Here is a 288358-nt window from a genome sequence, read left to right on the forward strand (position 1 = left end):
TTCCAGAGTTGTCATAGGTCTCTTGGTGGCCTCCCTCATTAGTCCCCTTCTTGCACGGTCACTCAGTTTTTGTGGACAGCCTGCTCTAGACAGATTTACAGCTGTGCCAAGTTCTTTCCATTTCTTGATGATTAACTTAACTGTGCTCCAAGGGATATTCAGTGACTTGACAATTTTCTTGTATCCATCTCCTGACTTGTGCTTTTCAATAATCTTTTCGCTAAGCTGCTTAGAGTGTTCCTTGTCGACATGGTGTAGTTTTTGCCTGGATACTGACTCACCAGCAGTTGGACCTTCCAGATACAGGTGTATTTTTACTACAATCAATTGAAACACCTTGACTGCACACAGGTCTCCAAAAACAGATCTCCATTTAACTAATTATGTGACTTCTAAACCCAGTTGGCTGCACCAGTGATGATTTGGAGTTTCATAATAAAGGCAGTGAACACTCACGCAGTCAATTATTTTGTGTTTTATATTTGTAATTAATTTAGATCATTTTGTAGGGATTGGTTTTCACTTTGACATGAAAGAGTCTTTTTCTGTTGATCAAAAAAAAAACCAAATTAAACCATTGTGATTCAATGTTGTAAAACAATAAAACATGAAAACTGGTACACCTCCCCAGCATTCCCTCTTCTTTCTTCTTCTTGGGCCCTTGGCTCCCAGTGGGGAATAGGTCATCGATGACCTCCCACCCCCACCATCCTCTGAACAGACATCCCACCCTGCAAAAACTCATTTCGGGGAGGTAGCACCATCAATTTCCGGGAGAGGTGGGATGTCTGCAATATAGTAGCTCCTGAGCAGCTAGCCAGCTAGTTTAAATAACGTTAGCTATGCTAATGAACGAATGACACCTGTTAAACTCACCTCAACATGTCTTTTACAGTCTTAACCCACCATGGGCAATAGAGAAGTCACTGTTGCAAACAGTGCAGCGAGCAACACTGTCATTATTTTTGACCCCTGTTAGGCAGGGGTATACTTTAGTGTAGTCTGGGGTGACGTACGTTTAATATTTTCTTTTTTGGAACATTCAGCCATGGTGCCCCCTCCCCCTCCCCCTCTCCCTAATCTCTCCCTATCTCAAAAAATCAATTTCCAGGATATTGTATATAATTTGCAGGCATAAGGGAGCCACTATCAATATGCGGGAGACGCCCAGAACATCTGGGAGAGGTGGGATGTCTGTCTGAAGTCAATGTTATAGTTGGAGTTCATCAATGTTTCCATAATCGATTGTGTCCACTGCACAGGGGTTTGGCCTCTACAGTTTCACCAGAGTCCTGTTGGCCGGCCATACCCATTTCACAGTGGGGACATAGGGTTGGAGTTTGACAGGCTGTGGCACCCTCGATATCATATTATTCCTGCTCATGTGCATAAAGCTGCTGGTTGAAATATTTGGTACACTACATCTGCCTGGATGAGAGAACATATCCTGTGAGAATTGACTGAGTAAGCCAAGGTCTTTCTCTTCTGGAGCGAAGAAGGATGAGAGGTGACTTGTAGAGAGGTGTGTAAGATGATAAGAGGTGTACAATGGGCTGCCAGCAACCTTTCCCCAAGGAAGTGTCTAATATGAGAGGGCATAATTTTATGGTGATATCTGGGGGGGGGCAGTGGATGTCAGAGATAGATTTTTCACTCAGAGAGTGGTGGGTGCATGGAGTGGAGTGTTAGAGGTAGATACATTAGGGAGATTTAAGAGATTCTTAGATAAGCACATGGATGAAAGAAGAATGGAGAGAAGGGTTGGACTGATCTTGGAGTTGGCTAAAAGGTCAGCACAGGATTGTGGGCTGAAGGGCCTATATTGTGTTGTACTGTTCTATGTTATAACCCTTGGGGATTGAATTGCATCAGAACAACAAGCAGCAAGCAATTCTTGAAATCTCTCCCACTTGAAAATTATTTTTTTATTCCTTATTCTGGCTTTGTCACCCCAATCCTTTATCCGTGGTGATATTTCATTCCCAATCCTTTTTCCCTATGACTTATGCAACAACTTTTTGAGTGACCTCTTATTGACTGCCTTTAGGAATTCTCAAAGTTCAAATAAATAATATTGATAAGGTGAGTTGCAGAGTCCTTGAAATTGAGTCTGTATGTTGTGGGATCGGCTCAGTGTTAAGTTGGGTGAAGCCATCTATGCTGGTTCAGGAGCCTGACGGCTGAGGGGTAATTGCTGTTCCTGAACTGGGAGATGTGGGATCTAAGACTCCTGTGCCCCCTTCCCGAAGGCAGCAGCGAGAAGAGAATACTGCCTGGACGGCTGGGGTCCGTGATGATGGATGCTGCTTCCTTGCGGAAGTGCACAATGATGGGGAGAGCTTCCCCTGTGATGGACTGTTGAATCCACTACCTTTTGTAGGCTCTTCCATTCATGGGAGCTGATTTTTCCATACCAGCCATGATGTGACCAGTCAGAATACTCTCCACTGCTAGTTTTTCCTCATCTTTCTGATTGTTACAACCAAGACTCTAGGTTTTCTGTTGACTCTACCTAGTCATAGAGGATTTTGGAAGTATCCTGTTAAAGTTCTCTTGATAACAAAGTCCAGCTCTTTCCCAACTTTGGGCATAGATATAGGAGATCAGAGATAAAAGAGATTGGAGATATAGGAGATCAGAGGCGAGAGATTTAAAGGGAGACCAAGGGCAGCGTTTTCACGCGGAGGCGTGGCACGTATTTGGAATGAACTGCCAGAAGCAGTGGTTGAGGTAGGCACATTAGCAATGTTTAAAAGTCATAGAGTTGTCTTAGGAAATCAGCATCCATCATCAGAGCTCGCCACACCCAGGCCATGCTCTCTTCTCACTGCTGCCATCAGGTAGAAGGTACTAAAGCCTCAGGACTCGCACCACCAGGTTCAAGAACAGTTACTACCCTCAACTGTCAGGCTCTTTTTAGAAGGGGTTAACTACACTCACTTGCCCCATCATTAACATGTTCCCACAACCAATGATCTCACTTTAAGGACCCTTTACCTCATTAGCAAGAGCCGAGCTGAAAGGGTGCGAGCCCAAGCCCGAGGATGAGGAACAGCCTGAGGTTTGGACGATTTAAGCAACGAGCCAGACTGAAATTGTTGGGGTGTTGGGGCTGGTTTGGCTCGCTGCTCTGCAGGGTTTGCTCACTTCCATGCTGGACTGAAACCTTCTGAATCGGCTGCAGTTGTGAACTTCAGTTCTGAGTGCTGCTTACTTGCTTTATTGCTTCCACGATTTGTTTTTTTCTCTCTGCACACTGAAAATTCTATGACCTTCTTTTGTTTTTAATAGGATCTATTGGGTTTCTTGGTTTCATGACTGCCAGTAAGAAGATGAATCTCAAGGTTGTATAAAGTATACATAGTTTGATAATAAATATACTTTGATCTTTGAACCATCTGATGTTCTCGTTATTTATTGCTATTTATTTATAGTTTGTCTTCTGCTCTTTAGTTGATTTTTCATTGATCCTGTTATAGTAACAATTCTATTGATTTGTTGAGTAAGCCCACAGGAAAATGAATCTCATGGTTGTATATGGTGACATGTATGTATTTTGATAGTAAAATTTACTTTGAAATTCTGTACTTTGTACTTTGATATGTATGTGGATTGGAGAGGTTTGGAGGGCTATAGCCAAATGCAGGCAGATGGAAGTAGCTCATTGGACAACACATTTGGCATAGATGAGTTAGATGGGAGTAGCCCATTGGTCAACACAGTCGGTACGGATGCATTAGATAGATGGGAGTAGCTCATTGGACAACACAGTTGACATGGATAAGATAGATGGGAGGAACTCATTGGACCCCATAGATTAGATGAGTTGAGCTGAAGACTGTCTCCTTGCTGTTTGACTCTATGGTTTAAATTTTGACACCATTCTTTACCCTCTACCTGGATAATATTTAGCTCATTTTAGTCTAGTTACATTTAATTCATTTCAATTCACTGAGACTGCCCGAAAATCCTGGGAAATTTTCTAAGATGGCTACTATTCCACGCCAGTGTTGGCCCAATGGATACCCTGACCCAAAATGTTGCATCGCACTTTAGTTTTACCTACGTTTGGCCTGGCTTCCTTTGGAATTGCTAGCCTACTCTTCCATAGTCATAGTCATAGTCATACTTTATTGATCCCGAGGGAAATTGGTTTTCATTACAGTTGCACCATAAATAATAAATAGTAATAAAACCATAAATTGTTAAATAGTAATACGTAAATTGTGCCAGGAAATAAGTCCAGGACCAGCCTATTGGCTCAGGGTGTCTGACCCTCCAAGGGAGGAGTTGTAAAGTTTGATCGCCACAGGCAGGAATGACTTCCTATGACGCTCTGTGTTGCATCTTGGAGGAATGAGTCTCTGGCTGAATGTACTCCTGTGCCCACCCAGTACATTATGTAGTGGATGGGAGACATTGTCCAAGATGGCATGCAACTTGGACAGCATCCTATTTTCAGACAGCACCGTCAGAGAGTCCAGTTCCATCCCCACAACATCACTGACCTTACGAATGAGTTTGATGATTCTGTTGGTGTCTGCTACCCTCAGCCTGCTGCCCCAGCACACAACAGCAAACATGATAGCACTGGCCACCACAGACTCGTAGAACATTCTACCGCTAGGATCATGCCTGTTGTTTATCGCAGCAAGCAAATCCCGTAGTGTGGAAATTCTGTTGAGAATTCATGGAAGTGAGGAAGGCAGCAGTTCAAAGTTCAATGTAAATTTATTATCAAAGTGCACAGTATGTCACCACATACCACCCTAAGATTCATTTTCTTGCAGACATTCACATTAGAACACAGAAATACAATGGAATCAATGAAAAATTACACACAAAGACTGACGAACAACCGATGTGCAAAAGTAGACAAACTCTGTAAATACAAAACTAAAAATGATAATAATAAGTAAATAATATTGAGGACGCGAGTTATAGAGTCCTTGATCAGTTGTGGAGTCAGTTGAGTGTTGGGGCGAGTGATGTGGTCTAAGCTGCTTCACATGCTCAATGACTGAGGGCCAATAACTGTTACTGAGCCTGATGGTGTGGGACCTGAGGCACCTCCTTCCCGATGGCATCAGCGAGAAGAGATCACGGCCTGGATGGTGGGGGTCCCTGGTCTCTGTGGTCTCTGACCTCCCCAGCACAGGCAAGGGTGCTCGGGGCAGCAGAACAACTGGGACCTGAACCACGGTGACACCCTGGTTTCAGCTGGGACATCCGTGTGCATGTGTCTATATATAGAACACATCACCTATCTGGCAACGAGTTGCAGACACGGATCTAATTAGAGAGTTGGGTGTTTTAAATATAGAAAGATGAATATCAGGGAATTGTAATGAAGAGTTAAGATGGTTTCAGGGCTGAATCAGCTGTTCTTGTGACCACTTGGGGTATGGTAGCATTGTGGTTTAATGAACCTAAGGCCAGAGTTAATTTTTGAGGCATGTTTAAATCTCTCTCATGGCAGCTACAAATATACATTGATTTTGTTGAATAAGCACAAATTTAAAAAAAAAGCTGGTATAAATAATGATCACAAAATGACTGGATTTGTTTTAAAAAAAATCCTCCTCATAGAGGATACAGGCCCTTCGGCCCAACTGGTCTGTACTGCCCCTAGTGCCCACTGAGCAAGTCCCGTTTGCCGGTGTTCAACCCATATCCCAAACCTTTCCTGTCCAGGCGCTATAGAGTCACAGAGTGGGCCGGCACAGTAGCACAGTGGTTAGCACGACGTTTCACAGTAACAACGACCCAGGTTCAATTCTTGCCGCTGTCTGTTAGGAGTTTGTATGTTCTCCCCTGTGAATCTGTGGGGTTTCCACCAGCTGCCCTGATCTCCTCCCAGAGTCCAAAGGTGTGCCAGCCGGTAGGTCAATTGGTCATTGTGAATTGTCCCCTGATTAGGCGAGGGTTAAATAGCTGGGTTGCAGGGCAGTGTGACTCAAAGGGCTGGAAGGGCCGTTTCTACACTGTATCTCAATCAAACAATCATCCAATAAATAAATAAACAGATAATTAAAATTAATTAACTGACTCATTAATTAATTCATTGATGGATTAATACGGCATGGGATAGACCCATCTGGAAAAGCCCCATGACTCTTCGTTTAACTACTTCTGTGAAGATCGGTGTCTCAAAAGGAGCCTCACTTTCCCAGCGCAGCACTGGGGTTCCCTGGAACGGGGTTCAGACCTGTCCTCAGGGGATCAGTCTGCCACTGCTCACTAATTGATCCAGAGCTATAGCGCTGTGCAGTGTAGGAACGGGCCTCTCAGCCCACGCCTCCATACTATCTTTCTGCCTACCGACACTAACCCCATTTGCCCACAGTAGGACCATATCCTTCTGCACCTTACCAAGGTTGGCACGGTAATGTAAAGGCTGGCATAGCGCTAAACGGCACCGGCTGTCTGGGTCCAGTTCCCGTCGCTGTCTGCAAGGAGTCTGTACGTTCTCCTTGTGACTGCGTGGGTTTCCTCAGGGTGCTCTGGTTTCCTCCTACATTGCAAAGACATATGGAGAGACAGAACTCGACGCTTGGACAATGATATAGGTATCGGAGCAGATTGTCAGAGTGTTGGGGACCGAGGTGAGGCTCAGATGGGTTCAGCTTGCTGCGCTGAACTAAGGGTCTGGAGACGGACTCTCTTTGTGGACTTCAGTTCAGAACGCTATTTGATTGTGTTTACTGTTGGCATGATTTGTTTTTTACCTCTTTGCACATTGGGTGCTTGGCAATCTTTTCTTAATGTCTGGAGACAAATAGTTTTGTTAGGAGACAAATTTCAGGATTGTATAATGTATACATACTTCGGTAATAAATGGACTTTGAACTTTGACTTGTAAGTTGAGAAGTTGAGAGTATGTTATGGTGGTGCTGGAAGAATGGCGACACTTGCCAGAATATCTTTGAAATCTGTTGGTCGTTGGTGCGAATGACACATTTCACTGGATGTTTTGATAGGCATGTAACGAATTAACACGTGTCAGGTTAGGAAAAGGGGAAGTACAATGGGCTCTAGGTGTTCTTGTACATCAGGCACTGAAAGCAAGCATGCAGGTACAGCAGGCACTGAAGAAAGCTAATGGCATGCTGGCCTTCATTAACGAGGGGAGTTGAGTATAGGAGCAAAGAGGTCCTTCTGCAGTTGTACAGGGCCCTGGTGAGACCACTCCTGGAGTATTGTGTACAGTTTTGGTCTCCAAATTTGAGGAAGGACATTCTAGCTATTGAGGGAGTGCAGCGTAGGTTCACGAGGTTAATTCCCGGGATGGAAGGACTGTCATATGTTGAAAGATTGGAGCGACTGGGGTTGTATACACTGGAATTTAGAAGGATGAGAGGGGATCTTATTGAAACATATAAGATTATTAAGGGATTGGACACGCTAGAGGCAGGAAACATGTTCCCGATGTTGGGGGAGTCCAGAACCAGAGGCCACAGTTTAAGAATGAGGGATAGACAATTTAGAAAAGAGTTGAGGAAAAACTTTTACACAGAGCGTTGTGGTTCTGTGGAATGCTCTGCCTCAGAAGGTAGTGGAGGCCAATTCTCTGGATTCTTTCAAGAAAGAGTTAGACAGAGCTCTTAAAGATAGCGGAGTGAAGGGATATGGGGAGAAGGCAGGAAAAGGGTACTGATTGTGGATGATCAGCCATGATCACAGTGAATGGTGGTGCTGGCTCGAAGGGCTGAATGGCCTACTCCTGCACCTATTGGCTATTGCCTAAGGAGGTGGTGCAGGAGGGAGGTCTTCAGATTTTTGGATCACCGGGCTCTCTTCCAGGGAAGGTGGGACCTGTACAGAAAGGACGGTTTGCACCTGAACTGGAGGGGGACTAATATCCTCGCGGGAAGGTTAGCTAGGGGTGGGGGTGGTGGGTTTAGACTAGAACTTCAGGGAGCTGGGGACCAGAGCACCGGAACAGATAGTAGAGTGGCTGGTGAGAAGGACGTTGTTAAGCCTACATACAAGGTCAGGAATCAAAAGGTTGAGCATGGTGAGGTTAATGTTCTGAGCTGCATGTATTTCAACGCAGGGAGTATTTTATTTATTTATTCAGGTACAGCACGGCATAGGCTCTCAAGCAATCCCTCAATTTAACCCTGGCCTAATCATGGGACAATTTACAATGACCAATTAATGTACCATCCAGAACATCTTTGGACTGTGGGAGGAAACTGGGGCACCCAGTGGAAACCCACGTGGTCACAGGGAGAACGTATAAACTCCTGAACGTACCTGTCCAAGTGTTACAGAGTCATAGAGCAACACAACATGGAAGCAGGCCATTTGGCCCAACTAGCCCATGGTAACCACGGTGCACACAGAACTAGTGCCATTTGACTGCATTTGGCCCATATCCCTGTAGACCCTTGTAACAGGGTTTACAATGAGAGAATCAATAATTGAGACTAAAAGAGGTGCATGAGAAATCTTGGAGTTTCTACCATGATGGGGGAAGTTGTTTTCTTTTGAAAGTTGTTATTGTGACTTCTGTTTCGTTCTTACAACAAAAATGAGACTGAACTCACTGGATGGAAGACAAGTACGTTTCTAGGGACGTTCTCCACACTGTTGGACAATCATCCACAATCTGATTGAATGGTCGGATTGGGTGATATATGCCTACTCCTTTAAATTTTCTACAGAATGCTTTGGGAAGAGTCCACACCTTTAATATCGACACAAAACTAATGCTTATCGTATTATTCCTGAGAAATAGTTGTCAATTTGCACACAGCAAGATCCCACAAATCGTAGTCCTGAAACTGCCACATAATCTGCTTCAGGTCCGTAGCTCCGTGAAAGTGGCTGCACAGGTCGCTAGGTGGTTAATAAGGCTTACGGAATGCTTGCTTTCATTAGTCAAAATATTGAGTTCAAAAGTCAGGAGATTATGTTGGAACTGGTTAGGCTACATCTGGAGTATTGCATACAGTTCTGGTAACTCCACTATAGGAAGGATGTTGAGGCTTTGGAGAGGCTGCAGGAGAGGTTTACCAGGATGTTGCCTGGTTTAGAGGGCATGTCCCATCATTTAGAGTTGGTCACGTGGCCAAGTGGTTAAGGCATTCGTCTAGTGATCTGAAGGTCTCCAGTTCAAGCCTCAGCTGAGGTAGCGTGCTTGTGCCCTTGAGCAAGGCACTTAATCACACATTGCTCTAGTCTGTGTGAGGAGTGGCGCCCCACACAGACTTCCAATCTGCGCCTTGTAAGGCATGAAAATGCCCGACGCAGGCCTCTCATGGTCTGAGTCAATGTTCCCCCTCCCCCCATCATGACAGGCTTGAGAAACTTGGATTAATTTCTTTTGAGTGCCGAAGGCTGGGGGGAGATCTGATAGAGGTTTACAGGATTATGAGAAGCAGAGATAGAGTATCTTTTTCCCAGGATAGAAATGTCTAACTCTCAATATTCCCAGATTTCAGTGCTTTAAAAGGGATAGAGAGGGGGGAGAAAGGGGAGGAGGGGTGGCATTAGTGGTCAGGGATACTATTACAGCTACAGAAAGGGTGAGTAATGTAGCAGGATCCTCTTTTGAATCAGTATGGGTGGAAGTCAGGAACAGGGAGGGAGTCTATAGGCCCCTGGTAGCAGTAGAGATACAGAGGAGCAGATTGGGAGGCAGATTTTGGAAAGGTGCAAAAATAACAGGGTTGTTATCATGGGTGACTTTAACTTCCCTAATATTGATTGGCACCTGATTAATTCTAAGGGTTCAGATGGGGCAGAGTTTATTATGTGTGTCCAGGACGGATTCCTGTCACAGTATGTGGACAGGCCGACGAGGGGGAATGCCATACTAGATCTAGTACTAGGTAATGAGTGGGCACGTGGTCAAGTGGTTAAGGCTTTGGACTAGCGACCTGAAGGTCATGAGTTTGAGCCCCAGCTGAGGGAATGTGTTGTGTCCTTGAGCAAGGCACTTAATCACACAGTGCTCTACGATGACACTGGTGCCAAGCTGTATGGGTCCTAATGTCCTTCCCTTGGACAACATTGGTGTCGTGGAGAGGGGAGACTTGCAGCATGGGCAACTGCTGGTCTTCCATACAACCTTGCCCAGAACTGCACCTTGGAGAGTGAAGACTTTCCAGGCGCAGATCCATGGTCTTGCAAGACTAACGGATGCCTAAAAAAAAAACTAGGTAATGAACCGGGTCAGGTCACAGATCTCTCAGTGGGTGAGCATCTGGGGGACAGTGACCACCGCTCCCTGGCCTTTAGCATTATCATGGAGAAGGATAGAATCAGAGAGGACAGGAAAATTTTTAATTGGGGAAGGGCAAATTATGAGGCTATAAGGCAAGAACTTGCGGGTGTGAATTGGGATGATGTTTTTGCAGGGAAATATACTATGGACATGTGGTTGATGTTTAGAGATCTCTTGCAGGATGTTAGGGATAAATATGTCCTGGTGAGGAAGATAAAGAACGGTAGGGTGAAGGAACCATGGGTGACAAGTGAGGTGGAAAATCTAGTCAGGTGGAAGAAGGCAGCATACATGAGGTTTAGGAAGCAAGGATCAGATGGGTCTATTGAGGGATATAGGGAAGAAGAAAGGAGCTTTAGAAGGGGCTGAGAAGAGCAAGAAGGGGGCATGAGAAGGCCTTGATGAGTAGGGTAAAGGAAAACCCCAAAGCATTCTTCAATTATGTGAAGGAAAAAAGGATGACAGGAGTGAAGGTAGGACTGATTAGAGATAAAGGTGGGAAGATGTGCCTGTAGGCTGTGGAAGTGAGCAAGGTCCTCAATGAATACTTCTCTTCAGTATTCACCAATGAGAGGGAACTTGATGATGGTGAGGACAATATGAGTGAGGTTGATGTTCTGGAGCATGTTGATATTAAGGGAGAGGAGGTGTTGGAGTTGTTAAAATACATTAGGATGGATAAATCCCCGGGGCCTGATGGAATATTCCCCAGGCTGCTCCACGAGGCAAGGGAAGAGATTGCTGAGCCTCTGGCTAGGATCTTTATGTCCTCATTGTCCATGGGAATGGTACCGGAGGATTGGAGGGAGGTGAATGTTGTCCCCTTGTTCAAAAAAGGTAGTAGGGATAGTCTGGGTAATTATAGACCAGTGAGCCTTACGTCTGTGGTGGGAAAGCTGTTGGAAAAGGTTCTTAGAGATAGGATCTATGGGCATTTAGAGAATCATGGTCTGATCAGGGACAGTCAGCATGGCTTTGTGAAGGGCAGATCATGTCTAACAAGCCTTATAGAGTTCTTTGAGGAGGTGACCAGGCATATAGATGAGGGCAGTGCAGTGGATGTGATCTATATGGATTTTAGTAAGGCATTTGACAAGGTTCCACATGGTAGGCTTATTCAGAAAGTCAGAAGGCATGGGATCCAGGGAAGTTTGGCCAGGTGGATTCAGAAATGGTTTGCCTGCAGAAGGCAGAGGGTTGTGGTGGAGGGAGTACATTCAGATTGGAGGATTATGACTAGTGGTGTCCCAGAAGGATCTGTTCTGGGACCTCTACTTTTCGTGATTTTTATTAACGACCTGGATGTGGGGGTAGAAGGGTGGGTTGGCAAGTTTGCAGATGACACAAAGGTTGGTGGTGTTGTAGATAGTGTAGAGGATTGTCGAAGATTGCAGAGAGACATTGATAGGATGCAGAAGTGGGCTGAGAAGTAGCAGATGGAGTTCAACCCGGAGAAGTGTGAGGTGGTACACTTTGGAAGGACAAACTCCAAGGCAGGGTACAAAGTAAATGGAGGATACTTGGTAGTATGGAGGAGCAGAGGGATCTGGGGGTACATGTCCACAGATCCCTGAAAATTGCCTCACAGGTAGATAGGGTAGTTAAGAAAGCTTATAGGGTGTTAGCTTTCATAAGTCGAGGGATAGAGTTTAAGAGTCGCGATGTAATGATGCAGCTCTATAAAACTCTGGTTAGGCCACACTTGGAGTACTGTGTCCAGTTCTGGTTGCCTCACTACAGGAAGGATGTGGAAGCATTGGAAAGGGTACAGAGGAGATTTACCAGGATGCTGCCTGGTTTAGAGAGTATGCATTATGATCAGAGATTAAGGGAGCTAGGGCTTTACTCATTGGAGAGAAGGAGGATGAGAGGAGACATGATAGAGGTGTGCAAGATAATAAGAGGAACAGATAGAGTGGATAGCCAGCACCTCTTCCCCAGGCACCACTGCTCAATACAAGAGGACATGGCTTTAAGGTAAGGGGTGGGAAGTTCAAGGGGGATATTAGAGGAAGGTTTTTTACTCAGAGAGTTGTTGGTGCGTGGAATGCACTGCCTGAGTCAGTGGTGGAGGCAGATACACTAGTGAAGTTTAAGAGACTACTAGACAGGTATATGGAGGAATTTAAGGTGGGGCATTATATGGGAGGCAGGGTTTGAGGGTCAGCACAACATTGTGGGCCAAAGGGCCTGTACTGTGCTGTACTGTTCTATGTTTTATGTTCTAACACCAGAGGGCATGCATCGAAGGTGAGGTGGGTGGGTTCAAAGGGTACGTGAGGGGTAAGTTTTTTACTGAGTGGTGGATGCCTGGTATGGTGATGGAGGCAAATACATCAGTGGTTTTTAAGAGACGTTTAGATAGCCACATGAATGTGAGAAAGATGGAGGGATATGGACATGGTGTAAATTGACTGGGATTAGTTTTGGTTTTTTAAAAATTTACTTTTTGGCTGGTTCGGTACAACATTGTGGGCTGAAGCGCCTGTGCAGTTCTATTTTCTATTTAGTAATGCTAATTATGAGATAAATAAGACCAAAATATATAGGAACAGAATTAGGCCATTCAGCCCATCGAGGCTATTCTATTCAATCATGGTTCAGTCATGCCAGTCCCTCTGGCAGCTCAATTCACCGGCCTGTCTTCAGATCTTCCTTCCAGTGGTCCCTCTAAACACCAGCTGGCAGCGGGCTATATAAACCGGGGCAGGCTCTATTGCTTAGTCTGAGGCCGGATCCACTAGACGGGATTCACAGCCAGGTGGGGAGGAGGAAGTAGGAGTTCGGCCTGGAGTCCTTACCAACCGCCCCCCTTCAAAGTGAGTAACAGTGATTTAACTGTCAAAGCAGACCATTGAGTCCTGCCGAAGGGTCTCGGCCCGAAACGTCGACTGTACTTTTTTTCCATAGAAGCTGCCTGGCCTGCTGAGTTCCTCCAGCATTTTGTGTGTGTTGGCTGAAAGCTTCAGACATCTTTTCATTTGAGAAATTCATTTTATTGCATTAATTTTAATATATTAATATTTAAAAGCCACCCATGCAAATCTGCTCCCTTCACTGGGAAGACCCGCTACAGTCCATTCGGCCCGTCTGTTTCAATACTGAACACAACGTCCAGACGCTCAAGGCACCGAGGTGGCCTGGGGAAATGGGGGTTAAATTCTAAATGAAGACCCGTTTCTGCTGCATGCCGATCGCAAAAGGGATTAAAAATTTAATTCATGGGAATAGATTTGCACTCTTCATTTTTTTTTCGCGGTTCGGTGGGGAAAAGGAAACGAGGGAAAAAAAAAGAGCTCGAGCGTGTGTAGGTTGCATTTTGTCAGTTCCGAGTGGATTCCTGTGAAGGTAACTTGGACCAGGAACGGAATCCATCCATGAAATGTTAACCGTGTTACGTCATTGACTCGCTCTGCCGCAGAATTAGCGGAACTCATAGGCTCTCCTAGTCCAGACAGCAATCGTTCAGCCTACCTTCTTGGAGTTGGCAACATCCTCTTTTGCACTCTCTTATTGTGAGCTAGAGGGAGAGAGAGAGAGAGAGAGAGAGAAAGTATATGTGTGTGTGTGTTGTGTTTGAGTGCACGGTAAATGTCATTAAAACACGCGATACGAACCAAGGGTAAACGTAGGCAGTGCTGAGCCTGTCAGCTAAAACCAAATAGAGAAATTGAGGGATTTGTAGTTTTCTCTTAGGCGCTTTTAGTTTCTCCTGTTGGTGTGGATGTGAGTGCGAATCAGAGAGAGAGAGAGTGTGTGTGTGTGTGTGTGTGTGAGTGTGTGTGAGTGAGTGAGTGTGTGTGTGAGTGAGTGAGAGAGAGAGAGAGAGGGAAAGAGAGAGATACAGAGAGTGTGTGTGTCTGTGTGTGTGTGTGAGTGTGTGTATATGTGTGTGTGTGTGCGAGCGACCAACAGGGAGAATCCTTCCTATCACTTCCCTGTGAAACTGGCGATTTCTACTGAGCAGAGAGCATCATTTGAATCAAATCTTGCGGCCGTAAGTAACCCTCTCTTTCTGTGCCTTGTTTATACGGATGTTGCTTTGTTCGGCGTTTGTTTATTAAATGGGTCGTTTTGTAACGAGGTGCCAGCTCCTCGTCGCGGCAAACAAATGCAAAATAAATTAATAAAGCAAGAATTTGGCAATAAGATATATCACGCAGCTAGAATGAAGCAAGGAAGCAGCTTGCTTTATTTCCCCCATCTGCCAGCTCTTCGGAAGGCTGCATTCTTGAGCACTGCACACCGACAGTGCTCTCTAAGGCAAGGATAATTCCCTTTATAACATTATCAACATGATATTTCTCCCTCCCTCCCCGCCCGCAATTCTTGACTTATACCCTAGTATTATGCAGAGAGACTGACTTATTACGGGTTATTCTGACTACTGTGTGGATTTTAATAGCTGCCACTGGATTTTTTTCCTCTACCTCTCTCTCGGACTAGTAGGCGATTCAGTCTTCGCGAGGCACAGTCTACACAGAGAACTCCCTTTCTGTCTCCTGTGTGCTCGCTTGACCATCTGTAGCATAAATCGCCAAACTGGATAGATAAACCGCTGCCCCGGCAGTCTGCATGGCCATGCATTCGCCGCCGCTTTCCCGCAAAAAACAGATATAAAGCGAAACCAACCATAGATCAGCTAAAAACAGTACACCATTGTAACCACAGCGAAAATCGAGCCTGTCTTTCTGCCCGCTTCCTTCTTTCTGTAGTTGTACCCATTTGTTTCTCTGTAAACAACCACTTTGCCTTTCTGTGGTTACATCTGCCCGTCTAATTCCTTGTCCTCCTCAAATGTATATATTTTTCTATCCATTTATTTATCCAACCTACCCATCTGATTTATCATTCGCGATCTATTCATGCTGCATATTTCTGTTTATGATGCTCTCTTTCCATTTTGTGTTACATCTTTCTTCAACGAGGGGACCGCAGCGCCGCCACTGGTGGGAGGGTGTAAGTGCAGCCGGATAAGTTTCCATTACTGTGGAGCTGCACCGCTCTCCCTCTTGTCTGCCCACCTGCCTCCTCTGTGATCCTTTAACTTGTCCGCAGCTGACTTTGTGATATGCCCTTCCCCTCTATTATTTATTATGGGACTGTTTCTGCATTATACCTTCATTTAACCCCTCCCCCCAAGCCTGATCCGAAGGCTACTACACTTGCTGTAGGTTTCTATGATGCTGCTTGACACGTATCAGAGGTCACGGGGAATGAGGTTAAGGACCATGATGGAATGGCGGAGCAGACTCAATGGGCCGAAAGGTCGAACTTTGCTCCTACATCATATGGTCTTCCTCCATTGATGCTGCCTGACCTGTTGAGTCCTTCCAGCATTTTGTATGTGTTGCTCTGGATTTCCTGCACCTGCAGAATCTCTTGTGTTAATGTTATAGGTTTGCTGTTGTCAGCTATGCCTGTGAGCTGTCTCCTTCTGCACCGTTCTAATGGGAGACCAGCAGTGTAAACGTTAATCTGTAGCTACACTCTCACGGCACTGGGGCGCGCTCACTAGATAGAGACAGGAACTTTTTAACCAAGGCAGAAACGCGAATGTACGTTTAAATCAGATACTGGCTTAAGTCTGAGCATCCTGGTCCAATTCTCCCCAATCTTTCCATCAAACCTTGACTTGCTACGGGAGTTGACGGAAGGACCAAGTTACCTGGTTCACTCTCTGATACCAAGGAGTTATTGGAGATTGGGCAGGTATGTTGCCATTGTAATCGACGTTTTTTTTCCTCTCTTAATCAATTAATCTTCCTGGCCAAAGTGTTAACCCGAAATGTACGGGAGGGCGGTTCAACGTGGCGATACCGTTTCTCACCATCCAGTGTCTGTAGGTGTGGGCAGGGAGCGATGTTCACGGATTCATACCTACCGGTAATCTCACCAGAAGCACCGCAGGAAGGCAGGAGCGCGCGGGCACATACACACGCACGCGCACACGGACATACTCACACTCACCTAGGCATCCAGACAAACAATAACTCCACACACACACACACACACACACAAGCGCACATATACCCCATTATAGCAGTACCGCTCTCCCTCTTGTCTGCCCATCTGCCTCCTCTGTGATCCTTCAACAAGGATTACAACGTACAATATACCCCTAAACATCTAGACAAAAAATAATCCCGAACACACACACACACACACACACACACACACACACACACACACACACACTCACACACACACGGGTACACGTGGTCAAACAGTATATACACGTATTGGTACACATACTCATGTATATCATGTATATAGTTCAAATATTCCCTGACGGATACAAGAAACACACACAAAATGCTGGAGGAACTCAGCGGGCCCCGCAACATTTATGGAAAAAAGTACATTCGACGTTTCGGGCCGAGACCCTTCGGCGGGACTTTTTTCCACAGACGCTGCCTGTCCCGCTGAGTTCCTCCAGCATTTTGTGTCTGTTGCTCTGGATTTTCAGCATCTGCAGATCTTCTCTTGTTTCCGACGGATACCTGCTTGCTCTGAGGCACAGACTGGTCTACATGGAAGATACACACTAGTGCATCTATAGATAATTATTTACAATGAACTAAACGCGTACACAAGCATTCACAAAATGCACAGAAACGTGTCGAAGGGAAAACGCGCAAACACTGAATTGAAGCCACTGGCAAACGGAAGCACAGACGATTTGCCACGATTACATACAGGGACGCGCGCGTGCACACACACACTCACTCTCTCTCTCTCTCACACACACACACACTCACTCTCTCTCTCACACACACACACTCACACACACACACACACACACACTCACTCTCTCTCACACACACACACACTCACTCTCTCTCTCACACACACATACACACTCACACTCACACACTCACACTCACACACACACACACACACACACACACACACACACACACACGTTCCGAACAGTCCACTCACTGACAAGCACCCTGTGTTCGACTTGAAGTGTGACTTGGTGACTAAGTGTCACTTTAAGGAGCCCACGCTCACGTTGGCAAGCAGAGCGACCGCACACGCTCACACGCAGCAACACACACTGCCCCTCCACACTCGCGCACAGCCACATTTAGCTGTCCCCGTCTTTCCACGCAGCTGCGTTTACCTACCAACAGTCGCACACGTTCAGCACCCACCCACTCACCGATATAATCACACGCCGGTTCGCACCCCAGCAGCTCTCGTACGGAGGTCTCTTCCCCCAGTCAGTTCGTCTTCAGATTGCAAATGGAAAATCGCTGACGTTGGCAGATAATTTCCAATCCACACTTTGCCTTAGCAGGCGAACGGTGCAGAAAATGGTCGTTTGATTGACTCCGAGTTAGCAACAAGGACCCTTGCCCCTCCGTCCGATTGGGTTTAGATTGATACAGAGGGAGAAGATCCCCACTCTCTTATGCAAGGATTACAACAAATTCTCGCTAAATATTAATGCGCTCTTTTCTTAACAATTTATACACAAAACCCCGTTTTAAAATTAACAAAAAAGATGTAGATTAACAGCCCTTGGACTACACATAAGCGATTCAATTCCAAAAAGCCCTCCATGGACGTAAATCTAATTTACATCGAAATTGCTCCTTGTCGTGACAGTAAGGCTAATTAAATATACTTTTAGCTTGATAAAGGGAGTGCTTTCTAATTATATGTTGGTTAAAAAAATAATGAAGATTTAAAACGTTACTGTACCATGTTCGGATACTTAAAGTCATTCTCCCTTGTATTTAGTCTTCTGTGGAGCTCTTGACTGAACGTTTTACCATCTCTCAGTAATTGCAACGAGGCTCGAATAGCTGCAGGTCATTATAAGATTCAAACATTTAGTGACTGCTTTCTGCTGCAATGCCTGGTCTTTTTTTTTGCTAGTCGTGCAGATTTTAATTGTTGGTGCGGGGCACTTCTTCAGCCTCCACAACGACTTCCCAAAGTAGTTTTCAATTAGCTCTTTTCCCCCCTATAAACACACATAAGAAAGGACAAAGCGCAGAACACCCCCAAAACCCCCTTTCGCGCCCCCTCTGACTTGACGGATTTGTAAACTATATGTTTAAATCATCTCCCGCCACCTGCCAGAGATTTAGATACATTGTATCCTCAACACTTCCTAAGAGTAAGAGCATGTTGTACAATACCACCTGACTTTGACATCAGAATCACCTTAATTTTCGCTTCGTCTTGCAGGTTCCGAAAAGGAGTCACGAAAAAGTCCTTTGGAAACTCGGCGTTTGGTTCCTCTCAAGAGTCTCTCTCCTCACCCCCTCCCGTTCCTCTCTCTCAACCCCCTTCTGTTCTCGGTGTCTTCAACTCCCAGCCACGCACAGTCTTCCTGTCCGAAACCTCTTCCCGCTCTCTCGGTAGGAGTGAGCAAGGGAAAGTGAAGTGAGGGAGAGAGAGAGAGTGAGAGAGAAAGAGGGAGAGAGAGAGAGAGAGAAAACAAAGCAATGACGAAAGCCACCTGACTTATCCGCGGTTCGAAGAACTAACACGTGCTTTTGCAAGAAAAAAAAACGTCACCCCGGCAAAAATCTATCCCATATGATCAGTTCAGTCTGTGTTTCCTCTTTCCGCGGGCGAAAGTCTGGAAACAAACCTCCTTCCAAGTCATGTTTGAAAGGAGATATGGGCAAAAACGAGGAGAGCGACAAAATTGTCATCAATGTTGGGGGCATTAAACATGAGACGTACAGGAGCACGCTTAAGACTCTGCCTGGCACCAGACTCTCCTGGTTAACAGAGCCGGACGCCTCCAGTAACTTTGATTATGACCCTAAGACCGACGAGTTCTTCTTCGACCGGCACCCCTCCGTCTTTGCCTATGTGCTGAACTATTACAGGACGGGCAAGTTGCATTGCCCGGCGGATGTGTGTGGACCGCTCTTCGAGGAAGAGTTGGCTTTCTGGGGCATCGACGAGACGGACGTGGAGGCATGTTGCTGGATGAACTACAGACAGCACCGGGACGCGGAAGAGGCGCTGGACAGCTTCGAGACCCCCGAGCCCGACGACGAGGAGGATGGGGACCTCAAGAGACTATGCCTGCAAGAGGACTCTGGAAGGAAACTGGGCTGGTGGAAGAAACTCCAGCCCAAAGTCTGGGCTCTCTTTGAAGATCCTTATTCATCTAAAGCTGCCCGGGTAATATGTGTATGTGTGTGTGTGTGTGTGTGTGTGTGTGTGTGTGTGTGTGTGTGTGTGTGTGTGTGTGTGTGTGTGTGTGTGTGTGTGTGTGTGTGTGTGTGTGTGTGAGAGAGAGAGAGAGAGCGCGCGGGAGAGATGACTTAATGAATCCAATTCATATTGTGTTCTTCAGGGATGCAACTGTGTTCTCGTTTGCTCCTGGGTCTGTTCCTCTAGAGTGAGGATATGGGAGACAGCGACAGGGAGAGAGAGAGAGTAAACAGTGAGGGAGAGAGAGAAAGAGAAGAGAGAGAGAGAGAGAGAGAGAGAAAGAGAGGAGAGGGAAGAGAGGGAGAGAAAGAGAAAGAAATGAGTGAGGGAGAGAGAGAAAAGAGCGGGAGAAAGAGAGAAGGAAGTGAGGGAAAGAGAGATAGAAATAAAGTTTAGACAAAATGTTGACTAAATGAGTTCGCAAGGGAACGTAATTAACGAGAAAATTAAAATTGTTATTTAGACTTTTTTTCCTGAAGGGATTGGTGTATAAAATAATGTGGTTAAAGTTTAAAAAAGAAGAGCAAGGCAGGGAGAGAGGCAAGCAGACGGGGAAAGGGAGATGGGAAAAAAGTCCAAGAGAGCGGAAATAAAATGGATCTCATTAAACAAAATAGGGATAGAGAGATTGCAGGATCTGCATTTGCAGAGGCAGGGGATTGTTGAGGGGAAAGAAAAGACGCATTTAAATCCCTCCGCGGGCCGGCAGGGGGCAGAGCCGCGCCGTTGCAGAATGCCTGGCTGCGGCAAGAATTCAGCAGTGGTAGCAATTCTGGCGATTAATAATCACAGCGCCAGCAGTTTTGTAGTTGTGGTGAACGGTTTCTTTCACCATGCAAAGCAGTAATGCAGAGAGAGGGGAGCTCGTAACCATTCCCACTGCAGCAAGGGACCCGGGATCTTCTCAACAAACTTTAAATCCACCAGAATTACAAGACCTTGTTAACATGCACCTATTGCTTCCCTCTACTGAGGAAGCTATTTTACAGAGAGGATAGGGTTAAAATAGTTTTATATTCAATTACCAACTTGACCAGAAAGTACTTGAACTACCCAAAGCTATAGGGCTAAAAAAGCTAAGGAACTATAAAGCTTTAAGAAAAAGCAGGTGTCTGTGAAGGAATATGTGGTTGAAAACAGTAACTTGGTCAGTTTCTTTTGGGTTTCCGATATGGTGGAAGGTTGAAAACTGATCAGAAGGAAATCTTTTAGAGTTGTGAAAGGGTAGAACATTCAGGAAGATCGGAGTTGGAGGGTGGGTAAATTTCGCTGTTACCTTCAAAGGAAAGATCTTCAGCCACAGTCAGCCTGGTGAGGGGAGAAGCAGGGACCATAAGGCCTTAAGACATAGGAGCAGAATTAGGCCATTTGGCCCATCGATACTGCTCCACCATTCCATCATAGCTGAGTTATTATCCTCTCAAACCTATTCTCCTGCCTTCTCCCCATAACCTCTGACGCCCTGACTAACTGGACTTATCAACCTCCACTTTAAATATCCCCATTGACTTGGCAATGAGTTCCACAGATTCACCAACCTCTGGTGAAAGAAACTCCTCTTAATTTCTACTATGAAGGGACGTCCTTCTATTCTGAGGCTGTGCCTTCTGGTCCTAGACTCCCCCACTATAGGAAACATCCTGTCCACATCCACTCTTGCGAGGCCTTTCAATATTCAGTAGGTTTCAATAAGATTCCCCCCTCCTCATTCTTCTAAACTCCAGCAATTACAGGCCAGAGCCATCCAATGCTCTTCATACTTTAACCTTTCCATTTTTGCGAACCTCCTCTAGACCCTCTCCAATGCCAGCACATCCTTTCTTAGAAAAGGAGCCCAAAAACTGTTCTCAATACTCCACGTGTTCGAGGTGATGGTAATGGACCCACAAAACGGGGGAGGCAAGTAGAAACATGAGGTCTTACAAAGTCATTCTGGGTGCTTAAGATGAGACACAGTAAACTGAAATGGGTTAATTGGTCTTGTTTAAGGGTTTAATCTTGTGAAGAATGGGAGGTTCAATGTATGTACTTAACAACCATCCTTTCCTACGTTTCATCGTTGGGTGAGCTAACCAGTCACAGTGTGAGAATTCTGAATGGTACAGGCCAATTTGGTCCATCTTCCTATACTGGCCAACAAAATTACTTTAGATTAATCCTTTTTCCAGCTGGCAGTCTGCCACTTGGCAGGTTCCAGCTTTTCCAGTGTCTACCCAGGGGAAAGTGAGCTTTTCCAGTGTCTACCTAGGGGAAAGTGAGCTTTTCCAGTGTCTACCTAGGGGAAAGTGAGCTTTTCCAGTGTCTACCTAGGGGAAAATGAGTTTTTCCAGTGTCTACCTAGGGGAAAGTGATGAGTTTTTCCAGGTATGGAGTTCTGGACAACTCATTGAGTGAAAGATTTTACTCAGTCTCCTCTACTCCTTCCACCAATGAACTCCTTGTTGTAGACTGGGCAATTTTGCAGAGAGATATAGGTCTATGATTCATATTAACACACTGCGTCTGTCTCACCCATTAACACTACTTGCTTGGAGGAGCAGTCCCAGGTGATGCAGAGAGCTTCAACTTCGACCGCCATCAATTCAATGCAGATATACTCTCCTCTCTCTCTCTCTCTCTCCCCCTCTTTCCTCTCTCTCCCCTTCCCTCTCTCTACCTCTCTTCTCTCCCCTCCTCTCACCTTCTCTCTTCCTCTTCCCTCACCTCTCTCCTGTTTTCCTTCTCCACCCCCTCTCTCTCTCCCCCAATCTCCCTTTCCTCCGTCTCCTTCTCCCTCTCTCGCTCCTCTCTCCGCTTTCCTCCCTTTCTCTCCCTGTCTCTCTCTCCTTCTCCTGCCAATTTGACAACTTGTAATACTACCGAACACGTGAATCCAAATTATTTTCTGTTCCCAGCCTCCTAGCTTAGCCTTGCAAGCTTTATCAAGAAATATATTATTCAGGCTGACAATGTGTGGGTGGAAGTTATTCAAGGAACTAAATGCTATTTGGGTTGGCGAACTATGTGACAGAATTGCCATCGTTATAGCCGTGAGTTCAAACTGCATCCTCCGGTTTTTCTAATACCCCCTCTGTTTCATCGCTGCCTGTGCTTTACCCTCACACCAGTGGGAGCGCCCCGGCTCGCTCTCTGTGCCCCTCCACGTATTCTGGGTAGTAGACTCTGTGAATATTATTGGTTTGTTATTGTCACATGGACCTAGATACAGTGAAAGGCTTGCCTTGCATACTGTTCATAGAGATCAGACCATTGCACCCAAAATGCTAGAAGAACTCAGCAGCTATGGAGAACAAATACTGAACACAACCTATGGACTCGCTTTCAAAGACTCTGGAACTCAAAAAGTCATAGGGAAGTACAGCACAGAAACAGGCCCTTCAGCCCATCTAGTCCATGCTGAACCATTTAAACTGCTTATCTCCCATCAGCCTGCGCCGTGACCAGAACCCTCCATACCCCTGCCATCCCTGTACCTATCCAAACTTTTATTAAATAATGAAATCGAACTCACATGCACCACTTATGTTGGCAGCTCCCAGTATTCCCATGTTTTCAGTATTATTTACAAATTTATCTATCTATTTAACTATTTAATTTGGCTCTATGTATATGTGTGTGTGTGTGTGTGTGTGCATGTGTGTGTGTGTGTGTGTGTGTATGTATATAATATATACACACACACAGAAAAATAAAATTTATTTGTTTATTTTTTGTATTTGCACAGTTCGTCTTCTTTAGCACATTGGTTTCTTGTCAGTCTTTGATCGGGTGAAGTTTTCCATTGATTCTATTGTCTTTCTTTGTTCTACTGTGAATGCCCGCAAGAAAACGAATCCCAGGGCAGTATATGATGACATACACTGTATGAGGTTGTATAAGGCATTGGTGAGGCCGAATCTGGAGTATTGTGTTCAGTTTTGGTCACCAAATTACAGGAAGGATATAAATAAGGTTGAAAGAGTGCGGAGAAGGTTTACAAGGATGTTGCCAGGACTTGAGAAACTCAGTTACAGAGAAAGGGTGAATAGGTTAGGACTTTATTCCCTGGAGCGTAGAATAATGAGGGGAGATTTGATAGAGGTATATAAAATTATGATGGGTATAGATAGAGTGAATGCAAGCAGGCTTTTTCCACTGAGGCAAGGGGAGAAAAAAACCGGAGGACATGGGTTAAGGGTGAGGGGGGAAAAGTTTAAAGGGAACATTGGGGGGGCTTCTTCACACAGAGAGTGGTGGGAGTGTGGAATGAGCTGCCAGATGAGGTGGTAAATGCGGGTTCTTTTTTAACATTTAAGAATAAATTGGACAGATACATGGATGGGAGGTGTATGGAGGGATATGGTCCGTGTGCAGGTCAGTGGGACTAGGCAGAAAATGGTTTGGCACAGCCAAGAAGGGCCAAAGGGCCTGTTTCTGTGCTGTAGTTTCTATGGTTCTATGGTTCTATGTATTTGGATTTAAAAAAATACTTTGAACTTTGAATGTTTCAGGCTCAGACCCATCATCAGGAGAGTCCTGATGAATTGCCTCGTCCCAAAAAGGCGACTGTTTATTCATTTCCATAAATGCTGCCAGACCTGCTGGGTTCCTCCAGCATTTTGTGTGTGCTGCTTTGGATTTCCAGCGTCTGCAGAATCTCTGTGTTGCATTGAGTTGCAGCAATGTGCAGAATAAAGTGCAAAAGCTTCTGATAAAGTGCAGTGCAGGTAAACGATAAAATCCAAGGTAGATTGTGAGGCAAGTGTCCAAGAGACCGATAGCCAGCTAGATACGAACTGTCCTTGAGCCTGGTGGTACGTGGTTTCAGGCGTTCTTGTATCTTCGGCCCGATGATATCACAAAGAGTACAATTCATGTACAACGCGGAAACTGGCCATTCAGCTCAACTTGTCCATGCTGACCAAAGTGTCTATCTAAACCAGTCCTGTTTGCATCCCTCTGAACCTTTCCTATCCCTGTAGCTGCAAAATCCCTGTTAAATGTTGGAATGACACCTGCCACCACCACTTCCTCTGGCAGCTCGTTCCATAGACCCACCAACCTCTGTGTGTGTGTTTAAAGTTGCCTCTCAGTTCCCTTTTATACCTTCCTCTCGTCTTAAAGCTGTGCCTTTTAGGTTCAGGCTTGCCTACCCGGTGACCATCTCCCCTGTCTATGTCCTCCCTGACTTTATAAGCCACCTTACTGCCTCCTGCACTCCAAGGCAAGCAGCCGCACGAGCTGGGTGACAGATTGTTATGGGCATTAAGTAGAATAATTAATTTCGAGATACAGCACGGAGCAGGTCCTTTTGGCCAAACAGGCCGCACCCACTTAACCCTAGCCCAATCACGGGACAATTTACAATGATTGATTAGTCTACCAACTGGGACGTCTTTGGAATGTGGGAGGAAACCGGAGCAGCCGGAGGAAACCTACACGTTCAAGGGGAGGACATACAAACCCTCTTTACCAACTCTGAACTCCGATGCCATGAGCTGCCTCTATGCTACTGTGGCACTCCATTATAACCCCCCTGAACCCACTATATCAACCTTCCTGCATGTAAGAGTGTAAGGGAGTGGGATTGGAGTACAAAATAAAGCCAGTGAGGTAGAAGCTGTGCTTAAGCCTGGCGGGTACGCGCTGTCAGGCTGTTGTATCTTCGGCGTGATGATACTACAAAGAGTTCAATTCATGTACAACACGGAGACAGGCTCTACATGAGCCCCGATGTCGCGGCCCGAAACGTCGACTCTTTATTCCTCCCCACAGATGCTGCCTGACCTGCTGACTTCCTCCAGCATCTTGCCTGCGTGATGCTCTGTGTTTTCAGCATCTGCCGAATCTCCTGTGTTTGCGGAACGCCAAAGGTTCAGGCAGCATCTGTAGTAAGAGTAACTGAGTCAACGTTTCAGGTTTCATGGCATCATTCTCTGCTGCCTGACCTGCTGAGTACTTTTATTTTTAGCGCTTTCTGTTGTTTCTCTACCATCTCCATTTTACAAATCTTTATCCCACTACACAGTACAGACCAGTTTTGGGGATTGAGATACCTTCCTAGGTGCACCCATGGAACTAACAATGGGTGAGTTCAATTTTTTTTAAATTTACCTACTCAAATAAAGCTGAGCTATGACTTTACCTGTAGGACTGCCTACTCCTCGTGGCCTGGAACTAAATAGCTAGCTGAGAGTCTGGGGCATCAGTGGGATGGGAGCACTTATGGGTACAGTCAAAGTTCCTTTAGCCAATTTCCACTCCTGAACACGAAACAATCGGCTGAAGGAGCTCAGCGACTCAAGCAGCGTCTGTGGCAAGAGCTGAGTGGCCGAGCAGACTCGAGGGGCCAGAGGGTCCTTAGCCCCTCTGCTCTATCTGCTCCTCTCACAGCGGGTGGTGTGAGTTTGGGACGAGGAAGTGATGGGTGCGGGTTTGATGCAACATCTAAGAGAAACTTGGATTGGTACATGGATGGAGGGCTGTGGTCCGGGTGCAGGTCAATAGGACAAGGCAGATTAATAGCTCAGCATGGAGTAAATGGGCTGAAGGGCCTGTTTCTGTGCTGTAGTGTTCTATGACTAGGTGACTCCACACTCATAACAGCCCTACTCATTGGCCGCTCAGCCCTAGAGATGGGAAGTAAGTGCCTGCCAGCCTGTGACATCTACCGTCAAAAGTTCAAAGTAAATTTATTATCAAGGTACATTGTGGTGGTGGCATCCGTTTGTCTCGCGGGACCTTGGATCTGCGCCTGGAAAGTCTTGCTTCAGTCTGTGTTAGAGCAGCGTCTGTTGTGGCTGTAGAGGCCCACACGGGAGTGACAGTCTCGGCTGCAGCGACTGCACTTGAAGGCACTGTCCTCCAGTGTTGTCTTGGTGCTGTTTTTCCAACTAGTGTGCTTTCCTTCAGCAGCAAGCCTCAGCTTCTCTTCTCCTCTTACATTATTGTCACCATATACAACCCTGAGATTCATTTTCTTGCAGGCATTCACAGTAAATGCAAAGCAACAGGCAAATAAAATGATAATAATAAATAATAAGCAATAAATATCGAGAACATGAGATGGAGAGTCCTTGCGGGTGAGCCTGTTGGTTGTGGGAACAGTTCAGTGATGGGGTGAGTGAAGTTGACTGAAGTTATCCCCTCTGCTTCAAGAGCCTGATGGATGACTGGTCCTGAACCTGGTGGTGTGGGGCCTGAGGCTCCTGTACCTCCCTCCTGATGGCAGCAGTGAGAAGAGGGCATGGCCTGGGTGGTGGGGGTCCCTGATGAAGGGGTACATGATTTTACAAATTTAAGGGTCTGATAGAGAACGTGCAGCTGAAGCTGTCCTTGCAAAAGGGGAAGAACCGTTCCCCGATTTACGAGCGACACATTCTTGAAAAATATCTCAGTCAGTGGAGTCTTGTGAATTAAAAATGGCTGACAAAATCGACTGTGAGTGTTAGATACGGTGTATTCCCACAGAAGGAGAGTGGCTTGCTGTGTGTTATGGCAGGAGTCGGCTTCCTGACTCAAAGACAAGTGCCTTAAAGAGCCAATGGTGAATCATCGCAATAATATCTAAATCAAATCTTCATAAATCAAAAACTTACTGCATTCCGACTGAACCCAGTTCTTAGAATCAGAATCAGGTTTATTATTACCGACTTAAGTGACATGAAATTTGTTGTTTTTGCAGCTGCAGTACAGTGCAAAGGCAAAATAATTTCTCAAAATGATAAAATAAATAAATCGTGGCAAAAACAGAAATAAATGAGACAGTGCTCAGGTTTGTAAGTTATATCTCTCCCAGTCATTAAAGGTGCTGAGGGACTCTGTCTCCATCACCTCTTCAGACTGTGTGTTTCAGCCCTTACCGTCCACAGGAGAATCTCTTATCCCTCTATTGCCCTAAACATAAAGCAATTACCTTAGGTTACCCTGTCATTATTAACTCTCTGCTAATGAAGCCGCTTCCTATTCAACCCAACCAGGGCACAGGACACTGCAGATGCACGAACCTGGAGCAACAAACAATCTGCTGGAGGAACTCAACGGGTCGAATTCCATTTGCAGGGGGAAGGAACTGTGGACGCTCCAGGTCATAACCCCGTACGTCAACAATTCCTTTTCTCCCACAGATGCTGCTCGGCTCACTGAGTCTTTCCAAGAGGCTGCTTGTTGTCGAGTCTCTCATAATCTTCATTGCATTCTATCGCAATATGACAGGGCTGATCTGAGTATTTAAATGTCACAGTTTTCTGTATATTCCATTATGAGGGAGTTGTGTTCATAGAAAACCCTGATTTTCCATAACATGAAGCCACATCATCTGCACAGGTATAAAGAAAAAAACATCTGTGTATTATTTATTGATGAAAGCAGCGTTTTATTCTATGCCGCATATATTTTGGTGGTGATTTGCTTAAGGACAGATTTCTGTAAAGTGAATTGCGGCAGGGGTTGCCTGTATTTGTAAATAGATGTTCGTGTATATTTATAGAGCCCTGTATTCAGGATATGACAACATTTATTTTGTTTGCAGCTGGCGTTCTGAATTTAATTAGCTTTCGGTAGTTGGGTAGTTTTATTTGTATGGTTCTGTGTTGTGAGTATTTGGCTCTGAACGGAGGAGACAATTAAACGTATCGGTAGGAGTAGGGGGCAGCTGGGAGAGCCGCAGCCTCTGATTGCTGGAGTCACAGGTTCAGTCCCGATCTCTGTTGCTGTCTGTTTTCCTTGTGATAAACACCAGCTCTAAACCTATTTATTTAATCTTGTTTTTAACCAACATATTCTTATCTTTTATTTTCATGTTTTTTTCCGTATTTTGTACTTTTACCTCATTGCAAAGCACTCTGAACTACATTGTCTGTATGAAAAGTGTTCAATAAATTAAGTTATTATTATTATTTTGGGTCCTTTAACATCTGCCAGATGATGCTGAGGATGTTCTACGAGTCTGTGGTGGCCAGTGCTATCATGTTTGCTGTTGTGTGCTGGGGCAGCAGGCTGAGGGTAGCAGACACCAGCAGAATCAACAAACTCATTCGTAAGGCCAGTGATGTTGTGGGGATGGAACTGGACTCTCTGACGGTGGTGTCTGAAAAGAGGATGCTGTCCAAGTTGCATGCCATCTTGGACAATGTCTCCCATCCACTACATAATGGACTGGTGGGGCACAGGAGTACATTCAACCAGAGACTCACTCCATCGAGATGCAACACTGAGCATCATAGGAAGTCATTCCTGCCTGTGGCCATCAAACTTTACAACTCCTCCCTTGGAGGGTCAGGCATCCTGAGCCAGTAGGCTGGTCCTGGACTTATTTCCATCTGGCATAATTTACATTTTACTATTTAACAATTTATGGTTTTATTACTATTTATTATTTATGGTGCAACTGTAACGAAAACCATTTTCCCCTGGATCAATAAAGTATGACTATGACTATACTCCATTTGGGTAGCTTCCAACCTGATGGCATGAACATTGATTTCTCAAACTTACAAGAATGCCTCCACCCCCCCTTCACCATTCCCATCCCCTTGTCCCTCTCTCATGTTATCTCCTTGCCCGCCTATCACCTCCCTCTGGTGCTCTCCCCCACCCCTTTTCTTCTTTCTTCCATGGCCTTCTGTCTCTTTCACCAATTAACTTCCCAGCTCTTTGATTCATCCCTCCCCCTCCAAGTTTCACCTATCGCCTGGTGTGTCTCCCTCTCCCCTCTCCCCACCATTCAAATCTTCTCCTCAGCTTTTTTTTCTCCAGTCCTGCTGAAGGATCTCAGTCCAAAATGTCGACTGTATTTTTTTCCATAGATGCTGCCTGGCCTGCTGAGTTCCTCCAGCATTTTGTGTGAGTTGCTCGGATTTCCAGCGCCTACAGATTCTCTCTTGTTTGTTGTTATTATTATTATTATTATAGTGTGGGTTTCCCCTGCACTTTCTCTGGTTTCTTCCGACCTGGTTAATTGGCCAATGTAGATGGCCACTAGTGTGTGGTGAGGGTTAGGATCTGGGAGTAAAAGACGATTGGTGTGAACAGTTGGTTGATGGTTAGCAGAGACCAAATGGGCTGAAGGGCCTGTTTCTGTGTTGCACCTCTGCTGGAATTTATAGAAAAGACTTACAGTTACTCTGGAACGACAAGATTGTCATAAAAAGCTCATGTAGGGATAGAAATCTGACCTGTCTTAGTTGGCCTGGCCTCCATGTTCATAGGATCTTAGATTTCTTCTCGATATTGGTTTCTACGACAATCTGGTCATTCCAGGGTAGCTGCAACTCTTTTCTATAAATTCCAAGATTTATTTCATTACTGGAATTTAAATTCCCCAGATGCTGCGGTGGGTTCTGACCTCACAGTTTTCGATCGATGGCCCAGACTGCTGGTTGCTCATTCAGTGATTTAACCACAATCCTCCTGCAACCATGTGCTGTCATTTATGGGTTATTAGAAAGCAAGATCACTAAATTGAAACTGGTTTGGAGTGCTTGTACGTATTCTGGAGAAACACAATGTGCGTGTACATGATAGCGAATAGCAGCTCCTACGTGTGTAACGGGAGGTCTCTGCCTCTGCATTTATTATGGTTTTTGGGTCTCTCATGAACTTCATTATCACCAACTCATGCTAGAAAGAAAGAACAGATCTCTGTGTATTTTGTAGGAAATGATGGTGCTCCTGTTTTTTGTAAGTAATAACTAACTTAAGTATTCCACAAGATACGAAAACTCAATCTATATTTTAGAAAACAATTAATGAGCATACTTGAAATAATTGCTGCTCAATCTGTATCACCTTGGAAAACTTTGGTCCACTGCCCACTCCAATCAGATTCATTCTTCTTCAGCCCTTTTACCCTTTCCACCAATCATCTCCCAGCTTCTTACTTCATCCCACCTTCCCCCTCACCTGGCTTCACCTATCACCTGCCAGCTTGTAGTCCTTCCCCTCCCCCCACCTTCTTATTCTGGCTTCTTCCCCCTTCCTTTCCAGTTCCGATGAAGGGTCTTGGCCTGAAACATCAACTGCTTATTCCTCTCCGCAGATGCTGCCTGACCTGCCGAGCTTCTCCAGCATTTTGTGTGCGTTGCTCTGGATTTCCAGCATCTGCAGAATCTCATGTGTTTATGGAAAACCACCACTTGTGTATGAATCTCTGAATTATTATCACACTGATCGAGGCCATTTATCCCATTGAGGGTCTGCTGGAGCAATCCAGTGAACATTGCCTCTCTGTTCTTTTCCCGTAACCCTTTATTTGGATTTTAACCTTCAAATACCATTGTTTTCCCTTTCAAAAGCCACCCATCCACCACCCTTTCGGACAGTGTATTTTGGATCATTGCCACAGGCTCGGTAAATATGGGTTTCTTGCCCCTGCACTACTGTGGTCTCCAGTCCTTGATCTCCCTGCTAATGGGAGCAGTCCTTCCCTATTTATTCCACCCAAACCTACCATGATTGCTTTTTGCATTTCCATCACCCTTTCTCTTAACTTTTACCATTGCAATGGGAATATATATCGCTGCCATATATCGTGATATTAAACCTGATTCTGTTTCCGAACCCTAGGATCCTCGGTCTGCCCTCAAAATACAAATGCTTTAATTTTATTTGTACTTAGCGATACAACGCGGAGTAGGAATCTTCCGGCCCTTCATTTCCGCGCCACCCAGGCAGCCCCTGACAACCCTGACTTAACCCTAACCTAATCACGGGACAATTTACAATGACCATTTAACCTACCGGGTACGTCTTTGGACTGTGGGAGGAAAACGGAGCACTTGGGGAAAAGCCTTGTATTCCAGGGGGAGGAGGTACGGAAACTCCTTACAGAGCGGCGGAGTTGAACTCTGAACTCTAGCGCGCTAACATTGTGCTAACCACTATACTACAATTCTGCATTTCTGTCACCCTTTCTCTTAACTTTTACAATTGCAATGAGAGTCGGGTCGAATATTACTGATGTATGTTGTGAAATTCCATGATACATCAGTGATATTAAACCTGATTTTGTTGTGAACCCTGGAATCCTCGATTCGACATCCTTATGGACTTTATACAGGATTCCTGCTTTTACAAATGGAGGCTTTGAATTAGGAAATGTGAAGGAGATTGTACTGGCCCTTTATAGACCCAGTGACCACTTTATTGTGTCCCTCCTGTACCTAATAAAGTGGTCTCTGAGTGTACAACACTAGTTAGAGTGCGTTTGCACTTTCTGAGACTGATCTGTTGGTGAAAATAAGGAAAATCCTTGGGTTAAAATGCCTTAATATAAATTTAACTTCGACACCTAATGATAATATAGTAACTTCTCGCCTTAGGAATTTTAATTGCAATGATAAAAAATAATAATTACTGGGTTAGTTTTCGTCAAAAAAAGATTGGGGTTGTATGTTTTAAAAGCAAAGTTAAATCCAGTAAAAGGTTTTACTTCTTTTACGCAATCACATTTTTAATGTGCTTTATGATATAACACATTGTTACATGTTAGATCTTGGTATGTCCTTATTATGTCCTGGGAATGATACTCTGAGAAGGACTTATAAACACAGGAGCTTCGATAGATGCTGGAAATCTTGAGTAACATGCAGAAAATGCTGGAGGAACTCAGCTGGTCAGGCAGCGTCTATGGAGGGGAATAAAGAGTCGATGTTTTTAAAATTTATTACTTACAGCACGGAACAGGCCTTTCTGACCCACCAAGACTTGTTGCCTAGCAACCCAATGATTTAACACTGGCCTAATCATAGGACAATTTACAAATGACCAATTAACCTACTAATTGATACGACTTTGGACTGTGGGAGGAAACCCGGGCACATCCGGGAAGACCGTACAAACTTTCTTGCAGAGGTCGCCAGAATTGAACTCCAAACTCCCCAAGCTGTAATAGCGTCCCATTAACTGCTGTGCTACCGTGGGGTGATGAGGGCTCTCGGTTCAAAATATTGACTCTTTATTGCCCTCCATAGATGCTGCCTGACTGGCTGAGTTTCTCCAGCATTTTATGTGAGAAAGACTTCTAAGCCTAGGGGGAGCTGAAGATAAGATTTGCTAGGCTGGTTCGTGGACGTGGGACCGTGGTTTCACAGAGTAGAAATCTGCTTGGTACAAAATCAACTCCCTTTCCCCCTGCCACCAAAATTAACCCAACCATAGCCAACCTTAACCCAAACTCAGCTTGAAGATATTAGCAGAAGATCGTCCCTCGTACATTGACACTGCAATAATTACCCCACATCCGTCAGGCTGTTGAATCAGAGGGGTAACTTAACTCCAATTCAGTCACCCCACCACTGATCTGTTCCCACAACCTATGGATTCACTTTCAAGGACATAACAACTTATTTGCTTGATATTTATTGCTTATTTATTTATTGATTGATTGATTGATTATATTGCTATTTTTTCTCTTTTTGTATTTGCGCAGTTTGTTGCCTTTTGCACATGGTGTTTGTCCACCTTGTTGGGTGCGGTCTTTCATTGATTCTGTTGTGTTTCTTGTATCTACTGAAGAAAACGAATCTGAGGGTTGTACTTGGTGACATATGGGTGCTTTGATAAGAAACCTTCCAAGGCGCAAATCCATGGTCTCATGGGACTAACGGATGCCTATTATTATTGATAATAAACTTACTTTGAACTTTGAACCAGGGTTGCCAAGAAAAATGCCTGGGACCTGGTGAATTCCTTCACCACAGCCCCGAGGACAGACATCACTGTCTCCCATTGTCCTGAGGCAAACTTGAAGAGATACCTGGGAATTTGGTGCCCCAGTGCTTTCCCAGTGAACACTCCCCGTCCTGTCTCTTACTGAAAATCTTGGTCACTGCTGACAACCAGCCGGACTTCAAAATGGCAGTCACTCACACCATCTTGGATCCAGACCTTTGTCTACTCCCAGTGGCACTCTCCGTTCCCGCTGTACCGTGAACTAACCGATGGTAGCGGCCTGGTGAGCATGGCCCATTGGCAGCTTTGGCCGTCGGAGCTCGGAATCTGTAAGGAGTGCGTACGTACAGATGACGGCCGAATTGAACTCTGAGCTCCGACACCTCGAGCTGTAATAGCACTGTGCCGGTCGCTGTGTTCCCATGATAGCGGAGGCAGGAACGTTCACTGTGTTTACTAAAGGGAACAGCTGGAGGTGCTTGGTGAGGGAGAATGTTGAAGAACATCTCAGGTCAATGCCAGCTGGTGAAAAATAATTGCAGGGGAGGCGGAAGAGGATGTGGAGTACCACGGGCGCTTCACGGTAGCGGCTAGCTTTGGGGCATTGGTGGGGAGGGTGTCACAGTTCAATTCCACCACTGTTTGTACGTCCTTCCCCTGGGTGCATGAGTTTCCTCCGGGTGCTCCGGTTTCCTCCCACATTCCAGAGATAGTAAGTTAATTGGTCATTGTAAATTGCCCTGTGATTAGGCTAGGGTTAAATCGGGAGTTGCTGGGCGATGTGGCTCAAAGGGGCAGAGGGCCTATTCCGTGCTGTATGTCTAAATTAATTTATTGCTGACCTAAGTCACCCTGACAGAGCATGGCCCATCCTGGATTCGGAGAGACTTACACTTGTAAACAGGCCCTTTGGCCCACTGAGTTGATGCCAGCCACTGGAGTATTGTGTGCAGTTTTGGTCCCCAAATTTGAGGAAGGACATTCTTGCTATTGAGAGAGTGCAGCGTAGGTTCACAAGATTAATTCCCAGGATGGTGGGACAGTCATATGATGAAAGATTGGAGCGACTGGGCTTGTATACACTGGAATTTAGAAGGCTGAGAGGGGATCTTATTGAAACATATAAGATTATTAAGGGATTGGACACGCTGGAGGCAGGAAGCATGTTCCCACTGATGGGTGAGTCCAAAACCAGAGGCCACAGTTTAAGAATTAGGGGTAGGCCGTTTAGAACGGAGTTGAGGAAAAACTTTTTCACCCAGAGAGTGGTGGATATATGGAATGCTCTGCCCCAGAAGGCAGTGGAGGCCAAGTCTCTAGATGCTTTCAAGAAAGAGATGGATAGAGCTCTTAAAGATAGTGGAATCAAAGGTTATGGGGATAAGGCAGGAACTGGATACTGATTGTGGATGATCAGCCATGATCACAGTGAATGGCGGTGCTGGCTTGAAGGGCCGAATGGCCTACTCCTGCACCTATTGTCAACCATCATTCACAGATCCACACGAATCCTACACTAATCTTAGCTACTCTCCCTATATTCTCATCAATTCTCCCCAGATTGACCCCTTGCCCCACACAATAGGGGCAATTTACAGCAGCTGATTAATCTACCAACTCCAACAGAAGGCCTAGATAGAGTGGATGTGGAGAAGATGTTTCCTATGGTAGGGGAGTCTAGGACCAGAGGGCACAGACTCAGAATAGAAGGATGACCTTTTAGAACAGAGATGAGAAGGAATTTCTTTAGCCAAAGGGTGCTGAATCCATGGAATTCATTGCCATGGGCTAGAGGCCTAGTCATTGGGTATATTTAGAATGGAGGTCGATAGATTCTTCATTAGTAAAGGTGTCAAAGGTTATGGGTAGAAGGCAGGAGAATAGGGTTGAGGAGGATAATAAATCAGCCATGATGGAATGGTGGAGCAGAACTGACAGGCTGAATGGCCTTATTCTATGTCTAATGGTCTTATGGAGCACCCAGACGAAACACACATGGTCACAGGGGGAGCATGCAGACTCTCACAGACAGATCCCAGGTCTCTATTAGCTGTGCCACAGTGCCGTGCTAACCTGAGCTGATCTGAACTGGGCATAAATGGTCAAGCCTCATCTGGCTCAGGCCAGGAATCCAGGCTAACCTGCAAAAAAGACCTTAGAGTCCAAGTTGAGCTCTTTGGAGCAGAGAAGGTTGAGTAGAGATTTAACAGAGGTGTTTAAACTCATGAAGCAACCTGATGGAGTCAATTAGAATGAACTTCCACAGGTGGAAGGGACCAGAGAAGATAGATTAAAGCTATTAGTGAAAAAAACACTCAAGGGGCTATATTGAAGTAAATAAATTATTAGTGAGATTCCGTATTTCATGAGCGTGTAAGTGGGTTTGAAAAAGGCAATTGGACAAATCCACAAAGGCAAAATATTTCAGATCATGAGATGTTGGAGCAGAATTAGACCATTTGGCCCATTGAGTCTGCTCCATCATTCAATCATGGCTGATGTATTATCTCTCTCAACCCTCCTCTTCTGCTTTCTCCCCATAACCTTTGACACCTTGACTAATCAGGAACCTATCAATCCCTGCTTTTAAATATCCCCACTGTCTTGACCTCCACTGCCACCTGTGGCAATGAATTCCACAGATTCACTATCCTCGTGAAAGAAATTCCTCCTCATCTCTGTTCCAAAGGGTCGTCCTTCTATTCTGAGGTTGTGCCCTATGGTTCTAGACTCCCCCACAGAGGAAACATCATCTCCATGTCCACTCTATCTGGGCCTTTCAATTCTTGATAAATCCCACCCCCCATTTTTCTAAGCTGCAAGGAGTAGACAGCCAGAGCCATCAATCACTCCCCATATGTTAACCCTTTCGTTCCCGGGATCATTCTTGTGACCCTCCAGTGCCACATGCAGAGATGTGTTTGGTGGTAGGATCCTGTTGAAGATGTTGGAAATGATCTCCCAACCCTCTGCCTTCCACAGGGATTGCTCCCTCCCTGAGACTCTTGTGCATTTGTCCCCCCCCCCCCCCAGCAGACATCACTGCTGGTGGAAAAAGTGCTACACCTGCCTATTCATGCCTCACCAGGGCTCCAGTTAGTCCTTCCAAGTGAGGCAACACTTCATTTACAAATCTGTTGGGGTCATCTACTGTATCTGGAGGTCCCGATGCAGCCTCCTCTACATTGGTGAGACCTGATGTAGATTGGGTGGGGGGCAGCTTTGTCGAGCATCTTCATTCCCTCTGAAAAAAAAATCAGGATTTCCCAATAGCCAACACAGTTCAATTCCAATCCCCATTCCCATTTCTGGGAGGTGGGATGGAGATACGTCTCTTCAAAGGAGGTGCGAGGAACTCCGTCCCTCCGCTAGTCTGCAGGTCACCCTTGGGCAAGGGCGAGGTGTAGCACCTGCTTAGCTCCCCTACGCCCCCCCCCCACCCCACCCCGGATCAGGATCACGTGAAGCCATGGCAACAGGTGGTGGATGGCCGTATGAGCAGCTGGTGCAGATCACAAGTCCTGGTTATGTGACCACTGACACCATCTCTGAAGAGTATTGATAATGGCTGGGGTCACCTGTCTTGTAAAGACACTGCCCAGAAGAAGGCAATAGCAAAGCACTTCTGTAGAAAAATTTGCCAAGAACAATCATGATCATGGATAAAACCAGAATCGCCCACGTCATATGACTTGCCTCATCGTGAACAGACAAACGATTCCCATTCCGACATGTCCGTCCGTGGCCTCCTCTACTGCCACGCTGAGGCCACTCTCAAAGTTCAAAGTTTAACGTACATTCATTATCAAAGTATGTATACATTATACACCCTTGAGATTCGTCTCCTTACAGGCAGCCACGAAATAAGAAACCTACCAGGGCCCTCTTTAAAAGAAAGACCAACAAACACGCAACGGGCAGAGAGAGAGAGGGAAGAAACAAACTGTGTGAACAGTAAAAGCAAACAGCATTCAGAACGAAAGTGAGTCCACGGACGTTCTCAGGAAGGAGGAGCAACACCTCATATTCTGTCTGGGTAGCCTGCAACTTGATGCCATGAACTTTGATTTCTCTAATCTCTGATAATTTCCTCACCACCCTCCACCCCCTGTTCCATCGTCTTCAATTCCTTACCCCGGGCCCCCTTTCCTATCTCTGGCCGACATCTTGGAATAGGAATGGGGATTGGAATTAAAATGGTTAGTCACCGAGAAATCCTTCCTTTGATAGTAGAAAATTATATCATAGAAAATTGTATATATTGTATACAGCTTTGTGTATGCATTGAGGAAAGCAATCCCTCTGTCTTCAAAATCAGACTTAATATCACCGGCATATGTTGTGAAACTTCAAAGTTGCTGGTGAACGCAGCAGGCCAGGCAGCATCTGTAGGAAGAGGTGCAGTCGACGTTTCAGGCCGAGACCCTTCGTCAGGACTAACTGAAGGAACTTTGATGTGTGTTGCTTGAATTTCCAGCATCTGCAGAATTCCTGTTGTTGTGAAACTTGTCAACTTTGTGGCAGCAGCACAATGTGTTACATAATAAGAGAGAAAAAACCTGTGAATTACAGTAATTATATATATATAATAGTTAAATTAAACAAGTAATGCAAAAACAGAAATAAAGAATTAGTGAGGTAGTGTTTGCGGGTTCAATGTCCATTCAGAAATGGGATGGCAGAGGGGAAGAAGCTGTTCCTGAATCACTGAGTGTGTGCCTTCAGGCTTCTGTACCTCCTTCCCGATGGTAGCAATGAGAACAGTGCATGACCTGGGTGATGGGGGTTCTTAATGGTGGACGCTGCCTTTTTGAGCCATGGCTCCTTGAAGATGTGCTGGATACTACGGAGGCTAGAGTTCGTGATGGAGCTGGCTCATTTTACAATTCTCTGCAGCTTACTTCGATCCTGTGCAGTAGCCCCCCACCCCACCCCTCATGCTAGACAGTGATGCAGCCAGTTAGAGTGCCCTCGACAGTACATCCCTTTCACAGGGAATGGCAGTCCACCTGTACAATCAGAGGATCAGCAATGCATGTGTATGTTAGCGATGTCATCTTCTGTCTTCACGATAACAGCATAGTATGTTATGGAGAGTAATAGTTTGTGTACTTATTACAGGAAATATAAATCCTTGTGTCTCATTGGGAGAAAAGCAGCTGCTCTGTATAATATAGAAAATTGCAGCTCCTGTATATATTTAAGAATCAGAATCTCGCTCAGAATCACTGACAGCGGACATGAAATTTGTTGTTTTGTGGCAGCAGTATAGTGTAATCCATAAAAAACTATAAATTACAGTACTACATAAATTCAATTTAATAAGCAGTACAAAAAGAGCAAAATTAGTGTAGTAATGTTCGTGGGTTCGATGTCCATTCAGAAATCTGATGGCGGAGGGGAAGAAGCTGTTCCTGAATCACTGAGTGTGGGTCTTCAGGCCCCCGTACCTCCTTCCTGATGTAGCAAAGAGAAGACGGCACGTCCTGGGTGATGAGGGTCCTGCATGGATGTTGTCTTTTTGAGCCGTTGCCTTTTGCAGACATCTTGGATGCTGGGGAGGCTAGTGCCCATGAGGGAGGTGGCAGAGTTTATGTCTTCCTGCAGCTTTTTCCGATCCTGTGCATGCCCACCTGCTCCCCAACCACCATACCAAACAGTGATGCAATCCATTTGAATTCTCTCCGGGGTACATCTGTACAAATTTGCTGGAGTCTTAGGTGATATACCAAATCTCCTCAAACTCCTCATGAAATATAGCCACTGACAAGAACTATAGCAGATATGATATAGATTTTACTGAATAGTAACAATTATACAGCAGAGAGAATAACATATTTCACAGCTCCTGTCTATTTTATAGGAGAAAACATGCAAGGTATGTATTATAGCAATGAGCAAAGCCCACATCAGCAATCAGGTAATATTGTGGTGAGACGTTGGTTAGTCATACTGATTTCTGTTGTGTGAGCTACGTATGGGTTTAGTGCAGACCAAGGCAATTGGAATTTTGTTTTTGCTGCAGTATATAGATCTGCTGACGCAGGCATTTTGTGTTCTCCAGCCTGTGCTCGTGCTTTGTGATCTCTCTCTTATTAAAGTGACTGGCTCTTTTGTTGGAGTCCCACCAGGAGACAGCAGTCTGCTGGTGAGGAGCCTCGAGTCAAGTGTTCTTACACACACACACACACACACACACACACACACACACACACACACACACACACCACACACCACACACACACACACACACACACACACACACACATCACACACACACCACACACACACACACACACACACACACACACACACACACACACACACACACACATAAACATGCACAAATCCCTCATCCCTTGTCCTGGGTTTCTTTGAGTGCAGATCAGCCGGTGATCGGGAAAGCTGAATGAAATGTCGGTGTGGGTTTTGCATGCTGCCAGCTTTGCCGAGGTGCAAATTAAATTGTAAAAATTCAGACTCCTGTGGAATCTTCTCTGTTGCTCCGAACCATTCGGACCTGATAAAAGAGCTTGCATTGACATAATGCAGTCCTGATGAAGGGTCTCAGCCTAAAATGTCAGCTCTGTATTTCCCTCCATAGATTCTGCCTGACCTGCATTTTGTGTGTATTGCTTTAGATTATAGGCCATGAGATCATAAGACTTAGGAGCAGAATTAGGCCATTCAGCCCATCAAGTATGCTCCACCATTCCACTGTGGCCAACTTTTTATTCCTTTCAACCCCATTCTCCTGTCTTCTTCTCGTACCTTTTGATGCCCTGATTAATCAAGAACCTATCAGCCTTCGCCTTAAATATACCCGATGACTAGGCCTCTAGAGCCGTCTGTGGCAGAGGGTTGACCCACCACTCTCTGGCTAAAGAAATTCCTCCTCACCTCCATTCTCAAAGGACATCCCTCAATTCTGAGGCTGTGCCCTCTGGTCCTAGACTCTCCCACCATAGGAAACATCCTCTCCACATCCATCGAGTGCGTGTTAACATGCACATTTTGTGTGTGTTACCCTGGTTTCCCAGCACCTGCAAAATCTCTTGTGTTTGTGCCATGCAGACGGTGCTGGGAATTGAGCCTGGGCTTGGTTTTATATTGAGCTCATGCTCTTGATTTCTATTGCAGTGAAGGAAAACCCAGTGGACAATTTGCACACAGCAAGATCCCACATGAGTGAAAGATAATATGTTTTGAGGACCTGAGTTATGAGGAAAGGTAGAACAGGTTAGGTCTTCAATCCCCGGCAGATAGAAGAAAAAGGTAGAGGTGTACAAAATTACAAGGAGTATAGATAGGGTAAATGCAAGCAGCCTCTTCCCACTGAGGTTGGGAGAGACGGGAACCAGAGGTCTTGTGTTAAGGGTTAAAGGTGAAATGTTCAAGGGGAACATGAAGGCGAACCTCTTTACTCAGAGGGTCGTGTGAGTGTGGAATGAGCTGCTAGTGGAGGTGGTGGATGTGAGTTCGATTTCACCATTCAAGAAAAATTTGGATAAGTACATGGATGGAAGGGGTATGGAGGGCTATGGTCTGGGTTCTGGTTGATGGGACTATGCAGAATAATAGTTTAGCATGGACTAAATGGGCCAAAGGGCCTGTTTCTGTACTGTAGTGTGCTATGCTACTATGACGATGCCAGTTTGGGAATACCATAAAACAAGACAAAGGTGCAGAATTCGGCCATTCGGCCCATCGAGTCTGTTCCGCCAATTTATCATGAGCTGATCCATTTTATCCTATTTAGTCCCACTGCCCCGCCTTCTCACCATAACCTTTGACGCCCTGGCTACTCAGATACCTAGCAATCTCTGCCTTAAATACACCCAATGACTTGGCCTCCACTGCTGCCCGTGGCAACAAATTCCATAGATTCACCACTCTCTGACTAAAAAAATTTCTTTGCATTTCTGTATTGAATGCGTGCCCTTCAATCCTTAAGTCATGCCTCTCGTACTAGACCCCTCCATCATGGGAAACAACTTTGCCACATCCACTCTGTCCATGCCTTTCAACATTCGAAATGTTTCTATGAGGTCTCCCTTCATTCTTCTAAACTCCAAGGAATACAGTCCAAGAGCGGACAAACGTTCCTCATATGTTAACCCTCTCATTCCCGGAATCATTCTAGTGAATCTTCTCTGTACCCTCTCCAACGTCAGCACATCCTTTCTTAAATAAGGAGACCAAAACTGCCCACAGTACTCCAAGTGAGGTCTCTCCAGCGCCTTATAGAGCCTTAACATCACATCCCTGCTCCTATACTCTATTCCTCTAGAAATGAATACCAACATTGCATACAGAATGCATTTTCCTGCTCTGTAATGAAACAGTGTCTGCCTCTGTCTGAGAGTGTATCTAAGGTACTCTTAGCAGTGTAGCACTTCCTCTGTGATGGTAGCTGAACTCGTTGGAGTGAGACCTGGTCTCATTTAGAACCTTCTCATTTTGAAGGTAAGAGACAAAGGGCAAAGCCTTAAATATTCTAATGAAAGGTTGGGAGGAAAGGCATTTGGCGGGATCAAGAGTCAGAAATAAATTGGAGAGTCTGAGGATCCTTGTTCTCTGATCCAAGTATCCTTTCCCCATTGGCTTGACACCATAAGACCTAGGAGCAGAATTAGGCCATTCGGCCCATTGAGTCTGCTCCAACATTCCATCATGGCTGATTTATTATCCCTTTTAACCCCATTCTCCTGCCTGTTTCCCTTAACCTTTGATGTCCTTTCTAACCAAGAATCTACCAACCTTTGCTCTAAATGGACTCAATGACTGGGTCTCCTCAGCTGCCTGTGGCAATGAATTCCAGAGATTCACCACTCTCTCCCTAGAGAAATTCCTCCTCACCTCTGTTCCAAGTGGATGTCCCTCTATCCGGAGGCCCAAACTGCTCACAATACCTGAAGAGTGGTTGGACTATTATCTCATTGCGCCATGAGGCTCTTGATTAGGAAGGCAGGAGAATGGGGTTGAGAGGGATTATAAATCAGCCATGATCGAATGGCACAGCAGACTCGATGGGCCAAATGGTCTAATTCTTCTACTACGTGTAACAGTTTTATATTCTTACAATGAAAACAATAACATTGCAGAATAAAGTGTTACAGTTTCAGAGAAAGTACAGTTCAGGTAAAGATAAGGTGCACAATCATAAGGAATTAATTTGTGAGGTGAAGAGTCCAATTTATCGTACTAAGGAACCATTTAATAGTTTACCTAAGGGCAGGTTTTTGCCTTGGAGTTAATGTGATGAACATCACTGGACAACACATTTTATGGAAGTGTTGCTTCCTCAGAATATTTGTTTTGTTTATGATAGAATGCTTGAAGCTGAACACAAATATAATTTCAGACTGCTTGTATCACATAGAAATTTGGAGAAACAAGAAATTTACTTTTTTGAATGTAAGGTGTTTAATAGCATAATGGTGCTGACGCTCTGCAATAGTTCAACTAAGCTAAAAATGTTTTGTTGATTTTTGTACTCAATGTCTGAGGCTTCTCGCTTAAGTGTCCAACAATAATCAGCCAGTGTTGATAGATTCCAGTTGCCCTGATACCGTTTTCCCATGACTGCAATATCCTAGTGAAACCTTTTACCGTGCTCGTCTCTGACAGCACCAAGATTTGCAGGGAAGAAGTCTAAATGAGAATGCAGAAAATGAATCTTTAGTGACATGTTGCACTTCATGGTTTTGTGTGCTTAAAGCATGTTGTCTACCAGCTGCACGTAGTTTGGTGCTCTGTAGTTGCCAAGAAAATTTTCAGCGACAACCTTGAATGCCTTCAATGCAATTTTCTCCAGTCCCACTAGATGTATTTCAAATTGCCTGTCTTTTGTGACTTGTTTGATTTGAGGATCAACAAAAATGCCTTCCTTAATCTTGGCATCAGTTATTCTGACTTGAAATATAAATTGAAATAACAAATATAGGTGATTTTAAAAAAAAGGTGCATGACAGGGAAATTTCATGGTGATTTCCATGATCAGCAGCCCCAAAATCCATAAGATACACCCAAAAGTATTCAGGAAGCAAAATCTTTGTTGACCAGTGCATTCACTAGACCGCTTCCTGCAATCAAAGGTTTCCTGTTGAGTTCAGATTATGCAGAAAGGATTCCTGTAATTCAGAAAGTAATGAAACATCTCAGACTCTGCCAAAGCTCTAAATCCGCACCCCTGATCTTTCGTCAGTATTGGAAACAAAGGATTAAGTTTAAGTTCAATTTGAAGTTTATCATCATCTGACAGTATTTATCGACAACCAAACGAAACAACGTTCCTCTGGACCACCGTGCACCCACACAACATGCACATGAGCAGTACATAAACCAAAATATTATCATAAATATGTTAATAAAATATAATTCGAATTGCATGTCGTGCTCAACACAGTTAAGCAGTAAACAATAAATCATAAACACCAAAGTGAAAGCCAAAAGTGGAACTTCCCAGTGGCCAAACATTTCAATTCCGATTCCCATTCCCGATCCGACATGTCGGTCCATGGCCTCTTCTTGTGCCATGGTAAGGCCACCCCCAACGTGGAGGAGCAACACCTTATATTCCATCTGAGTAGTCTCCAACCTGATGGCATGAACATTGATTTCTTCTTCCAGTAGAAAAAAAGTTCCCTCCCCCCCCTTCTTCTATTCCCCACACTGGGCTTTTACCTCATCTCACCTGCCTATCACTTCCCTCTGGGACCACTCCTCCTTCCCTCTCTCCTATGGTCCACTCTCCTCTTCTATTAGATTCATTCTTCTCCAGCCCTTGACCGTTCCCACCCACTTGGCTTCACCTATCACCTTCCAGCCAGCCTCCGTGGGCCGTAGGAGAAAGAAAGGAGGAGTGGACCCAGGGGAATGTAATAGACAATAGACAATGGGTGCAGGAGTAGGCCATTCAGCCCTTCTAGCCAGCACTGCCATTCACTGTGATCATGGCTGATCATCCACAATCAGTACCCCGTTCCTGCTTTCTCCCCATATCCCTTGACTCCGCTATCATTATGAGCTCTATCTAACTCTTTCTTGAAAGCATCCAGAGAATTGGCCTCTACTGCCTTCTGAGGCAGAGCATTCCACAGATCCACAACTCTCTGGGGGAAAAAGTTTTTCCTCAACCCCGTTCTAAATGGCCTACCCCTTATTCTCAAATTGTGGCCTCTGGTTCTGGACTCCCCCAATATCGGAAACATGTTTCCTGCCTCTAGCATGTCCAATCTCTTAATAATCTTATATGTTTCAATCAGATCCCCTCTCATCCTTCTAAATTCCAGTGCATACAAGCCCAGTCACTCCTATCTTTCAACACATGACAGTCCTGCCATCCCGGGAATTAAACTCGTGAACCTCCGCTGCACTCCGTCAATAGCAAGAATGTCCTTCCTCAAATTTGGACCAAAACTGTACACAATACTCCAGGTGTGGTCTCACCAGGGCCCTGTACAACTGCAGAAGGACCTCTTTGCTCCTATACTCAACTCCCCTTGTTATGAAGGCCAACATGCCGTTAGCTTTCTTCACTGCCTGCCGTACCTGCATGCTTACTTTCAGTGACTGATGAACACGGACACCAAGATCTCATTGTACTTCCCCTTTTCTTAACTTGACACCATTCAAATAACAATCTGCCTTCCTGTTCTTGCCACCAAAGTGGATAACCTCACATTTATCCACATTGAACTGCATCTGCCACGCATCTGCCCACTCAGCCAACCTGTCCAAGTCATCCTGCATTATCTCAACATCCTCCGCATATTTCACCCTGCCACCCAGCTTTGTGTCATCTTCAAATTTGCTAATGCTACTTTTAATCCCCTCATCTAAATCATTAATGTATATTGTAAATAGCTGCAGTCCCAGCACTGAGCCTTGCGGTACCCCACTAGTCACCGCCTGCCATTCTGAAAGGGACCCGTTAATCCCTACTTTTTGTTTCCTGTCTGCCAACCAATTTTCTATCCATGTCAGTACCCTACCTCCAATACCATGTACCCTAATTTTGCCCACTAATCTCCTATGTGGGACTTTATCAAAGGCTTTCTGAAAGTCCAGGTACGCTACATCCACTGGCTCTCCCTTGTCCACTTTCATAGTTACATCCTCAAAAAATTCCAGAAGATTAGTCAAACTAGTAATAGGCAGGTGAGAAAAGGTAAAAGGTCAGAATAGGGAATAGGGGAAGGGGGAAGGAAATTTGTTTACTGGACGGAGAAATCGATATCTGTGCCATTGGGTTGGAGGGTGCTCAGACTTTGCTCCTCTGCCCTGAGGGTGGTCTCATCGCGGCACATGAGGAGGCTGTGGATCGACACCTCAGAGTGTGAATTAAAATGTTTGGCCAACGGGGAGTCCCCCTTGCGTCGGATGCGACTGACGTGAGGTTGCTCTGTCTGATGTCTGATGACGGTGTAGAATTGTACCAGTAGGTTCTGGCGAAGGTGGAGTTTTACCATCTTCTGCCAAGCTGTTTTGTCAACGAGGGAGATACGGTTCCCTCACATGAAGCCCTGTGAAATAATGAGAGCCAGAAACCCTAATGTTGAAATGGTGCTGACTGTAGAGTTGCTGATGGCGAGTGGATGGAGAGGAGTCGATATGCAAGAGGATGCCGGAGTGGAAACAGAGCAGTTAAAATAAACAATGGTGAGGTGGCTGACCAGGAAATCCTAAACCGGAGTTACGACCGGAAGCTGTTGAACGTGAGGTTAGAGTCTGCGCTTGGTGGTTCTGGGGTGGGTGGAGCTGTAATACATGACGGTCCCCGCATGTCGTTCCAGAATTAAACATTGCTGGGCACAGGTCTGTCCCCCCCCGGCAGTTCGGCTCCTCCCTCGGCACAAATCTACGAGCCACCTTCCCGGAGACAAGTCCTGGGGCACCAGGTGCTCTAATAAGCGGTCTAACATCTCCTGCTATCTGATCGCTCGGAGTTCAGGCCACATCCCCAGAGGTCACACCGTCCCGTTGATCCCCAGCTGCTTCTGACAGATGAAGCATTGTTCTTCTGGGAACAAAGAGTATCTGTGCTATTTAGTGCATGGCTCCTCATGCCTTCTGATAAGGAATAAGCTTTATTAATCTCCAGGGGCAGTGCCAAGTTGTCAAAACATCTGTGGGCTACCACCAAGAATGTAGGAACAGCAGGACCTCATGTTTTGCTTTTCAATTAGATCAGAAGATCCTAAGCTGCCCTCTCTTGCACTCCCCACCTTTCTTTAATATCTACCTTTACACTCCAGCTTCAGTTCTTAACCCCTTCAATACCAGTGATTAGTATTCAAGGGTTTCATTTAATATCAGAGAAATGTATACCATATACATCCTGAAATGCTTTTTCTTCGCAACCATCCACAAAAACAGAGGAGTACCCCAAAGAATGGACAACGGTTAAACGTTAGAACCCCAAAGTCCCCGCCCCCAACTCCCCTCCCTCCCACGTGCAAGCGGCAGTAAGCAACAATCACCCCTCTCCCCCAGTGGCACCCGCCACTGAGCAGTCAAGCGTGAGCAAAGCAACAGCAAAAACACAGACTCGCTGTACTCCAAAGACTACTTGTTCACCTGGTATTTGACATACCAGAGGCTCTCTCTCTCTCTCTCCCTAATAAGGAAGAAAGAGATGTCTCCATCTTCACAGCGAGGGGGGAGACATAACAAACAACTCGCTGGTTTACGATGTTAAAAGTTCGCCGTGTCATTTTTTTTTTGAGCTCTGTGCCCAAAGATCACCAGTCTCTGGGCACACAGCCGCAGATATTCCAACTCCCCTAATGACACATGGGTCTCCTGTCATGACACCAACCCTCGATCCGACCGTCTCCAGAGCCCCGAGATCCTAGGCTTCCAAAGCCGAGCCAAATACTTAGGCTGAGCCCTTGGCATGCCGAACAACGGCCAGTCATGAAACCTCGAGAGTGGGTCCCATTCCCGCAAAGAACCGTAGTCAGCGTGTACTCCAGGTCGAGGTCTTCAAAAGAACCCTGAAAGGGAAAAATAAAGATGTTAAAGATGGAAATAAAGCAGTGTGATCCGTGGGTGTTCTCTGGGTGCTCCGGTTTCCTCCCATAGTCCAAGGATGTACCGGTTAGTAGGTTAACTGGTTTTTATAGATTATCCTGTGATTAGGCTCGGGTTAAGTAGGTGGGTTGCTGGGTGGTGTGTCTCGAGGAGCCAGAAGGGCCTGTTCCACACTGTATCTCCAAATAACTAACAATAGATATTGCTATTTAGCTAGCAGAATTGAGTTTTGTTCCTTTCATGAGCTATCTAAAGTTTAGGGAGCAAATTATCTTCAAAATTCAGTCCTTAAATCCTAGAGTATTTCATCATGGTGGGTCGGATTTCAAACTGGAGTCTAAGGATAGATTCTCAGAGATATTGACACCCAGGAACTTGAAATTGCTCACTCTTTCCACTTCTGATCCCTCACGACTGGTGTTTGTTCCCTCGTCTTGCCCTTTTGAAGTCCACAATTAGGTCTTTGGTCTTACTGATGTTAAGCGCAATGTTGTTGTGGCAATACCACTCAACTAGCTGAAATATCTCGCTCCTGTACGCCCCCTCATTGCCATCTGAGATTCTGCCAATGATAATTGTGTCACCAGCAAATTTATAGATGGCATCTGAACTGTGCCTAGCCATATTGCCATAAGTTTGAAGCCGTAGTACTAATCAATACTAGTTAATGAATTCTAATATCTAAAGATAACATAAACCTGTATTAATCTGTAGATAATGAACCCTTCAGAGCAACTTTTGTGACCTCAGCAAACAGCCTTTCTGACCAATGGAAACTTTAGTTTATGGGCAATTCTGGGAACCACTATGTATCCGATAGTTGAAAAGAAGAGTGTCTTGCTCAGAGGAAGATGATTTCTGTATTCTGAATTTTCTTTGGTCCAGTGCCAATCAGGATCAAAAGGTGTTAACCTGGAAGGAAGAATAAGGAGATACAAATCACAGAATCATAAAATACACTCAGTGTCCATTTTATTAGGTACCCCTGTATGTTCGTGGTCTTCTACTGTAGCCCATCCACTTCAAGGTTTGATGTGTTGCGCGTTCAGAGATCTTATTCTGCACACCACTGTTGTAACATGTGGATATTTGAGTTATTGTCAGCTTGAACCAGTCTGGCCGTTCTCCTCTGAACCTCTCCCATCAAAAAACCACAGAACTGCCGCTCACTGGATGATGTTGATTTTCTCTCACACTGCTCTCTGTAAACTCTAGGGACTGTTGTGTGCATGAAAATCCCAGGAGATCAGCAGTTTCTGAGATACTCAAACCACCCCATCTGGCACCAACAATCATCCCACAGTCAAAGTCACTTAGATCACATTTCTTCCCCATTCTGTTGTTTGGCCTGAACAACTACTGAATCTCTTGACCGTGTCTGCATGCTTTTATGCATTGAGTTGCTGCCACATGATTGGCTGAGGAGATATTTACATTAATGAACAGGTGTACCGGCGTACTTAACCAAGTGGCCACTGAGTGCACTTCTGGCACTGGAGACAAGCATTCGCCCAGGTCTTTGCTGTGTCACTAAGAAGCGATGCAGTTAGTCCCATTCCTGTAGACTTCAGACAAATTTTACCTCAAGTATGGGTCTGACACCCTTTTGGTAAAATGGTTTATTACTGTCGCACATATCGAGCTACGGTGAAAATCTCTGTTTTGTATGCCATCCACATCGACCACTTTACAACATGGAGGTCAGTACATGGAGATACCTACTGCCCATTGCGTTTAGGGCAGCAATGAAGGTCCTCCATCTCAGGCAGTTTTCCTTTAGCATGTCAGTGACCTTCCTCAAGGCCATGATGAGGTAAATAATTAGGTTAAGATTCCATCTTATCGTACAAGGGGACTCTTCAGTAGTTTTAACAGGATTTAAGCTCTCTTGAGCCTGGTGATACGTGCTTTCAGGCTTTTGCATCTTCTGCCTGATGGGAGGGAGGAGAAGAGAGAACATCTGGGATGGGACCAGTGGGTGGTTGTCCATCGTGTCCGCCAATGACAGGACACTTGTGCGGGAAAGTTTTCAAAGTGGAAACACCATTTCACAGGAGCTTTTCCACTCCCTCGACCTCAGAAGTCTGGGTCCAGTGGTACTAACAGGGTGTCACAGACTGGGATCTTCCTTGGTTGCACTGGATGATCATGACATCTCCCGTATGTTGTCATGCCCTTCGCTCTCCACGAAGCGTTTCTGTATCGCCCTCCTGGCCACTAGGTAGGATCATGTGAAATATAATTACCATTTTCAGTATCAGAGAGAGTTTGCTCCACCCATCCTTCCTCCCTGGTCTGATATTTAATCAATTTAGTTTTTGTCCCTAGTCTTGCTAATCTATTTCTCTTTTATTCCTTTTGACAAAAAGGGAGGCCACTTTAAAGTTCAAAGCTCAAAGTGAATGTTATTATCAAACTACATATTTGTCACCATATACAACCCTGAGATTCATTTTCCTGTGGGCATACTCAGCAAATCTATAGAACAGTAACTATAACCAGATCAACCAGAGTGCAGAAGACAACAAACTGTGCAAATGCAAATATAAATAAATAATGATAACTAATGAGAACATAAGATAATGAGATAAAGAGTCCTTAAAGTGAGACCATTGGTTATGGGAACATTTCAATGACGGGGTAAGAGAGTGTCGTTATCCCCTTTTGTTCGAGAGCCTGATGGTTGAGGGGTAGTAACTGTTCTTGAACCTGGTGGAGTGAGTCCTGAGGCTCCTGTACCTTCTACCTGAGGGCAGCAGTGAGAAGAGAGCATGGCCTGTGTGTGGTGATCACTGACGATGGACGCTGCTTTCCTATGGCAGTGCTTCATGTAGATGTGCTCAATGGTTGGGAGGGCTTTGATCGTGATGTACTGGGCTGAATCCACTACCCTTTTGAGGGATTTTCCATTCAAAGGCATTGGTGTTTCCATACCAGGCCATGTTGCAGCCAGTTAATATACTCTCTACTGCACATCTATAGAAGTCTGTCAAAGTTTTAGATGTCGTACTGAATCCCTGCAGATGTCTAAGGAAGTAAAGGTGCTGTCATGCTTGCTTTGTAATTGCACTCGTGTGCTGGGTCCAGGACAGGTTCTCCGAAATAAAAACACTGAGGAATTTAAATTTGCTGGCCCCCGCCACCTCTGATCCTCCAATGAGGACTGGCTCATGAACCTTTGGTTTCCCTCTCCTGAAGTCTCCAGTCAGTTCTTTGGTCTGGCTGACATTGAGGGAGAGGTTGTTTTTAATTAGATTAGATTAGATTAGATTAGATTCAACTTTATTGTCATTGTGCCGAGTACAGATACAAAGCCAATGAAATGCAGTTAGCATCTAACCAGAAATGCAAAGAATAGTGTTATTTACAAAATACGTGACTGCGAATAAAAAGTGCTACAGCACACAAATATAAAAGTACTGAGACAGTACAATATGGATGCAATACTGCTTAGCGCTGTGATGTGAGGTTCAGCAGGGTCACAACCTCAGAGAAGAACCTCTTCCAGTGCCTGCTGGTGTGGGAGCGGAGGCTCCTGTAGCGCCTACCGGATGGGAGGAGAGTAAAAAGTCCATGGTTAGGATGAGATGCATTCCTGATAATGCTTTTCGCCCTGCCCAGGCAGCGATTATGGTAGATGTTCTCAATGGTGGGCACTTGGGTGCTGATAATCCGTTGGGCAGTTTTCACCACACGCTGGAGTGCTTTGCGGTCTGATACGGGACAATTACCATACCACACTGAGATACAGTTGGCGAGTATGCTCTCAATGGTACAGCGGTAAAAGCCCGTCAGTATCCTGGGACAGAGGTGAGCTTTCTTGATGCTCCTCAGGAAATGAAACCACTCAGCCAAATTTTCAATCTTTCTCTTGCATGCTGATCCATCAGCATCTTTGATTTGGCCCACAGCGGTGGTGTCATCAGCAACTGAGTCTGTGTCAGTTCTTGGAGTAATCCCATTCCCCCATTTATATTCTTTCTAACCCATTCTCCTGACATTCCCAACCATTCTGCCACCAGACTACACTGGGCGCGATTTTCTGCGGCTGATCTATTTACAGATTTATTTATTGAGATACAGTGTGGGGCAGGCCCCTTCAGCCCTCTGAGACGCACCAATTTAACCCTAGCCTATTCTTGGGGGCAGTTTACAATGACTAATTAACCGACTAGCTGGTAGGTCTTTGGACTGTGGGAGGAAACCGGAGTATCCGGTGGGAACCCACGTGCGCATTGCAAGGAACATACAAACTTCCTTTCGGAGGATGCTGGAAATAAACTCTGAACTGCGACGCCCTGAGCTAGTGTTGCGCTAACCACTACGCTACTGTGGCCGCCGAGCTCCATGTCTTTGGGATGTGGGAGGAAACTGGAGCACCTGGCGGAAACGTACAGGGTGGACAGGTAAACGTCTTGTAGACAGCACCTGAGATCAGGTCTGAACCCAGTTGCTGGAATTTTCCCCTTCTTTCTATCCCAGGGGTTCCCACCCCTGTGTTGGCCCATGGCATAAAAAAGGTGGTATCTAAATCCATCGTCATCTTCTACACCAATGGCTTCTCAACCTTCTTTTCTCCAGGGAGAACCGTATCAGCTTCTCCAGTCTAACCTTGTCACTGAAATCCCTCATCCCTGGAACCATTCCAGTAAACCTTTTCTCTGCCTTCTCAAGGACCTTCACATCCTTTCTAAAATATAGTTGGAAGAACAATTGTCCAGTCAAGTGAAAGTCAAAGTACATTTATTATCAAAGTTTGTATGTAGTATACAATCCTGAGCTTCATCTTCCCACAGACAGCCACATAGCAAAGAAAAAACCATGGAACCTGTTCAAAGAAAAGCATCAACCTCGCCATGTGCAAAAAAAACAAATTGTGTAAATCGCAACCAAAAAAAAGTGAAAAACACAGAGTATAAAACACAAAATTGAAGAAGTCCAGGCATATTCAGCTTTTGCTCAGTGTTCATTATCAGCAGGCCGCCCCGATTCAAAATTGCCCAAAATAACAACAAAAAAAGGAAACGGTCAGAACCAGAAACACATCTTAACATGAAATACAGAGCCCAATCCTCAAACCACGTCGATTAGACCTTGCCCAACACCTGAACTCAGGCACAATCCTCCGACCGCATTGAGGGAGAGAGAAAGAGACCATTTGAACGCGGAGGTTTCCTTCGGGAGCAGCAAGCGAGAAGGCGAGAGAGACCGGCACACGCAGACTCCTTCCTCCGGCAGCAGCGGGAGACAGGCCGGTAGGCGACGCTGAACACCCGCTCACCTTCTGCTCACTCCTCAATGATTTCGATCTTCCTCAGAGCTTCAATTAGCAAGACTGGAGAGAAATGGAGTTAATTACGGGCTCAATTCTTGGCCTCGACACGTAGACCTAGACTTCTGCACAGTTGTTATGCAACCATAAATAAGCTTAAAGGTGCCATTGAAAGCATTGAGGGTCAGAGAGAATGTGTTGAACTAGTTGAGAAGAATGTTAACAAAACACACCAGATCCAGAGAGGAACAAAGGGCAGAAGTGATATTATCCTAAACCTTTATATAGAGCACATTGGGTGGTTAAAACACTTATGGTGTGATGACCTTCATTAGTCGGGGTGGGGGGATTGAATTCTAGAGCTGCAAGGTAGTGTTGCGGTTCTATAAAACTCTAGTCAGACCACACTTAGAGTCTCTTGAATGTCCCTGATGGGTCTGCCTCTACCACCTCTGGCACCCACCAGTCTCTGTGGAAAGAAACCCGACATCCGCCCCCCCCATGTTTCCCTCCAATCACCATTAAATTATGCCCTCATGTATGAACCATTACCACCCTGGGAGAAAGTAGCTGGCTAGTCACTCTAGTTATGCCTCTTGTTGTCTGTCAAGTCTCCTCTCATCTCCTTGGGAGAATCTGAACGAGTGGGATGAAACTACTAAATCAAAGGCAGAGTACAGGGTTAATGGCAGGATTCCTGGCGGGAACAGAGAGATCTTGGCGTCCGCATCCATAGATCCCTCAAAGTTGCTGCTCAAGTTGATAGGATGGTTAAGAAGGCATACGGTGTGCTGGCCTTCATTAGTCAGGGGACTGAATTCAAGATCCATGAGGTAATGTTGCAGCTCCATAAAACTCTGGTTAGGCCACACCTGTAATATCGTAAACACGAGGAAATCAGCAGATGCTGGTGAACGCAGCAGGCCAGGCAGCATCTCTAGGAAGAGGTACAGTCGACGTTTCGGGCCGAGACCCTTCGTCAGGACTAACTGAAAGAAGAGATAGTAAGAGATTTGGAAGTGGGAGGGGGAGGGGAAGATCTGAAACGATAGGAGAAGACAGGAGGGGGAGGGATGGAGCCAAGAGCTGGACAGGTGATTGGCAAAAGGGATAGGAGAAGGGAGAGGATCATGGGACGGGAGGCCTATGGAGAACAAAAGGGGGAGGGGAGCCCAGAGGATGGGCAAGGAGTTATAGTGAGAGGGACAGAGGGAGGAGAGAGAGGGAGAGAGAGAGAGAGAGAGAGAGAGAGAGAGAGAGAGAGAAAAATAAACAAGGGATGGGGTACGAAGGGGAGGTGGGGCAATAACAGAAGTAAGAGAAGTCAATGTTCATGCCATCAGGTTGGAGGCTACTCAGACGTATAATACCTTACAATATCGTGCTCAGTTGTGTTCAGCTCATTATAGGAAGGATGTGGAAGCTTTAGAAAGGGTGCAGAGGAGATTTACCAGGATGCTATTTGTACTAGAGAACATGTCTTACGAGGAACAATGAATCCGTGAGCACTGGCTCGGTATTCTTCTTTCCCTCTCTTGCTGCACTACTTACTTAATTCAATTTTCTTTTTTTACATATAAATATTGCAAATTATAGTTATTATTTTGTATTGCCGGGGCTTTTCTCTTCAGAGTGAAGGAGGGCGAGACGTGAATTGTTAGAGGTGTACAAGAAGCACAGACAGAGAATCAGAATCAGGTTTAATATCTGTATGTCCTGAAATTTGTTACTTAGCAGCAGCAGTACATTGTAATAGATAATAATAACTATAAATTACAGTAAGTATATAAATTTAAAAAGTAGTGCAAAAAAGAGAGGAAAAGGATAGTGAGGTAGTTTTCATGGGTTCAATGTCCACTCAGAAATCTGATGGCAGAGGAGGAAGCTGTTCTTGAATTGTTGAGTGTGTGTCTTCAGGCTCCTGTACCTCCTCCTTGATAGTAGCAATGAGAGAGGGCTTGTCCTGGGTGTTAGCTATCCATAATAATAATTTTTGAGGCATCTCCTTTTGAAGATGTCCTCATTGCTGGGGAGGCTTGTGCCCATGATGGAGCTGGCTGAGTTAACTTTCTGCAGCTTTTTTCAACCCTGTGCAGTGGCCCCTCCATACCAGATGTTGGTGCAACTAAATTTGCGAATATCTCCAGTAACATATCAATTCTCCTCAAACTCCAGGTGATCGAAGGCCGTGTGAGGAGCCAATGAGATCTATTGTGCTGATAGGCAAATTACACCGGGTCCAGGTCCTTTCTCAGGCAGGAGTTGTCTCTAGACATGACCAACCTCTCAAAGCCCTTCTTCACAGTCACTGTGAGTGCTGCTGGACGATAGTCATTGAGGTAGCTCATCCTGCTCTTCTTGGGCACTGGTATGATGGTAGCCCTTTTGATGCAGGTGGGAAATTCCGACTGCGGCAGTGAGAGATTGAAGGTGTACTTGAGCACTCCCGCCGTTGGACGGCACAGGTTTTCAGAGCGCTACCTGCTACACCATCAGGGCCTAACGCCTGCCTTGCGAGGAATAGCGCTCTTGAACGATGTCCTGACGTTGGCTCTGAGACAGAGATAACAGCATCACTGGATGCTGCAAGGATTCGCATAGATGTAATTTTATTCTCCCCTTCAAAGCGAGGATAAGAGGCGTTGAGCTCCTCCGGGAGTGAAGCTTCAGTGCCATTCATAAGGTTAGGTTTCACTTTGTAGGAAGTGATGACCTGCCAACCCTGCCAGAGCCGACGTGTATCCAATTCTCTCCCTAACCTCAGTCGGAATTGTCTTATCACTCTGAGAATAGCCTTTCACAGCCCGTACTGGGACTTTTTTAAAAATATGGTTTTATCAAGGATTTGCTCAAACCAGAGGACATCTTTTTATGGTGAGTGGGGGGGGGGAAGTTTCGGAGAGATGTCAGAGGAAGACTTTGTTTCACAGAGGTTGGGAAGTACATGGAACCTATTGTCTGGTTAACTAACGTTAACAGGCTAGTGATAGAGGCTGATACATTAGGCATATTTAAGAGACTGTTAGATCGGTACATGGATGAAAGAAAACTGGAGTTTGATTGTGGAGTAGGGTAAAATGTCAGAATAACATTGTGGGCTGAGAGCCCAAACTATGCTTCAATGTTCTGTGATCTGAGGCGTTGGTTAGACTTCAACTGGAATATTCCATTCATTTCTAGGAAGGAATGACCTCTTTTGTTAAGGAGAGATTTGTTCAAAGTTCAAAGTAAACTTATTATCAAAGTACATGTGTATCAGCATATGCAACCCTGAGATTCACTTTCTTGTGGGCGTGCTCAGCAAATCTATGGAATAGTAACTATAACAGGATCAATGAAAGATCAACCAGAGTGCAGAAGACAACAAACTGTGCAAATGCAAATATAAATAAATAGCAATAAATAATGAGAACATGAGCTAATGAGATAAAGTGTCCTTAAAGTGAGATCACTGGTCGTGGGAACATCTCAATGGATGAGCAAGTGAGTGTAGTTGTCCCCTTTTGCACAAGAGCCTGATGGTTGAGGGGTAATAACTGTTCTTGAACCTGGTGGTGCGAGTCCTGAGGCTCCTGTACCTTCTACCTGATGGCAGCAGCGAGGAAAGAGCATGGCCTGGGTGGTGAGGATCTCTGATGATGGATGCTGCTTTCCTATGACAGCGTTTCATGTAGGTGTGCTTAATGTTGCGTTAGAGAGATTGTTGCAAACTTTTATAGACCACAGAACATACATATATTATTGACCACTAGAGCATAAGAACACTCTTCCGCCCCCGATGTTGTGTTGAACCAATTAAATTAATAATTAAGTGGTCAATTAAACTAATCTTCTCTGCCTACACAATGTCCATATCCTTCCATTTTCCTCACATTCATGTGCCTATCTAAACATCTTTAAAAAGCCCCAAGGTATTTGCTTCTACCACCATGACAAGCAGTGCACTCCAGGCACGCGCCACTTTCAGTGGAAAAAAACTCGCTCCTCACACCTTCTTTGAAATTACCCCCCCCCCACCATAAATGCATGCCCTCTGATATTAAATATTTCAACTCTGGGAAAAAGATACTCCCTGTCTACTCTATCTTTGCCTCTCATAATCTTATAAACCTCTTTCGGATCTCCCCTCAGCCTCTGCTTCACTAGAGAATACAGCCCAAGTTTGTCCAGCCTCTCATGATAACACACGCCTTCCAATCCAGGCAGCACCCAACACTGTAAAAGAAGGAGAAGCAATGTAAAAGATGCCTCAGTAAATGCTGAGTTCCTCTGGCATTTTGAGTGTGTTAGTTTGGATTTCCAGCATCTGCAGAATCACTCGTGATTATAAAACATATTTAAGAATCAGAATCAGAATCTGGTTTAATATCACACACGTATGTGTGTGTGTATATGTATATTTGAAAAGTTAAATTAAATAAGTAGCACATAAAGAGAATTGAAAGTAGTGAGGCAGTGTGCATGGGTTCAATATCCATTCAGAAATCGGATGGCAGAGGGGAAGAAGCTGTTCCTGAATCACTGAGTGTGTGCCTTCAGGTTCCTGTACCTCCTTCCTGATGGTAGCAGTGAGAACAGGGCATGATCTGGATAATGGGGGGTCCGATACGATGGATGGCGACTTTTTGCGGTGTTGCTCCTTGAAGATGTCATGGATGTTGGGGAGGCTAGTGCCCGTGATGGAGCTGACTGAGTTTACAACGCTGCAGCTTATTTCCATCCTGTGCCGTCCCCACTCCCCACCCCACCCCATACCAGATGGTGATGCAGCCAATCAGAACTCTCTGCAGTACACCTGTAGATACCTGTGAGTGCCTTTGGTGTCATAGCAAATCTCCTCAAATTCCTCATGAAATGTTGTCGCCATCGTGCCTTCTTTGTAACTGCATCAATATGTTGGGCCCAGGATAGATCCTCAGAGATGTTGACACCCAGGAACTTGAAGAACTTGGCAAGGTAGATGCTGCTGTGATTTTCTTTTCCCTGAGAAACCTACAACTAAAAGATGCATAGTTTTAGAAAAATGGCACGCCCATTTAAGATAGAGATGAAGCTGATTTTCATCACTCAGAGGACCACAGAAGCTTTGGTGTTCTCTACCTCAGAGAACGGTTAAGGCAGAGTCTTCTAATGTATTCAAGGCTCAGACTGGCTTATTTTTTGATTACAAGGGTTATGGGGAACAGATGGGAAATTGGAACTGGAGGTAAGAAACGGTGGGTTTTCGCACCAGCTGTGTGGCTTGGCATTTCGATATCGCGAGGAGCAGCCTGGAAGGTGTGCTCCTTCCAGGGTAGACGACTCAGTTCCTCACCGTTTTCGCTGTCTGAAGCTTCGTGGGAGTTGGAAAGATTGGGACAGAAGGCGGAGGGCACTTGCTGTCGGAAGAAGGCCCCCATTCTCGAGCAGTCCCCCTCTTTCTTTCTGTCTCTTAATGGAAAGTGAGATCCTGTCGGTCCCCAAGTTGGGGGTCTTGGGGAAGTGCCGTGGAAGAGAGCCTGTCTGAGATACTGAGGTGCTGGGTTACGACCTGTAGTTTTTGATGGCATCTAGACCAAAGTCTCTTTGGGGGCTTTTGCTGTTGCTTGCATTGGGGGGGGTAGTGCAAGTAGAGGGATGGTCGATGCTTTGCTGCTGCTTGTTCATGGGAGGGGGACTTCGGGGTCCTGGTGTTACTATCATTAATTCTATGGGGTTTCCTGTTTCGTGGATGTCTGTGGAGAGTAAGAATTTCAGGTTGTATATTGTATATATTCTCTGCTGTTAAACTGAACCATTTAAAACATTTGATTTGAATCAATCCACTGAATTATTCAAATTATTAATTGAAAGGCATGGCAGAATTGATGACCCACATACGCTCCTATTTCTTGCGCTCTAATATTTACAGTGTCATATCATCACTCAAGCAAATTATCTGATGTGGGAGCTTGCTGTGTGCAATTTTGCTGCCTTGCTGTTAATTGGTTTATCATTGTCCCGTGCACCGAGATACAGTGTAAAGCTCTTGTTTGCATCCAGACTGATCATTCCAAACGTAAGTACATTGGAGTAGTACAAAGGGACCTTACAACAATGTCTCTACTTCAGAAGGTACCTCATTAGCTATAAAGTGATAGTTGCTACGGAAACGTAGGTTCTTGCTTTCTCCTTGGGTGGAGTAATTGGTGCCCAGTTGCAGACACACACAGGATGTTAACAGGATACAGCAATGCTCCATTGGGCGTACAGATGGCTCACTTTGTACTATTTAGGATCCCGTTCAATACTTGTGTCAATCATCTGCAGCAGACTTGTGATGTATGAAATTGCCTGGATGCAATTATGTTCCCGTGGGGCTTTGACCGACAGATATTTTCAGACAATTTGCAACTTTCTGCCCCACTCTCTGAGCAGAAACAATGGAAAATACAAAATAAGTTCACAGATATTACATTAAAGCACTTATCCTGTGAAGTTGACTCTCTGGTGTTATACTGACATGGATCATTGTATCTCTCTGGGAAGAATCCCAATCTGTTCCTCAGTCGAACAGAATCCATGGAATTGGAGTCAGGTCTACTGGACTTGACATTGAATCTTTCTGAAGCTTTTAGAGGGAGGAAACAATATGATGGAATTATTTCTGAACTGCTTTCTCAGTAAATCCAAATTGATTCTGTATTGTTTATTATTCTATTATGGGCTTATTGAGTATGCCCGCAAGAAAATGAATCTCAGGGTTGTATATGGTGATATATATGTATTTTGGGCATGTGGCCAAGTGGTTAAGGCATTGGACTAGCTACCTGAAGGTTGTGAGTTCGAGCCCCAGCCGAGGTAACGTGTTGTGTCCTTGAGCAAGGCACTTAATCACACATTGCTCTGCGACGACACTGGTGCCAAGCTGTATGGGTCCTAATGCCCTTCCCTTGGACAACATTGGTGTCATGGAGAGGGGAGACTTGCAGAATGGGCAACTGCTGGTCTTCCATACAATCTTGCCCAGGCCTGCGCCCTGGAGAATGAAGACTTTCCAGGTGCAGATCCATGCTCTTGCAAGACTAACGGATGCTTTTACATTACTTTATATGTATTTTGATAAGAAATTCACTTTGAACTTTACTTAGAATCTCTCTAAAGCTTTGAAACTAAACTGGAGAGTGAGGAAGCAACATCAAGTCAAGTTTATTGTCATTTAACTATACACATGTATTCTGCCAAATGAGACAATGTTTCTCCAGACCAGGGAGTAAAGTACAGTAGTACACATGACATGCAACAACTTAGGAAAGTAAGAAAGTAAAGTGCAGAAACTAAATATTTAGGGTACAGTACAAATTATCCGGTGACACTTTGAATATGATGCGGCAGGGAGCTCAGAAGCCTAATGGCCTGAGGGAAGGAGCTGTTTCCCACCTGTTGGTGCCTGATGGTAGAAAGTCAAAGAGGATGCTGGACGGATGAGTGGGATCCTTGATAATACTAATACGTAGCACCCCCTCCCCTGATAAATGTCCCCGAAGAATGGTATGGAGACCCCTATGATCCTCTTGATCGTTCTCACAGTCCTTTGGCTGCTCCCAGACCAGATGGAGAGGCAGCTTGTCAGGAAGCTCTCAGTGGTGCTGCTGTAAAATTCAGTTCAGATGGGGTGGAGAGGGGAGTTTCACTTGTCTCAATCTCCTCAGGAAATGTAAGCTCTGCTGTGTCCTCTTATTCAGGGAGGTGATATTGAAGGACCAGGTGATTTCATCAATAAGATAGATGATGTAATTTACTAACTGCTTTCTCTGTGACTACTGGGATAAAGTGAATGTCCAGATGTTAAAGGATTGCTTGCTGCTCTGGAAGTAATGGCAGCTGAGAGACTTGTAACTTAGATTAATGCTTAGATCTTTATTTTAAAATTGCTTTGATTAGATTTGGTTACTTTGCAATATTTGGTGAAAGAGCATATATGACATTGTGAGTGAACATGAGAAAATTTAACTGAGAAAAATAAAAGCCTGTACTCTTGGAGCATGATTAATTCATTGAAGTTCCATTCTGTGCCGGTGAACGGGAATCTCTTTGGTCTGTTGCAATGCGACATAATGGATGTAGGTTGGAAGGTGTTTGGCCCATTGCAACTCTACACAATGGCTGTGAATGGGAACAACAGGCATTCTGCAGATGCTGGAAATTCAAGCAACACACATCAAAGTTGCTGGTGAACGCAGCAGGCTAGGCAGCATCTGTAGGAAGAGGTGCAGTCGACGTTTCAGGCCGAGACCCTTCGTCAGGACTAACTGAAGGAAGAGTGAGTAAGGGATTTGAAAGTTGGAAGGGGAGGGGGAGATCCAAAATGATAGGAGAAGACAGGAGGGGGAGGGATGGAGCCAAGAGCTGCACAGGTGATTGGCAAAAGGGATATGAGAGGATCATGGGACAGGAGGTCTGGGAAGAAAGACAAGGGGGGGGGACCCAGAGGATGGGCAAGAGGTATATTCAGAGGGACAGAGGGAGAAAAAGGAGAGTGAGAGAAAGAATGTGTGCATAAAAATAACAGATGGGGTACGAGGGGGAGGTGGGGTCTAGTGGAAGTTAGAGAAGTCGATGTTCATGCCATCAGGTTGGAGGCTACCCAGACGGAATATAAGGTGTTGTTCCTTCAACCTACATAAAAATAAGTAACAGATGGGGTTGGAGAAACAACACCTTATATTCCGTCTGGATAGCCTCCAACCTGATGGCATGAATATCGACTTCTCTAACTTCCGCTAGGCCCCACCTCCCCCTTGTACCCCATCTGTTACTTATTTTTATGTACACATTCTTTCTCTCACTCTCCTTTTTCTCCCCCTGTCCCTCTGAATACACCTCTTGCCCATCCTCTGGGTCCCCCCCCCCCCCCTTGTCTTTCTTCCCGGACCTCCTGTCCTATGATCCTCTCATATCCCTTTTGCCAATCACCTGTCCAGCTCTTGGCTCCATCGCTCCCCCTCCTGTCTTCTCCTATCATTTTGGATCTCCCCCTCCCCCTCCAACTTTCAAATCCCTTACTCACTCTTCCTTCAGTTAGTCCTGCTGAAGGGTCTCGGCCTGAAACGTCGACTGCACCTCTTCCTACAGATGCTGCCTGGCCTGCTGCGTTCACCAGCAACTTTGATGTGTGTGGCTGTGAATGGGAATGGTTTGGTCCATTGGAATTCTACACAATGGCTGTGAATAGGAAGGTTTGGTCATTCGGAATTCTACAAAATGGTTGTGAATGGGATGGTTTGGTCCATTGGAACTGCATACAATGGTTGTGAATAGGATGGTTTGGTCCATTGGAACTGCATACAATGGTTGTGAATAGGATGGTTTGGTCCATTGGAACTGCATACAATGGTTGTGAATGGGAAGGGTTTGGTCCATTGGAATTCTACACAATGGTTGTGAATGGGAAAGGTTTGGCTCATTGGAATTCTACACAATGCTTGTAAACGGGATTGTTTGGTCCATTGGAACTGCATACAATGGTTGTGAATGGGAAGGGATTGGTCCATTGGAATTCTACACAATGGTTGTGAATGGGAAGGGATTGGTCCATTGGAATTCTACACAATGGTTGTGAATGGGAAGGGATTGGTCCATTGGAATTCTACACAATGGTTGTGAATGGGAAGGGATTGGTCCATTGGAATTCTACACAATGGTTGTGAATGGGAAGGGATTGGTCCATTGGAATTCTACACAATGGTTGTGAATGGGAAAGGTTTGGCTCATTGGAATTCTACACAATGCTTGTAAACGGGATTGTTTGGTCCATTGGAACTGCATACAATGGTTGTGAATGGGAAGGGATTGGTCCATTGGAATTCTACACAATGGTTGTGAATGGGAAGGGATTGGTCCATTGGAATTCTACACAATGGTTGTGAATGGGAAGGATTTTGTCCACTGGGATTCATCACAGTGGCTGTGAATGGGAATGGTTTGGTCCATTGGAACTCTACACAATGGTTGTGAATGGGAAGGGTTTGTGTCATAGAGCCATACATCATGGAAACAGAGCTTTTGGCCTTACACATCCATGTCAATTAAGATGCCCGTGTAAGCTAGTTCCGCGGTTAGCCCATATCTCTATAAACTGGTCTAAATGCTTTGTAAATTTTTTTTTTATTGTACCTGCTTCAACCGCTTCATCTGATAGCTCCTTTCATAAATGCGATACCTACTGCATGAAGACCAGTTCCCTCTAGTCTTTTTTTCTCTTTTTCTGGGGAAAGATACTGTGTATTTACCTTATGTATGCTCTTCATGATTCTGTATGTCTCTATAAGGTCACCCCTCAGTCTCCTGTGCTCCAAGCAATAAAGTCCTAGCCTTCCCAGCCTTTCTCTCTATAACTCAATCCCTCTAGTTCTAACGAATGGCCTGTTTTCTGTGCTGTAGTGTTCTATAGTTCTATGGTTCTGACCTTCCCGTCCACTGGAAGTCTACAAAATGGATGTGAACAGGATTGAGTACAGGATGTTATGTTGAAGTTACATAAGACGGCGAGGCTGAATTTGGCTATTGTGTACAGTTCTGGTCACCTTACTGCAGCAAAGATATCAATAAGCTTGAAAAAGTGCAGAGAAAATTTACAAGGATGTTCCCAGTACTTGAAAGCCTGAATTATAGGAAGAGGTTGAATAGGTTAGGAGCAGATTAGAATGAGGGGAAATTTGATAGAGGTATACAAAAATAATGAGGGGTATGGACAGGGTAAAAGCAAACAGGCTTTTTCCCCTCAGGTTGGGTGAGACTAAAATCAGAGGTCAGGTGTTTAGAGTGAGGAGTGAAATATTCAAGAGGGATCTGTGGGTGTCTTCTTCGCTCAGAGGGTTGTGCAGGTGTAGAATGAGCTGCCTGTAGATGCGGGTTTAAGTGCAACATTTAACATGCGCCGATGGTGTAGTGGCATCCACATCGAGGCGACTGGGGGTCCCGGGTTCGAATCCAGCCGGCTCCCTGCACGCTTTCCATCCACGCTGGCTGAACGTTGAGCTGGCAAGTCGGCTTTGAATGCCAAAAAAATGACAAGGTTACCGCCTGATGCGCCAAACACGGCATGAAGAGGAACTCCAGTTTAAGAGAAGTTTGAATGGGTACATCAATGAGAGAAGTATGGCAGATTTTGCTCTGGGTGTAGGCAGAAGTCTAGTCCGGCAGAGACTAGATGGGTTGAAGGGCTGTTTCTGTGCTGCAGTGCTCTAGGACTCTGTGAATGGCTTTGGTCAAACAGCATTCATAAATGGAAGACACTTAGGTTTAAAAGTATTTCTAACAATGAAAGTGAATGGGTAGAAATTCTGTCACGTGATTGAACATAATGGAGATGGTTTGGATGGGATTAGTCTTCTGGGCAGTGTTTTTCCAGTGGGAGTAAATAAGGAAGAGCTTGCATGTTCAGGACTCAGCACAGTTACAGGGGGTTTTGGTGGAGCTATCCACAGACCAACCTTCTGATTATGGAGGATGAGATTTGGCTTAGATTCGCAGCGTTTCACTTTGTTCAGAGACACCCTGAGGTGCCTTATGAACGTTAAACTGCTGGCACTCGCTTTGCCTGAATGGCAGAACAAATCTGCCTCTGTCCGCCACCCAGCCTCCAGGACTGCATCGAGGCAAGACTGAGAGCCTTGTAAACACTAAATAGAACAATCAGCTTTTACAATGCACTCTTTACGGTCACACAGCCGTCCTCTTTGCAGCCAGGGCAATATTTTTGAATTATGCGCATTGCCACAATGTAGGAGACCAAGGGACCAATTCACATACAATATGTTTGTGATTTCATGACTCTATGAGTCCGCTGGAGGCTGAGGAGGACGTGGACAAATTGGAAGAATGGGCAAAAATGTGGCAGATGGAATGCAGTGTTGGGAAATGTAAGATAATGCATTTTGGTAAAAGGAACAATAGTGCAGCCTATTAACTAAATGGGGAGAAGGCTCAAACATCAGAGGTGATGAGTGACTTAGGAGTCCTCGTGCATGACTCCCAAAAGGTTAATTTATAGGCTGAGTCTGTGATGAAGAAGGCAAAAGCAATGTTGCCGTTTATTTCAAGGGGAATAGAATAGAAAAGCAAGGAGACAATGCTGAGTCTTTATAAGACACTACTCAGGCCACACTTGAAGTACTGTCAACAGTTTTGGGCCCCTTATCTCAGAAAGAAAGTGTTGTCATTAGCGAAAGTCCAGAGGAGGTTCACAAAGATGATTCCGGGAATGAAGGGGTTAACATACGAGGAGCATTTGGCAGCTTTGGGCCTGTACTCACTGGAATTCAGAAGGATGTGTGGGGATCTCAATGAAACCTACCGAATGTTGAAAGGACTAGAGAGGGTGGATGTGGAGAGGATGTTTCCTGTGGAGGGGGAATCCAGAACTAGAGGGTACACCCTCAAAATTGAGGGGAGACCTTTTACAACAGAGATAAGGAGGAATATTTTTAGCCAGAGAGTAGTGAATCTGTGGAATGCTCTGCCACAGACTGCGGTGGAGGCTAAGTCTGTGGATATATTTAAGGTGAAGTTGATCGTTTCCTGATCAGTCAGGCCATCAAGGGATATGGCAAGAAAGCAGGTGTATGGGGTTGAGTGGGATCCGGGGTGGTGGAGCAGACTCGATGGGCTGAATGGCCTCACTCTGCTCTATTGTCTTATGGTCTTATGGATGATGGCCTGCCCAGTGGTGTATCAGGCCATGTGTGTGTGTGCGAGGGAGGAAGGGGGCTTGTTTCACTGCTGTTGCTTCGTTGCTTGTTGTGTTCTGTGTTGTTCTGCTGAACATCGCGGTCCTGCTACGTTGGCGCCAGAATGCGTGGAGACACCTGCGGGCTGCCCCCAGCACATCCTTGGGTGTTGACGCAAGCGACCCATTTCGCTGTATGTTTTCTTTCTTTTCAAATCTTTTTATTGTATATAGGAAAAATAACATGAGTACATTGAAGTAACAACACTTACAATGCCTCAAAAAAACCCATCATCTTAAAGATTGAAAACAAAATTTTGTGATAACAAAAAAAACCTACTAAGCAGAAAAGTGAGGAAAAAAAAGAACCCATTAGGTGTACAACCCCGGAGTCATGCATCATACAAAAAGCTTCTAAAAATAAACATCAAACCGCCAGCAAGAAAAGAAAATATACTAAAAAAATTTACAATTTGATCGTGGAAAAATTATATCAGTTAACTCAAATGATAATAACGAGCAAATGAGCCCCATCTTTTCTCAAGATCAAATAATGGTTCAAAGGTTTGACTTCTAATTTTCTCCAAACTAAGACATAGCATCACTTGAGAGAACCATTGTGACAAAGTGGGAGCCGATGTATCCTTCCACTTCAACAAAATGGCCCTCCTAGCTATCAATGTAACAAATGCAATAACATGTTGGTCAGACACAGAAATACCATGAATATTTTGAGGAACTACTCCAAAAAGCACAGTTAATTTATTAGGTTGTAAATTAATTTTAAGTGCTTTAGAAATTGTTGAGAAAACCGACTTCCAGAACTGTTCCAATATAGAACAAGACCAAAACATATGTGTCAATGTAGCTATCTCAGTTTTACATCTATCGCAAAGACTATCAACATTAGGAAAGATTTTAGAAAATCTCTCCTTTGTCAAATGATAACGATGTACAATTTTAAATTGAATCAATGAATGGCTAGCACAAATTGAAGAAAAGTTAACCAACTTCAAAATCCGCATCCAATCCTCCGTCACAAAAGTCAAATTAAGTTCCTTTTCGCAATCCTGTTTTATCTTAGACAAAGGATGCTTATCCCATTGTAATAGTAAATTATAAATTCTTCCAATAGAACCCTTAATCAAAGGATTCATACTCATAATAGTATCTAACAGGTCAACCTCCAATATGTAAGGGAAATTACTTAAATATTTTTGTAGAAAATGTCTAACTTGAAGGTATTGCAGAAAGTGTGAGTATGAAAGAGCTGTATGTTTTGACAGACATGTGATACAGAAAACTAAATCTGAATCTGAAACTATACGTTCCCAAAAACAGCAATAAGGATCGGGCGATCAGTTTTCAGTGATACTGAGGATGGTGCGAGAAACAAAAAAACATCCAGTGAGCGGCAGAGTCCTGCGGGTGAAAATTTGTTGTTAATGAGAGAGGTCAGAGGAGAATGGCCAGACTGGTTCAAGCTGACAGGAAAGTGACAGTAACTCAAATAACTATGCGTTACAACAGTGGTGTGAAGAACAGCATCTAAGAATGCACAACAAGTCGAACCTTCAAGTGGACGGGCTACAGCAGCAGAAGATCACAAGTATAGACTCAGTGGCCACTTTATTAGGTACAGGAGGTGCCTCGTAAAGTGGCTACTGAGTTGACCCGCGAAATCTATGGTCTTATGGTCCACACTTTCTCTGCTAAAGGCACTCACATTGTATACAGTCCCGATGAATGTTGCAGAATTTAAGATTACTGAATTAAGGAATAATTTTATCTGGATGCCAGTCCAAATCATTATTGTCACTTTGGAACATAAAACCATATTTTTAAGGCATTCGTTAGCCTTGTGAGACCATGGATTTGTGCCTTGGAAGGTTTCCAAGGCGCAGGCCTGGGCAAGGTTGTATGGAAGACCAGCAGTTGCCCATGCTGCAAGTCTCCCCTTTCCACGACACCGACGTTGTCCAAGGGAAGGGCATTAGGACCCATACAGCTTGGCACCGGTGTCGTCGCAGAGCACTGTGTGGTTAAGTGCCTTGCTCAAGGACACAACACGCTGCCTCGGCTGGGGCTCGAACTAGCGAGTCGAATGCCTTAACCACTTGGCCACGTGCCCACACGTATAAAACCATATGTTCTGTATGAATATAAGATACAAGAGCCTCAGGACCTGCACCATCAGGTTCAAGAACAGTTACTACCACACAACCATCAGGCTCTTGAACAGGAAAATGAAGCTCAAGGTTGTATGTGGTGACATATGTGTACTCTTATAATGAAATTTACTGTGAACCTTAAGAGAATGAGAGCAGAACTGGACCCTTTGGCCCAACAGGACTGCTCCAGGTCATGGCTGATTTATTTTCCCTCCCAACTCCACAATCCTGCATTCACCTCATAAGCTTTGTAGCCCTTACTAACCAAGAATCTTTGGGTCAGCAGTTCACCATTCTATTGAAAGATGTGACTGCACTGGAGAGGGTGCAGGGGAGATTCACCAGGAGCATCAGCTACCTATGATGAGTCCAGACAAGGGGCCTCAGTCCGAATTGCCAACTGATAATTCCCCTCCATAGATGCTGCCTGACTTGCTGAGTTCCTCCAGAATTTTACGTGCGTTACTCCATTTAAAATACATTTGGAAAGACACTTAAATAGATTACATATCAAAAGTTACTGAAGAATACTGTGTTCCAGCGTTTATGCTGGGTTTATTTACCTTAAAGTGGAGGGGGCTGAGACAGAGAGATTTAAGTATACAAAATTACAAGCAACACACACAAAATGTTGGTGGATCTTGTCAGGTCAGGCAGCATTGATGGAGTGGAATAGACAGTCGACGTTCTGGATCGAGACTTTTCATCAGCACCAGTCCTCATGATAAGTCCCTATGAAGGGTCTCGGGCTGAAATGTCGACTGCTTATTTCCCTCCAAGGACGCTGCCTGACCTGCTGAGTTCCTCCAGCATTTTGTGTGTGTTATGTTCCAAACGTGCTGGGAATCTCCTCTGGCTGAGGCTGCAGGGTGTTATCTCAATAAATAACTGCCGCACTGCTAAGCTCACAAGGTGACGTTCAAATCCCATCGCGAGGCAGGAGAAATAAAATTAAAATTAAAAAAGCATATTGTGTCGATGGTGAGGGTTTGCAGAGGGATCTGGGAGTTGATAAGACATAGGAGCAATTTAGGCCATTCAGCTCATCAAGTCTGCTCTGCCATTCCATCATGGCTGATTTATTATCCCTCTCAACTCCATTCTCCTGCCTTCTCCCTGTATAAGTTGGTACCCTGACTAATTAAGAACCTGTTTACCTCCATTTTAAATATACTCAGTGCCTTGGCCTCTATAAAGTCTGTGGCAATGAATTCCACAGATTCACCACCCTCTGGCCAAAGAAATTCCTCCTCTTCTCTGTTCTAAATAGATGTCCCTCAATTCTGAGGGTATGGCCTCTAGTCTGAGACTCACCCACTAAAAGAAACATCCACTCTAACTGGGCCTTCCAATATTCGACAGGTTTTACCGAGAATTCCCCCCCCCCCACCCACCCATCCCATCCCATCCCATCCCATTCTTCTGAACTCTAGTGAGCCATCAAACATGTCTCACACATTAACCCTTTCACTCCTGGAATAATTCTCGTGGTTTCCTCTGGACCCTCTCCAATGAATCATGATGCATGATTCACTAATGACTGGTACTTAGGACTGCTGAGTAGTTAAGAAAGCTCATACAATGTTATTACTATTTTGTGAGGTGGAATGAAATGAATAACAGATAGATTATGTGTCAGTTGGTGAGATCACACTTGCAAACAGTATGGGTGTTTTTTATCTAAGGAAGGGTTAAACCACTTCAGTGCAGGTTTAGACCACAAACCCATAAGACACAGGGACATAATTAGGCCATTCAGCCCATTGAGTTTGCCCCACCATTCTATCATGGCTGATTGGTCATTGACCTTTCTAATGAAGCACAAGTGATGCTGGAATCTGGAGCAAAAGAACAAACTGCAGGAAGAACTCTGCAGGTTAAACAGCATCTGTGGGTGGTCAACATTTTGGTTGGGGATCCTCATGCATGAGCAGGAAGTGACCACTGGACTTTGCTATTCAAAAAGATCATGGTGCCAACTCAACTTTGCATTCTTACTACCCCCCTGGCAACTTTTCACTTCCGTGTTTCTCAAAAATCTACCTATCTATGTCTTAAAAATCTGACGGACTTACAGCTACGGACCAAGTGCTGGTCAATGAGATGCGCATAGAATGGTGCTTGAGAGTCAGCACAGACAAGATGGACCGAATGGCCTGATTGTGCAGTATGACTCCAACACTCTAATGTACAAAGATTTTCTGCTTCCAGTGCCCTAGAGGAGAGTTTCAAAGAATCACAAACTTCTGAGATGAAATAATTTGCCTCGTTGGTTTGTTCACTTTCAATGACTCTTCACCTCATGTTCTTGATATGTATTGTTTATTTATTTATTATTATTATCGTTATTTTTTCTTTCTTTTTGTATTTGCACAGTCGGTTGTCTTTTGCTCATTGGATGTTTGTTTGTTCTGTTGGGCGCAGTCATTCATTGATTCTCTGGTGTTTCTTGTATTTGCTGTGAATTCCTGCAAGAAGATAAATCTCAGGGTTGTATATGGTGACATATCTGTACTTTAATGATAAATTTACTTTGAACTTTAAACTTTATTAAATGGACGACTTCTTATTTTTAAGCGGAGACCCTAGCAGTTACCCTAGTTCCAGGTTCCCCGTGAAACAGCCTTTCTATATCCCTCTGTTAAGATTCAAAAAATTTGAAGTACATATATTATCAAAGTATGTATAAATTATATACCCTTGAGGTTTGTCTGCTTACAGGCAGCCACAAGGCAAGAAACCTGGAAGAACCCAATTTAAAAAAATCAACACCCAATGCGCAGAGAAAGAGAAAAAAAGAAACAAATCACGCAAACAGCAAAAGCGAACAACAACGTTCCGAACCAAGTTGAGTCCTTGATCTGAATCCCCGGAGCTGTCGGAGTAGGCCCAAAGCCTGTGCCTCAGTTCATCATATTAGCAGGGCAAATTGCCCCGAAGCTTGCAGACACGAAGCACAGCAGCCGGGGCAGTCTCACAGCCTCGACGTGAAATTGGCCTGACGCTCCCCTCCGGTTCCAACACCCTGCCTTTCCAGTCTATCTGGGCCGGCGTTTAAATTGTCCATATAGCAGATCATGCCTCGCATGGGCATGCTCTGGGCCTAGACCTCACTGCCCAGTCTGAAGCTGTTCTCGACCTCTCCAAATCGGCTTGGCGCTTACAGGTTGGTGATCCAACCTAGTATCCGGGTTAGTTGGGTGACCATCAAAACTCCTCCGCTTCGACTCCCCCTCTCTGATTCGCTCACTCCAACTCCATCTGTGACCCCCATCTCTAACACGTTAGACTTTGACTTTGCAACGCACCAGCACAGCTCATCCCTCCAAGCGACTTCGCCTTCGCTAACCTCTTCATTGTTTGTGGTGATAGTTTACCACAATTTACCTCAGAAGCGGTGTTAATAATTACATTTTTAGTCAGATTTCTTGCCCTTTGAGCTACCAGTGAGCTGTTGCTCACCTTCTGTAGTGCCATTTTAAACCAGAAGCCACATCCCTCATGATCCTGTATGTTTCAATTTAGTTGGTATAACTGGAGTTAATATTGAGAGACCTGGTCCAACTCATAGAGCAATCAACCGATTCCAGGTATTAGTCTGTTAAATCTGTAGTGAGGATTTAGGTGAGTGTTCTATAGGCAAATTTAAAGATCAAAGATTAGCTTTATTTGCCAACATCAAAACATACAGTGAAAAGTACTGCAATGCACAGAAAATGCAGGAGAAACTCAGCAGGCAGGCGGCATCTATGGAGAAAAGTACAGTCGGCGTTTCAGGGCACAGGCGCTGCCTGGGCCCTGCCGAGCTCCTGCAGCATTTTGTGTGCGTTGCTCAGATTTCCAGCGTCTGCAGATTTTCCCTTGTTAGTCAACGGCGTCGATTGTGTCAAATCAGTTAGTGAGGATTGAGCTGGGCGGCCCGCAGGTGTTGCCAACATAACCTGCCCACAACCCACGAACCCTAACCCAGTTTCTCTTGGGAATGTGGGAAGAAACTGCAGGTCGCTAAGGAAAGACACTCAGTCACGGGGAAAATGTACAAACTCCTTACAGGCAGCAGCAGCAATTGAAGCCTGGTCGGAGATCACTGGCGCTGTAAAGCAACGCACTAACCGCGACGCCACCGTGCTGCCCTTCGCTGATATATAACTGGGGGGGGGGGCGGTGCTGACGAGTTGTGAGGGGAACACAGAGACTGGTTGGACAAGTGCGCAGGAAGTTGGAAGATGAGCAGACATGAGCTTGCCTAGACCCGGAACGTCATCTCTCCATTTCCTTACTCTGATGCAACACACATCAAAGTTGCTGGTGAACGCAGCAGGCCAGGCAGCATCTCTAGGAAGAGGTACAGTCGACGTTTCGGGCCGAGACCCTTCGTCAGGACTAACTGAAGGAAGAGTGAGTAAGAGATTTGAAAGTGGGAGGGGGAGAGGGAGATCCAAAATGATAGGAGAAGACAGGAGGGGGAGGGATGGAGCCAAGAGCTGGACAGGTGATTGGCAAAAGGGGATATGAGAGGATCATGGGACAGGAGGCCCAGGGAGAAGGAAAAGGGGGAGGGGGGGAAAAACCCAGAGGATGGGCAAGTGGTATAGTCAGAGAGACAGAGCGAGAAAAAGGAGAGAGAGAAAAAGAATGTGTGTATATAAATAAATAACAGATGGGGTACGATGGGGGAGGTGGGGCATTAGCAGAAGTTTGAGAAGTCAGGTTGGAGGCTACCTAGATGGAATATAAGGTGTTGTTCCTCCAACCTGAGCGTGGCTTCATCTTTACAGTAGAGGAGGCCGTGGATAGACATATCAGAATGGGAATGGGACGTGGAATTAAAATGTGTGGCCACTGGGAGATCCTGCCTTCTCTGGCGGACACCCTTACTCTGATGCTGCCTGACCCACTGAGTTCCTCCGGCAGATTGTTAACTGCTTGTGAGGTTATTCACTTTGGAAGGAAGAATAATTATTCACACAGAGTTGTACTACAAAATGTGGCAACTTAAAGGGGTCTGGAGGTCATGGGGACCCCCAAGCATAGTGTTTTGGGGGCGGGGGAGGGCACAGTTAGTGTAATGCTATTACAGTGCTAGTGATCTGGGTTCAATTCCCGCTCTGCCTGCACGAAGTTTTTACGTTTTCCCTATGGTTCCTCTCGGTGCTCTGGTTTCCTCCCATGTTCCAAAGATGTACGGGTTAGGAAGTCAATTGGTGGTGACTGGGTTTTTTTGGCCCATAAGGGCCGTATCTCTAAATAAGGAGAAAAAAGATTTGAAATATTGTTTAAAGAAAAAGATTAGCTTTGTTTGTCACCTACATATTGGAACATCAAAATGTACAGTGAAGTGCATCGTTTGCGTCAAATCAAATCGGTGGGAATTGTGCTGGGCAGCCTGCAAGTGTCTCCACGCTTCTGGCGCCAACATAGCTTGTCCATGACTCACTAACCCTAGCTGTGCGTCTTTGGAATGTGAATAAAAAATAAGTTAAATCAATAAGCACAGGAAGTATTTAGGAAAGTGAATCAAATGTTGGCCTTAGTTTAACGTAAATTTATTATCAAAGTGTATATGTATCACCATGTACAACCCTGAGACTCATTTTCTTGTGGGCATTCATAGAAAATGCAAGAAACACGACAGAGTCAATGAAAGACCGCATGCAGCAGGAAAGACAACAAACTGCGCAACAACAAAAAGAAAGAGGAAAAAATAAATAAATAAGCAATAAATATTGAAGACATGAAATGAAGAGTCCTTGAAAGTGAGTCCATAGTTTGTGGGAACATTTCAGTGATGGACAAGTGAAGTTATTGCCTTTGGTTCAAGAGCCTGATGGCTGAGGGTTAATAACTGTTCCTGAACCTGGTGGTTTGAGTCCTGAGGCTCCTGTACCTTCTTCCTGATGGCAGCAGTGAGAAAAGAGCATGTCCTGGGTGGCGGGGGTCCTAGGTGATGGATGCTGCTTTCTTGCGACAACGCTCCTACGCTCAATGGTGAGGAGGGCTTTGCCCGTGATGGACTGGGTTGTATCCGCCATCTTTTGTAAGGATACGGCCCAGTCCATCACCAAACGGGAGACTATAAAGGAGGAAGTTGTGATGAAACATCGCAGGCACGTCTGAGGTACTGCACCTAGTTTTGTCTCCGTAACTAAGGATGGATAAGGTTCATTAGGCTGATTCTTGGGATGAAGAAGTCGGTGTATGAAGAAGGGTCAAGCAGAATGGACTGCATTCAGTGGAGTCTAGAAGCATGAGAGAAGAACTTACTGTAACATACACTCAGTGGCCACTTGATTAGATACCTCCTGTACATAATAAAGTGGCCACTGAGTGTATGTCTGTGGTCTTCTGCTGCTCCAGCCCATCCACTTCAAGGTGCAATGTGTTGTGCATTAAGAGATGCTCTTCTACACACCACTGTTGTAACGGGGGATTATTTGAGATACCATCGGTTTCCTGTCAGCTTGAACCAGTCTGACCATTCTCCTCTCTCAATAGCAAAGCTTTTTCACCCACAGAACTGCTGCTCACTGGATGCTTTTTGTTTCTTGCACCATTCTCTGCAAACTCTAGAGACTGTTGTGTGTGAAAATCCCAGGAAATCGGCAGTTTCTGGGATACTCAAAGCACCCCATCTGGCGCCAACTACCATTCCACGGTCAAAGTCACTTAGGTCACATTTTTCCCCATTAAGATGTTTGGTCAGAACTACAACTGAACCTCTTGACCATGTCTGCATGCTTTATGCATTGAGTTCCTGCCACATGATTGGCTGATTAGATATTTGTGTACCTAATAAAATGGCCACTGGATGTATAGGATTCTGAGGGTGGATCCCCAGAATATGTACTGTATCCTTAATGGTGTTATCTAGAAATAGGGAGCAAAGTTTCAGATTAAAATGTGACCCTTTTCAGATGGAAGTGAGGAGAGAACATCTCTCAGAAAATTGTGCATTTTTGGAAATCTCAAACTAGAACGGTGAAGGCAGAGCTGATGAATATAATCAACTTGGAGGTTAACAGGCATTTAACCCACAAGGGAATTGAGGTTTCTGGCGTAGAGCTGCAAGGTGATACTGGGGCCAAGACTGGATCAGCCATGATTGTATTGAATGTTGGAGTACATTCAAGTCGTGACTGGTCTCCTCTTGTTCCTGTTACCTACATTTCGATGTAAACCTTCTCTGATCCGCTTCCAGTGCAGCTAATAATTCCTTAAATAAGGAGACCCAGTACTGAACATGCATTGCCAGTGCTACGTGTTACTGAAGCATAACCTGCCTATTTTTGTATTCAGTTCCCCTGGCATTTAACTATATATTTTGTTATGTTTCCTCATTATATGCTTGATCTGCATGCTAGCCTTCTGTGAATCGTGGATTAAATCACCCAGATCCCTCTGCGTCGCAGCCCATCGCCACAGATAATATGCTTTTTACATTTCATCCCCCTGTGAAGATGTAAAATATCATTATTTCACACGTTGCTGGATCTTTGCCCACCCACTTAACTACCTGTGTCCCTTCATAGCCTCACTTGTGTCTCCTTCACAGCTTACTTTCCTGCCTTTCTTAGTGGCATCAGCAAATTTGGCAAACGTGCTGTCTCCTCGTTACTACCGTCAGCTTGAAGACACAGAATCACACACACACACACACACACACACACACACACACACACGCACACACGCACACACTCACACACACACGTGTACACACACTCGCACACACACACACTCTCACACACACACACGCACACGCACACACTCACACACACGCACACACACTCGCACACACACGTGCACACACTCGCACACACACACGCACACACACACACTCACACTTACACACACACGCACGCACACACATGCACACGCACACACTCACACACACGCTCGTGCACACACACTTGCGCGCGCGCGCGCACACACACACACACACATTCTATGAACAGCTCCTTCCCCTCCACCATTAGATTTCTGGATGGACAATGACTGAACCCTTGAAAACTACCTCACTCTTTTTGCATGACATTTATTTTTATGCATTTTCCTACTGTATTTATAATATATTTGTTATCTATTGCACTACATGCACAGCAACAAATTTCATGACACATGTCAGTGATACTAAACCTGGGTTTGATTCTGATTTGTATCTTCGATGCCTCAGAACGTAGAGAACAGTACAGCAGAGTAAAGGGTATTCGGCCCACGATTTTTGTGCTGACCTTTTAACTTACTCTAAGCTCAATCTTCCCCCATAACCCTCCATTTTCCTGTCAGTCATGTGCCTAAGAGTCTCTTAAATCTCCCCAAGGTATTTGGCTCTACTAAAACTCCTGGCAGGGTGTCCCACACATCTACCACTCTGTGTGTAAAAAAAAACTGCCTCAGCAACCTTCCACCAAAATTATGGCCTCTTGCATTAGCTAGTTCTTCCCTGGGATAAAGTCTATCTGGCTGTACTCTCTATCTATACCTCTTACTCCAGTCAACAAATGTCTTTGCTGATTGCCTGTGTGGTGAACTTTGTACATTGTGGTCAGGAATTTTGCCTTCATTGGCTCATAAATAGGATTGAGGTCTACGTGTTTGCTTACAGAATTGTTCATGGAAAGCTATGCTTCTAGGAGTGCTGTGTGTTTGTTTGTGCCATGATGTGCACTGATGCCCAGTCGAATTTGTGCCCCTCTGGATCTCCATGTGTAGAGACCAAGAAGAGTTGGTTATGCTGCTTGACAGCCAATTGATGTTCATGGATCCTTGTAGACGTAATATTTGTGGCAGTCTCCACATTGGATTTTGTAGACAATGCTGGTTTTGTTTAACAGCTTTTGCAAAGTACTCTCTTCAATGTTTCTGTTGGCTTTTGTGTGACTGAAATTCCATGTTCTTGGAGTAGTTGGGCCGTCATTTCCAAGATATTTCAAATGAATGGAATCATAATGTCTGGTTGCTTTTTGGTTGGTGCACTGTCGACCTCGTAGGCATCTTCGTATGAAGTTCTACGGGTATCCGCTTTGTGCGAATACTTTAATGAGATGTTTGTTCTCTTCATCCTTTAGTTCTGCCGTGCTGTTTAGTGTGTCTCTGCTCTTCGGAACAAAGTTTCGATCAGCTCTCCTTGCGTGCATTTGGGAGGCTGCTGAGATAGATTAGGATCTGATCTGTATGTGTTTCCTTACGATGAACGGAAGTTCCCAAAGTGCTGTCTGTGTTTCTACTGATAAGCATGTTGAAGAATGCTAGTTCTTGTAAGAAGTTGAGGTCCCAGGACCAATCACTCGATACATCTTGCCAGTCAGAGGAATGACCTTTTTCTACTCTCCGTCCTGTTAGCCAGCCATTCTACTGTCCATGTCAATAAGTTGCCTCCCACACCATGAGTTTTTATTAGTTTTATAGTCATTGATCAAGTTAAGTCAAGGTCAAGTTTATTGTCATTTAACTGTATCCATCAAATGAGACAATGTTTCTCCGGACCAGGGTGTAAAACACAGTAGTACACAGAACACAGAATAACTTAATGAAAGTAAGGATAAAATCTGCAGGTGAATTATACATAAATAAACAAACTAAAGTGCATAAATTAAATAGGTACAGAACAGATTAATTGGTGATATTTCGAATGCGATGCGGTGGGGAGTTCAGAAGCCTAATGGCCTGAGGGAAGAAACTGTTTCCCATCCTGACCGTTCTTGTCTTTATGCATCGGATTCTCCTGCCTGATGGTAGAAAGTCAAAGAGGATGCTGGGTGGATGGGTGGGGTCTTTGATAATACTAAGGGCTCCTGATAAAAGTCCCCAGTGGATGGTAGGGAGACCCCTAGGCTGTTCTCACAGTCCTTTGTAGGGACTTCCAGTCCGATGCTCGGCTGCTCCCAGACCAGATGGAGAAGCAGCTTGTCAGGATACTCTCAATGGTGGCCCTGTAAAATTCAGTTAAGAATTGGGGGAGAGGGGTGGAGCCTCGCTTACCTCAATCTCCTCAGGGAGTGGAGGCACTGCTGTGCCTTCTTGTTCAGGGAGATGATATCAATGCCTTATCGAATGCCTTCTGGAAATCAAAATATAATCCACCCACACGTTCCCCGTACCCCACATCACATTCTCCTTCAACAAACTGCAATGAGTTAGTTGAATGTGACTTGCCTTTCATGTTGACACCTGTCTGATTAGGGAAAGCCGAGGGAGAGATCTTCCCTCAGGGTGTGGGACGAGCTGCCAGCACAAGTGGTGGATGTGGGTTCAATTTCAACGTTCATGAGAAGTTTGGATAGGGACATGGCTGGGAGGACTACGGAGAGCAATTGGTCCAGGTGTGCATTACTGGGACTATGCAGAACAGTTTGACAGACTAGATGGGCTGAAGGGCCTAATTCTGCACTTGTTTGCTCCCTGACTCTATGATTCGATGAATTACCTTGTAAATTTACCTTTCGCTACTGACTTCCATATTAACGTAATGCCCAGTCCATCACATTGCGTCCCGCCTTCCAAGTGGCTTTATAAGGCATTGGTCAGAATAATTTGGAATATCTAAGAAAGAATGTGCTGGCATTGGAGAGGGTCCAGAGGAGATTCATGAGAATGATTTCGGGAATGGAAAGGTTAATGTGTGAGCTGCGTTTGATGGCTCTGGGCCTGCGCTCACTGGAATCTAGAAGAAAGAGGGGGGATCTCATTGAAACCATTGAAATATTGAAAGGCCTAGATAGAGTGAATGTGGAGAGGATGTTTCCTGGGGGGGAGTCTAGGACCAGAGGGCACAGCCCCAGAACTCAAGGACATCCATTTAGAATAGAGATGGGGAGGAATTTTTTTAGCTAGAGTCTGCTGCATCATTATTACACAGGGCTGTGGAGGCCAAGTCATTGAGTGTATTTAAGGTGGAGATTGACAGGTTTTTGATCAGTCAGGGTGTCAAAGGCTACGGGGAGAAGGCTGGGGAATGGCGTTGAGGGGGGTGATAAACCAACCATGATGGAATGGTGGAGTGGACTTGACGGGCCGAATGCCCTCATTCTGCTCCTCTCTCTTATGGTCTGATGGCCTGTAATCCCCTGCGTTTTCAAATACAGGAGTTACAGGAACCACCCCTGATTTTAGGGAATTTACGATCTCACAACATGATCACTAACACACCGCTTCTTGTTGGATTTTGCCCAGCGTACCCTGTCTTTAACAGATGATTACGTTAGCCGTTGGACAATGTGAAAGACGCTATAAAAGTGCACGTTAACTTTAGGGAACCATGGTACCATAGCAGTTAGCACAACGGGACATCGGAGTTCACAGTTCACTTCTGGTGTCCTCTGTGAGGCAGATCGTACGTCCTTCCTGTGACCGCGTGGGTTTCTGCCGGATTCTCCGGTTTCCTCCCGCAGTCCGAAGTTGTACCGATTAGTAGGTTAATTGATCATTGTAAATTGTCCCATAGTTAGTCCAGGGTTAAAATTGGTGGGTCTCTGGGTGGCGTGGCTTGGTGGGCCACAAGGGCCCACTCTGCACTGTATCTCGAAATCAAAAATTAATTTAAAAAATTAAAATTAAACCTGTTGCTGTCACTAGACGTTGATCAGGAATGGGAAAGTAGGATAACATCCCCTTCCATCCCTGAATTCCGGAAACTGTTTTTTTTTAACACACTCCGCAGCTCTTGCAGAATTCTTTCTAGGTTAGACTGCGTCCTTCTGATTTGTGACTTCAATGCAATGTTAAGTGGTGTCTGTGTACCACTAGGGGAGGCTGATGTGACAATTTTAATAAGGTAGTTGATGTCAATAGCAACAAGAACCAGTTGCTGCTTCAGGGAAGTTTTATTTTTATACTGATGGGGTTCTGAACCAGTTCCCCCATGACTTCTTCACACAGAGAGTGGTGAATCTGTGGAATTCTCTGCCACAGGAAACAGTTGAGGCCAGTTCATTGGCTATATTTAAGAGGGAGTTAGATATGGCCCTTGTGGCTACGGGGGTCAGGGGGTATGGAGGGAAGGCTGGGGCGGGGTTCTGAGTTGGATGATCAGCCATGATCATAATAAATGGCGGTGCAGGCTCGAAGGGCCGAATGGCCTACTCCTGCACCTATTTTCTATGTTTCTATGTTTCTATGACCTCCGACCCTCACTCCCCCATTGGACTTCAGACCCATCTATCACACTGCATCCCGCCTTCCAAGTGGCATGATGGGATGATTCTGAATTGTCAATTAAGCATGGATATCTCTTGTATTATTCCCAGATGTAAGTGCTACATGGTTCTTTAAAGTTGTCATTGGTGAGGGGAGATAGTGGGGATAAGCTCCCACTGCCTATTAAATGCTCCCAACGGTGTGCATCCCAAATAGCCTCTGGCAACCAAGTCCAGCTCCTGGCCTTCATGTGTGGCTTAGCTGCTAAGCCTGGTGGAACTGCTTCTATTGACTGGAGAATAGGCAATGGCGCCTTATAACCAGTTGCTTCAGGCAAACGGGGCTCCTGCGACGTCACCGGTACCAAACCATATTGGTCTCTGCCGTTCCTTTGGGTTCAGCAGCTGTGTGGAGAGGGGGAGCCTGCTGCACGGGCAACAGCTTGCTCTCCATATTGTACTGCCCAGGCTTGCGTATCTAGGCAGCTGGGATGCAACATCGATGGTTGCCCCAGACCAACGGAGGCCCTCACGTGTCACTTCCACCTTGCAAGTGATTTCACTCACAACCTATAGACACTCACTTTCAAGGACTGTACAGCTCATGTTCTCTGTATTATTTATTAACCGTTTATTTTTGCACACTCTGCCTTCTTTTGCACATTGATTATTTGTCAATCTATGTTATTTATAGTTTTTCATAAATTCTGTTGTATTTTTTTATTTTCCTATAAATGCCTGCAAAAAATGAACCTCAAGGTTGCATATAGTGAAATATACACAGTGGCCACTTTATTCGTTACCTTCTGTACATAATAATGTGGCCACTGAGTGTATGTTTGTGATCTTCTGGCCGCTGTAGGTTTGACATGTTGTGCATTCAGAGATGCTCCTCTGCACACCACTGTTGGAATGTGTGGTTATTTGAGTTACTGTCATCTTCCTGTCAGCTTCAATCTGTCTGGCCATTCTCCTCTGACCTCTCTCATTAACAGGGCATTTTCAGCCGCAGAATAGCTTCTCACTGGATTTTCTTTGCTTTTCACTCCATTCTCTGTAAGATGAATCTCGGAGTTGTATACTGCATACATACTTTGATAATGAGTGTACCTTGAGCCTTGAAACTCTAGAAACTTCTGTGCGTGAAAATCGCAGGAGATCAGCTGTTTCTGAGATACTCAAACCACCCCGTCTGGCACCGGCAATCCTTCCACGGTCAAAGGCACTTAGATCACATTTCTCCCCCATTCTGATGTCTGGTCTGAACAACAACTGAACCTCTTGACCATGCCTGCATGCTTTTATGTATTGAGTTGCTGCCACGTGATTGGCTGATTGGAAATTTGCATTAACGAGCAGGTGTACAGGTGTACCTAATAAAGTGGCCACTGAGTGTGAAAGTATGATTACTAATTATCAAAGTGTGTACTTTGATAATAAAATTACTTTGAGATTGAAACACATGATTGATGTCTAGAAGTACAACAATGGCACTAAACAGGCTATTTTATACCTGCAGCAGAGTGAAAGTCTAGAAAGTATTAGTCTCACTTCAGAGACTTGAGCAGAAATAAGGCAACTGAAGTCCAGTGCAGTATTGGCCCAGTTAAGTCTCATTTAGCAGCATGCTTCCTTTCAGACTGTTGTCGAACAATTTTGATATTTGCCAAGTGGTCTAGAGCTGCGGTTTTGGTCAAAGCAGGTTCAATTGTGGCTTGTAAAGTGAAATTGGGCATTTGAGGGCGGAAGTTTAACGGGCAAGGTATGGCGAATTCTGATGGGTGAATTGCTCTGTGGGTGAAATGTCCTCCTTCTCTGCATAAATGGCACTGTGGTAACGTAGTGGTCAGCATGACGCTATTACAGCTCGGGGGCGTTCCAGAGTTCCGACTTCAGTTCCAGCGCCATCTGGAAGGAGCTTGCACGTACCTCTTAGTGACTGCGTGGGTTTCCTCCAGGTGCTCGGGTTTCCTCCCACAGTCCAAAAAAGACATACTGATTGGTAGGTTAATTGGTCATTGTAAGTTGTCCCGTGATGAGGCTAGGGTTATATTAGCGGTTGCTGGGCAGCACGGATTGAAGGGCCTCAATAAATAAATAAACGAATAAATAAATAAATAACATTCATAATGAGTGGCCAAACACCAAGGCTGGTAAATGGATAGACTAGTCTTTCTTGATTAGCCACCACTTTAGAGTCATAAAGCAACACAGTGCAGAAACAGGCCCTTCGGCCCATCTTATCCATTCTGATCAGCCCACTCCATTTGCCCCATCCTAGCCCATATCCCACTAAACCTCTCCCATCCATGTACCTGCCGTCAAAGCATTGCTAATGTACCTTCCTCAACAACTTCCTCAGCCAGCTCATTCCATACACAAAGTCAAGTTTACTGTCGCCTGCACAGGTGCAGTGAAAAACTCAGTCGCCGCAGCATCGCAGGCACACGGCATCAGAAGGGAAGCATTCGCAGGAAAAGCATCTGTTAAACAATTAGAATTTTAAAAAATATCTATTTTAGTGCAAGGTGATCAAAGTGGTCTCAGTGTTGGACTGAGCTGCAGTGATTCGCCATCTGCCGAAAGGTTGAAGGGGAGTAGCTGTCCTCAAGGTCAAAGTACATTCATTCTCAAAGTATTTATTCTCAAATTCATCTTCCCCACAGACAGTCACGGAGCAGTGAATAACCGTGGAACCACCCCATTCAATGAAAAACTTCAAATATCAAACCCGTGTGCAAAAAAAATCACGCAAATCACTGCAAAATCGGTGCAAAACACACAGAATATAAAACGGAAAAGGCGCATTTCAGTTCAGCTCAGTTTTCATTATCTGCAGGCTGTCCCGATTCAAAGATCACCCAACATGAAGTAACAAGAAAAAGAGCGACCAGAACAAGATCAAATCATGAAAACTGAATTAGAGTCCAAATCTACAATCTGCATCGATTAAACCTTCCTACGGCACCGTCCGCTGACAGCATTGAGGGAGAGAGGGAAGGAGGGAGAGGGAGAGTGAGAGATCACTCAAACGCAAAGACCTTCCCTCGGGAGTAGCGAGCGAATGAGAGAGAGAGGCGGCCACGTGCAGACGCCCTTCTCTGACAGCAGCGAGTGAGAGGCCGGTAGTTGGCACTGAACACTCACTTGCCCTCTGCATCCACCGCGATGATTTCAATCTTCATCGACGCTTTAATCGGCGAGAGATGGAGCTGATCACGGCCTCGTGCCCCATCTCCAGACTTCCTGGCCTCCACACTGCATGCTTTAACGCAGCCTTGTGGAACACTCTCGGAGCCAGCCAAGTGCCAGATCGCTCAGTCGGCCCGGGATCACACTCCCAGGATGTAGATTACAAGCTCTAACAGTAGTAGAACCATATCTGAAATAAAAAAGAAGATGTAAGAGAAGTGAAAGGAATTATTTCCTGAATCATCTTGAGGATGTTGCCTTTGGTAGCGTAGTTCACTGGCGCCACCTTCTCCTCGGGTACTGGCCGTATCGAAGTGGCTGAGCCCAAGTCCGAGAGTGAGGAGCGACCTGAGGTTTGGATGATTCAAGCGCCGGGCCAGATTGAAATGGCCGGGGTGTCAGAGACGGGCTGGTTCAGCTCGCTGCTCTCTGGAGTTTGCTCGACTCTATGCTTGTCTGCAGCTGTGGCCTGCAACTAGTGGACATCTGATCGGCTGGAGTGCTATCTGGTTCTGCGAACTTCAGTTCCGAACGCTGTTTAATGCAGCAGGCCAGGCAGCATCTCTAGGAAGAGGTGCTGCCTGACCTGCTGCGTTCACCAGCAACTTTTATGTGTGTTGCTTGAATTTCCAGCATCTGCAGAATTCCTGTTGTTTCCGAACGCTGTTTGCTTCCTTTTATTGTTTGCACGATTGTTTTTCCTCTCTCTCTGCCCGCCAGGTGTTTGACGGTTTTCCTTTGCTTTTAATGGGTTCTTTAGGGTTTCTTTGTTCCATGGCTGCCTGTAAGGAGATGAATTTCAAGATTGTATAATGTATACATACTTCGATAAAATGCACTTTGAACTTTTGAACTTTGAATGAAGTCCGAGCTTACTCAACCTCTCTCTCCAGGAAGCAATGTAATAGGATCCATGTGTTCCTGGTAACTTAGGGGCCAGGTCACCTGAACCTAGGCCTGTATGAGCAACAGCTGGAGTTTGATGCCCAGATCATTGGCGAAGCTCCTAGTCATAGTTATTTTTCAGGACAGGGCATATTGGATGTACAGTGGATTCTGGATAATTGGGACACATTGGGACTAGTATATTTGGACCAATTAAGCAGCTGTCCTCATATTCTGAGGCTGTGCACTCTAGTCCTAGACTCTCCCACTGTCGGAAACATCCTCTCCATGTCCACTCTATTTAAGCTTTTCAATATTCGATACTGCAGCTACTGACAAAAGTAAAACTGTGCTGAAGAAGAAAACATAATAATATTTTGGATTCTCAAGTTTCCTCAGTAACAACGAAAGCAACGATGACTTCCTCAGATAGCAAACTGCTTGAGATTTGATGAAAGGGCAGCAAGCAGAGTTGTTAACCTTTTGTTTCTCTCCCTCCAGAGGCTACCTGACCAGCTGAGTGTTTCTCGCATTTTCTATCTTTATTTCAGATTTTGAGCATCTGCAGTTTTTGCACACATCTTTAATATATATACTGACGATTAGATGATATTAAATTAGCTTTATTTGTTACATGTACATGGAAACAGACAGTGACACGCGCCGCTTACCTCAAATCAACTCACCGAGGATTGTGCTGGTGGCAGCCACAAGTGTCACCACGTTTTCAGTGCCACCAAGCATGGCCTGAACTGTACGTCTTCGGAATGTGGGCGGAAACCAGAGCACCCGGAGGAAACCCACGCCTCATGGGGAGAATGTGCAAACTCTTTACAGACAGCAGCGGGAATTGACCCCTGATCTTACAGCTTGTGCCACAACGCGTTGCACCAACCGCTACGCTACCGTCCCGCCCTCACGTGAGAGCTAAGCTCGAGAGGGTCATTCAAAGTCGCAAGGAGAACAGTAGATCCAAACGGGTTACTTGCCCCGTACAACTGGCTTAGGTTCAAAGTTTTACTTTCAATATATTAAAAAGAGACCACTTGGCCCATCGAGTCTATACTGCTTAGCAGAACAATACCATTCTGTATATATACTACCTGCAACCCATTCTATCACACAGTCTCATCGCACCAGGGGTAATTTGCACTGGATAACTAATCTACAAGCTTGCACAGTATATACTTCTTCTTCAGTCCTTTACCTCTTCCACTTATCCCCTCTCAGCTTCTCACAACCACCCCCCTACCTTCCCCCTCACTTGGCTTCACCTATCACCTGTCAGCTTCTATACCTCCCTGCTCCCCCCTCTCACCTTCTTGCCCCGGCTTCCGGCCGGAAGCAGCTTTCTCTCCAGCGCTGATGAAGGGTCTCGGCCCGAAACATCGGACTGTTTTCCATTGGCGCTGCCTGAACTGCGGAGTTATTCCAGCACTTTGTGCCTGTTGTTTAGAATATAGATCATTACTGGTGCGCTCACTCAAGTTGAGTATGATGTTCTCCTAAGATTAGATTAGATTATCAGGACACTCAGTCCTCATTTATTGTCATTTAGAAATACATGCATGCATTAAGAAATGATACAATGTTCCTCCAGAGTGATATCACAAAAAAAACCCCGGACAAACCAAAGACTAACACTGACAAGACCACATAATTATAACATATAGTTACAGCAGTGCAAAGCAATACCATAATTTGATAAAGAGCAGACCATGGGAATGGTAAAAAAAAGTCTCAAAGTTCCGACCGACTCCCGATAGTCCCCAATAGCAGGCAGCAGAAGGGAGAAACTCTCTCTGCCATAAACCTCCGGGCACCGACAACTGTTGATGCATTGGAAGCACCCGACCACAGCCGACTCTGTGTCCATCCGAAAACTTTGAGCCTCCGACCAGCCCTTCGACACCGAGCACCATCTCTGCCGAGCGCTTCGACCCCGTCCCGGCCGCCGAGCAACAAGCAAAGCCGAGGACTCAGGTCCTTCCCCTCCGGAGATTCTGGATCACACAGTAACAGCGGCAGCAAAGCAGGCATTTCAGAAGTTTCTCCAGATGTTCCTCCGTTCTCTCACGTCTGTCTCCATCAAATCAGGATTGTGCACAGCACCCTACTTGACAGATTAAAGATATCATTCACCGGAGAGGCCGCGCAAGCTGCGTCGTGCCGCCATCTTCTCCTCCTCCCACTGGTGCGTCCTCAGGTAGCTGTGGAGGCCGATCTGGGATCTATGTAATCTGGTGCAGTGGTGGGCCAGACTTTATAATCCTGCCCCCTTCGCCACTTGCTGATCACCATGGGGCTTAATCTGTGATGCTGGGGTGGATTCCCTTAATGTATAACGTGAGAAGGCTGATGCACGGGCAGCCGCCACACGGTCCTTGACAGATCGGGGTCAGGGTCCAGTGTTTTGGAACGCAAGATGACTGGGGACCTTTCACTGTTGCACCCTTCCTCCGCCGTCACTGCCGTTGTGATGCGTCATCATCTTCTGCCAGCCCCACTGTTGAGCTCTTGGTCGGATCGCTGTTTGTCTGGAACCTTGCCCTTGACCTTACCGCCTTGGGTGACCCTCCCAGGAGCTAAGCTCCAGATGGCTAAACTCCAGACGGTTTCGCTCTCGGGGTCTCAGGAACAATCCTCTGAAAGGATAGAACAGTATAGCACAAGAACAGGCTTCGGCCTACATTGTCTGAGCACGTGATAAAATGGTCCCAGTCTCTCTTTCCATTGCAATTAAGGGTTACCATGGGAACAGACTTCAAGGGAAGCTGGTAATCTTAAAATACACACAGTGGCCACTTTATTAAGTACCGTTTCTACCTAAAAAGTAACCTCTGAGTGCACGTTCATGGTCTTCTGCTGCTGTAGCCCATCCATTTCAAGGTTTGATGTGTTGTCCTTCCAGAGATGCTCTTCTGCACACCACTGTTAATGTCTGGTCATTTGAGTTACTGTCACCTTCCTGTCAGCTTGAACCAGTCTGACCGTTCTCCACTGATCTCTCTCATTAACAAGGCATTTTCACCCACAAAATTGTTGCTCACTGGGTGCTTATTAGTTTTTCACACCATTCTCTGTAAACCCGAGAGCAGAGGTTCTCAAACTAAGGTCCACAGATCCCTTGCTTAATGGTAGTGGTCCATAGCATAAGAAGAATTGGGAATCCCTGCTCTAGAAACTGTTGTGAGTGAAAATCTCAGGAGATCAGCAGTTACTGATATACTCAACCCACCCCATCTGGCACCAACTATCATTCCATGATCAAAGTCACTTAGATCATATTTCTTCCCCATTCTGATGTTTGTTCTGAACAACAACTGAACCTCTTGACCGGGTCTGCATGCTTTTATCCATCAAGTTGCTGCCACCTGATTGGCTGTTTGGATATTCGCATTGCATAAATAGGTGTACCTAATAAAGTGGCCACTGAGTGTATGTTTAACAATGAATCATTCGGAGCTGCCTCGCTGCAGCAGAAACATCGTGAGTGGTGAATTCTTCAAGTATTAAGCTTGGCAATTTTGGAATCTGTTTTCCCTCTGACACTTTTGCTAATGAGCCTATGGGGAATGCCGCGATGTTGTCATATTACCAAAGAGGGCGAGGAGGTGAGATATTATTACGATTGCTCAGAGCAGACCCACTTGTTTCTAGAGGCAACAGCAGTTTCCAAGACAGCGTTGAGCTGCAGATGTACCGTCATAAATCTTGTAGTCGTACTTTATTTGTGTAGAAATTACAAGGCTCATTGCAGTGTTTCAGGGTGTATGTAGGTGGGAGCTTGAAAACAATCTCTGTTGATGAAGTATTGATGTCAACTTTACAGATCTTCAAAGACAGCTGTGCTAGCACGCAGTCTTGTCATTGAGTTATACTGCATGGTCATAGGCCCTTCAGCCCATCTGGTCAATGCCAACCATCAGCTCTCACTTACTCTCAACTTTATTCGCCAGAAACAGGTGAATTGATTACGGGGAGCAAGGACATGGCAGACCAATTGAATAATTACTTTGGTTCTGTCTTCACTAAGGAGGACATAAATAATCTTCCAGAAATAGTAGGGGACAGAGGGTCCAGTGAGATGGAGGAACTGAGCGAAATACATGTTAGTAGGGAAGTGGTGTTAGGTAAATTGAAGGGATTGAAGGCAGATAAATCCCCAGGGCCAGATGGTCTGCATCCCAGGGTGCTTAAGGAAGTAGCCCAAGAAATAGTTGATGCATTAGTGATAATTTTTCAAAACTCATTAGATTCTGGACTAGTTCCTGAGGATTGGAGGATGGCTAATGTAACTCCACTTTTTAAAAAAGGAGGGAGAGAGAAACTGGGGAATTATAGACCGGTTAGCCTAACGTCGGTGGTGGGGAAACTGCTGGAGGCAGTTATCAAGGATGTGATAACAGCACATTTGGAAAGCGGTGAAATGATCGGACAAAGTCAGCATGGATTTGTGAAAGGAAGATCATGTCTGACGAATCTCATAGAATTTTTTGAGGATGTAACTAGTAGAGTGGATAGGGGAGAACCAGTGGATGTGGTATATTTGGATTTTCAAAAGGCTTTTGACAAGGTCCCACACAGGAGATTAGTGTGCAAACTTAAAGCACACGGTATTGGGGGTAAGGTATTGGTGTGGGTGGAGAGTTGGTTAGCAGACAGGAAGCAAAGAGTGGGAATAAACGGGACCTTTTCAGAATGGCAGGCGGTGACTAGTGGGGTACCGCAAGGCTCAGTGCTGGGACCCCAGTTGTTTACAATATATATTAATGACTTGGATGAGGGAATTAAATGCAGCCTCTCCAAGTTTGCGGATGACACGAAGCTGGGTGGCAGTGTTAGCTGTGAGGAGGATGCTAAGAGGATGCAGGGTGACTTGGATAGGTTGGGTGAGTGGGCAAATTCATGGCAGATGCAATTTAATGTGGATAAATGTGAAGTTATCCACTTTGGTGGCAAAAATAGGAAAACAGATTATTATCTGAATGGTGGCCGATTAGGAAAAGGGGAGGTGCAACGAGACCTGGGTGTCATTATACACCAGTCATTGAAAGTGGGCATGCAGGTACAGCAGGCGGTGAAAAAGGCGAATGGTATGCTGGCATTTATAGCGAGAGGATTCGATTACAGGAGCAGGGAGGTACTACTGCAGTTGTACAAGGCCTTGGTGAGACCACACCTGGAGTATTGTGTGCAGTTTTGGTCCCCTAATCTGAGGAAAGACATCCTTGCCATAGAGGGAGTACAAAGAAGGTTCACCAGATTGATTCCTGGGATGGCAGGACTTTCATATGAAGAAAGACTGGATGAACTGGGCTTGTACTCGTTGGAATTTAGAAGATTGAGGGGGGATCTGATTGAAACGTATAAGATCCTAAAGGGATTGGACAGGCTAGATGCAGGAAGATTGTTCCCGATGTTGGGGAAGTCCAGAACGAGGGGCCAAAGTTTGTGGATAGAGGGGAAGCCTTTTAGGACCGAGATTAGGAAAAACTTCTTCACACAGAGAGTGGTGAATCTGTGGAATTCTCTGCCACAGGAAACAGTTGAGGCCAGTTCATTGGCTATATTTAAGAGGGAGTTAGATATGGCCCTTGTGGCTACGGGGGTCAGGGGGTATGGAGGGAAGGCTGGGGCGGGGTTCTGAGTTGGATGATCAGCCATGATCATAATAAATGGCGGTGCAGGCTCGAAGGGCCGAATGGCCTACTCCTGCACCTATTTTCTATGTTTCTATGTTTCTATATACATTTACATATATCAGGAACTTGCTGTGGTGTGTTGGTGTGACATGGAACCGAAAAAAAACAGTATTCATCGATTATAAAGAATAAAGATTTATATAAAAATAACTCTAAAAAATTATGAAGATTAAAGAATATCACAAGTGACCTGACTTGGTCCACCCAAGCAGAGTCCACTGCCAAGAAGGCCCACCAGTGCCTTTACTTCCTGAGAAAGCTAAAGAAATTTGGCCCGTCCCTTAAAACCCTCACTAATTTTTATAGATGCACCGTAGAAAGCATTCTTCTGGGGTGCATCACAACCTGGTATGGAAGTTGTCTTGTCCAAGACCAGAAGAAGCTACAGAAGATCGTGAACACGGCGCAGCACATCACACAAACCAATCTTCCATCCATGGACTCACTTTACACCGCACGCTGTCGGAGCAGTGCTGCCAGGATAATAATCAAGGACATGACCCACCCAGCCAACGCACTTTTCGTCCCTCTTCCCTCTGGGAGAAGGCTCAGAAACTTGAAGACTCGTACGGCCAGATTTGGGAACAGCTTCTTTTCAACTGTGATAAGACTGCTGAACGGATCCTGACCCGGATCTGGGCCATACCTTCGAAATATCCGGACCAGCCTCTCGGTTTTTTTGCACTACCTTACTTCCCATTTTTCCATTTTGTATTTATGATTTATAATTTAAATTTTTAATATTTACCATGGATTTGTACTCCAGGCAGTGGGAAGCGCAGAATCAAATATCGCTGTGATGATTGTACGCTCTAGTATCAATTGCTTGGCGACAATAAAGTATAAAGTATAATTTACATAGAGCAGTACAGCACAGGGACAGGCCCATCGGCCCTCAATGTTGTGCTGAACCAGCTAAAAAGTAATCAAAAAACCCCCCAAAACTAATCCCTTCTACCCACACGATGTCTAAATCCCTCACCTTCCTTAAATACACGAGGAAGATGTCTCTTTAAGAGCTTCTAATGCATTTGCCTCTACCACCAGACCAGGCAGCACATTCCAGACATTCTGCATTCTTTGAGTAGAAAAAAACTTACCCCCTCACATCCCCTTTGAACCTAACCCCACTCACCATTAATGCATGCTCTCTGGTACTAGACATTTCTACCCTGGGAAAAAGATAGTCCCCGTCTACTCTATCTATGCCTCTCATAATCTTATAAATCTCTATTAGATCTCTTCTTAGCCTCTACCGCTCCAGAGAAAACAACCCAAGTTAGAGAGCTAGCCTCTCCTGCTAGCTCGTGCCCTTTAAACCAGGCAGAATCCTGGTAAGTCTCCTCTACACCCTCTCCAAAGCCTCAACGTCCTCCCAATAGTGGGGCGACCGGAACTGTAAGCAATACTCCAGATGTGGCCTAACCAGAGTTTTATAAAGTTGCAACATAACCTCTTGACATTTGAACCCAATGCCTCGACTAATAAAGAAAGCATTCCGTAAGCCTTCTTAACCACCTTATTGACCCATGTGAGCCACTTTCAAGGACCTATGAACTTGCACCCCAAGATCTCTCTGTTCAGCAACACTGTTAAGGATCTTGCAGTTAGTAGTGTATTGTCTCCTTGCATTTGCCCATCCGAGGTGAGGTACCTCACATTTATCTGGGTTAAACTCCATCTGCTATTTCTCTGCCCATACCTGCAAATGATCTATGTTGTGCTGAATTCTTTGCCGGTCTTCTACACTATCCACAACTCCACCAATCTTGGTATCATCTGCAAACTTACTAACCCACCCATCTACATTTTCATCCAGGTCACTTATATGCATCACAAACGGCAGAGATCTCAGCACGGATCCCTGTGGAACACCATGAGTTACAGACCTCCAGCTCAAATAAGTCACTTCGACCACTACCCGCTGCCTTCTATGGGCAAGCCAGTTCTGAATTCAAACAGCCAATTTGCTGCGGACCCTATGCATCCTCATCTTCTGGATTAGCCTCGCGTGAGGGACCTCGCCAAACGTCCTACTAAAATCCATGTAGACAACATCCATTGCTCTACCTTCATCAATCTCTCGTGTCACCTTGTCAAAAAAGCTCAATCAAGTTGTTAAGACATGACTTGTATTGCACAATATTATGCTGCCTCTCCCTAATAAGACCATGGGTTTCTAAATACTCATATATCCTATCCCTAAGAATTTTCTCCAGCAATTTCTGATGTGAGACTCACCGGTCTATAGTTCCCAGGATTTTCCCTTCTTCCCGTCTTAAATAGAGGTACAACATTAGCCCCTCACCAGTCCTCCAGGACCTTGCCTGTACCTAGAGAGGACACAAGGATAAAGTTAGAGGTTAAAGTTCAGATATGGAATTTTTTTTTTAAAATGCATCCGTTAGTCTCATGAGACCATGGATTTGCACCTTGGAAGGTTTCCAGGGCGCAGGCCTAGGCAAGGTTGTATGGAAGACCGGCAGTTGCCCATGCTGCAAGTTTCCCCTCTCCACGTCACCGATGTTGTCCAAGGGAGCGGCATTAGGACCCATACAGCTTGGCACCGGTGTCGTCGCAGAGCACTGTGTGGTTAAGTGCCTTGCTCAAGGACACAACACGCTGCCTCGGCTGGGGCTCGAACTAGCGAGTCGAATGCCTTAACCACTTGGCCACGTGCCCACACGTATAAAACCATATGTTCTGTATGAATATAAGATACAAGAGCCTCAGGACCTGCACCATCAGGTTCAAGAACAGTTACTACCACACAACCATCAGGCTCTTGAACAGGAAAATGACACCGGTGTCGTCGCAGAGCAATGTGTGGTTAAGTGCCTTGCTTAAGGACACACACGCTGCCTCAGCCAAGGCTTGAACTGGTGACCTTCAAATCACTAGACGAACGCCTTAACCTTTTGGCCAATGTGCATAAATACATAAACACCAGCAGGTATTTACAATGTAAATAGAATTATAAACAGTAGTTCAAAGAGTTTGCAGAGCAGTATGGTGATAACATTAATAGATGGGGGGGGAGCATTAGAGTACCTCCCGCACATAATAAAGTGGCCACTGAGTGTACGTTCATGGTCTTCTGCTGCTGTAGCCCATCCACTTCAAGGTTCGATGTATTGTGCATTCAGAGATGCTCTTCTGCACACCACTGTTGTAATGTGTGGTTATTTGAGTTACTGTCACCTTCCTGTCAGCTTGAGCCAGTCTGGATGTTCTCCTCTGACCTCTCATTAACAAGGCATTTTCACCCACAGAACTGCCAGTCGGTGGATTTTGTTTTTGTTTTCTGCACCATTCTCTGTAAACTCTAGAGACTGTTGTGCGTGAAAATCCCAGGAGATCAGCAGATTGTGAGATTGTCAGACCACCCCGTCTGGCACCAACAATCATTTCACGGTCAACATCACTTGGATCACATTTCTTCCCTGTTCTGATGTTTGGTCAGAACAACTGAGCCTCTTGACCATGTCTGCATGCTTTTATGCATTGAGTTGCTGCCACATGATTGGCTGATTCGATATTTGCAGTAATATGTAAGTGTACAGGTGTACCTCATAAAGTGGCCACTGAGTGCATATGGATAGGAAGTGGCAGGGGTTCCCAACCTTGTATCCATGGACCCCTTGTTTACTGATATTGGTCCATGGCATAAAAAGGTTGGGAACCCCTGGTAAAGGGATGTGGACCAAACTCAGGTAAATGGGACAAGTTTCAAAGTGACATGGTCTGCGTGAACTTGTTGGTCCGAGAGGCTGGGTTAAATGCTATATTACTCTATTAATCTATGACTGTATTTGGGATGTAGGAGAGAACTGGAGCACCCGGAAAAAACTCACTCAGCCGAAGGGCGATTGTGCAAACTCCACATAGACAGCACCAGAAGTCAGGATTGAACCCAGGCTTCTGGCACTGTCAGTAGTTTGGTTAACTCTGTGACCATAGAAGTCCACAGACCTAGAAAGAGTACGGTCCCTCCTCTTAAATTGATTTTCCATGAGGTATGGACATCAGTGGTAAGGACAGCTTTGAACTCTCAAAGCACTTCATTGGGGGTAGTTAAGAGATGACTGCTCTTGGTCTAGACACATATAGGCCGGGCAGAAAAATGGTCTTATTGAAAGGTTCAAGGATAGGATAGCTGGCCGGTATCCTTTTCCTAGGGTTGAACTGCCTAATACTAGAGGCCATGCATTTAAGGTGAAAGGGGTGAAGATTGAAAGGAGATGTGCGGGGCAAGGTTTTTACTCGAAGAGTGGTGGATGTCTGGTAGGCGTTGCCAGGAGTGGCAGTGAAGGCACATATGATAGAGGCATTTTAGAGGCTCTTAGATAGTCACATGAATGTGCAGTGAAAACACCCACCACATTTTCGAACTCCCCTTGAAGACCATCTCGAGCAAACTGGCTCTCTCTCTCTCAGGAACATTGCCCTTGCTCCTTGGAGCCATTCATCTGCACAAAGAACTTCTTGCAATGGTGCCTCTACTTCCAACAGCATTCTGTGGCATAAGATCATAAGACCATAAGACATAGGAGCAGAATTAGGCCATACAGTCATGGCTGATCCTTTTTTTTAATCTCCTCCTCAACTCCCGGCCTTCTCCCCGTGACTCTTGACGAAGGCATCTTCTCTTCTGTCCTGCTCTGCAGCTTCTGCCAGAAGACCCCAAACCAGACCACTATCCTTCAGAAAGCTCTCTCCACTCTGCTCTCTCTAGAACTTTCTCCATTTTCCACAGCTAATTGGCTGACACAGCATTCCTAAATGGAACAACAGGCTTCTTACCTTCAGCCAAAACCAAAACATTCTACCAGCAGGACACAAGACTTTGTACAAAACTGCTAAAATGAAATATCTTCAGCATAGCAGTAGAAAACTTAACCAGGGCATTACATATGTAATTGGCATAAGGGTATTAGTGGGATTGATGTGTTCTGTAATCGCCATTGTTGATACTAATGAAGGATCAAGGATCAATTTTATTCGCCAAATACTCTCAGTGGCCACTTAATTAGGTACCCGCTGCAGCAAATGAAGTGGCCACTGAGTGTATGTTTGTGGTCTTCTTCTGCTGTAGACCATCCACCTCAAACTTTGACTTGTACACACAGAGATGCTCTTCTGCACACCACAGTTGTAACGTCTGATAGTGGTCACTGTCACCTTTCTGCCTGTTTGAACCTGTGTGGCCATTCTCCTCTGATCTCTCTCATTAACACTCACAGAACTGCCCCTCACTGGATGTTTTTTGTTACTCATACCATTCTCTGTAAACTCTAGAGACTGTTGTGCATGAACACCCCAGGTGATCAGCAGTCTCTGTGATACTCAAACCACCCCGTCTGGCACCAACAATCATTCCATGGTCAAAGTCACTTGGATCACATTTCTTCCCCATTCTGATGTTTGGTCTGAACAACAACTGAACCTCTTGACCGTGTCTGCATGCTTTTAGGCAGTGAGTTGCTGATTGGCTGATTAGATATTTACATTCATGAGCAGATGAGCCACTAATTGTGGGTTTACATGTACTAGGAAATTTCTGTGGTGCGTTGGTGCTACGTACAATAGAGGATAACAACATTCAACAATTAAGTAGTATAAAGAGTTATATAAAAATAAAGTTAGAAGTCCAGATATGGAATACTGGAATAATTATTTCAAGCTTACAGAATTAGCTCTACTGAAACTCCAAGTGGGATTTGACCTGGCAGTTTTGTATAATTAGTCCAGACCTCTGGATTACCAACCCAGCACCACTGCCTGTAATCCAGAGCAACACACACAAAGTGCTGGAGGAACTCAGCAGGTCAGGCAGCATCTATGGAGAGGAATGAATAGTCGACATTTTGGGCCGAGACCCTCCTTCGGGATAGGGAAGGAAGGGGAGGAAGCCAGAACAAGAAAGCGGAGGGAGGGGAAGGATGAAAAGCTGGCAGGTGATAGGTGAGACCAAGTGAAGGGGGGAGCAGAATGGGTGAGGGAAGGGGGGGTTGAAGTAAGAAGGTGAGAGGTGAGAGGTGGAAGAAGTGAAGGGCTGAAGAAGAAGGAATCTGATAGGAGAGGAGAGTGGACCACAGGAGAAAGGGAAGGAGGAGGGGCACCAGAGGGAGGTGATAGGCGGGTGAGGAGAAGAGGTAAGAGGGAAGCCAGACTGGGGAATGGAAGAAGAGGGAAGGGGAGAGGGAGAAGCTACCGGAAAAATTATTACATAAATACTTCGCTGGCTGTGTCTGGGCCACAACTTGCTTTGTAAATTCAGTTTCTTCCCTCAGTGAATGACTAATGAGGGGAAAGTGACATTTCAACGCAGCTGCTTGTGTTACACGTTTAATTTTGAGCTAACACAAAAAAGCATTATTTTAAAAACCGAGCAAGGGGGGCATTTGATAGTTGTTCAAAATGATCGAAGTTCCTAGTACATTTATTATCAAAGTGTCAACGCAGTATACAACCCTGAGGTTTGTCTTCCCACAGACAGCCATAAAACACAGAAGACCATGCAACCAACCTGCTCAAAGAAAAACATCAAACATCAAACCCCGCTTCCCAACCAATCGCAAAAATATTGTGCAAACGCCAACAAAAAATGATTAAAAACAGAATATAAAGCACAAAAAGCACATTTCAGTACAGTATAGTTTAGTTCAGTTTAGTTTGGTTCAGAGCAAAGACGGAGGAGTATCTTTATAGGCAAGAGAGGACATCATGTTGTGCTTTCTGTAGCTCTGATGAACATTGTGGACATCAAGTCAAGTCAAGTTTATTGTCATTTAACTATATAAAAGTATTCTGTCAAATGAGACAATATTTCTCTGAACCAGAGTGTAATGCACAGTAGTACACAGAACACACACAACACATTATAACTTATGAAAGTAAGGATGAAATCTACGGCTGGATTACACATAAGTGAACTAAAGTGTATATCACAAACAAGAGGAAATCTGCAGATGCTGGAAATCCAAAGCAACACACTCACAAAATGCTGGAGGAACTCAGCAGGCCAGGCAGCATCTGTGGAAAAGAGTAAACAGTCGCCGTTTCGGGTCGAGACCCTGATGAAGTGTGATGAGAGTCCTGATGAGGGGTCTCGGCCCAAAATGTCGACTGTTTACTCTTTTCCATAGATGTTGCCTGGCCTGCTGAGTTCCTCTGGCATTTGAGTGTGTTACCTAAACTAAAGAGCATAAATATTGTGCGGTACAGAACAGATTAACCAGTGATGCTTTGAATGCGATGCAGCAGGGAGTTCATAAATCTAATGGCCTGAGGGAAGAAACTGTTCCCCATCCTCGAGGAATTCTGCAGATGCTGAAAATTCAAGCAACACACATCAAAGTTGCTGGTGAACGCAGCAGGCCAGGCAGCATCTCTAGGAAGAGGTACAGTCGACGTTTCGGGCCGAGACCCTTTGTCAGGACTAACTGAAGGAAGAGCTAGTAAGAGATTTGAAAGTGGGAGGGGGAGGGGGATATCCAAAATGATAGGAGAAGACAGGAGGGGGAGGGATGGAGCCAAGAGCTGGACAGGTGATTGGCAAAAGGGATACGAGAGGATCACGGGACAGGAGGCCCAGGGAGAAGGAAAAGGGGGAGGGGGGAAAACCCAGAGGATGGGCAAGGGATATAGTGAGAGGGACAGAGGGAGAAAAAGGAGAGTGAGAGAAAGAATGTGTGTATATAAATAAATAATGGATGGGGTACGAGGGGGAGGTGGGGCATTAGTGGAAGTTAGAGAAGTCAATGTTCATACCATCAGGTTGGAGGCTACCCAGACGGAACATAAGGTGTTGTTCCTCCAACCTGAGTGTGGCTTTGAATGCGACGCGGCAGGGAGCCCCTTTCTTTAAAAAAGGAGGACATCTCCCTCGTCCTGGAATGAAAAGCCTCATCCTGAGAGCAAATGCGGCGGAGACGGAGGAATTGCGAGAAGGGGATGGCATTTTTGCAAGAGACAGGGTGAGAAGAGGAATAGTCCAGATAGCTGTGAGAGCAAGAGATAGGGTCACCCGACACAGACTGGGAGACCGCTTTGCTGAACACCTACGCTCTGTCCGCCAGAGAAAGCAGGATCTCCCAGTGGCCACACATTTTAATTCCACATCCTGTTCCCATTCTGACATGTCTATCCACAGCCTCCTCTACTGTAAAGATGAAGCCACACTCAGGTTGGAGGAACAACACCTTATATTCCGTCTGAGTAGCCTCCAACCTGATGGCATGAACATTGACTTCTCTAACTTCCGCTAATGCCCCACCTCCCCCTTGTACCCCATCCGTTATTTATTTTTATACACACATTCTTTCTCTCTCTCTCCTTTTTCTTCCTCTGTCCCTCTGACTATACCCCTTGCCCATCCTCTGGGTTTTCCCCCCTCCCCCTTTTCCTTCTCCCTGGGCCTCCTGTCCCATGATCCTCTCATATCCCTTTTACCAATCAACTGTCCAGCTCTTGGCTCCATCTCTCCCCCTCCCGTCTTCTCCTATCATTTTGGATATCCCCCTCCCCCTCCCACTTTCAAATCTCTTACTGTCTCTTCTTTCAGTTAGTCCTGACGAAGGGTCTCGGCCCGAAACGTCGACTGTACCTCTTCCTAGAGATGCTGCCTGGCCTGCTGTGTTCACCAGCAACTTTGACGTGTGTTTCCCATCCTGACCGTTCTTGTCTTTATGCATCGGAGTCTCCTGCCTGATGGTAGAAAGTCAAAGAGGATGCTGGGTGGATGGCTGGGATCCTCGATAATACTAAGGGCCCTGTGCTCACAGCGCTCCTGATGCATGTTAGGGAGACCCCTGTGATCCTTTCAGCCATTCTCGCAGTCCTTTGTAGGGATTTCCGGTCCAGTGCTTGGCTGCTCCCATAGCAGATGGAGATGCAACTTGTTCGGATGCTCTCAATGCAGTTAAGGTTGGGGGGAGGGGAGCCTCGCATGCCTCAGTCTCCTCAGGAAGTGGAGGTGCTGTTGTGCCTTCTTGCTCAGGGAGGCGATATTGAGGGACCAGCTGAGGTCATCCGTGTGTGTGAAGTCCTAGGAACTTGGTTTATTTGTTGCCGGAATGTGTGGTGACACTTCCAAATCAAAATCAGAATCAGGTTCCACTTACAACGGTAAGTACCTCCGCTGACCCTGAAAGCCCACTGCCTTCGTCAAAGCTGGAGACGAACCACAGCCTCTGCCCAGATCACCAGCAGGCTTGTCCGCCAGAGGGTCTGACTGGCAACTGAAAGTCGGTGTGGGCAAGCAGTTAAAGTTCCCTGTCTTCATCGCATCGTCGACCCTGAGCTTGACGTGGTCACTCTGTCAGAAGCCTCGAAGCAGGTGGTCCTGGTAGAACTGACAGGTGCCTCGGGAAGACCGGGCTGAGGAGGCGTTTGACCGTAAGAAAGCCAGACACCAGGATCTGGCAGAGCGGTGCCAGCACTAGGTGGAGTGCACGATGTGAGGTGGGGTGTAGAGGCTTTGCTGGCCGCCCGCTCTGCAGAACCTGCTCTCTCCTTGGCATTACAGGGGCACTGCAAGGAGAAGAGCCACAGTGGCACGTGGGCAAGCCTCCAGATGGCTCCGGGTCAAGAGGTGTGACCCGTGGACCAATGCCGCTGGGACACAAGCCGGGGCCTGATAACCCTGGCTGGGTCGTCTGGGTGAGGGTGTCTGATGATAAAACGCCCGATGGCCCAGGTTACATCACAGATGATGTGTCTCAGCGCATTCCAGAATATATCTCAGTAACAATATCACCAACGTACTGTTGTTCTGCATCACCGGTACAGCACAATGCATAAAACACATATAAATTGCAATAAGATATATTATATATATATATATATATATATATATATACACACACACACATCTTTTATATATATATATATATCCAGATATACCTAGTAATTGGCAGGCGAGAAGAGGTGAAAGGTCAGAGCAGGGAATAGAGGAAGAGGGGGCAAGAAATTGTTCATAGGCAGATGGATGACAGAAAAATGGGGGTCTTTGTAGGAGGGAAGACAGATTTGTCAGAGTAGGTTAAAAGGTTGGCAGAACATTGTGTGCTGAAGGGCCTGAACTGTACTGTTCTATGTTCTGCTGTATGATCACACAATAGAGTAGCTTAGGTATTGTCCACTACCTTGTAAATTTGATTGGAATGGTTGTTGCTATATTGTGTACTGAGCAGGTATGGCTGAGGACATATTTCTCCCCATGTACCTGAGAGAGATCATCGTGGGGCCAGGGATGCAATGTCTACGACCTAGATCCAGATATCAGTATGAAAGATGAGCCTTAGCCAGTGCTTAGTGGTGTTTGTTCTGATTTTCTTAACTTGCCTCTCCCTCTTTTATTTCTTCCCTGCAGTACGTGGCGTTTGCATCTCTCTTCTTCATCTTGATATCCATCACCACCTTTTGCCTTGAGACCCATGAAGCTTTCAACCACCAAGTGAACAGGACGGAGACGATCGTCAGGGGCAACGTCACCAGCGTGGTGGAGGACGTGGAGATTGAGACGGAGGCGTTCCTCACCTACGTGGAGGGCATGTGCGTCGTCTGGTTCACCTTTGAGTTCCTGATGCGCATCCTGTTCTGCCCTGACAAGAAGGAGTTCATTAAGAACACGCTGAACATCATTGACTTTGTGGCCATCCTCCCCTTTTACCTGGAGGTCGGCCTGAGTGGACTCTCTTCCAAGGCTGCCAAGGACGTCTTGGGTTTCCTGCGTGTGGTGCGCTTTGTCCGGATCCTGCGTATCTTCAAACTCACCCGCCACTTCATCGGGCTGCGTGTCCTGGGCCACACGCTGAGGGCCAGCACAAACGAGTTCCTCCTGCTGATCATCTTCCTGGCCCTCGGGGTCCTGATCTTCGCCACCATGATCTACTACGCCGAGAGGATAGGGGCCGACCCCGAAGACATCACGGGCAGCAAGCACACCAGCTTCAAGAACATTCCCATCGGCTTCTGGTGGGCTGTGGTAACCATGACAACCCTGGGTTACGGGGACATGTATCCGGAAACCTGGTCCGGGATGTTGGTGGGAGCTCTCTGCGCCTTGGCCGGGGTGCTGACCATCGCTATGCCGGTCCCTGTCATAGTCAATAACTTTGGCATGTACTATTCCTTGGCTATGGCCAAGCAAAAGTTACCAAAAAAGAAGAACAAGCACATTCCCCGGGCACCCCAGCCGGGCTCTCCCAACTATTGTAAGCCTGACATCAAGTCCCCACAGAGGAGTGCCCAAGGTGACTCCTGCCCTCTAGCCCAAGAGGAGATCATCGAAATAAACCGGGCAGGTAAGTCTTCTCTGTGGTTTGTAGACATCTTCGACTCCGTCTACGCTCTAGCCCTGTTGGAACTTTATGGGCCAATACAGCACGGGACTAGGGTATTCGGTTTGTTGAGTCCGTACTGACTAATAACCCCCATTTACACTAATCCTGTGTTAAATCCATTTCCCATTCTCCACTCACAGAGTCATAGACCTATACAATATGGAAATAGGCCCTTCAGCCCAACTTGTTCATGTTGACCAAGGCTAGTCCCATTTGCCTGCATTCGGCCAATATCCCTCTAAACCTTTTCTATCTGTGAATGTATCCAAATGGCTTTTAAGTGTAATTGAACCTGCCTCTACCACCGCCTCAGGCAGCTTATGACACAGACGTACCATTGTTTCCTGATGCTTTTGACTTTGGAAGTCAAGAATGAGGCATAAAGCTTATTGCTGATGATCATTTTATTAAGTGTTGCAAAGAACAAAGGTGGAGGAGAAGGAACGTGGTGAGAGAAAAAGTGGAAGGAGAAAGACTAAAAAATAGTTGTGGTCTTCTCAGGCCGGACTACTGATAACAGAAAATTCCATTGATAAGAGTCAACCAATAAAATGGCCTGATTCTCATAATATGACACCTGTCACTAAAACCAAGAAGTTTCCAGAAAAATACAAAGGCAACTGTAAATAGAAAACTCACTGAGCAATCACATATATTTAGGCTGAACATATTAAAATACAAACAATTATAAGAAAGTTAAACGATAAGAAAAATAACAATTCTACACCCCAATAACAACCTCTGTGCCAGCAAACTCGATCATTTGGCCCCCTTTGAATCTTTCTTCTCTGAACTTAAAAATATGGTGTTATGTTTTGTAAGTTCAAAACAATAAAGCTAATTCAAATGAATTCAGGAGTACGGGAATGCAGGTGTAACTTCGTCCTTACTTTTAGCGAGGTGTGCACGTATCACGTGGTAGAGTGATAATGTATGCACTTTAGATATTTTTACATCTCACCCATAATTGATTATTTAAATGAAGAAGAATGCTGAAACAATATTTATACAAGATTACTCAAATAATATTGAAATTCTAAACACACAATCTATGCCATCTAGTTTCAGACTGTTTTCCGCACCCTGAGATTTGTCTTCCTCACAGACAGCCATGAAACCTGGCTAAAGGATGCATGTCTCTGGGAGCTGAACGTCCAAGGATACACGGTGTATCGGAAGGATAGGAAGGTGGGCAGAGGGGGAGGCGTGGCTTTATTGGTAAGAAATGATATTAAATCATTAGAGAGAGGTGATATAGGATCGGAAGGTGCAGAATCTTTATGAGTTGAGCTAAGAAATAGCAGGAGTAAAAGGACCCTGATGGCAGTTATTTATAGGCCTCCAAACAGCTGCAGGGATGTGGACTACAAATTACAACTTGTCAGAAGGGCAGTGTTATGATAATTGTGGGGGATTTTAACATGTGAGTGGATTGGAAAAATCAGGTCGGCACTGGATCTCAAGAGAGAGAATTTGTAGAATGTCTGCAAGATGGCTTTTTAGAACAGCTTGTTGTTGAGCCCACTAGGGGATCGGCTGTACTGGATTGGGTATTGTGTAATGAACCGGAGATGATTAGAGAGATTGAGGTGAAGGAACCCTTAGGAGGCAGTGATCATAACATGATTGAGTTCACTGTGAAATTTGAAAAAGAGAAGCCGAAATCTGATGTGTCGGTATTTCAGGGGAGTAAAGGAAATTACAGTGGCATGAGAGAGGAACTGGCCAAAGTTGACTGGAAAGGGACACTGGCAGGAAGGACGGCAGAGCAGCAGTGGCTGGAGTTTATGCCAGAACTGAGGAAGGTGCAAGACAGGCATATTCCAAAAAAGAAGAAATTTTCGAGTGGAAAAAGGATGCAACCGTGGTTGACAAGAGAAGTCAAAGACAAAGTTAAAGCAAAGGAGAGGGCATACAAGGAGGCAAGAATTAGTGGGAAGACAGAGGATTGGGAAGTTTTTAAAATCTTACAAAAGGAAACCAAGAAGGTCATTAAGAGGGAAAAGATTAACTATGAAAGGAAGCTAACAAATAATTTCAAAGAGGATACTAAAAGCTTTTTCAAGTATATAAGGAGTAAAAGACAGGTGAGAGTAGATATAGGACCAATAGAAAATGATGCTGGAGAAATTGTAATGGGAGATAAGGAGATGGCAGAGGAACTGAACGAGTATTTTGCATCAGTCTTCACTGAGGAAGACATCAGCAGTATACCGGACACTCAAGGGTGGCAGGGAAGAGAAGTGTGCGCAGTCACAATTACGACAGAGAAAGTACTCAGAAAGCTGAATAGTCTAAAGGTAGATAAATCTCCCGGACCAGATGGAATGCAACCTCGTGTTCTGAAGGAAGTAGCTGTGGAGATTGCGGAGGCATTAGTGATGATCTTTCAAAAGTCAATAGATTCTGGCATGGTTCCGGAGGACCGGAAGATTGCAAATGTCACTCTGCTATTTAAGAAGGGGGAAAGGAAGCAAAAGGGAAATTATAGACCTGTTAGCTTGACGTCGGTGGTTAGGAAGTTGTTGGAGTTGATTGTCAAGGATGAGGTTACAGAGTACCTGGAGGCATGTGACAAGATAGGCAGAACTCAGCATGGATTCCTTAAAGGAAAATCCTGCCTGACAAACCTATTACAATTTTTTGAGGAAATTACAAGTAGGCTAGACAAGGGAGATGCAGTGGATGTTGTGTATTTGGATTTTCAGAAGGCCTTTGACAAGGTGCCACACATGAGGCTACTTAACAAGATAAGAGCCCAGGGAATTACGGGAAAGTTACGTACGTGGATAGAGCGTTGGCTGATTGGCAGGAAACAGAGAGTGGGAATAAAGGGATCCTATTTTGATGGGCTGCCGGTTACCAGTGGTTTTCCACAGGGGTCCGTGTTGGGGCCGCTTCTTTTTACATTGTACATCAACGATTTAGATTATGGAATAGATGGCTTTGTGGCTAAGTTTGCTGATGATACGAAGATAGGTGGAGGGGCCGGTAGTGCTGAGGAAACGGAGAGTCTGCAGAGAGACCTGGATAGATTGGAAGAATCGGCAGAGAAGTGGCAAATGAAGTATAATGTTGGAAAGTGTATGGTTATGCACTTTGGCAGAAAAAATAAACGGGCAGGCTATTATTCAAAGTTCTGAGATGCAACGGGACTTGGGAGCCCTCGTACAGGGTACCCTTAAAGTTAACCTCCAGGTTGAGTCAGTAGTGAAGAAGGCGAATGCAATGTTGGCATTCGTTTCGAGAGGAATAGAGTATAGGAGCAGGGATGTGATGTTGAGGCTCTATAAGGCGCTGGTGAGACCTCACTTGGAGTACTGTGGGCAGTTTTGGTCTCCTGATTTAAGAAAGGATGTACTGATGTTGGAGAGGGTACAGAGAAGATTCACTAGAATGATTCCGGGAATGAGAGGGTTAACATATGAGGAACGTTTGTCCGCTCTTGGACTGTATCCCTTGGAGTTTAGAAGAATGAGGGGAGACCTCATAGAAACATTTCGAATGTTGAAAGGCATGGACAGAGTGGATGTGGCAAAGTTGTTTCCCATGATGGGGGAGTCTAGTACGAGAAGGCATGACTTAAGGATTGAAGGGTGCCCATTCAGAACAGAGATGCGAAGACATTTTTCTAGTCAGAGGGTGGTGAATCTATGAAATTTGTTGCCACAGGCAGCAGTGGAGGCCAAGTCATTGGGTGTATTTAAGGCAGAGATTGATAGGTATCTGAGTAGCCAGGGCATCAAAGGGGCAGTGGGACTAAATGGGAGAATGGATCAGCTCATGATAAAATGGTGGAGCAGACTCGATGGGCCGAATGGCTGACTTCTGCTCCTTTGTCTTATGGTCTTATGGTCTTATGGAAACAAGGAAAACCATGGAACTAACCTGCCCAAAGAAAAACATCAAACCCCGCTTCCCAATCATACGCAAAAAAATTATGCAAATGACAGCAAAAAATGATTTAAAACAGAATATAAAGCACAAAAGGCACATTTCAGTATAGTTCAGTTCAGTTCAGTTGGGTTCAGGGCAAAGACAGAGGAGTATTTTCATAGGCAAGAGAGGACATCACGTTGTGTTTTCTGTAGCTCTGATGAACATTGTGGACATCAAGTCAAGTCAAGTTTATTGTCATTTAACTATATACACGTATTCTGTCAAATGAGACAATGTTTCTCCGAACCAGTGTGTAAAACAGGGTGTACACAGAACACACATAACACATAATAACTTATGAAAGTAAGGATGAAATCTACAGCTGGATTACACATGAGTGAACTAAAGTGTATATCACAAACAAGAGGAAATCTGCAGATGCTGGAAATCCAAAGCAACACACTCACAAAATGCTGGAGGAACTCAGCAGGCCAGGCAGCATCTGTGGAAAAGAGTAAACAGTCGCCGTTTCGGGTCGAGACCCTGATGAAGTGTGATGAGAGTCCTGATGAAGGGTCTCGGCCCAAAACGTCGACTGTTTACTCTTTTCCATAGATGTCGCCTGACCTGCTGAGTTCCTCTGGCATTTTGAGTGTGTTACCTAAATTAAAGTGCATAAATATTGTGCGGTACAGAACAGATTAACCAGTGATACTTTAATGCGATGCGGCAGAAAGATCAGAAGCCTAATGGCCTGAGGGAAGAAGCTGTTTCCCATCCAGACCACTCTTGTCTTTATGCATTGGACAACCTATGCCATCACGTCTTAGACCTTTTCCCTGCCCTGTGTCAATCCTTACTGAGAGATACAGCGTGGAATAAGCTGTTCTGGCTCTCCGCGCTGCACCGCTCTGCTTGCAGTGTGTAGTCCAGGTGTAGCAGTTAGCCTGCGCAAAGGTCCTAGATCCGTTCACATGATAGCCTCACGGAGTACGAGGGTCATAAGCTGATCCAGTTCAATCCTGACCTCTAAATGAATTTATTTATTTATTGAGTTACTGCGTGGAATAGCCTGTCCTTCGAGCCGCGCCATCCAGCAACCCCTGACAACCTCGGTTTAACCCTAATGTTATCACGGGACAATTTACAATGCCCGGCACGTCTTTGGACTGTGGGAGGAAGCCAGCGCACCCAGTTACTGTGCCGTATGATCTTGCCGACCTCTGCGAGGTCTCACCAATTCCCTCCCCACCTTATTCTACCACTCACCTGCATAGTTAACCCACCAACCTGCCCGTGGAGGTAGCCGATGTGGGCACAGGGAGGGTGTGCAGACTCCTCACCGACTAACAACCTCACGGGCAACGTGTTCAATCAGAACTCTTAAATCATGGAGCAGCCAGCAAAGTTCGAGGCCCCTCAGTCCACTGGTTTCACACTGACCATGAGAAACCTGTTTAGGTCCTATTTAATTAACTAATACAGCGAGGAATAAGCCCTTCTGAGCCTTTGAGCCACACCTCCCAGCAATCCCTGATTTAATCCTAGCCTAATCACAGGACTATTTACGATGACCAATAACCCACCAACCAGTACGCCTTTGGAATGTGGGAGGAAACCAGAGCACCCGGAGGAAACCCACGCGGTCATGGTGAGAACGTATAGACTCCTTATAGGCAGGAGCAGGAATTGAACCTGGATCGGCGGTACCGTGGAGCGTCGTGCTAACCACTGCGCTACTGTGCCGCCTCAGTTATTCTCCCAGCATTCCGTGGGTGCTGTGGTTAGCGCAGTGCTATTATAGCTCGAGGTGTCGGAGTTCGGCGTTCAATTCAGATGTCATCTGTACGCACACCCCGTGGAACGTGTGGGTTCCTTCATGCGCTCCCGTCGCCTCCCACACTCCTGAGGCGTATTGGGTGAGAGAATTGGTCATTTGTAAATTGTCCCGTGACAGGGTTAGGGTTAAATCACTGCTGTTGGGCGGTGCAGGTTGACGGGCGGTGCAGGTTGACAGGCCGGAAGGGCCTATTTCTTGATGTAACTAAAAGAAATAAAATAAAATTCCTATTAACTACAGCAGACTCTACCACTCAGCTACAGCCTGAGGCTGTAGGCTCCCATTTCCTCCCACAGTCCAAAGACACCACCCAGCAATCTGCCAATTTAATCCTAGCCCAATCACGCGACAATTTACCAATTAACCTACCAACCGGTATGTCTTATAGTCATACTCGGGATAATAAAGTATGACTATAAGACATACCGGTTGGTAGGTTAATTGGTAAATTGTCGCGTGATTGGGCTAGGATTAAATTGGCAGGTTGCTGGGTGGTGCGGTTCGAAGGACCAAAGGGTCTTTTCCAGGCTGTATCTCAATAGACAAATAAAACCCTCCGAACCATGGAGCACATCTGTATGAAACGCTGTTGTAATAAAGCAGCATCTATCATCAGGGATCCCCACCACCCAGGCCATGCTCTCTTCTCGCTGCTGCCATCAGGTAGAAGGTACAGGAGCCTCAGGACTTGCACCACCAGATTCAAGAACTGTTACTACTCCTTGATCATCAGGCTCTCGAACAAAAGGGGATAACTACACTCACTTGCCCATCCACTGAGATGTTCCCACATCCAATGATCTTACTTTAAGGACTCTTTATCTCATTATCTCATGTTCTTGTTGAGGTGATTGGGGCAGAAATTTGGAAGCAGTGGGCTATATTGTAGAAGTACGAAGGGTGCAGTTCAAACCCACTTCCCTCAATGCCATTCTGCCACTATGTCCTATGGTTCCTGTGGATGCCCATCAGATTACTTCTGTTGGGGTGTCACCTATCTGGACATGGCAAGAGCAGAATCCACTGCCTTCCTTCAATCTGTTGTCCCATGCTTGAGTGGCACTGCACAACAGCTAGTAAAGCTTCAGCCTCATGGATCCAGCGACTATCGCTCTCTGTGTGGAGTCTGCACGTTCTCCTTGTCAAGGCGCGAGTTTCTCCCGAGTGCTTCAGTTTCCTCCCGCATATCAAAGACATGAAAGTTGAAAAGTTGGAGGAACTCAGGAGGCCTGGCAGCATCTATGAAAAAGAGGACAGTCGAGGTTTTGGGCTGAGACCCTTCATCAGGACTGGGAAGGATCTCAGCCTGAAACCTTGACTGTTGACTCTTTTCCATAGATACTGCCTGGCCTGCTGAGTTCCTCCAGCATTTTGTCTGTGTTGCTTGGATTTCCAGCATCCGCAGATTTTCTCTTGTTTTTTGAAGTTGGAGGAATTGTTGGGAATATGGGGAGAATCAAATGGGACAGGGAGAGGATTAAAGTAGTTGGATGCTAGATGGTCAAATAGCCTCCTTCATCGTTCAAAGTATGAAGTAACTTTACCATCTAAATACAGTAATGTGCAAAGTCTTAGGCACGTATATCTAGCTAGGGTGTCTAAGACTTTTGCAAAGTACTGTAGTAATTTTATGTATTGCACTGTGCTGCTGCCACAAAAAAAACCAAATTTCATGACATAGATGAGTGATGATAAATCTGATTCAGATATGGGTCTCTATTGTGGACTGGGAGCGGGAAGGGGGCAGGGAGAGGGGAATCATGGTTGGGAAAAGGGGAAGGGAGAGGGGAGGGAGCAGGATGCACCAGAGAGACATTCTGTAATGATCAATAAACCAGTTGTTTGGAATCAAATTACCTTGCCTGGTGTCTCAGGTGTGCCTGTGCCTGCACCTCCCCACGCCACCTGCCCCTGGCTGTGCTTCTCTGCTACCTGTCCCACACCCCTCCTGTGGCACTCCACCTTTGCCATTCCGAACATCATTTGCTCCCATGACGTTTACAAACTTGCTCTCACCCCACCTTGACCAATATAGTACCGTGTAAAAGTCTTATGCACCCTAGCTATATATATGTGCCTAAGATTTTTTTACAGTGCTGTACGTAGATGGCACCTTGAAATTAATTTTCTTGCAGGCATTTACAGGAAAATAAAGAAACTCAATAGAAGTTAAGAAAAACCTAAAAGAAACTGATGAACAACTAAAGTGCAAGTGAAGACAAATCATTCAAATAACTTTTAAAAAGTAAAAAAATGACACTGAATTGTAGAGTCCTTGATCGTGAGTCCACGGGTTGTGGAATAAGTGCACGTGAGCTGAACGAAGTTTGAAGCTATCCCCACTGGTTCAGGAGTCTGATGCTTGTCGGGTAGTAACTGTTCCAGAAACCGCCGGTGTGGCTGGTGCTTGTGAAAGGTTATTCTGGAGGCCAGGTGCTCACCTGGTCACCTTTTGCATGACAATTCTCTGTGGAGAAGAGATAATTTTGAGGCAGAGTGACTCTAAATGACTGGCAGTCCATACCCAAATGAGCAGACCCTTTGATGGCGGGAAGGTATTAGCTGTTTCCGCAAGTGATCCGATGGATTAGGTGGACAGCGTCTAAGTACAGTGGATTCTGGTTAATTGGGCCATCGGTTAATCAGGGCAGCCGCTTATTTGGGTCAACCCTTAAAGAACAAAAACGAATCGAGGACGTTACTGGGAGTCCCTTTGGACGGGACACTGTGCCGCTTACTTGGGACAGGAAACTTGCTAAGTAGAGTCAGTCGCGTGCACTTGTGCTGAGAGCGAACAGGTTTTAAATAGCGTGTGTTTATGTTGAAAAAGCAGTGATCTTTGCAACAGGTGGTTATGGTACACCACTTCAACAGGGGGGGCTAACCAGGTGAGGAGAGCCAGAGGCCCTCATACCCGGTGAGATAGAGACGTACCTGTCCTAGCATGTGAAGTCATCCCCGTTAGACTGGGTGGATGAGAGACACGGTGAGGTCCAACGGCCAGGAAGGCAGCTGTGTAACGCTCAGTGGAGAGCGAAGGGCATGACCAGGTACAGAAGACATCATGGTCATCCACTGCAACCAAGGAAGACCTCAGTTGTGACGTCAAACTGGACCCGGACTTCTGAGGTCGAGAGAGTAGAACTCTCTTATCCACTTTTAAAACTCTCCCGCACAGGTTTCCTGTCATTGTCGGAGAAGACAGATTATTACCAGTGGCATTGGTTGTGTTCTAATCTGTTCTAATTTAAATGCATACTTTTTTACTCAGTTAACCAGTAGCCTGTAGATGCTAGAAATCCAAAGCAACACACACAAAACGTTGGAGGAACTCAGCAGGTCAGGCAGCATCTATGGAAATAAGTAAACAGTCGATGTTTTGGGCCGAGACCCTTCTTCAGGACTGAGAGTGAGGCAGGGAAATGCCAGAATAAAAAGGTGGGGAGAGGGGAAAGAGGCTGACTAGAAGGCAATAGGTGAAGCTAGGTGGGTGGGAATGGTCAAGGGCTGGAGAAGAAGGAATCTGACAGGAGAGGAGAGTGGACCATGGGAGAAAGGGAAGGAGGAGGGGACCCAGCGGGAAGCAATAGGCAGGTAACAAGAGGTAAAAGGTCAGAGTGGGGAATAGAGGTGGGAGGGTAGAAATTTGTTTACCGGGAGGAGAAATCAATACTCATGCCATCAGGTTGGAGCTGCCCAGACGGAATATAAGGTGTCGCTCCCTGAAGGGTGGCCTCATTTTGGCACAAGAGGAGGCCATGAACTGACATCTGGGAACGGGAATGGGAATGGGAATTAAAATGTTTGGCCGTCCGCTTGAGGTGGATGGAGTGGAGGTGCTCAACGAAGCGATACCCCAGTTTACGGTGGAGTTTGTCTTTCTCATACTTTTAAAAACTATTTCCATTGACATTTGGCTCATTGGGGCAGCTGCTTAATCGAGCCAATACATACTGGTCCCAATTAATCGGAATCCTCTGCATTACACAATTAGCCTTATGGATCAAACAGAGTATTGGAAGTAAGAAGTAAGATTAGCTGTGTTTGTCACATGTAAACTGAAACATCAAGACTCAGAGTGAAATGTGATGTTTGTGTTAACAACCAACACGGTCCAAGAATGGGCTGGGGGCAGCCCACAAGTATTGCCCAAGCTTCTAGCACTGACATAGCATGCCCACAATGTACTACCTGTACGCTTTTGGAATGTAGGAGAAACTGAAGACCCTAGAGGAAACACATGTAGCCACGGGGAGAACATACAAATGTAAGGTTGTCATAGCCAGGGGGTGGAACTGGGGAGAAGCTCCCACTATCTATCAAAATGCTCCCAATGGCGTGCGTCTCAAATTGCCTCTGACAACCAAGTCCAGCCCCTGGCCTTCACATGTGGTGAATCAGTTGTGCATTAACACTGTAAAAGGTAAGTTCACAGAACCTGTTCAGTGATTGTCCATGGGATAGGATTGTGTTTGTGAAGTCAGGCATAAAACGTCCCTCTCTAAATGCCCTCTGAGTTCAGTGTCTTGTTAAACCCTTTCATTATCCAGTTACAAATCAAGCATATTGGTCGGTCTGGATAGGCAGCAGATCTCTTCCCTGAAAGATGTTAGGAACCAGGTAGATTGCACAGCAATCCAGTAGGTTCATAGTTACAGTTACTCACTTTCTTATAAGTGCTAGATTATTTAATTTGTTCATTCATTATGCGCTGTGATGAATGACGTAGGCGATCATCGTCTTTCCTTGACCATGAATGTTCTTGGCAAACTTTTCGATAGAAGTGGCTTGCCATTCACTGCCTTCTTCTGGGCAGTGTCTTTAAAAGATGGGTGACCCCAGCCATTATCAATACTTTTCAGAGATAGTCTGCCTGGCGTCAGTGATAGTGTAACCAGGACTTGTGATATGCACCAGCTGCTCATACGACCATCCACCACCTGCTCCCATGGTTTCACGTGACCCTGATCTTCGGTGGGGGGGGGTGCGGGAGGCTAAGCAGGGGATCTGCAGGCTAACAGAGGGAAGGAGAACCTTACACCTCCTTTGGTAGAGAGGTATCTGCACCCTGCAACCCTATTTATTTAATTAGCTGAGTCTAGACCTCCAGGTCATTGTCCAGTTGTACGCCGCCCTCAAATGATGAACGGGTTCCATTTTTAATGGCGTCCATCAATAGATTTTATTCCTTCGTTGGAAAGGACACAAAATCATTCAATATGGTAACCACACCTCCATAGCACTGGGGTGCCACAGTAGCGTAGCTCACCGCTGCTACAGCTCGGGGCGTCGAAATTCGGAGCTCAGTTCCCACCTCCTCTGTAAGCAAGTTTGTACGTTCCTTCCCGTGTGCACGAGGGTTTCCTCCGGGTGCTCCGATTTCCTCCCAGAGTCCAAAGATGCACCAGTTGGTAGGTTAATTGGTCTTTGTAAATTGTCCTGTGATTAGGCTGGGGTTAAATCGGTGGGTGGTGCAGGTCACTGGGCCGGAAGAGCCTGTTCCACTCTGTATCTCTAAGTAAAATAAATAAAGAAATGCTATCAAAATAAAATAAGACTGATAAAAAAAAAAGAAACAATTACTAAAATTGGAGAGAGAGAGAGAGAGGAGACTAATACTGCCATTAGGAAATAATATCTAAAATTATGTCGGACTTAAGTTATAATTTGGTTCATATTATTGGAGAGAATAATAATGGAGAGAAGATTCCAAAATCTGATGGGCAAAGGGACTTGGGAGTCCTTGTGCAGGGTTCCCTAAAGGTTAATTTGCAGGTTGAGTCTGTGGTGTGGAATGCAAATGTGATGTCAGGATTCATTTCGAGAGGACCAGAATATAAAAGCAAGGATGTAATGTTGAGGCTTTATAAAGCACTGGTGCGGCCTCACTTGGGGTATTGTGAGCAGTTTTGGGCCCCTTATCTAAGGAAGGATGTGCTGACATTGGAGGGGGTTCAAAGGAGGTTCATGAAAACGATTCTGGGATCGAATAATTTGTCATCTGAGGAGGACTTGATGGCTCTGGGCCTCTACTCACTGGAATTCAGAAGAATGAGGGGTGACCACATTGAAACCTATCAAATGTCAAAAGGCCTCGAGAGAGTGAATGTGGAGAGGATGTTTGCTATGGTTGGTGAGTCTAAGACCAGAGGATACAGCCTGGAAGTAGAGGGGCATCCTTTTAGAACAGAGATGAGGAGGAATTTCTCGAGCCAGAGAGTGGTGAATTTGTGGAAAGTGGCTGTGGAGGCTAAGTCATTGGGTATATTTAAGGCAGAGGTTGATTGATTAGTCAAGGCATGAAGGGTTACAGGGAGAAGGCAGGAGACAGGGACTGAGAGGGAAAATGGATCAGCCATGATGAAACAGTGGAGCAGACTCAATGGGCAAAATGGCCTAATTCTGCTCCTATCTCTTATGGTCTTATGGGCTCATATGGAGAAAGGTCCATAAGTTAGGAATTCATAACCCAGGGATGGTCTGTACATAACCATTGCTATTCAGTGTCCTGATCCAGTCAGAGATTTAATTGTCTTCTAAATCAAGGAACTAACTAGGGGCAGCCCATTTAAAATTTATTGTTATGCAGTGCGTTAGTTAATTAACAATTCTGAGAAAGACAGATAATAATATGACAGCATTTTAAATTGAATTTGAGAGTGACTTAATAAAGTTCATACCTAAATTCTTTAATATGAATGTAGAAATCTGCGTAGGGACATCGGCAATTAGTTTAAGACCAAGTGGAAAGTAGATTTACGAAAGAGAGCAAATAAGTTGTGTAACACACACAAAATGCCGGAGCAACTCAGCAGGTCAGGCAGCGTCCACAGGTGAAGCCAGGTGGGTGGGATAATTTTTTTCACCTTCCCCTTCTCTCTTCTTCTGTTCCCTACTTTTGCCTCCTACCTCTTCTCCTCTCCTGCCTATCACCTCCCATTGGTGCCCCTCTGTCTTTTTCCCTTTCTCCTATGGCCCATTCTTCTCTCCCATCAGACCCCTTCCTCTCCAGCCCTTGATGTTACTTCTTCCTAGAGATGCTGCCTGGCCTGCTGCATTCACCAGCAACTTTGATTTGTGTTGCTTGAATTTCCAGCATCCGCAGAATTCCTGTTGTTTGTGTTTCCCACCCTCCTGACTTCACCCACCACCTTCTAGCTAGCCTCTTTCCTCTCCCCCCCCACCTTTCATTCTTGCGCCTTCCCCCTTCCTTCTCAGTCCTGAAGAAGGTTCTGGGCCTGAAACATTGACTGTTTATTCATTCCCATAGATGCTGCCTGACCTGCTGAGTTCCTCCAACATTGTGTGTGTGTTGCTCTGGATTTCCAGCATCTGCAGAATCTCTTGTGCTTAGGATAAATTTAGTTGATGTTATTGTCTAGCTGCTTGGGGTAAAGCCATAGTGAAAAATGGTGCATTTTACCTAATAGGATAACAGATTTTCAGTTTATTTCGACTCTCTGTTGTATAAGGACGTTACTGTTAGCGATCAGGGTTCGATTCTTGCCGCGGTTTGGAAGTAGTTTATATGTTCTTCCCCCTGACTGGGTGGGTTTCGTCCGGGTGCTCTGGTTTCAGAGTGGTGGGATCAGGATGTGTCTCTACCAAAAGAGATGTAAGGCACTTCTTCCCTGCCCCAGCCTCTGCAGGTCACCCTTGGGCAAGGTGTAACACCTGCTTAGCCTCCGATCAGGGTCACGTGATACCATGGGAACAGATGGCGGATGGTTGTGTGAGCATCTGGTGCACATCACAAGTTCCTGGTTATGTGACACCAGGCAGACAGCCTTTGAAGAATATTGATTATGGCTGGGGGCGGGGATCACCCGTCTTGTAAAGACACTGCCCAGAAGAAGGTGATGGCAAACCACTTCCATGTAATAATTTGCCAAGAACAATCATGGTCAAGACCATGATTGCCCACATCACCTGACATAAAACACAGTGAACGAACGAGCAAATTAGTAACCAGTAATATTCAATAACAGTGCCAGCCAGTGGTGTGGAGGCATCAGCACTAGACTTCAATGCAAGTGGTCCCAGGTTCGAATCCGGCCAGCTCCTTGTATGCTTTCCATTTGTGCTGGGTTGAGTGTCGAGCTAGCAACTCGGCCTCATAAAAAACAGACAAAAATGCTAAAGAAACGGCTCAGAAAGGAATAGCAACAATATTCAATAACAGAATTTTTCCATGAACTTCCTTGTGGAATAAAGATACCATAGGCATAATGCTTCAACTTTATAAAACGTCATTAGTTTAAAAGAAGACCGTGAGATCATAAGACATGGGAGCAGAATTAGGCCATTCAGCCCATCAAATCAGCTCTGCTCAAAATGTTGCTAAAATAAGCCTGGGAGGATTTTAGAATTCAGCAAAGGGTTACCAAAAAATTGATAATAGAAATTAGAACATAAAAATAATCTAAAAAGAGGCACAGCAATAGGTTTTAGTTTTTTTCTATAGCTGTGCAAAACAGCCAGGCAGAGACAGGACCAATTATAAATATAGAAAAGGCAGAGACATCAAACAAATTTATCTTCATGGTATCAGGCATAAAACAATAGAGAAAGATTGGGAACCAATAAATAAGTAAATTAATATTAATAAAATATGGAGAAATTAATAGTACTAAAAGCAAAACGATCTCTTGGCAGACGGCCCACGTTTAGTATATGGTTCACTAGAAGTGGTGCCACAGGTAGACGGTTAAGAAGGGTTTTGGCACGCTGGCTTTCATTAGTATCAAAGCTGGGATTTTATGTTGTAGTTGTATTAGACATTGCTGAGGCCGCTTTTGGAATATTGCATTCAGTTTTGGTCACCCTGCTACAGGAGAGATTCCATTACACTGGAAAGAGTTTGACGTAGGGAATGGATCTCGTCGCTGATTAAAACTCACATGGCGAACTGCGCATTGTCTGGATTTTTGCCCGCATTGGCTTATAAATGGGACCGAGATCTACATGTCCGTTTACAGAATTGTTTGCAGAACATTATGCTTCTAGGGATTCTCTAGCATACTGCATATTTGCTCGAGTCTCACTGATGCCCAGTTGAATTTGTGCCCCTTTCGATCTCCGTGGGCAGGGACCAGGGAGAGTTGGTCATGCCATTTCACAGCCAGTCGATGTTCATGGATGCCTGTGGATAGTTCTCTCCCAGTTTGTCCAACGTAACATTTGCTGCAGTCCCCGGATTGGATTTTGTAGACTACATTGGTCTCGTCCAGTAGCTTGGTTTGCTCTTTAGGTCTGCAGGGTAGTCTCCTTGGCATTGCTGTTGGTTTATGCATGACCAAAATTCTATGTTCTTGAAACTAGAGAATTTCTAGAAGCATGGTTCTCTCCAAACAGTTCTATAAACAGACACTTAGATCTCGATCCCATTTATAAGCCAATGTGGGCAGAATTCCTGACAACGCACAGAGTTGGCCACACAACCAGTCAGCAATGAGACCCCTCTCTAAATCACAACTGAGTTTCTGTAATGACAACCAATCAACTGATTGACTGGAAAGAGCATACAGGAGATGGAAAAGGATGTTGCTTGGACTTGAGGAACTGAGGTATCGAGCAGTTTGGAGCGTTGGAGAAAATGGGGGATCTTGTAGAGGTATATGAAATCATGAGGGGCATAGGTGGGTGAAAGCTCATGGTCTTTTCCCCTAGGGTTTGGGAATTAAAAACTGGAGGGACGGGAGATGCTGGAAATCTTGAGCAACAGACACAAAATGTTCATGTCTCTCCAGAGATCCTGCCTGACTTGCTGAATTCCTCCAGCATTTTGTGCATGTTGCACAAGAACTAGGGGACATAGTTTTCAGTGTGAGGATAGAGGATTAATAGGAACTTTAGGGACAACTTTTTCACACAGACGGTGATGAGTCCGTATATGGAATGAGCTGCCAGAAGAACTGGTTGAGGCAGGTACATTAAGAACATTTCTGAATGATTATTTTGGATAAATGGACAATTACATGGTTAGGAAAAATTTTAGAGGAATGTGGTCCAACGAAAGCAAAATAGACTAACAGCATAGTGGTTAGCGTGACACTATTACAGATTGAGGTGTTGGAGTTCCTCTGTAAGGAGTCTGTGTGTCCTCCCTGCAGAATGTGTGGGTTTCCTCTGGGTACTCAGTTTCCCCCCACAGTCCAGTGACATGCTGGGTAGGTTAACTGGCCATTGTAAATTGTCCTGTGATTAGGTTAGGGTTAAAGTAGGGTTGTCAGGATGGTGCAGTTCCAGGAGGTGGAAGGGCCTATTCCACACTGTATCTCTAAATAAATAAATAGATAGATAGAAAGATAGATAGATAGGTAGGTAGGTAGATATATAGATCGATAGATTCAAGCTTCAAAGATTCAAAAAAAACTTTATTGCCATTTTAACCATACGTCAGCTCTGCAGGGCAGAATGAGACAGCGTTGCTCAGGAGCAGTGCAATCATAACATAACAAACGCAACACTAAGTAATAAACGTAACAATAAATAGTAAAACACAACAGCCACATGTCAGTTAAAATCAAGTTATAAGTGTCCAGTGCAAGTTAAAAGTGTCCAAAAGCAGAGTCAGGTAGAGCAGCTATTTAGCAGTCTGACTAGTTTTAATGCTTCTGTAACGTCTGCCTGATGGCAGAAGAACAAACAGTTCATGGAGAGGGTGTGAGGGGTCTTTAATGATGTAAATAGGTAGGTTTTGGTCACCAGAGACCGGTTGGGCAGAAGGACCTGTTTCCATTCTGTATGACTCTATGAATCTGTCTTAAGTTTACTGAAATAGTGGATCCATTGGTTTTGAACTTTTGGAATATCCTCACAGATTGTAAAGAGCAAATATAAATCCAGTTTTCAAGAAAACATAGAACAAGTAACATAGAACATTACGGTACAGACCTTTCAGCCCACAATGTTGTGCCAACCTTTTAACCTACTCTAAGATCTACGTAAACCTTCCCTCCCAATAGGCCTCCAATTTTCTATAATCAATGTGCCTATCTAAGAGTTTTTTAAATGCTTCTAAAGTATCTGCCTTTACCACCACCCCTGGGGCTGGCAGGACATCCCACATACCCACCACTCTCAGTTTAAAGAATTTATCCCTAACATCCCCCTTATAATTTCCTCCATTCACCTTACAATTATGCCCCTTGGTATTAGCCACTTCCTCCCTCAGCAAAAGTCTCTGTCTATCCTCTCGATTTATCCACTCCTCTTATCATCTTGTACACCTCTACCAAGTCACCTCTCATCCTCCTTCACTCCTTTAGAGAAAAACCCTAGCTCGCTCAAACTATCCTGTTAAGACATGCCCTCTAATCCAGGCAGCATCCTGGCAAATCTCCACTGCACCCTCTCTAAAGCTTCCACATCCTCCCTATAATGAGGTGACCAGAACTGAACTCCAAGTGTGGTCTGACCAGAGTCTTATAGAGCTGCAACATTACCTCGAAGCTCTTGAACTCAATCCCCCGACTAATGAAGGTCAACACACCTTACACTTTCTTAACAACCCTATCAACTTGCATGAGAACTTTGAGGATCAATGGAAGTTCGAAGTAATAGGTCAGATAGCCTGAGGTAAGCAATTATGCTAGACTCTGCTATTAGAGGCATGGTGGATGTGGACTTAGAAAATCACAAGGTCATGGTGGCGGCTTAACGTACATTCAGTGGCCACTTTATTAGATATTTAATAAAATAGCCACTGAGTGTATGTTTGTGCTCTTCTGCTGCTGTAGCCCATCCACTTCAAGGTTCGTTTTGTTGTGCATTCAGAGATGCTCTTCCGCACACCACTGTGGTAACACGTGGTTATTTGAGTTACTGTCGCCTTCCTGTCAGCTTGAACCAGTCATTCTCCTTTGACCTCTCTGGCAGTTTCACCCACAGAACTGCCACTCACTGGCTTTTTTTTTGCTTTCATGCTGTTCTCTGTAAACTCTAGATATTGCAGTACGTGAAAATTCCAGCACTTTCTGAGATACTCAATCCACCCCATCTGGCACCAGCAATCATTCCACAGTCAAGGTCACTTTGCCTCACCATTCTGATATTTGGGCTGAACAACAACTGAACCTCTTGACCATATCTGCATGCTTTTATGCATTGAGTTGCTGGCACATGATTGGTTGATTAGATATTTGTGTTAATGAGCTGGTGTACTGACAGTAGATACTGTATATGAATTAGAAAGCTATTTTGAGTAGTTTAGGGTTCCAATTCATAGGGAACATTGGTGGGAGCCTAGACCTATTTGCATTTTTGAAAAATATTTGCTGATTTATCACATAAAATGTTATTACACAAAAATGAGCTTAAGGATTACGTAATATGGATTCAGGACTGGTTAATGGATAGAAGGCACAGCGTGGGACAGACACTGTATCTAATGGAGTGCTGCTAAGACTGGTGATGGGTCTCAGCCTTGCAGCCGATATTGATGACTTCACTGAGGGGGTGAGTGTGATGTGTCCGAGTGGGCTGATGATACAAAGAGGAGCAGATGGGAGAAGGCAAGGAGGCAGCAAAGGTTACGAGACAATGGGTACAAAACAGGGTGAGTGAGTAAAAGTCAGGTGTACAGAGAGTGGGTACAGACAGGGTGAGAGTAAAAGTGAGTTGTATAGAGACAGTGCGTACAAACAGGGTGAGTGAGTAAAAGTGAGTTGTTAGTATCATGGCAGCTAGCATATAGGTCGTGGGAGGCAGCAATTTAGCAAGCTGTGCTACTGGTGATAGGGTATTCATAGGAGAAGGCACTTCCTCACACAAAGAGGTAGCTACTTTCCAGAGTCAAGAATTGAGTTACCTACTGCAAGATAACCTTGTAGAAAAACAGACAGTCACCACTTTATTAGCTACTGACTGTAGGCTCGTGGTCTTCTGCTGCTGTAGCCCATCCACTTCAAGGTTTGACGTGTTGTGCTTTCAGAGACGCTCTTCTGCACACCACTGTTGTAACGTGTGATTATTTGAGTTACTGTTGCCTTCCTGTCAGCCCTAATCCTAGGTTTTTATAGCTGGGGGTGGTAATGGAATAAACTCCCACTACCGATTAAATTCTCCTAATGAGGTGCATCTCAACTAGTCTCTGACAGCCAAGTCCAGCTCTTGGCCTTCACGAATAACTTAGCTACTAAGCCCAGCAGAACCATTTCGATTGACAGGAGAAGGGTCAAAGGCGGGTTCCTGGAGCCTTCGGGCAGATAGGGCTCGTCCGCTGTGGTTGGCAGGTCATCTAGGAGAAGGAAAAACTCTGATCTCAAGCCTCCGCTGCCTTGCGGCTACATTCCCTCGCGAGGAAGGCTTCGGGAGTAAACCCCGAGGAAAAATCCCGACATTGAGTTCGACACTGACAGACGACTCCTGCGTAGGTGCCTAACTGCATTGGTCTCTGTCGTTCCTTTGGGTTCATCAGCTGCATGAAGAGGGGGAGCCTACTGCGTGGGCAACAGCTCGCTCTCCATGTCGTACTGGTTTGCATGTACAATGTAGACAACTACTACACAACGTCTAGGGTTGACCCTGACCAAAGGGGGCCCTGGGTGTATACTATGAGCAAGCGTGGGTGCACCAACAGTTAGAAAAGTAGAGAAGGCGAATAGTTTAAAATGACAAGAGGTGGGAGATGCTGATATTTATTTAGAGATACAACATGTTAACGGGCGCTTCTGGCCCAGCGAGCCCGCGCTACTCAGTTATACTGCGGTGACAATTAACCTACTAACCCGTATGTCTTTGCAAAGTGGGAGGAAACCAGGGCACCCTGAGGAAATGGCCGCAATCAAGGGGGGAATGTACAAACTCCTGTAATAGCATTACGCTAACCGCTATGCCGCCATACAGCTGCTAGTTAAAGCACTGCGGCTGTACAGAATCACAGCATGTTAATACTTCAAGGTACAGCAGATGACGAGAAAGACAAATGGCACGTTAACTTTTACTGCAAGATCATTGGAGTGCTGGCGTAAAGATATATTGATGGAGTTGATATATGGGTTTGACCTGAGCAAACCTGGATTACAATGTAGAGCTTTGGTCTTTGTGATTAATGAAGGATGTTTAAGGAAGTGTAACAAAGAGTGTGAAGCAAAGATCTCACACCTAAAAGAGAGCGTAACAATGATCCACTTGACTGATTCCTGGAATGAGGATCAAGCTGGCTGGGTTTATATCCCCTTGAGTGTGGGCGCCATGGTAACGTAGTGGTTAGTGCAACGCTATTAAAGTTTGGGGCCTCAGAGTTCGGAGTTCAAGGAATCTCTGTACGATCTCCTTGTGGAATGAGTGGGTTTTCTCCCACAGGCTAAAGACATACTGGGTGGGTTAATTGGTCATTGTAAATTGTCCCGTGATTAGGCGAGGGTTAAATCGGGGTTGTCGGGCAATTGCTGGGCAGCACAGCTTGAAGGGCTGGAAGGGCCTATTCTATGTTGTATCTCTAAACTAAATCAAGTCATTGTTGAATGTGTTGAACACGGAGACGGATAGTGTGTTGGATAGATCCCTCCTATTCATAAACACGAGAAAGTCTGCTGACCCTGGAAATCCAAAGCAACACACACAAAATGCTGGGGGAGATCAGCTGGACAGGCTGCATCTATGGAAATGAATAAACAGTCAACGTTTCGGGCCGAGACCCTTCTTCAGGACTGGAAAGGGAAGGGTTGGGCGGGGGGGGGGTGCGGATGCTGGAATATAGAGCTGGGGGGAGGGAAAGGAGGCTAGTTGGAAGATGATAGGTGGTAGGTGAAGCCAGGTGAGTGGGAAAGGTCAGGGGCTGGAGAAGAAGGAATCTGCTAGGAGAGGAGAAGGGAAAGGAGTAGGGGACACTGGGGAACTCATAGGCAGGTGAGAAGAAATAAAAGGTCAGAGTGGGGAATAGAGGGCGGGGGGGGGGAGGTGGATGGGATTTGTTTACCAGAAGGAGAAAGCGATATTCATGTCATTAGGTTGAAGGCTATCCAGACGGAATATAAGGTGTTGCTCCTTCGCCCTGAGGGTGGCCTTATCTTGGCACAAGAGGAGGTCATGGACCGACACATTGGAATGGGAGTAGATGTGTTGATGTCTCTGGTGTATTCGTAACTGCCCTGGAGAAGATGACTTCTTCTGCTGTGGTCATGGGGTGAAGGTGTTCCCATGGTGCTCTCAGATGGAAGGTAATTGGTAATTGGGAAGTGTTTAGTAATTGGTTGGTAATTACTGTCACATGTACCGAGTTACAATGAAAAGCTTGTCTTGCATGCTGTTCATACAGAACAATTCATTACACAGTGCGCTGAAGCAGAACAGAGTGCAGAATAAAGCGTAACAGCTACAGAGAAAGCACAGTGCAGGTAAACAATAAGGTGCAAGATCATAACGAGGTGGATCGTGAGGTCAAGATTCCATCTTATCGTACGAGGAAGCTATTTAACAGTGGGATAGAAGCTGTCCTTAAGCCTGGTGGTCTGTGCATTCAGACTTTTGTATCGCTACCTGATGGGAGAGCGGAGAAGAGGGAATGTCTGGTGTGGGTGGGGTCTTTGATAATGCTGGCTCTTTTGCTGAGGTAGTGAGGGGTGTAGACAGACACAATATAAAGGGTCAGATGAAAGGGTAATCTATTTACGTTGTTTCAAAGCGCGAAGTAATTTTTATTATCAAAATACGTACACAACCGAGATTCGTTTTCCTGTGAGCATACTCAGCAAATCTATAGAACAGTAACCATAACAGATCAATGAGAGATCAACCAAAGTGCAGAAGACAACAAACTGTGCAAATGCAAATTTAATTAAATAGCAATGAATGATGAAAACATGAGATAATGAGATAAAGAATCCTTAGAGTGAGATCATTGGTTGTGGGAACATCTCAATGATGGGGTAAGTGAGTGTAGTTATCCCCTTTTGCTCAAGAGCCTGATGATTGAGGGATGGTAATTGTTCTTGAACCTGGTGGTGTGAATCCTGAGGCTCTTGTACCTTTGACCTGATGCAGCAGTGAGAAAAGAGCATGGCCTGGGTGGTGAAGATCTCTGATGATGGATGCTGCTTTCCTGCAACAGCATTTCATGTAGATGTGCTCAGTGGTTGAGAAGACTTTACCCGTGATGTACTGGGCTGAATCCACTACCTTTTGTCGGATTTGCCATTCAAAGGCATTGGTGTTTCCATACCAGGCTGTGATGCAGCCAATCAATATATACTCCACTACACATCTGCACAAGTGTGTCAAAGAATTAGATGTCATGCCAAATCCCCTCAGACTCCAAGGAAGGAGAGGCACTGCGGTGCTTTCTTCATAATTGCACTTACGTGCTCGGCCCAGGACAGGTTCTCTGAAATAGTAAGACTCGGGAATTTAGAGTTGCTAACCCTCTCCACCTCCGCTCCTCCAATGAGGACTGGCTCATGGACTTCTGGTTTCCCTCTCCTGAAGTCTATAATCTTTGAGATGTTATAAACAGTGTGGAATAGTGCTTCTCGGCCTTTTGAGTCCTGCTGCCCAGCAATTGCCCAATTTAATCCCAGCCTAATCATGGAACAATTTACAATGTCCAATTAAACTACCAACTGGTATGTCTTTACTGGGCTGTGGGAAGAAACCAGAACAGCCAGAGGAAACCCACGTGGTCACGTGGTTACAGGCAGTAGTGGGAATTGAACCCGGGTCGCCTGGACTGTAAAGCGTTGTGCTAACCACTACGCTACTGTGCTGTTCCATTGAAGGGAGGCGATTTATTTCCAGGTCAGGCTGGTGTGCAAATGGAAATTGCTGAGTTCTTGTTGACCTTCTCCCTCTGTCTTTTGAGGTTGTCCTGAAGAGGCCTTGATGAGTTGCTTACAGTGAGTTTTGTAGATGAGTGAATGTTTAGCACGGTGAATGGGGAGCCTATCCAAGTGGCTACTTTATCTTAGTGTAGAGTTTCCTGAGTTTTGTAGGATCTGCACATCTACTCAAATATAAATTATTTCATTGTACCATTAGAATATTTGATGGGATGGTGTCAGGTGAGTTTTACTCTGAATCTAATATCTGCTGTGTCATTTCCTGGGAGAATTTCAGATAGTATTAGTTTGTTTGAAGTGTTATCACTATTGTTAAGTAGGTATGTGAGACTCACAGTTTGCACAATTCCATTATCCAAGGGGCGGAGTCATAGAAAAGTACAGATCAGAAACAGTCCCTTTGGCCCATCTAGTCCAAGCCAAACCATTTAAACTGCCTACTCCCATCAGCCTGCACACTACATACCTCTACCATCCATGTACCTATCCAAACTTCTCTTAAACGTTGAGATCAAGCTGGCATCCACCACTTGCATTGGCAGCTCGTTCCACACTCTCACCACCCTCTGAGTGAAGAAGTTTCCCCTCAAGTTCCTCTTAAACTTTTCACCTTTCACCCTTAACCTATGACCTCAGTGAAAAAAGCCTGCTTGCATTTACCCTGTCTCTAGCCCTCATAATTTTGTTAACCTCTGTCAAATCTCCTTTCAATCTTCTGCATTCCAAAATAAAGTTCTTCAAGGAAGGGAATAACTTTTATATTTATTTATTATTTATTTTTATATTTTTATTTATTTAGAGATACAGCACAGAAAAGGCCCTTCTGGCCCTTTGAGCCCATCAACTTCAGACATTCCCCAATTTAATCCTAACCTAATCATGGAACAATTTACAATGACCAATTAACCCTACCCGCTACATCTTTGGACTGTGGGAGGAAACCGGGGCACGTGGGGGAAACCCACACATTCCATGGGGAGGATGTACAGAGACTCCTTACAGAGGACGCTGGGATTGAACTCTGAACTCTGATATCCTGCGCTATAATAGCGTCGCGCTAACCGCCACGCTACAGTGGCGCCCATATCACACAGTATACACACCATCGCATCACATTTCAGTGGTGTTCTATTTTGTTTTCTTTCTTAATTGCATGCCGCGGGAGGAATGCCCCGGAAACACCTGTGCGGAAAATTTTAATCAGTGGGCCATTTTGAATTTCATTCTGAGTCTGGCCTAATTTTGCCTTCAGACAAAGTAAACCTTCCTAGGAGAGAAGCAATAGAATGTGTCACAACCCGCTGAGACTTGAGCTAATTGAGGTTTTTATAAAGATTCTGTTACAGAGTTGTAGTCATAGAGTACTACAGGACAGAAACAGGGCCTTTGGCCCATCTACTCCGTGCTGAACTGGTTTTCTGTCTCGTCCCATCGACCTGCACCCGAAGCATATCAATTCAAACCCCTCCCATCCATCTATCTATCCAAACTTCTCTTAAAAGAAATCGACTTTGTATCCATCACTTCCACTGGCAGCTCATTCCATGCTCTCACGGCCCTCTGAGTGAAGAACTTGCCACAAAGTCCCCTTAAATATTTCACCTTTAACCCTATGCCTAATGCCTCTGGTTCTAGCCTCACTCAACCTCAGTGGAAAAAACCTGCTTGCATTCAACCAATCTATATACCCCTTGTAATTCTGTGTACCTTGGTAAGATCTTGCCTCAGTCTCCTGCGTTCCAGGGCATAGAGTCCTAAACTATCCAACCTTTCTGTGTAATTCAGGTCCTTAAGCCCCGGCAACATCATTGTAATATAGCGCTCCAATATTACAAGGATCTGATTGGACGGCTACAGGATAAATATCTCTTCAGGGGGTGGGAGGGCTGGTCATTGTTATCTCTGGTCGTAACTATTTCTCCGTGTACAACCTTGCAGTTTGCCTGGCAACTTAGAAAACTACTGCCATCCAAAGAATAGGATGAATGACCATAACACCATAAGACATAGGAGCAGAATTAGGCCATTGGGCTCATTGAGAATGCTCCGCCATTCCATCATGGCTGACTTATTATCCCTCTCAACCCCATTCTCCTGCCTTCTCCCTGTAACGTTTAACACCCCTGACTAATCAAGAACCTAGTGCTCACTGCTTTAAATGTACCCAGTGGTTTGGCCTCCACAGCCGTCCGTGGCAATGAACTCCACACATTCGCCAACCTCTGGCTAAAGAAATTCCTCCTCATCTCTGTTCTAAATTGACGTCCTTCTCTTCTGAGGCTGTGCCGCCTGGTCCCAGACTCTCCCACTGTGGGAAACATCCTCTCCACATCCACTGTATCCTGACCTTTCAATATTCCATAGGTTTCAATGAGATCCACCCCCCACCCCCCCATTCTTCTAAACTCCAGCGAGTACGGGCCCAGAGCCATCAAACACTCCCCATATGTTAACCCTTTCATTCCCAGAATCATTCGTGTGAACCTCATCTGGACCCTCTCCAATGCCAGCACATCTTTCCTTAGATAGAGGCCCAAAAGTGCTCACAATACTCCGAGTGCAGTCTGACCAATACTTCATAAAGCCTCAGCAATGCACCCTTGCTTTTGTATCCTAGTCCTCTTGAAATGAAGGCATTTGCCTTCCTTACCACTGACTCAACCAGCAAGTTAATGTTTCAGGAATTGTGCGCGAGGACTTCCGAATCCCTTTGTATCTCTGATTTCTAGTTGTCCAGCCTAGTCTACGGTGATAGAAGGAGCTGTCTGTGGTGTGATATGCAGCCCATCGAGAACACACCAACCATCGGCCTACTAACACTTCTCATACAGTATATTAACTCCTTTTGATTCTCACCACATTCCCATCCATGCCTTCCCCTCCTCCAGATTCTGCCATTCATCAATTCTCAGTGGTCAAGATTCAAGATTCAAGACTCAAATCTATTTATCACATGTTCATCGAAGCGTGCAGTGAAATGTGTCGTTTGCGTTAACAACCAACACACCCGAGGGCGTGCTGGGGGCAGCCCGCAAGTCTCACTGCACTTTCTTGCGCACCGTGCTCAGCTGAGCTACACAGAACACTGCAATCCACAAAACCTGGGGTGCGAGGGGAAACCCGAACAGCCAGAGGAAAGCCACGTGTCACTGGGAGAGCATGCAGACTCCACACAGACAGGTCAAGGGGTCAGTGGTTCATCGAGTTATGCCACTGGTTGAACTTGCATTAGAGTCACAGAGTCCTAGAAAAGTACAGCACAGAAAACTGGCAGGGAACATAAAAACTGACTGTAAAAGCTTTTATAGATATGTGAAAAGGAAAAGACTGGTAAAGACAAATGTAGGTCCCCTACAGACAGAAACAGGTGAATTGATTATGGGGAGTAAGGACATGGCAGACCAATTGAATAATTACTTTGGTTCTGTCTTCACTAAGGAGGACATAAATAATCTTCCAGAAATAGTAGGGGACAGAGGGTCCAGTGAGATGGAGGAACTGAGCGAAATACATGTTAGTAGGGAAGTGGTGTTAGGTAAATTGAAGAGATTGAAGGCAGATAAATCCCCAGGGCCAGATGGTCTGCATCCTAGAGTGCTTAAAGAAGTAGCCCAAGAAATAGTGGATGCATTAGTGATAATTTTTCAAAACTCGTTAGATTCTGGACTAGTTCCTGGGGATTGGAGGGTGGCTAATGTAACCCCACTTTTTAAAAAAAGAGGGAGAGAGAAACCGGGAAATTATAGACCGGTTAGCCTAACGTCGGTGGTGGGGAAACTGCTGGAGTCAGTTATCAAGGATGTGATAACAGCACATTTGGAAAGCGGTGAAATCATCGGACAAAGTCAGCATGGATTTGTGAAAGGAAAATCATGTCTGACGAATCTCATAGAATTTTTTGAGGATGTAACTAGTAGAGTGGATAGGGGAGAACCAGTGGATGTGGTATATTTGGATTTTCGAAAGGCTTTTGACAAGGTCCCACACAGGAGATTAGTGTGCAAACTTAAAGCACACGGTATTGGGGGTAAGGTATTGATGTGGATGGAGAATTGGTTAGCAGACAGGAAGCAAAGAGTGGGAATAAACAGGACCTTTTCAGAATGGCAGGTGGTGACTAGTGGGGTACCGCAAGGCTCAGTGCTGGGACCCCAGTTGTTTACAATATATATTAATGACTTGGATGAGGGAATTAAATGCAGCATCTCCAAGTTTGCGGATGACACGAAGCTGGGTGGCAGTGTTAGCTGTGAGGAGGATGCTAAGAGGATGCAGAGTGACTTGGATAGGTTGGGTGAGTGGGCAAATTCATGGCAGATGCAATTTAATGTGAATAAATGTGAAGTTATCCACTTTGGTGGCAAAAATAGGAAAACAGATTATTATCTGAATGGTGACCAATTAGGAAAAGGGGAGGTGCAACGAGACCTGGGTGTCATTATACACCAGTCATTGAAAGTGGGCATGCAGGTACAGCAGGCGGTGAAAAAGGCGAATGGTATGCTGGCATTTATAGCAAGAGGATTCGAGTACAGGAGCAGGGAGGTACTACTGCAGTTGTACAAGGCCTTGGTGAGACCACACCTGGAGTATTGTGTGCAGTTTTGGTCCCCTAATCTGAGGAAAGACATCCTTGCCATAGAGGGAGTACAAAGAAGGTTCACCAGATTGATTCCTGGGATGGCAGGACTTTCATATGAAGAAAGACTGGATGAACTGGGCTTGTACTCGTTGGAATTTAGAAGATTGAGGGGGGATCTGATTGAAACGTATAAGATCCTAAAGGGATTGGACAGGCTAGATGCAGGAAGATTGTTCCCGATGTTGGGGAAGTCCAGAACAAGGGGTCACAGTTTGAGGATAAAGGGGAAGCCTTTTAGGACCGAGATTAGGAAAAACTTCTTCACACAGAGAGTGGTGAATCTGTGGAATTCTCTGCCACAGGAAACAGTTGAGGCCAGTTCATTGGCTATATTTAAGAGGGAGTTAGATATGGCCCTTGTGGTTACGGGGGTCAGGGGGTATGGAGGGAAGGCTGGGGCGGGGTTCTGAGTTGGATGATCAGCCATGATCATAATAAATGGCGGTGCAGACTCAAAGGGCCGAATAGCCTACTCCTGCACCTATTTTCTATGTTTCTATGTTTCAGCCCATCTAGTCTGTGCCAACCTATTTAAACTGCCTACTCCTTCGAACTGCACTGGGACCATGGCCCTCCACACCCCTACCATCCATGTACCTATGCAAACTTCTCTTAGGTGTTGAAATTGAGCTGGCATGCACCACGTGCTGGCAGCTCGTTCCACTCTCACATGAATCCTCCAAGTGAAGGAGTTTCCCCTTATTGTTCCCCTAAACTTTTCACCTTTCACCTTTCACCTATGACTTCTGGCTGTAGCTCCCCCACCCCCCAGCCCAACCGCAGTGTAAAAGCCTGCTTATCTACACCCCTCATAATTTTGTATACCTCTATCAAATCTCCCCTCAATCTTCTACATCCAAAGGAATGAAGTCATAACCTATTCAATCTTTCGCATGGGTCTAGCAATCTAGCAAACAGGTGTTCACAGGTGAAGGCACTTCCTCACACAAAGGGGCAACTATAGTGTCAAGAATTGAGTTGCGTCCTACAAGGTAATTTTGTAGAGAAACACACAGTGGCCACTTTATTAGGTAGCTCCTATACCTAATAAAGTGGCCACTGAGTGTATGTTTGTGGTCTCCTGCTGCTGTAGCCCGTCCACTTCAAGGTTCAATGTGTTGTGCGTTCAGAGACGCTCTTCTGCACACCGCTGTTGTAACGTGTGGTTATTTGAGCTACTGTTGCTTTCCTGTCAGATTGAACCATTCTGGCCATTCTCCTCTGACCTCCCTCATTAACAAGGCATTTTCGCCCACAGACCTGCCACTCACTGGACTTTTATTTGTTTTTCACACCATTCTCTGTAAACTCTAGAGATTGTTGTGCGTGAAAATACCAGGAGATCAGCAGTTTCTGAGATAATCAAACCACCCTATCCGGCACCAATACTCATTCCATTGTCAAGGTCACTTAGATCACATTTCTTCCCCATTCTGATGTTTGGTCTGAACAACAATTGAACCTCTTGACCATGTCTGCATGCTTTTATGCATTGAGTTGCTGCCACATGATTGGCTGATTAGATATTTCCAATAACAAGCTGGTGTACAGGTGTACCTAATAAAATGGCCACTGATGGGTGAGTGCCAGAAATTTTCTAAAGAATTCCTCACACCTGGATCCTCTCAACGTATGGCTGTAGCCACTGGTAACCCACACTCAGAGGGCGAAGATTAGCACAGACCTCACACTGGAGCCCTCGGTTAGGTCAATGTGTCTCCCGGTATAGATCATGACCAGGCAGGTTGGCTGGATTCTCCCCAGTTGGAGAAGGACGTGGTGCAACATAATGGTGAAAATATTATCAGCGCTTGTTGTTTAATCTTGACTGTATGGAAGCATAGACTGCTTCAGGCACTGCCTAAATCCCAACCTCTTTATAATGAGGCACGAGAGATTCTGAAGATGCCGGAAACCTTCAGCAACGTACTCAAAATGCTGGAGGAACTCAGCATGTCAGGCAGCATCTACGGAGAGGAATAAACAGTTGACACTTTGGACCAAGACTCTTCAATAGGACCCTTCATCAGTCCTACAAAGGGCCAGTGAAGGTTAAAACAGTCATTGCTTATTAGGAAATCCTTGATGTTTGTTCATTGCCTCCATTTACTTAGAGTTGTCACTGGTTTCTGTTGTCACGAGAATAGAGTCACTGGAGAGACTTAGCTGGCTCAGTAATTGCCCACAGTACTTGGATGAGTGGTAGATCCAGCGAGTAGATGACGGGAAGGTATGGGTCATAAATGAAGGGGTTTGTGTCAATGGGTGCTTCATGGTTGTATGGACTGCATGGGTCTTTTTCCATATTTTATAACAGTGGATATGACCATTCACTAAAGGGTGAGCAGAGGTTTGATCGCTTAATGTGGGACTGCACGGTTGTGGGATTGCATGGTGCTTTACCTCTTTAGCAGGTGAGCTCATTTTTATTTAGCCCCGACACTGTTCCTGAGATGACCTTCCAAACTTATCTTTGTACTGGGCTAGGTGGGGGTGGGGGTGTGGGGCACAGTTGCCTGTTTTCACAGCGTCTGACACCTACCCCTCAAAGTGAAAAATGGCGTTGGCTTTGTTCCGGTCGTAAAAGTCAATGATGTCAAACCTCAAACACGAGGAATTCTGCAGATGCTGGAAATTCAAGCAACGCACATCAAAGTTGCTGGTGAATGCTGCCTGGCCTGCTACGTTCACCAACAACTTTGATGTGTGTTGCTTTATGTCAAACCTGGCCACCTACCACCTCCCTACAGTCTACTCAGAGTTGGTAAAAGTATCAAACAGCAATTTCTCACCACTAACTTGCTGGTGGATGTTCCGACTGCTTGATATCAGGCCTCATTTAAAGACTTGGACAGCTGCTTTCCAGGGGTGACCTGCATGGTAGCATAATGGTTAGCGTAACGCTATACGGTACCAGTGACCCAGGTTCAAATCCTGCCTCTGCCTGAAAGGAGTTTGGATGTTCTCCCCGTGACCATGTGGGTTTCCCCCTACATTCTAAAGCTGTGCAGTTAGGGTTGTAAGGCGTGGGCATGCAATGTTGGTGCCAGAAGTGTGGCAACACTGTGGGCTACTCCTGCACTCAGACCATCTTGGTCCTTGATGCAAACAATGCATTTCACAGTATGTTTTGATGTACATCCTCTAAGAGAACCTTGTCATAGGGTCTGGAGGCTTGCGCACCTCAATGATCCAGAGAGCTATGCTGGCTAGAGTCAGGGCCTTGTGCTTTGAGTCTTGGTAGGGTCACCCAAGCCAAACAGGTCAAAGGGTAGAGGTCAAACTAAGAGTGGTCCACCGGTCCTCCAGGTTCACGGTCTCAGGTCAGCTAAAAACCCTGACTGGTCAAAAAACAAAATTGTTTTGGAAATATCATTGAAGAATCCTTCTACATCTGAGTGCGATGGTATTCCTGAGTCTCCACCTGGGACTTGGATGACTGACAGTAGTGAGGACCAAGAGGAAGGTACTGACATGATGAAGTAAGTCCTGAACACTGCCAAGAACAAGATCAAATTTGGACAAGGACAGACAGAAGGGGAGGACCTTCACTGCTGCCAGTACCAGTGGTGTAATGGGCAGTAAGTTTGATATATTTGTGACAAATAAATTTAATTTTCATCTTTTATTTTATAAAAAGCCCACTTTTAGCTGAATGCATCATTAAAGTGATTCACTAAATCTAAATCAGAGGAATCAAGGCTGTCTTATCTCAAGGACTAGCTGGAAAATGGGCTGAAAAATGGCAGATGGGATTTAATGCAGACAAGTGTGAGGTGTTGCGCTTTGGGAGGGCAAACCAGGGCAGGTCTTACCTAGTAAGTGGCAGGGCGCTGAGGAGTGGGGTAGAACAGAAAGATCTGGGAATACTGATCCATAGTTCATCGACAGTGGTGTTATAAGGAGGTAAAAAAAAAAGGTAAAGTTCCTCCCCACGCCTTGTTTGGCGTATCAACTGGCAACTTTGCCTTTTCCACAAACCTGCCTGTCCTGGCCGACCTATTGTCTCAGCTTGCTCATGCCCCACCGAACTCACTTCTGCATACCTCGACACTGTTTTATCCCCCCCTTGTTCAATCCCTTCCGACCTATGTTCGTGACACTTCTCACACTCTTAAACTTTTCGATGATTTTAAGTTCCCTGGCCCTCACCGCTTTATTTTCACCATGGATGTCCAGTCCTTATATACTTCCATCCCCCATCAGGAAGGTCTCAAAGCTCTACGCTTCTTTTTGGATTCCAGACCTAATCAGTTCCCCTCTACCACCACTCTGCTCCGTCTAGCGGAATTAGTCCTTACTCTTAATAATTTCTCCTTTGGCTCCTCCCACTTCCTCCAAACTAAAGGTGTAGCTATGGGCACCCGTATGGGTCCTAGCTATGCCTGCCTTTTTGTTGGGTTTGTGGAACAATCTATGTTCCGTGCCTATTCTGGTATCTGTCCCCCACTTTCCCTTCGCTACATCGACGACTGCATTGGCGCTGCTTCCTGCACGCATGCAGAACTCGTTGACTTTATTAACTTTGCCTCCAACTTTCACCCTGCCCTCAAGTTTACCTGGTCCATTTCTGACACCTCCCTCCCCTTTCTAGATCTTTCTGTCCCTGTCTCTGGAGACAGTTTATCCACTGATGTCTACTATAAGCCTACTGACTCTCACAGCTATCTGGACTATTCCTCTTCTCACCCTGTCTCTTGCAAAAACGCTATCCCCTTCTCGCAATTCCTCCGTCTCCGCCGCATCTGCTCTCAGGATGAGGCTTTTCATTCTAGGACGAGGGAGATGTCTTCATTTCTTAAAGAAAGGGGCTTCCCTTCCTCCACTATCAACTCTGCTCTTAAATGCATCTCCCCCATTTCACGTACATCTGCTCTCACTCCAACCTCCCGCCACCCCACTAGGAATAGGGTTCCCCTGGTCCTCACCTACCACCCCGCCAGCCTCCAGGTCCAACATATTATTCTCCGTAACTTCCGCCACCTCCAACGGGATCCCACCACTAAGCACATCTTTCCCTCCCCCCCCTCTCTGCATTCCGCAGGGATCGCTCCCTACACAACTCCCTTGTCCATTCGTCCCCCCATCCCTCCCCACTGATCTCCCTCCTGGCACTTATCCGTGTAAGCGGAACAAGTGCTACACATGCCCTTACACTTCCTCCCTTACCACCATTCAGGGCCCCAAACAGTCCTTCCAGGTGAGGCAACACTTCACCTGTGAGTCGACTGGGGTGATATACTGCGTCCAGTGTTCCTGATGTGGCCTTTTATATATTGGCGAGACCCGATGCAGACTGGGAGACCGCTTTGCTGAACATCTACGCTCTGTCCGCCAGAGAAAGCAGGATCTCCTAGTGGCCACACATTTTAATTCCACATCCCATTCCCATTCTGACATGTCTATCCACAGCCTCCTCTACTGTAAAGATGAAGCCACACTCAAGTTGGAGGAGCAACACCTTATATTCCGTCTGGGTGGCCTCCAACCTGATGGCATGAACATCGACTTCTCTAACTTCCACTAGGCCCCACCTCCCCCTCGTACCCCATCTGTTACTTATTTTTATGCACACATTCTTTCTCTCACTCTTCTTTTTCTCCCTCTGTCCCTCTGAATATACCTCTTGCCCATCCTCTGGGTCCCCACCCCCCTTGTCTTTCTTCCCAGACCTCCTGTCCCATGATCCTCTCGTATCCCCTTTTGCCTATCACCTGTCCAGCTCTTGGCTCCATGCCTCCCCCTCCTATCTTCTCCTATCATTTTGGATCTCCCCCTCCCCTTCCACCTTTCAAATCCCTTACTCACTCTTCCTTCAGTTAGTCCTGACGAAGGGTCTCGGCCTGAAACGTGGACCGTACCTCTTCCTAAAGATGCTGCCTGGCCTGCTGCATTCACCAGCAACTTTGATGTGTGTTGCTTGAATTTCCAGCATCTGCAGAATTCCTGTTGTTTAACTTTGCCTTTTCATTGTTTTTGTCTGTTTTACGAGGCCGAGTTGCTAGTTTGTCACTCAACCCAGCACAGATGGAAGACATACAAGGGGCCGGCTGGATTCAAACCCATGACCACTCACTCCAAAGTCCGGTGCAGATGCCACTACACCACCAGTCTTAGGTAGATAGGGTCACAAACAGAACTTTTGGCACAATGGCCTTCTTAAGTCAAAGTACAGGAATTGGGAAGTCATGTTGCAATTATATAAGACTTTGGTGAGGCCTAATTTGAAGTACTGTTTACAGTTCTATTCATCTACCTACAGGAAAGACATCAATAGGATTGAAGGAGTGCAGAGAAATTTACAATGATGTTGCTAGGAATTGAGGATCTGAGTTACAAGGGGTGATTGATAAGTTTGTAGCCTAAGGTAGAAGGAGTCAATTTTAGAAAACCGAGCACATTTACTTTTCCTACATTTACACACTTAGTCCAGCGGTTGTGGAGCATATAGATCCCTCCTTTATAGCAGTCGGCGTCTTGGACCTCCAAAAAGTGGTCCACTGCAGGGGTGATTGACAAGTTCGTGGCCTAAGGCAGAAGGAGATGAGTTATTAACTTCAAACTTTCTGCATTTTCACTCAAAGTTGAACTGCACGTGCATGTAATGAGAGCGGTAAAACTCATCTCCTTCTACCTTAGGCCACGAACTTATCAATCACCCCTGCTATGGACCACTTCTACAAAGAAGGGATCCGTATGCTCCACGAACGCTGGACTAAGTGTGTACATGTAGGAGGGGACTATGTTGAAAAATAAATGTGCTAGGTTTTCTAAAATTGACTCCTTCTACTTTAGGCCACAAACTTATCAATCACCCCTCGTATATGGAAGTTGAATAGATTCGGACTTTGTTTCCCAAAATGTAGGAGAATGAGGGGATGTTTGATAGAGGCATATAAAATTATGAGCGATATAGATAGGGTAAATGCAAGCAGGCTTTTTCCACTGAGGTAGGGTGAGACTAGAACTAGAAGTCATAGGTTAAGGGTGAAAGGTGAAATATTTAAGGGGAACATGGGGGGGGAAATTCTTCACTCAGGTGATGGTGAGAGTGTGGGACGAGCTGCCAACAGAAGTGAGGTATGGGGGTTTGATTTCGATATTTAATAGAAATTTGGATAAGTACATGGATGGGAGCGGTATGGAGGGTTATGGTCTGAGTGCAGGTCAATGGAACTAGTACTGTCTAGATGGGCTGAAGAGCCTGTTTCTGTGCTGTAGTGCCTGATGATTCTATAACTCTGTGACTGGATGTTTGTATTGTTTAGAAACCAATTAAATCAACCCCAGGGCATCACAACAGGAGCTCCTTAGGGAAGCAAAGTATTATTAAGGACTTTGCATTGGAACAATGCCCAAACACATCCTTAACCTATGGGGTGGATAGTCATGCATAATTATGCAAGTGTCCTTGGGCAGTGTTCCAGGCTGCTGCTTTGTCTCAAGGTCAATTGGACTCTTCTCTCATGATAACACAGTGTTCAGCTGCCTTCTCATCTCCCTGTTGGAGATCAGAAACAAAACGCAGGAATTGCCCAGCAGGTCAGGCAGCATCTGCAGAGGGAGAAACAAAGTTTCTTTTTAGGTTAATATGGTGTCATCAGATGTGGGAAAAGTAGAAGTTACCCATAAACAAGTCAAGCGATGGGAAGAGTTGGACACAGGGGTGGGGGGGGGGGGGGGGAGAAGCTAGCTGAAGAAAGATTCCCAGTGCCTTTAAACCATTGAAATGTTCCCAGTATTTTGTTTACGATTTTCAGCATCTGCAAAGTTTTCCTTTCCTATAAGCATTGTTCTGGACTCTATGGTGACTCGGCACCGGTTTTTACAGAGATCTGCAAGGAGCTTAGACACGGTCCTGATGAAGGGTCTCGACCTGAAATGTTGACTGTTCATTTCCCTCCATAAATGCTGCCTGACCTGCTGAGTCCCTGCTGCACTTTGCGTGATGCTCTGTTGTAGTTACACCTTGGACTTATAAAGCACCTTTACCGTAAGATAGACCATGTGGCCTCTGAAAGTGATTACTCAGCAAATTCTGACACCGCCACATGAAGCAGTAAAGACCGGGGCCACGAAATTTTAAGGGGTCAGTTATGAAGGAGAGGTGGATAGTTGGAGGCGTTTAAAGTTCAAAGTGTCAAAGTACATTTATTATCAAACTATGTACAGTATATACAACCTTGAGGTTCATCTTCTTGCAGGCAGCCACAAAATAAAGAAACACAATAGAATCAATGAGAAAAACCTCACACAACAAAGACCATCAAACACCCAATGTGGTTGACACCCAAAAAAAAGTACCAATCATGCAAACAATAAAATAAGGATACAAATAACAGACAGAATGTGGGCTGCAGAACTGCCGAAAGTGAGCCCACAGCCATGAAGCCTGTTCAGTGCCAAGGCCAGTGCCGATGTTGTAGGCCTCAGCTACAGAGGGTTAGTGAGGCATTTGCCAAGCTTAGGGCCACTAGTGTGGAGTGATTACATTTCAGGATATCAAGAGGAATTTGAGAGGGAGCAGAAATCTTGGAGGGCTTTATTGTTCAAAAACTGCAAGGTAATGCTGCAGCTCTGTAAGATACGTCAGGCCGCACTTGGAAAATCGTGTTCAGTTCTGGTCGCCTCATTAGAGGAAGCATCAGTGGAAGCTTTAGAGAGGATGCGGAAGAGATTTACCAGGAGGCGACCTGGATTAGAGATTACGAGGATAGGTTGAGTGAGCTGGGGCTTTTCTCTTTGGAGTGAGAGGTGACTTGATAGAGGTGTACAAGATGATAAGAATTCGAGCGGAGAGTTGGCGACTCTCTCCCAGGGTGGAAATGGCTCATATAAGATGGCAGAGCTCTAAGGTGTTTGGCGGGAAGTATAGGGGGGTGTCAGAAGTAGTTTTTTATACAGAGAGTAGGGCTGTGTGGAACGCACTGCCAGGGGTGGTGGTAGAGGGAGATACATTAGGCACATTTAAGAGACTCTTAGTTAGGGACATGGATGAGAGAAAAATAGAGGGAAGGGTTAGGTTAGAAGCTTGGCCAAAGGGTATGTACTGTGCTGTAGTGTTCTGTGTTCTGTGTTCTCTGTTCTATAGTGGATTGGGATGCAAATATATAGCAAGGAGGGAGATTATGCAAAGATTCAAAGAGAAGAAAGAGTATTTTGCAAAGTTCAAAAGTTCAAAATAAACTTTATTCTCATATATGTCAGCATATACAACCTGAGATTCGTTTTCTTGTGGTCATACTCAATAAATCCATAATAGAATCAATGAAAGACCGCACCAACTTGGGTGTTCAACTACAGTGCAAAAAATACAGACTGTGCAAATACAAAAAGAAATAATGATAATAAATAAATAAGCAACAAATATCAAGAACATGAGATGAAAGTGAGTCCATAGGTTGTGGGAACAGTTCAGTGATGGGGCAAGTGAAGTTGAGTGAAGTTATCCCCTCTGGTTCAAGAGCCTGATGGTTGAGGGGTAATAACTGATCCTGAGCATAGAAACATAGAAACATAGAAAATAGGTGCAGGAGTAGGCCATTCGGCCCTTCGAGCCTGCACCGCCATTCAGTACGATCATGGCTGATCATCCAACTCAGAACCCTGCACCAGCCTTCTCTCCATACCCCCTTATCCCTTTAGCCACAAGGGCCATATCTAACTCCCTCTTAAATATAGCCAATGAACTGGCCTCAACTGTTTCCTGTGGCAGAGAATTCCACAGATTCACCACTCTCTGTGTGAAGAAGTTTTTCCTAATCTTGGTCCTAAAAGGCTTCCACTTTATCCTCAAACTGTGACCCCTTGTTCTGGACTTCCCCAACATCGGGAACAATCTTCCTGCATCTAGCCTGTCCAATCCCTTTAGGATTTTATACGTTTCAATCAGATCCCTCCTCAACCTTCTAAATTCCAACGAGTATAAGCCTAGTTCATCCAGTCTTTCATCATATGAAAGTCCTGCCATCCCAGGAATCAATCTGGTGAACCTTCTTTGTACTCCCTCTATGGCAAGGATGTCTTTCCTCAGATTAGGGGACCAAAACTGCACACAATACTCCAGGTGTGGTCTCACCAAGGCCTTGTACAACTGCAGTAGTACCTCCCTACTTCTGTACTCGAATCCTCTTGCTATAAATGCCAGCATACCATTCGCCTTTTTCACCGCCTGCTGTACCTGCATGCCCACTTTCAATGACTGGTGTATAATGACACCCAGGTCTCGTTGCACCTCCCCTTTTCCTAATCGGCCACCATTCAGATAATAATCTGTTTTCCTGTTTTTGCCACCAAAGTGGATAACCTCACATTTATCCACATTAAATTGCATCTGCCATGAATTTGCCCACTCACCTAACCTATCCAAGTCACCCTGCATCCTCTTAGCATCCTCCTCACAACCTGGTGGTGTGAGTCCTGAGGCTCCTGTTCCTTCTTCCTGATTTCCGCAACAGGAAGAGAGCATGGCCTGAGGGATGGGTGTTCCGGATGATGGATGCTGCTTTCCTGTGACAGCGCTCCGTGTAGACGTGCTCAATGGTTGTGAGAGCTCTACATGTGACCGACTGGGCCGTATCCACTACTTTTTGTAGGATCTTCCATTCAAGGGCTTTGGTGTTTCCGTACCAGGCTGTGACGCAACCTTGCCTATATATAGTTAGCTCCTTGGTCTTGCTGACACTGAGTGAGAGGTTGTAGTTGTTTCACCATTGACTCAGATTTTCAATATCACTCCTGTATGCTGGTTCATCACCACCTTTCATTCAGTCTATGACTGTGGTGTTATCGACAAAGCTAAATATGGCATTGGAGCTGTGCTTAGCCACACAGTCATAAGTGTAAAGCAAGAAGATCACCTTGTGATGCACCTGTACCATTGGAAATCATAGAGGAGATGTTGTCGCCAATCCGAACTGTCTGGGGTCTGCAAGTGAGGAAATCAAGGATCCAATTGCATGTGGAGGCATTCAAGGGTTAAGTCTTGAGGCTTATTGATTAGTTTTGAAGACATGATGGCATTGAATGCCAAGATATAGCTTACTGCTAAACTTTTAAATTTTTAATTTTTTTCAATTTTTAAACTGAAGCAATGATTATATTGGGGAACCGTTACAAGTTTGTGACCGCAAGAGTGATCGCTGACTGGGTCTACGTATGAAGAGGAACCTGGGGCAACAGGATTTGGTGGAGACACAGGAGGCTGCACATGCTGGATTCTGGAGGAGGAAAAGACTTCCTAGAGGAAATCCATGGGTTGAGAGGCAACATAATGTTGACCTTCCCTCACCACCCCCACCCCCTGTCAGGAAATGTAGAGGAGGCTTAACCCATTAACAGAGCTGTGGAGCTAATTCAGTGGTAAATGATAACTTTAATAATGGACCGCAAAATAACAAGCCACAAGGAGCCACAAAATAAGAGCTAACAGAATCTAATCAGAACAGACATTTGCTGCTCCACTGCGAAGCCTCTTTGAGAGATGGCTACCCTGAAGAAGTTCAATTCTTCCTTCAACGGAAGTTTAGTGAGACCCTCTCTCTCTGCTCCCCCTCTGTGATTATTTTGGCACCTTGTCCCTTCCTCTGCAGTCCTGAAGAAGGGTCTTGGCCTGAAATGTCAACCGTTTATTTATTTCCAAAGACGCTGCGTGACCTGCTGAGTTCCTCCAGCATTTGTTGTGTGTTAATCTGGTTTTGCAGCGTCCGCGGGATCTCTTGTGTTTAAGGTAAACTTTAGGCAGGGAGAGTGAAGGTTAGGAGCAACTGGTTAAGGCCAGCCAGTTCAATGAGTGAACAAGGACTGTGGATGAGAACTGGGTTTAAATGGGCTGCAGGTGATGAGTCTGGCATGAGCGGCAGGTGAAATCTATTCTCTGGGAGGAGACTGGGACGCGCCAGCACGTTCAGGCTGGGAAGTGCCAGTGGGAGCAGGTCTGACACTCACCAAGGATGCTGCTCGACCCGCTGGGTTCCTCCCGCAGCTTAACTGTGCAACTTGGCAGCGTGGCAGTTAGCGCACTTCTCACACCACCAGTGCACCAATTTGGGTTCAGTTCCCACTGCTGTTTGTAGTGAGTTTGTCCGTCCATTTCCCTCCCACATTCCAAAGATGTACGAAGTAAGTTGTGGGCATGCTATATTGGCGCAAGAAGTGTGGTGCCACTTACAGGCTGCTCCCAGTATGTCCTCAGACTATGATGGTTGTTGACGCAAAGCAACACATTTCTCTGTATGTTTTGATGTTCATTCACTATGTGCCTTGTTGTATGACATGGGCGATCATGGTCTCTCCATGACCATGATTGTTCTTGGCAAATTTTTCTACCAAAGTGCTTTGCCATTGCCTTCTCCTGGGCAGTGCCTTTGCAAGATGGGTGACCCCAGCCATTATCAATACTCTTCAGAGGTTGTCTGCCTGGTGTTAGTGGTGCACCAGCTGCTCATACGATCATCCACCACCTGTTCCCATGGCTTCACGTGACCCTGCTTGGGGTTGGGAGGGAGGCTAAGCAGGTGCTGCACCTTGCCAAGGGTGACCTGCAGGCTAGTGGAGGGAAGGAGCACCTCACACCTCCTTTGGTAGAGACATATCAGAGTCAGAATCAGGTTTAATATCACCAGCATATGTCATGAAATTTGTTAACTTTTCGGTAGCAGTGCTATGCAGTGCACGATAATATAGAAAAAAAAACTGTGAATTACCGTAAGTATATATATAAAATAGTTAAATTAAATAAGTAGTACAAAACAGAAATAAAAAAGTAGGGAGGTAGTGTTCATGGGTTCAATGTCCAATCAGGAATCGGATGGCAGAGGGGAAGAAGCTGTTCTTGAATCGTTGAGTGTGTGCCTTCAGGCTCCTGTACCTCCTCCCTGATGTTGGTAATGAAAAGATGTCCATGTCCTGGCTGATGGGGGTCATTAATAATGGATGCCGCCTTTTTGCGCATTGCTCCTTGAAGGTGTCCTCAACAGTAGGGAGCTGACTAATTTTACAACTTCCTGTAGCTTCTTTTGATCCTGCGCAGCGCCACTAACACCCCCACCCCCGATACTAGTGAGGCAGCCAGTTAGAATGCTCTCCACAGTATATCTGTAAAGACTAAAGGTTCGAAAGGCATGGATGAAGTTTGCAACAACAGGGGAGACGGAGTAATTTTTATAGATATGGCAATAGGTGACTTCACCGTTGCAGAGCACCTGAAAAGGAAATTCAAACACAACATCAAGATTATGAAATGTAAACACGAGGAATTCTGCAGATGCTGGAAATTCAAGCAACACGCATCAAATTTGCTGGTGAACGCAGCAGGCCAGGCAGCATCTCCAGGAAGAGGTACAGTCGACGTTTCGGGCCGAGACCCTTCGTCAGGACGTCGACTGTACCTCTTCCTAGAGATGCTGCCTGGCCTGCTGTGTTCACCAGCAAATTTGATGTGTGTTGATCAAGATTATGAGCTGTCCGATTCACCTGAAAGTAATTGTTGAGTAGTCGATGGTTGTACTGAAGGCTTTGGCTGTGGTCAGCCACATACACAGCACAGTTCCCAGTGGGCCTGCACCACCGTATTTCACCCATGTGACGAATTAACCTACTAACCCGTACTCCTCAGGAATGTAGGAGTAAACTGGAGGAATTACACATGGTCACGGGAAGAACGTACAAACTCCTTACAGACAGCGGCCGGAATTGAACCTGCATCGCGGTGCTACGCTAACCATTACACTACTGCGCCGTCCGTAATTTGGCTTGCACACTTCAGTAAATACTTTTAACTTTATTTGTCACACGTACATCAAAACAGACAGTGAAATGTATCGTTAGCATCAAATCAAATGTGCTGGGGGCAGCCTGCAAGGGTCACCAAGCTTCCGGCGCCAGCGTGGCGTGCCCACAACTTACTAACCCTGACCGTACGCCTTTGGACTGTGGGAGGAAATCGGAGCACCCGGAGCAACCCCACGCGGTCACGGGGAGAAAATACAAACTCCTTACAGGCAGTGGCGGGAATTGAGCCTGGGTCAGTGATTGCTGGTGTTGTACGCTGCTGTGTCACCCATGTATAGTGTAAGGCCATAGAGTTATGGGGTCATCCAGCATGAAAGCAGGCCTTTCAGCCCATCATCCACCACCAAGCCCCCATTGATACTATCTCTATTCTTCTCCCCACATGCTGACAACTGCTCCCAGATTCTAACTCTCACCTACACACCTGGGGAAATCACAGTGGCAAGTTCAGGCAGAAACCAGAGCACCCAGAGGAAACCCATACAATAACAAGGGGAAGCGTGCAGACTCCACAAGAGACAGCGCCCACGGTCAGAATTGAACCTGGTTCACTGGAGCTGACAGGCAGTGACTCTTACCAGCCGCCCCACTGTCCCACCCTCTTCTGTCGAACGGAGCTGCAAGTAGGAGTTTCCAGTTCTAATCTGTGCTCCTCTTATGATTCATATCTCCACTCTACATTTCTGATGAAAACTTCAACAGCTCCTTTTTGCACCTTCCGCATTAATCTCATCATTCTCATAAAAGGAAATTTGCCTCTGATCCATAAGACCACGACGTGTTGGAGCAGAATTCAGGCCATTTGGCCCATTGAGTCTGCTCCGCCTTCCCATGATTTATCATCCCTCCCAACTCCATTCTCCTGTCTTCTACCATAACCTTTGATGGCCTGACTAGTCAAGAACCTATCAACCTTTGCTTTAAATACACCCAACGACTTGGCCTCCACAGCTCTGTATGACAGTGAATTACACAGATTCACGATCCTCTAGCTAAAGAAATTCCTCATCGCCTGTGTTCTAAAGGGAGGCCTTTCTATTCTATTCAGAGGCAGTGCCCTCTGGTCTTAGATTCCCTCTCTTTAAGAAACATCCTCTCCGCGTCCACTTTATCCAGGCCGTTCAATATTCGATAAGGTTTCATTGATGAGGGGAAAAAGGATCAGCCATGATTGAATATCAGAGCAGACTCGATGGGCTAAATGGCCCAATTCTGCTCCTATGTCTTATGGTATATCTCCCCTTGTTCTTCTAAACTCCAGTAGCAGAAGGACCCTATACTATGGTCCTTCCCACCAAGCCTTTGTGGTGGCTTCACCCTCAGCACAAACTCCTTCAGCCTGGAAAACACCAGTCGGTAGCATTCCTCTAGAATTTAATGCCTGGCGTCAATAAATTAAATCCTTCAGTTGGTATCCATGAGCCATTTATAAGCATTAGGAATTGTCTTGCTTTGTTACCCTTTCACCTTTAAGGATCTGGGATGGAGGACATTGAGGTCCTTGGGGTTATCTGCAGTCTGTTTCTGAGGGCCTGTTTGGCGAGTCTAACCAATAACCCGCCTATGTGTGTTCTTTCTCTTTCTGTCTGTGTGTGTGTGTATGTGTGTGCGTGTGTGTGTGTGTGTGTGTGTGTGTGTGTGTGTGCATGTGTGTGTGTCTGTGCGTGTGTGTGTGTAAGATCCCAAGCAGAACGGGGACGCCGCCAATGCTGCTTTGGCCAATGAGGATTGTCCTACCATTGACCAGGCCCTGTCGCCAGAGGAGAACCAGCCGGTCACGCCTGGAGGAAGGGAGAGGTACGCCCGGGACAGAGCCTGCTTCCTGTTGACCACCGGAGACTTTGAACACTCGTCTGACGGAAGTATCCGCAAAGGTACCACATGACGTCCCTCCAGCCCAAACAGAAGCGGGATGCAAGCAGGTCCATAGTCTGAGTACAGATTGGCGGGAGGGGAGTGGATGGGTGGAATGCGATGGCGTTCTTTGGTTGACCTCCACTGGGTCCTTGAGATGATCTGCATGGTGGGGGGAGGAATTTCCTTACTAAGATTTAACACTCAGCAATTCTCCATGGGATAATGTTTCTAAGTGGTTACAGTTTCCAGAGTAATAATGTGGAACAAAATCTATCTCAGGCTGAATTGGTTTTCATAAGAAAATGTCTGGAATTTAATATCCGGTCCCAGTAAATTGAATACGGCAGATTGGTGTCTACGAGCCAACACTTGTCCCTTTTAACCTGGCCTCCTTCTTCAGATTCCCACCCTGAAAATTGTTAATCGCCCTCTTAAGCTGATGCACTGGTCACCTGGATGGGAACTGGGAATGAGCCCACCTCACGAGGATAAATGATGAGGGCAGATAAAGGCTAAGGCCCAAGCTTAGAGGAAACCTCATCACCCACTCGATTGTCGCACTTCGTCATTCCCACAGGAAGTGAACTGGGCTTGGCTCGGCCTACCCTGAAAATGGAGGAATCCTGCTCCCCTTCCCACACTTCCCCATGGGGGCAGATTGAGCTGGTCTGGCTGGAGTCACTCAGAAACTAGGTCTGAACTGAGCCAGCAGACACCAGCTAGCTGCTAACTCTGGGAACATTTATCCTGAGCCCAGTGTTGACTTATGACATATATATATGCATAAAAAACATTTTTACACACGTAGTTTCTTTCATGCCTGCATTTACACGATCCTGTGTACACAGACTCGCACAGGAATTGAAATTTGATTGCTTTTGAATTGGCATGTCAATCACACACACAAACAAACACACACACACACACACACACACACACACACACACACACACACACACACACTCATCCTGAATGTGCTTTGAGGTTATTGAGTTGGCCGAGGGTATTTATCCTGCTTCTCCCTCCTCAGCACATTCACATGTCTGTGTGTTCACCTGCCCTTAAACATTCACCATCATCTGGGCTATTTTTCTTTCACCACCGCTCTCTCTCTCTGTCTACCTCTTCCTTCTATCTCTCTCCCCTCTCTATCTCCCCCCTCTCTATGTCTCTACCTCTCTCCCTCTCTCCCACACTCACATTCCCTCCCTCCCTCTTCCTCGCTCTCTCACACACTCACACCCACACACAGACACACACTCACGTTCCTCCCTCCCTCTCTCTCATGCCATTTGGCCCATCAAGTCTGCTCCAGCATTTCTCGAAGGCACTCTGCCTTCAGGGAGTTGATGCAGAGCTTGCCAGTGATGACCATATCTTTAAATATTTTTTTGCTAAGTGTCCTTGCCCTAGACTCAGTGCCAGAGACAACACGTTAACCAAACAATTGGCTGACTGCTTAGACCAATGATAAGAGCGATGCTAAAATCCTTCGCACATCCGTGTAACAAATGAACCTGGGGTTACCTTTCCAGAGCACTACACAATACGTACACGCTTGCATCCATCTGCATACTTACACGGTCATATATGGAAAGGCAAATGAGGCCCACCCACGCTCACAAGATTTCATGTATCTGTGTCACACTTTTGCAGATACTTTCATATACATACAGTGTTATAAATATATACACACACACACACACACACCAACCCCCCTTCTGGTCAATGCATCTGCAGACTTATATGTGCTTGCACACACAATCATACCTATAAACTTAAATTCTGGACCCCATGGGCAATTAGCCGATCCTGTTTCCTACCCTGGATCTCCAGACACAGGTCTCCTTTTCCCACCCAAAATTCCCATCATTTATGCATTTAGTTATTTATTGAGAAGAGTGCAGAATAGGCTCTTCCGGCCTTTCGAGCTGCTCCGCCTGGTGATCCTTTGATTTAACCCTAGCCTAACCATGGGACAATTTACAATGACCAACTAACCTACCAACCGGTACGTCTTTGGACTGTGGGAGGAAACCGGAACACCTGGAAGAAACCCACGTGGTCACGGGGAGAACGTACAAACTCCTTACAGGCAGAGGCGGGAATTGAACTCTTTACACGCCTGTACTGTAAAGCGTTGTGCTGACTGCTATGTTACCGTGCCGCCCTCGCCTCCTACTCCATAGCCACGGGCCTCATTGGATCATGGTGAACCCCTCCTTCCCTTTTGATGTCCAGCAGGAACTCCGGAGTAAGGGTGAGGCCACTCATCTCGTGCCGGACTCTCCCTGGACCTGCGCTGGGGACGCTCACCAAACTTCTGGCCCGCTCTCCCATTCCCCTCTGCGCTATGGGGCGATCGTTCCCTCCTGCTGAACTCCAGACCCTCATATTTATGGGCAGAGAGTGATTGTAGCTAGAAGTCAGATGGGGAAAAAAAGTCTGGGATAAGGATAACGTGGCAGGGTGGAATTCCCACTGAAGAAACTCTCCATGAGAAAGAACCTTGGCTGAAACCCCACTTTGCCAAGGAGCTCCATTTCCCCGTGAAAGGTCTCTCAACAGGGCCCCATCCAGCGGGACAGCCAGCGGCTGGCGGTGCTGCAGGTAGTGCAACTGTCTCCCAGCTCTAGAGACCTGGGTTCGATTCCGATCTCTGCCGCGGTCTGTGTGTGGAGTTTGCACATTTTTCCAGTGACAGCGTGGGTTTCCTCTGGGTTAGACCACCGAGTCATATGGTACATCAGTACTGAAACAGGGCCTTTGGCCCATCAAGTCCATGCCAGCCTAGTTTACGTAGTCCCACTGACCTGCACCCAGACCATGTACCTATCCAAACTTTTATTAAATATTACAACTAAAACATTTCTGCTGGCAGCTCATTCCACACTCACATCACCCTCTGAGTGAAGACATTCCTCCTCATATTCCCCTAAAATATTTCACCTTCCTCCCTTAATCTATGACCCTTCGTTCTAGTCTCGCCCAACCTGAGGGGAAAGAACCTGCAAGTATTCACCCTGCCAATACACCTCATAATTTTGTATACCTCTATCAAATCTCCCCACATTCTCCTACGCTTTGGGGAACAAGGTCTTAGCCTATTCGAACTTTTCTTATAACTCAGGTACTGGCAATGAGCTTGTAAATTTGGTTATTTAGGGACACAGTGTGGTAACAGGCCCCTCCGGCCTACTGAGTCCGCTCTGCTCAGTGCCACCCATGTGACCAATGAACATCCTGACCCGTACGTCTTTGGAATGTGGGAGGAAACGGGAGCATCCGGAGGAAGCCCGCGTGGAGAACGTACAAACTCCTCTCAGACAGCAGCGGGAGTTGATCCCCAGTCGCTGGCACTGTGATAACCACCGCACCACCATCTTGCCCATTAGATTTTCTCTGCACTCTTTCATGCTTATTGAGATCTTTCCTGTAGATCAGTAAACAGAACTGCACACAATACTCCAAAATTCGGCCTCGCCAGCGGCATCTTACACAACTCCTGTGCTCAGTGCCCTGATTTATGAAGGCCACATCCCAAAATCGTGTGGGTTGCCAGGGTGATTGGCGGCTGTAAATTGCCCCTGGGGTGTAGGTCACTGGCAGGAAAACTGGGGGAGCGCATTGACACTTGAGAACGAATAGATTACTGGGAAATAAGTGAGGGAATGGGATTGATAGGATTTCTCTGAGTGCTGGCATGGAATTGACGGGCTGAACGGCCTCCTTCTCTACCACCGGGGAATACGTGTAAGCAACCCGGAAAAGCCCACCATCTTCCATTCCACCATCCCCACTCCCCTGATCCAAACTCAAAAGGTCAGGACTCCCTGTGGCTCACCAGACAGATCTGCTTCGGAAGCCCCAGTGTTGGACCCACTCTCTGGCCCACAGCCATCGCACCACTCAAATTCATCATTCAATATCTGCTAAAGTCGCGATTGGCAGCGATGGGGAGCTGAAATTAATACATCGTTTCTCAAAATAAGATTAGCATAAAAAGGATATAACATATATAAATCTGTTGAACTCTCTTGGGACCTTATACGAGAGGTAGAATTACAACTGAATTATTTTTTTTGTAACTACATGGGGGAAGGATTTGAAACATTATACCGATCTATAAATAAAATCAAAAGGACGTTTTTAGACTATCAGCGGGTATCCAGGAGACTTGAGTAATGTATCGAGATATATGGCACCTTCACTCTGAGGTCATCGCCAAGGACCCTTCTGGAGGTTAACAACCAGAGACGAGGAGGCATTCAGCACGTGAGCTGGAATGAAGGCTTTCATCCACTCAACCATCACATAATCTTTGACATCCTCCTGTCTTCAATGTGTGCACCATTGCTTTCCTGTCCTGGGTTAGAAGGGTGCGGGGCACGATAAGGGTAATGAGGTTGAAAAGCAGATATAGTGAAGCAGCGGACAGATACAATCGGAGAGAAACCTTCACCTCGCGGAATCAATGAAATTAGTCACTCGCTGAGGATTTATCAATGTGATTTGATAATGTCAATTGTTAGACACTCGCTGAGCAGAGGTGGTAGGATTTATGAACGTGATTTGATAATGTCAATTGTTAGTCACTCGCTGAGCAGAAGTTAGGTTTATCATTGTGAGCCTTGTCATGTTCCAGATTTAGAAGGCCAACACCCTCCCTGTCCCTGTACTTCCCAATCACGCCTGGGCGTCCCGACCAACCCGTGTGTAATGTGCAGGCAGGCTCGAGGAACCAATGAGTGAAGTAGAAGAGCCACGCGCGCCAAAAGCTGAGGAACACAGCAGGCCAGGCAGCGTCCAGGGAAATGAATAAACGGTCGACGTTTCGGGATGAGACCCTTCTTCAGGAAAGGAAAGGAAGGGGAGGGGTCAGAGTAAAAAAGTGGGGGAAAGGTGGGGGATGAAGCACAAGGTGGCAGGTGATATGCGAAACTGGGAGAGGGGGAGGTGGTCAGGTAAAGAGCTGGGAAGTTGATTGGTGAAAGAGATAAAGGGCTGGAGGAGGAGGAATCTGATAGAGGAGGATAGAAGACCGTGCTCCTCCCTGTTCCCTTTCTTCCACGGTCTTCTGTCCTCTCCTATCAGATTCCCCCTTCTCCAGCTCTTTATCTCTGTCACCAATCAACTCCCAGCTCTTTGATTCAACTCTCCCCCTCTCCCGGTTCCACCTATCACCTACCACCTTGCACTTCTTCCTCCCCTCCCCCCAGCTTCTCACTCTGACCTCTTCCCTTCCTTTCCAGTCCTGAGGAAGGGTCTCGGCCCGAAACATCGACAGTTTACTCTTCTCCGTAGGTGCTGCCTGGCCTGCTGAGTACCTCCAGCATTTTGTGTGTGTTGCAGTGAAAGAGAGGACACAGGTTTAAAATGAGCACGTTAACTATTTATTTAAAAACGAACAGTGTAACACTAGGCAAGAGTTTGCCTAAACTACCCAAAGCCACAATAGTGGACATTCAGTTACCCTTTAATTGAATGGGTAATCCATTAAATCTCCCCAAATTATAAGATCAAAGAACTAAACATGCTACAAATGAATACTTAACTAAACAATTGCGGGGGTCCATCTATGTCTGCAGCGCTCTTTCCCAATGGTCCTTCAGTGCTGGTGATGACTTCGGCCAGAGGCGGGGCCTGGGGATGGAAGGAAAAGAGACCGAGCCTCCCTCACGTGCTATTCTTATACCCCCGAGGCACCCGGAACTAGAAATCAGTGCTGAGGCGTGCAAAACATCCAACGGGAAAGACCGGGCACATCCTTTAAATGGGCCAATCAATGACCGACATGGTGGAAGTGATCTTTGACTGGCAAATAAGCCAAACCCCCCACCCCCCCCACTTGACACCATGTCTGTCTGTTGTATTTCTCCTCTGCCTCTCAACCCCACCTGCAACCATCAATCGCCATAGTCGCCTGCTGCTCTGTCTTGACTGGCGGTTATTCCTGACTTCCTCAGGTGTCGCAAGGCCAAGTGATGCGGGCTCTGTTCATGGTGAGGGAGAAAGGGCTGACTTTCTATAGCACCTTACCCATCCCTTTCTAGACATCCTAAAGACCCTACAGCCAATGCAGTACTCGTTAAAACGTGGTCGCCAGTTAACGCACGGTGCGATCCCACAAGCTTGGGATCACACTGTGCATTAACCAAGATCCACCTAGTAATGCACAGACAGCCTGTTTCCTTGGCTGATAGGCTTTGACTCAGGACATAGGGATAACTCCTGGTCTTCTCTTTGACCTGCACATCTTCCTGCGTTCACTTCAGAGAAGTGACAGGTTCTTGACTTAGTCTCTCTGCAAAAAGACGGCGCTACCAACAGTGCAGCACTCTCTCGGTAATACGCAGAATAAGAATCAGGTTTAATATCATCGGCATACATCGTGAAATATGTTGTTTTGCACTTGCAGTTCGTTGCAATACATAATAATAAAACAATCATAAATCATAATAATTAAATATAAAAATTAAATTCAATAAGTAGTGCAAAAAGAGAGGTAAGAATACCTAGTATTGTGTTCAGTTATGGTGAACTCATTATAGAAAGGATGTGGAAGCTTTAGAAAGGGTGCAGAGGAGATTTACCAGGATGCTGCCTGGATTAGAGAGCATGTCTTATGAGGAACAATGAAACTATGAACACTAGCTCAATATTCCTTTTTCCCTCTCTTGCTGCATTACTTACGCTCTTAGATAGGTAGATGGAGCTTAGAAAAATAGAGGGCGATGCGATACGGAAATTCTAGGCAGTTTCTAGAGTAGATTACATGTTCGGCACAACATTGTGGGCCGAAGGGCCTGTAATGTGCTGTAGGTTTCCATGTTCTGTGTTCTACATACTTACTTAATTTAATTTTCTTTTATTTACATATAATTATAGCAAATTATAGTTATTATTTTATATTGCTGGGGCTTTTCCCTTCAGAGTGAAGGAGGATGAGACATGACTTGATAGAGGTATAGGAGAGGCACAGAGAATCAGAATCAGGTTTAATATCACTGGCACACTGTATGTTGTGAAATATGTCGTTTTGTGGCAGCAGTACATTGCAATACATCATAATAGAAACTGTAATTAATTCCAATGAGAAGTTTGTATTAAAAAAAGAAATTTAAATTAAATAAGTAGTGGGAAAAAGAGAGGGGGAAGAACACTGAGGTAGTGTTCGTGGGTTCATTGTCCATTCAGTAATCTGACTGCGGAGGGGAAGAAGCTGTTCCTGAAACATTGAGTGTGTGTCCTCAGGCTCCTGTACCTTCTCCGTGATGGTAGCATTGAGAAGAGGGCATGTTCTGGGTGATGGGGGTCCTCAATGATGGATGCTGCCTTTTTGAGGCATCGCTTTTTGAAGGCGCCCTGGATGCTGGGGTGGCCAGTGGCCATGGTGGAGCTGGTTGAGTTGACAACTTTCTGCAGCTGCTTCATGGAGAACCTCCCAAAGTTATAAACACAAAATCCTCCACTCCATCCGCCACAACAAACAGAATCTCCCGGTTGCCACCCACTTCAACTCTGCTTCACATTCCCATTCGGATATGTCCGTACATGACCTCCTGTACTGCCATGATGAGGCTAAACTCAGGTTGGAGGAGCAACACCTCATATACCGTTTAGGTAGTCTCCAGCCCCTTGGTATGAACATAGAATTCTCCAACTTCCGGTAATTCCCTCCCCCTCCCTTCCCCTATCCCTATTTCACTCTGCCCCCTCCCCCAGCTGCCTATCACCTCTCTCATGGTTCCACCTCCTTCTACTACCCATTGTGTTTTCCCCTATTCCTTCTTCACCTTTCCTGCCTATCACCTCCCTGCCTCCCCTCCCCCACCCCTTTATCTTTCCCCTTACTGGTTTTTCACCTGGAACCTACCAGCCTTCTCCTTCCCACCCTCCCCCCACCTTCTTTATAGGGCCTCTGCCCCTTCCCTCTTCAGTCCTGACGAAGGGTTCCAGCCCGAAACGTTGACTGATCATTTCCACGGACGCTGCCTGACCTGCTGAGTTCCTCCAGCGTGTTGTGAGTGTTGCTTTCATCCAAAGTTTTATATGTTCATGTCTCTGATATGGGATCTGAACCAATATCCCAGCTGCCATAGATTTGTTGCAGAAGACGTTGATACTAAGTATGCCAAAGAAAGGGAAGATTAGATCTAAAGGGAAGATGGATTAAGGAGACCTGGTTTGGACACCTTCAGAGTAGTCCACTTATTGAGTGATCTTTGATTCCTAATTTGGGAGACAAGTGGGGCAGGCTGGGGGGGCCACAATTGCCATTAGAATATTCTCTCATTAAGCTAGGGGTTACTGCAAAGATTTTCCAACAGACTTGAGCACCGGGGCATGCGATTGGTGTGGAAGTGTGCCTCTCTGGTAAACAAATGTGTGCGTCAGGCAGGGGCACTGCCTGTAATTGACTGCCTGATTAAATCTGTTTTCCGGATCTTGGCATCATTGGCAAGGAAAGAAAATGCTGGAAACACTCAGCAGGTCAGGCAGTGTCCGTGGAGAGAGCAACAGAGTTAATACTTAGGTCAACTGCCTTGTGTCAGCTTTTATTGCCCAGAAATTGAATGGCTCACAGGGGCAATTAAACCAGCTACATGGGGCTGATCTGGATTTGGTAACTGGTTTATTATTGTTACATGTACTGAGATACAGTGAGTAATGTTACAAGCCATCCAGGTGGATCATTTCAAACATGAGAACTTCAAGCAATGCAAAGGGAAGAGCAATGACAGAGTGCAGAATATATACTTTGTGGCCTCTTTATTAGGTACCTCCTGTACCTAATAAAGAGGCCAGTGAGTGTATGTTCCTGGTCTTCTGTTGCTGTAGCCCATCCACTTCAAGGTTTGATATGTTGTGCATTCAGAGATGCTCTCCTACACACCACTGTTGTAACGTGTGGTTATCTGAGTTACTGTCACCTTCCTGTCAGCTTGAACCAGTCTGCCCATCTCCTCTGACCTCTCTCATTAACAAGGCATTTTCACCCACAAAACTGCTGCTCACTGGATGTTTTTTTTAATTTCTCTCACCATTCTCTGTAAACTTTAGAGACGGGCAGTGTGTGAAAATCCCAGGAGATCAGCCATTTCTGAGATACTCAAACCACCCCATCTGGCACCAACAATTATTCCACGGTCAAAGTCACTTAGATCACATTTCTCCCCCCATTCTGATGTTTGGTCTGGACAACAACTGAACCTCTTGACCATGCCTGCATGCTTTTATGCATTGAGTTGCTGCCACATGATTGGCTGATTAGATATTTGCATTAACGAGCAGGTGTATCTCATAGAGAGGCCACTGAGAATGTGCAGTGCGAGTAGACAACAAGATGCAAGGACCTTGACGAAGTAGATAGTGGAGTCAGGAGTTCATCGTACAGAGGTCTGTTGAAAAGTCTTACAGCAGAGGCTGTCCTTGAGCCTGGTGATGTGATTTTTAAAAACGTTTTTGTATCTTCTGCCCAATAGGAGAAGGGAGAAAGAGGTTGGCTATTGTGGGAGGGGTCCTTGATTATGTGATAGGTACCAATTTATAACAGGTCAGACCAGCTAAGGTGAGCAGATTTCCTTTCCTGAAGGACATCAGAGTGATGAATTCATAGAGTCCTGGAGATCTAGGGATAGAAGCAGGCTCTTTGGCCCATCGGGTCCATGCTGACCTGGTCTTCTGCCTAGTGCCATCTACCTGTAGTCAGGCCATAGCCTTCCTTACCTCTGTCATCCATGTACTTATCCAAACTTTTCTTGAAGTTTACAACTGAGCCCACATTGACTTATTTAGAGATAGAGTAGAGTGCAGAACAGAGCCGAGCAGCCCCACTACCCCGCTATACGCTTGCTTACTGCCCGTTACGCCTCTGGTGTTTAGGGTCCTCCATCTGTGGCGGTGTTCAGGGCTTCCTCTGTAGTCTGTAGCTTCCTCTCGGTTTTCAGTACTGTCCAGGTGGAGAATAAGGAATACTGTCACATGTAGAAGGATTCTTCATTGCTGTTTCTGTAACAATTTTGTTTTACCAGTCAGGGTTGTTGGTCCTGGGCTGAACCCCCTGAACCTGAAGGACCGGTGGGCCACTATTAGTCCGGCCTCTAACCTTTGACCTGTTTGGCATGGGTGACCCCAACAAGAGCCAAAGCATCAAGCCCTGGCTCCAGCCAACATAGCCCTCCAGGTCACTGATGCAAGCAAGCCTCCAAACCATGACAAGAGTGTGGTCCTGTTGGCGGCCACCTACTTAACACCAGCCTAATCACTGGACAATTTACAATGGCCAATTAACCTACTAACCAGAACATCTTTGGACTGTGGGAGGAAACCCACGCGGCCAAACTCCTAACTACCACTTCCATTGCCAGCTCGTTCCACACTCGCACCACCCTCCGAATGAAAAAAGTCCCCCTTCAGGTTCCCCTTAAATATCTGACCTTGCACCCTAAACCTATGACCTGCAGTTCTAGTCTCACCCAACCTGGAACGAATTTTACAATGATCGGCATTAGTATTGTCAATGATTTTGTGAGTTCTAGATTATTAGCTGGTTTTGAACCGAGTTCCTTACAGAGCCCAGACAGCTGGGTTTCTGATCTGTTAATTTAACCACTGAGTCGCTTACCAAGATACCTGTTCCGATCCTGCCCATTGGATGTTACGCTTGGATTCTGAGTGGTGATCTAAATAGCCCAGAATTCCCACTTCAGAATTCTGAGTGTCAGGATGCGAATGAGCTGGAATTATTTGGTACTGTACTTCCTTGATAATGCACTCAGCAGCCTGCAAACATAGAGCATGGGAACAGGCCCTTGGCTCATCGAGCTCTCGTTTATTCTCATCCCGAACTGATCCTTTATTGCTTCCATGTTTCAACTACCCCCTGGTCCTACCACTCACCCACATACTTGGGGTAATTAATGGGGAGAACGTACAAACTCCTTACAGGCAGCGGTGGGAATTGAACTCAGGTCACCTGTCACCTGTATTGTAAATCATTGTGCTAACTACTATTATAAGATTCTTGAAGAGAACTCATAAAATAAAGACAAACTTTTGATTTCTCAATCGACCTTGTCAGGGCTTTTTCACCTTCTTTGTCTACCTTTCTCTGTAACTGTAACACTATGTTTAGTATTCTCTTATCGCTCTTCACTTTGTACCGCCTTGATGTTTGGAATGATGTATCTGGATGGCACGTAAGTGAAGCTTCTCACTGTATCTCAGTACGTGAGACAACTGTAAGCCAATCACCAATATGTTGTCTTCAACGCCGACCTCTTCCCAAAACCATCCTCCCTACCCTCCGTGAGCTGATGCACCCTCTCTCCCCTCAATAATCTCTCCCTACTCTACCAACTACCATCTGGATCCTCTTCTCGGATGGATAGGAAAGATCCCAAGGGACCATTTCAAACAACAGGGAATCAGGAGCCTCCAACAAAATAACTAAAAAGAAAGGACGATGAGAAATCCCTATAAACCCTGGGTATCATTGGGTGGCTGATTATGGGATCTTGCACAGTTAGATTTCTGTGTTTCCTACTTTACAACTGTGAGCTCTTCCCAGAGATACTAAATTGACCACACAGTGTTCTTGCACGCCCTGGGTTGCTTTTTAAAAATATATTGCTTTTCTACAATGCCTATCATAATGGTAGACTTCCAATTGTTATTTATAGTTCATTTTCCTTTCAATTATTTAGTTTTTAGAATGTTTATTTATTGAGATATAGCATGGAGTAGGCCCTTCCAGCCCTTTGAGTTGCACCATCCAGCAATCCCTCAATTTAACCCTAGCCTAATCAATGGACCATTTACAATGACCAATTCACCTACCAACCGGTATGTCTTTGGATTGTGGGAGGAAACTGGAGCACCCGGAGGAAACCCACGCGGTCACAGGGAGAACGTACAAACTCCTTACAGACAGTGGTGGGAAATGAACCCTGGTCACCTGTACTGTAAGGCATTATGCCACCCATCACATTGAGTTCAGAAGTCAAGAGGTTGTATTGCAACTTTATGGAACTCTGGTTAGGCCAGATTTGGACACAGTTCTGGTCGCCTCCACTCTAGGAAGGATGTTGAGGCTTCAGACAGGGTGCAGAAGAGGTTCACCAGGATGCTGCCTAGTTTAGAGAGCATGTTCTATCATGAGAGGCTGGATAAACTTAGGTTGTTTTCCCTGGAGTTCCGGAGGCTGAGATGAGATCCGATAGAGGTTTATAACATTTTGAGAGGCATAGATAGAGTGGACAGAGAGTATTACTTTCCTGAGGTAGAAATGTCTAATACCAGAGGGCATGCATTGAAGGTGAGAGAGGGTGGGTTCAAAGGGGATGTGAGGGGTAAGTGTTTTACTCAGAGAGTGGTGGATACCTTGCATGGTGGTAGAGGAAAATACACTGGAGGCTTTTAAAGGATGCTTATATAGACACATGGATGTGAGAAGGATGGAGGGATGTGGACATTGTGTAGGTAGGAGGGATTCGTTTGGGGGTTTTTAGCTGTTTCAGCACAACATTGTGGGCTGAAGAGCCTGTTCCTGTGCCATACTCTTCTATGTTCTAAGTAAATCTAGTTATCCCACTTTTCTTCCCATCTTTGGTGAGATATTTTCCGAGGATATTTATTTATTTATTAATTTATAGCGATACCGCCCAGAAATGGCCCTTCTGGCCCTTCAAGCCACACCGCCCAGCCATCCCCTGATTTAAACGTAGCCCAATCACGGGACAATTTACATTGACCAATTAACTCACCAAACAGTACACCTTTGGACTGAGGGAGGAAACTGGAGAACGCAGAGAAACCCACGTATTCCACAGGGAGGATATGTACACTCTCCACAGAGGACAATGGAATTGAACTCTGAACTCCAGCGCTCCGAGGTGCGATAGCCTCGCGCTAACCACTACGCCCAACATGGATAGGTAGGTAAGGCACTCAGAGAGTTCCACAGGGGTCTCCTACTCCCACCCAAATACACCCCACTTTAAAGATTAGCTTTATTCGATTATATATACATCAGAACATCGAGACGTTCGGTGAAAGACGTCATTTTGTGCCAACAACCATCACAGTCTGAGGACGTGCTGGGGTCAACCCGCGGGTGTCGCCACGCTTCCGGCGCCAAAATAGCATGCCCGTAACTTAATAACCTGTACTTGTTAGGAATGTGGGAGGAAACCGGATCACCTGGAGGAAACCGAGGCAGTCGTGGGGGAGAACTTCCAGACAGTGACAGGAATTGAACCCCCTATGTTACTGTGCTAGCCACCACACCTCAAAGCCAAGTGATCTTTGAGAAGGAAAATAAAATGTTCAGAAACGAAACTTCGACCAATTGCAGAGTTTTTACAGCACATTCGGCCCATCTGGTTTGCCCTGCTGTTTATGTTCCAAGTGAGCCTTCTCCTGCTCCCCCACCATCTCACCTCCATTGCCAAACCTTCCCCATTTCTTCCTCCAGCAGATGTTTATCTAGCTATCTCTTAAATAGTTTTCTGCGATAAGCCTCAGTGTAGGAGAATGTTCCACATGTTGCCCACTCTCTGGGCTATAGAAGCCTGCATCAGAATTATTATTGGCTATCTTATTGCTATGGTTACGTTTTTTTAACTCTGTCTCACAAGTGTAAATGTGAAGTAGAAGGGATCGCCTACTTAAGGCAGAAATGAGGTGAATAATCTTTCTCTTAAGGATCTACAAATCTTTGGAACACCCAACCCTAAAAGGGCTTGGATGCTGTCTTTCAATGTTATTAAGGCAGGGGTTAATAAATACTTGCCAAGCAGGGGCGTTAAAGCTTATTGTAGGTTGCCAGGAATGTGCTTACAGTGCATAAGAATTAGGCCACTTGGCCCATTGAGCCACCACCATGGCTGATTTATTATCCCTCTCAACCCCATTCTCCTGCCTTTGGCCCGTGACCTTTGATGCCCCATCAACCTCCGGTTTAAATACACCCAATGACTTGGGCTCCATAGTCATCCGTGGCAATGGATTCCAAAGGTTTACCACCCTCTGGCTAAGTAAGTTCCTCCTCATCTCTGTCTTAAGTGGATATTCTTCTATTGTGAGACTGTGCTCTCTGGTCCTGGACTCCCCCGCTATAGAAAACATCCCCTCTGCATCCGCTCTATCTGGTACTTTCAATATTCGTAAGGTTTGAATGAGATTCCCCCCCCCCCCACCTCCTTCATTGTTCTAAACTCCAGTGAGTACATCCTAGAGCTAACAAATGCTCCACATACCTTAACCCTTTCATTCCCGGAATCATTCTCGTGAACCTCTGGACCCTCTCCAATGTCAGCGCATCCTATATTAGATGAGTCCTAATCTTCTCACAATACTCTGTGTGGTCTGACTAGAGCCTTAAGAAGACTCAGCATTACATCCTTGCTTTTGTATTCTAGTCCTCTCAAAATGAGAGCAGTCATTCAACGTTTTGGGCTGGGACCCTTCATTGGAACATCAGGAAGGTCCTGATGTAGGAGACTTGGCCTGAAACACCAACTGTTTATTCATTTCTATAGATGCTGCCTGACCTGCTGAGTTCCCCCACCGTTTTGTGCGTGTTGCTCTGGATTTCCAGCATCTGCAGAATCTCCTGTAGTTGTGTCCGGATTCTTGAGCCTGTTTGAGTCACCAAGACATCATAAGATAGGAGGTGAGAGGTGACTTTATAGATGTGTCCAAAATGATAAGAAGCACAGATCGAGTGGACAGCCAGAGACCTTTTCCCAGGGCAGAAATAGCTAATACCAGGGGCCATTTTTTTTAAGGTGATTGGAGGAAAGTATCGGGGGAATATCAGAGGTAAGTTCTTTACAGAGAATGGTGGTAGAGGCAGATACATTAGGGGCATTTAAAAACTGTTAGATAGGTACATGGATGATGGAAGCATGGAAGCCTGTGTAAGAAGGTTTGATTTTAGAGTATGTTAAAAGGTCAGCACAACATGGTGGACCGAGTGTCCTGCTCTATGCTGTGGTGTTCTGTGTTCTATGCTCAAAAGCTTGGAATTAATCTCAGACCTTCCTCCAAATCACTTAGTTGTGTTTCCACCCGAACTCAACTCCGTTTTCTCACAGGAGCGTCGCCAAGCCAGAGTGGTAGCTCATAAACACAAGAAATTCTGCAGATGCTGCAAATACAGAATAACACACACACTCAGAATGCTGAAGGAACTCAGCAGGTCAGGCAGCAACAGCATCTTTTGACGCTCTCTTCTGGTCGCGGTTGACCACGGATGTTGCGTTGTAGCTGTCTACAAGGGCAGTACAATATGGACAGCAAGCTGTTGCCCATACAGCAGGCTCCCCCTCTCCACGCAGCTGATGACTGTTAAGGAAAGGCAGAGACTGATACAGTTTGGCACTAGCCGCATCACAGGAGTTTGCAGTCAGTGTTGAACTCAACATTGGACTGCTTTAGAGGATTTTTTCCCTCGGGGTTTACTCCCAAAGACTTCCCCAGGAGTGGGTATAGCTACAAGGCAGCGGAGGTTTGAGATCAGAGTTTCCCTTCTCCTAGATGAGCTGCCAACCATGGCTGACGAGCCCCATCTGCCTGAAGTGACTGGTTTTAAGGAGTCGTTGACCGGCCATTGGCCCTTCTCCTGTCAGTAGGATTAGATCAACTGGGCTTAGAAGCTCAGCTGTACGTGAAGGTCAGGAGCTGGACTTGGTTGTCAGAGGCTAATTGAGGCACACGCCATTGGAAGCATTTAATAGGTAGTTGGAGCTCATCCCCAATACCTTCCATCTCTGGCTATGACAACCCAAAATGTCAACTGTTTATTCCTCCCCCATGATGCTGTCTGACCTGTTGAGCTCGTCCAGCATTTTGTGTTGTTACTAATGGTAACTCAATCAGGTTATTACCTTTCCTCCACCATTTGGGCTTATTATTCCCTGAGACACAGGAACAGAATTAGGCCATTCGGCCCATTGAGTCTGCTCCGCCATTCCATCATGGCTGACTTATTATCCCTCTCAACCCCATTCTCCTGCCTTCTCCCCGTAACCTTCAACAGCCTTACTAATCAAGATATGACCATAAGATCAAGGAGCAGAATTAGGCCATTCAGCCCATTGAGTCTGCTCCGCCATTCCATCATGACTGATTTATTATCCATCTGAACCCATTCTCCCGCCTTCCTCCCTGTAACCTTCGACAGCCTTACTAATCAAGATATGACCATAAGATCTAGGAGCAGAATTAGGCCATTCAGCCCATCTAGTCTGCTCTGCCATTATTATCCCATTCTTCTCGATAATCAATGAAGCCAGGTTTAATTTCCTCAGCTGTTCCTGCAGAGGCCGGAGATTCATCTATTGAATTAAATCATTATTCCATTGGTAAATTAATGACTTAGATTTTTTTTTGTCTAAGGGGGATGGGGACACAGAAATGAGACACACCATTAACCATGCTAATTTTAATTGGCTTTTAATGGCCAGTGGAGATGAATACTCAGGATTGTTCTGACTGAGGCAAGCTCTAATTTATTTGAAGAAATTAGAATCTAAATTAAAATTTGAATTAATTATTACAACCCACATTAATTTTTAGTGACCATTATAGATCTCAACCTGCAGTGTTGCAGAATTTGAGATTACTGGGTTAGGGAGTAAATTTTCACTGGACCCCATATTCCAAATGTTTCTTATCACTTTAGACATAAGACCATAAGACACAGGAGCAGGAAAAGGCCATCCAGCCCATCACGTCTGCTCCGTCATTCGATCATGGCTCATTTATTTACCCTCTCAACCCTATTCTTCCTCCTTCTCCCTCTATCGAGAAGGAGGGATAACGGGGTTGAGAGGGTTAATAAATCCGCCACGGTCAAATGACCTTTGAAGGCTTTACTAATCAAGAACCTTTAGGTCAACAGTTCACCATTCTATTGAAAGGATGTGACTGTACCTGAGAGGGTGCAGGGGAGATTCACCAGGAGCATCTCCTGAGCCTTAGCTACCTATGATGAGTCCAGACTAGGAGCTTCAGCCCAAAACGCCAACTGGTTATTCCCCTCCATAGATGCTGCCTGACTTGCTGAATTCCTCCAGAATTTTGTTGTGTGTTACTCCATTTAAAAGATATTTGGAGAGACACTTAAGTAGATTACATATCAAAAGTTACTGAAGGTAACAGTATTACTGAAGATTTCCAGCATCTGCGGAATCCCTTGTGTTTGGACCACCTACGCTGGGTTTATGTACCTTGGAGTGGAGGCGGCTGAGACTGAGAGATCTGGTTAGACAAAATTATGAGCATCGCGGACAAAATGTTGGAGGAACTCAGCAGGTCAGCCAGCACTTACGGAGGGAAACAAACACTTAATGCTTTGGGCCAAGATCCTGCATCAGGACCAGTCCTGATGAAGGGTTTTGGCCCGAAATGTCGACTGTTTATTCCTCTCCATAGACGCTGCCTGACCTGCAGAGTTCCTCCAGCATCTTGTGTGCATTGTTCACAATTTCCAGCACCTGCAGAATGTCTTGTGTCTATAAAATTCTGAGGGGCACAGTTAGGAGGGTAGGTAGTGGGAATCGTTTCCCATAGATGGGGTGTCAAAAATTAGAGAGCATAGGTCAAGTTAAGGTGTAAGAAGAGGCTGAGAGGGGATTTAAGAAAGAAGATGGTTGGAATCCGGAGCACACAACTCGGCAGGTCAGGCAGCATCTATGGAAATGAATAAAAAGTCAATGTTTCAGGCTGAGACACTTCACTGGAACTGGAAAAGAATAAAAAATTCTGCCCCTTTCCTTGGTGCCCCTCCCTCTTCCCTTTCTCCTGTGGTCCTCCTGTCAGATTCCTTCTTCTCCAGCCCTTCACCTTTCCCACTCACCTGGCTTCACCTGTTACCTCCTAACCTGTCCTGCTTCCCCTCCCTCCATCCTTTTATTCTGCTATCTTCCCCTTTCCTTTCCAGTCCTGACGAAGGGCCTCGACCCAAAATATTGACTGTTTATTCACTTCCATTAACGGTCCCTGAGCTGCTGAGTTCCTCCAGCATTTTGTGTGTGCGTGTTGCTCTGGATTTCCGGCATCTGTGTCTGAAACACACTGGGTCTCGGCCTGAAACTTCGACTGTACCTCTTCCTAGAGATGCTGCCTGGCCTGCTGTGTTCACCAGCAACTTTGATGTGTGTTGCTTGAATTTCCAGCATCTGCAGAATTCCTCGTGCCTGCATGTGTGGTGGAGACAGGTACTCCCGTAGAGCAACCTTTTTTTATGCCAAGGACCAATACCATTAAGCAAGGGGTCCGTGGACCCCAGGTTGGGAACCCCTGATTGAGATGAGCTGTTGAATCACCAAGGGTAGGGTGTGACTGTAACGTAGTGGTTAGTGTGACACAGGATGTACAATTATGGTTCAATTCCTGCTGCTGGTCGTTAGGAGTTTGAATCCTGTGACCATGTGGGATCCCTCCGCATGCTCCGCTTTCCAAACATATTGCGAAGACGTACGGGTTAGCGCTAGTAAACTGTGGGCATGCTATGTTGGCGCTGGGAGCACGATGACACTTGTGGGCTGCCCCCTGCACACCCACGGACTGTGCTGGTTATTGACGTAAATGACACATTACACTGTACTGAGTGTGGCCAAGTGGTTAAGGCATTGGACTAGCGACCTGAAGGTCGTGAGTTCGAGCCCCAGCCAAGGGAACGTGTTGTGTCCTTGAGCAAGGCACTTAATCACACAGTGCTCTGCGACGACACTGGTGCCAAGCTGTATGGGTCCTAATGCCCTTCCCTTGGACAACATTGGTGTCGTGGAGAGGGGAGACTTGCAGCATGGGCAACTGCTGGTCTTCCATACAACCTTGCCCAGGTCTGCGCCCTGGAGAGTGAAGACTTTCCAGGCGCAGATCCATGGTCTCACAAGACTAACGGATGCCTTAACACTGTACTGTAAAGCTAATCTTTATTTTAGTCAACCTAGAATAATCCTAATAATCCACTCTTAATGTTCTTAATTTTAATCTAAGCAGAAGGCTGCAGGCCAAATAGTGGCAAAGAGGATTAATAGAGATAATTACTTGTGGCTAGTATGCATATGGTGGGCCGAAAGGCCTGTTTCTGTGACTTTAACTGTATGGGAAGTTTGGTGAAGGCTTGCTTAGACCAGAATCAGGATCAGAATCAGAATCTGGTTTAATATCAAACACGAGAAAGCAGGTGCTGGAAATCCAGAGCAACAAGCACAAAATGCTGGAGGAACTCAGCAGGCCAGGCAGCATCTATGGAAAAGAGTAAACAGTCGATGTTTCGGGCCGAGACCCTTCCTCGAGACTGAGAAGGAATGGGAAAGATACCAGAATAAAAAGGTGGGAGTGGGAGTGAAGGGGAAAGAGGCTGGCTGGAAGGTGACGGGTGAAGCCAGGTGGGTGGGAAAGGTCAAGGGCCGGAGAAGAAGGAATCTGATTGTAGAGGAGAGTGGACCATGGGAGAAAGGGAAGGAGGAGGGGACCCAGGAGGAAGTAATAGGCAGGTGAGAAGAAGTAAAAGGTCAGAGTGGGGAATAGAGGAGGGGGGAGTGAATTTCTTAACCAGAAGGAGAAATTGATATTCATGCCATCAGGTTGGAGGCTACCGAGCTGTAATATAATGTGCTGCTCCTCCACCCTGAGGGTGGCCTCATCTTGGCACAAGATTTAATATCACTGGCATATGTTGTCAAATTTGTTGTTTTGCAGCTGTCATACATTGCAATGCATAGTAATTTACAATATGGAGTATATATAAAAATACATTAAAATGAGTAGTTAAAAAAAAGTGTGGAAAAATTGAAGTGGTGCTCAGGGATTCATTTTCCATTCAGAAATCTGATGGTGGAGGGGAAGAAGCTATTCATGAGATGTTGAGTGTGTGTCTTCAGGCTCCGGTACCTCCTCCCTGATGGCAGCAATGAGAAGAGGGGATGTCCTGGGTGATGGAGATAAAGCAGCCCACAGAAACGTTTTTGAGGGAGAGAGTTACTCATGTTGTAACACAGCACCTGTGCATCTATCGCCCCTGGCTGCACTGATGTAGTGGTCAGATGGTGAGGCTGGTATGCTTGATGGCCCTTGTTAGGACCAGAAGCTACATCAGTTATGGCTCAGTGGTAGCACTGTAGTGGTTTTGACTTAGAAGGTCATGGGATCAAGTCCATTCCATGAGATCATAAGACACTGGAGCAGAACTAGATCATTCAGCCCATCAAGTCTGCCCTATCTTTCATTAATGTCTGGTATATTATCTCTCTCAACCCCATTCTCCAGCCTTTTCCCCATAACCTTTGAAGTATTGACGAATCACAAACCTATCAACCTCCTCTTTAACTATACTCACTGACTTGGCCTCCACTGCCACCTGCGGCAATGATTTTCACAGATTCACAACCCTCTGGCTAAAGAAATTCACCTCCATCTCTGTTCTAAGTGGACATCTGATTATTCTGAAGCTGTGCCCTCTGGTCATAGACACCCCCACCAAAATAAACATCCTCTCCACATCCATTCTGTCGAGGCCTTTCAACATTCAATAGGTTTCAGTGAGATTCCCCCCAACCCCATTCTTCTAAACTCCATCGAGTACAGGCCCTGAGTTACCAAATGCTCCTCATATATTAACCCTTTAATTCCTAGAATCACTCTTGTGCATCTCCTCTGGACCCTCTCCAATCTTTTCTTGGATAAGGGGCCCAAAACTGCTCCCAATACTCCAAGTGCAGTCTGACCACTGCCTCATAAAGCCTCAGCAAAACTTCCTTGCTTTTATATTCTAGTCGTCTCAAAATGAATGCTAACATTGCGTTTTCCTTCCTCACACTGACTCAACCTGCAGGGCAGAGGTTCCCACCATAGGGTCCAAGGCGTGAAAACACCTTGGGAACCTCTGCTTTAGGGAATCCTGCAAAAGGATTCCCAGGTCCCTTTGCTCTCCAGAGATTCGGGCAAAAATCTCCATATATCAGTCAAGTCAAGTTTATTGCTATTTGATTATATACATGTATACCGTCAAATGAGACATTTCTGCAGACCAGGGTGCAAAGCACTGTAGTATAGATAACATACATAACACAAAATAACTTATGAAAGGAAGGATGAAATCTATAGATGGATTACATATAAATAAACAAACTAAAGTACATAAATTGTAAGGTACAGAAAAAATTAACCAATGACACTTCGAATGTGACGTTGCGGGGAGTTCAGAAGCCTAACAGCCTGAGGGAAGAAGCTGTTTCCCATCCTGTCCGTTCTTGTCTTTATGCATCGGAGTCTCCTGCCTGATGGTGGAAAGAGGATGCTGGATGGATGGGTGGGATCCTTGGTAACACAGTACAGTGTGGTTGGAGGTGCTAGCGTTCAGAATGAAGCATTAAAAATTGTTATCACCGGTGGTGTACCTCAGGAGTTGGTGCTGGAACCCATAACGTTTATGCCTTATGTAAGGCATGTGAGTGTAGGACATAAGATAAGTGTATTTATAGATGTGGCAGAAAAGCTGGTAGGTGTTATGAACAATCAGAGGGTTGTCAAAGGCTACAGCGGGATAAAGATCAGATGCAATGTTGGGCAGATCGTTAGCAGATGAGGAGATGCATTTTGGAAAATCAAACAGGAGGTGGACGTAAACTGTAAACGGTAGGACACTGAGGATCGCTGTTGAGGACGTGGACATTGAGATCAGTTCTGTAGTTCCTTGGAAGTAGGAGCAGCACAGTAGCATAGATGGTAGCGCATCGCAGATGTGGGTTCAATTCCCGCCGTTGGCTGTGAGGAGTCTGGACCGTGGGGTTTCCTCCCACATTCCTAAGGCATACAGGCGAGGGATAGTGAGTGGTGGGCATCCTACATTGATGCTAGGAGCTTGGCAACACTTGAACGCTGCATCCCAGTACAATCCTCACCGATCTGATTTGACAAGAACAACGTATTCACTGTGCATTCCGATGTTTCCATGTACCTGTGACTACTAACGAAAATCTATCTCTAAAAGTAACAACACAGGTGGGTAGGCTGATGAAACACTATCGTAGGAAAGCAGCATCCATCATCAGAGATCCCCACCATCCAGGCCATGCTCTCTTCTCACTGCTGCCATCAGGTAGAAGGTACAAGAGCCTCAGGACTCACACCACCAGGTTCAGGAACAGTTACTACCCCTCAACTGTCAGGCTGTTGAACTAGAGAGGATAACTACACTCACTTACCCTATCATTGAAATGTTCCCACAAGCAATGGTCTCACTTTAAGGACTCTTTATCTCATGTTCTCGTTATTTATTGCTCTTTATTTACATTTGCATTTGCACAGTTTGTTGTCTTCTGCACTCTGGTTGATCTTTCTTTGATCCTGTTATAGTTACTATTCTATAGATCTGCTGAGTATGCTCACAGGAAAATTAATCTCAGGGTTGTATATGGTGACATGTATGTACTTTGATAATAAAATTTATTTGAACTTTGAACTTGGGAATGAAAACGGCAACCTTGACTTCATTGTTGGAAGCACAGTATATAGTGCTGCAACATTACAGAAGTCCAGTTAGACCAGACTTGGATTATGGTGTAGAGTTCTGGTCACTGTACTGTAGGAACTGGAGATAGTGGCGTGTTTGCTCACCAGGATGTTAACTGGATTGGAGAACTTTAGTTATGGAGAGAGATTGGATGGACTGGGCTTGTTTTCCCTGGTACAATGGAGACTGAGGAATAACTTGATTGACATATATAACATATGAAGGGCTAGAAAGGGATTTCCCATTGTAGGGTATCAAAAACAAGAGGACATAGTTTTAAGGTGAGTGAAAGGAGTTGTAATGGGGATTTGAGGGGAACATTACCTTTCCCACACAAAGAATGTTTGATATAAGACCATAAGATATAGGAACAGAATTAGGCCATTTGGCCCTTCGAGTCTAGTCTGCCATTTCATCATGGCTGATCCATTTTTCCTCTCAGCCCCAATATGTGAAACTTGACGAAGGGCTTCGGCCCGAAATATCGACTGTTTATTCCCTTCTCTAGACTCTGCCTGACCTGCTGAGATTCCTCAGCATTTTGTGTGTGTTACTCTGGATTTCCAGTATCTGCCGAATCTCGAGTTTATGATATGTGAAGCTCGCTGGAACTATAGCGAATACTCCAGCATGATTTTTCTGAGGGTTGTCTTCTGTCATTTCTGTCTGAAATGCTTCAACTATTTTCCTGGCTACTACTGTATTAGAGAACGCAGTCCATGTTATATTTGGCCAGGCGTTTGAGGACAATTACTCCTCTAAGGCCCTGTACTGTGGTTCTGCTCGAATGCCCCTGACTCTCTGAACACTAAGGTTACATCAACTGATTGACGACTAGCTTCAGGCAATCTGAGCTCGCAGTCCCATCTTCTAAGGTCGTGCATCATTGCCAGCTCTGCCTCAGTACATCTGGGTCAGAATGCTGTGTGTTCAAAGATCACACCTGAGATCCAAGCAGCAAAGTTGTCTGACTGGCCCTGAGGGGCTGATGCACTTTCAGAGTTATACTGGGCTCTAGTCTGTTTGTAAAAGTGGATGTAAAATTCTCCCTGGGCTTTCTTTGTGGATGAGATTTGAGCATAGAATATAGAAGAGTGCACCACTGGCACTTCGGCCCATGATGTTGCACCTATCCCACATAGCCCTCCATTTTTCTTACATTCATGTGCTTATCCAGGAGCCTCTTAATCTCCCTAATGTTTCTGCCTCAAACACCACTCCTGACAGTACATCCCACATACCCACCACTTTCTGTGTAAAATACCTACCTCTATATTTTCCCCAAACACCTAAAAGTTCTGGCCCCTTTGTATTAGCCATTTCCTCCCTGGGAAAAGAGTTCCCACTCATTCTATACCTCTTGTCACATTCTACACTTCTATCAAGTCTCCTCTCATCCTCCTTCGCTCCAAAGAGAAAAGCCCTGCCTCACTCGACCCGTTGACATGAGACGCGCTCTCTAAAATCAGGCAGCACATTAGCTTTCACACCACACACACACACACACACACACACACACACACACACACACACACACACACACACACACACACACACACACACACACACACACACACACACACAAAATGCTGGAGGAACTCGGCAGACCAGGCAACATCTATGGAAAAGAGTGAACAGTTGACATTTCAGGCCGAGACCGTTCATCAGGACTGGAAACAAAGAGGGGGTCAGAGTAAGATTCTGTAGGGAGGGGAGGAAGAAGTACAAGTTGGTAGGTGATAGGTGAAACTAGGAAAGGGGGAGGGGGTGAAGTAAAGAGCTGGAAAGTTGATTGGTGAAAGAGAAAGGGCTGGAGCAAGGGGGAATCTGATAGGGGAGGACAGAAGGCCATGGAGGAAAGGGAAGGAAGAGGAGGAGCACTAGAGGGAGGTGATGGGCAGGTGAGGAGAGGAGGTGAGGGAAATGGGAATGGGGAATGGTGGGGGGGGGTAATTTGAGAAACCAACGTTCATGCCATCATTGATTTAGATAAAGCACATTAGCTTTATCTTTAAGTGGAGATAAGCTTCATTTCTCTCATGTATGTTGAAACATCGAAGGATACAGCACGTGAAATGTGTCATCTTCATCAACGACCAATGTGAGGATGTCACCACGCCTCTGGCGCCAACATAGCATGCCCCCAATGTACTAACCCCGACCGTACGTCTTTGGAAAGTGGGAGGAAACCAGAGCAAGCGGCGGAAACCCATGTGGTTGCGGGGAGAATATACAAAATCCTTAGAGGCAGTGGCGGGAATCGAACCCTAGTCGCTGGAGCTGTAAAGCATTGATTTAGCTGCTACCATGCTGTGAACAAACGACCTACCTGTTGTCCTGGCTATTTTTCATCCATTCTTCACCGTTACTAAAGAAATGATCGGGCTGTTTTCCCCTTAATTGTTTGTAGAGAATTGGTGTGTGTAAAAAGGCTATAAAGTTCCCTACATTTTGGGCACCACGGTAGCGTAGCAATTAGTGCAATACCATTACAGCTCGGGAGGGTTGGGGTGAGGGGGTCAGATTTCCAAAGTCATCAGTAAGGAGTCTGTATGTTCTCCCTGTGGAATGTGTGAGTTTCCTCCCACGGTCCACAAACCTACCGGTTAATCAGTGATTGTAAATTGTCCCGTGATTAGGCAAGGGTTAAATCAGGGGATTGCTGGGCAGCACGGCTCGAAGGGCCGAAAGGGCTTTGTACCTCGCTGTATCTCAGTAAAACAATAAAATAAAATTTCAGTAATAATTACTCTTAAAGTTCCTTGCTGTCCGTTAATGTGGTTTTGGACAACCTCAAAACCTTTCCGTTTTAAAGTCCTGTTCCTTTATAAGAGCATCAGTCGGCATTGTTAGACAAACAGGAGCTGCTCTCTTTTTCTGCCATGTCCTCTCTCCTGGACGTGTTTACTGGGATGGCGCAGGGGGAACCTACCCAGCACGTGTCGTGTTGCAGCTGTTAGTTCTGCTCCCTCAGAGCTCTGGGGACGTGGGTTCAAGCCTGACTCAGGTGCAGTCTGAGTGGAGTTTATGGGCTCTTCCTGGATTTCCCCAGGTGCACCAGCTTCCTCCCACACCCCCCGGTTTATTGGCTGTTGTAAACAATCCCTTAATGTCGGTCATGTGGCAAAAGAATTAAAGAGGAGTTAAGGGATAGAGAAATAAAGTTGCAGGCCTAAAATAAGACATAGGAGCAAAATTAGGCCATTCAGCCCATCAAGTCTGCTCCTCCATTCGATCATGGCTGTATTATTTTCCCTTTCAACCCCACTTTTCTGCCTTCTCCCCATAACCTTTGATGCCCTTACTAATCAAGAACCTATCAACCTCTGCTTTAAATATGCCCAACGACTTGGCCTCCCAATCCCTCCGTGACTATGACAGGGGACGCGAGATTCTGCAGATGCTGGAAATCCGGAGTAACATACACAAAACACTGGAGGGGCTCAGCAGGTCAGGCAGCAGCAGTCCTGATGAAGGGTCTCAGCCCAAAACATTGACTATTTATTGCCCTCCGTAGATGCTGCCTGACCTGCTAAGTTCTTCCAGCATTTTGTGTGTGTTGCAAAGCACAGGGGAAATTGGGATTGCCCTGTTGGGAGGGACGTGGATGATCCGCATTGCCACCGTCTATGGTCCAGTAAATATGTCAAGTTTTCATTGCCTGGGAGTGCAGCAGATATCATAAGAGCCACACGACGAGGCGATCAGTAGAATCCCATCACAATCTGAGAGCTGAGGCAGGAGGCGCAGGTCTCCAACTATACACAAAGACTGACGATCAATGTGCAAAACAGGACAATCTCTGCAAATACAAAACAAAGTCATAATGAAATAATAAATAATATTGAGAACATGAGTTGTAGAGTCCTTGAAAGTGAGTCCATAGGTTGTGGAATCAGTTCAGAGTTGAACCATAACCGCACCATGATAGGCAGGATCTAAAGGTTGCAGGGTATATTTATGAGTGAACTTTAAGGGTCCTTACAAGGTTCAGGAAACACTAGGTCAGGTTGAGGCCATTCTGCCTGTTGAGTCTGTACTGTTCAGCAATTTGGAACATGAGTGATCTGTACCTCAGTCCCCATTGCATGTTTTTGCTCAGTAAGCCTTTGTGCCCTTAATTGAAAGAAAAATCTGTCGACTTTAATCTTGGTGATCCTTGTCTTGTTGTCCCTCATTACTCATAGCATTTTCTTTGTGTTTCGGAGTGTTCCGTTGTCCTTTATAAGGGAAAAAAATCCTCTCTGAGTTCTCTCCTTGACGCAGATGCTCATCTGAGAATATAATTATCTACCTCATTAAATATGTTAAACTGCTTTGATTAAATCACCTTCATCTCCTAACTTCAAGAAAACACAAGCCTTTTATTTACTTGTGGAGTCCAGAACCAGAGGCCACAGTTTAAGAATAAGGGGTAGACAATTTAGAACGGAGTTGAGGAAAAACTTTTTCATACAGAGGGTTGTGGTTCTGTGGAATGCTCTGCCTCAGAAGGCAGTGGAGGCCAATTCTCTGGATTCTTTCAAGAAAGAGTTAGATAGAGCTCTTAAAGATAGCGGAGTGAAGGGATATGGGGAGAAGGCAGGAAAAGGGTACTGATTGTGGATGATCAGCCATGATCACAGTGAATGGTGGTGCTGGCTCGAAGGGCTGAATGGCCTACTCCTGCGCCTATTGTCTATTGTCTATTGTGACTCCTAGATGCAGTACCATTACTGAGAGACCCACATGAGTTGTGGTGCTTGGGGAAGGTTTTACTGGCCAATGGTTCCATTTCATATCAGAGAACGTATACAGTGTACAACTTGAAATTCTTACTCTTCACAGACATCCATGAAATGAAAGCAAAACCCCCAAAGAATGAATGAGAGAGAAATGTTGGAACCCCAAAGCCCCCTTCCCTTCCCATGCACAAGTAGCAGCAAAGCACCAATCCTCCCCCTACCAAACAAGTGATAGCAAAGCCCCCCAAGAGAGCATGATCTAGAAAAAAGAACATAGCTCATCCCAACACTTTGACATGCCATAGACTCTTTCTCTCTCAGTGTCAAAGGAGAGAGAGGTGTCACTCCTGTCACACCGAGAGGGAGACCCACAGCTCACTGTTTTGAGAGAATGGACAGCCCTTTTGGAGTTGCAACCCGACCCACAGGGCACTGGACGTGGGTGGGTGGGGATGAATGTCTTCCGGTTCAGGGGGTTGATGTCAGTGGCCGCTCCGGGGATGTGAGCCGCTGATCCAGGTTGAGCAGAGGGGCTGCGGCATTGTCGGTGTCCCCTTCACGTAATGAGATTTTAAACAGGAGATTCTGCAGGTGCTGGAGATCCAGAGCAACAGACACGAGATGCTGGAGGAACTCAGCAGGTCGGACAGCATCTGCGGAGAGGAATAAGCAGCTGATGTTTTGGGCCGAGGCTCTTACCAGGACTTGAAGGGAAGTTGGGGTGGGGGGAGATGCCAGAATAAAAAGGTGGGGGGAGTGGAAGGAGATCAAGCTGGCAGGTGATAGGCAAAACCAGGTGAGGGGGAAGCAGCGGCAGGGATGAAGTAAGAAGTTGAGAGGTGATAGGTGGAAGAGGTAAAGAAGAAAATATCTGATAGGAGAGGAGAGTGGACTATGGGAGAAAGGGAAAGGAGAGGGGCACGAGAAGGAGATGATTGGCAAGTGAGGAGAAGAGAAGGGGGTCAGAAGGGAACCAGTATGGAGAATGGATATACAATACTACTGGGCTTCCAGTTGAAAGCAAGAAATCCATTGATACCATCTTGAACAGCAACTGGGGAGCCCGAGGCCCACTGAGATGCTGATTATCTTGTCGTTATTGCTTTGCTAGCTGTGGAGGATTGTTGTGCAAAAGATTATCAGTGTTGCCATCGGTTCATTATTGTCAAATGTACCAAGATACAGTGAAAAGCTTATTGTGCAATACTGTTCATTCAGATCAGATCATTACACGGTGCATTGAGGTAGGACAAGGTAAGACAATAACAAAATGCAGAATAAAGTCTAAAAGCTACCAAGAATGTGCACTGCAAGTAAACAATGAGGTGCAAGATCATATTGAGGTAGGTTATGAGGCTAAGAGTCTATCTTATTTTACAAGAGGCTTGTTTAAGTGTCTGATAACAGTAGTACAGAAGCTGTTGTTGAGCCTGGTGACATGTACTTTCAGGTTGTATTTTCTGCCTGATAGGAGAGGGGAGAAAGAGAATGTCCGGGGTGGGTTGTGTAATTGATTATGCCGGCTGCTTTAATGAGGCAGAGTCCATGGAGGGAAGGCTGGTTCCTGGGCAATTTCTTGTGGTCATGTGCAGAGCAACTGCCACCAAGCCATTATACATCCAGACAGAATGCCTTTCATACGACCGTAAAACATAAGAGCAGAATTAGGCCATTTGGCGTGTCAAATCCGTTCTGCCATTCCATCATGGCTGATTTATTATCCCTCTCAACTGCAGTCTCCTGCCCCGACAAATCAAAAACATATTAACCTCCACTTTTAATATACCCAATGACCTGACCTTCACAACCTTCTGTGGCAATGAATTCCACATACAGCATTCACTGCCCTCTGGCTAGAGAAATTCCTCCTCGTCTCTGTCCTAAATGGACATCCCTCTATTCTAAGGCTGTGCCCTCTGGTCCAAAGCTCCCCTACAATAGGAAACATCTTCTCCCCATCCACTCTATCCAGGCCTTTCAATATTTGATAGGTTTCTATGAGAGCACCCCCCCCCCGCCCCATTCATCTAAACTCTAGTGACTACAGGCTCAGAGCCATCAAACACTCCTCGTATGTTAACTCTCTCATTCTTGAAATAATTCTCGTGAACCTCCTCTGGAGGTTCGATGATGAATCAATAAAAATTGGTCAGGGTGCACGGGGCTTCGCCAAATTTCTTTAGCCTCCTGGCCTTGGAGCTTTTTTGACCATGACATCTACATGGCTGGCCATTTCAAAAGTACTTCGTGGCTGCAAGGTATTTTGAGACACGCTGAAAGGAGTATAGAAGGTGCAGGTGCTATAGGAATGCAGCACCTTTTCTTTCCAGCCCCTGCTTCCGACTGTGGGTAAGGGTGTCTGACCATGGTTGAATGTGAGTTTGAAGCTTGCCCAAACATTGTGTCTTTATACTTTCCTTAAAACAAAATATAATGCAATATAGCTTTGGTCCTGATTTATTGGGCTGAGAATAAGTTGGAGGAGAGAAATCACTGCACAGAACAGAGCAATACCTGTAACAGTAATCTCCACCTCCAAAATTCCCGACCTCAAGACCAATCATAATCTGTTGAGCAGACTGCTGGAGAGGAGGTGAGGGTGACGGGCTTGATATCAAGGTGGCACCTGACAATGATCTTCCTCCCCTCGTTGGTTCATCACTTCTTGTTTCCATCTCAGGCAGTGGAATAACCCTGAGAATAGAAAGGTGTAGCAGATGTGTGTGTACGACACATGCCCTCTTCTCACTGCTACCATTAGGAAGGAGGTACAGAAGCCTGAAGGCACACTCTCAGCAATTCAGGAACACCGTCTTCCCCTCTGCCATCCGATTTCTAAATGGTCATTGAACCCATGAATATTACCTCACTACTTCTTTAAACATTTCTGTTTTTGCACTATTTATCTTAATTTAACTATTTAATATACATATATTCTTCCTGCAGTTCATTTTTTCTCTATATTATCATATATTGCATTGTACCGCTGCTGCTAAGTTAACAAATTTCATGACAGATGCTGATGATATTCACAATCTGAATCGGGTTTAATATCACTGGCTATGTTGTGAAATTTGTTAACTTAATGGCAGCAGTACAATGCAATATATGAAACATAAGGAAAAAACAATTATGGTAAGTATATATACATATACAGTATATGTATATTAAATAGTTAAATTAAAAAGTGCAAAAACAGGAAAAAAAAGTGAGGTAGTATTCATGGGTTCAATGTCCATTTAGGAATCAGGTGTCAGAGGGGAAGAGGCTGTTTCTGAATCACTGAGTGTGTGCCTTCAGGCTCCTGTACCTCCTTCCCGACAGTAACAATGAGAAGAGGGCATGTCCTGGGTGCTGGGGTCCTTAATAACGGACATGGCCTTCCTGAGGCACTGTTCCCCGACGGTGTCTTGGGTACTATGGAGGCTAACTCTCGTGCTGCAGCTGACTAATTTTACAACTTTCTGTAGCTTTTTATGATCCTGTACAGTAGCCCTCCCCCCATACCAGGCAACGATGCAGCCACTCAGAATGCTCTCTATGGTACATCTGCAGAAGCTCTCGAGTGTTTTAGGTGACGAACCAAATCTCCTCAAGCTCCTAATGAAAAATAGCCATTTAATATATGATATTAAACCTCCGATTCTGAATAAACAGGGAGTGATTCTTGAACCTCTAAATTTCAATTTAGTCCAACCTCTTTTTCTCCACATTCAGTGACAATATCTTGGCCGGTAACCCCATCGTCAACATCTTGGGGTTACCACTGTCCAGAAAGTTAACTGTATCTACAGAAGCATGTCACGAGCTGAATACCTTCGGCTCCTGACTCCCTGAAGTCTTTGCGTTCGCTTCTTGGGATTGCAATGGAATTCTCGCTGACTTCCTGGCTGTGTGTCTCGTACACTATCCAAAAAGTCAGTAGCATCCAAAGTAAAAGTCAAAGTCAGAGTGCATAAATCTATTATCGGAGTACGTATATATCGCCATATACTACCCTGAAATCCATTTTCCGGCAGGCACTCACGGGAAAATAAAGAAATGCAATACAATTTATGAAAAGCTATGCATAAATAAAGACTGACAAGCAAGCAATGTACAAAAGGAGACACATAGTGCAATAAAAACATACTGTGAACAGAGTTGTAGAGTCCTTGAAAGAGGGTCTGTAGGTTGTGGAATGAGTTAGTAATTGAGGTGAGTGAAGTTATCCACACTGGTTACATCCAGGTAAAACCCAATGCACCACCTTCTGTATTCCCACACCACAAGCAGCCAGTGTGTGTTGTGTGTGTGCGATCTACAAATTGAACTGCATTTAGCTGCTCTGACAGCATCTCCCAAACCTTCAACTTCTACCAAGTAGGAGAAAGGTAGAAGGTGCATGTGAACACTACCAACTACAGCCACCCCCCCAACAAATACATACCATTCTGACTTGGAAATTCATCTTCAGTCCTTCATTATTGCTGGGGTCTAATCTTGGAGCTCCCTCCCTCATAGCTCTGAGGCAGCTACAGTAGTCCAAGAAGGTGACTCTCCTCCAGCTGTCAAGGGAAATTGAGGGTGGACCATAAATGTTGAAGTCGGAGGTGATGCTCACCTCATATCCCAGGAGTGCCAGGAAATTAATGAAGATACCTGATAAAGATAGAACATAGACCTCATAACATGAATATATTTTTAAAGTTTCACAAGCTACCAATGAATAATTTCTTCTAATTATTGAATTCTGTTATTAAAAAACCCCTTTGTGACATTGTTCTTGCCCTTTGACCAGATAATGTCCAATGTCAGGTTTGAGGATGCAGGTTTAGAGTGATGGGCAAAGGACATGGGGGGGATACGAGGAAACGCTCTTTTAGTGCAGAAAGAGGTGATGATCTGGAACTCAACTTCCGATGAGGGTGGTGGACATAGAATCAATCAGGGTTTTCAGAAGGGAAATGGATTGGAGCTCAAGGAAAAAATAAGTTGCAGGATTATTGAGGAATGAACTAGGAATGGGGCCATCTAGGCTGGTCTTCTCGGAGGTGGTGAAAAGTTGATGGTCTCTTGTGCTGTAACAATTCTAGGTTTGCGTGACTGGTTCACCAGTGCAGTGTGAATTGTGAGCAGAATGTCATTGGTTCACTTTGAGAGGCCCAGACCCCTGGCATGGACTCTCCTTAAGATTGGATTGGGAGAATAGACTGAGGGACAGCTTTCATGGTGCTGCTCTAATTCTGCCACAGCAATGGACAAACTGAGAAATCGGGCTCGTGCTTCACATTCTGTGCTTTATTGGACACAAGCTGATTCGCATCCCTCAATAGAGAAATTCCCCATTTCTGGTTAGTTTTCCAATTGATCTTGGAGAATCTGGTGTAAAGCCACTCCCACTAAACATTTTTATTTTATATTTTTTATTTACTTAGAGATACAACACAGAAAAGGCCCTTCCAGCCCCTCGAAGCCAGCAACCCCTGACATTCCCCAATTTAGCTTTAGCCTAATCACGGGACCATTTACAATGACCAATTAACCCTACTAACCGGTATGTCTTTGGACCAGGGCAGGAAACTGGAGGAGCCAGAGAAATCCCACGCATTCCCTGGGGAGGTACATTATTGTGCAAAAAGTCTTAGGCACATATATATAACTAGGGTGCCTAAGACATTTACACAGTACTGTAGTGATTTTATATATCGCGCTGTACTGCTGCTGCTACAAAAAAACAAATTTCATGACATATGTGAGTGATGATAAGCCTGATTCTGATATGGGTCTCTGTTGTCGACTGAGAGTGGGAAGGGGGCAGGGTGAGTGGAATCATGGTTGGGGAAAACGGGTCACCCCCCCATCCCACCACTTCTTCTCTGCTGCCTGTCCCACACCCCTCCCATGACTCTCCACCCTCACCATTCCCAATATCCTTTGCTCCCGTCAGATTTACAAGCCCACTCTCCACTCCACATTGCCAAATACAGTGCTGTGCTAAAGTCTTAGCCACTCTTGAGATATATATAAATTAGCCATGATGGAATATTGGAGCAAATTCGATGGGCCAAATTCTGCTCCTAAGTCTTAAGATCTAATGGTTATATTTTAACTTATTGTTGGAAATAGCAGATGTGACACTAGCAATAGCATCTGCCTCCAGTTGCCCTGAAACTTGGGCCGAATGTTAAATTAACAAAATAATTTTTAAAACTTCCCCAAAAGAGAGCAAATTGATTATCGCTATATTTCAATTATGTTATTAGATTCCTCCTAATAGTACTGGTTAAGAGATCTCAGTACTAGGTTGTCTGTGAGCTTTAAAAATAGGTATCACAACACAGAAACACACTTTTCAGTCCAAGACATCCATGGTGACCAAGATGTCCAATCTAAGCTAGTCCGATTTTCCCACTTTGGGGCCCATATCCCTCTAAGCCTTTCCTATCCACATACTTATTCAAATGACTTTTAATTGTTGTTATTGTATCTGCCTCAAGTACTTTCTCTCGAGCCTCGTCCCATAGTTTTCCATGACGTTTCAGTTCTGACTAGGTCAGCTATGTCCCAATATGACATTTCCTGTCAGATTCCAAAAGGAACAAGAAAAAAAACACAACTGGTATATAATTTTATAAAAAGCAAGGTCATTGTCTTTCAAAATTATCATTATGTGCCGTGTCATATGACGTGGGCGATCACGGTCTTCCTTCTTGTTCTTCTTGGGCCTTTGGCTCCCAGTGGACGACCTGATGACCTCCCGTCTCCGTCATCAAAAGTTAGATGGTACGGTTAGAGTTCATCAGTGTTTCTGTAACCCATTGTGCCCGCTGTACTAAACAGCTTCACAGGAGCCCTGTTGGCCAGCCTTACCCATTTTCATCTCTCACGATGGGGATGTAGGGTTGGACTCTGAGAGGCAATAATGGTCTTTCATCTGTCTTTAATCTGCTCTTCCTGTGGGAAAGACCCCCTACAAGCTGTGGTTCTTATTCTTTTCTCTGCCCACAACCATGATTGTTCTTGGCAAATTTTTCTGTAGAAGTGGTTTGCCATTCCCTTCTTCTAAGTGGTGTCTTTGCAAGACGGGTGACCTCAGCCATTATCAATCCTCTTCAGAGATTGTCTGCCTGGCATCAGTGGTCGCATAACCAGGACTTGTGATATGCATCGGCTGCTCAAATGACCACCCACCTCCTGCTCCCATGGCTTCACGTGACCCTGATCAGGAGGCTAAGCAGGTGCTACACCTTGCCCAAGGGTGGCCTGCAGGCTAGCGGAGCGAAGGAGCGCCTCACACCTCCTTTGGTAGAGATGTATCTCCACTCTGCCATCCAAACCGTCTGAAAGACTTGTGGCAAGTGGCCTTTGGGATTGGAATGTGATGTAAGACACAGTTAATGTGATAGCTGCTGCTTTGTTTTTCTGGTGCACAGTTTCCTCACTTCTCAGGAGCTAATCCCGTGTCTTCACAGCTTCCTTCAATAAGGGCAGTGAGTTGGTTGAGTTTGTGGGTATTTTGTAGTATTGGTTCTCCTGTTTGCCCAGCAGGAGGCTTATTTCATTGATTCCCCTTCATCTGTCAGTCCCATCAAAGGCATCTTCTGCTCTTCCTGTTACTGCACACTGCCTCATCGGTGTTGTACTGGGCTATACCGTACAGCCTGTTCAGCTCATCCCATAATACTCATATTGTCTGACCGCTGCTTAACTATATATCTCTGCAATCTATTACCAGAGGTAGGCCACTAGTGGGTGGGTTCAGGCTTCCAGTATTCCATGGTTGGGATTTCCCAGAAAGGGTCTAGTCATTGGTAGCATAGAGGTTAGAAGGGTATCAGGGGTGATCTGTAGATATCCCACCAGCAGGTAATTCTCCCATTGCTGAGAATTGCCTTTGCGTTAAGTTGAATAGGTTTAAGTAGAGCCAATCCACCAGGAAATCTCTAATTCCACCTGGAGCAGTACTGGCATCCCAGTCTCTCCCTTCCCTTAATGGTATTGGTTGTTCTCTGCCAGTGAAGGTCACGCCAAAGTCCGCCAGTGTGCCTCTTGGCAGGTCAACACAGGAGGCATATTGAGTACGTGGTTGGGGGGGGGGGTAACCGCAGATCCCAGTGCCGTGCACTGCCAAGTGAGAGACGGGGAGCCTTTTGTTTTGGAAACGAGGAGAGGAGGAACACGACAGGATCGAGTAAAACGAAAGCCCTTGACGTTCTTTCTGTCAGTGGTTTGTGGTTCATATGTACGTGCTGTTTTTTGTATAGAGTGTGCGGTGCTGTTATATCGGCATGGATGCATGACTGGGTGTGAATGATGTTAGCACAACTGACTCTGAGACATCTTAACTCGCTGGCAGAAGTCCCCATTTCGAAAAACCCTCTTGTCCAGGAGATTTTGGGGAAAGATTTCATGGAGCTGTATTTTGTTGCTTTACGTTCATTGATTTATATAGATTTATTATTTTACTTATTTGCATTTGTTTAGAGATACAGGGTGGAATAAGCTCTCCCGGCCTTCAACTCCCGATTTCACCCTAATTTAATCACGGGACAATTTACAAACAACCAATTACCCTGCTAGCCATCTGCATTGGACTTCGAGGCAAGCGGTCCTGGGTTCGAATCTGGCCAGCTCCTTGCTCACTTTCCATCCGTGTTCTGCATAGCAGCTCGGCCTCATTAAAAAAGAAACAGACAAAAACGCTAAAGAAATGGCCAGATGTGTCACAAGGAACAACACATCGACTTACTAATCTGCACGTCTCTGGACTGTGGGAGGAATCCGGGTGAGCCGGAGAAAATCCACGCGTTCCACGGGGTGTACGTAAAGAGGACGCTGGGTTTGAACCCCAAACTCTGACGCCCCCTAGCTGTAATAGTGTTGCGCTCACTGCCTCGCCACCATTGTGTTAGGAGAGGCAAAGAGAAAGGGGCCCATTTCCCCCAGGAAAGAAATCAATTCCTTGGTGCACAAACTCAGATCCTGAGTCAAAGGATTACAAGAGAGTTGAAAAAGCATATAAATGCCCAAAATACTAGTTAAAAAGTGTGGGCACGTGGCCAAGTGGATAAGGCACTGGACTAGTGACCTGAAGGTCGTGAGTTCCAGCCCCAGCAAAGGCAACGCGTTGTGTCCTTGAGCAAGGCAACTTAATCACACATTGCTCTGTGACGACACTGGTGCCAAGCTATATGGGTCCTGATGCCCTTCCCTTGGACAACATCGGTGTCATGGAGAGGGGAGACTACCTGTCTTCCATACAACCTTGCCCAGGCCTGCGCCCTGGAGAGTGAAGACTTTCCAGGCGCAGATCCATGGTCTCGCAAGACTAATGGATGCCTAAAACTAGTTAAAAAAAGTAAGAAACCATGGAAAAAAACCTCTCCCTACATGTATTTTCACATAGGACTTGGTGATTAACTGGAGACCAAGGCAGTTTGCTGCGCTGAACTATTTTAGCCTCTGTGTATTGAACTCCGCCACTGAAATGTGGCTGCATTAGCACTTGCAGTGAGTACGATGAGCACGTGTGACAATATTGCAAGCTTAATTGAGTTTACCCTGCATCGGTCCGTCCCGTCACTGCATCTTCTGCTCTCGTGACTGCAGACTGCGGAGTTCCCTCTGCCTCGTCTGTGTTGTGCTGGGCTATACTGTACAGCATCTATATAACTGAGATACTGAGATATACCCTACCACCTCCTACTGAATCCGTTACAGACAAGCAGGTTGTGAGTGTGGCCAATGAGAGGATTCTACAAAAGATGAAATGAGGATAATGAACGTGAACCCTTAACAAGTCCACCTGAAGTTCTAGTTGCCATAACAGTGGGTTGTGCAAAAAGATCTCCCAGTGATAGAGTATTCCTCAAGGGGTGCTTTACCGAGATTGGAGTGATGAAGGATTTATAGAGGAACTTCATGGGACAGTATAGAGAGAGCTTTACTCTATATCTAACCTCTGCTGTCCCTGTGTTGAAGATGGGACACTATAGAGCAGGGGCTCCCAACCGTTTTTATGCCATGGACCAATACCATTAAGCAAAGGGTCCGTGGAGCCCCAGGTTGCAAACCCCATGGAGAGGAAGATTCATTCTGTAATCTAACCCGTGTGGTCACTGCCCAGGGCAGTATAGAGGAGGCTTCAAATCATAAACACAAGAAAATCTGCAGATGCTGGAAATCCAGAGCAACACACACAAAATGCTGGAGGAACGCAGTGGGCCAGGCAGCATCTATAGAGAGGAAGAAATAGTTGACGTTTCAAACCAAAACCCTTCAGCAGGACTGGAAATGAAGGGGGAAGAAGACAGAATCAGAAGGCAGGGGGAAGAGAAGGAGTTTAAGCTGGCAAGTGATAGGTGAAGCCAGATGAGGGGGAAGGTGGCTGAGGGGGGAGAACGAAGTGAGAAGCTGGGAGGTGGTAGAGGGAAGATGGAATCTGATGGGAGAGGATCAGAGGAGAAAGGGAAGTTGGAGAGGCACCAGGTGAAGGTGATGGGCAGGTGAGGAGAAGGGAAGGGATCAGACGGGGGGCCACAGTGGGGAATGGAAGAAGAAAAAAGAAGGGAGGGGAAAGAAACTACGAAGTTAGAGGCTATCAAGTTGGAGGCTACCTAGTTGGAATATGACGTGATGCTCCTCCAACTTGAGAGTGGCCTCACTGGGCAATAGGGAAGGCCAAGGACTGACATGTTGGAATGGGACAGTTAAGTACCTTAGTCTCTCTCCCCAGGATATGTTCAATGGGACAGAGTGGAGGGAACTTTGTACCTAACCTGTACTGCCCCTGCCCTGAAATGTTTGGTGGAACAGCTTAGGTGGGATTTTATTCGATACCTAATGGGCTGTCTCGCCGAGGAGTATTTGATGGAGTGCAGACCTTACTGTCTGTGTACAGTTAAGGTACGGGTTTCACAGAGAGTAGCATGACACTATTACAGCTTAGGGCATCAGAGTTCAGAGTTCAATCCCAGCATCCTCTGTAAGAAGTCTCTGTACGTCGCCCTCCCCTCCCCGCGGATTACGTGGGTTTTCTTTGCATTCTCCAGTTTCCTCCCACGGTCCAAAGATGTACCAGTTAGTAAGTTCATTGGTCTTTGTAACTTGTCCAGTGATTAGGCTAGGGTTAAATAAGTGGGTTGCTGGGCGGTGCAGATTGAAGGGTGAAAAGGTCTATTCTATGCTGTATCTTTAAACAAATAAATAGATAGATGGATAGTTGGATTGATGGATAGATAGATAGACAGGTAGATGGACAGATGAACTAATGGATAGATAGATGGATTTGATAGATAGATAGACAGGTAGATGGACAGATGGATCAATGGATAGATAGGTAGATGGATAAATAGATAGAGAGATAGATGGATACATAGATACATAGAAAAATAAAATATTTGATGTTAATCTGACTTTTATCTTGTGACATGTCTTTCTTGGGAAGGCTTGACATGACAGCAACTTGAATTAGTGTGGAAGGTTCCTTTCACAATTATTAATCAAGGTAAAACAACTTGATTATTACCTTTTTTCTGGTGGCATCTTGTTCACCATTATTAATGGTGGCCTGCCATTACCGTACTGACAAGGTAGAGGGCTGCTACTGAGGTGGTTATCCTTCGGTGTGTCCGGACCAAACGTACCACTTCCTTTCACTCTCCCTTCAAAAGTACATTTGCCATCTGCTCCAGAAATATGTCCAAAAACGTTCCAGTTAGTAGTTTAATCAGTTATTGTAAATTGTCCTGTGACTAGGCAGGTGTTAAATAGGCAGGTTGCTGGGCGATATGACTTGCTGGGCCAGAAGAGCCTGTTTTGCAATGCATCTCAATGAAGAAATACTATTTGGAACCAGGAATGCTCTAGATCCAATTGGATTGGATCTGGGCTGGGCTGAAATTAAAAAGGTTTACCTTTTCCTCTAACCGAGCTCCCACCAGTTAGCCTAAGGGAGCCAGCATTCTTTTAGAGCATGGAAAGGATATCTATTGAATGGCTGAATAGTTCAGTGGTTAGTACTGCTGCCTTGCGTTTCTAACCACCTGGATCCAATCCTTCTCCCCCACCCCCCACTCCAATGCACTGAACACCATCACAAGCAATAAACAGATAAATATGTTGCCTTGGTACAGGTTGAATCAAAAATGACTGCAAATGCTGGAGATGAAAATAAAACCCTGGAGGAACTCAGTAGGTTGGGCAATAGAAAGTCCATGTTTCAATTTGGGATCATCATCTAAAACTTGAGTATCCATTTTCTTCCGCAGATGCTGCCTGACCCGCTGAGTTCTTCCAGCATCTTGTTTTTTTTAAAACTTCAGATCCCAGCATCTTCAGTCTCTTCTGCTTCCCAGCAGCAAGTACTGTCTGTGTGGACAGGCTGTGATCGAAAGGCTTTCCCCAGGTGCTCTGGGTTCCCCTCACACCCTAAAGACATGAGAGTAAGTTAATTGGCTTTGGCGAGTTACCTATTAATTATGTATGTTGTGCCATGTCATATGACATGGGTGATCATGGTCTTTCCATGACAATGATTGTTCCTGGCAAATTTTTCTGCAGAAATTATTTGCCTTTTCTTTCTTCTGGGCAGCATCTTTACAAGACGGGTGACCTCAGCCTTTATCAATACTCTTCAGAGATTGTCTGCCTGTTTTCAGTGGGTCACATAACCAGGACTTGTGGTACGGACCAGCTGCTCATACAACCATCCATCACCTGCTGCCATGGTTTCACATGCCCCTGATCGGAGGGGCTAAGCAGGTGCTCCAACTTGCCCAAGGGTGACCTGCAGGCTAGCGGAGGGAAGGAGTGACATATCTCCACCCCGCCACCCAACCTATTAAGTGTAGGTGGGCGGAAAGAGAATCAGAGTGAGGTTGACGGGCTTGTGAATAGGTCAAAGGTGAAAACGTCAGAAACGGAATGATGGGAATGCTGTGACAGCTGGTGTAAAATTATCGGCCCAAGTCACCCTCCATGTCGTAAGATATAAAATAAAAGGGGCGCCACACTGGCATAGCGGTTATAGCTCAGGGTGTCGGAGTTCGGAGATCAATCCCCACGTCCTCTGTAAGGAGTCTCTGAATGCGCAGGTTTCCTCTGGGTTCTCTGGTTTCCTCCCACAGTCCGAAGACGAACTGGATAGTAGGTTAATTGGTCATTGTAGGTTGTCCCGTGATTAGCTTAGGGTTAAATCGAGGGTTGCTGGGTGGCGTGGCTCGAAGGGCCTATTCTGAGATGTATCAATAAAAATTGAAAAAAGTCATTAGCTTCTTTGAACGTGAGTGAAACGTTCCGATTCACTTGACAGATTCACATTGACTATTGAGTAGCATACTGGGGACCCGGAATTTTGAATCATACAGGTGGAAGTACTTCTCTCTTTAGAAAAGACTTCAAAAAACCTGGCCGGCAGTGGAGAGCAGAGCCCTCGCGCCTTCTTCTCTCCGAGAGTACGCCTGCGTAGACTTGCCCCAGAGAGTTATCCTTGTCTCAGAGTCCAGATCTCTCACTCATTATATTGGTGACTGTTCAAAAAAATGCTCTCTTCTCTTCTTTTTTGAAACCCAAGGTTATGAAAAGTCGAGGAGCCTAAACAACATATCTGGCATGAGTGGGAATGCGCTGCGATTGTCTCCTGTCACCTCGCCATTCAACTCACCCTGTGCACTGAGGCGACCCCAGTCACCCATCCCATCCATCTTGTAGCATGGACAGAAAAGAGTGGGAAATATTTTTTTAGGGAAATATATATATATAAATATATATATATGTGTGTGTGTATGCATCTATATCTATATAGGTATATATAGATATATATATCTTTAGGACAATGAAAAGCATTTACAAAGAATACGAAACAATGGCATCATTGTTTGGACAATAGGTTGCATATACCAAATGACGAATCAAGCATCTTTTGATTGATGGAAAAAAATAAACTGGTTAAATTTGTGCCAAGATGTTGGCTTATTCGAGGAAAACACTCATAACCCAGTCCCTCTTGCCACCGACATGGACAGTAAGGTGGAATTTCTCTATTTTTTTGTAACAGAAAGGACATTTCCACAGCCACTTCCTTGCCCTCTTCCTCCCCTCTCCTCCCCCTCCCCCCCAGCCTGTCTCTGCACCTCTTACAGGATTGAGAAAGTCAGGACCAAGGTTGACTTGGCCAAGGGATGGGAGGCGAGATTCAGATTTCTCCGCACAGCTACGTCACCTTTTGATTGTGCAAAATGATACACTCAGGATCGAAGAACTGCACACAACCACACACACACACACACAACCGCATTCAGACACACACACGTACGTAGGCACACACTCACACAACCACACACACACACACACAAACACACACACACTCACACACACACACACACACACACACACACACACAAACACACACACACACACACACACACACACACACACTCACACAACCACACACACAAACACACTCACACACACACACACACAAACACACACAAACACACACACACTCACACACACACACACACAAACACACACACACACACTCACACACGTACGCTCACACACTCACTCACCCACATACACTCACACATGCACACACACTCATATACTCAACACACATGCGCACGCACACACAGACACAGGCGCGCACACACACACACGCACACACACACACACACACACACACACAACCACACGCACACACACACACACACACACACACACAACCACACACACTCACACACGTACACTCACACACACCCTCACCCACACACACTCACACATGCACACTCACACACTCATACACACACACTCAACACACATGCACACACACTCATATACTCAACACACGCGCATGCGCACACTCACACACACGCACACATACACTCACACACTCTCTCTCTCTCTCTCTCTCTCAGAGTGAAAAGTCAGTGCAAATGATCTTCTGATCTAGTGCAGTGGGGTTCTCTTCCCTCCCGACCACGCCTTCTCCCCCATCCCAATGCATGGAACTCCATTGCAAGCAATAAGCAGATGAATACGTTGCCTTGGTGCATGTTGAACAAAAGTAAACAACAGCAAGAAAAAAAAATGTTTCTTTTTTTTTATAAGAGAAAAATATATGTTCTGTCTAAAGTGGAGTGTTCAGCCTCGACTGCTGCATGCCTGTTATGCAAGAGCGAGGTGAGATCAAAACTGTCCCTGAGCCTTTTTTTGCTCTCTTCTCTACTCACAGATAATTATAAGGACAGTCCAGTGATTTCTAGATACATGCAACTGGAGGCCGTCACGGTCAACTAGTGATTCCCATCCCTCACCCGTCTCCAGCACAACTTTCCCCTTGTTCCTGTATTCTCCTCTCCTACCTTTGCTCTGGCCCCTCCCTTGCTCCCCTCCATCACGTTCCCAGCCTCCTCTCCAATAACTCTGTAATTCCCTTGACATCCCCTTTCCTGCTCTTCAATTTGCCTTTCTCCCTGCTTCCGCAAGCTGCTGGTGGCCTCGTCCTATCCTCCCCAATCCCATCCTGCGTTGCTTCCTCCTGCCTCATTTTGCATCCTCTGGTCTTTCCCCTCTTCCCACGAGCCCTTCCGCCGCCTCACCCCTCCACCTCGCTCTTCGCTGCTGCTTCCCTTCTTCCTTACCTCCCTCCATCAATCACCCCCTCCTCCGCCACCTCATCTTGTTCAATCCCATTTCTCTTCACTCGTGAGCAGGAGTAACAAAAGGACAAAGGACCTGCCCCTCCCTGAACAAAATCAAATCCCGCCCTCCCCACACAAAAAAAAATGACTTGCTGATGAGAACATCGAAGAAGCAAAAAATAAAGCAAAGGCAAACCGCGAAGGACGTGGGATTTTGATGTGTGGTTGTCAACCTACAGCGGACCAGAGAAAACATGTATAAGTACGTTTGTACATCAAATGTGGGAGAATGGGAAAATAAAAGAACTGTCTGGTGTAAGAAATTTTGGAAAGCGAGGGGAAAAAAAGCTGTGCAGGGAATTGAACAAAGAAGTATTATATATATTTAAAAGGTGCATTTTTCTCAGCCTCAGCATGACTTTGCATGGTGTACTGTAAGGATCATACTTAATGTCATATGCAAAAAAAAATATATTTTCCTTCCAGATTGCAAAACTCGATGAAAAAAATATATGAAAAAAAAACAAAAAAAAAAGAATTTAGCCAATCGTATAAAAATGTATTATTGAAAGAATGCGGCACTTTCTTTTCTATTTTTTAATCAGAATTAATATAAAAGGTGTGTATACAAGAAAGGTGCCAATACTCGGTCATATTGACCGTTTTTTTTCCCTGTCTCTCTCTTTCTCTGTCTCTCCTTTTCTCTGTCTCTCTCTTCCTCTATCTCTGTCTTCATCTGTTCCTCTCTCTGGCACGTTAATCAAGTAATAGAGAGTTAAAAGATCTGTTTAAGTGTTACACTGTAGGTCCTGGGTGATGTCTTTCCACAGAGTTTGATGTTTGGACCCTTTTGTCTGTGAGATATCTTTCTCGTGCGGTCAGCAAAAACTCCATTAAAGGCTGTTAAGGGTGATGTTGCAGGTTGGAATCATGAAAGCCCTTTACTCTTACCACAGCTCTCAGACGCATGGAGGCTGCTGAAATGTGGGAGCTTCCACTTTTGACTGATGAGGTTTCAGTGCCAGGACCTGAAAGACCCCCATCACCATGCCCACTAATGTAAGCAATCTCCAGCTCTGATCCCAGCGAATCCCTTCCCTTTCCCCATTCCCATTCCGACATGTCATTCCAAAGCCTCCCCTTCTGCTACAATGAGGCTGCTCTCAGGGTGGAGGAGCAACATCTCACATTTCATCGATTTCTCAAACCTCTGGGAATTGCCCCCCCCCCTCTCCTCTCATTAACCATTCCCCATTCCCATTTCCCCCTCCCATCTCCTTAGCTGTCCATCACCTCCTTTTGATGCTCTTCCTCCCCGTTCCCCTTCTTCCATGATCTTCCGTCCGCTCCTCTCAGATTCATCCCTCTCCAGCCCTTTATCTCTTTCACCAATCAACTTCCCAGCTCTTTACTTCATTCCCTCCCCCTTTCTCGGTTTCAGCTATTGCCTGCCACCTTGTACTTCTTCCTCCCCTCCCCCCACCTTCTTATCCTGACCTCTCCTCCTCCCTTCCAGTCCTGACAAAGGGCCTCGGCCTGAAACGTCGACTGTTTTCATTTTCATAGATGCTGCCTGGCCTGCTGAGTCCCGCCAGCATTTTGTGTGTGTTGCATCTCATATTCTTTCTAGGTAGCCTCCAACCTGGTGGCATGAACATTGATTTCTCCTTTCAATATTTCTCCTCTCCCCCTTCCCTCTTCTTCCATTCCACTCTCTGGCCTGTTACCTCTCCTCACCCGCCTATCACCTCCCCCTGGTGCCCCTCCTTCTTCCCTTTCTCCCGTGGTCCACTCTCCCCTCCTATCATATTCCTTCTTCTCCAGCCCTTTAACCTTTCCCACCTACCTGGCTTCACCTATCACCTTTCCGCGTGTCCTTCTTCACATCCTCACTTTTTGTTCTGGCTTCTTTCCTCCTTCCTTCTCAGTCCCAATGAAGGATCTTGGCCTGAAACGTCGACTGTTTATTCATTACTGTAGATGCTGCCTGACCTGCTGAGATCCTTCAGCATTTTGTGCTGTCACTCTGATCACAGGTGTTGGGGCATTGTTGACAGTAATTCATTGGCAAGGAATTAATGAAATGATGGATTCTTAGGGGCCTGGAGCATCTGATCATCTATTTGCTACATGCTAGCAAGGAGTCCTGAACCCTAGTTCCATTAGATCACTGAGGCACCCTTTGCTTTATTGGAAGATGTGCCGACTGCAAGTTAGTGCTATTTACTTCCGGAGTTTCTCAGTCCAGGACACAAAGTGGGTTGAAATGCCTGTTCCTTCATCGTAACTCAGGTCTTGGTGAGCCACTCCTTTCCCCCACCCCGCCTCGCTAGCTTGTGGCCTGCATTGCCGCGTCATCGCACAAAATCGAAACCCCTGTCCTGGGTAGTGCAATATCGCCTCGATCACTGTGGTCTAAACTTTATTGGCAAGAGCTGAGCATCTCCCAGTCCTGGTTCACAGCAGACAGGACTTTGTAGCCAAACACTGTGAAATGTAACGGAGGCTGTCAACTGGATAAATATGGCTCACTATGCCCACTTCCAGCTTGGAACCTCTCCGTTCATGGGTGACAGTGTTTCTACAGATTTGACCTCTTCAGAGTGCAGACCCACACTCCGCTCCCTTAATTCCAAAGTCCTTTAATCCTCGTCAGGGACTAAGCACCTCTGAAATGCATTTGCCTTCATTGCATGTGCCAAAAATTAGTCAATGTGGAGAATCATGGTAAGGATTAGCATGCCACTGAATTAATAGGATTGAATGTTTTTCCCCCAAGTTTAACAAGTGCAGGATCGGTTAGTTTTCCTCTCGTGGCTGCAGGAGATATTGCGTGGAGGAACAGTTTGTCTTCTATCTGAGTCTGAAGTAGCAGCATGAAATAGTAATGATGTTGCTCATTACACAGGGTCTTTTAGCCGAAAAAATGTAAGTATCTCATACACACACACACACACACACACACACACACACACACACACACACACACACGCGCACACACACACACACACACACACACACACACACACACGCGCGCACACACACACACACACACACACACACACACACACACACACATAAACACACACACACGCGCGCACACACACACACACACACACACACACACACACACACATAAACACACACACGCGCGCACACACACACACACACACACACACACACACACACATAAACACACACACACACACACACACACACACACACACACACACACACATAAACACACACACACGCACACACACACACACACACACACAAATACATGCACACACACGCGCACACACACACACACACACACACACACACACACACAAATACATGCACACACACGCGCGCGCGCGCACACACACACACACACACACACACACACACACACACACACACACACACACACACACACAGACATACACATGAAACATGCATGAATAACCACACAACGCAAATGCGTATATAGCTATATGTGCAAATATTATACGAGTATTATTTAAAAAGATAATTTCCCATCTGAACCCAGCAAGCCCAAAGCTCCCAAACAGTCTCGTCTTTCAGTATGGTTTTCATGATCTAGAGAATCACAGTTCAACAGTCTGAGTGTAAGAATGTAGGCAGGTGGCACGTTTTCTCATCTTGTAAATATTTCACATCACACACTGCTCCTCTGTATTCCCACTCGTTCCACTGTCTCCAGTGTAAATACCCAGGACTGTGGCATTCCCACTTCTCTCAGTGTCCTCTCCTGCTTATCTTCAGAAACTTAAACTTGACGGAACTTAATTCATGGAATAAGTGCAGAGAATGCTGGAAACACTCAGCAGGTCAGGCAGCAGCTGTGGAGAGAGGAACAGAGCCAATGTTTTAAACGCTTCATCAGGACCTTTGACCCAAAGCGTTAACTCTGTTTCTGACTCCCCAGATGCTGACTTTCCTGTCGAGTATTTCCAGCATTTTCTGCTTTATCTGAGATTTTCAATATGTGCCGATTTTTAATTATTAACCCCTTAGCCTCCTTAATGTTGCCATGAGCTTTGACAGTCAGCTTTCAGATTATAAGCAGCGATAAACAGCCTCATGGGAGCTCCATCATAATCACTAAAACCCAATAGATGTTGGAATGATCAAATCTTTGATAAATTAGACCCAAAATAAAATGAGAGTGGGGTGGCATATTTCTCTGGAGGAATTTTGTTTTTTCTGGTCATTACCATGAACAATGGTAGGCTAATCATGTTTTTAAATAACTAACTGTAGGGTTCAAAGAAGAATCCTAGAATAAAAATTCATGCAAAGTTGCTTGCAATTTAAAAAAAATTCATATTGCACTTAAAAAGTTAATATTGTATTTCCTCCAAGAGGACCACAGCCCTGTCATTGGGTTTGAAGGCTTCCTTTCCTCAATGACCCGGAGAGCTACGCTGGCTGGAGTCAGGGCTTTATGCTTTGGCTGTTGGTTGGGTTACCCAGCCAAACAGGTCAAAGGGTAGAGGTCAGACTAAGAGTAGTCCACCGGTCCTCCAGGTTTGGGGGTTCACCTCAGGGCTAATATATTTGACTGGCAAAACAGAATGAAGAATTAGGAACAGCAATGAAGAATTCTTCTACATCTGAGTGTGACGGTATTCCTGAGTCTCCATCTGGGACTTGCATGACTGACAGCAGTGAAAACTGAGAGGAAGCTACTGACGCAATGAAGGAAGCTGTGAACGCTGCCAGAGATGGAGGAATTTTCATTGCTGCCCTAAACGTCAGCGGCATGACGGGCAGAAGAAGAAGAAAGAATATTGCATCTAGTTAGTTAGTTAGTTACTGCTTGTTATGCTGTTGGTGTTTAGGGCAGCATTTTTTTTTTTGCTGTTTCCCTGACAATTTTTTTTTGACCAGTTGGGTTGTTAGCCCTGAGCTGAACCCCTGAACCTGGAGGACTGGTTGACTACTCGTAGTCTAGCCTCTATCCTTTTAGCCTGTTTGGCATGGCACAAAGCACAAAGCCCTGACTCCAGCCAACATAGCTCTCTGGGTCATTGAGGCATGCAGGCCTCCAAACCCTACTGCAAGGACGTGGACCTCCGAATAATATTGCATTGAACAGTGGTTATAAAATACTGTTTTATTGATTTAGATTAAAAAATTAAAGTCGGGGACTTAGTACATTGCACACATGCTAATTACAACACAATGCATATTAGTGTAACCAACATGCGACAGACAAGGAGCGTCCAGCCATTCAAGACTAAGGAATTTCCTTTAGTTTTCATGACAGAATAACCTTTAAGTGTTGCGGCAAACATACCTTCTTTCAACTGATACCAACAGCTCAGCAGAAAACGTATGCAACCCAAACTCACTAACATACACATCTGGGATATCCCAGGGAGTGGAGATCCATGTTGAACCTCTGAAAATGGGATTTGGGGATAACTTTGTTGTTTTAGGCCGATTATTGCCGCATCCAAAATGTTGTGTCTGCTGTGTGCCTGATGTTATGTTGTATTTGATAATATGTTTTCAGAAATATTTTGGCCCGCTGATTGGAAATGGTGTCACCAAATTTGGTGGGTCTGAAATGACTTTAGTTCTTGCGGTTTGAAGTACCTTGGAGTCAACGTCCAAACAGTGGAGCTCAGCTTTACAGGAGCTAATCCAGTAATTGTCAGTGTTGTAAGGAAAGCCCGTATTCCTAGTCCCAGGGAGCTGTTGTACGCCTGCCAATTGTGCAAGTAGCTGCAGCAGCTATTCTGCATAGGGAACTCCAACCCCACGTCTCTGCCGTGTCGGGTCATGGTGTTTAAATCCAAGGTTATTTTAGAAGTCAGAAAAGAGACACAAAACTTGTTGCTTCATGACCATTTTATTAAGAGTTGATAGTACAAAGAAAAAATTGGAATGGACAGTGAAAGGGGGTCTACTGGTTGAGAGAGACGAAGGAACAAAGATGGCACTTACAATAGAACAGCTATTTTTATACCACAGAGATAAGAAGTACTCTGTTCAAATCTGTAGATAAGAGACAACCAATTAGAAAGTACTTATTTGAATACTGCAGTACTGTTAACCAATGAGAATGCAATTATTCAAGTAATACAAAGCAAAGAAACTTTTGAGCTTTCCTGAATTTAACTTTGTATAACTACTGGAAACATATTAAACTGTTATGTGCATAGACAAACTACTTAAAATGCAAACATAATTAATTGATAAACTGCAAAGAGAATAATAATTAAATGGTTTAATCTAAGAATTAAACAGTCAGATCCAACAACTGTGACTAATGAGAAGCAACTTCTATAAGAAATAGGTTCAGTATGCAATTATTATCTGTGGTTTAATAAAATTTTAATTGATCCTTGGCATTACATCCATGTTCTCAGTCAGTTAACCCCCTCAGAAAAGTAGGCCTCAATTTTGGCTGCTAAACAGAAAGTACTGGATACTCAGTAGGTCAGTCAGCATCAGCGGAAAAAGAAACAGAGATATCTTTTCAAGCCAAAGGTATTTAAGAGTCTTCGAAATGAAATGTTAACTCAGAGGTCTCACAAAGGGTGTTCAGTTTATATCCTTAATGCTATTTCTGTCTCCACAGAAGCTGCCTAACCTATTTTTCCATTTTTTTTCTCTTCTTAATTCAGGTTTCTATCAACTGTATTTTTTTTTTGGATGCTCAAATTTATTTGTTGTTTTTTTTTTGTTTTTAACAACTGCTTCCCTCCATCACTGTAGTCCTTTGAGCTACCAGCAGTATATTCCTACACACCATTTTTAACCCTCTGTCTCTTCGTTGTTGCTCCTATGAGCTTTACTTCCTCCCCGTGCAATCAATACCCGCTGGCATTCTCTCCACTCCTTCCCAGCCACACTGTCCTGCAGTTCAGCAGATGTTCTACCTAAGCTTTAAAGGATTGGCTTTATTTCTAACATGTACATCGCAACATATATACAGCAAAATGCTTCTGTTAGACAATGTTTTCCTCTTTGTGAATTGGGAGTCTTGGTGACAGTAGAATACAGGATGAAGAGGAAAAAAAACTCCATTTGGTAAAAGAATGCATGAATAAGCTGCCCTCCAAATCCACTAAAACAACTTGTCACAATCAGTTGTGTCTTGGGGTCCCAACATTCTTGATTTAATAAGCAGGAAATGACATCACCAAGAATACTGTAACACTTAACTAGTTTGGTCTTGCCGAATTTTGCTCTGAAATATTTATGCATTTTTGAATCTTTTTAATCCCTCTTATGAATGTTTTTCCTTTAAGCATGCTTGTGTTTGGTCGTACCTGCCCTCCCCTCTAAACCTACTGAGATTTAAAAAAAAGCAAAGAAATCTTATTAAATTAAATTGTCTGAAGTATTTTTATTCTTTGCCCTGATGCTTTATTGCAATGTTTGTAAACGTTTCTTACTGAGGGACCTGGGCGCCAGGGATCCCATGCTGGATCATTGTCACTGGATGTACCATATGGACCAGGAAGTGGATTGGCAGATATTGGAGGCAGAGAGAGAGGAGGGGGAGGGTATTAAAGAATGCCTCTATATTAAAAAAGGCTAAATTCTCTGGAATAGTGTGTGGGAGATGTATTTTTCCAGCTGTAAGGAATGGAGAACCCTTGGGGTAGGGATGAGGGGCTTCATCTGTCATTCTGTGGGATGATTAGGGGGTAGTTGTGTCACTGCAGAGGATGTCTTGCCCAGAGACTGAAGAAGTGTTAGGCTGGGCTGCAGATTGGGTGGCTAGTCACCCCTATCACTCTTGCAGTGCATAACTGCCCAACTGGCCTGGAGTTGACAGGGGAACTCATATCCATGCTGAACGGACCTGGGGATTCATGGGAAGGGTATGGGATGGAAAAGGTGAAGAGCAGTAGGAATTTCACCTCTAGTGAAACCATTTCAACCCCCACCCCCTTTCCATTGTTGGGAATGTGAAGGGTAAAGGTCATCACTTTGACTTTGGTGTGACCTGCCTTCACAGAGAAACAGGGGTATGGAGAGAGGTTGTTGGTGAACTTTAAGGGGAAAAATCAGGGGAAGTGAGGGCTGGTCTGTCTTTTCAAGATCAGCAATCTCAGAGCGAAATTTCTCTCTGAGTGCCATTTTTTTTCGGTGTAAAATTCCTGGTATGAATTTATTGGGCAAGTTCTGAAATGGAAGAAATCTCTCCCTTTTCCTTCCACTTTCCATTGCTTTTCCCAGATCTGTCTCGTCCCCATTACTCGTCACTACCCTTCCCTGCACCCTTCTCCCATCTCACTGACACCTCCATTAGCCCTTCCCAGCTGCCCCTCAGCACCTTGCCATCTCCTTGTTCCAAAGCCCTCCTTCCTTCCCCTTTTCCACCTTTTGTAACAAGGAGTCCATTGATGAGAGTCCATCGACCAGTGGTCATCCTCCGTCAGGTCTCCCCTGGGGTGGGTGGTCCTCCAGTGACTGATCCCTGGAGCCTAGTAATCCCCCAATCTGTGTATGTGATTTCAAATTCAACCCCAATTGACTTTCACGTGATATCTGTGTTAATATTTATGCAAACATTTTTAACAGAAAGGTTATGCGCAATAAATAATAAGAAAAAAAAATTACAGGAAAAAATGTACAAAGTATTTGTGCAATATTTTTGGGTGACACTTTATCATATAAAAATGCCAGAGAATAATGAATTATGAAGCATGGTTGGAGAATAAATTATTCTCTGCAGAGTTTAAAGGAACATTGGTGTTTTTTAAAATATATCTTGGGTTGAACTTACAATGATCAAAATTCAATTTGAGAACATCTTCAAAATCTTTGGACTGATGCAGTGAGAGTGGTTGGAAACTCTCACCTCCCCCCCCCCCACCCCCCACACAAGCCGCTCAGTGTCTCGGGACTAACAGTGCTCGCAGCACGGTCCCGGAAGGAGGGCGGACTTCCTGGTCAGCGACTGTGTAACGGGTAACTCTACCTCACACGGTCTGGCGGAGTCACCCGTACCCAGTGGTTCCAAGTACAAGGGCGAAGGGAAGGTCCTCGGTGCTAATCGCTCGCCGGAAATCATGGTGTTGGGAGGAGGGACTAGATCAAAAATAAATATGGAGAAGGAACCCAGTCAGAGAGCATCAAAGTAACTATGCATTCCAACATAAGAGTGTAGAAGAAACTTTATGTTTAATCTCTGTGGTGTATTTACTCTTACTGGATTTCTTCATTTAAACTATGGTGTACCTATCCTGGGAATGTTTGACGGGGCAGTGCAGAGGGAGCTGTACTCTGTCTCTAACCATTCTCCCTGAGCGTGGTTAATGCAACAGTGTAGAGGGGAGTTTCCTCTCTATTTAACCGGTGCTGTCCTTGCCCTGGGGTATTCTTGGTGGGATGGAGAGCCTTCATCTATATCTGGCCCGTGCTCTACTTCCTCTGAGATGGTTCACTGAAACAGTGCAGAGCAGGGGTTCCCAACCTTTTTCATGCCGTGGACCCCTAGCATTAACTGAGCGGTCTGTGAACCCCCAGGTTGGGAACTCCTGATGTAGAGGGTATCTAGTTACTGTCCCCACCTCCTTGAACCCCTGCTAACCCTAACTGCAGGGTAACCTCCGAGTCACATACAAAGACCAGACAGTCGTACCCCATTGTGAAAGAGTCTGACTGTGTACCGACGAGGGGTAGTGGGTGGGAGGAAGCAACAGGTGGAAGGAACGCCCTCAGTTCTGAGGCGATCAGGAAAATTTACAAGATGGTCTCCAAGTTCGTTTGTTTTACTTTGTTGATTTTCAAACAACTAGAAAAATAAATACAAATTAAAAGATTGCCAAATCAAAAAATTTAAAAAAAAACACAGGTATAAACCTTTTGAGTATGGACTGTTATTTACAGCTCTTGAAATCTGTGCATGCTTTTGATTGTTCAGACATCTACAGACAAAAAAAAACCCAGTGCGAATGCCTATAAATTGAGTAGAGTTAGAGAAATGTACAAAAGTGTAAAACACTTCTTAATCACACTGTTCTCTGAATAAACGGGGAAAATAACCTTACCTTGTGAAGTCTGTTCTTACGCATGTTTGTTAGCAATGCTCTAGATCTTGGCTATGAAAGGAAAGATTTATACCTCAAACCTGCACTGACATTTCAAGTCAAGTCAAGTCTACTGTCATTGAACCGTAAACAGGTATACTGTCAAACGAGACAATGTTTCTCCAGACCAGGGTGTAAAGCACGGTAGTCCACATAACACACAATAACTTATGAAAGCAAGGATAAAATCTACCGATGAATCACGCATAAATAAACAAAGTAAAGTGCATAAATTAAATATTGTAAGGTACAGAACAAATTACCTGGAGACACTTCAAATACGATGCGGTGGGGAGTTCAGAAGCCTAATGGCCTGAGGGAAGAAACTGTTTCTCATCCTGACCGTTCTTGTCTTTACGCATCGGAGTCTCCTGCCTGTTGGTAGAAAGTCAAAGAGGATGCTGGATGGATGGGTGGGATCCTTGATAATACTAAGGGTTCTGCGTAAGCAGTGCTCCTGATAAATGTCCCCCATAGATGGTAGGGAGACCCCTATGATCCTCTCAGCTCTTCTCACAGTCCTTTGTAGGGACTTCTGGTCCGATGCTCGGCTGCTCCCATACCAGATGGACAGGCAGTTTGTCAGAACACTCTCAATGGTGATCCTGTAAAATTCAGTCAAGGTGGGAGGAGAGGGGAGGTTAACAACAGGAATTCTGCAAATGCTGGAAATTCAAGCAACACACATCAAAGTTGCTGGTGAACGCAGCAGGCCAGGCAGCATCTGTAGGAAGAGGTACAGTCGACGTTTCAGGCCGAGACCCTTCGTCAGGACTAACTGAAGGAAGAGCTAGTAAGAGATTTGAAAGTGGGAGGGGGAGGGGGAGATCCAAAATGATAGGAGAAGACAGGAGGGGGAGGGATGGAGCCAAGAGCTGGACAGGTGATAGGCAAAGGGGATATGAGAGGATCATGGGACAGGAGGTCCGGGAAGAAAGACAAGGACGGGGGGCGGGGGAACCCAGAGGATGGGCAAGGGGTATAGTCAGAGGGACAGAGGGAGAAAAAGGAGACAGAGAGAAAGAATGTGTGTATAAAAATAAATAATGGATGGGGTACGAGGGGGAGGTGGAGCATTAGCGGAAGTTAGAGAGGTTGATGTTCATGCCATCAGGTTGGAGGCTTGTTGCCTCATTTGCCTCAATTTCCTCAGGATGTGGAAGCACTGTTATGCCTTCTTGTTCAGGGAGGTGATATAAAGGGACCAGGTGAGGTCGTCCATGATGTGAACTCCCAAGAACTTGGTGCACTTAACTCTCCCTATGGAGGAGCCGTGTATGCACAGGGTGTATTGGCTTTCACTTGCTCAGCATTCGGTTGGCTGCCATTTGGAGGGTGTATGCATGCATATTCTTAAGTGGAATGTGGCTTAGTTTACCCAGTACATTTCCGATAATCTGACACCCAATTGTTACGGTTGGGAGCTTATTAACCTCTTATGTGAGATGGAGCAGCTGGAATCAGGGGTCTAGAGTGTGGACTGATTGGGAACAAGGAGGGGCTAGGAACTTGAGTGGGTCTGTGAATGGAACCTGGGTCCGGGGTGCTAGTGTTTTTTCCACTCCCTTTAATCCCACTGGGTTCACAGGAAAACTTACCAAACTACTCTGTGTAACATTTATTAAAAAAAGAGTTAAAGTGCACTTGGATCTTAACTGAGATGACATCCAATAATCTCCACTGCTGTCTGTGAGGAGTTCTCATGTTCCCTCTGGGTGAGTGCATGTTTCCATACCCCAAGGTTTTGTGCAGGCTGGTAGATTGATTGACGCTGGTAAATTACCCCTTGTCTTCGGAGTGGCGGTGGGGTAGGGAGTGGACTGGTAGTTGTTGGAAGTGTGGAGAGTAGAAATGTGATTAGTGTAGGATTATTGGCTAAGGATGTTTGATAGTTGCCGGAAATTGTCGGGGTGAGTTGCCTGTTTCCTTGCCATATGATTCTGGGACTTAAATAATGCCATAGAGCACAACAGCACAAAAATAAGCCCTTCAGTCCACCGAGTTCATGCTGAGCTATTACTATTTGGCATCCGTTGGTCTTGAGAGACCATGGAAAGCCTTCCCTCTCCAGGGCGCAGGCCTGGGCAAGGTTGTATGGAAGACCAGCAGTTGCCCATGCTGCAAGTCTCCCCTCTCCACGACACCAAATCTTTAATGGTTGGGAGCACTGGGTGTTTGCAATGTTTTTATTGGGTAATGGGTAATTTTTGATCATTGGAGAGTTTCCAGATGTTAAAGTGTAAATGTAGGACATTATAGAAGTCTAGAAATTAGAGGCAGGTATAACAAAAGCAAAGCAATAATTGTAAGTTCTTTCAATATACATAAGGACATCAAGTATCAAATCAGTACTAAAAGCATTGAGAGATGGTTTCACTGAACTCCCGTCGAAGAGTTACAGATGGGGAGCAGTGAGAGATGGTTTCACTGAACTCCCGTCGAAGAATAAAACTCCCATAAAAGCATGGTGGATGAATAATGGAGAGCGTAAGCGATGGCTTCCTAGATCAGTCTGATGACAACACAAGGAGGAAGCAGGCTATTACAGATGTACCATTATGCAATGAGAAAGGGTGAATAAATTATCCTCTAGTTAAGAGGCCTTTGGGGAAGAGTGATCATAATATGATAGATTTTTTTCTACGGAGTGGAAGTGATTAGTTCAATGTCAAATTAGGGTCTTAAGCAAAATAAAACCAACTATTGTGGAATAAGGAGTGAATTCAGGCTAGTATAGCCATAGGCTAGCCTGTGGCACCTGGTATTCCCAGGCAGTCTCCCATCCAGGTACTACCCAGGCCTGTGCCTGCTTAGCTTCCGAGATCGGACATTTTCAGGTTATGAGTATTATATTAAGTTATGTAACAGTAAATAAGTAATGGCTAACACTTAGACAATTAACACAGAGGGTACACTAAGTGTGTATCTCATTAGGCGTGGCCTAATTTTGGGTAATGTGTGCAGTTTTCGTTATGTATCTACAGGAAAGCTGTAAATAAGTTTGAAAGAGTGCAGAGAAAATTTACAAGGATGTTGCTGGAACTGGAGGACCTGAGCTATAAGGAAAGATTGAATAGGTTAGGACTTTATTCCTTGGAATGTAGAAGATTGGGGGGAGATTTGATAAAGGTATACTAAGGTAGGGTAAATGCAAACAGTCTTTTCCCCCTTGATGTTGGGTGGGACTACAACTAGAGGTCATGTGTTAAGGATGAAAGGTGAAAAGTTTGAGGGGAACATGAGGGGGGAACTTTTTCATCCAGAGAGTGAAATGAGCTGCCAGTGAAAGTGGTGCATGTGAGCTCGGTTTCAACTCTTAAGAGCAGTTTGGATAGGTACATAGATGGTACGGGTTTGGAGGGCTATGACCCTATAACCCTATTAAGGAACAGGAAAAGACTCATAAGAGATGGTTAAGGTAGTAAACTCAAGAGGTTCTGTAGAAGCAGGAAATTCAGAGTAACACACACAAAATTCCGAAGGAAATCATCAGGTGAGGCTGATTCTTGAGTCCAGATGAAGGGTCTCTGGCTGAAATTCTGACTGTTTATCCATTTCCATAGATGCTGCCTGATCTGTTGAGTCCCTCCAGCATTTGTTGTGGTTAAGCTAGTGCTGGATCAAAGGAAAAGGATTGTAGTATTGCCAAAACAATAGCACTAAATCTGAGGAATTTGAGTATTTCAGAATTCAGTAAAAGAAGATTGAAAAATTAGTAAGGAAGGATAAGATAGAATGTCTGAGTAATTAAGTATGAAACATAAAGACTATCTGTAAGAGCTACAATTAATAAGAGGAAAGATCAGCAAAAGGTAATTTGTATTCCTTACAGATCAAGGCAGGAGAAATTATATTGGGAATCTACATGGCAAAGAGATTAATAACTAGTTTGTGTCATTCCTCATGGAAGAAGAGAGTGAAAAACATTTTGGACGTAATGGGGAACTACATGTTCACACTAAACAAGGAGCTAAATGTGATTCCTAGTGGCAAAAAGGAATGCAGTCATAGAGCTATAGGGAAGTACAGACAGAAACAGGCCCTTCAGCCCATCTAGTCTGTACCAATCTGTTATTCCGCCTATTCCCATTGATCTCCATTTGGGTCATAGCCCTCCACACCCCTCCCATCCAGGATCAGAATTAGGTTTAATATCGCCGGTATATGTTGTGAAATTTGTTGTTATGCGGCAGCAGTATTTTGCAATACATAATAATAAATACTATATATATTAAAGTTAAATATACATATATATTTAATAAGTTATATTAAATAAGCAATGCAAAAAGAGAGAAAAAAGTAGTAAGGTAGTGTTCATGGGTTCAATGTTCTTTCAGAAATCTGATAGTAGAGGGGAAGAAGCTATTCCTGAATCACTGAGTGTGTGCCTCCGCCCCGATGAGAAAAGAGCATGTCCTAGGTGGTTGGGGTCCCTAATGGTAGATGCCGCCTTTTTGAGGCATTGCTCCTTGAAGACATCCTGAATGCTGGAGCTGACTGAGCTCGCGACTTCCTGCAGCTTATTTCGATCCTGTACGGTGGCTCTCACCACCACGCCAGACGGTGGCACTGCCAGCTGGAATGCTCTCCACAGTACATCTTACACAGTGCTCTCACCTTACTCTTTCTGAAGCTGACAATCAATTCTTTGGTCTTACTGATGGCGAGGGCAATGCTGTTACTGCGATCCAGCTGATCTGTCTCAATCCTGTGCGCCTTCTCGTCACCATCTGAAATTCTGCCAATGTAGTTGTTTCGTCAGCAAATTTATAGATGCATCCATCTACTTATCCAAACCTCTCTTAACTGTTTTCAATCGAGCCCGAATCCACCAGCTCCGCCGGCAGCTCGTACTACAATTGCGCTACCCTCTTAATGAAGAAGTTCCCCCCTCAGGTCCCCCTTAAATATTTCACCTTTCACCCTTAACCTATGACCGCTACTTCTGGTCTCACCCAACCTCAGTGGAAAAAGCCTGTTTGATAAGCCGTATGCCAAGTCGGGTCTACCACAATATCCACACATAGTTCTACAGTAAGTGTCTCTAGGCTTCAGTCAGGGGTTAGGATTCAACAGGATCAGCTTCAGACCCTTAAAGTCTTTGAGGCAGTGACAACAATGGCATCTGAAGTGACCTCTGAGCTCTGGCCAGGCTTATAAAATTCCATATGTTCCAAAATGTCTTTGGAATGGAAGCTAACAAATGCATAGTATCCTCCAAGATGGAAACCATTCGTATGTTGCAACTGGCATATGCCAACCATTGGGCATCCTTCTCTATTACTCTCAACCCTGCACTTGGTCCATAATCCTCTTTGCTTACTTACTGCCCGCTATGTTGGTGGCATTTAGGGCGGCAATGAAGGTCCTCCATCTCCGATGGTTCTCAGGGTTTCTTTCATCGTGTCGGTAGCTTCCTCTCGGTTTTCACTACCGTCGGTCATGCAAGTCCCGGGTGGAGACTCAGGAATACCGGCACACTCAGATGTAGAAGGATTCTTCTTTGCTGTTTCTATAACAATTTTGTTTGACTAGTCAGGGTTGTTAGCCCTGAACTGAAGCCGAACCTGGAGGAGCAGTGGACCACTCTTAGTCTGGCCTCTACCCTTTGACCTGTTTGGCATGGGTGACCCCACCAAGAGCCAAAGCATGATGCTCTGAAGCCAGCCAATATAGCTCTCTGGGTCATTGAGGCACGCAAGTGTCCGAACCCAACAACAAGGTTGTGGTTCTCTTCGAGGGCCCATAGCTCCCTGTGCTTAAGCAATTCAAGTACACCTAAGCACTTCTTAATCAAAGGCAATGACCCAAATTCAGCTACTCTGTCAGGCAGTACAATCCATGTACTTGTTACTCTCTGGGTGAAGAAGTTCCTCTTCATATTCCTTCCAAAATCTTTTCCCCATTACCCTAAATCCCTAAATCTATGTCATCTGGTTTTAGCTCTCTCAGATAAGGGGAAATGTTTCCTGCATTTTATCCTGTCTACACCTTGTAGTTTTATAAATATCAGTCCTGTCTCCTCTTAACCTCCTCCTCTCTAAGTAGAACAGACCCAGACTCTCTAGTTTCTCTTCATAATGGAATTGCTCCAGCCCAGGTAACATCGTGGAGAATCTCGTCAGCACCCTCTCTGGTGATCTCCTTGGAACAATCGATCAATTACTTCCCTTCAATCACCAGGTTTCTGAATCAGTATGGAACCACCTCAACGCTGAACTAATTCTAAAACCTGTGGACTCACTCTTAAGACTCTATAATTTATTTTCTCAGTATTATTATTTGTCTATCTATCTATCTGCTGATCAATCTATCTGTCCATCTATCTACCTATCTATCTGCCTATCCATCTATCTATCTATGTCTGTCTATCTATGTCCATCTATTTATCTGTCTATCTATCTACCTATCTACTTATCTATCTGCCTATCTATCTATCTCGCTATCCATCTATCTGTCAAGCTGTCTATCTATCTATCTATTTATCTACCTATCTGTCTATTTATATATCTATTTATTTATCTTTCTATCTATTTATCTATCTGTCTATCTTTCTATTCATCTATCTATCTATCTGTCTATCCATCTATCTATCTGTCTGTTGATATTTAACTATCTATCTATCTTCCTATCTATCCATCTATTTATCTATCTGTCTATCTGTCCATATGTATAGCTGGGTGCCTAAGACTTCCGCACAGTACTGTAGTAATTTTATGTATTGCAGTGTACTGCTGCTGCTGCTGCATAAAAAAAAACAAAATTCATGACATATGTGAGTGATGATTAACCTAATTTGGGTATGGGTCTCTATTGTGGAGGGGGGGCAAGAAGAGGGGAATCATGGTTGGGAAAAGGGGAAGGGAGAGGAGAGGGAGTGGGAAGCACCAGAGAGACATTCTGTAATGATCAATACACCAATTGTTTGGAATCAAATGACCTTGCCTGGTGTCTCAGGACTGGGTGTGTCTGCACCCACGCCACACCCTACTACCAGCCCCTGGCAGCTCTTCTCTGCCACATATCCCACACCCCTCCTGTGGCTCTCCACCCTCACCATTCCCAAATTCTTCTGTTATTGCCAGATTTACAAACTTGCTCTCCAGTCCACATGGACAAATACGGTACTGTGCAAAAGTCTTAGGCACTCTGGCTATATATGTGTGTGTGTGTATATATATATGCCTAAGATTTTTGCACAGTATTGTATATATTTATTTATCTTTCCCTCTATTATTCATTCATTATATTTTGTATTTACACAGATTGTCTTTCTCTGCACATTGGCTGTGTGTCAGTCTTTGTAGTTTTTCACTGATTCTATTGTTTCTTTAATGTACTGTGAAGGCCTGCAAGAAAATGAATCTTAGGGTAACATATTCGTACATTGATAATAAATTTACTTTGAACTTTGAACTTCTTTTGAATTCTGCAAAGGATGCAACTCTTTCACAAGTTCTTGATCAATTAGATCACTGTGCAGTCTTGATACTTCTCTAGCACAGGCCATCTAATTTACACGTTAAATTCTGTCCGTTTTAACTGGGTGTTTATTGGTTCTTCAACATCTTCCAGTCAGCATCATTATTACAATGTTCAATAGAATCACAACATGTCCTTAATAAAGACAAACGTTTTATTTACAGAACACTATTCGATACTGAGCATGTGCGACCAGCTCACCCACATCATTTCCGGTTCCAGGTGATCACCCACTTTGCCTGCTGGGAATTGAAGTTCTTTATTATGCACACACGTAACAACACAGTCCACACAATGTTCTTGCATTTAGGCAGAGTACCGATGGGGAGACCCTTCATACAGATTCAGCTGCTATTTTACATAATCAAGAAGGATGCCCGGTCAGCAGCAACTTCATTAGATACACCTGTGCACCCTGCTCGTTAATGCAAATATCTAATCAGCCAATCGTGCAGCAGCAACTTAATACATAAAGCATGCAGACATGGTCAAGAGGTTCAGTTCAACACACAGAAAATGCTGGAGGAACTCAGCAGGTCAGGCAGCATCTATGGAAAGGAATAAACAGTCGATGTTTTGGGCCAAGAGCCTTCTTCAGGACTGAGAAGGAAGGGGGAAGATGCCAGAATGAAAATAATAAGAGGTTCAGTTGTTGTTCAGACCAAACATCAGAATGGGAAAGAAATATGATCTCAGATCTTTGACCGTGGAAAGATTGTTGGTGCCAGATGGGGTGGTTTGAGTATCTCAGAATCTGCTGATCTCCAGTCTCTAGAGTATACAAAGAATGGTGCAAAAAAAAAACTTCCACCAAGTGGCAGTTCTGTGGGCAAAAACGCCTTGTTAATGAGGGAGGTCAGAGGAGAATGGCCAGACTGGTTCAAGCTGACTGTAACTCAAATAACCCCACGTTACAACGGTGGTGTGCGAAGCACCTCGCTACAGCAAGAGAAAACCATGAACATACACACAGTGGCCACTTTATTAGATACAGAAGGTTCCTAATAACGTGGCCACTGAGCGTAGGTTCTGCTAAACAGAAGGGGTAATTTTGCCGTTGGTGAGTCTGATCATTTGAGTTCTGACTGTAAGTGTCCTAACTGCAGCCAAACATCAGGAACACAGGATGACGCCTTTTGACGAAGGTTCTCTTCTACCAGGCCGACAGGACATGTCAGTGTTGTTGCTGGACGAGAGCTGGCATTTAAGAGCAAAAAAATACTTCTCTGGAAACTGAGTATCAGTTTCTTCGAGTTGGATAGATTCCAGTTCAAAGTCTTGAGCAGAGATGTTTAATTTTTCACGCAGAATTGGAAATCTGGAACTCAGCCAGGCTTTTGAATTATAATTGAGCTGCAGAACACGAAGCAAGTTCAATGGCTCGATTAGATGAAGATTTAGTGGGAGTCTGTGACACAAGTGAGCCAGACACTTCAGCAGGGCACCAGACAATTAAGGACGCTCCAGTCAGGGAGGCCATAAACTATTGAATATTGGAAGATCTAGGTAAAGTGGACATGGAGAAGATACTTCCTAAAGAGAGGACTCTAGGTCCTTAGGGCACAGCCTCAAAATAGAAGGACAACCCTTTAGAACAGAGATGAGGAGGAATGTTTTTGACCAGAGGGTGGTGAATCTGTGCAATCCCTTGCCACAGATAGCAATAGAGGCAAGGTCATTGGGTATACTCAAAGCTAAGGATAGGTTCTTGATTAGTAAGGTTGTCAAAGGTTACAGGGAGAAGGCAGGAGAATAGACCACAAGACCATGACATAGGAGCAGAATTAGGCCATTCAGCCCATTGAGTATCTTCTCCACTGTTCCACCATGGCTGATTTATTATCCCCCTCAATCCCATTTTCCTGACTTCTCCCTTTGGCACAAAATGTTGTGCCAGCCCTTTAACCTCTTCCAAGATCAATCTAACCCTTTCCTGCCAAATAGCCTTTCTTTTCTCCACCAGCCAATCTAAGAGACACTTAAATGTCCCCAGTGTATCTGCACCTGGCAGTGGATTTCATGTACCTGCCTCTCTCTACAAAAAACCCGCCTCTAACATCTCCCCCTGTAATTTCCTCTCAACATCTAAAAGTTATACCCCTTGTATTCTTCTTACCTTTGACCTTCCAAAATACGTTATCTCACATTTGTCCAGATTAAACTCCTCCTGCCGTTTCTCCAGCCAAATTCCCAGCTGATCAATATTCTTCTATTGCTTTGAGAACCTTCCTTGTTTTACCAATTTTTGTGTCATCTGCAGACCTACCAATCTGACCACCTGCATTTTCATCCAAATTATTAATGGATACAAACAACAGAGGACCCAGCACTGATCATTGTGGAACACCTCTGGTTCCAGACTTCCAAGTCAGAGAAGCACCCCCCTCCCATCGCCCTGTGCCTTCTATGACCAAGCCAACTCTAGATTAAATTTATCAACTCAGTGTGGACCCCATGTAACCTAATCTTTTGGATCAGCCTACCATACGTTCAATGGTTTCATTTAATATCAGAGAATGGATATGGTATAAAACCTGAAATTCTTGCTCTTCACAGACATTCACAAAAACAGAAGAGAACCCCAAAGAGTGAATGACAGAAAAACATTAGAACCCCAAAGCCCACCCCCTCCTCCCACGCACAAGCAGAAACAAAGCATCAACCCACCCATATATAACCATATAACAATTACAGCACGGAAACAGGCCATCTCGGCCCTTATAGTCCATGCCGAACTCTTACTCTATCCTATTCCCACCGACCTGCACTCAGCCCATAACCCTCCATTCCTTTCCTGTCCATATATCTATCCAATTTAACTTTAAACGACAACATCGAACCTGCCTCAACCACTTCTACTGGAAGCTCATTCCACACAGCTACCACTCTCTGAGTAAAGAAGTTCCCCCTCATGTTACCCCTAAACTTTTATCCTCTAATTCTCAATCCATGCCCTCTTGTTTGAATCTCCCCCACTCTCAATGGAAAAAGTCTAACCACGTCAACTCTATCAATCCCCCTCATAATTTTAAACATCTCTGTCAAGTCTCCCCTCAACCTTCTACGCTCCAAAGAATAAAGACCCAACTTGTTCAACCTTTCTCTGTAACGTAGGAGATGAAACCCAGGCAACATTTTAGTAAACCTCCTCTGTACTCTCTCAATTTTATTGATATCCTTCCTGTAATTCGGTAACCAGAACTGTACACAATACCCCAGATTTGGCCTTACCAATGCCTTATACAAATTCAACATTACATCCCAACTCCTATACTCAATGCTCTGATTAATAAAAGCTAGCAAGCCAAAAGCTTTCTTCACCACCCTATCCACATGAGATTCTATCTTCAGGGAACTATGCACCATTATTCCCAGATCCCTCTTTTCTAAAGCATTTTTTAATGGCCTACCATTTACCATGTATGTCCTTTACACACACACACATATATATATATATATATATACCCCTTCCCCTTTTCTCCACTTGTTCCAGAAGGAAGCATCAGCACCCATACACAAAGCAAATCAAAGCAAAGCCCCCAAAGAGCAGTCCATAACCCAGCAGTTTGACGTGCTGCAGGCTCTCTCTCTCTCTCACTAACAAGGGACAGAGAGGTGTCACCCTTTCCACAGCGAATGGATCTATATTTTACTTCATTTCGTGATCCAGTGCGGAACACACCCCTCCAGCCCTTCGAGCCGCACCACCCAGCAACCCCCGGATTTAACCCTAACCCAATCATGGGACAATTTACAATAACCGCTACTAACCAATATGTTTTAGGACTGTGGGAGGAGGCTGGAGCACCCGGAGAAAATCCACACATTCCACAGGGAAGACTTGCAGACTCCTCACAGATGACATCAGAATTGAACTCTGAACTCCAACGCCCTGAGCTGTAACAGCACCACGCTAACTGCCACGCTATTGTGCCCTCCCCCCACTCAAAGGTTACGGAGGGAAGGCAGGAGAATGGGGTTGAGAGGGAAAATAAGCCATGATGGAATGTCCTACGTCTTATGATCTTATGGTCTTAAAAATGCTTCACTGAAGTCCAAGTTTTACTTGGAGGTGATTTTGGTGTCGTTGAGAAAGGTGGTCGGGCCTCCTCCCAGCAGGGACAGGATTATAGAACCATACAGCACAGTACAGGCCCTTCAGCTCACGATGTTGTGCTGATCTTTTAACCTACTCTAAGATCAATCTAACCCTTCCTTACTACATAGCCCTCCAATTTTGGTCCCCTAATCTGAGGAAAGACATTCTTACCATAGAGGGAGTACAAAGATTGATTCCTGGGATGGCAGGACTTTCATATGAAGAAAGACTGGATCGACTAGGCTTATACTCTCTGGAATTTAGAAGATTGAGGGGGGATCTGATTGAAACGTATAAAATCCTAAAGGGATTGGACAGGCTAGATGCAGGAAGATTGTTCCCGATGTTGGGGAAGTCCAGAACGAGGGGTCACAGTTTGAGGATGAAGGGGAAGCCTTTTAGGACCGAGATGAGGAAAAACTTCTTCACACAGGGAGTGGTGAATCTGTGGAATTCTCTGCCACAGGAAACAGTTGAGGCTAGTTCACTGGCTATATTTAAGAGGGAGTTAGATATGGCCCTTGTGGCTAAAGGGATCGGGGGTATGGAGGGAAGGCTGGTACAGGGTTCTGAGTTGGATGATCAGCCATGATCATTCTGAATGGCGGTGCAGGCTCGAAGGGCCGAATGGCCTACTCCTGCACCTATTTTCTATGATTCTATGTTTCTATTTCCCTATCATCCATGTTCTTCTCTATAATGTCCCTAACATATCTGCCTCTACCATTCCACACACACACCATTTTCTGCATAAAAAATTTCTCTCGCACACCCCCCACCAAAGTCTCTAGCCTCTTATCATTTTGTACATCTCTATCAAGACACCTCTCATCCTCCTTCGCTCCAGAGAGAAATACGCTAGTTTGTTTAACCTATTCTCTTAAGTCATGCTGTCTTGTCCAGGGTGCATCCTGGTAAACCTCCTGTGCACCCTCTCTAAGTATTCAGAACAAGCGTTGGCAGCATTCATCTCTCCACTGCCCGCCAGCTGTAAGTGATCTGAAACCTCACGAGCTTCCCCCCCTGCCCCCTCCCCGGATACCAGGGAACAGCAGAGATCACAGAGGTGGAGCAGTGATAGAGGTTCTCACAGAAGACCCACTGAGCTCCTCTGATATTTTATGTATTGTGCCAGGGTTACAGTGTACCTGTTAATCACCACGGCTCTTCCATTCACTCAATGACCACCATATTGGCTCTGACCAGTGATGGAACATGATACAAATGTTTGGCATTCTCTCAGGCAGATGCTGACCAGAATATTATAAAAACACATTTGGTTTATCAATATGCTTCATGTAAGAGGAGATGTCATTATTACCTGATCTGGCCCTCGACTGACGGCCCACCAACAAACTCCCTCCGATCAGATCAGATTAGATTATCAAAGTTCAAAGTGTGGTTATTATTGAAGTAAGTTATACAACCTTGAGACTTATCTCCTTGCAGGCAGCTGCAAAACAAAAAAACCCAAATGAACCCATAAAAAAAAGACCATCGAACACCCAATGCGCAGAGAGAGAAAAAAAACAAATCGTGCAAACTATAAAAGTAAGCAAATAGCATTCAGAACAAAGTGAATCCTCAGATGTGAAGCCCAGAGTAGCCAGAGAGGACACACTCTCAGATCTGTGCAGAGCCTCGTAAATGTCTCCGAGCCCGCACACACAGAGCCCAGAGCAGCCACAGCCTCCAACTCAGTTTATTTCAGATCAGATTAGCATCATATATTCAAAGCTCAAAAAGTTCAAAGTAAATTAATTATCAAAGTACATTTGTGTCACCACACACAGCCCTGAGATTCATTTTCCTGTGGGCATTCGCAGCAAATCTATAGAATAGTAACTATAACAGAGTAAATGAAAGATCAACCACAGAAGACAACGAACAGTGCAGAGGCAATAAGTAAATAGCAATAAATAATGAGAATGTAAAATGACAAGATAAAGAGTCTTTAAAGTGAGATCATTAGTTGTGGGAACACCTCAGTGGATGGGTGAGTGAGTGTAGTTATCCACTTCTATTCAAGAGCCTGATGATTGAGGGGTAGTAACTGTCCTTGAACCTGGTGGTGTGAGATCTGAGGCTCCTGTACCTTCTACCTGGTGACAAATGTGAGAAGAGAGCAAGGCCTGGGTGGTGGGGATCTCTGATGATGGAAGCTGCTTTCCTGCGACAGTGTTTTCATGTAGATGTGCTCAATGGTTGGGAGGGCTTTACCCGTGATGTACTGGGCCGAATCCATGAACTTTTGTTGGATTTTCCAATCAAAGGCATTGGTGTTTCCATACCAGGCCATGATGCAGCCAGTCAATACACTCTCTACCACACATCTCTAGAAGTTTGTCAAAGTTTTAGATGTCACGCTGAATCTCTGCAGACTCCTGAGGAAGTAGATGTGCTGCCGTGTTTATTTGCAATTGCACTTACATGCTGGGTTCAGGGTGCGTCGTCTGAAATAGCAACACCCAGGAATTTAAAGAGGTGAGAGGGGAGATTGGTTCAGATGTCTGGTAACTGTGACAAAGATCCTGTTCTTGCTTTAGTTTGTCTGGGATTTCTAGCTGTGTCGTTACTCTGTGAAGGTGGAAGGGAGAAAAGAGAGTGGGGTCATGGTGGCAGGCAAGCTTGCAACACACCATGAAGATGTATGGAGCACCACAGCATTGAAACAGGGCCTTCAGCCCATCTAGTTCATGCCAGCTTGGTCTTCTGCCTACTCCCATCTAACTGCACCCGGACCATAACCCTCCATACCTCTCTTGTCCATGTACCTATCCAAACTTGTCTTAAATGCTATCACTGAATACACATCCACACTGGCACCATCCTCTACGTGAAGAAGGTCCCCCTCAGATTCCCCTGAATCGATGTAAGGAAGAGGTGAGCCTGGGCAGTATTTACCACTCTCTGCAGAGTACTCTGGGGCGACAGAGCAGAGCAGCTGCCATACCAGCCAGAGATGTCCTCCACTACTCCTTGGTTCAAATGGACAAAAAAGGCAGATTAAATCACACAAAATGCTGGAGCAACTCAGCAGGTCTTCACGAAGGGCCTCGGCCCGGAACGGCGACTGTTCCTTCCTCTCCGTAGACGCTGCCTGACCTGTTGAGTTCCTCCAGCATTTTGTGTGCGCTGCTCTGGATTTCCATCATCTGCAGGGTTAGAGTTCAAAAATGTAGTGATTGCCTCTTATGATTTTAAAATACAGAATTAGGCCATTCAGCCCATCGAGTATGCTCTGCCACACTATTTTCCTGCCTTCTTCCCAAAACCTTTGACACCTATCAACCTCTGTTTTAAGTATGCCCAATGACCTGGGCTCTACTGCCATCACTGGCAATGAACTCCACCGACTCACCACATTCCGGCTAAAGAAATTCCTCCTCATCTCCGTTCTAAAAGGACATCCTTCTCCTCTGAGGCTGTGCCCTCTGCTCCAAAGCTCTCCCACAAATCAAACCCGTTGATTAATAGCTGTCTCCGTAGTCGGCAATCATGAGCATAGAAGCTGGTCCACACAGCTGCCTTGTCACTCTGGTCTGGCCAGGAGCATTCCCTCAAGGCCCAACATATCCTCCCAGGAGACGTAATGCTCAGAATGAACAGAGAGCTCCTGGGGCTGTAGTTGCTGCATGCTCGATCATTGCAATAGAGAAATGTCTTTCAGGTCACAGATTCTTACGACATTGCAGAATAATAACCCAGCAACAATTTCTTTATACCAACAGAGGGTCAAAATAAATTGCAAATTTGTTATCCTGGTAGGTAAAATGCTTCATTTTTTACACCGGTTTCACCTCAGGCATCCAGACGATAATATTTACTGAATTCATCTTAAACACAAGAGATTCTGCAGATGCTAGAAATCCACAGCAACTCACACAAAATGCCGGAGGATTGGGGCAGGTCAGGCAGCCTCTACGGACGGAAACAGACAAAGTTCAGAATCAGAATCAGGTTTATTATCATTGACATGTCTCGCGAAATTTGTTAACTTAGCAGCGGCAGTTCAGTACAATACATGATAATGAAAAAAGAACAAAAATAACTAAATAAGTAAATCAATTACAATAAATATATATATACATATTGAATAGATTTAAAATAGTGCAAAAACAGCAATAATATATATTAGAAAAGTAGTGAGGTAGTGTTCATGGGTTCAATGGCCATTTAGAAATCGGATGGCAGAAGGGAAGACGCTGTTCCTGAATCGTTGAGTGTGTGCCTTCAGGCTTCTGTACCTCCTTCCTGATGGTAACAGTGAGAAGAGGGTATGCTCTGGATGATGGGGGGCTGGGGAATGTCGACTCAGACCATGAGAGGCCTGCGTCGGGCATTTTCATGCCTTACAAGGCGCAGATTGGGGCACCACTCCTCGCACAGACGAGAGCAACGTGTGATTAAGTGTCTTGCTCAGGGACACAAACAGGCTGCCACAGCTGAGGCTCGAACCAGCGACCTTGAGATCACTAGACGAACGTCTTAACCACTTGGCCACGTGCCCAACACTTAATAATGGAACTTCTGAGGCACTGCTTCTTGAAGATGAGTTGGGTACTATGGAGTTTAGGGCCGAGATCCTTCATCAGAATCACTAAATGTTTATCTCGCTCCGTAGGTGGTGCCTGACCGTGGAGGGGAGGCTGGTTTCTGTGACGTGCTGAGCTGTGCTCCACAACTCACTATGGTTCCTGAGCAACACGCACAAAATGCTGGAGGAACTCAGCAGGTCAAGCAGCATCCGTGGAAATTAAAAGAGCCGATGCCTTGGGCCGAGACCCTTCTTCAGGACTGGAAGGGAGGGCAGAGGACGCCAGAGTAAGAAGGTGGGGGAGGGGGGAATGAAGACAAGCTGGAAGGTGACGGGTAAAGCCAGGTGGGTGGGAGACGTAAAGAGGAGTCTGATAGGAGAGGAAAGTGGACCATGGGAGAAAGTGAAGAAGGAGGGGCACCAGAGGGAGGTGATAGGCCGGTGAGGAGAAGATGTAAGAGGCCAGAATGGGGAATAGAAGAAGAGAGAGGGGGGAGGAAAAGAACTCCCACCCACCTGGCTTCACATATTACCTAAACCCTCTCCCCACCTTTTTATTCTGGCACCATCCCCCCTTTCCTTTCCGGTCCTGAGGAAGTGCCTCGGCCTGAAATGTTGACTCTTTATCCATTTCCATCGATGCTGCCTGACCTGCTGAGTTCCTCCAGCATTTTATGTGCGCTGCTTTGAATTTACCCTATGTTTTGTTTGACTTTTCTTCTGCTTACTAAAGCATTTTGGGCTTTATTTTTACTCAGCTCGTGAGTTAAGCTTGCTGTCATATATATTATCTCATTCTACCTGGCCAGACAGAGCATTTTACCATTGCTATATATATACACACACAGCCAACATCGGCAGGTTTTTTAGAGTGAGGCATTAGTAACATTGTCAGTAAGACTCTCAGAGCAGCACTCTCAGAATTCTAACACACGGGCCGGCAATGACAGGTCCATAGCACCCTGGATCCTTGCTCATGGTCTGACTTCCGGTGTGATCCACGGTGGCTTTCCTGGGATCTTTCTGTGCATTTTTCCAGTCTGAGAAAACTGCACTAACTTTGTTCTGACAAGCAACTTGGTAAGTGAAAAGAGCCTGTGCCAGCAGGCCACAGGGTGATTCATAAAACACGGGACATTGCAGTACAGTACAGACCGCAATATCTTGCCAACATTTTAACTTACTCCAAGGTGAATCTGAAACCTCCCTCCCACAGAGCCCCCTATTTTTTTTCTTCCATCCATGTGCCTGTCTCCTCCAAGTGGGCTACGAGCTTGTTGCAGAGTTGAGTTTGAAGTCTTGTGTGCCTCAATGACCTGGAATCAGACCTTTGTACTTTGGCTCTTGGTGGGGTCACCCATGCCAAACAGGTCAAAGGGTAGAGGCCAGACCAAGAGTGGTCCACCGGTCCTCCGGATTCGGGGGTTCAGCTCAGGGCTAGCAACCTGACTGTTATGGAAACAGTAATGAAGAATCCTTCTACAGCTGTGTGTGACAGTGGTGGAGGAGCCTTAATGCTGCCCAAATGATAACGGCATAATAAGCTGAAATAATAATGTGCCTATCTAGGAGTTTCTTAAATGCCCCTAAGGTATCTGTCTCTATCACCACCTTTTTATGCACCTAGCACTACGTGTAAAAAAAACACCCTCTGACATCCTCCCTATACTTTCCTCCAATCACCTTAAAATTACGTCATCTCCTCAGCCATTTCTGCTCTGGGAAGAGCGTGTCTGTCCACCCTATCTAAGCCTCGTATTACCTTGTACACCCCCCATCCTCCTTTGCTCTAAAGAGAAAAGGCCTAGCTTGCTTAACCGTTCCTCATAAGGCAAGTTCTATAATCCAGGCAGTATTCTGGTAAACCTCCTCTTGACCGTCTCTCAAGCTTCCATATCCTTCCTATAACGAAGCGACCAAAACTGATTCGACCAGGGTCTTAAGTTATTGAGGGTAAGTGCTGAAGTTAAAATGGCGAAAGACCCTTGCTATCTGGAAGAAGGAGGCATGATCTAATAATTAATTCTAATATATTGCTATGCACACAAGTATTATGAAGTACAGGTACGGTGAGAAGCTTGCATGCGGCAGTGTATTGGGCACGTAGATAAAGGCAACACACGGAATATAAATTGCATCACATAAATTATATTGGGGTGGCCAATGAAAGGTCTTTATGGGGGAGGAACACAGACTTGGGCTCTTCTGGTAAGATGGTGGTGCATCCGATCACCGCAGCTTCTACAAGGTCAACCAAGAGTGTTGTTGTCTTATTTAAGTGTATTTTTTATGATCATAAGACCCTACTGGTCATTAAAAACTTGAAGTACTGCAGGTCTACCCCATCAGCAAGATGCCCACTGGTGGAGGAACTGAAGGAGCTGGACTTGCTGTGGAGCACGCTGCCTGTGTCAGAGAGGCGTCGGAGGAGGCCGCGCACAAAGACGGAGTGCCGTCTAACAGCGAGCGGTCAGCCTGGCCACTTTTCTTGTGATTGCTTGGCCCTGCTGGACATCGTTAATGTGGAATCCTGCAAGTCTGATTTGCTGATTAATTGGCAGACGGTGGGGGGAGCTACATGGTTTCAGTCGTAGGCCACACAGGCCTCAAGCCACGGAGTTGCCTGTTTACAGCCGCCCAGGAGAAAGGCATCTGAGTTGGTGTGCTCCACCAGGGGTAGTGTGATGCGGCGTCCAAGCTGCCCCCAGTATTTGCTCGGCAGAAGACAAGCCATATTGTATTCAATTGCAGACTGCTGCAACGTTCACGAACTCAGGGACTTGGACTGTTTTTTAAAATCTGCAACTGTATTTTATTGATACCTTACGTGTGCTTGCCACCTTATATATGATATATGTGCCTTGTGTTGTGTGTGACTGTTGGCACTTTGGCCCTGTAGTAACACCGTTTCATTTGGCTGTATACATGGGCATCCATGTATGGTTGAACGACAACTAAGTTTGAACTTCGGCTTGAATTTGGAGTTTTTCCAAGATTGCACATTCAGAAGCTGAGTCCAATGAGGAACGGAAGCGTATATCACAGGAGAGACAATGTTGCAATATTAAACGAAAATGTGCCTACACTACATGGACCACACAACAAAATGTAAAGAGTTTTGCACTGTGTTTATTCTGTGTACATGTTCTCTTATTATGAATATTTTATGATGGTTATTATTGAAATAAAGAAAAGCTTGCCAGTGAATTCCGTGACCTATGAGCAGATACACAATACATAAACAAAACTTATAATTCCTTATGAAACTAAATATTGCATGCATTTTACTAAAATAATTAAATATACTAAAGACAAATCAATTAAATCAATACAAAGTGTTGCATTTATGATTGTGGTTTTATTATTTCTTTGCTTTCATTTTGAAAGGCTAGAGTCATAAAGTCATGGAAAAGTATAGTTCAGAAACAGGCCCTGCAGGGTAATGTACACTAATTGGTGAAAGCGTACATAATTCACAGCCACCGACATTGAGTTGGGGTTCACTTTAAGGGGCTGGGATGACGTGATGATGTAATTACGTTAAGGATTTTTACCGCGCTTTGCGTTCGGTGTTTGGCGTACAATAAATGAGTTGTTATGGTTTTCCTTAAGCATAAAATGCCTCCGCTGTTTTTATTTGCAAAAACCTACTAACCCATGCACATTGGGATGTGGGAAGAAACTGGACCACCTGGAGGAAACTCGGACAGACACGTGGAGAACATTCAAATTCTGCCTAGACAGCACCAAAGGTCAGGATGGGACCTGGCTTTCTGCAACCGTACAGCAGTAGCTGAACCATTGACCCACCTCCCCCCCCCATTTCATATGAAGATGCAGTGAGTGAAATATAAATGATCTGGGGGTGTCTTGATATGGAGAGGATGCTTCCTCATGAGAGGGAGTGTACAGATCTACCAACCATGAATAGCTCACTATCTAAAGATAAGGGGATTCCAATTCAAGAAACATAAATGTAAGAGTTTTCAAGCTAGTTATGGCTATGTTATATATTCCCTCAAACTTTGGGTTATCATGAAGCCTGGTGTATACAAAAGCCTTATATGTTTGCTGATGACATCAAGCACTGATTTATGAATCTTAAACACCCCCTCACCCAATTGGGCTGAATAACATTTGCTGGACACTTAACCTCTGAGGATCTGTCCTGGATCCAACATATTGATGTAGCTACAAAGAAGGCACAACAGTGGCTATCTTTCATCGGGAGTTTGAGAAGATTTGGTTATGTCACCAAAAGCACTTGGAAATTTCTACCGATGTACCGTGGAGAGCATTCTAACTAGCTGCATTGCCGTCTGGGGTGGGGACTACTGTGCAGGATCAATACGAGCTGCAGAGAGTTGTAAAAGTAGCTCCATCATGAGCACTAGCCTCTGTAGTTTCCAGGACATCTTCAAGGAGTGATGCCTCAAAAAGGCCGGTGTCCATCATTAAAGACTCCCATCACCTAATACATCCCCTCTTCTCATCAGGAAGGAGATACAGGAGCCTGAAGGCACACACTCAATTATTTAGGAACAGCTTCTTCCCCTCTGCTATCTGATTTCTGAATGGACATTGAACCCATGAACACTACCTCACTACCTTTTTATTCCTATTTTTGTACTACTTATTTAATTTAATGATTTTATACGTATATACCTACTGTAATTCACAGTTTTTTGTCTATCATCATCTATTGCATTGTACTGCTGCTGCAAGGACAACAGATTTCACCACAAATGCAGGTAATATTAAACCTGATTCCTGATTCCGATTCTGATTCAGATTCCAACCAATCAGTTGGAGTTGCATGTTGCATCATCGTGGCCACCCACGAAACATTGAATTCCAAGATGTCTCCATGGCATCTCTGTTGCAAAAACTTCTTTGGCTGGACCCTGGAGAGTGAGAGTGATTTGCACTTCCCTTGGTTGACGTTCACTCATTATTTCATGGTGCCTCTCTGCTCTCAGTCCCTTTGCTCAGTTTTGCTGACAAAGTCTCTGCGTTTGCTTGGCTCACAGTTTACCATGACAGCACACAGAATGTTTCATTAGAATCTTCTAATTTTAACTGTAAGGGCCTCCCTGAGGAAAAGGGAAAGTGATTACATGTTGTGCACTGTCCAGCCTCTCAGACCGTGCACTACTAGTTAAAGAGATTGGTCCTTGACCCTTTGGGAAGGTAGGATTAGGATTAGGAAGGGGCAGGCCACTGAAACTAATCAACATTGGAATTACGCCAATATTCAACAAAGGCCTGTATTCACTGGAATTCAGAAGCAATTTATCCAATGTTGAAAGACCTCAATAGAGTGGATGTGGAAAGAATGTTTCCTGTGGTGGGGGTGTCTAGGACCAGAGGAAGCAGCCTCAGAAAAGAGGTGTGTCCTTTTAGAACGAAGATGAGGAGGAATTTCTTCAGCCAGAGGGTGGTGAACCTGTGGAGTTTGTTGCCACAGGTGGCTATGAAGGCCAAGTCGTTGAGTATATTTAAGGCAGTGGTTGTTAGATTATTGATTGGTCAGTGTATGAAGGGATACGGGGAGAAGGCAGGAGATTGGGGCTGAGTAGGAAAATGGATCAGCCATGATGAAATGGTGGAGCAGACTTGATGGGCCAAATGGCCTAATTCTGCCTATATTTTGTGGTCTTATGGTCTTATGAACAAGCATAGACTGCTCATTCCTGCGAATGTGCTGTGACATTTGACAAGATCCGATTATTACCTTAACTCTGTATTCCTGCCTTTCCCTGATAACCTCACCCAAACATCTATTTTCTGCCTTATAAAATCTTAAAGACTTTGCTCCCACTGACTTTTGAGGAAGAGCGTTCCAAAGACACAAAAAAAATTACCTCATCTTGAATGGCCAACCCCTTATTTTCTCTCACAAGAGAAAACATCTTCTTCGCATCAAGAACCTGTCAGATCTTTTACAGAAATTAGATGGCAGAGGGGAAGAAGCTTTTTCTGAAACATTGAGTTTGTGCCTTCAGGCTCCTGTATTTCCTCCCTCATGGTAGCAATGAGAAGAGAGCATGCCCTGGGTGATGTTGCCTTTTTGAGGCATTGTTCCGTGAAGACATCCTGGATGCTCGGGAGGCTAGTTTACAACTTTCTGCAGCTTATTTCGATCCTGTGCAGTGGCCTGCCTCCATATCGGATGGTAATACAGCCAGTTAGAATGCTCTCCATGGTACACCTGTAGAAATTTGCGAGTGTCTTTGGTGACATACCAAATTGTCTCAAACTCCTAATGAAATGTGGACTGGAGTTTTGAAGTTATGCAATTAAACACATTGGCTACCTAATGGCTCTACACTGGACAACCAAGATCTTGCTTCCTGAATACTTTTGGGTGTATCTAATGTGCTTTGGGCGCTGATCATGAAAATCACCATGAAATTTCCCTATCAATTTTGAAATTGCCCAAAATTGTTATTTCAATTCATAACTCAAGTCAGAATAACTGATACCAAGATTAAGTAAAGCATTTTTTTGGTCCACAAATCAAACAGGTCATCAATGACAAGCAACTTGAAGAACTTCTAGTGGGTCTGGAGAAAATCACATGGAAGGCATTCAAGCCACACACATCAAAGTTGCTGGTGAATGCAGCAGGTCAGGCAGCATCTCTAGGAAGAGGTACAGTCGATGTTTCAGGCCGGGACCCTTCGTCAGGACTAACTGAAGGAAGAGCTAGTAAGAGATTTGGAAGTGGGAGGGGGAGGGGGAGATGCAAAATGATAGGAGAAGACAGGAGGGGGAGGGATGGAGCCAAGAGCTGGACAGGTGATAGGCAAAGGGGATATGAGAGGATCATGGGACAGGAGGCCCAGGGAGAAGGAAAAAAGGGGAGGGGGGAAAAACCCAGAAGGTGGGCAAGGGGTATAGTCAGAGGGACAGAGGGAGAAAAAGGAGAGTGAGAGAAAGAATGTGTGTATAAAAATAAATAACGGATGGGGTACGAGGTGGAGGTGGGACATTAGCGGAAGTTAGAGAAGTCAATGTTCATGCCATCAGGTTGGAGGCTACCCAGACGGAATATAAGGTGTTGTTCCTCCAACTTGAGTGTGGCTTCATCTTTACACTAGAGGAGGCCGTGGATAGACATGTCAGAATGGGAATGGGCCGTGGATAGACATGGACAGACATAGAGATGCTGCCTGACCTGCTGCGTTCACCAGCAACTTTGATGTGCGTTGCTTGAATTTCCAGCATCTGTAGAATTCCTCGTGTTTGTGTGGAAGGCATTCAAGGTTGTTGTTGAAAATTTTCTTGGCAACTACAGAGCACCAAATTATGTGCAGCTGGTTGACAACATTTCTCAAGCACTCAAAACCATGAAGTGCAACAGGTCACTAAATATTCATTTGTTGCATTCCCATCTAGACTTCTTCCCTGCAAACCTTGGTACTGTCAGTGACGAGCACGGTGAAAGGTTTCACTAGGATATTGCGGTCATGGGGAAACGGTATCAGGGCAACGGGAATCCATCAATGCTGGCTGACTATTGTTGGACACTTAAGCGAGAAGCCTCAGACACTGAGTACAAATGAAAATCATCAACAAAACGTTCTTAGCTTAGTTGAACGTTCAAAGCATCAGCTCAGTTATGCAATTAAACATATTAGATTCAATACAAGTTAATTTCTTGTTTCTCCAAATTTCTGTGATATAAGTAGTCTGAAATTAGATTTGTGTTCAATAGGTTTCTATAAATTCATTTAATGTCAGAGAAATGTATACAATACACATCCTGAAATTCTTTTTCTTTGCAAACGTCCACCAAAACAGAGAAGTGCCCCAAAGAATGAATGACAGTTAATTGTTAGAATCCCAAATCCCCCCAGCTCCCCACTCCCATGCATAAGCAGCAGCAACAAAGCAACGACCCCCCACCAGCAAAAAAGCATCTGCACCCTCCACTGAGCACTCACCCCAACGACTACTCGTTTACCTGGTAATTCGACATACCACAGGCTCCCTCTCTCTCTCTAATAAGGGAAAAAGAGGTGTCCCCATTTCACAGCGAGAGGGGAGATATAACAAAACAACTCGTCGACTTATGGTGTTAAAAGTCTGTTGTGCTGCTTTTTCCAAGCTCTGTGCCCAAAGGTCTCGGGTCGTTGGGCGTACAGCCAGCAGCCAACACGCTGCTTTCGATCTTCCGTGTGCTCCCATGACACCTCAGTGGCGGCACTGGCCTCGACTCAGCCTGTCTCCTGAGCTTCAAGCTGAAAGAAAAAAAATTCTGAGGAAACAACACTTTTGAAAAAAATTTGTTGCCCAGTGTTTCTATTTCATTGCAGATGAAATATATATTATATTAATGACTTATACAATATATATTAATGACTTGGATGAGGGAATTAAATGCAGCATCTCCAAGTTTGCAGATGACACGAAGCTGGGTGGCAGTGTTAGCTGTGAGGAGGATGCTAAGAGGATGCAGGGTGACTTGGATAGGTTGGGTGAGTGGGCAAATTCATGGCAGATGCAATTTAATGTGGATAAATGTGAAGTTATCCACCTTGGTGGTAAAAATAGGAAAACAGATTATTATCTGAATGGTGGCCGATTAGGAAAAGGAGAGGTGCAACGTGACCTGGGTGTCATTATACACCAGTCATTGAAAGTGGGCATGCAGGTACAGCAGGCGGTGAAAAAGGCAAATGGTATGCTGGCATTTATAGCGAGAGGATTTGAGTACAGGAGCAGGGAGGTACTACTGCAGTTGTACAAGGCCTCGGTGAGACCACACCTGGAGTATTGTGTGCAGTCTTGGTCCCCTAATCTGAGGAAAGACATCCTTGCCATAGAGGGAGTACAGAGAAGGTTCACCAGATTGATTCCTGGGATGGCAGGACTTTCATATGAAGAAAGACTGGATGAACTGGGCTTGTACTCGTTGGAATTTAGAAGATTGAGGGGGGATCTGATTGAAACGTATAAGATCCTAAGAGAGGCTAGATGCAGGAAGATTGTTCCCGATGTTGGGGAAGTCCAGAACGAGGGGTCACAGTTTGAGGATAGAGGGGAAGCCTTTTAGGACCGAGATTAGGAAAAACTTCTTCACACAGAGAGTGGTGAATCTGTGGAATTCTCTGCCACAGGAAACAGTTGAGGCCAGTTCATTGGCTGTATTTAAGAGGGAGTTAGATATGGCCCTTGTGGCTAGGGGGGTCAGGGGGTATGGAGGGAAGGCTGGGGCGGTGTTCTGAGTTGGATGATCAGCCATGATCATAATAAATGGCGGTGCAGGCTCGAAGGGCCGAATGGCCTACTCCTGCACCTATTTTCTATGTTTCTATGTTTCTATGTTTTTAACAGATTACTGGTTTTAATGGGCATGTGGCACTGCAATAGGGGAGCTCTTTCATATTTCCCATTGATGTACGAGGAGGGTATTTCAGCCCGTCGAGTTGTCTTCCATTCCTCCATCAGTCTTCCCTGACAATCTATTCTCCCTATTTTCCCACCAACTCCCCCTCAACACAAGATTTTATCACTCAACTACACACAAGAGGCAATTCTGTATATCTCTGGGATGTTGAAGGCATCTGGAGCACCTGGTGAGATCCACATGACCACAGGAAGGATGTGCAAACTCCTCATAGACAGCACCAGAGTCAGGAGAAAGTGCAGGATGCTGGATCTTGTTAGGTAGTGTCTCTACCAGCTTTGTCCATATTCTTTACAAGACGGCCAGTATTTTTTTTTTGCTCTGCATTGTGTCTGAGATGCTGCAATATTGTAAATTGGTTTATGGGTTTGAGGTGCTGTATTAATTTGCAATGAAGTGCTTGCTTCTCGAGAGAGAGGAGGGATACAGAGACATTCCTGGTTTGTAAACTATGAGGGAACAAATTTTGCAAAAAAAAATTGTATCGAAATCAATTTTCATTTGCGGTTCCCATTCCCGTTCCAACATGTCAGTCCACGGCCTTCTCTTGTGCCAAGATGAGGCCACTCTCAGGGTGGAGGAACAACACCTTATATCCCATCTGGGTAGCCTCCTACCTGATAGCATGAATATCGATCCCCCCCCCATTCCTCTATTCCCCACTCTGATCTTTTACTTCTTCTCACCTGCCTATTACTTCCCCTGTGTTCCCTCTTGCTTCCATTCCAACTATTGTCCACTCTCCTCTTCTATCAGATTCCTTCTTCTCCAGCCCTTGACCTTTCCCACCTAACTTCACCTATCATCTCCCAGGTCACCTTCCCCCCTCTCCCCACCTTTTAATTCAGGCATCTCGCCCCCACTTCCCTCTCAGTCCTGAAGAAGGTTCTCAGCCCGAAACATTGACTCTTTTTCATAGATGTTGCCTGACCTGCTGAGTTCCTCCAGCATTTTGTGTGTGTGTTGCTTTGGATTTCTAGTATCGGCAGATTTTCTTGTGTTTGTGTATCAAAATTAGGTTTATTACCACTGACATACAGTACGCCGTGAAATGTGTTGCTTTGAAATTTCAAAATTACCAACTTTATCTCCAGCATTTGTATGGGATGTACAGGGATGGGTAGCACCTCTGGGGAAGGGGCTGGTCATGTCCATTCCAGGACTGCTCACTCACCTTTGGTCCCCACCGGACACTCAGCCCTCACCTGTGGCTCCAAGTAGCCGTTTGCAAGTGTCAGTGGCCACAACCCCGTACACTGCTTCGACAGGTGAGGCTAAACCAGGTGAGTGTGGCTGGCGGACGGGGCGGATGAGATCTCCAGTGAGATCCAAAGGCCAGGAAGGTGGTTTTGCAATGCTCCATGGAGAGCGAAGAGCATGACAGGGCACAGGAGACTTCATGGTCATCCACTGCAACCAAGGAAAACCCCAGTCTGTGACACTTGTTCATCCCACTGGGCTTGGACTTCTGAGATCGAGAGAGTGGAACTGCCCCAGTGAAAAGGCTTTTCCACTTTATAAACTCTCCTGCACAGGTTTCCTGTCATGGTCGGACACGACGAACAATCACCGCCACCACTGTACAATACATGAATAAAATTACAATAACTATATAAAAAAAACAAATTAAAAAGTGCAAAAATGGATTACGATAGTGAGGTGGTATTCATGGGCCCGAACATCAATAAACATGTGTGAGTAACTGATGCACGTGCCTCTGCCCTGTTGATCAATTATTGAAACAGGGACAACTGTTAAGATATTTCTTTGATCAAATTTGTAAAACTGCCCTTACATTTGATTTTGATTGCTGACTTCTGGTCTAGGCCAATTGATTTGGACTGAATACTCAGTGAGCAGTTTAAGTCCGGCATACTGATAAGCCCGGAACAAGAACTTGGAGCTTATAATTCCCAGAGCCAGTCATTAGCTGAGATTTATAGACCCCTGGCATTATCCATCTACCTATCTATTTATTTACCTGGCAATACAGCAGGGAACAGGCCCTACCGGACCTCTGGGCCACACTGCCCCAGCAACCCCAATAACCCCAGTTTAACCCTAACCTGATCACCGGACGATTTAACCAGCTCGGTACATTTTTGAACTGTGGGAGGACACCCACGTATTCTACAGGAAGGACGTACAAAATCCTTATGGAGCACGCTGGGACTGAACCGTGAACTCTGACGTCCCGAGCTGTAATAGTGTCGCGCTAACAGTGGGTCACCTTTTTTACTCTCTGTGGAAAATAAAGAAAAACATGCTCTCTATGTGGGTGCCAGGTATGGCTTAGTAAGTAGCATTGTATCACTGTGAGCCAGATGGTTGTGGGTTCACGTTCCACTCGAGAGGTTTGCACAGCTAACTCTAGTTTATGATGCAATTAACATACTTCCAAACAAAACGCTACCGCGGTAGCTTAGTGGTTAGTGCGATACCATCACAGCTGGGGATGTCAAAGTTCAGAGTTCAATCTCGGCGCCTTCTGTAAGGAGTCTGTACTGCCACCCGTAGAAAGCGTGGGTTTTTCCAGGGACATTTGGTTTCCTCCTACAGTCCAAAGTCGTCCTCTTCATTTGAGGTACTGTGTCCACTTCTGGTCGCCTCACTGTAGGAAGGATGTGGAAGCATTGGAAAGGGTACAGAGGAGATTTACCAGGATGCTGCCTGGTTTAGAGAGTATGCATTATGATCAGAGATTAAGGGAGCTAGGGCTTTACTCTCTGGAGAGAAGGAGAATGAGAGGAGACATGATAGAGGTATACAAGATATTAAGAGGGATAGATAGAGTGGACAGCCAGCGCCTCTTCCCCAGGGCACCACTGCTCAATACAAGAGGGCATGGCTTTAAGGTAAGGGGTGGGAAGTTCAAGGGAGATGTTAGAGGAAGGTGTTTTACTCAGAGAGTGGTTGGTGCGTGGAATGTACTGCCTGAGTCAGTGGTGGAGGCAGATACACTAGTGAAATTTAAGAGACTACTAGACAGGTATATGGAGGAATTTAAGGTGGGGGGTTATATGGGAGGCAGGGTTTAAGGATCAGCACAACATTGTGGGCCGAAGGGCCTGTACTGTGCTGTACTGTTCTATGTTCTATGTTCTATCATCAACAGCATTACACGCCGTGTTGTATGATGTCAGCAATCATGATCTTTTGACCGTGATTGTTCTTCGCAACTTTTTCTACAGAAGCGGTTTGCCATTGCGTTCTTTTGGGCAGTGTCTTTACGAGATGGGTGACCTCAGTCATTGCCAATATTCTTCAGTGATCGTCTGCCCGGCGTCAGTGGTTGCATAACCGAGACTTGTGATATTTATTTATTGAGATACCGCACAGAACAGGCCTTTCCAACCCTTCAAGCCACACCGCCTGGCAATCCCCTGATGTGATCCCAGCCCAGTCACGGTACAGTCTACAACGACAGATTAACCTACCAACCGTTACGTTTTTGGACTGGGGGAGGAAACTCCCGCGCTCATGAGGAGAACGTACAAACTCCTTTCAGGCAGCGATGGCAACTGAACTCTGGTCGCCTGCACTGTAAAGTGTTGTGCTGGCCACTAGGCTACCGTGCCGCCCATGGTAGGCACCAGCTGCTCATACGACCATCCACCTCTGCTCCAATGGCGTCACGTGACCCTGATCGGTGCGTGGGGTGGGGGGCTGAGCGGGTGCTACACCTTGCCCAAGGGTGACCTGCAGGCTTGAGGAGGGAAGGTGTGTCTTACACCTTCTTCAGTAAAGACACATCTCCACCTTGCCACCCACTAAAGACGTACTAGGTAGATTGATTGGTCATTGTAAACTGTGTCATGATTTGGTTAGGGTTAATTGGAGTCATTGGGGGTTAATTAGGACATGTTCAAGGAGCGGTGTCTCAGAAAGGCAGCGTCCATCATTAAGGGCCTCCAGCACTCAGGGCATGCCCTTTTCTCACTGCTACCATCAGGAAGGAGGTACAGAAGCTGAAGGCACACACTCAGCGATTCAGGAACAGCTTCTTCCCCTCTGCCATCCGATTCCTAAATGGACATTGAATCTTTGGACACTACCTCACTTTTTTTCAGTATATATTATTTCTGTTTTTTGCATGATTTTTAATCTATTCAATATACGTATACTGTAACACGAGGAAATCTGCAGATGCTGGAAATTCAAGCAACACACATAAAAGTTGCTGGTGAATGCAGCAGGCCAACCTGATGGCATGAACATTGACTTCTCAAACTTCCGCTAATGCCCCACCTCCCCCTTGTACCCCACCTGTTATTTATTTATATACACACATTCTTTCTCTCACTCTCCTTTTTCTCCCTCTGTCCCTCTGACTATACCCCTTGCCCATCCTCTGTGTTCCCCCCTCCCCTGTCTTTCTCCCTGGGCCTCCTGTCCCATGATCCTCTCGTATCCCTTTTGCCAATCACCTGTCCAGCTCTTGGCTCCATCCCTCCCCCTCCTGTCTTCTCCTATCATTTTGGATCTCCCCCTCCTCTTCCCACTTTCAAATCCCTTACTCACTCTTCCTTCAGTTAGTCCTGACGAAGGGTCTGGGCCTAAAACGTCGACTGTACCTCTTCCTAGAGATGCTGCCTGGCCTGCTGCGTTCACCAGCAACTTCTATGTGTGATAAGTATACTGTAATGATTTATTTATTTATTTATTTATTTATTATTTTATTTTGTTTTTTTTCTTCTTCTATATTATGTATTGTATTGAACTGCTGCTCCTAAATTAACAAATTTCACGACACGTGCTGTTGATAATAAACCTGATTCTGATTACTGGAGGTGTGGATTGGAAGGTCGGAAGGACCCACTCTCTGCTGTATCATTAAGTAAAATAAATTCAAACCCGTTCCCTTGGCTGAACATGAATAATTCTAAAACACTAAGTGAGGCAGATTAGATGATATACTTCCAAAAATATCATTATCAGTTCATATCTTTTCACGGAACTTCCTATGTCGAAGTTATCCAGAAATGCAGACCAGTGTGAGGTGTTACACTTTGGAGGATAAACCAGGGTAGGACATACACAGTGAACGGTCGGGCAGTGAGGAGTGCAGGACAACAAAGGGATCTGGGAATACAGGTCCATAATCCCTTGAAAATGGTGTCACAGGTAGAATGGGTCATAAAGAGAGCTTTTGGCACATTGGCCTTCATAAATCAATGTATTGAGTACAAGAGTTTGTATGTTTTGTTGAAGTTGTGTATGACGTTGGTGAGGACAAATTTGGAGTGCTGTGTGCAGTCCTGGTCACCTACCTTCAGGAAAGGTATCAATAAGCTTGAACGACTACAGAGAAGGTTTACAAGGATGTTGCTGGGGCTTGAGAAACTGAGTTAGAAGGAAAGGTTGAATAGTTTGGGACTTTATTCCTGGAGCGAAGGCGAATGAGGGGAGATGTGATAGATAAACAGGAGAAAATCTGCAGAAGCTGGAAATCCAAGCAACACACACAAACTACTGGAGCAGCTTAGCAGGCCAGGCAGCATCTACAGAAAAGGGTAAACAGTCGACGTTTGGGCCAAGACCCATCGTCAGGACTGGAACAGAAGATGAGAAGTCAGATAAGGGGGTGGGGGTAGGGGAGGAAAAAGTACAAGATGGTAGGTGATTTGATAGAGGGATACAACATTATGAGGGCATAAACAGGGCAAACACAAGCAGGCATTTTCCTCTGAGGTCGAGTGAAACTCGAACTAGAGGTCATGGGTTAAGGGTGAAAGGTGAAATGTTTAATGGGAACCTGAAGGGGAATTTCTTCACTCAGAAGGTGGTGAAGCTTGGAATGAGCTACCAGGCGAAGTGGTGGATGTGGGTTCGATTACGAAGGTTGAACAATAGCAGGGGTAACTCAATAGGACTCTCCAAAATAGCACTGTGGGATCTTATGTACCCACATTCCCACTCTCCCCTTCCCTCCCTTATCATCACTATTTATATTTATTGACATACAGCGTGGAACAGGCCCTTCGAGCCGCACCACCCAGCAATCCTCCAATTTAACCCTAGCCTAATCACGGGACAATTCGCAATGACTAATCAACCTACCAAACGATACGTCTTTGGACTGTGGGAGGAGATCAAGGCACCCAGAGGAAACCCACACAGTCAGAGGGAAAATGTACAAACTCCTTACAGACAGTGGCAAGAAGTGAACCCCAGTTGCTAGCCTCTCCGTTCTGCTAACCGCTGGGATATCCTGAGATTAGGAATGACGCTATAAAATTGGGAGTATTTCTTCTCGATTTAGGTGTTGCCTAAATGGGATATTTTTTTCTCTCCATTCGTTTTCATGCATATTTAATTGTTTTCCATCTCATTTAACTGGCTCCTGTTTCCAAGCTTCTAAATCAGGACTTTTCAATTACTCAAATCCAAGTCAGAAAATGCCAGAAACACTCTGAATCCGCGAGCGGTCGACGACTCTTCATCAGAACTGGAATTGCGTAAAAAGCGCAGAGAAAATGCTGGATCCTGTTGAAGGGTCTCGGCCCAGAACATCAGCTGCTTATCCCCATCCATAAATGCTGCCTGGCCTCCTGAGTTCCTCCAACACTATGTGTATCGCTCTAGATTTCCAGAACCGGAAGCACCTCTTGTGTCCAAAATGCTGGAGGAATTCAGCAGGTCAGGCAGCATCTATGGAGAGGAATCAACAGTCAGTACTTTGGGCAGAGACCCTTCATCGCGACTCGAGAGGAAAGGGGGCAGGAGCCAGAATAAGAAGGTGGGGAAAGAAGAAGTCATACAAGCTGGCAGCTGATTGATTAAACCAGGTGAGGGGGAACGTGCTTTTGGTGGGGGAGGGGTGAATTCAGAGGCTGGGAGGTGATGGGTGGTAGAGATAAAGGGCTGAAGAAGAAGGAATTTGGTTGGAGAGGAGAGTGGGCTGTGGGTGAAGGTGCACCAGAGGGGCCTCGGCCTGAAACGTCAACTGTTTATTCCTCTCCATAGATGCGACAAGACCTACTGAGTTCCTCCAGCGTTTTGTGTGTGTTTTGACTTGCAGGAAGGGAAGGAATGTTTATAAAAGGGTGGAGATCAAGGTCATAGTCATACAGCATGGAAGCAGGCCCAGCAAGTTTGTACCGATCTTCAAGCACTCATTTACACTAATTTTCCTTCCTCCTCATTCCCTCTTCTTCTATTCCCCACTCTGGACTCGTTTCTCTTCTCATCACCTGTCTATCACCTCCCCCTGGTCTCCCCTCCTCCTTCCCTTTCTCCCTTTCTCCTCTCCTATCGGAATCCTTCTCCCTTTCCCACCCACCTGGCTTCACACATCATCTTCTAGCTTGTCCTCCTTTCCCTCCCCCCACCTTTTATTTTATTCTGGCATCTTCCACTCTTCCTTTCCACTCCTGAAGAAGGGTCTCGGCCCAAAACATTGACATAGATGCTGCTTGACCTACTGAGTTCCTCCAGCATTTTGCCCGTTTACCAATCCCATTTAATTCTTTACACATTCCCACCAGCTTTCTTCAGATTCCACCTCTCACGCACATACAATTTATAATAGCGAATTAACCTACCGATCTGCACGCCTTTGGGATGTGGGAAGAAACTGAAGGACTGGAGGAACCCACAGGATAACAGGGAGAAGTGAAGATTCTCCACAAATAGCTCTTGAGGTTAGGATCAAGCCTGGATCACTGGAGCCAACTGTTGCCATGGTGCCTGGTGCTTTTGGTACTAGTAGTCAGAGAGAATGGGTGTGGGGGTTGACGACAGCACAGGATCAAAAGAAGCTACAGGAAGTTGTAAAATTAGTTAGCTCCATCTTGGGTACTAGCCTCTATGGTATCCAGGACATCTTCAAGGAGTGGTGCCTCAGAAAGGAGGCGTCCATTATGAAGGACCCCCATCACCCAGGACATGTCCTCTTCTCATTCTTACTGTCAGGAAGGAGGTACAGGAGCCTGAAGGCACACACTCAGCGATTCAGGAACAGATTCTTTCCCTCTGGCATTAGATTTCTAAATGGACATTGAACCCATGAACACTACCTCACTTCTTTAGTGTTTCTGTTTTTGCACTATTTTTAACTATTTAATATACATTATATATATATGTTTACTGTAATTTATTTGTGTTTTACGTTATCATGTATTGCATTGTACTGCTGCCACTAAGTTAAAAACTTCCACAATGTTTGCCAGTGATATTAGACCTGATTCTGAATCTGAAAATATAGTTAGAGAAAACAGTTGTTTTTTCTCAGTCCATAGGAGTAGATTTGGGGACAGAGAGGAGAGTTATTGGTCAGATTAGAGATTAGGGATAGGGATGTGAGGCATTTAGAGATGTGCCCAAAGTCTAAGCCTCTGCTCTGTGTTTGAGGTCCAGCGATGTGGACGTGTGGCGAAGGGCATCCGTGGAGGGAGGCTGGGCTGGCAGAGCAGCGAGGACGAGGGCTGGTGGTATTTTTTGGTCAGCGAGTCATCGTGGGTTCCGGGTTCGGAGCTCTGTGCGGGCTGGTGGCACAAGCGACAGTGAGCCCGGCGGAGACCGATGTTTTAGGCTTAGTGTTCGGGGTGCTAGTCATCGGAGAGTCTGGAATTCGGGTTCCTTATGCAGGGTCCTTATCTGGTGTCACTGGCGAGTCCTGGGTCAAAACCTAAGGTCGATCGGAAGTCCAGAAGTTGAGGCCCGATAGGCCAGAACTCTGGGAGTAGTGAAGGCGCAATGTCTGTGAGCCCGAGTCTGCTAGAGGCCGGAGGCCGAAGATGGCCTGTCCTGGGGTTGGAGGTGTGTGTGTGTGTGTGTGTGTGTGTGTGTGTGTATGTATGTGTGTGTGTGTGTGTGTGTGTGTGTGTGTGTGTGTGTGTGTGTGAGAGAGAGAGAGAGAGAGAGAGAGAGAGAGAGAGAGAGGAAGAGGGAGGGAGGAATAGGGTTAGGTTTGCTGTTGTTCCATTGTTATTGCTTGTGTTATTCTGCTGAACATGGTGGGTATACTATGTTGGCACGGGCTTCTTTGGAGACAATTCCGGGCTGCCCCCAGCACATCCTTAGGTTGTGATGGTTGTTAACGCAAATGATGCATTTCACTGATTGTGTCAATGCACATGTGATAAATAAATGAATCTAAAAACAAAACCAAAAGTACACATTGGAACTGTTCCTTTTCTCACTGATCACATGGCTTCGGTTTTGCTTTACCTGCTGATGGTTTTCAGCACTGCACTTGTCAGTCAAGAGGGACTGTGAGAGAATTCAAAGGTCTCCCACTTCCATCAAACACCCTGGAAGTGACACCCACTCCCACACCTGATCCAGAAACTCAAAGTTCAAAATAAGTTCATGGCTATCATCCAGCGGCACTTGCATCCACAGTGATGAAGTGTTTTGAGAGGTTGGTGATGAGACATAGCAACTCCTGCCCAAGAAGCGACTTGGATCCGCTTCAGTTTGCCCGCCAGAGCAACAGGTCAACAGCAGCTGACACTTCATTGGCTCTTCACTCAACTCTGAAACAACTGGAGAGCAAAGACGCACACGCCAAGAGGCTCCTCATTGACAACAGCTCCGCATTCAGCACCATCATCCCGTCAAAATAGATCAATAAGCTCCAAAACCTTGGTCTCAAAGACCTCCTTGCACAGGTGGATCCTTGATCTTCTTGCTTGCGGACACCGGTCAATTCGGATTGGCAACAACGTCCCCTGCATGATCTCCATCAGCAGAGGTGCCCCACAGGGCCCCGCTCTGCTCGCTGCGCAGTTATGACCGCGAGGCTAAGCAGAGCTCCAACGCCAAGTTCAAGTTTGCTGAAGACACCACTGCTGTAGGCCGAATTAAAGGTGGTGACGCATCAGCATATACGAGGGAGATGGAAAATCTGGCTGAGTGGTACCACAACGACAGCCTCTCACTCAATGTCAGCAAGACCAAGGAGCTGATCATGGACTTCAGAAAGCAGAAACCAGAGATCCATCAGCCTGTCCTCACTGGAGGATCAGAAATGGAGAGGGTCAATAACTTTAAATTCCTTATTATTTTAGAGGAGCTGTTCTGGGCCCAGGATGTGAGTGCAATTACAAAAAAAAAGCACAGCACAGCCTCTACTTCCTTTGGAGTTTGCATGACATCTAAAACTCTGACAGACTTCCATAATATATTGACTGGCAGCATCAGAGACTGGTATGGAAATGCCGATGCCCTTGAATGAAAAATCCTACAAAAAAAATTGTGGATCAGACCCAGTCCATCATGGGTAAAGCCCTCCCCACCACTGAGCATGGCTCCACAAAATGCTGTTTCAGGAAAGCAGCATCCACCATCAATGATCCCCACCACCCAGGCCATGCTCTCTTCTCGCTGCTGCCATCAGGAAGAAGGTACAGGAGCCTCAGGATTCTCACCACCAGGTTCAGCCACTGTTACTCCCATCCAACCATCAGGATCCTGAACCAGAGGCTCCTGAACTTCACTAACTTCACTCGGCCCATCATTGAAGTGTTCCCATAACCTATGGAGTCACTTTCAAGGACCCTTCATCTTATGTTCTCGAAATTTATTGTTTATTTATTTATTATTATTATTTCTTTCTTTTTACTGTATATTTGCACAGTTTGTTCTCTTCTTCACACTGGTTTAGAAACATAGAAACATAGAAAATAGGTGCAGGAGTAGGCCATTCGGCCCTTCGGGCCTGCACCGCCATTTATTATGATCATGGCTGATCATCTAACTCAGAACCCCGCCCCAGCCTTCCCTCCATACCCCCTGATCCCTTTAGCCACAAGGGCCATATCTAACTCCCTCTTAAATATAGCCAATGAACTGTCCTCAACTGTTTCCTGTGGCAGAGAATTCCACAGATTCACCACTTTCTGTGTGAAGAAGTTTTTCCTAATCTCGGTCCTAAAAGGCTTCCCCTTTATCCTCAAACTGTGATCCCTCGTTCTGGACTTCCCCAACATCGGGAACAATCTTCCTGCATCTAGCCTGTCCAATCCTTTTAGGATTTTATACGTTTCAATCAGTTCCCCCCTCAATCTTCTAAAATCCAACGAGTATAAGCCTAGTTCATCCAGTCTTTCATCATATGAAAGTCCTGCCATCCCAGGAATCAATCTGGTGAACCTTCTCTGTACTCCCTCTATGGCAAGGATGTCTTTCCTCAGATTAGGGGACCAAAACTGTACACAATACTCCAGGTGTGGTCTCACCAAGGCCTTGTACAACTGCAGTAGTACCTCTCTGCTCCTGTACTCGAATCCTCTTGCTATAAATGCCAGCATACCATTCGCCTTTTTCACCGCCTGCTGTACCTGCATGCCCACTTTCAATGACTGGTGTATAATGACACCCAGGTCTCATTGCACCTCCTCTTTTCCTAATCGGCTACCATTCAGATAATAATCTGTTTTAATGCCCAGTTGGTGTGGCCTTTCTTTAATGTTATATTAGTCATTATTGTATGGATTTATTGAGTATGCCCACAAGAAAATGCAGCTCAGGGTTGTAAATGGTGGCATGTATGACCATCGGGAATAGATTTACTTGGAACTTTGAAAGTGCATATCTGTCACCATTTCCAACCCTGAGATTCATTTTGTTGTGGGCATGCTTAGTAAATACAAGGAAACACAATAGACTTGATGAAAAACTACACACAAAGATAGACAAACAACCAATGTGCAAAACAAGACAAACTGTGTAAATATTTTAAAAAAACCCTCCAAATAAATAATAAATAATATTGAGAACATGAGTTGTAGAGTCCTTGAATGTGAGTCCATTGGTTGTGGCATCACAAACACGAGAAAATCAGCGGATGCTGGAAATCCAAGCAACACACGCAAAATGCTGGAGGAACAGTCGAAGTTTTGGGCTGAGACCCTTTATCAGGCCACTGTGTGTGTTCCTTAGGTTGTGGAATCAGTTTAGAGTTGAGGCGAGTGAAGTTATCAACACTGGTTCAGGAGCCTGATGGTTGAAGGATAACAACTGTTCCTGAAACTGGCAGTGTGGGACCTAAGACTCCTGTCCCTCCTTCCTGGTGACAGCAGCTTGACGATGGATGCTGCTTTCTTTTGGCAGTATAAATGTGCAGATGTGCTCAATTCCCCTTTAAGAAGCTGCAATGAAAGGACTGACTCCCAATCCTCTTGGAAGCCTGTTGTAGATTGAACAAAGACCATATATTTACTCTGTACTGTATAGTGTCTACATGCCCAGGCTGTCCTGTCAAAGTATCTTTGACGTGCAGCCACTGACAAAATGATGCATGAAACACGGAGGCCAATCTGCACCCAGCAAGCCTCCACCAGCTTCATTATGTTGGTGGCATCCGGCCAGATTTTTAACATCGAGTCCTTGGAGTGGGATTTAAACCCACAGACTCCGAGGTGAGATAATTACCTCCAGCAACCCTTGCATTTTTATGGCACCATTTGTTAAGAAGTCTTAGAACATCCCAAAGTACTTCAAAGCCAATTAAGTACTTTTAGCTGCAAGTCTCCTGTACCTCCATCCCAGTGGCAGCTGTGAGAAGAGAACATGGCCTGGATGCGGGGGTCCTCGATGATGGATGCTGCTTTATTGGGAGGGAGGGAGGGAGGGAGAGACAGAGACAGAGAGAGAGAGAGAAACAGGCAGAATGACAGAGAGAGAGACAGAGAGGCTGACAGAGAGAGAGAGAGAGAGAGAGAGAGAAATTTCAGAGGCAGAGAGAGAGAAACACACAGAATGACAGAGAGAGACAGAAAGGGAGACTGACAGAGAGAGAGAGTGAGGGAGACAGAAACAGAGAGAGTGAGAGAGATAGACAGAGTGACAGAGAGACAAAGAGAGAGAGAGACTGACAGACTGACACACAGACAGAGAGACAGAGAAAGACAGAGAGAGAAAGAGATAGAGAGACAGAGACAGAGATAAGCAGAGATAGGTTGATGGAAAGAGAGATTAGTATTTCTCTCTCTTTTACTCACACACATACACACACACACATACACATGCACACACACACACACACACACACACACACACACACACACACACATACACACCCCATCCCTCACCCTAATCCCTTTCTCTCTCAGAAACCTCTTGCTTAGGTGAAAGTACGGTTGGCACAAGATACACCAGGCTAACCTTGCCTACAGTAACATAAGACGTCATCAAGCTAACTTTGGTACTGAAGCACACGACAAGGTGTCAGGATGGGAAACATAAAGTTGGAAAGAGAGGGATAGATGTGCAGAGAGGGGTTTTCACAGCCAATGGAAATCCATGATGGAGAGGACTAGCAGTGGGGGTTGCAGACATCACAGAGGGCTGGTGGAGGTACAGAAGTGGGGAGGAAGTGTGGAAAGATCTGGAAACAAGGATGATAATCTTAACATTGAGGCATTAGTTAGTCACAGGTTATGCTGCGTCAGCGAGTACAGGGCTGATGGGTGAATGGAACCTGGCACAGACTGGGGCACATCCAGCAAAGTTGAGGATGAGAGTTGAATAAAGCATGGAGTGAGGGAGGCCCAGAGTGCATTAATTCCATGCCGCAGCAGAATAAAACAATCAAAGATTAAGAAATAAACGGACTGAAACATTTTCTGTGTGTTTTGCTCCTCTCGTTTTGAGTGAATTATTGTCCAGCTTTTGAACGGTCGGCATGGTTATTACTGAGCTAATCACATGACGTACTTCTCCTATTCTGATTGGACGGTTTGGTGCTGGACACAAAATCTGCTGCAGTCACAAGGTGCTCCTCCGAGCTTTCAACTGGCTGGCTAAACTATCGATTGAAATCTTATGTTTAAATAAATACCAGCAGGTTGGTCTAACCTGTGGTCCGTAGAAAGGCTTGTAAACACATCTTGCAGCAAAGGCCCCCAGGATACTCATAAAGGCCCTTACAGTCTTCCAAAGTATTTGATAAATAATTTTCTGTCCTTGACTGGCTGACTTGGGTAAAGGTCCTTGCAGATTTATGAAGTGCTCTAGACTTATTTCCAGGTACTGTCTGAGGAACATGAGGATGATCTGCAGCGAAGCACACCTTGACGGCAGTACTGATGCAGTCATGTAGTGCAGCAGCACTGCAGCAACGCGGAGACACTGCCTCATTGAAATGCCACTCAGCTGCCGGGATCATTACAACATCATTACTCAGGTCGCCTGTGGACGTTGCCGTGCCTCGAAGACTGCAGCTGTAGCAGATCGCCAGATCAGCTCAGCATCCTGCCCTTTGGGCTTTCCTGTCGAAATACAACGCTCCATCTGCTCGCTTTAAACCCTTGACTCCAAGTGCAACACTGCCAGCAAGGAAAATGACCCCCCCCCCCACCTTTCCCAACTGAACATCCTGTGTTCACCCTTTTATTTTCTGCCCCCCCCGCCCCCACCTCCACCTTTCTGACTGGATGACCTGGGCTTTTATTGAGATGCAGCACAGAGTAGGCCTTCCAGCCTTTTGAGCTGTTCTGCCTAATAATCCCCCGATTTAACCCTAGCCTAATCACGGGACAATTTACAATGACCAATTCACCCCCCATCTGCTACGTCTTTAGACTGTGGGAGGAAACCGGAGCACCCGGAGGAAACCCACACAGTTCGGGGAGAACATACGAACTCCTTACAGCCCGTGGCGGGAATTGAATCCCGGTTAGCATTGTGCTAACCACTATGCTACCATGCTCTGGAATCCATGCTCACCCATTCATTTCTCCCCCTCCCTCCTTTTACCCCTTTCGTGTTCCTTTCTCTACCTCTCTTCCTCTTCTCTCTTTCTCTCTCTGTCTGCACCTCGCCGCCTCAGAAAAGCAGTCAGTATAATCAAAGACCCCCCACCCACCTTAGACGTTCTCTCTTCTCCCCTCTCCCATCGGGCAGAAGATACAAAAGCCTGGATTCACGTAACAACAGGCTCATGGACAGCTACTACCCACTGCTATCAGACCCATAAGACTTTTGCACGGTACTGTAGTAATTTTATGTATTGCACTGTTCTGCCGCTGCAAAAAAGACATATTTCATGACATATGTGAGTGATGATAAACTTTAATTCTGATATGGGTCTCTATTGTGGACAGAGAGTGGGAATGGGACAGGGAGAGAGGAATCATGGTTGGGAAAAGGGGAAGGGAGAGGGGAGGGAGCAGGAAGCACCAGAGGGACATTCTGTAATGACCAATAAACCAATTGTTTGGAATCAAATGACCTTGCCCGGTGTCTCAGGGCTGGGGGTGTCTGCACCCACACCACCCCCTGCCCCTGGCACTCCTTCTCTGCCACCTGTTCCTCACCCCTCCCACAGCACTCCACCCTCACCATTCCCAATATCCTTTGCTCCCGCCAGATTTACTAACTCGCTCTCTGCTCCATGTTGACAAATACAGTAGTGTGCAAAAGTTTTAGGTGCCCCAGCTATTATAAGTTGTGCAAAAAGAGGCAAAAACTGTGAGGTAGAGTTCATGGACCGTTCAGAAATCTGATGGTGGAAGGGAAGAAGCTGTTCCTAAAACACTGAGTGTGTGCTTTTCGGCTCCTGTACCTCCTCCCTGACGGTGGTAATGAGAAGAGGGCATATCGTGGGCATTGGTGAGGGAGTATCCAAAATCTGAAATAAAGGCAAACAACATGTGGGAAATAGTCGATAGGTCAGGCAGCCTCTGTGGAGAGAGAAACAAAGACTGGAACTGGGTATTTTCTGGTTTTATTTCCATGACGATGAGCTAATGAGAGAAGACACAAACGAAACGTAGAAACGCTGTGAAATGCAGAGCTGTGGGAAGTGCCCAGCCGAACGTGTCAGTGAAGAGAGAAAGCCTGAACATGATAACCGACTGCAAACCAGCCACAATATAAATCAGAACTTGAAGAATCTAAAACAGTGTGGGCCTATTTCTGGAACTAATAGCCTGTGTTTAAAGGAAAGCTGAAGGTCGGTATACCCAAACGTAGCTTGGTCACCTTTAGAATCTGAGTTATAAACAAATGTAAAGATCTTTAGGTTACTTAAGGTTGTCATAGCCTGGGTAGTAATGGGGATAAGCTCCCACTACCAACTAAATGCTCCCAATGGTGTGCGTCTCAGATAGCCTCTGACAACCAAGTCCGACTCCTGGCCTTCATGTGTGGCTTAGCTACTAAGCCTGGAGGAACCGTTTCTACTGACAGGAGAAGGGCAAAGGTGGGTTACTGGTCCCTTAAAACCAATTGTTTCAGGCAGATAGGGCTCATCAGCTGTGGTTGGCAGCTCATCTCGGAGAAGGAAAGCTCTGATCTCAAATCTCTGTTGCCTTGCCGCTGTACCCACTCATGGGGAAGGCTTCCTGACTAAACTCCGAAGCAAAATCCAGAGCTGGAGTCCCTAAGGCAGTCCCACGTAAAGTTCAACATAAATTGGTTTATTGATCATTACAGAATGTCTCTCTGGTGCTTCCTGCTCCCTCCCCTCTCCCTTCCCCTTTTCCCAACCATGATTCCCCTCTCCCTGCCCCCTTCCCACTCCCAGTCCACAATAGAGACCCATATCAGAATCAGGTTTATCATCACTCACATATGTCGTGAAATATGTCTTTTTTTGCAGTGCAATACATAAAATTACTACAGTACCGTGCAAAAGTCTTATGAGTTCATTTCCCAAGTACAGCCTCCTTGTAGGCCTGTTTACATATTGTGTCAGGAAACCTTCCTGAAAACACTTAACAAACTCCACCCCATCTAAACTCCTCACCAATGAATATTGGGGGAATTAAATTCTCCCACCACGACAACCCTGTTTTTATTGAGGTAAAGGCAGAGGCAGGTTCGATTTTGTCATTTAAGAAAATTGGATAGGTATATGGACAGGAAAGGAATGGAGGGTTATGGGCTGAGTGCAGGTAGATGGGACTAGGTGAGAGTAAGCATTCAGCATGGACTAGAAGGGCCAAGATGGCCTGTTTCCGTGCTGTAATTGTTATATGGGTCTGATTACAGCGGGTAGTAGCTGTCCATGAGCCTGTTGTTATGTGAATCCAGGCTTTTGTATCTTCTGCCCAATGGGAGAGGGGAGAAGAGAGAATGTCTAAAGTGGGTGGGGGTCTTTTCTGAGGCAGTGAGGTGCAGACAGAGAGAGAAGGAAAGAAGAGGAAGAGAGGTAGAGAAAGGAACATGAAAGGGGTAAAAGGAGGGAGGGGGAGAAATGAACGGGTGAGCATGGATTCCAGAGCATGATAGCATAGTGGTTAGCACAACGCTAACCAGGATTCAATTCCCGCCACGGGCTGTAAGGAGTTCGTATGTTCTCCCCGAACTGTCTGGGGTTTCCTCCGGGTTCTCTGGTTTCCTCCCACCGGCACTCCTTCCCTGCCACCTGTCCCACACCCCTCTCTCAGCACTCCACCCTCGCCATTCCCAATATCCTTTGCTCCTGCCAGATTTACCAACTCGCTCTCTGCTCCACGTTGACAAATACAGTAGTGTGTGTAGCCCCCCCCCGGCCACCCTCAGGGTCGTTCGGCTCGCTGTTGTCTAGGGAAACAGCCCTTGGCCCCGCCAAACTGGGTAATTAGTTTGTGTGGATGCTGTGTGATGTACCCCACCCCGCCCAAGTAACAGACAATACACCAGATACGATTAAATGAATTACAGTTTATAGATATTACTGAAACTATATAATTAATAGAGAATAAAATATAAAAGGAAAATAAAAAGTGCCACACTTATCAAAGTACAATCGCTTCGTGCACAAAACAATTGGAGCTCAGGACCCTTCTTCTTCACGCCGCGACCCCTCGGACCACCTCGACCGGCCGCCTGGGACCAACAACGGTGGTCGACCAGACGCTCCACACGAGTCCGTCTCCGTCTCCTCTCCTCGCCGAACGCCCTCCTTGGGGTCCGACCCCGTTAGCGGACATCACAGCACCTGGTCCATCCTCTGTCCTTCTCTCCCGCCTTCTGCCTCAAAACCCCGCGCATACAAATTTTCCAGATACACCAAAGTCATAACAACTATCCCAATTGATTCGTAATATCCTCTTATCACCCCCAACCCACAACAAGCTGCTAACGCAAAACTTTCTCAGCGTTTAACATAACAAAGAAGCATTCCCAAGTATAACATAACAAAGAAGCCATTTTAATTAGCCTACATAATAACATAAAAGATGAAACCCCCTTACATGTGCAAAAGTCTTGGTGCCCCAGCTATTAATAAGTTGTGCAAAAAGAGGAAAAAACTGTGAGGTAGAGCTCATGATTGATTTGTTTAAGCCACTGTACAAGTCAATGTTACAAACTCTCTCCGCAGATCAGCACTCTCAGAGGTGGCATCTTTCAGCCAAAGTGTTGGAATCAGTGCTCCTCTGTCTCGGATGGACGTAGAAGTTCCCATGGACACAATTTCCAATCAGAACAGGGGAGATCTCTGCAGTTTCTTCCTGAATTTATAGCGTTATTGTATTTTATTTATTTATTTTCACCTACAGCATGGAATTGGCCCTTCCAGCCCTTCAAGCCACATCGTCCAGCAAACCCCGATTTAAAGAAAGCCTAATATTGGGACATATATCCCACTGCCTTGTGGGTATCTTCGGGAGAAGAGAAGGCTGAGGAGCAAACCCTACACAAATCCGGAGTGGAGCCCCTAAGGCAGTTGGATGACGTATCACGTCACCTCCCGGCAGCTCCTGCAGCCAAGCTGATGCCTAATGCACTGCTTCGCATTCCTTTGGACCACATCCGCGAGGCCGAGAGGGGGATCTTGATGTCTGGGCAGCCCAGGATCTCCATATTCATCGCCCAGGTCTGCACCCCGGAACTGGGCGCATCCATTGTCTACTCAGACAGATGGAGCCATTGTTATTACCATTATTAATATTGGGACAGAGAGTGATAGAGAAGAACAGCACAGAAACAGGCCTTTTAACCCATCCTGTCCATGACGAGCCATTTAACCTGCCTACTCCCATCGGCCTGCACTGGGACCATACCCCTACCATCCATGTACCTATCCAAGCTTCTCTTAAACATTGAAATCGAGCTCCCATCCACTTGTGCTGGCAGCTCAATCCACACTCCCATGACCCTCTGAGTGAAGAAGTCTCCCATCATGCTCCCCTCAAAATTTTCACCTTTCGCCCTTAACCTATGACCTAGAGTTGAAGTCCAACCCAACCTCAGTGGAAAAAGCCTGCTTGCATTTACTCTATCTATACCCTTCATAATTTTGTCTATCTCTATCAATTCTCCTCTCAATCTTCTACATTCCAAGGAATAAAGTCCTAACCTATTCTATCTTTCCTCAGGTCCTCCAGATCCGGCAACATCCTTGTAAATGTTCTCTCTACTCTTTCAACCTTATTTACATCTGTACAACTTTCAATGGCCAATTAACCTACTAACCTATTCACCTTTGGACAGTGGAAAGAAGCTTAAGGACCCAGAGATAACCCACCCATTCCAAGGGTAGAATGTGTAGACTCCATTTTTAACCCTTAAACAACAGCAAAATCGATGGCCACCTATATTGAGATTTTGCAGTAAATCATAATCAGAATCAGGTTTAATATCACCAGCGCATGTTGTGAAATTTGTTAACTTAGCAGCAGCAGTACAACGCAATAGGAAAGGAAAGGTACGTTGCCTCCGGAGTTTCTCCGGTTAGCGGACGATTTCCCTGCACACCTCTCTGACGTAGTGGGGAACCGCGTACGAGGCAAGTTACAGCAGTGGTTTGCCATTGCCTACTGCCGGGTGAGTTTCCAAAGAGATCACCAGCTCGTAACCCAGCACGGACGGAGAGTGTGCAGGGGAGCCGGCTGGATTCGAACTCGGGACCTCTCGTCCCGAAGTCCGATGCTGATGCCGCTATGCCACCATGATAAATATAGAAAAGAAACTGAATGACAGTTCGTATATATATGTATACTGAATAGTTAAATTAAGGTAAGTACTGCAAAAACAGAACTGTAAAAAAAGTAGTGAGGTAGTGTCCATTCAGAAAATGGATAGCAGAGGGGAAGAAGCTGTTCCTGAATCGCTGAGTGTGTGCCTTCAGGCTTCTGTACCTCCTTCCTGATGGTAGCAATGATTAGAGGACATGATGATAAAAACCACTTTTCTGAGGCTGTACTCCTTAAAGGTGTTGGTGCATGGCCAAGTGGTTAAGGCGTTTGCCTAGTGATCTGAAGTTTGCTAGTTTGAAACTTGGCTGAGGCAATGTGCTGTGTCCTTGAGCAAGGCACTTAACCACACATTGCTCTGCGACAACACCGGTGCCAAGCTGTATGGGTCCTAATGCCCTTCCCTTGGACAACATCGGTGGCATGGAGAGGGGAGACTTGCAGCATGGGCAACTGCCGGTCTTCCATACAACCTTGCCCAGGCTCACGAGACTAACGGATGCCTATATATAAACTCCTTAAAGGTTTTTTGGATACTATGGAGACTAGAGCCCATGACTAATTTTACAACTTTCTGCAGCTTCCTACGATCCTGTCCAGTAGACACCCCCCCCCCATACCAGACGGTGAGGCAGCCAGTCAGAATGCTCTCCATGGTACATTTGTAGAAACTTGCAAGTGTTTCAGGTGACAAACTAGATTGTAGATTACCTACCCAACCCCTCCCACCACCCCATGTGTCCAGGTAGTCCCAGAGCAGAAATCATCTGTTTTCCCAGCAGACCCGGTAAACCAAACTAATCCCTGGTCTAGAGCAATGTACTGTAGAATGTCGGAAGACTTTCATTAGATAATAAGTGAAAATTACTGAGGTAATGGTCTCAACAGACATGATTTAAATGTTTTAAAGCATTACAGAAATTGCTTATGTAATTTATGTTACTTTTGCCCAGCAACTAATCTATCTTCTGGGATAAGCATATTACTACAATTTATTTTTTCCAAAATTATTCTCCATCTTCTGCACGTTTTTTTGCTCATCCTAGGCAGTATTCTGAGTTTCTTCTCCTCCAGACAGACACGGAAGAAAGAAAACCATGAAAGCCATTCAAAAGAAAAACATCGACCTCCTCAACGCACAAAAAAACAAATCATGCAAATGACAACAAGAACATCAAACATCCTCAGTTTACTGAAAACAATATTTGCTTACATGAGTAGTTCAAGTTTTGTACAAAGTAGTTGTTATGATAACAGTGAATACACACTTCATCAGTGGATGCACTTCTATTCCCCTATCAGGAAGGCCTTAAAGTTCTTCACTTCTTTCTAGACAGACTGAACCTGCTCGTCACCACCACTACCTTTCTCCATTTGCTGGAAATGGTCCTCACCCTCAACAATTTCTCTTTCGGCGCCTCCCATTTCTTCCAAACCCAAGGTGTTCCCATGGAAACCCTCATGGGCCCCAGCTATGCCTGTCTCTTTGTCAGCTGTATGGAATAATCCATGTTCCAAGCCCCAACTCTTTCTTCGCTACATTAACAAATGCATTGGTGCTTCTTCATGCACCCATGCTGACCTGCAATTTCCTCCCTGCCCTCAAATCTATTTGATCCATCTTGGACACCTCTCTCCCCCTTCTTGATCTCTCTGTCTCCATCACTGGAGACAGACTATCCACTGATATTTTTTATAAACCTATTTGACTCTCAAATCCCCTGATGAAGGGTCTTGGCTGAAACGCCAACCATTTATTCATTTCCATAGACGCTGCCTGACCTGCTGAGTTCCTCCAGTATTTTCCGTGTTTCGGTCTGGATTTCCAGCATGCGCAGAATCTTTTGTGTTTATAACAGTGCATATATTTGAAATACTCTTCTTTGGCGTTCTGCAGCACAATTAATATACAAGTATATCTTTCCTCCTTGTTTCTCTTTGGTTCTTAACCAATCCTCTCCTCCACTACCACATAATTTCATGTTCTGTGGGGGAGAAAAGGTATTCTAAAGTTAATGATTGAAAAGAATTTCGGAAGAGTTTTGGCTCAAAGAGGAGTTTTAAGACTATAAGTCCATGAGATATAGGAGCAGAATTAGGCCATTTGGCCCATCAGTTCTGTCCACCATTTCGTCCTGGCCGATCCATTTCCCTCTCAGCCTCAATCTCATCCCGTTGCTACCATCAGGGAGGAGTACCAGGAATCTGAAGATCCACACTCAGCGACTCAGAGACACTTTCCGCTCTGCTATCTGATTTTTGAGTGATCCATCAGCCAATGAACGCTACCTCTCTCAGTCCTTTATTTATTTTGCAATTTATTGCAAATTTATGTCTTTACGCTGTACTGCTGCTGCAAAACTGCAAAATTTCATGTCAGTGATTATAAATCTAATTCTGATTCTGGTGGGAACTTTATTTTTTCAAGGATGTAACCTGTAGATTAGTTAGTGGATATAATTCTAAGAGTCTTTCGATAAAGTTACTCATAAATATGTAAAACTACAACACATGGGATTAGAGAGAGTATCCTGCCCGTGGATTGTAGGTTTGATGATAGTCACGAATAACCATATCAGGCAGGCACTCGTGGGAACCCACAAAGATCAGCCCTTGAGCCCCTGCTATTCAAAGTATACACTCTGTGGCCACTTCAATAGGTACCTCCTATACCTAATAAAGTAGCCACTGAGTGTATGTCTGTGGTCTTCTGCTGCTGTAGCCCGTCCACTTCAAGGCTCGACGTGTTGTGCATTCAGAGATGCTCTTCTTCACACCACTGTTGTAACGTGTGGTTATTTGAGTTACTGTCACCTTCCTGTCAGCTTGAACCAGTCCAGCCATTCTCCTCTGACCTCTCTCGTTGACAAGGTTTTTTCACCCACAGAACTGCCGCTCACTGGAATTTTATTCTGTTTTTCGCACCATTCTCTGTAAGCTCTAGAGACTGTTGTAGATGAAAATCCCAGGAGATCAGCAGTTTCTGAGATACTCAAACCACCCCATCTGGCACCAACAATCATTCCACGATCAAAATCACTTAGATCACATCTCTTCCCCATTCTGATGTTTGGTCTGAGCAATTGAACCTCTTGACCATGCCTGCATGTTTTTATGCAATGAGTTGCTGCCACGTGATTGGCTGATTCAATATTTGCATTAACGAGCAGGTGTAGGGTGTATCTAATAAAGTGGCCACTGAGTGTGTGTCAATATGGATGAATAATCTAAATATCTTATTTCTGTCTTTAACAATGGCAAAACTGGGTGGCATTGTGAGTTGTGAGGAGGATGCAAAAAGGCTTCAAGGTGACTCAAGGGTGTCAATACATTGCAGATGTAGTATAATGTAGATAAATGTGATATTGTCAACCTCAATAGGGAAAACATCTTTAAGAGGTGGTGTCTCAAGATGGCACCCATCCCTAAGCAGTATCACGATCTAGAACATGCCATCTTCTCATTACCATCATGGAGAAGTTAGAGGAGAATGAGAACCCATCATCAATGATTCAGGAACAGCTATGTCCCCTTCATCATTCTGAATGATCCATGTCCCAGGAGAATTATCTCATTATTTCACTCATCACCCACCAGCTCGTACTCCTTCCTCTCCCCTCACCTTCTTCTTCTGGCCTCTGTCCCCTTCCTTTCCAGTCCTGGTGAAGGATCTTGGCCTGAAATATTGAATATTTATTCACCTCCGTAGATGTTGCCTGGAGTATTGCATACAGTTTTGGTCACCTACCTACAAGAAAGATGTAAATAAGGTTCAAAGACTACGGAGAAAGTTTACGAGGATGTTGCCAGATCTGGAGGACTTGAGTTATAAGGAAAGATTGAATAGGTTAGGACTTTATTCCTTGGAACACAAAAGATTGAGAGGACATTTGTTAGAGGTATACAAGGTTATAAGGAGTGTAGATGGGCTAAATGCAGGTAGGTTTTTGCCAGTGAGGTTGGGTGGGACTACAACCAGACGTCATGGGTTAAAGGGTGAAAGGTGAAAAGTTGAAATGAATTAAATTGAATTGAATTGACTTTATTACTTACGTCCTTCATGTAGATGAGGAGCAAAAATCTTTACTTTTAAGGGCAGCATGAGGGGAAACTTCTTCACTCAGAGGGTGGTGAGAGTGTGGAACGAGCTGCCAGCACAAGTGGTGGATGCCAGCTCTAAGTCAACGTTGAAGAGAAGTTTGGATAGGTACATGGATGGTAGGGGTATGGAGAGCTACGGTCCCGGTGCAGGTCGATGGGAGTTGGCAGTTTAAATGGATTGGCATGGACTAGATGGGCCGAATGGTCGGTTTCTGTGCTGTACCTTTCTATGACTATAACTTGCTGAGTTCTTCCAGCATTTTGCATGTGATGTTCACTTTTTCTTGCTTTTGCATTGTAAATTGATCTTGTAGCATACAGCAATTTTATGTCTTTATGATGCAAAGCAACAAATTTCACGTCAGATAAGTCAGCAATAATAAATCGGATTCTGATCTGTTTCAGAAGGGCATTATTTAAGTGGTAATAGACTGCGAACGCTTGACGTATAATGTGATCTGGGTGTCCTTGTACATGTCACTGAATACAAACACACAGACACAGAAGGCAGCGGTGATGGTAAATCAAATGCTGGTTTTTATGGTGAGAGGGTCTGAGTACAGAAGCAAGGATACCTACAGATATACAGGGGCTTGGTGAAACCACGCCTGGAGTACTTTGTGAACCTTTTGTCATGCTGAACACTCAGTGCCCTTCCTGTACCTAATAAAGTAGCCATTGAGTGAATGTTTGTGGTCTTCTGCTGCGGTAACCCAGCACTTCAATGAACATGTTGTGCATTCAGAGATGCTCTTCTGCACACCACTAATGTAATGTGTGGTTATTTGAGTTACTGTCGCCTTCCTGTCAGCTTGAACCAGTCTGGGCATTCTCCTCTGACCTCTGTCATCAACAAGGTGTTTTCACCCACAGAGCTGCTGAGCACTGAATCTTTTTCTGTTCTTTCCACCATTCTCTGTAAACTCTAGAGACTGCTGTGTGTGAAAGTCGCAGGAGATCGGCAGTTTCTGAGATACTCAAACCAGCCCGTCTGGCGCCAACAATCATTTCACAGTCAAACTCACTTAGATCACAATTCTTCCCCATTCTGATGTTTGATCTGAACAACAACTGAACTTCTTGACCATGTCTGCATGCTTTTATGCATTGGCTGATTAGATATTTGCAATAAAGAGCAGGTGTACAGCTGTACTGAATAATGAAGTGGCCATTTTCTCACTTATATTTTTATTAAACAGGAGTGTTACATTCTTCTGCCATATGAAAACATTACTCCATAATGTATGGAATTCTAGAAGATGTAAGCTCCATGATTCACATATTATCAGACCCTGGGGACTTACTTACTTTCAGTTCCATTAATTTCTCCAGCATAATTTTTTAAAAGTATTCATTTACTTTATTAGATGTTGAGTTCTTTGCATTTCTTGAAAATTATGCGTGTTCTCTTCCATGAAGTGGGGGAGGGGGACCCTCCGTTGGTTGACCATGGATGCTGCATCCTAGCTGTCTACGTGATATGCAAGGCGCATATGATATGGTTGCGCACTTGGACTCAGTGGCTTCTAATGGGTCAACCAAAGGTGTTATTGTCTTTTTAAATTTTTTTTTACAATTGCAAGAGCCTGCAGGACATTAAGAACTTAGAGTGCTGCAGCTTTACTCCATCAGCGAGTTGGCCGTTGGCTGAGAGACTGACGGAGCTGGGCTTGGTGTGGACTGTGATACGGTGTGAAGGAGGTGTGCAGTCTAACAGCGAGTGTGACTCCCTTAGTCACTTTTCTTGTGATTGTAAGACCCTTTTGGATATTAGTGGTGGTCCGTTCTTTCTTGTTTGTTTTTTTTTGGCGTGGGGATGTTTGATGTTCTTGTTGCCATTTGCGTGATTTGTTGTTTTTTTTGTGCATTGAGGAAGTTGATGTTTTTCTTTTGAGTGGCGTTCATGGTTTTCTTTGTTCCATGGCTGCCTGGAGAAGATGAATCTCAGAGTTGTATACTGCATACAAACTTTGATAATACATGTACCTTGAACCTTGTATGCTGCAAGTCCAGTTCATTGGTTTACTGGTGGACGGTGGGAGCTGCAGGGCATTGGTCATTGCAAGGACTAGGCCTCAGGCCACAGTGTCACCTGTTTGCAGGTGGCCGGGGGGGAAGCATCGGAGTCGGGCGCTCCACCAGAAGGTGGAGTCAGTGTGGCGTGGCATCCATTCTGGAATCAGTGCTGCTCCCACCCCAGCATTTTCTTGGCAGAAGATGAGCTGTATTGTGCTCAACTGCAGACCGCTGCAATGTTCATGGACTCAGGGTCTTGGACTATTTATTTGTGTGACTGCATTTTGCTGATATCTTATATGTGTTATATGTGCTTTGTGCTGTGTGTGACTGTTGGTTCTGTGTTTTGCACCTTGGTCCCAGAGTAACGCTGTTTCGTTTTGCTGTATTCATGGATGGTTGAATGACAATTAAACTTGAACTTGGACGAAGCCAGGGCAGTACGGTATGGAGAGAAAGCTGTTGCCCATGCAACAGACCCCCTTCCCCGCCTCGCTCCATGCAGCTGATGAATCCAAAGGAACAGTAGAGACCGCTACAGTTCATCACCAGTGGCACTGCGGGAGTTGTCAGTCAGCGTTGAACCTGATGTAGGAAGGCATTCTGGACACAGGCTCCAGATAATTCTTCACGGTTTACTCCCAAAGCCTTCCTCATGAGTGGGTATAGCTGAATGGCAGTCGAGGTTTGTGAGGAGAGTTTTGCTTCTCCAAGACGAGCGGCCAACATGGCTGACGAGCCCCATCTGCCTGAAGCATCTGGACTGAAGGTGCAAGTAAGCCGCCTTTGGCCTGTCTCCTGTCAGCAGAAACGGTTCTGACAGGCTTAGTAGCTCGTTCCACACTCACACGATCCTACCAAGTCAAGTTTATTGTCGTTTAACGATATACATGTATACCGTCAAATGAGAATGCCTCACTGGACTACGATGTAAAGTACAGTAGTACACATAACACACAATAACTTAGGAAAGTAAGAATTAAATCTACAAGTGAATTATGCATAGATAAACAAAGTGAAGTGCATGAATTAAGTACAAATTATCAGGTGACACTTTGAATGTGACCTGGCAGGGAGTTCAGAAGCCTAATGGCCTGAGGGAAGAAGCTGTTTCTCATCCTGACCGTTCTTGTCTTTATGCATCGGAAACTCCTGCCTGATGGTAGAAAGTCAAAGAGGATGCTGGATGGATGAGTCGGGTCCTTGATAATTCTAAGGGCTCTCTCTCTCTCTGTTTCTCTCTCCTCCCCTCCTCTCTCTCTGTTTCTCTGTCCCCTTCTCTCTCTTCTCATCTCTCTCTCTTTCTCTCCTCTCTCTCTCTCTCCCTGTCACATTCCATCTCTCTTTCATCCTCTCACACACTTTTTTCCACACATTCTTCCTCTCTCACTCTATTTCCCTGCCCCCCCTCTCTCTCTCTCGCTCTCTGTCAAACGCATATTCTTTCTCTATCTCTTTCTTTCTCTCTCTCTCACTGTCTCTCACATTCTACCTTTCTATCCGGCTTTCTCTCTAACTCTCACACAGATTCTACCTCTCTTTCTTTCTGTCTCTCCCTCTCTTCCTCTCTCACACACACACACATTCTTCCTCTCTCCCCCCCTCACTCTCACATTCTACCTCTCATTCTATCCCCCTTTCTCTCCAACTCTCTCTCTCACACATTCTCCCTCTCTCTCTCACTCTCTAACACACAAAATTTCTCCCCCTTTCTCTCTTACTCTGTCTCTCTCTCCCCCTCTCTGATGAAAAAGCAGGTCATTAACTCCCAGTAAAAAATAACCCTCCCTTCATTTCTGCTTCTTTATTTAGCAAGAGAAAAATGGCAGTGGGAGAGATTTATTATTTATCAGGGTTTAATGAACATACATGCACTGTGACAGAGATATAAAGCAGCCCTTAATTTTTGAGGTCCAGTGATGCAGCTTATCAAAGCATTGAAACTCCCTCCTAACCAGAGAGTTAATTAGGACTATCAGACCATAAGACATGGGGGTAGAATTAGGCCATTCAGCCCATCGAGTCTGCTCCACCGTTCTATCATGGCTGACTTATGATCTCTCTTAACCCCATTGTCCTGCTTTCACTCCATAACCTTTGACACCCTTATTAATCAAGAACCTATCAAGCTCCGCTTCAAATATATCCAATGAGGTGTTCTCCACAACCATCCCTGGCAATGAGTTTCACAGATTCACCACCTTCTGGCTCAATAACTTCCTAGACATGAAAAAGCCTGCAGACGCTGGAAATCCAGAGCAACACACACAACATTCAGGAGCAGCTCAGCAGGTCAGGCAGCATCCACGGAAATGACTAAAGAGTTGATGATTCGTTAGGACTGGAAAGGAACGGGGAAGACGCCAGAATAACAAGGTGGGGTAAGGGGAAGGAGGCTAGCCAGCAGGTTAGGTGAAGCCGGGTGGGTAGGGATGATAAAGGGCTGGAGAGGAAGGACTGCTTCAGCTGCCAAAAGTGAAACTTCCTGGTGGCCAAAGAGTTTAATTCCAATTCTCATTCCCGTTCCAACAAGTCGGTCTGTGGCCTCCTCTTGTGACAAGACGAGGCCACCCTCAGGGTGGAGGAGCAACACATATTCTGCCTGGGTAGCCTCCAACCTGATGGCATGAATATGAACTTCTCCTTCTGGTAAAAAAAGATTCCCTCCCCCTCCCCTCTTCTATTCCCTACTCTGGCCCTTTACCACTTCTCACCAGCCTATCATGCCCCCCCCCCATGTCCCCTCATCCTTCTTTTCTCCTAAGGTGCACTCTCCTCTCCTGTCAAATTCTAGACTTGACATGCTCAGGCATCAGCCCCGGTGAAGATGGTGGAGTTTGTCATCAAAGCGTCAGTTAAAATCAAAGCCCGAGAAGATTTTGACTGTCTACCCTATCCGTGTCTCTCCTTGCATTATAAATTTTAAACAGGTCTCCTCTTCATCTCTGATATAAAGTAGAGAACAACCCAAGATTGTCCAGCCTCCCCTGATCCCTGTAATCTAGGCAGAAGAGTTTACTGTGCTAAACACAAGAGATTCTTCAATTGCTGGAAGTCCAGAGCAGCAAACACAAAATGGTGGAGGAGCTCAATGAGTCAGGCAGTATCTACGGAGGGTAGTAGATGTTTCAGGCCGAGACTCTTCACTCTTCATCTGGACTGGAAAGGAAAGGGGAAGAAGCCAGAATAGGAAGGTGGGGGGAAGTGAAGGAGTACCTGGTAGATGATAGGCAAAACCAGGTGAGGGTGAGGTGGGTCGGCGCGGGAGGGGCCTTGAAGTAAGAAGCAGGGAGGTGATAGGCGGAATATGTGAAGGGCTGAAGAAGAAGGAATCTGATAGGAGAGGACAGTGGACCATGGAAGAAAGGGAAGGAGGAGAATCAAAGGGAGATGATGGACAGGAGATGGTTACCATGGTGAATCTCTACTGCATCCTCCCCAAAGCCTCAACACCCTTACTGTAATGGGATGGCCAGAACTGCAGAAAATATCCACATTAAAGTTAGTGAAACCCTCTGTTGATCAGGGCCGACCATGGATGTTGCATCCTAGATGTCATACGCAAGTCAGTACGCAAGCCAGGGCAGTACAATGTGGAGAGCAAGCTGTTGCCCATACAGCGGGCTTCCCTTCTCCATGCAACTGATGAATCCAAAGGAACAGCAGAGACCCATATGGTTTGGCACCAGCGGCGTCGCAGCAATTGCCAGTCAACGTTGAACTCAACATAGGACTGCCTTAGGGACTCCAGCTCTGGGGTTTTCCCTCGGAGTTTACTCTTGAAGCCTCCCCCATGAGTGGGTCTCACCCCAAGTTAGCGGAGGTTTGAGGTCAGAGCTTTCCTTTTCCTAGGTGAGCTGCCAACCGTAGCTGACGAGCTCCCGTCTGCCCAGAAACGGTAATTTAATGAAATACTGTAAGTTGCATCTAGCTGGGTGAGTTGTTGGAGATTGGTTGATGGGAATGCAGGAAGAAAGGGTGCCACGGTAGCACAGCAGTTAGTGTGACATTATTAGAGCTTGGGGCACCGATGTTCGGAGGTCAATTCCGAGGGCGTCTGTAAGAAGTTTTGTACATCCTTGCTGTGAGTATGTGGGTTTCCTCTGGGTGCTCCGGTTTCCTCCCACAGTCCAAAGACGTACCAGTTAGAAGGTTAACTGGTCATTGTAAATTGTCCTATTGGCCGGCTGGTGGTGTAATGACATCAACGCCGGACCTGGGAGCGGAGGTTCCAGGGTTCTGAACCAGTCAGGTCCGCTCCCGAGTGCGCTTTCCATCCGTGCCGGGTTGAGTGTTGAGATCGCAACTCGACCTCGTAAAATAAAAGGGAAAAATACTGCGAGAATGTCTGTGTGAAGAGTGGTGCGCCACACAGTCCCTCTCTCTCGGCGCCTTGTAAAAAGCCATGAAAAAGACATCATCACAGACGCACAGACGCACAGACGCACACGCACACAGGCACACGCCAAAAAAAAAGTAACTTGTCCTGTAATTAGGTTAGGGGGTTGCTAGGCGATATGGCTTGTCAGACTGGAAGGGCATATTCCACGCTGTATCTCCAAACAAATAAATAACGAATGAACATATAATGGAACTGGCATAAGATGCATGTAAATTTGTTTGATGGCTGGCATCGATTCAATAGGCCAATCATTTTAATTCCCATTCCCTTTCCCATCCCGACGTGTTGGTCCATGGCCTCCTCTTGTGCCAAGGTGGAGGAGTAACACATTATATTCCGTTTGGGTAGTCTCCAACCCTTTGGCATGAATATTGATTTCTCCTTCCGGTAAACAAGTTTCCCCCTCCCTTTCTCTGTTACTCACTCTGGCCTTTCACGTCTTCTCACCTGCCTATTACTTCCCCCCGTGTCCACCCCCCTTCCCTTTCTCCTATGGTCCACTCTCTTCCCCTATCAGATTCTTTCTTCTCTAGCCCTTGACCTTTCCCACCCACCTGGCTTCACCTGTCACCTTCCAGCCAGCCCACTTCGCCTCCCCCCACCTTTTTATTTTGGTGTCTTCCCCCTTCCTTCTCAGTCCTGGAGAAGGGTCTCGGCCTGAAACGTTGACTATGTATTCATTTCCATAGATGCTGCCCGACATGCTGAGTTCCTCCAGCATTTTGTGTGTTGCGCTTAATGCTATTGGCTGCATTGCTATAGCTTGTCTTGTGACTTTAATGTTCCAAAGCACTTTCACAGTAAACAAAATCCTTTGCAGCAGTGGATGGATGGTGCAGATAATTGTCCTGGGCATTTTTGCTGTGATTGCAAGACCCTGTTGGACTTCGATAATGTAGAACCCTGCGAATCTGATTCACAGGTTTATGGTTGAGGCCGACAGCCGGGAGCCACATGGCCTTGGTTGTGTGTGGACCAGGCCTCATTCATGCCTCGGCGTCGCCTGCTGCGGCTTCCACAGAAGGAGACACCGGAGCCGGCTGTGCGCCACTGGATCCCGCGTTGGGTTGGAGGCTGACCCCCTCCCATTGGTGCTGCTCTCCAGTGTTCGCTCCTGGGAAGACAAGCTAGATTGTGTAACGGCTGCAGCTGCATTATGTGATATGAGGAAATGCTGTGGGCTGTTCTTGCAGAAATGTGGCTCCAGGACACCATCGATCTACAGGCCATGACGCTCAGGGACTTGGACTATATTATTACCTTTTCAAAATATTTTGTAACTATGTTTTGCTGTTATCATAATTATATGTGCTGTGTGTTGTGTGTGATTGTTTATTCTGTGTACTGCAGCTTGGCCCCAGAGAAATGCTTTTTCATTTGTGGCTGCATTCATGTGTCTGGTCGGATGACAATTCAGCTTGAACTTGAGCATAAAAGCCTAAAATTATAGCGCTTTACAGCTCCGATTAATCCCAATTCTAGGACTCGGTACATAACATTGTATGTTATGGTTCTTCTCAACGCTCATTTGGGTACCTTGTAACTGTCCAAATGCAAAATATTTCATATTTTTAAAAATTGTAAATACTTAGTGGATAGGGCAGCTTTAATAAAACCCACTGGGGACGAACTTCAGAAGCAAAATCAGAAGCACTTTATCGGCAGTATCTGAAACATACCAGAATGGATTGTGGTCCAGTGCAAGCATAAAACACAGGATAGTCTCATAACAGACAACACAATTGCAACCAACAATTTACAAGACCATAGTGCAAACTGCCAGGAGCGATCAACAATTAGCAGAATGGTTACATGTGCAAATTCCAATAAGCAACTTAAATAAATGTGAACACATGAACGGACATAATAATTATCCACAGAACACGGACAGCAGGAAAGACTATTTAACAGATGTTGTGCAGGGACAGTTTAGGGCATTATATCTGAGCCTGTCTGACAACTGATAAAAGTACAGTTTTGCATTGGGGGTGAAGATGAAATTGTTGACAATGTCCTCCATCGGAAATATGTCCCCCATCAGAAACATGTCCCCCTCCAGAATCCTGTCCTTCACCAGAAACATCCTCCACCAAAAACACCTCTGGAAAGGTTGTCCTCGAGAAAGACTGTTAACATTTCAGGTCAGTGATTTACTTTGGAACTGGGGAGAACATATAGAACATAGAACATAGAATAGTACAGCACGGTACAGGCCCTTCGGCCCACATTGTTGTGCCAACCCTCAAAACCTGCCTCCCCTATAACCCCCCCACCTTAAATTCCTCCACATACCTGTCTAGTAGTCTCTTAAACCTCACCAGTGTATCTGCCTCCACCACTGACTCAGGCAGTGCATTCCACGCACCAACCACTCTCTGAGTAAAAAACCTTCCTCTAATATCCCCCTTGAACTTCCCACCCCTTACCTTAAAGCCATGTCCTCTTGTATTGAGCAGTGGTGCCCTGGGGAAGAGGCGCTGGCTATCCACTCTATCTATTCCTCTTAATATTAATATTCTTCTTAATAGAAGTCAGATATGAAACAAGTCCAGAAACCTGCTATAAAATCGTAAGGGTTTAAGACATAGAAGCAAAATATAGATCATTTGCCCATCGAATCTGCTCCACATTTCACCCTAGCTGATCGATTAACCCCTTCAACCCTATTCCCCTGCCTTCTCCCCATGATCAATGACCACCTACTGATCAAGAACCTATCAACCTCCAATTCAAATATACCAAATGACTTGGCCTCCACAGCCATCTGTTGCAATGAATTCCACAGATACACCACCCTCTGGCTAAAGCAATTTCTCCTCACCTCTGTTCTAAATGTACATCCCTCTATTCTGAGGCTGTGCCCTCGGGTTCTAAACTCCCCACTGCAGGAAACATCCTCTCCAGAGTTAAACATAGATTTATATAGAACAGAAGCGGATCCACCAACACTGTGACAACCATCAAGAACAATAATCACTTAATTTCCCTATACTCCCACTTATTCCCTGCAGATTTTTGCCACACAACTGCACTTGAGGTACAATATGTAATCTTTGATTAATCTATAAACTTTGGCATTTGATTGTTGTTCAAGATATCTAGCACCTACAGTATCTCTTCTGTTTATATGCTCAGTAATCATTTTATTAGGTGCAGCTGTACACCTGCTCATTAATGCAAATATCTAATCAACCAATCATGTGGCAGCTACTCAATGCACAAAAGCATGCAGACACGGTCAAGAGGTTCAATTGTTGTTCCGCCCAAACATCAGAACGGGGAAGAAATGTGATCTATGTGAATTTGACCATGGAATGATTGTTGGTGCCAGATGGGGTGGTTTGAGTATCTCAGAAACTGCTATTCTCCTGGGACAACTGTCTCTAGTGTTTACAGAGAATGGTGCGAGAAACAAAAAACATTCAGTGAGGGGCAGTTACATAGGCAAAAATGCCTAGTTAATGACAGAGGACAGAGGAAAATGGCCAGACTGGTTCAAGTTGACAGGAAGGTGACGGTAACTCAAGTAACCACATGTTACAACAGTGGTGTGCAGAAGAGCATCTCCGAATTCACAACACGATGAATATTGATATGAATGGGCTACAGCAGCAGAAGACCATGAACATACACTCAATGGCCAATTTATTAAGTACAGGAGGCACCTAAAAAAATTACTACTGAGTGTATCTGCACGCACATATACAAGTGTGCATCTGTGTGTCTGCACGTGCAAGTATTGTGTATGTGTCTGCGTGTGCATGTGTGTATGTGTTGTGTCTATGGAGGAGCAACACCTCATATTCCTTCTGGGTAGCCTCCAACCTGATGGCATGAACATCAATTTCTCCAACTTCCTCTGGTGCTCTGCCTCCTTTCCTTTTTTGCATGGTCCACGCTTTTCCTCTATCAGATTTCTTCTTCTTCAACCCTTTACTTTTTCCACCTATCGCCTCCCAGCTTCTCACTTCATCCCCTTCCTCCACACACACTCACCTTCCCCCCTCACCGAGTTTCATCAATCACCTGCCAGTTTGTGCTTCTTCCCCTCCCCCAGCTTCTTATTCTGACTTCTCCTCCCTTCACCTCTTCCTTTCCAGTCTCAATGAAGAGTCCCGGCCCGAGACGTCGACTGTTTATTCCCCTCCATAGATGCTGCCTGACTGGCTGAGTTCCCCCAGCATACTGTGTGCATGTTGTTCTGGATTTCCAGCATCTGCAGAATCCCTTGTGCCTGTGTGTGTGTGTGTGTGTGTGTGTGTGTGTGTGTGTGTGTATATATGTCTGTGTGTGTGTGTGTGTGTGTGTGTGTGTGTGTGTGTGTGGTAGGTGGTTAGAGTGAGATAGAGGGCCTTCTGCAGCTTTTCCTATCATGGCTCAGAAAGGGGGACAGTGGAGATGAGACGGGGGTTCCCAAGCAATGACCTCGCCCTCAGAATCTCATCAAGCCCATCATTCCTTCTGGGACATAGGCCGCCAACAGCAGTTTTCCAGAGTCCTCAGTCCTGGGCCAAAGTTTGATTTGCTCTGTGGCTCTGCTTTCACCACACGACTTCACACGTCTTCTATTTATTTACTTAGGGACACCGCGGAACAGGCCCTCCCGGTCCTTTGAGACACGCCGCACTAGCAACCCTGACAACCCCGATTTAACCCTAACCTGATTTTTTTAGATTATGAAGACACGCAGTCCCCTTTTATTGTCATTTAGTAATGCATGCATTAAAAAATGATACATTATTTCCTCCAGTGTGATATCACAAAAACACAGGACAAACCAAGACTGAAAAAAACTGAAAACCACATAATTATACATATAGTTACAACAGTGCACAATACCATAACTTGATGAAGAAAGTCTGTGAGCACAGTAAAGTGCAAAGTTTCTCAAATGTCCCACATCTCACGCAGACGGGAGAGGGAAGAGAAACTCTCCCTGCCATACTGACCACAATCTGACTCTGAGTCATCCGAAAACTTTGAGCTCTGATCTGCTCTCCGACACTCAATACCAAGCGCGGCATCTCTGCCGAAAGATACGACCTCCTTCTCGGTCGCCAAAAGCAGGCAAGGCCGGGGATTTTGAGGCCTACCCTGTGAAAGATTCCTGACCACGCAGTAACGACAGCAGCGAACGGGCGTTTCAGAAATTTCTCTAGATGTTCCTCTGTGATTTCACATCCATTCTCCATCAAACCTGATTTACAATGATCAATTCACTTACCTCTGGACTGTGGGAGGAAACCGGAGCACCCGGGGAAAACCCACACATTCCACAGGGGGGAATGTCAGAATTGAACTCCAAACTCTGATGCCACGAGCTCCAACAGTGTCGCACTAACCGCTGTGCTACCTTGGCACCTTAAGCTACCCATTTTAAGTGAAGATCTTTCCTCTCCCAGGCACGAGGACCTTGTTAGCGTTCCTACAGCTCTGGGTTTTTATGGGGTGGTGGTTGCTAGCCCCCTTACCCAACCCTCCTCCTTTCACAGCGGCCTTGGGACTGCCCACAGCAGAGCTAAAAGTGCCCAGAATCTATTGCTCCATCCCTTCAAATCACGTCTTCAAAATTTGTCAGAGGATGGAGAGACGAGTGCTGGAGCTGAAATGTCTGTAGTATAAATCAAAGCAGAGAGAAATGAATCGCAACAGTTGTGCAGTGCCAATCTCTTCCTCGGGACGTCCCGAGATCTGCTTGCAATTGATGAATTATTCCGCGAGCTGCGGGAGCTGGGATCAGTCAGCAGCTAATCAATTCTGTTTGAAGGCAAATATAGGACTTGCATTCACGTGGATCCTTCTCACCCTCAGGGCAGTCGGAATGCCAATGAAATATTTAGTGTGCGGGCCACTGTTGGTATCCTCAATGTTAACCTTGCAGTTCCTGTAGAGTGCACAGACAGCCTCAATATATCATAAAGGTGCAGTAATTTTGTTATGTATTATGTCACACTGTATTAGTTCCTGGGATGAGTGATTTCTGCTCTAAGGTTAGACTAGATGAGCTGCGACTGCTCACCATGGTGTTGATGGACTTGATGGAGGCGTATGAAAATTCAAGGCTTTTCTCCCACGGTTGGTTGTTGTGAGGACCAGCAGACACGGACTTAAAGGGATGGGCAGCAGATGTAAGGGATAGCAAAGGGTCGAAGGCTCATTTATTAGCTAAGTATGTATGCAGTACACAACTCTGAGATTCTTCTTCTCCAGATAGTCACAAAACAAAGTAAAACCGTGGAAGCTGCTCAAAGAAAAACAGGAAATCCACCCCCCACTCAAAAATAAGAATGGCAACACAATCATCAACACCCCCCCAAACCCCCTTTCTCCACACACAGAATGCAACAAGAGCATTATCCCCCAAATCTCCCTCCCCTCGTACAAAAAACGCAACATTGATCCCAGAACCCACCTTCCCCCTGCACAAAAGAAACAATGAGAAAGAATGGGTGAAAACAGAATATAAGAACCATAATGCTGAAAAAAAGTCCATTGTCCAAATTCATAAATGCAGAACCTCGATAACATCTTCTGACATTCTCGAAAGAGAGAAACACTACTCGAAAGCGGAGGCCTACCCTCCGGGCACCACAAAAGGTTTCAACACAGAGAATAGTCAGGATCTAGAACTCATGGCCCATGGGAGTGATGGCAATAGAGTCAATTATCACCTTGAAAAGAGAGTCTTCCGCACACTAGTAAATGTACCTTCATCTCTCTTCCCACTGCTGCCATCAGGAAGAAGATACAGGAGGCTCAGGACTCACACCACCAGGTTCAGGAAGTTATTACCCCTCAACCATCAGGCTGTTGAATCAAAGGGGACAACTTCACTTACAACCATCATTGAAATCTTCCCACAACCAATTGACTTACTTTTAAGGACCCTTCATCTCATGTTCTCAATATTTATTGCTTATTATTATTTCTTTCTTTTTGTATTTGCTCAGTTTGCTGTCTTCTGCACTTTGGCTGAATGCCCAAGTTGGGGTGTCTTTCACTGATTCTGTTCTAGATGTAATTTTATACATTTATTATGTCCACAAGAAAATGGATCTCAGGGTTGTACATCCGGACCTGCCTCTCAGTTTCTTTTTGCACTACCTTACTTTCCCTTTTCTATTTTCTATTTATGATTTATAATTTAAATTTTTAATATGTACTATCTATTTGTAATCCAGGAAGCGCGAAGCGCAGAATCAAATATTGCTGTGATAATTGTACGCTCTAGTATCAATTGTTTGGTGACAATAAAGTATATGGTGACACATACGAACTTTGAAGACATCTGCCACTCTCTCTGGCAGCTCGTTCCATGTACTCTCCAACCTCTGTGTGAAGAAGTTGCTTCTTGGTCAAGCAGACTGGGATTAATTACTTGAATTCTAAAGAAATGGAGATGAATTCTATAAAATTGTAAACATGAGAAAGTCTGCAGATGCTGGAAATCCAGAGCAACACACACAAGATGATGGAGGAACTCAGCAGGTCAGGCAGCATCTATGAATCAACAGTCAATGTTTCAGGCCAAGAACCTTTTTCAGGACTGAGAAGGAAAGAGGAAGATGCCAGAATAAAAAGTTGGAGGGAGGGGAAGGAGGCTAGCTGGAAGGTGATAGGTGACGACAGGTGGGTGGGAAAGGTCAAGGGCTGGAGAGGAAGGAATCTGACAGGAGAGGAAAGTTGACCATGGGAGAAAGGCAAGTAGGAGAGGCACCAGGGGGAGGTGATAGGCAGGTGAGAAGAGGGAAGAGCCCAGAGTGAGGAATAGAAGAGCAGGGAAGAGGGAGGGGGAAAATTTACTGGAAGGAGAAATCGATATTCATGCCATCAGGTTGGAGGCTACCCAGACTGAATATGAAGTGCAGCTCCTCCATCTTGAGAGTGGCCTATTCGTGGCAAAAGAAGAGGTCATGGACTGACATGTTGGAATGGGATTGGCGATAGGAATTAAAATGGCTGGCCACCGGTACTTTTGGTGGTTGGAATGGAAGTGCTTAACAAAGCAGTCTCCCAGTTTGTGACGGGTCTCAACAATGTAGAGGAGGCTGTATTGGGTGGGATGGATACAATAGATAACCCCAAAAGATTCAGTAGTGAAGTGTTGCTTTAGCTGGAAGGACTGTTTTGGGCCCTGAATGGAGGTGAGGGAGGAGGGGAGTGGGCAGGTATAGCTCTTTGGCCATTTGCAGGGATAAGTACTGGGAGAGAGATTAATGGGGAGGGACAAATGGACAAGGGAATCACAGAGCGAGAGATGCCTATGGAATGTGGAGAATGGACGGGGGAAAATTAAAGATGTTTATGGTGGTAGGATCCCTTTGGAGATGGTGGAACTTCCAGAGAATGACGTGTTAGATGCAAAGGCTCATGGGGTGGTAGGCTAGGACAAAAGGAACTCTATCACTGTTAAGATGGCAGGAAAATGGGGTCTAGGAAATGTAAGAGATGTGGATGAGGGCAGATGTGTTTTAGCTCATTAACCCTTCTTCCACAGTTATATAATTCTTTCTCTCTTCTCCTTAATTATTGTTAATGTTGTTTTGCAGGGTGGTACCAGATTGGGCTTAATCACTTGATTTCAGAAGAAATAGATATGATTTAATTTAATTCAACAAAATTATTACACTGTTTGCCAGGGTAAATGCAGGGACGATGCTTCCTGTGATTTGGGTATCTAAACCATTGTTCATAAACCCAGTTTGAGGGCAGAAATGGGAAGAGATTTCTTCATCTAATGCTTGGGTCTTTGGAATTCTATACTCAAACAAGCCGTGGAGCTCGGCCACTGAATCTGTTCCTGAGGCTAATTCCCCAAAACATCCCAAAAAAAGGAGTGGCACAGTAGCTTAGCGACCTGGGTTTCCCCCCTGACCGAATGGATTTCCTCCAGGTGCTCTGGTTTTCTCCCACATTCCAAAGATGTACTGGCTAGCAGATTAATTGGTTACATAAATGCATTTGGGAGACATGGGCTGTTACCGTGCTGTCTCCCTCTGAAATAATAGTTATAGTACAGGGGATTCCAGTTACTTGGGTAAACAGCTAATCGGGGCAGCTGCTTTAATTTGGACTCATAAAGAACAAAAACCAATCAAGAAAATAGCTGGGATTCTCTTCATTTATTTGGGACGCTATGCCACTTTATTGGTACAGAAGATTGCTTCTGAAGTTTCCAACTGGCATTTCTTGAGTGCATTTGAGTGGTCATTAGACACCTCACTGTGCTTAGAGTGAACTGTTTTTAAATAGCATCAGTTGTATGTGCTTGTCTTCAAAAAGCAGGGAATTTTGTTACTGATAGTTGGCAAGAAATAAGCAGTAAGACAATTTTGAACCGTTTTGTTCCCTGTGGTTTCAAACATTCAGGCTTCGAGAAGCTAGAAACTGCTGGGAGTGAAACGATTTCACTACTTCAACAAGTTAGGACTATGAAGAATTTGAAGGTATCAACAATCATCTTGAATGTTACAATGAAAATGAAGATTTGGAGGATGCAATTGTCGAAAGCAGTCCATTACTTGCATTCGGTGTCTGCACTGATTTTGTTCATTTCTCGTCAATGGAAAGAACACGGCGGTGTACACTGGATGAATTCCTCCATTGTTAACTACTGGCGTCTACAATATTAGTAACTAGCATTGTAGTGGTATTCTTAGTGTCGCAAACACGAGAAATTCTGCGGATGCTGGAAATTCAAGCAACACACATCAAAGTTGCTGGTGAATGCAGCAGGCCAGGCAGCATCTCCAGGAAGAGGTACAGTTGACGTTTCAGGCCGAGACCCTTCGTCAGGACTAACTGAAGGAAGAGCTAGTAAGAGATTTGAAAGTGGGAGGGGGAGGGGGAGATCCAAAATGATAAGAGAAGACAGGATGGGGAGGGATGGAGCCAAGAGCTGGACAGGTGATTGGCAAAGGGGATATGAGAGGATCATGGGACAGGAGGCCCAGGGAGAAGGAAAAGGGGGAGGGGGGGAAAATCCAGAGGATGGGCAAGGGGTATAGTCAGAGGGACAGAGGGAGAAAAAGGAGAGAGAGAGAAAGAATGCATGTATATAAATAAATAACGGATGGGGTACGAGAGGGAGGTGGGGCATTAGCGGAAGTTGGAGAAGTCAACATTCATGCCATCAGGTTGGAGGCTACCCAGACGGAATATAAGGTGTTGTTCCTCCAACCTGAGTGTGGCTTCATCTTTACAGTAGAGGAGGCCATGGATAGACATTTCAGAATGGGAATGGGATGCAGAATTAAAATGTGTGGCCACTGGGAGATCCTGCTTTCTCTGGCGGACAGAGAGTAGGTGTTCAGCAAAACGATCTCCCAGTCTGCGTTGGGTCTTGCCAATATATAGAAGGCCACATCGGGAGCACCGGACACAGTATATCACCCCAGCCGACTCACAGGTGAAGTGTCGCCTCACCTGGAAGTACAGTCTGGGACCCTGAATGGTGGTAAGGGAGGAAGTGTAAGGGCATGTGTAGCACTTGTTCCGCTTACACGGATAAGTGCCAGGACGGAGATCAGTGGGGAGGGTTGGGGGGGGATGAATTGATAAGGGAGTCGTGTAGGGAGCGATCCCTGTGGAAAGCAGAGGGGGGGGGGAGGGAAAGATGTGCTTAGTGGTGGGATCCCGTTGGAGGTGGCGGAAGTTACGGAGAATAATATGTTGGACCCGGAGGCTGGTGGGGTGGTAGGTGAGGACCAGGGGAACCCTATTCCTAGTGGGGTGGCGGGAGGATGGAGTGAGAGCAGATGTGCGTGAAATGGGGTAGATGTGTTTGAGAGCAGAGTTGATGGTGGAGGAAGGGAAGCCCCTTTCTTTAAAAAAGGAGGACATCTCCCTCATCCTGGAATGAAAAGCCTCATTCTGAGAACAGATGCGGCGGAGACGGAGGAATTGCGAGAAGGGGATGGCATTTTTGCAAGAGACAGGGTGAGAAGAGGAGTAGTCCAGATAGCTGTGAGAGTCAGTAGGCTTATAGTTGACATCAGTAGATAAACTGTCTCCAGAGATAGAGACAGAAAGATCTAGAAAGGTGTCGGAAATGGACCAGGTAAACTTGAGGGCAGGGTGAAAGTTGGAGGCAAAGTTAATGAAGTCAACGAGCTCAGCATAGTTCTGACATGTCTATCCACGGCCTCCTCTACTGTAAAGATGAAGCCGCACTCAGGTTGGAGGAACAACACCTTCTATTCCGTCTGGGTAGCCTCCAACCTGATGGCATGAACATTGACTTCTCTAACTTCCACTAATGCCCCACCTCCCCCTCGTACCCCATCCGTTATTTATTTATATACACACATTCTTTCTCTCTGTCTCCTTTTTCTCCCTCTGCCCCTCTGACTATACCCGTTGCCCATCCTCTGGGTTTCCCCCCCCTCCCCCTTTTCCTTCTCCCTGGGCCTCCTGTCCCATGATCCTCTCATATCCCTTTTGCCAATCACCTGTCCAGCTCTTGGCTCCATCCCTCCCCCCTCCCCCTCCCACTTTCAAATCTCTTACTAACTCTTCCTTCAGTTAGTCCTGACGAAGGGTCTCGGCCCGAAACGTCGACTGTACCTCTTCCTAGAGATGCTGCCTGGCCTGCTGCGTTCACCAGCAACTTTGATGTATGTTGATAGAGGCCGCTCATGGGTTTCTGTAGTTTGCTTTGAGACTCTTAGACATCTGACTCAAGCAATGGGGAGTGACAGTCTGCAGGCCGTCGAGCTGGGGAACTCGAACAAACAACATGGCAGATTGCAACATCAGAACAGCGAGCTGTTGTTCTCCCCTCTCTTTGTTGCAGGAGCAATATCTCTCTCTCCCTCATTAGTCCGAGAGAGAGAGAGCCTGTCTGAGATGTTGCAGTGTTGGGATGGACAGTAGTTTTTTGATGGACTCTAGTTGATGGTCTCTGGGGGCTTTGCTATTTCTTGCAAGGTGGGTGGTTGTGGGGGGTGGTTGATGGTTTAACTGGAGCAAATGGGGGGGAAGGGTTAACACTTCTGCTGCTGCTTGTGCATGAGAGGGGGCTTGGGGTTCTATCATTTTTCTGTCATTCATTCTTTGGGGATTTTTGTTCTGTTTCGTGGATGTCTGCAAAGAGTAAGAATTTCAGGTTGTATACTGTATACACATTCCAATATTAAATTGAACCATTGGACCACTGAGGCAGACTCATAGACTCAAGCAGCACAGAAATTTTGACCCACCATCTCCATGTTAACCATTAAGTACCCTTCCATTTTGATCCCATTTACTCCTAACTAATAGATTTCTTGGTAATTCAAATGCTCGTTTAAGTACTTAAATAAGTGGCGCGATGGCGAAATGCTATTACAGTGGTATTAACCTAGGTTGAACTCCCACCGCTGTCTGTAAGGAGTTTATACGTTCTCCCTGTGATCATGTGGGTTTCCCTCGGGTGCTCCGGTTTCCTCCCACATCCCAAAAACCTGCGGGTTAGTAGGTCAATTGATCACATCGGTGTACTTGGACAGCACGGGCTTGTTGGGCTGTTATCGTGTCGTAACTCTAAGTATGTTGTGATAGTGCTTGCCTCCATAACCCACTCAAGCACGTGTTCCAGATTCCAACCTCCTCTGGGTGATAAAAAAAATCTTCTTCGTATCACTTTCTAACTTTTAATCTGTACTTCTCTACCTCTTACATCTCAGCTTCCCACCTACTACTTCTAACACAAAACCCATCCTTTGGCTTTACACTTAGAGGCCAGGCTATTTGGTGCTTCCTGTACCTAATAAAGTGGCCACTGAGTGCACATCTGTGGTCTTCTTCTGCTGTAGCCCATCCGCTTCAAGGTTCGACGTGTTGTGTGTTCCGAGATGCTCTTCTGCACACCACTGTTGTCATGTCTGGTTATTTGAGTTACTGTTGCCTTCCTGTCAGCTTGAACCAGTCTGGCCATTCTCCTCTGACCTCCCTCATTAACAAGGTGCTCTTGCCCACAGAACTTCCGCTCATTGGAGGTTTTTTGTTTTTTGCACCATCCTCTGTAAACTCTAAAGATAGTTTGCATGAAAATCCCAGGAGATCAGCAGTTTCTGAGATACTCAAACCACCCTGTCTGGCACCAACAATCACTCTATGCTCAAAATCACTTAGATCACATCTCTTCTCCATTTTGATGTTTGGTTTGAGCAACAGCTGAACCTCTTGACCATGCCTGCATGCTTTTATACATTGAGCTGTGGCCACATGATTGGCTGATTAGATATTTGCATTAACAAGCAGGTGTGCAAGTGTACCTAATAAAGTGGTCACAGAGTACAGTAGCCTCTAAGCTTTGTTTCCTGCATCTGGCTGAAGTACATGAGATTGGCTCACAACCAGAGAAGGCCACACACAAAAATTGCTGGAGCAACTCAGCAGGCCGGGCACCATCTGTGGAAAAGAGCAAACAGTCGACATTTTGGGCCGAGTCTCTTCATCAGGACTGGAAAGGAAGGAGAGAGAGAGTAAGAAGGTGGGGGGAGGGGAGGAAGAAGTACAAGGTGGCAGGTGATAGGTGGAACTGGGAGAGAGGGAGGGGGTGAAGTAAAAAGTTGGAAAGTTGATTGGTGGAAGAGATAAGGGGCTGGAGAAGGGGGAATTTGATAGGAGAGGATAGATCATGGAAGAAAGGAAGGGGGAGAAGCACCAAGAGGAGGTGACAGGCAGGCAAGAAGAAGTGTGAAAGGCAACGAGAACGGGGAACAGTGAAGGAGATTGTTCCTGGAAGTTTGAGAAATCGATGTTCGTGCATCAGGCTGGAGGATACTCGGATGGAATAAAAGGTGTTGCTCCTCCAACCTGAGTGGGAATCCATGCCGCCTCAGTGTCCCTCGTGGTTTAAGTGCACTTTGCAGTCTAACAACCTACAGATGGCTCGGTGAAATCCGGGCAATAGCATTGGCCGTTAATTAGGATTCATTATATTCTGCAAACTGCCTGCATGGTGAATGGATGAATCCCTACAAATAGTGTTCTGCTTAATTTAATGAAGTTTACAACGAGGATATTGGCCAGTGCTTTAATTCCTGGGTGGGTGGCTATTTAGAATGTTGGGAAGAGAGGGTGTTAGAGAATGGTGCACTCTCCCCCATTTACTCTCCCCACACAAGGCAGTGGGGACAAGGGGAATTACCTTAATGCACAGAGACTAGGTATTAACTGCATTCTGAATTTTTCCAGTGGAAATATTGTCTGAAAAAATCAGTACTGGCCTTATATAAGTGGAATGGACACTGAGGCAATTTTCCATTAAGATGGCCACTTTTCCTCCCTTGATGGAGCTATCTGACCATGTCACTATGGCGACGTGTTTCTGTCAGGGGCATCTCCCTGTTTAGCAGCCTCTGCCTTCATCTGCCATCGGACAGGAGCAGCAAGGCAAGAGTTAGTAAATCCAATTAAGCGCGTAATAAAAGTGATTGGAGCCACTGCTTGTCGTGCGTTTTCGTCAGGATCTGCAGTGATTAAATCGCAAAAGGTCACACTGTGTAAATCTCCTTCCTCATGAAGCAACCCGTACAATTCAACCTGCCTCTCAGTGGCAGAAATTCTGTGGCTACTACTGCCAGTCATTCTGAAAGCACCTGATCTCCCATCACATCCTTTATTACAACACAGAAGGAGACAATTCGGCCCAGTGTGTCCATGCTACGAGTTCCATTCCCCTTCTGTTTTTTACCCTGCTCCACCTTCTCTTTCAGATATTGACTCTTTTTGCCATTAATACACAACAAGGGATAATTCACAGTGGGCAACCTGCCTTTGGGATGTTGAAACGCCACTGCACAGGATTGGAAAAAGCTGCAGGAAGTTGTAAGCTCAGCCTGCTCCATCATTGGCATTAGCCTCCCCAACATCCACGCCACCTTCAAAAAGTGACGTCTCCAAAAGGAGGCATCCATCATTAAGGACTCTCATTACCCAGGACATTCCCCCTTCTCATTGCTACTATCAAGGAGGAGTTCAAGTTAAAGTTTAATTATCATTCAACCATACATGAACATGGCTAAACAAAACAGCATTCCTCTGAGGCCAAGTTGCAAAGCATATTACCAACAGCGCACAGCACACTGCAAATAACACACAGCACATATGTTAGAATTTCAGAAAAACATACAGTCACAAAGAAATGAATTATAGCCCAAGCCCCTGAGTGGCATGATTGCAAATTGTTCTGGTTTAGGTTACACTGAGCTTACACTGAGGAACAGCACCGAGCAAGCACTGGAGAGCAGCACCGAGCGAACACTGGAGAGCAGCACCGAGCAAGTACTGGAGGGCAGCATTGAGCGAACACTGGAGAGCAGCACTGAGCAAGTACTGGAGGGCAGCATTGAGCGAACACTGGAGAGCAGCACTGAGCAAGAACTGGAGAGCAGCACCGAGCGAGTACTGGAGAGCAGCACCGAGTGAGCACTGGAGGGCAGCAGTGACGGGAGGGGCCAGACTCCCCCCAACAACACAGCAAGATTCCAACGCGCCCAGCAGAGGCACCTGCTCTCTCACCTGGGTGGCTGCAACAGGGCGCTGCGTCTGATGCGACACCACGGTCAAGGCTGAGTCCTCACCACAACCGAGGCTGCCGGGTCTTCTGCCTCACCAATGGGTAGATTTGCAGTATTGTATGTCACCAATGTGCAACAGGGTCTGGCGATCACAATAAAAACGTCCAAGATAAACACTCGCTCCATTTGTTGGACAGCGCACCATCTCAGCACAACGGTACGCAACAAGTCCAGCTCCTTTGCTATACCAATGTTAGAGGAGTCTGAAGACACACGTCAATGATACATAGCTGATAGAGGTGTACAAGATGATGAGAGGCATTGATCGTGTGGATAGTCAGAGGCCTTTTCCCAGGGCTGAAATGGCTAACACGAGAGGGTACAATTTTAAGGTGTTTGGAAGTAGGTACAGAGGAGATGTCAGGGGTAAGTTTTTTTACGCAGAGAGCGGTGAGTGCTTGGAATGGGCTGCCAGTGACGGTGATGGAGGCAGATACGATAGGATCTTTTAAGAGACTCTTGGATAGGTACATGGAGCTTAGAAAAATAGAGGGCTATGGGTAACCTTAGTAATTTCTAAAGTAAGGACATGTTCGGCACAGCTTTGTGGGCTGAAGGGCCTGTATTGTGCTGTAGGTTTTCTATGTTTCTATGTTTCTGTTTCAAAAACAATATCTTCACTATCGCCATCAGATTTCTGAATGGAACACTACCTGCTTTTTTAAACCTCTTTATTTGCACTACTTACTTAATTTAATTTTAATGTATTTACTTCTTATTGTAATTTATAGATTTTATTATTATGTATTGCAATGTACTGCTGCCAACAAACAACAAATTTCATAGCATGTGCCAGTGATTCCGATTCTGATTCTGAAATTGAAAGAACTAGTGGAACCAGCCTCATCTCTGTTGTAAAGGGTCGCCCTTCTATTCTGAGTCTGTGCTCTCTTGTCCTTTCTTGGATAAGTGGCCCAAAACGGCTCACAAAACTCCGAGTGCGGTCTGACCAATTCCTTACAAAGCCTCATCTGCTGCAATTATCGGAAGCTAGTGCAGTTAATCTCCCTCGCTACCACCAGACACCATTGAGTCCAGAAACAATGCCACATTGTACTGAACTGAAGGACTGAAAGCACTCGGCAACAACTTCTCCCTCAATGTTAAAGCAAGTAAGCTGGCCATTGAGTTCAGGAAGCAGAGCGGAGTACACACCCCTTGTCCGTATCAATAGTGTTGATGAGGAGATGGTTGAGAACTTCAAGTTCCTAGATGTAATTAACGCCATCAATTTGCACTGGTCCAAACATGTGGACATAACGGCTTTTGATGATATCAAACAAAGATGACATTGATTAGCTTTATTTGTCACGTGTACATTAAAACAGAGAGTGAAATGTGTCAATTTTACATCAACAACCAACACGATCTAAGGATTATGCTGGGGGCAGCCCACATGTTTTGTCAAGCTTCTGTTTCTAACATAGCATGGCCACATCTCACTTACTCTTACTAATCTGCATGTCTTTGGAACATGGGAGGAAACCAGAGCATCTGGAGGAAACTTATATGACCGATGGGGAGAACATACAAACTCCTTAAAAACAACGGCAGAGGTCTTTCACCCCAAACCCTCCACAACACTACCCCATCCCACTGTGGTTCCAACGTAGATAGCTGCTCAGCCATAACATTGAGACCCAGCCCCAAGTCACACAATTTTTGAATACTTAATTTGACCCACATAGCCGTCTCTTGTGGACTTGGGTAAAGTGAAGCTGTACGTTAAGATGTGGAAACTGCCACCTGCCCCATCACATCCCATAATCCTGAAGGTTAGTGCGTCGATTACAAAGAGTCAGCACACTGCCTTGATGTTAAGATTGTAAGATATAGGAACAGGATTAGGCCATTTGGCCCATCAAGTTTGTTCCACCATTCAAATCTGCTCGATTGTACCTGAACATAGAATTGGGATTTATCATAGAGCCGGTCTCTATTTCTCTACTTCTGCAACAATGTATCTTATTGGAATTGGAATTGGTTTATTATTGTCATATGTACTGAGGTACAGTGAAAAGGCTGTCTTGCATACTGTTCATAGCAATCAATTCATTACACAATGCATTGTGGTAGTACAAGCCAAGGTTACGACAGAACACAGAATAAATTCTAACAGCTACAAAGAAAGTGCAAAGCAGGTGGACTATAAGGTTCAAGTTCATAATGAGGCAGCTTATGAGGTCAACAGTCCATCTTACCATACAAGGGAACCATTTCCTAGTCTATGATAGTGGGGCAGAAGCTGTTCCTCAGCCTGATGATAGGTAATTTAGGCTTTTGTAACACATGCCTGAAGGGAGAGGAGAGAAGAGAAAACGCCTGGGGTAGGTGCTGTTTTGATTATGTTGGCTCCTTTCGTGATGTAGAGAGTCCAGAGGAGGCTGGTTTCCATGACGTGCTGAGCCATGCCCAGAAGAATAAACTAAAAGCAGGACTTTTAGGAGCTACCCTGCTCATAATACTTGGAGTCTATCCAGAGTTTAACAACAGCACCACCCTCCCCGAGTACCGTTCAGTGTGGTGGTCTGGACCTTGGTGAGTGAACGCAGTCATTTAGTTCAGAGACGGGAGTGCTCTCCATCGCTATCCCACGCCTGGTCCTCTACTTTCAAAGGAAGGTCGGGAATTTTGTAAGACTAAAAAGTTCAAAGTAAAATTTATTAATACAGTACATACATGTCACTGCCTGAGATTATTTTTCCTGCAGGCATACTCAGCAAATCTATAGAATAGTGACTGTAAACTGGATCAATTTAAGAGCAAGAGCGTAGAAGACAGCAAACTGTGGAAATGCAAATATAAATAAATAGCAATGAATCATGAGAACATGAAATAACAAGATAAAGAGTACTTAAAGTGAGATCATTGGCTGTGGGAACATCTCAGTAGATGAATGTAGTTATCCCCTTTTGTTCGAGAGCCTGATGGTTGAGGGGTAGTAACTGTTCTTGAACCTGGTGGTGCGAATCCTGAGGCTCTTGGACCTTCTACCAGATGGCAGCCGTGAGAAGGGAGCGCGACCTGGGTGGTGAGGGATCTCTGGTGATGGATGCTGCTTTCCTACGACAGCGTTTCATGTAGATGTGCTCAACAGCTGGGAGGACCTTACCTGTGATGGACTGGACTGTATCCATTACTTTTTGAAGGATTTCCTGCTCGAGGGTGTTGCTGCTCCCAAACCAGACCACAATGCAGCCAATCCATCAAAGTTAAGAGATATCAGTACTTGAATTAATAAAAAAAACTTCAATGCTTCCCAAGTGGGTTTAGATTAATACATGAAATGTAAATCTACCAGTGTTTATTAATCCAACTGTGGAACAATGGAGTTGGAAGGCCCGTGGCAGAGTGCCAGAAGGAACAACTATATTTGCCATATAGAGGTGGAGAGCATCACAAAGCCGGCCTAGAAACAGTAGGAATATTCTCCTCGGAGGATCGTCAGTGCAGTAGAGCACTGGGAATCTGGGAATACGGATTCATAATTCCTTGAAAGTGGCATCAGAGGTGGACAGGGTCATAAAGAAAGCTTTTGGCACATTGGCCTTCATAAATCAATGTATTGAGTACAGGAGTTGAGATGCTATGTTGAAAATCTATAAGACAATGGTGAGGCCTAATTTGGAGTATTTTGTGCAGTTTTGGTCACCTACCTCCAGGAAAGATGTAAATAAGATTGAAAGGGTGCAAAGAAAATCTACAAGGATATTGCAGGGTCTGGGTATCCTGAGTTATAAGGAAAGATTGAATAGCTTAGAACTTTATTCCTTGGAACGTAGAAGACTGCGAGGAGATTTGAGGGGTATAGAGAGGGTAAATGCAACCAGGCTTTTTCCACTGAGGCTGGGTGAGACAAGAACTAGAGGTCATAGTGCAGGTTAAGGGTGAAAGGTGAAATGTTTAAGGGGAACTTCTTTACTCTGGTCGTAAAGAAGGATCGTGGGCAGGTGGAATGAGCTGCCGGCATAAGTGGTGGATGTGGGTTCGATTTCAATGTTGGATGGGTACATAAATGGGAGGGGTATGGAGGACGATGGTCCTGGTGCAGGTCAATAGGACTAGGCAGATTAATGGTTTGGCACGGGCTAGATGGATCGAAGTACCTGTTTCTGTGTTGTGGTGCTGCTGGACTCTACCTTCTCCTTGTGGAGAGGTCGTCTGGAGCTTAGCCTGTGGTAGGGTCACCCATAGTGGTAAGGTCAAGGAGGAGGTCCCAGGCAAAAAGTGATCCAATCGAGAGCTCATTGGTGGAGCTGGTGGAAGATGACGACACACCACAAAGGCAGTGAAGGCGGAGAAAGGGTGCGGCAGTGAAGGGACCCCAGCCACCTTGCATTCTGTGCCACGTGCCTCTGATCCCAGGCTGCAGGAAGTTGTAAACTCAGCCAGCTCCATCATGGGCACTAGCCTCCCAGCGTCCAGGACACCTTCAAAAGGCAATGCCTCAAAAAGGCAGCCTCCATCATTAAGGACCCCATCACCCAGGACGTGCCGTCTTCTCATTGCTCCCATCAGGGAGCTGGTACAGGAACCTGAAGGCACACACTCAATGTTTCAGGAACAGCTTCTTCCCCTCCATCATCAGATATTGGATGTAGTGGATGTATTATTGGATTCAAAGATGACTAACCCCCTTCCTGCAGCCTTTGCTTACCTTGATAAAGCAAAATCCCAGATGTTAACTTATTGATTGGGAATGGATGTCCTGAATTCTTGTTGGACTATGATGACCATATATAGGCATCCGTTAGTCTCATGAGACCATGGATTTGCGCCTTGGAAGGTTTCCAGGGCGCAGGCCTGGGCAAGGTTGTATGGAAGACCGGCAGTTGCCCATGCTGCAAGTCTCCCCTCTCCACGCCACCGATGTTGTCCAAGGGAAGGGCCTAGGCTGATACAGCTTGGCACCAGTGTCATCGCAGAGCAATGTGTGGTTAAGTGCCTTGCTCAAGGACACAACACGCTGCCTCAGCTGAGGCTAGAACTAGCGACCTTCAGATCACTAGACCGATGCCTTAACCACTTGACCATGCACCAACACCATAACTGCAATAATAATGACATGCCATAAAGATGCAGATTATTACAAGGAAACACCTCTATTGCATATAGACATGCTTCTGTACACCGATGGCTCTCCAATGATGGAAGGAAGAATTCGAATGGCTGGATGGACCATTGTTTCTGAAACTGAAGAGCTGGTATCAGGAAGCAGGGCTCCCGGCACCTCTGTGCAACAGGCAGAACTAAACGCTTTGATTGAAGCCTGTAAGCTGGCAGGAGGAAGATCGGCTAATATCCACACTGATTCTCGATACGCCTTTGGAGTTGTTCATGATCCTGGAAAAGTATAGAGTCAAATAGGATTTCTTTCGGGTGTGGGAACCCCAGTCAAGATTGGCCAACTTGTACAAGGACTCATAAATGGGATACAATTACCAACACAAGTGGCTTATTAAAATAAAAAAGCCATTCCAATGTGACTACAATGGAAAGCCATGGATAAGCATTCACCGATGAAGTTGCAAAAATAGCAACACAGGAAGGGGCAAAAGAAATAAAATAAATAAAAGGTAGTTAAAAAGGTCAAAGAATTAAAAGAAGCACCGAGAACATAGGCAGTGAACTTGACAACTGAAGTTATGGAAATGAAACTGGACTCTGTATCACAGACCAACATACAAGGTATTCACGGGATGCAACCTCATGGCTCTAACCAGGAATAGTGCTTCTGGATGGAGAATGGTGGGAAGTTAAGCAGTGATGGAACATGTGGATATGGCACTAGTCATAGACTAGTAGCTTCAACTACATTGCTTCCTTATCTGACACAGCAGATACACTCTCTGGACACACTGGATTGGAAGAGGTGACCAGCAGATTCTCCCAATGGTGGTGGAATCCAAAGTTCAGGGCACAAGCTCAAGGAATGCTTGAAAGATGCATGACATATCAGAAAACTAACAATGGAGCAGTGGAAAAGCTACCACAATATGTGCTCCTGCCCCACCTGGTCCATTTTCACACCTACAGGTGGACTACATTTCTTTACTGAAGTGAACATAGAACATAGAATAGTACAGCTCATTACAGGCCCTTCGGCCCACAATGTTGTGCCGACCCTCAAACCCTGCCTCCCATATAAGCCCCCACCTTAAATTCCTCCATATACCTGTCTAGTAGTCTCTTAAACTTCACTAGTGTATCTGCCGCCACCACTGATTCAGGCAGTGCATTCCACGCACCAACCAATCTCTGAGTAAAAAACCTTCCTCTAATATTCCCCTTGAACTTCCCACGCCTTACCTTAAAGCCATGTCCTCTTGTATTGAGCAATGGTGCCCTGGGGAAGAGGCGCTGGCTATCCACTCTATCTATTCCTCTTATTATCTTGTACACCTCTATCATATCTCCTCTCATCCTCCTTCTCTCCAAAGAGTAAAACCCTAGCTCCCTTAATCTCTGATCATAATCCATACTCTCTAAACCAGGCAGCATCCTGGTAAATCTCCTCTGTACCCTTTCCAATGCTTCCACATCCTTCCTATAGTGAGGTGACCAGAACTGGACACAATACTCCAAGTGTGGCCTAACCAGAGTTTTATAGAGCTGCATCATTACATTGCAACTCTTAAACTCTATCCCTTGACTTATGAAAGCTAACACCCCATAAGCTTTCTTAACTACCCTATCCACCTGTGAGGCAACTTTCAGGGATCTGTGGACATGTACCCCGAGATCCCTCAACACTACCAAGTATCCTGCCATTTACTTTGTACTCTGCCTTGGAGTTTGTCCTTCCAAAGTGTACCACCTCACACTTCTCCGGGTTGAACTCCATCTGCCACTTCTCAGTGCCAAGGATACTCAGACGTAGCGGTAATAGTGGACAAGTCTTCAAGATGGGTGGAAGCGATTTCAACAAGGAAAGCCAGTGCCACTCACACAGCAAAAACTCTGATCAAGGACAATATTCCTAGATGGGGGTTGCCACGTCACATTGACTCTGACCAAGGAACACATTTCACTAGGAATGTTTGTCAGGAATTATGTTGACTGATGAACATTGAATTGTCCTTTCACTATCCACATCACCCAGAGTCAGCGGGGCAAGTTGAACGAGTGAATGGAATCTTCAAACAATGACGAGCCGAGTATCATGAGGAGATACCATGGCCGACAGTTCTTCCTACGGTCTGTTGCAGCATCAGAGTAACCCCAAAGAAGTGGTATTTGAAGTGGTAACCAAATGTCCTCAGTCACTTGATCTCAGAGAGGCTGATATACACGTTACAGTAGAGAGTTTAGTTAATCATTGTGTGAAATTAACCCAAGCTGCTTCTCAACAGATTTCTGCTGCTTGGAGTGATCGAACAGGAGGAGGACTCACCCTGATTCCTGGTGAGTGGGTCCTGATTAAGAAACCACACAAGGAAGCACTGGGAGGTCAATGGGAAGATCCTAATCAAGTGCTGTCATTTACTAACTCTGCAGTGGAAGTAGAGTGATATATGCTAGTCACTACAAGCGAACGAAGGTGGAACTCGATGAAGACAATAAGCACTGTGGTTAAGATGCTTGTAACCTCTTGGTCACAGTGCTGGGCTGCAGTGAGAAACTCTCTAACTAGCCAGAAGACTTCGAATTGGACATGATGAAGTTTACTCTAATATTATTTGTTATATTTCTACCAATTTTCCCTACTTACGATGTGCCATTTGACTCATTATGAGATGACTCATAACCATGCTTTGTTAATGCTGTTCCAAAGTCTTCAGCTGTTGGGTACTTTAATATATACCACAGACTCTGAAATAGTCACCATGCATAAAATGCTTCTTCAAAATTGTATGGTATTAGATCTCCTCTTTAGCAGTCAAGGTGGAACATGTGCTGTTGTAGGCAAGGAGTGTTGTACTTACATACCTGATGTGTCTGAAGACATGACTGATCATATTCTGAAAGAAACAGCTAAAATCCATCATTCTGATGGATGGGATTCAATTAAATCTAGGAAGCTGGGGTTACTCAATATTATAAGTCATAATATTTGAACTGATATGCCTTGTCATAATTTAAATCTTTTTTACATATATAAAGGCAGTTATTAATCAAGTAGTTCAAACTCACCTAGCTGGCTGGAGGTGTAGTGGTATCAGCAGCTGACTTCGATGCGAGTGGTCTCGGGTTCGAATCCGCCCAGCTCCTTGCATACCTTCTATCGGTGCTGGGTTGAGCGTCGAGCTGGCAATTCAGCCTCATTAAAATACAGACAAACGCTAAAGAAATGGCAAGGTTGCCACAAGGTATGGGGAGGAATAACTAAACTCATGTAAGTGTGCCTACTTACAAAAATAATCTACATAACAATAGCATAATCCTATGAATACCCTTTGATATTTTCACAACATAGGTGAATTTAAAAATTTTTTTTTATGCCTAACTGTACTGCCCTCACTGAGGTATTGTAACATCGACTGGACAGTCAGCCAAACTCCATTCAAAAATGACGTGAGAGTCAGGGTATAGGCTCCTAGCTCCTTGGGTTTATCCCAGACTCAATGACATGAAATAGCGAATAAGGAGTAAAACTGAAAAACAGTAAAATACAGTGTAATTACTGCATTGTTCTGTTCACACAAGCAAATATACACAGTAAGAACTTGAGTTAAGTTTCCTGCAGGTAAATACTATAGGGTTCCGACAAGTAAATATTATAGGTAAGTAGTATATGTAAACCATTAGCATCTAGGTTAGTTTCTAAAAAACTCAAAAAATAACATTCTATTTCAACAAAATCTTATTGATACTTTGAAATAATTTCTAATCAATATAACGTCAACTTACAAGTAATGTTTCTACAGGGGAAACTACAGAATGGCTTTAGATAGAAAATTATTTTGCTCCTAACATAAACCTCAGGCCTCCTGCCAGTCAATGTGCTTTCCCACTTACTACCTCCTGGCTGCACAGGAAGTGATCTGAAACTGCTCATTAAAATAAAAGCTGAATGTGTTTAATATGAATCAGTTGGCTGAAAGGCAGAATAGTAATGTAGATACCACTAGTTTTTCTGCCTCTGAATTTTCAGATGTAATGAGTTTGCAATGAACTTTTTACTGGCCTTTCAAAGCAATCTCTGATAAACTTCAACTCATTCAAAATGCTGCTGCTAAACTTTTAACCAAAACTAGGATGAGGGAGCATATCACTCTCTACTCTGCATTGGGTTCCTGTACCTTTCAGAGTTGATTTTAAAGTTCTCTTTCTTGTTCTTAAAGCTCTTAGTGGTCTGGGATGGGTGTTGGGGTGGAGATATGGCTCTACCAAAGGAGGTGTAAGGCACTCCTTTCCTCTGCTAACCTGCAGGTCACCCTTGGGCAAGGTCAGCCGCCCCGATCTGGGTCACGTGAAGCCACAGGAGCAGGTGGTGGATGGTCGCATGAGCAGCTGGTGCATACCACTGGTCCTGGTTTTGCGACCGCAGATGCCAGACCGACAATCTCTGAAGATTATTGATAATGGCTGGGTCAGCCATATCGTAAAGACACTGCCCAGAAGAAGGCAATGACAAACCACTTCCATAGAAAAAATTCCCAACGACAAACATGGTCTTGGAAAGATCATGGTCACCGACATCACACAATATGGGACATAACGAATGAATGAATGGTTTGGGACCAGAGTACATCACAGAATCGTTTTTGTTTTATATGATCCTGCCTGAGTATGATCCAGTCTTCCTCTGCCAGTCTCGCAAATTTAACCGATCTCCCTCGAAGGATAATTGTTAGCTCAGCTTTTTTTGAACTGTGCTCCTAAACTGTGGAACTATAAGGTCTACTGACTTGGTTCACATTTTTAAATGCCACATCAAAACCTATTTATTTAACCAACATCTTTTTGTCTTTTATTTTCATGATTATTTTTATTTTTTATTATATTTTCATATTTTGTACTTCTAACCCAATGTAAAGGACTTTGAACTGTATGAAAAATGCCCTATAAATAAAGTTATTATTATCATTAATATTCTAAATGTGTGATTTAGAATCCATAAGACATAGGAGCAGAATTAGGCCATTCAGCCCATCAAGCCAGCTCTGCCAGTTCATCATAGCTGATCCATTTCCTCTTAACCCTATTTTCCTGCCTTCTCCCTGTGACCTTTCACGCCCTTACTAATCAAGAACCTCTGCTTTAAATACACCCAATGACTGGCCTCCACAGCCACTTGTGGCAATGAATTTCACAGATTCACTACCCTTTGGCTAAAGAAATTCCTCCTAATCTCCTTTCTAAATTGTCGTCCCTCTATTCTGAGGCTGTGCCCTCTGGACCTAAAGTCCCTCACCACAGGAAACATCTGCTCTACATCCATTCTATCTAGGCCTTTCAACTTTCGATAGGTTTCGATGAGGTTCCACCCTTCACTCTTCTAAATTCCAGCGAATAAAGGCCCAGAGCTAACAATCACCCGTCGTATGATAAGACTTGCACTTCCAGAATCATTCTCGTGAAAATCCTTTCTTAAATAAGGGACCCAAAAGTGCACACGATACTCCAAATGAGGCCTCAACAGTGTCTTATATAGCCTCAGCATTACCTCCTTGAATCAAAAGAGGGAATGTTGGATTAGACCAGGAGTTACCAACTTGGGGGTTCGCTGACCCTGGGGTTATTGGTAAGGCTCATTGGCATAGACCATATAATTAGATCAAACTGTATAATAGTTATTTTTATTATAATTTAACTTCCTTATGCTTGTTTGTATTTTTATATAGTTACCTGTATACATATAATTGCGCAGTGTGTTTCGTAATGGTTTCAGGTATCACATTACTTGAATGGGGTGATCTGATTGGTTAACTCGAGCATCACAATTTAAAGCAATGTCTGTTACCTACGGAAATTCAGTGGAATCAACAAACTTGGATAAGAGGGGCAAACCATGTTGGTTCTTCTCTTTCCCTTTGTTCTGCCTCCACGGTCTCTTTCTCTCTCTCTATCTCCCCCTCATGCCTCATCTTTGTTCTTGTAACCCTTAATAAACGTTCGCAGGCAAGAAGTTCTATGCCTCATTCTTGACCTCTGACGAACCTTGGATAAAAATCTTCAGTTTGCAGCAGCTGCGTCATCCTGACTGGTGTTGAGAGTTAATGGGGCTGAGTGTGGGCAAGTCAGAATCGGAATTAGATTCAAGATTCAAAAATTTTATTGTAATTCTAACCATACATCAGCTCTGCAGGGCAGAATGAGACAGCGTTTCCCAGGGGCAGTGCAATCATAACATAACAAACGCAGCACTAAATAATAAACATAACAATAAATAGTAAAACACAACAGCCACATGTCAGTTAAAATCAAGTTATAAGTGTCCAGTGCAAGTTAAAAGTGTCCAAAGCAGAGTCAGGTGGAGCAGCTGTTTAGCAGTCTGACTGCCTGTGGGAGGAAGCTGTTTAGTAGCCTTGTGGTTTTAGTTTTGATGCTCCTGTGACGTTTTCCTGATGACAGAAGAACAAACAGTTCATGGAGAGGGTGTGAGGGGTCTTTAATGATGCACCGTGTCTTCTGGAGGCATCGACTCTGTCACCACCAGCATATGTCGTGAAATTTGTTAACTTAGTGGCAGCAGTACAATGTGATACATGATAATGTAGAACAAAAGTAGATCTATTACAGTATCTATATATATGTATATTAAATAGTTAAACTGAAAATAATGCATAAACAGACATTATAGAAGTGAGGTAGTTCATGGGTTCAATGTCCATTCAGGAATCAGATGTCAGAGGGGAAGAAGCTGTTCCTGAATCGCTGAGCCTTCAGGCTCCTGTACCACCTTCCTGACGGTAACATCGAGAAGAGGGCACGTCTTGGGTGATGGGGGTTCTTAATAACGACTCCAACTTTCTGAGGCGCCACTCCTTGAAGATGCCTTGGATACTGTGGAGGCCAGTACCTAAGATGAGCTGACTAATTTTACAACTTTCCGCAGCTCCTTACGATCTTGTGCAGTAGCACCCCCCCCACCCCACCCCCCATACCAGACAGTGATGCAGCCCGTCAGAATGCTCTCCACAGTACATCTGTAGAAGTTTTCAAGTGTTTTAGGTGGAGGGTATTCCATCATAGTCCTGATATTATCTTTAAATGATGGAAAGGTTTTGGGGTGTCAAGAGGTGAGCCACTTAATGCAAGAGGCCCAAACTCTGACTTGCTCACATAGCTAAGGTATTTATGCAGCTAGTCCATCTGTGATTTGGCCAGTGATCTAGGTGTCCGTGTTCATCAGTCACTGAAAGTAAGCATGCAGGTACAGCAGGCAGTGATGAAAGCTAATGGCATGTTGGCCTTCATAACAAGGGGAGCTGAGTATAGGAGCAAAGAGGTTCTTCTGCAGCTGTACAGGGCCCTGGTGAGACCACACCGGGAGTATTGTGTACAGTTTTGGTCTCCAAATTTGAAGAAGGACATTCTGGCTATTGAGGGAGTGCAGCGTAGGTTCACAAGGTTAATTCCCGGGATGGCGGGACTGTCATATGTTGAAAGATTGGAGCGACTGGGCTTATATACACTGGAATTTAGAAGGATGAAAGGGGATCTGATTGAAACATATGAGACTATTAAGGGATTGGACATGCAGCAGGCAGGAAACATGTTCCCGATATTGGGGGAGTCCAGAACCAGAGGCCACAGTTTAAGAATAAGGGGTAGACAATTTAGAACGGAGTTGAGGAAAAACTTTTTCACACAGAGGGTTGTGGTTCTGTGGAATGCTCTGCCTCAGAAGGCAGTGGAGGCCAATTCTCTGGATTCTTTCAAGAAAGAGTTAGATAGAGCTCTTAAAGATAGCGGAGTGAAGGGATATGGGGAGAAGGCAGGAAAAGGCAGGATTAGGTTGTGGATGATCAGCCATGATCACAGTGAATGGTGGTGCTGGCTTGAAGGGCTGAATGGCCTACTCCTGCACCTATTGTCTATTGTCAGTGGTGTAGAGGCATCCACACTGGACTTTGAGGCGAGTGGTCCCGGGTTCGAATCTGGCCGGCTCCTTGCACGCTTTCCAACGGTGCTGGGTTGAGCGTTAGGCTAGCAACCCGGCCTCGTAAAACAGACAAATGCTAAAGAAACAGAAAGGTTGCCTTCCGATGCGCCACAAGGCGCGGAGAGGAACAACATCTATCTGTGTTGATGGTTAATGGTGAAGCCAGGATATTGATGCTGAGTTAAAGCCTATGAATGTCAAGGACAGGTGTTAACACTCTACTGAATTCCAGATAATTTTATTCTGATATTTTTGTCTCTTACCAGCTCAACCTGAACGTCGTCTCGGTCTTGCTGCTTGCATTGATTGCTTCATTTGCTGAGTAGTTAAGAATAGAATTAAACTTTGTGCAGTCGTCAACAATATCCTCACTTCTGACTTTATGATGAAAGGAAGATCAATGATGAATCAGCTAAAGACAACTTGGTCCTTGAGGAACTCCTCCAGTGAGGTCCTGGGATTAGGTTGACTGAACTCCAACAAAGACAACCATCTTGTGCTAGGTATGACGCCAAACATACAAGTATTTTCTCTTTGAAGCCCATTGGCTTCAATTTTACCACAATATCTTAATGCCACGCTAATCCAATGCTGCCTGGAGGTTATGGGCATTCACTCCCAACCAATACCCATACTGATACCGATATCAATACCCATACTGATACCAGTACCAATACTGATTCCAATGCTGATATTGATAGCAATATCAATACTGATCCCATTACCGATAGCAATACCAATACGAATATCAGTACCAATACTATTATCAATACCAGTACTAATGCCAGTACTGATAGCTATGCTGATACCCATACCAATTTTTGGATAATAAATCAATACAGACTCACCAGTGGGAGTCAGCTCTGTGGCTCTTGTTTTCTCCAAGCCTTTGCTGTTTGTGGAAGCTTGCTATGCACCAATGGTGGCAAGTCTTTCATTAGTCAGCAGACATCTCTGCAAGAAGTGAATGGTCAACGTTTCAGGCCTTTCATAGGTCTGAACGTGTCGAGTCTCTCAGCCTGAAGTACTTGCTGATGGTTCATTACCTTCCACAGATGCTGCCTGACTCACTGAGTTCCTCCAGCACTTTGTGCGTTGCTCCAGGTTCCAGCATCTGCATTCTCCTGTGTCTCCATTGCCTATGACGAACAAGCTCCCTTTTCACAGAAGCTGGAAGGTTAATACAGATTGGTATCAGGAGCAGCACAACATTGTGGGCTGAATGGCCTATCCCGCGCTGTACTGTTCAATGTTTTATGCTCTCACTAATACCTCAGTTTCAAAGAGGACACAACCACCGGTATTTAAAACTGAGATTCTTGGGAATACCTTCTCACAGAGAGTGGCAAATTCCTGGAATTCTCTGCCTCAGAGGTAGGTGGAAAGCTGGCATATTTAAAGAGGAAGAGGCTACATATTTAACATAGAAACATTGAAAACTACAGCACAATACAGGCCCTTCAGCCCACAAAGTTGTGCCGAACATGTCCTCAGCTTAGAAATTACCTAGGGTTACCCAGAGCCCTCTATTTTTCTGAGCTCCATGTACCTGTCCAGGAGACTCTTAAAAGACCCTATCATATCCACCTCCACCACCGTTGCCGGCAGCCTATTCCACGAACTCACCACTCTCTGCGTAAAAAACTTTCTTCTCCTCTGAACACACATCTCCTCTGTACCTACTTCCAAAAAGTGATGGCTTCAAAGATGGTTTACCCTCCCCTGATAAACATGTCACGGTGAGGATGGGATTCAAACCCACGTGTGCAGAGCACAATGGATTAGCAGTCCATCACCTTAACCTCTCGGCCATCTCATCAGTCATCTGTCCTATGAGAAGGAAAGGAAATTGCCAATTTGAGTAATTTACAGGTGAAGGAGGAAAAACTAAATGAAAATCCAATTCAATGTCAGAATGTTTGCCCGTGTGTCAAGGGAAAGCCTTGCAAGCGGATTGGAGTCACTCAGGAGGAGTATGACGTTCTCCCAAGGGGTTATTCCCTTAATGGGGAATGCCCGTGTGTGACTTTGCTTAACGTGGGGAGGCTGATGCATGGGCAGCCAGGAGCAGGAGTCGGCCATCTAGCTCATCAAGCCTGCTCCACCATTCAGTAAGATCATGGCTGATCTGACCTTGGACTCATCTCCACCTGCCTGCCTTTTCCCCATAACCCTTAATTCCCTACTACGCAAAAATCTATCCAACTTTGTCTTACTGACGTAGTCCCCACTGCTTCATTGGGCAGAGAATTCCACAGATTCGTCACTCTCTGGGAAAAGCAGTTCCTCCTCATCTCTGTCCTAAATCTACTCCCCTGAATCTTGAGGCTAGGTACCCTAGTGTTAGTCTCAGCTACCAGTGGAAACAACTTTCCTGCCTCTATCTGATCTATCCCTTTCATAATTTTATATGTTATATAAGCTCTCCTCTCATTCTCCTGAATTCCAGCGAGTACAGTCCCAGGTGACTCAATCTCTCCTCATAATCTAACCCCCTCATCTCTGGAATCAACCTGGTGAACTTTCTGTGTACTGCCTCCAAATCCAGTATATCCTTCCTCAAGTATGGAGACCAGAACTGCACACAGTACTCCAGATGCGGCCTCACCGGTACCCTGTACAGTTGCAGCATAACCTCCGTGCTCTTAAATTCAATCCCTCTAGCAATGAAGGCCAACATTCCATTGCCTCTTGATAGCCTGCTGTACCTGCAAACCAACCTTCTGTGATTCATGCACAAACTCCCCCAAGTCCCTCTGCACGGCAGCATGCTGCAATTTTTTTACCATTTAAATAATAATCTGCTCCTTCATTTTTCCTTCCAAAGTGGGTGACCTCGCATTTACCAACATTGTACTCCATCTGCCAGATCCTTGCCCACTCACGTAACCTATCTATATCTCTCTGCAGACTCTCCGTATCTTCTGCACAATTTGCTTTTCCACTCAAATGGTCCTCGACAGATTGGGTGGGGGGTGCCCACGCAGTGCAAGGCAACCGGGGGATGCCTTCACTGCCGTTGTGATGTGTCACCGTCTTCCGCCAGCTTCACCGTTCAGGTCTTGGTTGGATTGCTCTTCCCCTTGACGTTACCACTGTGTGTGATCCGACCACTGTGTGTGACCCGACCACTGTGTGTGATCCGACCACTGTGTGTGACCCGACCACTGTGTGTGACCTTACCACTGTGTGTGACCTTACCACTGTGTGTGACCCGACCACTGTGTGTGATCCGACCACTGTGTGTGACCTTACCACTGTGTGTGATCCGACCACTGTGTGTGACCCGACCACTGTGTGTGACCTTACCACTGTGTGTGACCTTACCACTGTGTGTGACCCGACCACTGTGTGTGACCTTACCACTGTGTGTGACCCGACCACTGTGTGTGATCCGACCACTGTGTGTGACCTTACCACTGTGTGTGATCCGACCACTGTGTGTGACCCGACCACTGTGTGTGACCTTACCACTGTGTGTGACATTACCACTGTGTGTGATCCGACCACTGTGTGTGACCTTACCACTGTGTGTGATCCGACCACTGTGTGTGACATTACCACTGTGTGTGACCCGACCACTGTGTGTGACATTACCACTGTGTGTGACCCGACCTGGAGCTATCCAGAAGGCATCACTCTCGGGGTCCCAGGAACTCACAGGCCCCTCCACCACGACAAGGTGATGTTCCCGGGAGAAGGCCACAAAGTTTATCAACATTACCGTTAAGCACAGGCCTTTTGTTGCTGTTTGTCAACGGCACTGTTCAGCCTTCCTGATCTGGATTCTTATCCAAATTGCCCAGACTGCACCCTTCCCTTTCCTTCCTCTGTGAGCTTGATGGTCCTGGGCCTAGAACAGGAGGCCTGGAGGTAGTTGTCCTGGGCCTAGAACAGGAGGCCTGGAGGTAGTTGTCCTGCGGTTGGAGGCCTGGAGGTAGTTGTTCTGGGATTGGAGGCCTGGAGGTAGTTGTCCTGCGGTTGGAAGCCTGGATGTATTTGTCCTGGGATTGGAGGCCTGGAGGTAGTTGTTCTGGGATTGGAGGCCTGGATGTGGTTGTCCTGCGGTTGGAGGCCTGGATGTAGTTGTCCTGCGGTTGGAGGCCTGGATGTAGTTGTCCTGGGTTTGGAGGCCTGGATGTAGTTGTCCTGGGGTTGGAGGCTTGTGTGATTGAGGGGCGTGGGAGGGTAGGAAAGGGGCTCGTTCTGTGGTTATCTTCTTTGTTCTGCTATCACTCTTGCTGCTACTTGTGTTATGTCATCTTAGAAAAGATGTGCTGGCATTGGAGAGGGTCCAGAGGAGGTTCACGAGGATGATTCCAGGAATGAAAGCGTTATCATAAGGGGAACATTTGATGGCTCTGGGTCTGTACTCGCTGGAATTCAGAAGGATTGGTGGGGGGGCGGGATCTCATGGAAACCTTTCCATGAGAAAGATTGAATGGTTGAATGGTGGAGCAGACTCGATGGGCTGAATGGTCTACTCCTCCTGTATTTTACGGTCTTATGTGTCGTTGTTCTGCTGAATTCTGTGGACGTGCCATGTTGATGACGGAGTGTGTGGCGACATCTGGCTACCCCAGCACATCCTTTAGTTGTTTTGGTTGTTAATGCAAACAGTGCATTTCACTGTATGTTTTGACGTATCTGTGATAAATAAATCTGTATCTGGTTCTGTCATGGTCCCTTCTGGCAATCCCCCACCATGCCATGTACCTCAGGAATTGGGCCTCAATCACCTCATTTAAATTCCAATCATTCCCAGGTTCCACCATCTACACACACCTGCTTCCCATCAGAAACTGCAGGATAAAGACCCTGTGACCACAGCAAGGAGTTGCTAGTTTGTTGGTTGACTCTTGTATGAGTAGCCTTGTTCCATAGTTCTTAGGACTATCAGTTCTAAGGCTAGCATCATTCCTGAATTATCTACTAAAACCAAGACTTTGGCTAAAGACTCTCTGGACACCAATTCCACACTCGCTACAACCATAACACCTCCTGAATCGGCCTCTGCTCCTGTGTTCAACACTTGGGTTCGTACCACTGCCACGTCCTCGCAGCAGGTTTGGTTTGAATCAAATGGTATGTTTCAGTGTGCACCTGACAAACTGGGTGGCACGGTAGTGTAGTAGTTAGCACAATGCTTTACAGTACAGGCAACCTGGCTTCAATTCCCGCTACTGCCTGTCAGGAGTTTGTGGGTTTCCCCCAGGTGCTCTGATTTCCTCCCACAGTCCAAAGACATACTGGTTGTTAGGTTAATTGGTCATTGTAAATTGTCCTGTGATCATGCAAGGATTAAATTGGTGGGAATTGCTGGGCAGTACAGCTCGAAGGGCCTATTCTGCACTGTATCTCAATAATAATGTTAAAGCTAATCTATAATCTTTTTTAAAATGAAAATGCTCTCTTCCTTATTGAGAAGAGAGGTAAGGGAAGAGAGAAAGAGTGGCAACAGTGGGAGGGAAAATGAAGCAGGAGATGCAGGGGAAAGAACAGGGATCTGTTAATCTCTTCCATCTGTGCCAGAGACAGCTTGATGTATTAAATCAATGCATATTTTGTTTTTGTTTTCTCCAGTTGATACCTCAAAGGATGTGCCAGGTGGCTAAAAATGGCACAGCCAGGTGCGGCTCCTGACAGCTCAGAGATAGTTTCCTTGAGTCCGCATCTTCTGACAAGATGCACGTTGCGTGGTCCAGGGATTCTCGGTGTGGCTAGTGCACAGCCCTGTCCCCACGTCACAGTGGCTCAGCTCCACAACAGAGAGGTGGGGGGGGGGTGGTGGTTGGGAGTGTGGAGTGAAGACAGACTGCATTAGAGCTGCAGCTTGCTGCAGTGTGGAAAGATTGACACTATTTAGTCAGTTCTTCCAGTTTTATCCTGGGAGAGTCGAACACTGATAGCACCACGTTTAAATTGGTAAATTACTACTGACACAGGTACAGTGAAAAATGTGCCTTGCATACTATCCGCACAGATCAATTCATTGCAATGGTGTGTTGAAATACTGCAAAGTAAAATAATAGCAGAGTGCGGAATGAAGAGTTTCAATACAGTGAGGTCAAGAGTACATCTTATTGTACTCAGCAACCATTCAGTAGACATAACAGTGGAGTAGAAGTGATATTTCAGGCTTTAGAAACATAGAAAATAGGTGCAGGAGTAGGCCATTCGGCCCTTTGAGCCTGCACCGCCATTCAGTATGATCATGGCTGATCATCCAACTCAGAACCCTGCACCTGCCTTCTCTCCATACCCCCTGATCCCTTTAACCACAAGGGCCATATCTAATTCCCTCTTAAATATAGCCAATGAACTGGCCTCAACTGTTTCCTGTGGCAAAGATTTCCACAGATTCACCACTCTCTGTGTGAAGAAGTTTTTCCTTATCTCAGTCCTAAAAGGCTTCCCCTTTATCCTCAAACTGTGACCCCTCGCTCTGGACTTCCCCAACATCGGGAACAATTTTCCTGCATCTAGCCTGTCCAATCCCTTTAAAATTTTATACGTTTCAATCAGATCCCCCCTCAATCTTCTAAATTCCAGAGAGTATAAGCCTAGTCGATCCAGTCTTTCATCATATGAAAGTCCTGCCATCCCAGGAACCTTCTGACTGTGGGGAGGTGGGGAGGGGGGGAAATCAGATTCAGTATTAATATTCCCGGGACTCGCACAACCAGGTTCAAGAACAGTTCCTACTCCTCAACCACCAGGCTCTTAAAATAAAAGGGGATAACAACACTCACTTGCCCCACAAGTGAAATGTCCCCCACAACCAATGATCTCACTTCAAGGACTCTTTACCATCTCATGTCTTTGTTATTTATTGCTTTTTATTTGTATTTGCATTTGTACAGTTTGTTGTGTTCCGCACTCTGGTTGATCCCATTGTAGTTACTATTCTATAGATTTGCTTGAGTGTACCCGCAGGAAAAATGAAGCTCAGGGTTGTATATGGTGACATATGTGTTCTTTGATAATAAAATTGATTTTGAACATTCAAACAGCAAGTATCAGTGATGTTAAACCTGATTCTGATCCAGTGAAAGTGCAGTGCAGGTAGACAATAAAGTGCAAGGTCACAACGAGGTTGATTGTGAAGTTAAGAGTCCACCTTATTGAACTGGAGAATCATTCAGTAATCATTTAATGATTAAAGAAACTAAAGAAATTTGGCCTGTCCCCAAAAACCCTCACTAATTTTTATAGATGCACTGTAGAAAGCGTTCTTCTAGGGTGCATCACAACCTGGTATGGAAGTTGTCCTGTCCAAGACCGGAAGAAGCTGCAGAAAATCGTGAACACGGCGCAGCACATCACACAAACCAATCTTCCGTCCGTGGACTCACTTTACACCACACACTGTCGGAGCAGTGCTGCCAGGATAACCAAGGACACGACCCACCCAGTCAACAGACTTCTCGTCCCTCTTTCCTCCGGGAGAAGGCTCAGGAGCTTGAAGATTCCAACTGTGATAAGACTGCTGAATGGATCCTGACCCAGATCTGGGCCGTACCCTCCAAATATCCAGACCTGCCTCTCGGTTTTTTTGCACTACCTTCCTTCCCATTTTTCTATTTTCTATTTATGATTTATAAT

At 45.4% G+C, this 288358-nt stretch overlaps 1 protein-coding gene and 1 long non-coding RNA gene across 2 annotated transcripts; one reads left to right on the forward strand and one right to left on the reverse strand.

Moving 5' to 3' along the window:
• Positions 1-504: 504 nt before the first annotated feature.
• On the reverse strand, positions 505-15140 carry LOC140204759 (uncharacterized). The gene is made up of 3 exons (XR_011887701.1): positions 15071-15140; positions 13709-13754; positions 505-545 (listed from the first exon to the last, which is right to left on the reverse strand). It is a non-coding gene; the product is annotated as an uncharacterized lncRNA (long non-coding RNA).
• A 3453-nt stretch (positions 15141-18593) lies between these two features.
• LOC140204757 (voltage-gated potassium channel KCNC1-like) lies at positions 18594-184268 on the forward strand. The gene is made up of 4 exons (XM_072271517.1): positions 18594-19393; positions 99533-100466; positions 143115-143309; positions 184103-184268. The coding sequence occupies exons 1-4, from the start codon at positions 18794-18796 to the stop codon at positions 184237-184239; spliced, it is 1866 nt and encodes a 621-aa protein (XP_072127618.1). The 5' UTR covers positions 18594-18793; the 3' UTR covers positions 184240-184268.
• The last annotated feature ends 104090 nt before the right edge of the window (positions 184269-288358 follow it).

Source organism: Mobula birostris, chromosome 11 (assembly GCF_030028105.1).
Source record: "Mobula birostris isolate sMobBir1 chromosome 11, sMobBir1.hap1, whole genome shotgun sequence".
NCBI classification, from domain to species: domain Eukaryota; kingdom Metazoa; phylum Chordata; class Chondrichthyes; order Myliobatiformes; family Myliobatidae; genus Mobula; species Mobula birostris.

Excerpts from the sequence above, each read along its gene's own strand:
- LOC140204757 (XM_072271517.1), top strand. The coding sequence starts at position 18,794 with ATGATCAGTTCAGTCTGTGTTTCCTCTTTCCGCGGGCGAAAGTCTGGA. Across the intron at positions 100,467-143,114 it reads CATCGAAATAAACCGGGCAG|ATCCCAAGCAGAACGGGGAC; the intron begins GTAAGTCTTCTC and ends TGTGTGTGTAAG. Across the intron at positions 143,310-184,102 it reads TGACGGAAGTATCCGCAAAG|GTTATGAAAAGTCGAGGAGC; the intron begins GTACCACATGAC and ends TTGAAACCCAAG.